We start from the raw sequence: 288,358 nt of genomic DNA, 5'->3' as shown, positions 1-288,358 counted from the left end.
TCTCTGGCTTGGTTATTAGAGAAAATGGGTTTCAAACGAAAATTAGCATTTAACACGAATTTTTCGAAAAATCAAGTTTTGATCCAATAGGCGAGATGCAATAATTAAAACGCTTTTCAGACTCTGAAAAGCATAATAATACATGTTAAAGAAAATCATCGCTGGCATTTTCTGTATAGAAATTTAGTCTCATGAGACAATCGGCAATGAACGCGAATTTATCGAAAAATCAAGTTATGATCTTATATTCGAAATGTCAGCATTAAAACCCTTTTCGGGCTCTGAAAATGTTAATAGTTAAACATTTTAAGGAAAATCATCTCTGGCTAGTTCTGTAGAGAAAATATCAACTATTCATCCTATAGGCGAAATGTAATAATTAAAACGCTTTTCAGACTCTGAGATGCATAATAATTCAACATTTTAAAGAAAATCATCTCTGGCATGGTCTGTATAAATATTAGTCTCAAGTGACAATCAGCATTGAACGCAAAATTATCGAAAAATCAAGTTTTGATCCTATAGGCGAGTTGGTAAAACCATGAGTCAGAATTCAAACTCAGTATCAGCACAATAGGTAGCTATGGTGCTATATTGAAAAGGAAATTTCAATTTACATATTCTGATGAATTGTGTTTATGTTCAAACAATAATAAATACCTTAATATTTATTATAATGATAAAAAACTAGAGATAACAAAAGTTACAAGATCATCCATCTATTATGCATTTGTTTAAAAGAACATTTATAACATAACATATAAATCTTATCTATATGAAGAAAACAATTCTATATTATCTCCTTGTGAGGTAGAGTAAGTCTTTTTCTTAATATTTTTACATGCATCAGTTCTACATCTGAGTATACTCAATATGTCAATTTCTTCAACCAGGTTTACAAGATGGCTTCCATTCTTCAATTTTTAAAAATCCATATATTGTTAATTCACATCCAAAATGCAGAAGATATTTCTCTCACTTTTGTCTTATTTCTATAAAACATTATTCATCTTCTAGCTAGATTTTGCAGATGCAAGCGGATAATAATTTCTTGCTTCCAATTTTTGATCTTGGCACTTTTCCCAAGTTCCAAATCATTTTTAAAGATTATGCCATTATAAAAGCATTTTTAAGCTTCTGTTATGAACAAAATGTCTTTATATAGTTTAAATAAACTATTAAAGATTAACTTGCAAAGTATAATCTTTCATAATATCAAGATTTATACAAATATCAATCCTTCACCATTAGCCACATATTTACTTATCTTCCATCCATCATGAGATTCCCCAAAGGTCACAGACAACTAGTATTAGAGCAACTAGTTCAAGCCAGATTTTTTTGTGTGTTATCTTCAATTGTTTTTTATTTATATTTTTGTCCATAAGTGCTTAACAGCTTGAATGTTTGTGTAGTAAATGTACATATTTGCTCTGTTACAGCTCTTTTACTATGTACATCACAATATACTTATCTAATGATTACAATTACCATTTTTTGAATGTTGATACAAAATACCAAGTACGACATCATATTATACATTGAACAATTTTAAAGAGTTGACCTTTGTATATAAACCTTGATGCCAATGCAAATGTACACGATTTCAATAAATTTAATTATTAATTTGAAGTATAACACATAACATTGAAGATATTTGTTTTTCATATTGCTAGTCAAAAATAACTGTTATGACTAAATTATTATAAATATTGCACAAATGTGGAACTTTGAACTTAGCCCAACCTTTTTCAAATATTGTTATGACAATGTATAAATTTTATTGTCATAATGTAATAATTAAAACGCTTTTCAGGCTCTGACAAGCATAATAATTCAACATTTTAAAGAGAATCATCTCTGGCTTGGTCATTACAGAAAATGGGTTTCAAACGAAAATTATCATTTAACACGAATTTTTCGAAAAATCAAGTTTTGATCCTACATGCGAGATGTAACGTTAGGAATTAAACATTTTTAAGAAAATAATCTCTGGCTAGTTCTGTAGAGAAAATGAGCTTCAGACGATTACTAGTATTGAACGCGATTTTCTCAAAAAATCAACTATTCATCCTTTAGTCCAAATGTCATAATTAAAACGCTGTACAGAATCTGATAAGCATAATAATTCAACATTTTAGAGAAAATCATCTCAGGCTTTATCTGTACAGAAAATGAGTTTCAACGATTACTAGCACTGAACGCGTATTTCTCGATAAATTAAGTATTCACCCTATAGACCAAATGTCCTAATTAAAATGCTTTTCAGTATCTGAAAAGCGTATTAATTCAACATTTTAAAGAAAATCATCTCTGGCTTGATCTGTATTGGAAATGAGTTTCAAACGCGTACTAGCTAAATGCGTATTTCTCGGAAAATCAAGTATTCATCCTATCGTCCAAATGTCATAAATAAAATGCTTTTCAGGCTCTGAAAAGCATATACATTCAACATTTTAAAGAAAACCATCTCTGGCTTGGTCTGTAGAGAATATGAGTTTCAAACGAGAATTAACATTGAACGCGTATTTTTCGAAAAATCAAGTATTGATCCTATAGTCAAAATGTCATAATTAAAACGCTTTTTAGTCTCTGAAAAGGATAATAAATCAAAATTTTAATCAAAATCATCTCTGGCTTGGTCTGTAAAGAAAATGAGTTCAAAACGAAAATCAGCAATTAACACGAATTTCTCCAAAAATCAAGTTTTGATCCTATAGGGGAAATGTAATAATTAAAACGCTTTTCAGGCTCTGAGAAGCATTATAATTCAACATTTTAAAGAAAATCTGCTCTATAATGGTCTGCATAGATATTTAGTCTCATGTGACAATCGGCATTGAACGCGAATTTATCGAAAAATCAAGTTATGATCCTATATTCGAAATGTCAGAATTAAAACGATTTTCGGGCTCTGAAAATGTTAATAGTTAAACATTTTTAAGAAAATAATCTCTGGCTAGTTCTGTAGAGAAAATGAGCTTCGGACGATTACTAGAATTGAACGCGATTTTCTCAAAAAATCAACTATTCATCCTATAGGCGAAATGTAATGATTAAAACGCTTTTCAGGCTCTGAGATGCATAATAATCCGACATTTTAAAGAAAATCATCTCTGGCATGGTCTGTATAGATATTAGTCTCAAGTGACAATGCGCATTGAACGCAAAATTATCGAATAATCAAGTTTTGATCCTATAGGCGACATGTTAAAACCATGAGTCAGAGTTCAATCTCAGTATCACTACAATAGGTAGCTATGGTGCTATATTGAAAAGGAAATTTCAATTTACATATTCTGATATATTGTGTTTATGTTCAAACAATAATAAATACCTTTATATATTTATAATATGGATAAAAAACTAGAGATAACAAAAGTTACAAGATCAATCATCTATTATGCATTTGTTTAAAAGAATATTTATAACATAACATATAAATGTTATCTATATGAAGAAAACAATTCTATATCATATTTTTACATGCATCAGTTCTACATCTGAGTATACTTAATATGTCATTTTCTTCAACCAGGATTACAAGTTTTCTTTCAGTCTTCAATTTTTAAAAATCCATAAATGGTAAATTCACATCCAACATGCAGAGATATTTCTCTCACTTCTGTCTTATTTTTCAAAACATTCATTTGAGGTAAAGCATTGTTCATCTACTAGCTAGATAATGCAGAAGCAAACGGATAATAATTTCCTGCTTCCAATTTTTAAACTTGGCACTTTTTACAAGTTCCAAATCTTTTTTAAAGATTATGCCATTATAAAAGCATTTTTAAGCTTCTGTTATGAACAAAATGTCTCTATATAGTTTAAATAAACTATTAAAGATTAATTTGCAAAGAATAATCTTTCAAAATATCAAGATTTATACAAATATCAATATCAATCCTTCACATTTTTAATTATCTTCCATCCCCAAAGGTCACAGACAACTAGTATTAGAGCAACTAGTTCAAGCCAGATACTTTTGTATGTGTTATCTTCAATTGTTTCTGTTTTATATTTTTGTCCATAAGTGCTTAACAGCTTGAATGTTTGTGTAGTAAATGTACATATTTGCTCTGTTACAGCTATTTTACTATGTACATCACAATATACTTATCTAATGATTACAATTACCATTTTTTGAATGTTGATACAAAATACCAAGTATGACATCATATTATATATTGAACAATTTTAAAGAGTTGACCTTTGTATATAAACCTTAATGCCAATGCAAATGTACACGATTTCAATAAATTTAATTATAAATTTGAAGTATAATATATTTCTTGTCTGAAAGAACACATATGATTGAAGATATTTGTTTTTCATATTGCTAGTCAAAAATAACTGTTATGACTAAATTATTATAAATATTGCACAAATGTGGAACTTTGAACTTACCCCAACCTTTTTCAAATATTGTTATGACAATGTATTAATTTTATTGTCATAATGTAATAATTAAAACGCTTTTCAGGCTCTGAAAAACATAATAATTCCACATTTTAAAGAAAATCATCTCTGGCTTGGTCCGTACAGAAAATGAGTTTCAAACGAGTACTAGCATTTAACGCGTATTTCTCGAAAAATCAAGTATTCATCCTAAAGTCCAAATATCATAATTAAAACGATTTTCAGGCTCCGACAAGCATAATAATTCAACATTTTAAAGAAAATCATCTCTGGCTTGGTCATTAGAGAAAATGGGTTTCAAACGAAAATTAGCATTTAACACGAATTTTTCGAAAAATCAAGTTTTGATCCTACACGCGAGATGTAATAATTAAACGCTTTTCAGACTCTGAAAAGCATAATGATACACATGTTAAAGAAAATCATCTCTGGCATGGTCTGTATAGAAATTTAGTCTCATGTGACAATCAGTATTGAACGCAAAATTATCGAAAAATCAAGTTTTGATCCTATAGGTGAGATGTTAAAACCATGAGTCAGAATTCAATCTCAGTATCAGCACAATAGGTAGTTATGGTGCTATATTGAAAAGGAAATTTCAATTTACATATTCTGATGAATTGTGTTTATGTTCAAACAATAATAAATACCTTCATAATTATTATAATGATAAAAAACTAGAGATAACAAAAGTTACAAGAACATCCATCAATTATGCATTTGTTTAAATGAACATTTATAACATAACATATAAATCTTATCTATATGAAGAAAACATTTCTATATTATCTCTTTGTGAGGTAGAGTAAGTCTTTTTCTTAATATTTTTACATGCATCAGTTCTACATCTGAGTATACTCAAAATGTCAATTTCTTCAACCAGGTTTACAAGATGGCTTCCATTCTTCAATTTTTAAAAATCCATATATTGTTAATTCACATCCAAAATGCAGAAGATATTTCTCTCACTTTTATCTTATTTCTCAAAACATTCATTTGAGGTAAAACATTATTCATCTACTAGCTAGATAATGCAGATGCAAGCGGATAATAATTTCTTGCTTCCAATTTTTAAACTTGGCACTTTTCACAAGTTCCAAATCTCTTTTAAAGATTATGCCATTATAAAAGCATTTTTAAGCTTCTCTTATGAACAAAATGTGTCTATATAGTTTAAATAAACTATTAAAGATTATCTTGCAAAGTATAATCTTTCATAATATCAAGATTTATACAAATATCAATATCAATCCTTCACATTTTTACTTATCTTCCATCCATCATGAGATTCCCCAAAGGTCACAGACAACTAGTATTAGAGCAACTAGTTCAAGCCAGATTCTTTTGTATGTGTTATCTTCAATTGTTTTTGTTCTATATTTTTTTCCATAAGTGCTTAACAGCTTGAATGTTTGTGTAGTAAATGTACATATTTGCTCTGTTACAGCTATTTTACAATGTAAATCACAATATACTAATCTAATGATTATAATTACCATTTTTTGAATGCTGATACAAAATACCAAGTATGACATCATATTATACATTGAACAATTTTAAAGAGTTGACCTTTGTATATAAATCTTGATGCCAATGCAAATGTACACGATTTCAATAAATTTAATTATAAATTTGAAGTATCATATCTTTCTTGTCTGAAAGAACACACTTAATTGAAGATATTTGTTTTTCATATTGCTAGTCAAAAATAATTGTTATGACTAAATTATTATAAATATTGCACAAATGTGGAACTTTGAACTTAGCCCAACCTTTTTCAAATATTGTTATGACAATGTATTAATTTTATTGTCATAATGTAATAATTAAAACTCTTGTCAGGCTCTGAAAAACATAATAATTCCACATTTTAAAGTAAATCATCTCTGGCTTGGTCCGTACAGAAAATGAGTTTCAAACGAGTACTAGCATTTAACGCGTATTTCTCGAAAAATCAAGTATTCATTCTAAAGTCCAAATATCATAATTAAATCGATTTTCATACTCGGACAAGCATAATAATTCAACATTTTAAAGAAAATCATCTCTGGCTTGGTTATTAGAGAAAATGGGTTTCAAACGAAAATTAGCATTTAACACGAATTTTTCGAAAAATCAAGTTTTGATCCTATAGGCGAGATGCAATAATTAAAACGCTTTTCAGACTCTGAAAAGCATAATAATACATGTTAAAGAAAATCATCGCTGGCATTTTCTGTATAGAAATTTAGTCTCATGTGACAATCGGTAATGAACGCGAATTTATCGAAAAATCAAGTTATGATCTTATATTCGAAATGTCAGCATTAAAACCCTTTTCGGGTTTCTGAAAATGTTAATAGTTAAACATTTTAAGGAAAATAATCTCTGGCTAGTTCTGTAGAGAAAATATCAACTATTCATCCTATAGGCGAAATGTAATAATTAAAACGCTTTTCAGACTCTGAGATGCATAATAATGCAACATTTTAAAGAAAATCATCTCTGGCATGCTCTGTATAGATATTAGTCTCAAGTGACAATCAGCATTGAACGCAAAATTATCGAAAAATCAAGTTTTGATCCTATAGGCGAGTTGTTAAAACCATGAGTCAGAATTCAAACTCAGTATCAGCACAATAGGTAGCTATGGTGCTATATTGAAAAGGAAATTTCAATTTACATATTCTGATGAATTGTGTTTATGTTCAAACAATAATAAATACCTTAATATTTATTATAATGATAAAAAACTAGAGATAACAAAAGTTACAAGATCATCCATCTATTATGCATTTGTTTAAAAGAACATTTATAACATAACATATAAATCTTATCTATATGAAGAAAACATTTCTATATTATCTCCTTGTGAGGTAGAGTAAGTCTTTTTCTTAATATTTTTACGTGCATCAGTTCTACATCTGAGTATACTCAATATGTCAATTTCTTCAACCAGGTTTACAAGATGGCTTCCATTCTTCAATTTTTAAAAATCCATATATGGTTAATTCACATCCAAAATGCAGAAGATATTTCTCTCACTTTTGTCTTATTTCTCAAAACATTATTCATCTACTAGCTAGATATTGCAGATGCAAGCGGATAATAATTTCTTGCTTCCAATTTTTAAACTTGGCACTATTCACAAGTTCCAAATCTTTTTTAAAGATTATGCCATTATAAAAGCATTTTTAAGCTTCTGTTATGAACAAAATGTCTCTATATAGTTTAAATAAACTATTAAAGATTAACTTGCAAAGTATAATCTTTCATAATATCAAGATTTATACAAATATCAATCCTTCACCATTAGCCACATATTTACTTATCTTCCATCCATCATGAGATTCCCCAAAGGTCACAGACAACTAGTATTAGAGCAACTAGTTCAAGCCAGATTTTTTTGTGTGTTATCTTCAATTGTTTTTTATTTATATTTTTGTCCATAAGTGCTTAACAGCTTGAATGTTTGTGTAGTAAATGTACATATTTGCTCTGTTACAGCTCTTTTACTATGTACATCACAATATACTTATCTAATGATTACAATTACCATTTTTTGAATGTTGATACAAAATACCAAGTACGACATCATATTATACATTGAACAATTTTAAAGAGTTGACCTTTGTATATAAACCTTGATGCCAATGCAAATGTACACGATTTCAATAAATTTAATTATTAATTTGAAGTATAACACATAACATTGAAGATATTTGTTTTTCATATTGCTAGTCAAAAATAACTGTTATGACTAAATTATTATAAATATTGCACAAATGTGGAACTTTGAACTTAGCCCAACCTTTTTCAAATATTGTTATGACAATGTATAAATTTTATTGTCATAATGTAATAATTAAAACGCTTTTCAGGCTCTGACAAGCATAATAATTCAACATTTTAAAGAGAATCATCTCTGGCTTGGTCATTACAGAAAATGGGTTTCAAACGAAAATTATCATTTAACACGAATTTTTCGAAAAATCAAGTTTTGATCCTACATGCGAGATGTAACGTTAGGAATTAAACATTTTTAAGAAAATAATCTCTGGCTAGTTCTGTAGAGAAAATGAGCTTCAGACGATTACTAGTATTGAACGCGATTTTCTCAAAAAATCAACTATTCATCCTTTAGTCCAAATGTCATAATTAAAACGCTGTACAGAATCTGATAAGCATAATAATTCAACATTTTAGAGAAAATCATCTCAGGCTTGGTCTGTACAGAAAATGAGTTTCAACGATTACTAGCACTGAACGCGTATTTCTCGATAAATTAAGTATTCACCCTATAGACCAAATGTCCTAATTAAAATGCTTTTCAGTATCTGAAAAGCGTATTAATTCAACATTTTAAAGAAAATCATCTCTGGCTTGATCTGTATTGGAAATGAGTTTCAAACGCGTACTAGCTAAATGCGTATTTCTCGGAAAATCAAGTATTCATCCTATCGTCCAAATGTCATAAATAAAATGCTTTTCAGGCTCTGAAAAGCATATACATTCAACATTTTAAAGAAAACCATCTCTGGCTTGGTCTGTAGAGAATATGAGTTTCAAACGAGAATTAACATTGAACGCGTATTTTTCGAAAAATCAAGTATTGATCCTATAGTCAAAATGTCATAATTAAAACGCTTTTTAGTCTCTGAAAAGGATAATAAATCAAAATTTTAATCAAAATCATCTCTGGCTTGGTCTGTAAAGAAAATGAGATCAAAACGAAAATCAGCAATTAACACGAATTTCTCCAAAAATCAAGTTTTGATCCTATAGGGGAAATGTAATAATTAAAACGCTTTTCAGGCTCTGAGAAGCATTATAATTCAACATTTGAAAGAAAATCTGCTCTATAATGGTCTGCATAGATATTTAGTCTCATGTGACAATCGGCATTGAACGCGAATTTATCGAAAAATCAAGTTATGATCCTATATTCGAAATGTCAGAATTAAAACGATTTTCGGGCTCTGAAAATGTTAATAGTTAAACATTTTTAAGAAAATAATCTCTGGCTAGTTCTGTAGAGAAAATGAGCTTCAGACGATTACTAGAATTGAACGCGATTTTCTCAAAAAATCAACTATTCATCCTATAGGCGAAATGTAATAATTAAAACGCTTTTCAGGCTCTGAGATGCATAATAATCCGACATTTTAAAGAAAATCATCTCTGGCATGGTCTGTATAGATATTAGTCTCAAGTGACAATACGCATTGAACGCAAAATTATCGAATAATCAAGTTTTGATCCTATAGGCGACATGTTAAAACCATGAGTCAGAGTTCAATCTCAGTATCACTACAATAGGTAGCTATGGTGCTATATTGAAAAGGAAATTTCAATTTACATATTCTGATGAATTGTGTTTATGTTCAAACAATAATAAATACCTTTATATATTTATAATATGGATAAAAAACTAGAGATAACAAAAGTTACAAGATCAATCATCTATTATGCATTTGTTTAAAAGAATATTTATAACATAACATATAAATGTTATCTATATGAAGAAAACAATTCTATATCATATTTTTACATGCATCAGTTCTACATCTGAGTATACTTAATATGTCATTTTCTTCAACCAGGATTACAAGTTTTCTTTCAGTCTTCAATTTTTAAAAATCCATAAATGGTTAATTCACATCCAAAATGCATAAGATATTTCTCTGACTTTTGTCTTATTTTTCAAAACATTCATTTGAGGTAAAGCATTGTTCATCTACTAGCTAGATAATGCAGAAGCAAACGGATAATAATTTCCTGCTTCCAATTTTTAAACTTGGCACTTTTTACAAGTTCCAAATCTTTTTTAAAGATTATGCCATTATAAAAGCATTTTTAAGCTTCTGTTATGAACAAAATGTCTCTATATAGTTTAAATAAACCATTAAAGATTAATTTGCAAAGTATAATCTTTCAAAATATCAAGATTTATAGAAATATCAATATCAATCCTTCACATTTTTACATATCTTCCATCCCCAAAGGTCACAGACAACTAGTATTAGAGCAACTAGTTCAAGCCAGATACTTTTGTATGTGTTATCTTCAATTGTTTTTGTTTTATATTTTTGTCCATAAGTGCTTAACAGCTTGAATGTTTGTGTAGTAAATGTACATATTTGCTCTGTTACAGCTATTTTACAATGTAAATCACAATATACTTATTTAATGATTATAATTACCATTTTTTGAATGTTGATACAAAATACCAAGTATGACATCATATTATATATTGAAAAATTTTAAAGAGTTGACCTTTGTATATAAATCTTGATGCCAATGCAAATGTACACGATTTCAATAAATTTAATTATAAATTTGAAGTATAAGATATTTCTTGTCTGAAAGAACACATATGATTGAAGATATTTGTTTTTCATATTGCTAGTCAAAAATAACTGTTATGACTAAATTATTATAGGCTAAATATTGCACAAATGTGGAACTTTGAACTTAGCCCAACCTTTTTCAAATATTGTTATGACAATGTATTAATTTTATTGTCATAATGTAATAATTAAAACGCTTTTCAGGCTCTGAAAAACATAATAATTCCACATTTTAAAGAAAATCATCTCTGGCTTGGTCCGTACAGAAAATGAGTTTCAAACGAGTACTAGCATTTAACGCGTATTTCTCGAAAAATCAAGTATTCATCCTAAAGTCCAAATATCATAATTAAAACGATTTTCAGGCTCCGACAAGCATAATAATTCAACATTTTAAAGAAAATCATCTCTGGCTTGGTCATTAGAGAAAATGGGTTTCAAACGAAAATTAGCATTTAACACGAATTTTTCGAAAAATCAATTTTTGATCCTACACGCGAGATGTAATAATTAAAACGCTTTTCAGACTCTGAAAAGCATAATAATACACATGTTAAAGAAAATCATCTCTGGCATGGTCTGTATAGAAATTTAGTCTCATGTGACAATCGGCAATGAACGCGAATTTATCGAAAAATCAAGTTATGATCTCATATTCGAAATGTCAGCATTAAAACCCTCCTCGGGCTCTGAAAATGTTAATAGTTAAACATTTTAAGGAAAATCATCTCTGGCTAGTTCTGTAGAGAAAATATCAACTATTCATCCTATAGGCGAAATGTAATAATTAAAACGCTTTTCAGACTCTGAGATGCATAATAATGCAACATTTTAAAGAAAATCATCTCTGGCATGGTCTGTATAGATATTAGTCTCAAGTGACAATCAGCATTGAACGCAAAATTATCGAAAAATCAAGTTTTGATCCTATAGGCGAGTTGTTAAAACCATGAGTCAGAATTCAAACTCAGTATCAGCACAATAGGTAGCTATGGTGCTATATTGAAAAGGAAATTTCAATTTACATATTCTGATGAATTGTGTTTATGTTCAAACAATAATAAATACCTTAATATTTATTATAATGATAAAAAACTAGAGATAACAAAAGTTACAAGATCATCCATCTATTATGCATTTGTTTAAAAGAACATTTATAACATAACATATAAATCTTATCTATATGAAGAAAACATTTCTATATTATCTCCTTGTGAGGTAGAGTAAGTCTTTTTCTTAATATTTTACATGCATCAGTTCTACATCTGAGTATACTCAATATGTCAATTTCTTCAACCAGGTTTACAAGATGGCTTCCATTCTTCAATTTTTAAAAATCCATATATTGTTAATTCACATCCAAAATGCAGAAGATATTTCTCTGACTTTTGTCTTATTTCTCAAAACATTATTCATCTACTAGCTAGATATTGCAGATGCAAGCGGATAATAATTTCTTGCTTCCAATTTTTAATCTTGGCACTTTTCCCAAGTTCCAAATCTTTTTTAAAGATTATGCCATTATAAAAGCATTTTTAAGCTTCTGTTATGAACAAAATGTGTCTATATAGTTTAAATAAACTATTAAAGATTAACTTGCAAAGTATAATCTTTCATAATATCAAGATTTATACAAATATCAATCCTTCACCATTAGCCACATATTTACTTATCTTCCATCCATCATGAGATTCCACAAAGGTCACAGACAACTAGTATTAGAGCAACTAGTTCAAGCCAGATTTTTTTGTATGTGTTATCTTCAATTGTTTTCGATTTATATTTTTGTCCATAAGTGCTTAACAGCTTGAATGTTTGTGTAGTAAATGTACATATTTGCTCTGTTACAGCTCTTTTACTATGTACATCACAATATACTTATCTAATGATTATAATTACCATTTTTTGAATGTTGATACAAAATACCAAGTATGACATCATATTATATATGGAACAATTTTAAAGAGTTGACCTTTGTATATAAACCTTGATGCCAATGCAAATGTACACGATTTCAATAAATTTAATTATAAATTTGAAGTATAATATATTTCTTGTCTGAAAGTACACATATGATTGAAGATATTTGTTTTTCATATTGCTAGTCAAAAATAACTGTTATGACTAAATTATTATAAATATTGCACAAATGTGGAACTTTGAACTTACCCCAACCTTTTTCAAATATTGTTATGACAATGTATTAATTTTATTGTCATAATGTAATAATTAAAACGCTTTTCAGGCTCTGAAAGACATAATAATTCCACATTTTAAAGAAAATCATCTCTGGCTTGGTCCGTACAGAAAATGAGTTTCAAACGAGTACTAGCATTTAACGCGTATTTCTTGAAAAATCAAGTATTCATCCTAAAGTCCAAATATCATAATTAAAACGATTTTCAGGCTCCGACAAGCATAATAATTCAACATTTTAAAGAAAGTCATCTCTGGTATGGTCTGTATAGAAATTTAGTCTCAAGTGACAATCAGCATTGAACGCAAAATTATCGAAAAATCAAGTTTTGATCCTATAGGCGAGATGTTAAAACCATGAGTCAGAATTCAATCTCAGTATCAGCACAATAGGTAGTTATGGTGCTATATTGAAAAGGAAATTTCAATTTACATATTCTGATGAATTGTGTTATGTTCAAACAATAATAAATACCTTCATAATTATTATAATGATAAAAAACTAGAGATCAGAAAAGTTACAAGAACATCCATCAATTATGCATTTGTTTAAATGAACATTTATAACATAACATATAAATCTTATCTACATGAAGAAAACATTTCTATATTATCTCTTTGTGAGGTAGAGTAAGTCTTTTTCTTAATATTTTTACATGCATCAGTTCTACATCTGAGTATACTCAATATGTCAATTTCTTCAACCAGGTTTACAAGATGGCTTCCATTCTTCAATTTTTAAAAATCCATATATTGTTAATTCACATCCAAAATGCAGAAGATATTTCTCTCACTTTTGTGTTATTTCTCAAAACATTCATTTGAGGTAAAACATTATTCATCTACTAGCTAGATAATGCAGATGCAAGCGGATAATAATTTCTTGCTTCCAATTTTTAAACTTGACACTTTTCACAAGTTCCAAATCTTTTTTAAAGATTATGCCATTTAAAAGCATTTTTAAGCTTCTGTTATGAACAAAATGTGTCTATATAGTTTAAATAAATTATTAAAGATTAACTTGCAAAGTATAATCTTTCATAATATCAAGATTTATACAAATATCAATATCAATCCTTCACATTTTTACTTATCTTCCATCCATCATGAGATTCCCCAAAGGTCACAGACAACTAGTATTAGAGCAACTAGTTCAAGCCAGATTCTTTTGTATGTGTTATTTTCATTTGTTTTTGTTTTATATTTTTGTCCATAAGTGCTTAACAGCTTGAATGTTTGTGTAGTAAATGTACATATTTGCTCTGTTACAGCTATTTTACAATGTAAATCACAATATACTTATCTAATGATTATAATTACCATTTTTTGAATGTTGATACAAAATACCAAGTATGACATCATATTATACATTGAACAATATTAAAGAGTTGACCTTTGTATATAAATCTTGATGCCAATGCAAATGTACACGATTTCAATAAATTTAATTATAAATTTGAAGTATCATATCTGTCTTGTCTGAAAGAACACACTTAATTGAAGATATTTGTTTTTCATATTGCTAGTCAAAAATAACTGTTATGACTAAATTATTATAAATATTGCACAAATGTGGAACTTTGAACTTAGCCCAACCTTTTTCAAATATTGTTATGATAATGGTAATCTTTCATAATATCAAGATTTATACAAATATCAATATCAATCCTTCACATTTTTACTAATCTTCCATCCATCATGAGATTCCCCAAAGGTCACAGACAACTAGTATTAGAGCAACTAGTTCAAGCCAGATTCTTTTGTATGTGTTATCTTCAATTGTTTTTGTTTTATATTTTTGTCCATAAGTGCTTAACAGCTTGAATGTTTGTGTAGTAAATGTACATATTTGCTCTGTTACAGCTATTTTACAATGTAAATCACAATATACTTATCTAATGATTATAATTACCATTTTTTGAATGTTGATACAAAATACCAAGTATGACATCATATTATACATTGAACAATTTTAAAGATTTGACCTTTGTATATAAATCTTGATGCCAATGCAAATGTACACGATTTCAATAAATTTAATTATAAATTTGAAGTATCATATCTTTCTTGTCTGAAAGAACACACTTAATTGAAGATATTTGTTTTTCATATTGCTAGTCAAAAATAAATGTTATGACTAAATTATTATAAATATTGCACAAATGTGGAACTTTGAACTTAGCCCAACCTTTTTCAAATATTGTTATGACAATGTATTAATTTTATTGTCATAATGTAATAATTAAAACTCTTTTCAGGCTCTGAAAAACATAATAATTCCACATTTTAAAGTAAATGAAATCTGGCTTGGTCCGTACAGAAAATGAGTTTAAAACGAGTACTAGCATTTAACGCGTATTTCTCGAAAAATCAAGTATTCATCCTAAAGTCCAAATATCATAATTAAAACGATTTTCATACTCGGACAAGCATAATAATTCAACATTTTAAAGAAAATCATCTCTGGCTTGGTTATTAGAGAAAATGGGTTTCAAACGAAAATTAGCATTTAACACGAATTTTTCGAAAAATCAAGTTTTGATCCAATAGGCGAGATGCAATAATTAAAACGCTTTTCAGACTCTGAAAAGCATAATAATACATGTTAAAGAAAATCATCGCTGGCATTTTCTGTATAGAAATTTAGTCTCATGAGACAATCGGCAATGAACGCGAATTTATAGAAAAATCAAGTTATGATCTTATATTCGAAATGTCAGCATTAAAACCCTTTTCGGGCTCTGAAAATGTTAATAGTTAAACATTTTAAGGAAAATCATCTCTGGCTAGTTCTGTAGAGAAAATATCAACTATTCATCCTATAGGCGAAATGTATTAATTAAAACGCTTTTCAGACTCTGAGATGCATAATAATTCAACATTTTAAAGAAAATCATCTCTGGCATGGTCTGTATAAATATTAGTCTCAAGTGACAATCAGCATTGAACGCAAAATTATCGAAAAATCAAGTTTTGATCCTATAGGCGAGTTGGTAAAACCATGAGTCAGAATTCAAACTCAGTATCAGCACAATAGGTAGCTATGGTGCTATATTGAAAAGGAAATTTAAATTTACATATTCTGATGAATTGTGTTTATGTTCAAACAATAATAAATACCTTAATATTTATTATAATGATAAAAAACTAGAGATAACAAAAGTTACAAGATCATCCATCTATTATGCATTTGTTTAAAAGAACATTTATAACATAACATATAAATCTTATCTATATGAAGAAAACAATTCTATATTATCTCCTTGTGAGGTAGAGTAAGTCTTTTTCTTAATATTTTTACATGCATCAGTTCTACATCTGAGTATACTCAATATGTCAATTTCTTCAACCAGGTTTACAAGATGGCTTCCATTCTTCAATTTTTAAAAATCCATATATTGTTAATTCACATCCAAAATGCAGAAGATATTTCTCTCACTTTTGTCTTATTTCTATAAAACATTATTCATCTACTAGCTAGATTTTGCAGATGCAAGCGGATAATAATTTCTTGCTTCCAATTTTTGATCTTGGCACTTTTCCCAAGTTCCAAATCTTTTTTAAAGATTATGCCATTATAAAAGCATTTTTAAGCTTCTGTTATGAACAAAATGTCTTTATATAGTTTAAATAAACTATTAAAGATTAACTTGCAAAGTATAATCTTTCATAATATCAAGATTTATACAAATATCAATCCTTCACCATTAGCCACATATTTACTTATCTTCCATCCATCATGAGATTCCCCAAAGGTCACAGACAACTAGTATTAGAGCAACTAGTTCAAGCCAGATTTTTTTGTGTGTTATCTTCAATTGTTTTTTATTTATATTTTTGTCCATAAGTGCTTAACAGCTTGAATGTTTGTGTAGTAAATGTATATATTTGCTCTGTTACAGCTCTTTTACTATGTACATCACAATATACTTATCTAATGATTACAATTACCATTTTTTGAATGTTGATACAAAATACCAAGTACGACATCATATTATACATTGAACAATTTTAAAGAGTTGACCTTTGTATATAAACCTTGATGCCAATGCAAATGTACACGATTTCAATAAATTTAATTATTAATTTGAAGTATAACACATAACATTGAAGATATTTGTTTTTCATATTGCTAGTCAAAAATAACTGTTATGACTAAATTATTATAAATATTGCACAAATGTGGAACTTTGAACTTAGCCCAACCTTTTTCAAATATTGTTATGACAATGTATAAATTTTATTGTCATAATGTAATAATTAAAACGCTTTTCAGGCTCTGACAAGCATAATAATTCAACATTTTAAAGAGAATCATCTCTGGCTTGGTCATTACAGAAAATGGGTTTCAAACGAAAATTATCATTTAACACGAATTTTTCGAAAAATCAAGTTTTGATCCTACATGCGAGATGTAACGTTAGGAATTAAACATTTTTAAGAAAATAATCTCTGGCTAGTTCTGTAGAGAAAATGAGCTTCAGACGATTACTAGTATTGAACGCGATTTTCTCAAAAAATCAACTATTCATCCTTTAGTCCAAATGTCATAATTAAAACGCTGTACAGAATCTGATAAGCATAATAATTCAACATTTTAGAGAAAATCATCTCAGGCTTGGTCTGTACAGAAAATGAGTTTCAACGATTACTAGCACTGAACGCGTATTTCTCGATAAATTAAGTATTCACCCTATAGACCAAATGTCCTAATTAAAATGCTTTTCAGTATCTGAAAAGCGTATTAATTCAACATTTTAAAGAAAATCATCTCTGGCTTGATCTGTATTGGAAATGAGTTTCAAACGCGTACTAGCTAAATGCGTATTTCTCGGAAAATCAAGTATTCATCCTATCGTCCAAATGTCATAAATAAAATGCTTTTCAGGCTCTGAAAAGCATATACATTCAACATTTTAAAGAAAACCATCTCTGGCTTGGTCTGTAGAGAATATGAGTTTCAAACGAGAATTAACATTGAACGCGTATTTTTCGAAAAATCAAGTATTGATCCTATAGTCAAAATGTCATAATTAAAACGCTTTTTAGTCTCTGAAAAGGATAATAAATCAAAATTTTAATCAAAATCATCTCTGGCTTGGTCTGTAAAGAAAATGAGTTCAAAACGAAAATCAGCAATTAACACGAATTTCTCCAAAAATCAAGTTTTGATCCTATAGGGGAAATGTAATAATTAAAACGCTTTTCAGGCTCTGAGAAGCATTATAATTCAACATTTTAAAGAAAATCTGCTCTATAATGGTCTGCATAGATATTTAGTCTCATGTGACAATCGGCATTGAACGCGAATTTATCGAAAAATCAAGTTATGATCCTATATTCGAAATGTCAGAATTAAAACGATTTTCGGGCTCTGAAAATGTTAATAGTTAAACATTTTTAAGAAAATAATCTCTGGCTAGTTCTGTAGAGAAAATGAGCTTCAGACGATTACTAGAATTGAACGCGATTTTCTCAAAAAATCAACTATTCATCCTATAGGCGAAATGTAATAATTAAAACGCTTTTCAGGCTCTGAGATGCATAATAATCCGACATTTTAAAGAAAATCATCTCTGGCATGGTCTGTATAGATATTAGTCTCAAGTGACAATACGCATTGAACGCAAAATTATCGAATAATCAAGTTTTGATCCTATAGGCGACATGTTAAAACCATGAGTCAGAGTTCAATCTCAGTATCACTACAATAGGTAGCTATGGTGCTATATTGAAAAGGAAATTTCAATTTACATATTCTGATGAATTGTGTTTATGTTCAAACAATAATAAATACCTTTATATATTTATAATATGGATAAAAAACTAGAGATAACAAAAGTTACAAGATCAATCATCTATTATGCATTTGTTTAAAAGAATATTTATAACATAACATATAAATGTTATCTATATGAAGAAAACAATTCTATATCATATTTTTACATGCATCAGTTCTACATCTGAGTATACTTAATATGTCATTTTCTTCAACCAGGATTACAAGTTTTCTTTCAGTCTTCAATTTTTAAAAATCCATAAATGGTTAATTCACATCCAAAATGCATAAGATATTTCTCTGACTTTTGTCTTATTTTTCAAAACATTCATTTGAGGTAAAGCATTGTTCATCTACTAGCTAGATAATGCAGAAGCAAACGGATAATAATTTCCTGCTTCCAATTTTTAAACTTGGCACTTTTTACAAGTTCCAAATCTTTTTTAAAGATTATGCCATTATAAAAGCATTTTTAAGCTTCTGTTATGAACAAAATGTCTCTATATAGTTTAAATAAACCATTAAAGATTAATTTGCAAAGTATAATCTTTCAAAATATCAAGATTTATAGAAATATCAATATCAATCCTTCACATTTTTACATATCTTCCATCCCCAAAGGTCACAGACAACTAGTATTAGAGCAACTAGTTCAAGCCAGATACTTTTGTATGTGTTATCTTCAATTGTTTTTGTTTTATATTTTTGTCCATAAGTGCTTAACAGCTTGAATGTTTGTGTAGTAAATGTACATATTTGCTCTGTTACAGCTATTTTACAATGTAAATCACAATATACTTATTTAATGATTATAATTACCATTTTTTGAATGTTGATACAAAATACCAAGTATGACATCATATTATATATTGAAAAATTTTAAAGAGTTGACCTTTGTATATAAATCTTGATGCCAATGCAAATGTACACGATTTCAATAAATTTAATTATAAATTTGAAGTATAAGATATTTCTTGTCTGAAAGAACACATATGATTGAAGATATTTGTTTTTCATATTGCTAGTCAAAAATAACTGTTATGACTAAATTATTATAGGCTAAATATTGCACAAATGTGGAACTTTGAACTTAGCCCAACCTTTTTCAAATATTGTTATGACAATGTATTAATTTTATTGTCATAATGTAATAATTAAAACGCTTTTCAGGCTCTGAAAAACATAATAATTCCACATTTTAAAGAAAATCATCTCTGGCTTGGTCCGTACAGAAAATGAGTTTCAAACGAGTACTAGCATTTAACGCGTATTTCTCGAAAAATCAAGTATTCATCCTAAAGTCCAAATATCATAATTAAAACGATTTTCAGGCTCCGACAAGCATAATAATTCAACATTTTAAAGAAAATCATCTCTGGCTTGGTCATTAGAGAAAATGGGTTTCAAACGAAAATTAGCATTTAACACGAATTTTTCGAAAAATCAAGTTTTGATCCTACACGCGAGATGTAATAATTAAAACGCTTTTCAGACTCTGAAAAGCATAATAATACATGTTAAAGAAAATCATCGCTGGCATTTTCTGTATAGAAATTTAGTCTCATGAGACAATCGGCAATGAACGCGAATTTATCGAAAAATCAAGTTATGATCTTATATTCGAAATGTCAGCATTAAAACCCTTTTCGGGCTCTGAAAATGTTAATAGTTAAACATTTTAAGGAAAATCATCTCTGGCTAGTTCTGTAGAGAAAATATCAACTATTCATCCTATAGGCGAAATGTAATAATTAAAACGCTTTTCAGACTCTGAGATGCATAATAATTCAACATTTTAAAGAAAATCATCTCTGGCATGGTCTGTATAGATATTAGTCTCAAGTGACAATCAGCATTGAACGCAAAATTATCGAAAAATCAAGTTTTGATCCTATAGGCGAGTTGGTAAAACCATGAGTCAGAATTCAAACTCAGTATCAGCACAATAGGTAGTTATGGTGCTATATTGAAAAGGAAATTTCAATTTACATATTCTGATGAATTGTGTTTATGTTCAAACAATAATAAATACCTTAATATTTATTATAATGATAAAAAACTAGAGATAACAAAAGTTACAAGATCATCCATCTATTATGCATTTGTTTAAAAGAACATTTATAACATAACATATAAATCTTATCTATATGAAGAAAACAATTCTATATTATCTCCTTGTGAGGTAGAGTAAGTCTTTTTCTTAATATTTTTACATGCATCAGTTCTACATCTGAGTATACTCAATATGTCAATTTCTTCAACCAGGTTTACAAGATGGCTTCCATTCTTCAATTTTTAAAAATCCATATATTGTTAATTCACATCCAAAATGCAGAAGATATTTCTCTCACTTTTGTCTTATTTCTATAAAACATTATTCATCTACTAGCTAGATTTTGCAGATGCAAGCGGATAATAATTTCTTGCTTCCAATTTTTGATCTTGGCACTTTTCCCAAGTTCCAAATCTTTTTTAAAGATTATGCCATTATAAAAGCATTTTTAAGCTTCTGTTATGAACAAAATGTCTTTATATAGTTTAAATAAACTATTAAAGATTAACTTGCAAAGTATAATCTTTCATAATATCAAGATTTATACAAATATCAATCCTTCACCATTAGCCACATATTTACTTATCTTCCATCCATCATGAGATTCCCCAAAGGTCACAGACAACTAGTATTAGAGCAACTAGTTCAAGCCAGATTTTTTTGTATGTGTTATCTTCAATTGTTTTTGATTTATATTTTTGTCCATAAGTGCTTAACAGCTTGAATGTTTGTGTAGTAAATGTACATATTTGCTCTGTTACAGCTATTTTACTATGTACATCACAAAATACTTATCTAATGATTACAATTACCATTTTTTGAATGTTGATACAAAATACCAAGTATGACATCATATTATATATTGAACAATTTTAAAGAGTTGACCTTTGTATATAAAACTTAATGCCAATGCAAATGTACACGATTTCAATAAATTTAATTATAAATTTGAAGTATAATATATTTCTTGTCTGAAAGAACACATATGATTGAAGATATTTGTTTTTCATATTGCTAGTCAAAAATAACTGTTATGACTAAATTATTATAAATATTGCACAAATGTGGAACTTTGAACTTACCCCAACCTTTTTCAAATATTGTTATGACAATGTATTAATTTTATTGTCATAATGTAATAATTAAAACGCTTTTCAGGCTCTGAAAAACATAATAATTCCACATTTTAAAGAAAATCATCTCTGGCTTGGTCCGTACAGAAAATGAGTTTCAAACGAGTACTAGCATTTAACGCGTATTTCTCGAAAAATCAAGTATTCATCCTAAAGTCCAAATATCATAATTAAAACGATTTTCAGGCTCCGACAAGCATAATAATTCAACATTTTAAAGAAAATCATCTCTGGCTTGGTCATTAGAGAAAATGGGTTTCAAACGAAAATTAGCATTTAACACGAATTTTTCGAAAAATCAAGTTTTGATCCTACACGCGAGATGTAATAATTAAAACGCTTTTCAGACTCTGAAAAGCATAATAATGCACATGTTAAAGAAAATCATCTCTGGCATGGTCTGTATAGAAATTTAGTCTCATGTGACAATCAGCATTGAACGCAAAATTATCGAAAAATCAAGTTTTGATCCTATAGGCGAGATGTTAAAACCATGAGTCAGAATTCAATCTCAGTATCAGCACAATAGGTAGTTATGGTGCTATATTGAAAAGGAAATTTCAATTTACATATTCTGATGAATTGTGTTTATGTTCAAACAATAATAAATACCTTCATAATTATTATAATGATAAAAAACTAGAGATAACAAAAGTTACAAGAACATCCATCAATTATGTATTTGTTTAAATGAACATTTATAACATAACATATAAATCTTATCTATATGAAGAAAACATTTCTATATTATCTCTTTGTGAGGTAGATTAAGTCTTTTTCTTAATATTTTTACATGCATCAGTTCTACATCTGAGTATACTCAAAATGTCAATTTCTTCAACCAGGTTTACAAGATGGCTTCCATTCTTCAATTTTTAAAAATCCATATATTGTTAATTCACATCCAAAATGCAGAAGATATTTCTCTCACTTTTGTCTTATTTCTCAAAACATTCATTTGAGGTAAAACATTATTCATCTACTAGCTAGATAATGCAGATGCAAGCGGATAATAATTTCTTCCTTCCAATTTTTAAACTTGGCACTTTTCACAAGTTCCAAATCTCTTTTAAAGATTATGCCATTATAAAAGCATTTTTAAGCTTCTCTTATGAACAAAATGTGTCTATATAGTTTAAATAAACTATTAAAGATTATCTTGCAAAGTATAATCTTTCATAATATCAAGATTTATACAAATATCAATATCAATCCTTCACATTTTTACTTATCTTCCATCCATCATGAGATTCCCCAAAGGTCACAGACAACTAGTATTAGAGCAACTAGTTCAAGCCAGATTCTTTTGTATGTGTTATCTTCAATTGTTTTTGTTCTATATTTTTTTCCACAAGTGCTTAACAGCTTGAATGTTTGTGTAGTAAATGTACATATTTGCTCTGTTACAGCTATTTTACAATGTAAATCACAATATACTAATCTAATGATTATAATTACCATTTTTTGAATGTTGATACAAAATACCAAGTATGACATCATATTATACATTGAACAATTTTAAAGAGTTGACCTTTGTATATAAATCTTGATGCCAATGCAAATGTACACGATTTCAATAAATTTAATTATAAATTTGAAGTATCATATGTTTCATGTCTGAAAGAACACACTTAATTGAAGATATTTGTTTTTCATATTGCTAGTCAAAAATAATTGTTATGACTAAATTATTATAAATATTGCACAAATGTGGAACTTTGAACTTAGCCCAACCTTTTTCAAATATTGTTATGACAATGTATTAATTTTATTGTCATAATGTAATAATTAAAACTCTTTTCAGGCTCTGAAAAACATAATAATTCCACATTTTAAAGTAAATCATCTCTGGCTTGGTCCGTACAGAAAATGAGTTTCAAACGAGTACTAGCATTTAACGCGTATTTCTCGAAAAATCAAGTATTCATCCTAAAGTCCAAATATCATAATTAAAACGATTTTCATACTCGGACAAGCATAATAATTCAACATTTTAAAGAAAATCATCTCTGGCTTGGTTTTAGAGAAAATGGGTTTCAAACGAAAATTAGCATTTAACAGGAATTTTTCGAAAAATCAAGTTTTGATCCAATAGGCGAGATGCAATAATTAAAACGCTTTTCAGACTCTGAAAAGCATAATAATACATGTTAAAGAAAATCATCGCTGGCATTTTCTGTATAGAAATTTAGTCTCATGTGACAATCGGCAATGAACGCGAATTTATCGAAAAATCAAGTTATGATCTTATATTTGAAATGTCAGCATTAAAACCCTCTTCGGGCTCTGAAAATGTTAATAGTTAAACATTTTAAGGAAAATCATCTCTGGCTAGTTCTGTAGAGAAAATATCAACTATTCATCCTATAGGCGAAATGTAATAATTAAAACGCTTTTCAGACTCTGAGATGCATAATAATGCAACATTTTAAATAAAATCATCTCTGGCATGGTCTGTATAGATATTAGTCTCAAGTGACAATCAGCATTGAACGCAAAATTATCGAAAAATCAAGTTTTGATCCTATAGGCGAGTTGTTAAAACCATGAGTCAGAATTCAAACTCAGTATCAGCACAATAGGTAGCTATGGTGCTATATTGAAAAGGAAATTTCAATTTACATATTCTGATGAATTGTGTTTATGTTCAAACACAATTATTAAAGATAATACAATATAATTATATAATTATTAATTTGAAGTATAACACATAACATTGAAGATATTTGTTTTTCATATTGCTAGTCAAAAATAACTGTTATGACTAAATTATTATAAATATTGCACAAATGTGGAACTTTGAACTTAGCCCAACCTTTTTCAAATATTGTTATGACAATGTATTAATTTTATTGTCATAATGTAATAATTAAAACGCTTTTCAGGCTCTGACAAGCATAATAATTCAACATTTTAAAGAGAATCATCTCTGGCTTGGTCATTACAGAAAATGGGTTTCAAACGAAAATTATCATTTAACACGAATTTTTCGAAAAATCAAGTTTTGATCCTACATACGAGATGTAACGTTAGGAATTAAACATTTTTAAGAAAATAATCTCTGGCTAGTTCTGTAGAGAAAATGAGCTTCAGACGATTACTAGTATTGAACGCGATTTTCTCAAAAAATCAACTATTCATCCTTTAGTCCAAATGTCATAATTAAAACGCTGTACAGAATCTGATAACCTTAATAATTCAACATTTTAGAGAAAATCATCTCTGGCTTGGTCAGTACAGAAAATGAGATTCAACGATTACTAGCACTGAACGCGTATTTCTCGATAAATTAAGTATTCACCCTATAGACCAAATGTCCTAATTAAAATGCTTTTCAGTATCTGAAAAGCGTATTAATTCAACATTTTAAAGAAAATCATCTCTGGCTTGATCTGTATTGGAAATGAGTTTCAAACGCGTACTAGCTAAATGCGTATTTCTCGGAAAATCAAGTATTCATCCTATCGTCCAAATGTCATAAATAAAATGCTTTTCAGGCTCTGAAAAGCATATACATTCAACATTTTAAAGAAAACCATCTCTGGCTTGGTCTGTAGAGAATATGAGTTTCAAACGAGAATTAACATTGAACGCGTATTTTTCGTAAAATCAAGTATTGATCCTATAGTCAAAATGTCATAATTAAAACGCTTTTTAGTCTCTGAAAAGGATAATAAATCAAAATTTTAAACAAAATCATCTCTGGCTTGGTCTGTAAAGAAAATGAGTTCAAAACGAAAATCAGCAATTAACACGAATTTCTCCAAAAATCAAGTTTTGATCCTATAGGGGAAATGTAATAATTAAAACGCTTTTCAGGCTCTGAGAAGCATTATAATTCAACATTTTAAAGAAAATCTGCTCTATAATGGTCTGCATAGATATTTAGTCTCATGTGACAATCGGCATTGAACGCGAATTTATCGAAAAATCAAGTTATGATCCTATATTCGAAATGTCAGAATTAAAACGATTTTCGGGCTCTGAAAATGTTAATAGTATAAACATTTTTAAGAAAATAATCTCTGGCTAGTTCTGTAGAGAAAATGAGCTTCAGACGATTACTAGAATTGAACGCGATTTTCTCAAAAAATCAACTATTCATCCTATAGGCGAAATGTAATAATTAAAACGCTTTTCAGGCTCTGAGATGCATAATAATCCGACATTTTAAAGAAAATCATCTCTGGCATGGTCTGTATAGATATTAGTCTCAAGTGACAATGCGCATTGAACGCAAAATTATCGAATAATCAAGTTTTGATCCTATAGGCGACATGTTAAAACCATGAGTCAGAGTTCAATCTCAGTATCACTACAATAGGTAGCTATGGTGCTAAATTGAAAAGGAAATTTCAATTTACATATTCTGATGAATTGTGTTTATGTTCAAACAATAATAAATACCTTTATATATTTATAATATGGATAAAAAACTAGAGATAACAAAAGTTACAAGATCAATCATCTATTATGCATTTGTTTAAAAGAATATTTATAACATAACATATAAATGTTATCTATATGAAGAAAACAATTCTATATCATATTTTTACATGCATCAGTTCTACATCTGAGTATACTTAATATGTCATTTTCTTCAACCAGGATTACAAGTTTTCTTTCAGTCTTCAATTTTTAAAAATCCATAAATGGTAAATTCACATCCAAAATGCAGAGATATTTCTCTCACTTCTGTCTTATTTTTCAAAACATTCATTTGAGGTAAAGCATTGTTCATCTACTAGCTAGATAATGCAGAAGCAAACGGATAATAATTTCCTGCTTCCAATTTTTAAACTTGGCACTTTTTACAAGTTCCAAATCTTTTTTAAAGATTATGCCATTATAAAAGCATTTTTAAGCTTCTGTTATGAACAAAATGTCTCTATATAGTTTAAATAAACTATTAAAGATTAATTTGCAAAGAATAATCTTTCAAAATATCAAGATTTATACAATTTTTATTATCAATCCATCACATTTTTAATTATCTTCCATCCCCAAAGGTCACAGACAACTAGTATTAGAGCAACTAGTTCAAGCCAGATACTTTTGTATGTGTTATCTTCAATTGTTTTTGTTTTATATTTTTGTCCATAAGTGCTTAACAGCTTGAATGTTTGTGTAGTAAATGTACATATTTGCTCTGTTACAGCTATTTTACTATTTACATCACAATATACTTATCTAATGATTACAATTACCATTTTTTGAATGTTGATACAAAATACCAAGTATGACATCATATTATATATTGAACAATTTTAAAGAGTTGACCTTTGTATATAAACCTTAATGCCAATGCAAATGTACACGATTTCAATAAATTTAATTATAAATTTGAAGTATAATATATTTCTTGTCTGAAAGAACACATATGATTGAAGATATTTGTTTTTCATATTGCTAGTCAAAAATAACTGTTATGACTAAATTATTATAAATATTGCACAAATGTGGAACTTTGAACTTACCCCAACCTTTTTCAAATATTGTTATGACAATGTATTAATTTTATTGTCATAATGTAATAATTAAAACGCTTTTCAGGCTCTGAAAAACATAATAATTCCACATTTTAAAGAAAATCATCTCTGGCTTGGTCCGTACAGAAAATGAGTTTCAAACGAGTACTAGCATTTAACGCGTATTTCTCGAAAAATCAAGTATTCATCCTAAAGTCCAAATATCATAATTAAAACGATTTTCAGGCTCCGACAAGCATAATAATTCAACATTTTAAAGAAAATCATCTCTGGCTTGGTCATTAGAGAAAATGGGTTTCAAACGAAAATTAGCATTTAACACGAATTTTTCGAAAAATCAAGTTTTGATCCTACACGCGAGATGTAATAATTAAAACGCTTTTCAGACTCTGAAAAGCATAATGATACACATGTTAAAGAAAATCATCTCTGGCATGGTCTGTATAGAAATTTAGTCTCATGTGACAATCAGCATTGAACGCAAAATTATCGAAAAATCAAGTTTTGATCCTATAGGCGAGATGTTAAAACCATGAGTCAGAATTCAATCTCAGTATCAGCACAATAGGTAGTTATGGTGCTATATTGAAAAGGAAATTTCAATTTACATATTCTGATGAATTGTGTTTATGTTCAAACAATAATAAATACCTTCATAATTATTATAATGATAAAAAACTAGAGATAACAAAAGTTACAAGAACATCCATCAATTATGCATTTGTTTAAATGAACATTTATAACATAACATATAAATCTTATCTATATGAAGAAAACATTTCTATATTATCTCTTTGTGAGGTAGATTAAGTCTTTTTCTTAATATTTTTACATGCATTAGTTCTACATCTGAGTATACTCAAAATGTCAATTTCTTCAACCAGGTTTACAAGATGGCTTCCATTCTTCAATTTTTAAAAATCCATATATTGTTAATTCACATCCAAAATGCAGAAGATATTTCTCTCACTTTTATCTTATTTCTCAAAACATTCATTTGAGGTAAAACATTATTCATCTACTAGCTAGATAATGCAGATGCAAGCGGATAATAATTTCTTCCTTCCAATTTTTAAACTTGGCACTTTTCACAAGTTCCAAATCTCTTTTAAAGATTATGCCATTATAAAAGCATTTTTAAGCTTCTCTTATGAACAAAATGTGTCTATATAGTTTAAATAAACTATTAAAGATTATCTTGCAAAGTATAATCTTTCATAATATCAAGATTTATACAAATATCAATATCAATCCTTCACATTTTTACTTATCTTCCATCCATCATGAGATTCCCCAAAGGTCACAGACAACTAGTATTAGAGCAACTAGTTCAAGCCAGATTCTTTTGTATGTGTTATCTTCAATTGTTTTTGTTCTATATTTTTTTCCATAAGTGCTTAACAGCTTGAATGTTTGTGTAGTAAATGTACATATTTGCTCTGTTACAGCTATTTTACAATGTAAATCATAATATACTAATCTAATGATTATAATTACCATTTTTTGAATGTTGATACAAAATACCAAGTATGACATCATATTATACATTGAACAATTTTAAAGAGTTGACCTTTGTATATAAATCTTGATGCCAATGCAAATGTACACGATTTCAATAAATTTAATTATAAATTTGAAGTATCATATCTTTCTTGTCTGAAAGAACACACTTAATTGAAGATATTTGTTTTTCATATTGCTAGTCAAAAATAATTGTTATGACTAAATTATTATAAATATTGCACAAATGTGGAACTTTGAACTTAGCCCAACCTTTTTCAAATATTGTTATGACAATGTATTAATTTTATTGTCATAATGTAATAATTAAAACTCTTTTCAGGCTCTGAAAAACATAATAATTCCACATTTTAAAGTAAATCATCTCTGGCTTGGTCCGTACAGAAAATGAGTTTCAAACGAGTACTAGCATTTAACGCGTATTTCTCGAAAAATCAAGTATTCATTCTAAAGTCCAAATATCATAATTAAATCGATTTTCATACTCGGACAAGCATAATAATTCAACATTTTAAAGAAAATCATCTCTGGCTTGGTTATTAGAGAAAATGGGTTTCAAACGAAAATTAGCATTTAACAGGAATTTTTCGAAAAATCAAGTTTTGATCCAATAGGCGAGATGTAATAATTAAAACGCTTTTCAGACTCTGAAAAGCATAATAATACACATGTTAAAGAAAATCATCTCTGGCATGGTCTGTATAGAAATTTAGTCTCATGTGACAATCAGCATTGAACGCAAAATTATCGAAAAATCAAGTTTTGATCCTATAGGCGAGATGTTAAAACCATGAGTCAGAATTTAATCTCAGTATCAGCACAATAGGTAGTTATGGTGCTATATTGAAAAGGAAATTTCAATTTACATATTCTGATGAATTGTGTTTATGTTCAAACAATAATAAATACCTTCATAATTATTATAATGATAAAAAACTAGAGATAACAAAAGTTACAAGAACATCCATCAATTATGCATTTGTTTAAATGAACATTTATAACATAACATATAAATCTTATCTATATGAAGAAAACATTTCTATATTATCTCTTTGTGAGGTAGAGTAAGTCTTTTTCTTAATATTTTTACATGCATCAGTTCTACATCTGAGTATACTCAAAATGTCAATTTCTTCAACCAGGTTTACAAGATGGCTTCCATTCTTCAATTTTTAAAAAGCCATATATTGTTAATTCACATCCAAAATGCAGAAGATATTTCTCTCACTTTTGTCTTATTTCTCAAAACATTCATTTGAGGTAAAACATTATTCATCTACTAGCTAGATAATGCAGATGCAAGCGGATAATAATTTCTTCCTTCCAATTTTTAAACTTGGCACTTTTCACAAGTTCCAAATCTCTTTTAAAGATTATGCCATTATAAAAGCATTTTTAAGCTTCTCTTATGAACAAAATGTGTCTATATAGTTTAAATAAACTATTAAAGATTATCTTGCAAAGTATAATCTTTCATAATATCAAGATTTATACAAATATCAATATCAATCCTTCACATTTTTACTTATCTTCCATCCATCATGAGATTCCCCAAAGGTCACAGACAACTAGTATTAGAGCAACTAGTTCAAGCCAGATTCTTTTGTATGTGTTATCTTCAATTGTTTTTGTTCTATATTTTTTTCCATAAGTGCTTAACAGCTTGAATGTTTGTGTAGTAAATGTACATATTTGCTCTGTTACAGCTATTTTACAATGTAAATCATAATATACTAATCTAATGATTATAATTACCATTTTTTGAATGTTGATACAAAATACCAAGTATGACATCATATTATACATTGAACAATTTTAAAGAGTTGACCTTTGTATATAAATCTTGATGCCAATGCAAATGTACACGATTTCAATAAATTTAATTATAAATTTGAAGTATCATATCTTTCTTGTCTGAAAGAACACACTTAATTGAAGATATTTGTTTTTCATATTGCTAGTCAAAAATAATTGTTATGAATAAATTATTATAAATATTGCACAAATGTGGAACTTTGAACTTAGCCCAACCTTTTTCAAATATTGTTATGACAATGTATTAATTTTATTGTCATAATGTAATAATTAAAACTCTTTTCAGGCTCTGAAAAACATAATAATTCCACATTTTAAAGTAAATCATCTCTGGCTTGGTCCGTACAGAAAATGAGTTTCAAACGAGTACTAGCATTTAACGCGTATTTCTCGAAAAATCAAGTATTCATCCTAAAGTCCAAATATCATAATTAAAACGATTTTCATACTCGGACAAGCATAATAATTCAACATTTTAAAGAAAATCATCTCTGGCTTGGTTTTAGAGAAAATGGGTTTCAAACGAAAATTAGCATTTAACACGAATTTTTCGAAAAATCAAGTTTTGATCCAATAGGCGAGATGCAATAATTAAAACGCTTTTCAGGATCTGAAAAGCATAATAATACATGTTAAAGAAAATCATCGCTGGCATTTTCTGTATAGAAATTTAGTCTCATGTGACAATCGGCAATGAACGCGAATTTATCGAAAAATCAAGTTATGATCTTATATTCGAAATGTCAGCATTAAAACCCTCTTCGGGCTCTGAAAATGTTAATAGTTAAACATTTTAAAGAAAATCATCTCTGGCTAGTTCTGTAGAGAAAATATCAACTATTCATCCTATAGGCGAAATGTAATAATTAAAACGCTTTTCAGACTCTGAGATGCATAATAATGCAACATTTTAAAGAAAATCATCTCTGGCATGGTCTGTATAGATATTAGTCTCAAGTGACAATCAGCATTGAACGCAAAATTATCGAAAAATCAAGTTTTGATCCTATAGGCGAGTTGTTAAAACCATGAGTCAGAATTCAAACTCAGTATCAGCACAATAGGTAGCTATGGTGCTATATTGAAAAGGAAATTTCAATTTACATATTCTGATGAATTGTGTTTATGTTCAAACAATAATAAATACCTTAATATTTATTATAATGATAAAAAACTAGAGATAACAAAAGTTACAAGATCATCCATCTATTATGCATTTGTTTAAAAGAACATTTATAACATAACATATAAATCTTATCTATATGAAGAAAACATTTCTATATTATCTCCTTGTGAGGTAGAGTAAGTCTTTTTCTTAATATTTTTACATGCATCAGTTCTACATCTGAGTATACTCAATATGTCAATTTCTTCAACCAGGTTTACAAGATGGCTTCCATTCTTCAATTTTTAAAAATCCATATATGGTTAATTCACATCCAAAATGCATAAGATATTTCTCTGACTTTTGTCTTATTTCTCAAAACATTATTCATCTACTAGCTAGATATTGCAGATGCAAGCGGATAATAATTTCTTGCTTCCAATTTTTAAACTTGGCACTATTCACAAGTTCCAAATCTTTTTTAAAGATTATGCCATTATAAAAGCATTTTTAAGCTTCTGTTATGAACAAAATGTCTCTATATAGTTTAAATAAACTATTAAAGATTAACTTGCAAAGTATAATCTTTCATAATATCAAGATTTATACAAATATCAATCCTTCACCATTAGCCACATATTTACTTATCTTCCATCCATCATGAGATTCCCCAAAGGTCACAGACAACTAGTATTAGAGCAACTAGTTCAAGCCAGATTTTTTTGTGTGTTATCTTCAATTGTTTTTTATTTATATTTTTGTCCATAAGTGCTTAACAGCTTGAATGTTTGTGTAGTAAATGTACATATTTTCTCTGTTACAGCTCTTTTACTATGTACATCACAATATACTTATCTAATGATTACAATTACCATTTTTTGAATGTTGATACAAAATACCAAGTACGACATCATATTATACATTGAACAATTTTAAAGAGTTGACCTTTGTATATAAACCTTGATGCCAATGCAAATGTACACGATTTCAATAAATTTAATTATTAATTTGAAGTATAACACATAACATTGAAGATATTTGTTTTTCATATTGCTAGTCAAAAATAACTGTTATGACTAAATTATTATAAATATTGCACAAATGTGGAACTTTGAACTTAGCCCAACCTTTTTCAAATATTGTTATGACAATGTATAAATTTTATTGTCATAATGTAATAATTAAAACGCTTTTCAGGCTCTGACAAGCATAATAATTCAACATTTTAAAGAGAATCATCTCTGGCTTGGTCATTACAGAAAATGGGTTTCAAACGAAAATTATCATTTAACACGAATTTTTCGAAAAATCAAGTTTTGATCCTACATGCGAGATGTAACGTTAGGAATTAAACATTTTTAAGAAAATAATCTCTGGCTAGTTCTGTAGAGAAAATGAGCTTCAGACGATTACTAGTATTGAACGCGATTTTCTCAAAAAATCAACTATTCATCCTTTAGTCCAAATGTCATAATTAAAACGCTGTACAGAATCTGATAAGCATAATAATTCAACATTTTAGAGAAAATCATCTCAGGCTTGGTCTGTACAGAAAATGAGTTTCAACGATTACTAGCACTGAACGCGTATTTCTCGATAAATTAAGTATTCACCCTATAGACCAAATGTCCTAATTAAAATGCTTTTCAGTATCTGAAAAGCGTATTAATTCAACATTTTAAAGAAAATCATCTCTGGCTTGATCTGTATTGGAAATGAGTTTCAAACGCGTACTAGCTAAATGCGTATTTCTCGGAAAATCAAGTATTCATCCTATCGTCCAAATGTCATAAATAAAATGCTTTTCAGGCTCTGAAAAGCATATACATTCAACATTTTAAAGAAAACCATCTCTGGCTTGGTCTGTAGAGAATATGAGTTTCAAACGAGAATTAACATTGAACGCGTATTTTTCGAAAAATCAAGTATTGATCCTATAGTCAAAATGTCATAATTAAAACGCTTTTTAGTCTCTGAAAAGGATAATAAATCAAAATTTTAAACAAAATCATCTCTGGCTTGGTCTGTAAAGAAAATGAGTTCAAAACGAAAATCAGCAATTAACACGAATTTCTCCAAAAATCAAGTTTTGATCCTATAGGGGAAATGTAATAATTAAAACGCTTTTCAGGCTCTGAGAAGCATTATAATTCAACATTTTAAAGAAAATCTGCTCTATAATGGTCTGCATAGATATTTAGTCTCATGTGACAATCGGCATTGAACGCGAATTTATCGAAAAATCAAGTTATGATCCTATATTCGAAATGTCAGAATTAAAACGATTTTCGGGCTCTGAAAATGTTAATAGTTAAACATTTTTAAGAAAATAATCTCTGGCTAGTTCTGTAGAGAAAATGAGCTTCAGACGATTACTAGAATTGAACGCGATTTTCTCAAAAAATCAACTATTCATCCTATAGGCGAAATGTAATAATTAAAACGCTTTTCAGGCTCTGAGATGCATAATAATCCGACATTTTAAAGAAAATCATCTCTGGCATGGTCTGTATAGATATTAGTCTCAAGTGACAATACGCATTGAACGCAAAATTATCGAATAATCAAGTTTTGATCCTATAGGCGACATGTTAAAACCATGAGTCAGAGTTCAATCTCAGTATCACTACAATAGGTAGCTATGGTGCTATATTGAAAAGGAAATTTCAATTTACATATTCTGATGAATTGTGTTTATGTTCAAACAATAATAAATACCTTTATATATTTATAATATGGATAAAAAACTAGAGATAACAAAAGTTACAAGATCAATCATCTATTATGCATTTGTTTAAAAGAATATTTATAACATAACATATAAATGTTATCTATATGAAGAAAACAATTCTATATCATATTTTTACATGCATCAGTTCTACATCTGAGTATACTTAATATGTCATTTTCTTCAACCAGGATTACAAGTTTTCTTTCAGTCTTCAATTTTTAAAAATCCATAAATGGTTAATTCACATCCAAAATGCATAAGATATTTCTCTGACTTTTGTCTTATTTTTCAAAACATTCATTTGAGGTAAAGCATTGTTCATCTACTAGCTAGATAATGCAGAAGCAAACAGATAATAATTTCCTGCTTCCAATTTTTAAACTTGGCACTTTTTACAAGTTCCAAATCTTTTTTAAAGATTATGCCATTATAAAAGCATTTTTAAGCTTCTGTTATGAACAAAATGTCTCTATATAGTTTAAATAAACCATTAAAGATTAATTTGCAAAGTATAATCTTTCAAAATATCAAGATTTATAGAAATATCAATATCAATCCTTCACATTTTTACATATCTTCCATCCCCAAAGGTCACAGACAACTAGTATTAGAGCAACTAGTTCAAGCCAGATACTTTTGTATGTGTTATCTTCAATTGTTTTTGTTTTATATTTTTGTCCATAAGTGCTTAACAGCTTGAATGTTTGTGTAGTAAATGTACATATTTGCTCTGTTACAGCTATTTTACAATGTAAATCACAATATACTTATTTAATGATTATAATTACCATTTTTTGAATGTTGATACAAAATACCAAGTATGACATCATATTATATATTGAAAAATTTTAAAGAGTTGACCTTTGTATATAAATCTTGATGCCAATGCAAATGTACACGATTTCAATAAATTTAATTATAAATTTGAAGTATAAGATATTTCTTGTCTGAAAGAACACATATGATTGAAGATATTTGTTTTTCATATTGCTAGTAAAAAATAACTGTTATGACTAAATTATTATAGGCTAAATATTGCACAAATGTGGAACTTTGAACTTAGCCCAACCTTTTTCAAATATTGTTATGACAATGTATTAATTTTATTGTCATAATGTAATAATTAAAACGTTTTTCAGGCTCTGAAAAACATAATAATTCCACATTTTAAAGAAAATCATCTCTGGCTTGGTCCGTACAGAAAATGAGTTTCAAACGAGTACTAGCATTTAACGCGTATTTCTCGAAAAATCAAGTATTCATCCTAAAGTCCAAATATCATAATTAAAACGATTTTCATACTCGGACAAGCATAATAATTCAACATTTTAAAGAAAATCATCTCTGGCTTGGTTTTAGAGAAAATGGGTTTCAAACGAAAATTAGCATTTAACAGGAATTTTTCGAAAAATCAAGTTTTGATCCAATAGGCGAGATGCAATAATTAAAACGCTTTTCAGACTCTGAAAAGCATAATAATACATGTTAAAGAAAATCATCGCTGGCATTTTCTGTATAGAAATTTAGTCTCATGTGACAATCGGCAATGAACGCGAATTTATCGAAAAATCAAGTTATGATCTTATATTCGAAATGTCAGCATTAAAACCCTCTTCGGGCTCTGAAAATGTTAATAGTTAAACATTTTAAAGAAAATCATCTCTGGCTAGTTCTGTAGAGAAAATATCAACTATTCATCCTATAGGCGAAATGTAATAATTAAAACGCTTTTCAGACTCTGAGATGCATAATAATGCAACATTTTAAAGAAAATCATCTCTGGCATGGTCTGTATAGATATTAGTCTCAAGTGACAATCAGCATTGAACGCAAAATTATCGAAAAATCAAGTTTTGATCCTATAGGCGAGTTGTTAAAACCATGAGTCAGAATTCAAACTCAGTATCAGCACAATAGGTAGCTATGGTGCTATATTGAAAAGGAAATTTCAATTTACATATTCTGATGAATTGTGTTTATGTTCAAACAATAATAAATACCTTAATATTTATTATAATGATAAAAAACTAGAGATAACAAAAGTTACAAGATCATCCATCTATTATGCATTTGTTTAAAAGAACATTTATAACATAACATATAAATCTTATCTATATGAAGAAAACATTTCTATATTATCTCCTTGTGAGGTAGAGTAAGTCTTTTTCTTAATATTTTTACATGCATCAGTTCTACATCTGAGTATACTCAATATGTCAATTTCTTCAACCAGGTTTACAAGATGGCTTCCATTCTTCAATTTTTAAAAATCCATATATGGTTAATTCACATCCAAAATGCATAAGATATTTCTCTGACTTTTGTCTTATTTCTCAAAACATTATTCATCTACTAGCTAGATATTGCAGATGCAAGCGGATAATAATTTCTTGCTTCCAATTTTTAAACTTGGCACTATTCACAAGTTCCAAATCTTTTTTAAAGATTATGCCATTATAAAAGCATTTTTAAGCTTCTGTTATGAACAAAATGTCTCTATATAGTTTAAATAAACTATTAAAGATTAACTTGCAAAGTATAATCTTTCATAATATCAAGATTTATACAAATATCAATCCTTCACCATTAGCCACATATTTACTTATCTTCCATCCATCATGAGATTCCCCAAAGGTCACAGACAACTAGTATTAGAGCAACTAGTTCAAGCCAGATTTTTTTGTGTGTTATCTTCAATTGTTTTTTATTTATATTTTTGTCCATAAGTGCTTAACAGCTTGAATGTTTGTGTAGTAAATGTACATATTTTCTCTGTTACAGCTCTTTTACTATGTACATCACAATATACTTATCTAATGATTACAATTACCATTTTTTGAATGTTGATACAAAATACCAAGTACGACATCATATTATACATTGAACAATTTTAAAGAGTTGACCTTTGTATATAAACCTTGATGCCAATGCAAATGTACACGATTTCAATAAATTTAATTATTAATTTGAAGTATAACACATAACATTGAAGATATTTGTTTTTCATATTGCTAGTCAAAAATAACTGTTATGACTAAATTATTATAAATATTGCACAAATGTGGAACTTTGAACTTAGCCCAACCTTTTTCAAATATTGTTATGACAATGTATAAATTTTATTGTCATAATGTAATAATTAAAACGCTTTTCAGGCTCTGACAAGCATAATAATTCAACATTTTAAAGAGAATCATCTCTGGCTTGGTCATTACAGAAAATGGGTTTCAAACGAAAATTATCATTTAACACGAATTTTTCGAAAAATCAAGTTTTGATCCTACATGCGAGATGTAACGTTAGGAATTAAACATTTTTAAGAAAATAATCTCTGGCTAGTTCTGTAGAGAAAATGAGCTTCAGACGATTACTAGTATTGAACGCGATTTTCTCAAAAAATCAACTATTCATCCTTTAGTCCAAATGTCATAATTAAAACGCTGTACAGAATCTGATAAGCATAATAATTCAACATTTTAGAGAAAATCATCTCAGGCTTGGTCTGTACAGAAAATGAGTTTCAACGATTACTAGCACTGAACGCGTATTTCTCGATAAATTAAGTATTCACCCTATAGACCAAATGTCCTAATTAAAATGCTTTTCAGTATCTGAAAAGCGTATTAATTCAACATTTTAAAGAAAATCATCTCTGGCTTGATCTGTATTGGAAATGAGTTTCAAACGCGTACTAGCTAAATGCGTATTTCTCGGAAAATCAAGTATTCATCCTATCGTCCAAATGTCATAAATAAAATGCTTTTCAGGCTCTGAAAAGCATATACATTCAACATTTTAAAGAAAACCATCTCTGGCTTGGTCTGTAGAGAATATGAGTTTCAAACGAGAATTAACATTGAACGCGTATTTTTCGAAAAATCAAGTATTGATCCTATAGTCAAAATGTCATAATTAAAACGCTTTTTAGTCTCTGAAAAGGATAATAAATCAAAATTTTAAACAAAATCATCTCTGGCTTGGTCTGTAAAGAAAATGAGTTCAAAACGAAAATCAGCAATTAACACGAATTTCTCCAAAAATCAAGTTTTGATCCTATAGGGGAAATGTAATAATTAAAACGCTTTTCAGGCTCTGAGAAGCATTATAATTCAACATTTTAAAGAAAATCTGCTCTATAATGGTCTGCATAGATATTTAGTCTCATGTGACAATCGGCATTGAACGCGAATTTATCGAAAAATCAAGTTATGATCCTATATTCGAAATGTCAGAATTAAAACGATTTTCTGGCTCTGAAAATGTTAATAGTTAAACATTTTTAAGAAAATAATCTCTGGCTAGTTCTGTAGAGAAAATGAGCTTCAGACGATTACTAGAATTGAACGCGATTTTCTCAAAAAATCAACTATTCATCCTATAGGCGAAATGTAATAATTAAAACGCTTTTCAGGCTCTGAGATGCATAATAATCCGACATTTTAAAGAAAATCATCTCTGGCATGGTCTGTATAGATATTAGTCTCAAGTGACAATACGCATTGAACGCAAAATTATCGAATAATCAAGTTTTGATCCTATAGGCGACATGTTAAAACCATGAGTCAGAGTTCAATCTCAGTATCACTACAATAGGTAGCTATGGTGCTATATTGAAAAGGAAATTTCAATTTACATATTCTGATGAATTGTGTTTATGTTCAAACAATAATAAATACCTTTATATATTTATAATATGGATAAAAAACTAGAGATAACAAAAGTTACAAGATCAATCATCTATTATGCATTTGTTTAAAAGAATATTTATAACATAACATATAAATGTTATCTATATGAAGAAAACAATTCTATATCATATTTTTACATGCATCAGTTCTACATCTGAGTATACTTAATATGTCATTTTCTTCAACCAGGATTACAAGTTTTCTTTCAGTCTTCAATTTTTAAAAATCCATAAATGGTTAATTCACATCCAAAATGCATAAGATATTTCTCTGACTTTTGTCTTATTTTTCAAAACATTCATTTGAGGTAAAGCATTGTTCATCTACTAGCTAGATAATGCAGAAGCAAACAGATAATAATTTCCTGCTTCCAATTTTTAAACTTGGCACTTTTTACAAGTTCCAAATCTTTTTTAAAGATTATGCCATTATAAAAGCATTTTTAAGCTTCTGTTATGAACAAAATGTCTCTATATAGTTTAAATAAACCATTAAAGATTAATTTGCAAAGTATAATCTTTCAAAATATCAAGATTTATAGAAATATCAATATCAATCCTTCACATTTTTACATATCTTCCATCCCCAAAGGTCACAGACAACTAGTATTAGAGCAACTAGTTCAAGCCAGATACTTTTGTATGTGTTATCTTCAATTGTTTTTGTTTTATATTTTTGTCCATAAGTGCTTAACAGCTTGAATGTTTGTGTAGTAAATGTACATATTTGCTCTGTTACAGCTATTTTACAATGTAAATCACAATATACTTATTTAATGATTATAATTACCATTTTTTGAATGTTGATACAAAATACCAAGTATGACATCATATTATATATTGAAAAATTTTAAAGAGTTGACCTTTGTATATAAATCTTGATGCCAATGCAAATGTACACGATTTCAATAAATTTAATTATAAATTTGAAGTATAAGATATTTCTTGTCTGAAAGAACACATATGATTGAAGATATTTGTTTTTCATATTGCTAGTAAAAAATAACTGTTATGACTAAATTATTATAGGCTAAATATTGCACAAATGTGGAACTTTGAACTTAGCCCAACCTTTTTCAAATATTGTTATGACAATGTATTAATTTTATTGTCATAATGTAATAATTAAAACGTTTTTCAGGCTCTGAAAAACATAATAATTCCACATTTTAAAGAAAATCATCTCTGGCTTGGTCCGTACAGAAAATGAGTTTCAAACGAGTACTAGCATTTAACGCGTATTTCTCGAAAAATCAAGTATTCATCCTAAAGTCCAAATATCATAATTAAAACGATTTTCATACTCGGACAAGCATAATAATTCAACATTTTAAAGAAAATCATCTCTGGCTTGGTTTTAGAGAAAATGGGTTTCAAACGAAAATTAGCATTTAACAGGAATTTTTCGAAAAATCAAGTTTTGATCCAATAGGCGAGATGCAATAATTAAAACGCTTTTCAGACTCTGAAAAGCATAATAATACATGTTAAAGAAAATCATCGCTGGCATTTTCTGTATAGAAATTTAGTCTCATGTGACAATCGGCAATGAACGCGAATTTATCGAAAAATCAAGTTATGATCTTATATTCGAAATTACAGCATTAAAACCCTCTTCGGGCTCTGAAAATGTTAATAGTTAAACATTTTAAGGAAAATCATCTCTGGCTAGTTCTGTAGAGAAAATATCAACTATTCATCCTATAGGCGAAATGTAATAATTAAAACGCTTTTCAGACTCTGAGATGCATAATAATGCAACATTTTAAAGAAAATCATCTCTGGCATGGTCTGTATAGATATTAGTCTCAAGTGACAATCAGCATTGAACGCAAAATTATCGAAAAATCAAGTTTTGATCCTATAGGCGAGTTGTTAAAACCATGAGTCAGAATTCAAACTCAGTATCAGCACAATAGGTAGCTATGGTGCTATATTGAAAAGGAAATTTCAATTTACATATTCTGATGAATTGTGTTTATGTTCAAACAATAATAAATACCTTAATATTTATTATAATGATAAAAAACTAGAGATAACAAAAGTTACAAGATCATCCATCTATTATGCATTTGTTTAAAAGAACATTTATAACATAACATATAAATCTTATCTATATGAAGAAAACATTTCTATATTATCTCCTTGTGAGGTAGAGTAAGTCTTTTTCTTAATATTTTACATGCATCAGTTCTACATCTGAGTATACTCAATATGTCAATTTCTTCAACCAGGTTTACAAGATGGCTTCCATTCTTCAATTTTTAAAAATCCATATATTGTTAATTCACATCCAAAATGCAGAAGATATTTCTCTGACTTTTGTCTTATTTCTCAAAACATTATTCATCTACTAGCTAGATATTGCAGATGCAAGCGGATAATAATTTCTTGCTTCCAATTTTTAATCTTGGCCTTTTCCCAAGTTCCAAATCTTTTTTAAAGATTATGCCATTATAAAAGCATTTTTAAGCTTCTGTTATGAACAAAATGTGTCTATATAGTTTAAATAAACTATTAAAGATTAACTTGCAAAGTATAATCTTTCATAATATCAAGATTTATACAAATATCAATCCTTCACCATTAGCCACATATTTACTTATCTTCCATCCATCATGAGATTCCCCAAAGGTCACAGACAACTAGTATTAGAGCAACTAGTTCAAGCCAGATTTTTTTGTATGTGTTATCTTCAATTGTTTTCGATTTATATTTTTGTCCATAAGTGCTTAACAGCTTGAATGTTTGTGTAGTAAATGTACATATTTGCTCTGTTACAGCTCTTTTACTATGTACATCACAATATACTTATCTAATGATTATAATTACCATTTTTTGAATGTTGATACAAAATACCAAGTATGACATCATATTATATATGGAACAATTTTAAAGAGTTGACCTTTGTATATAAAGCTTGATGCCAATGCAAATGTACACGATTTCAATAAATTTAATTATAAATTTGAAGTATAATATATTTCTTGTCTGAAAGTACACATATGATTGAAGATATTTGTTTTTCATATTGCTAGTCAAAAATAACTGTTATGACTAAATTATTATAAATATTGCACAAATGTGGAACTTTGAACTTACCCCAACCTTTTTCAAATATTGTTATGACAATGTATTAATTTTATTGTCATAATGTAATAATTAAAACGCTTTTCAGGCTCTGAAAAACATAATAATTCCACATTTTAAAGTAAATCATCTCTGGCTTGGTCCGCACAGAAAATGAAATTCAAACGAGTACTAGCATTTAACGCGTATTTCTCGAAAAATCAAGTATTCATCCTAAAGTCCAAATATCATAATTAAAACGATTTTCATACTCGGACAAGCATAATAATTCAACATTTTAAAGAAAATCATCTCTGGCTTGGTTATTAGAGAAAATGGGTTTCAAACGAAAATTAGCATTTAACACGAATTTTTCGAAAAATCAAGTTTTGATCCTATAAACGAGATGCAATAATTAAAACGCTTTTCAGACTCTGAAAAGCATAATAATACATGTTAAAGAAAATCATCGCTGGCATTTTCTGTATAGAATTTTAGTCTCATGTGACAATCGGCAATGAACGCGAATTTATCGAAAAATCAAGTTATGATCTTATATTCGAAATGTCAGCATTAAAACCCTTTTCGGGCTCTGAAAATGTTAATAGTTAAACATTTTAAGGAAAATCATCTCTGGCTAGTTCTGTAGAGAAAATATCAACTATTCATCCTATAGGCGAAATGTAATAATTAAAACGCTTTTCAGACTCTGAGATGCATAATAATTCAACATTTTAAAGAAAATCATCTCTGGCATGGTCTGTATAGATATTAGTCTCAAGTGACAATCAGCATTGAACGCAAAATTATCGAAAAATCAAGTTTTGATCCTATAGGCGAGTTGTTAAAACCATGAGTCAGAATTCAAACTCAGTATCAGCACAATAGGTAGCTATGGTGCTATATTGAAAAGGAAATTTCAATTTACATATTCTGATGAATTGTGTTTATGTTCAAACAATAATAAATACCTTAATATTTATTATAATGATAAAAAACTAGAGATAACAAAAGTTACAAGATCATCCATCTATTATGCATTTGTTTAAAAGAACATTTATAACATAACATATAAATCTTATCTATATGAAGAAAACATTTCTATATTATCTCCTTGTGAGGTAGAGTAAGTCATTTTCTTAATATTTTTACATGCATCAGTTCTACATCTGAGTATACTCAATATGTCAATTTCTTCAACCAGGTTTACAAGATGGCTTCCATTCTTCAATTTTTAAAAATCCATATATTGTTAATTCACATCCAAAATGCAGAAGATATTTCTCTCACTTTTGTCTTATTTCTCAAAACATTATTCATCTACTAGCTAGATATTGCAGATGCAAGCGGATAATAATTTCTTGCTTCCAATTTTTAATCTTGGCACTTTTCCCAAGTTCCAAAACTTTTTTAAAGATTATGCCATTATAAAAGCAGTTTTAAGCTTCTGTTATGAACAAAATGTCTCTATATAGTTTAAATAAACTATTAAAGATTAACTTGCAAAGTATAATCTTTCATAATATCAAGATTTATACAAATATCAATCCTTCACCATTAGCCACATATTTACTTATCTTCCATCCATCATGAGATTCCCCAAAGGTCACAGACAACTAGTATTAGAGCAACTAGTTCAAGCCAGATTTTTTTGTATGTGTTATCTTCAATTGTTTTCGATTTATATTTTTGTCCATAAGTGCTTAACAGCTTGAATGTTTGTGTAGTAAATGTACATATTTGCTCTGTTACAGCTCTTTTACTATGTACATCACAATATACTTATCTAATGATTATAATTACCATTTTTTGAATGTTGATACAAAATACCAAGTATGACATCATATTATATATGGAACAATTTTAAAGAGTTGACCTTTGTATATAAACCTTGATGCCAATGCAAATGTACACGATTTCAATAAATTTAATTATAAATTTGAAGTATAATATATTTCTTGTCTGAAAGTACACATATGATTGAAGATATTTGTTTTTCATATTGCTAGTCAAAAATAACTGTTATGACTAAATTATTATAAATATTGCACAAATGTGGAACTTTGAACTTACCCCAACCTTTTTCAAATATTGTTATGACAATGTATTAATTTTATTGTCATAATGTAATAATTAAAACGCTTTTCAGGCTCTGAAAAACATAATAATTCCACATTTTAAAGTAAATCATCTCTGGCTTGGTCCGCACAGAAAATGAAATTCAAACGAGTACTAGCATTTAACGCGTATTTCTCGAAAAATCAAGTATTCATCCTAAAGTCCAAATATCATAATTAAAACGATTTTCATACTCGGACAAGCATAATAATTCAACATTTTAAAGAAAATCATCTCTGGCTTGGTTATTAGAGAAAATGGGTTTCAAACGAAAATTAGCATTTAACACGAATTTTTCGAAAAATCAAGTTTTGATCCTATAAACGAGATGCAATAATTAAAACGCTTTTCAGACTCTGAAAAGCATAATAATACATGTTAAAGAAAATCATCGCTGGCATTTTCTGTATAGAATTTTAGTCTCATGTGACAATCGGCAATGAACGCGAATTTATCGAAAAATCAAGTTATGATCTTATATTCGAAATGTCAGCATTAAAACCCTTTTCGGGCTCTGAAAATGTTAATAGTTAAACATTTTAAGGAAAATCATCTCTGGCTAGTTCTGTAGAGAAAATATCAACTATTCATCCTATAGGCGAAATGTAATAATTAAAACGCTTTTCAGACTCTGAGATGCATAATAATTCAACATTTTAAAGAAAATCATCTCTGGCATGGTCTGTATAGATATTAGTCTCAAGTGACAATCAGCATTGAACGCAAAATTATCGAAAAATCAAGTTTTGATCCTATAGGCGAGTTGTTAAAACCATGAGTCAGAATTCAAACTCAGTATCAGCACAATAGGTAGCTATGGTGCTATATTGAAAAGGAAATTTCAATTTACATATTCTGATGAATTGTGTTTATGTTCAAACAATAATAAATACCTTAATATTTATTATAATGATAAAAAACTAGAGATAACAAAAGTTACAAGATCATCCATCTATTATGCATTTGTTTAAAAGAACATTTATAACATAACATATAAATCTTATCTATATGAAGAAAACATTTCTATATTATCTCCTTGTGAGGTAGAGTAAGTCATTTTCTTAATATTTTTACATGCATCAGTTCTACATCTGAGTATACTCAATATGTCAATTTCTTCAACCAGGTTTACAAGATGGCTTCCATTCTTCAATTTTTAAAAATCCATATATTGTTAATTCACATCCAAAATGCAGAAGATATTTCTCTCACTTTTGTCTTATTTCTCAAAACATTATTCATCTACTAGCTAGATATTGCAGATGCAAGCGGATAATAATTTCTTGCTTCCAATTTTTAATCTTGGCACTTTTCCCAAGTTCCAAAACTTTTTTAAAGATTATGCCATTATAAAAGCAGTTTTAAGCTTCTGTTATGAACAAAATGTCTCTATATAGTTTAAATAAACTATTAAAGATTAACTTGCAAAGTATAATCTTTCATAATATCAAGATTTATACAAATATCAATCCTTCACCATTAGCCACATATTTACTTATCTTCCATCCATCATGAGATTCCCCAAAGGTCACAGACAACTAGTATTAGAGCAACTAGTTCAAGCCAGATTTTTTTGTATGTGTTATCTTCAATTGTTTCTGTTTTATATTTTTGTCCATAAGTGCTTAACAGCTTGAATGTTTGTGTAGTAAATGTACATATTTGCTCTGTTACAGCTATTTTACTATGTACATCACAATATACTTATCTAATGATTACAATTACCATTTTTTGAATGTTGATACAAAATACCAAGTATGACATCATATTATATATTGAACAATCTTAAAGAGTTGACCTTTGTATATAAACCTTGATGCCAATGCAAATGTACACGATTTCAATAAATTTAATTACAAATTTGAAGTATAATATATTTCTTGTCTGAAAGAACACATATGATTGAAAATATTTGTTTTTCATATTGCTAGTCAAAAATAACTGTTATGACTAAATTATTATAAATATTGCACAAATGTGGAACTTTGAACTTACCCCAACCTTTTTCAAATATTGTTATGACAATGTATTAATTTTATTGTCATAATGTAATAATTAAAACACTTTTCAGGCTCTGAAAAACATAATAATTCCACATTTTAAAGAAAATCATCTCTGGCTTGGTCCGTACAGAAAATGAGTTTCAAACGAGTACTAGCATTTAACGCGTATTTCTCGAAAAATCAAGTATTCATCCTAAAGTCCAAATATCATAATTAAAACGATTTTCAGGCTCCGACAAGCATAATAATTCAACATTTTAAAGAAAATCATCTCTGGCTTGGTCATTAGAGAAAATGGGTTTCAAACGAAAATTAGCATTTAACACGAATTTTTCGAAAAATCAAGTTTTGATCCTACACGCGAGAAGTAATAATTAAAACGCTTTTCAGACTCTGAAAAGCATAATAATACCTATGTTAAAGAAAATCATCTCTGGCATGGTCTGTATAGAAATTTAGTCTCATGTGACAATCAGCATTGAACGCAAAATTATCGAAAAATCAAGTTATGATCCTATAGGCGAGATGTTAAAACCATGAGTCAGAATTCAATCTCAGTATCAGCACAATAGGTAGTTATGGTGCTATATTGAAAAGGAAATTTCAATTTATATATTCTGATGAATTGTGTTTATGTTCAAACAATAATAAATACCTTCATAATTATTATAATGATAAAAAATGATAAATGATAAAAATAATCCTATAGGCGAGATGTTAAAACCATGAGTCAGAATTCAATCTCAGTATCAGCACAATAGGTAGTTATGGTGCTATATTGAAAAGGAAATTTCAATTTATATATTCTGATGAATTGTGTTTATGTTCAAACAATAATAAATACCTTCATAATTATTATAATGATAAAAAACTAGAGATAAGAAAACTTACAAGAACATCCATTAATTATACATTTGTTTAAATGAACATTTATAACATAACATATAAATCTTATCTATATGAAGAAAACATTTCTATATTTTCTCTTTGAGAGGTAGAGTAAGTCTTTTTCTTAATATTTTTACATGCATCAGTTCTACATCTGAGTATACTCAATATGTCAATTTCTTCAACCAGGTTTACAAGATGGCTTCCATTCTTCAATTTTTAAAAATCCATATATTGTTAATTCACATCCAAAATGCAGAAGATATTTCTCTGAATTTTGTCTTATTTCTCAAAACATTAATCATCTACTAGCTAGATATTGCAGATGAAAGCGGATAATAATTTCTTGCTTCCAATTTTTAAACTTGGCACTTTTCCCAAGTTCCAAATCTTTTTTAAAGATTATGCCATTATAAAAGCATTTTTAAGCTTCTGTTATGAACAAAATGTGTCTATATAGTTTAAATAAACTATTAAAGATTAACTTGCAAAGTATAATCTTTCATAATATCAAGATTTATACAAATTTCAATATCAATCCTTCACATTTTTACTTATCTTCCATCCATCATGAGATTCCCCAAAGGTCACGGACAACTAGTATTAGAGCAACTAGTTCAAGCCAGATTCTTTTGTATGTGTTATCTTCAATTGTTTTTGTTTTACATTTTTGTCCATAAGTGCTTAACAGCTTGAATGTTTGTGTAGTAAATGTACATATTTGCTCTGTTACAGCTATTTTACAATGTAAATCACAATTTACTTATCTAATGATTATAATTACCATTTTTTGAATGTTGATACAAAATACCAAGTATGACATCATATTATACATTGAACAATTTTAAAGAGTTGACCTTTGTATATAAATCTTGATGCCAATGCAAATGTACACGATTTCAATAAATTTAATTTTAAATTTGAAGTATCATATCTTTCTTGTCTGAAAGAACACACTTAATTGAAGATATTTGTTTTTCATATTGCTAGTCAAAAATAAATGTTATGACTAAATTATTATAAATATTGCACAAATGTGGAACTTTGAACTTAGCCCAACCTTTTCAAATATTGTTATGACAATGTATTAATTTTATTGTTATAATGTAGTAATTAAAACTCTTTTCAGGCTCTGAAAAACATAATAATTCCACATTTTAAATAAATCATCTCTGGCTTGGTCCGCACAGAAAATGAAATTCAAACGAGTACTAGCATTTAACGCGTATTTCTCGAAAAATCAAGTATTCATCCTAAAGTCCAAATATCATAATTAAAACGATTTTCATACTCGGACAAGCATAATAATTCAACATTTTAAAGAAAATCATCTCTGGCTTGGTTATTAGAGAAAATGGGTTTCAAACGAAAATTAGCATTTAACACGAATTTTTCGAAAAATCAAGTTTTGATCCTATAGGCGAGATGCAATAATTAAAACGCTTTTCAGACTCTGAAAAGCATAATAATACATGTTAAAGAAAATAATCGCTGGCATTTTCTGTATAGAATTTTAGTCTCATGTGACAATCGGCAATGAACGCGAATTTATCGAAAAATCAAGTTATGATCTTATATTCGAAATGTCAGCATTAAAACCCTTTTCGGGCTCTGAAAATGTTAATAGTTAAACATTTTAAGGAAAATCATCTCTGGCTAGTTCTGTAGAGAAAATATCAACTATTCATCCTATAGGCGAAATGTAATAATTAAAACGCTTTTCAGACTCTGAGATGCATAATAATTCAACATTTTAAAGAAAATCATCTCTGGCATGGTCTGTATAGATATTAGTCTCAAGTGACAATCAGCATTGAACGCAAAATTATCGAAAAATCAAGTTTTGATCCTATAGGCGAGTTGTTAAAACCATGAGTCAGAATTCAAACTCAGTATCAGCACAATATTTAGCTATGGTGCTATATTGAAAAGGAAATTTCAATTTACATATTCTGATGAATTGTGTTTATGTTCAAACAATAATAAATACCTTAATATTTATTATAATGATAAAAAACTAGAGATAACAAAAGTTACAAGATCATCCATCTATTATGCATTTGTTTAAAAGAACATTTATAACATAACATATAAATCTTATCTATATGAAGAAAACATTTCTATATTATCTCCTTGTGAGGTAGAGTAAGTCTTTTTCTTAATATTTTTACATGCATCAGTTCTACATCTGAGTATACTCAATATGTCAATTTCTTCAACCAGGTTTACAAGATGGCTTCCATTCTTCAATTTTTAAAAATCCATATATTGTTAATTCACATCCAAAATGCAGAAGATATTTCTCTGAATTTTGTCTTATTTCTCAAAACATTAATCATCTACTAGCTAGATATTGCAGATGAAAGCGGATAATAATTTCTTGCTTCCAATTTTTAAACTTGGCACTTTTCCCAAGTTCCAAATCTTTTTTAAAGATTATGCCATTATAAAAGCATTTTTAAGCTTCTGTTATGAACAAAATGTGTCTATATGGTTTAAATAAACTATTAAACATTAACTTGCAAAGTATAATCTTTCATAATATCAAGATTTATACAAATATCAATATCAATCCTTCACATTTTTACTTATCTTCCATCCATCATGAGATTCCCCAAAGGTCACAGACAACTAGTATTAGAGCAACTAGTTCAAGCCAGATTCTTTTGTATGTGTTATCTTCAATTGTTTTTGTTTTATATTTTTGTCCATAAGTGCTTAACAGCTTGAATGTTTGTGTAGTAAATGTACATATTTGCTCTGTTACAGCTATTTTACAATGTAAATCACAATATACTAATCTAATGATTATAATTACCATTCTTTGAATGTTGATACAAAATACCAAGTATGACATCATATTAAACATTGAACAATTTAAAAGAGTTGACCTTTGTATATAAATCTTGATGCCAATGCAAATGTACACGATTTCAATAAATTTAATTATAAATTTGAAGTATCATATCTTTCTTGTCTGAAAGAACACACTTAATTGAAGATAATTGTTTTTCATATTGCAAGTCAAAAATAACTGTTATGACTAAATTATTATAAATATTGCACAAATGTGGAACTTTGAACTTAGCCCAACCTTTTTCAAATATTGTTATGACAATGTATTAATTTTATTGTCATAATGTAATAATTAAAACTCTTTTCAGGCTCTGAAAAACATAATAATTCCACATTTTAAAGTAAATCATCTCTGGGTTGGTCCGTACAGAAAATGAGTTTCAAACGAGTACTAGCATTTAACGCGTATTTCTCGAAAAATCAAGTATTCATCCTAAAGTCCAAAAATCATAATTAAAACGATTTTCATACTCGGACAAGCATAATAATTCAACATTTTAAAGAAAATCATCTCTGGCTTGGTTATTAGAGAAAATGGGTATCAAACGAAAATTAGCATTTAACACGAATTTTTCGAAAAATCAAGTTTTGATCCAATAGGCGAGATGCAATAATTAAAACGCTTTTCAGACTCTGAAAAGCATAATAATACATGTTAAAGAAAATCATCGCTGGCATTTTCTGTATAGAAATTTAGTCTCATGAGACAATCGGCAATGAACGCGAATTTATCGAAAAATCAAGTTATGATCTTATATTCGAAATGTCAGCATTAAAACCCTTTTCGGGCTCTGAAAATGTTAATAGTTAAACATTTTAAGGAAAATCATCTCTGGCTAGTTCTGTAGAGAAAATATCAACTATTCATCCTATAGGCGAAATGTAATAATTAAAACGCTTTTCAGACTCTGAGATGCATAATAATTCAACATTTTAAAGAAAATCATCTCTGGCATGGTCTGTATAGATATTAGTCTCAAGTGACAATCAGCATTGAACGCAAAATTATCGAAAAATCAAGTTTTGATCCTATAGGCGAGTTGTTAAAACCATGAGTCAGAATTCAAACTCAGTATCAGCACAATAGGTAGCTATGGTGCTATATTGAAAAGGAAATTTCAATTTACATATTCTGATGAATTGTGTTTATGTTCAAACAATAATAAATACCTTAATATTTATTATAATGATAAAAAACTAGAGATAACAAAAGTTACAAGATCATCCATCTATTATGCATTTGTTTAAAAGAACATTTATAACATAACATATAAATCTTATCTATATGAAGAAAACATTTCTATATTATCTCTTTGTGAGGTAGAGTAAGTCTTTTTCTTAATATTTTTACATGCATCAGTTCTACATCTGAGTATACTCAAAATGTCAATTTCTTCAACCAGGTTTACAAGATGGCTTCCATTCTTCAATTTTTAAAAATCCATATATTGTTAATTCACATCCAAAATGCAGAAGATATTTCTCTCCCTTTTGTCTTATTTCTCAAAACATTCATTTGAGGTAAAACATTATTCATCTACTAGCTAGATAATGCAGATGCAAGCGGATAATAATTTCTTCCTTCCAATTTTTAAACTTGGCACTTTTCACAAGTTCCAAATCTCTTTTAAATATTATGCCATTATAAAAGCATTTTTAAGCTTCTCTTATGAACAAAATGTGTCTATATAGTTTAAATAAACTATTAAAGATTATCTTGCAAAGTATAATCTTTCATAATATCAAGATTTATACAAATATCAATATCAATCCTTCACATTTTTACTTATCTTCCATCCATCATGAGATTCCCCAAAGGTCACAGACAACTAGTATTAGAGCAACTAGTTCAAGCCAGATTCTTTTGTATGTGTTATCTTCAATTGTTTTTGTTCTATATTTTTTTCCACAAGTGCTTAACAGCTTGAATGTTTGTGTAGTAAATGTACATATTTGCTCTGTTACAGCTATTTTACAATGTAAATCACAATATACTAATCTAATGATTATAATTACCATTTTTTGAATGTTGATACAAAATACCAAGTATGACATCATATTATACATTGAACAATTTTAAAGAGTTGACCTTTGTATATAAATCTTGATGCCAATGCAAATGTACACGATTTCAATAAATTTAATTATAAATTTGAAGTATCATATCTTTCTTGTCTGAAAGAACACACTTAATTGAAGATATTTGTTTTTCATATTGCTAGTCAAAAATAATTGTTATGACTAAATTATTATAAATATTGCACAAATGTGGAACTTTGAACTTAGCCAAACCTTTTTCAAATATTGTTATGACAATGTATTAATTTTATTGTCATAATGTAATAATTAAAACTCTTTTCAGGCTCTGAAAAACATAATAATTCCACATTTTAAAGTAAATCATCTCTGGCTTGGTCCGTACAGAAAATGAGTTTCAAACGAGTACTAGCATTTAACGCGTATTTCTCGAAAAATCAAGTATTCATCCTAAAGTCCAAATATCATAATTAAAACGATTTTCATACTCGGACAAGCATAATAATTCAACATTTTAAAGAAAATCATCTCTGGCTTGGTTTTAGAGAAAATGGGTTTCAAACGAAAATTAGCATTTAACAGGAATTTTTCGAAAAATCAAGTTTTGATCCAATAGGCGAGATGCAATAATTAAAACGCTTTTCAGACTCTGAAAAGCATAATAATACATGTTAAAGAAAATCATCGCTGGCATTTTCTGTATAGAAATTTAGTCTCATGTGACAATCGGCAATGAACGCGAATTTATCGAAAAATCAAGTTATGATCTTATATTCGAAATGTCAGCATTAAAACCCTCTTCGGGCTCTGAAAATGTTAATAGTTAAACATTTTAAGGAAAATCATCTCTGGCTAGTTCTGTAGAGAAAATATCAACTATTCATCCTATAGGCGAAATGTAATAATTAAAACGCTTTTCAGACTCTGAGATGCATAATAATGCAACATTTTAAAGAAAATCATCTCTGGCATGGTCTGTATAGATATTAGTCTCAAGTGACAATCAGCATTGAACGCAAAATTATCGAAAAATCAAGTTTTGATCCTATAGGCGAGTTGTTAAAACCATGAGTCAGAATTCAAACTCAGTATCAGCACAATTGGTAGCTATGGTGCTATATTGAAAAGGAAATTTCAATTTACATATTCTGATGAATTGTTTTTATGTTCAAACAATAATAAATACCTTAATATTTATTATAATGATAAAAAACTAGAGATAACAAAAGTTACAAGATCATCCATCTATTATGCATTTGTTTAAAAGAACATTTATAACATAACATATAAATCTTATCTATATGAAGAAAACATTTCTATATTATCTCCTTGTGAGGTAGAGTAAGTCTTTTTCTTAATATTTTTACATGCATCAGTTCTACATCTGAGTATACTCAATATGTCAATTTCTTCAACCAGGTTTACAAGATGGCTTCCATTCTTCAATTTTTAAAAATCCATATATGGTTAATTCACATCCAAAATGCATAAGATATTTCTCTGACTTTTGTCTTATTTCTCAAAACATTATTCATCTACTAGCTAGATATTGCAGATGCAAGCGGATAATAATTTCTTGCTTCCAATTTTTAAACTTGGCACTATTCACAAGTACCAAATCTTTTTTAAAGATTATGCCATTATAAAAGCATTTTTAAGCTTCTGTTATGAACAAAATGTCTCTATATAGTTTAAATAAACTATTAAAGATTAACTTGCAAAGTATAATCTTTCATAATATCAAGATTTATACAATTTTTATTATCAATCCATCACATTTTTAATTATCTTCCATCCCCAAAGGTCACAGACAACTAGTATTAGAGCAACTAGTTCAAGCCAGATACTTTTGTATGTGTTATCTTCAATTGTTTTTGTTTTATATTTTTGTCCATAAGTGCTTAACAGCTTGAATGTTTGTGTAGTAAATGTACATATTTGCTCTGTTACAGCTATTTTACTATTTACATCACAATATACTTATCTAATGATTACAATTACCATTTTTTGAATGTTGATACAAAATACCAAGTATGACATCATATTATATATTGAACAATTTTAAAGAGTTGACCTTTGTATATAAACCTTAATGCCAATGCAAATGTACACGATTTCAATAAATTTAATTATAAATTTGAAGTATAATATATTTCTTGTCTGAAAGAACACATATGATTGAAGATATTTGTTTTTCATATTGCTAGTCAAAAATAACTGTTATGACTAAATTATTATAAATATTGCACAAATGTGGAACTTTGAACTTACCCCAACCTTTTTCAAATATTGTTATGACAATGTATTAATTTTATTGTCATAATGTAATAATTAAAACGCTTTTCAGGCTCTGAAAAACATAATAATTCCACATTTTAAAGAAAATCATCTCTGGCTTGGTCCGTACAGAAAATGAGTTTCAAACGAGTACTAGCATTTAACGCGTATTTCTCGAAAAATCAAGTATTCATCCTAAAGTCCAAATATCATAATTAAAACGATTTTCAGGCTCCGACAAGCATAATAATTCAACATTTTAAAGAAAATCATCTCTGGCTTGGTCATTAGAGAAAATGGGTTTCAAACGAAAATTAGCATTTAACACGAATTTTTCGAAAAATCAAGTTTTGATCCTACACGCGAGATGTAATAATTAAAACGCTTTTCAGACTCTGAAAAGCATAATGATACACATGTTAAAGAAAATCATCTCTGGCATGGTCTGTATAGAAATTTAGTCTCATGTGACAATCAGCATTGAACGCAAAATTATCGAAAAATCAAGTTTTGATCCTATAGGCGAGATGTTAAAACCATGAGTCAGAATTCAATCTCAGTATCAGCACAATAGGTAGTTATGGTGCTATATTGAAAAGGAAATTTCAATTTACATATTCTGATGAATTGTGTTTATGTTCAAACAATAATAAATACCTTCATAATTATTATAATGATAAAAAACTAGAGATAACAAAAGTTACAAGAACATCCATCAATTATGCATTTGTTTAAATGAACATTTATAACATAACATATAAATCTTATCTATATGAAGAAAACATTTCTATATTATCTCTTTGTGAGGTAGAGTAAGTCTTTTTCTTAATATTTTTACATGCATTAGTTCTACATCTGAGTATACTCAAAATGTCAATTTCTTCAACCAGGTTTACAAGATGGCTTCCATTCTTCAATTTTTAAAAATCCATATATTGTTAATTCACATCCAAAATGCAGAAGATATTTCTCTCACTTTTATCTTATTTCTCAAAACATTCATTTGAGGTAAAACATTATTCATCTACTAGCTAGATAATGCAGATGCAAGCGGATAATAATTTCTTGCTTCCAATTTTTAAACTTGGCACTTTTCACAAGTTCCAAATCTCTTTTAAAGATTATGCCATTATAAAAGCATTTTTAAGCTTCTCTTATGAACAAAATGTGTCTATATAGTTTAAATAAACTATTAAAGATTATCTTGCAAAGTATAATCTTTCATAATATCAAGATTTATACAAATATCAATATCAATCCTTCACATTTTTACTTATCTTCCATCCATCATGAGATTCCCCAAAGGTCACAGACAACTAGTATTAGAGCAACTAGTTCAAGCCAGATTCTTTTGTATGTGTTATCTTCAATTGTTTTTGTTCTATATTTTTTTCCATAAGTGCTTAACAGCTTGAATGTTTGTGTAGTAAATGTACATATTTGCTCTGTTACAGCTATTTTACAATGTAAATCATAATATACTAATCTAATGATTATAATTACCATTTTTTGAATGTTGATACAAAATACCAAGTATGACATCATATTATACATTGAACAATTTTAAAGAGTTGACCTTTGTATATAAATCTTGATGCCAATGCAAATGTACACGATTTCAATAAATTTAATTATAAATTTGAAGTATCATATCTTTCTTGTCTGAAAGAACACACTTAATTGAAGATATTTGTTTTTCATATTGCTAGTCAAAAATAATTGTTATGACTAAATTATTATAAATATTGCACAAATGTGGAACTTTGAACTTAGCCCAACCTTTTTCAAATATTGTTATGACAATGTATTAATTTTATTGTCATAATGTAATAATTAAAACTCTTTTCAGGCTCTGAAAAACATAATAATTCCACATTTTAAAGTAAATCATCTCTGGCTTGGTCCGTACAGAAAATGAGTTTCAAACGAGTACTAGCATTTAACGCGTATTTCTCGAAAAATCAAGTATTCATTCTAAAGTCCAAATATCATAATTAAATCGATTTTCATACTCGGACAAGCATAATAATTCAACATTTTAAAGAAAATCATCTCTGGCTTGGTTATTAGAGAAAATGGGTTTCAAACGAAAATTAGCATTTAACAGGAATTTTTCGAAAAATCAAGTTTTGATCCAATAGGCGAGATGTAATAATTAAAACGCTTTTCAGACTCTGAAAAGCATAATAATACACATGTTAAAGAAAATCATCTCTGGCATGGTCTGTATAGAAATTTAGTCTCATGTGACAATCAGCATTGAACGCAAAATTATCGAAAAATCAAGTTTTGATCCTATAGGCGAGATGTTAAAACCATGAGTCAGAATTTAATCTCAGTATCAGCACAATAGGTAGTTATGGTGCTATATTGAAAAGGAAATTTCAATTTACATATTCTGATGAATTGTGTTTATGTTCAAACAATAATAAATACCTTCATAATTATTATAATGATAAAAAACTAGAGATAACAAAAGTTACAAGAACATCCATCAATTATGCATTTGTTTAAATGAACATTTATAACATAACATATAAATCTTATCTATATGAAGAAAACATTTCTATATTATCTCTTTGTGAGGTAGAGTAAGTCTTTTTCTTAATATTTTTACATGCATCAGTTCTACATCTGAGTATACTCAAAATGTCAATTTCTTCAACCAGGTTTACAAGATGGCTTCCATTCTTCAATTTTTAAAAAGCCATATATTGTTAATTCACATCCAAAATGCAGAAGATATTTCTCTCACTTTTGTCTTATTTCTCAAAACATTCATTTGAGGTAAAACATTATTCATCTACTAGCTAGATAATGCAGATGCAAGCGGATAATAATTTCTTCCTTCCAATTTTTAAACTTGGCACTTTTCACAAGTTCCAAATCTCTTTTAAAGATTATGCCATTATAAAAGCATTTTTAAGCTTCTCTTATGAACAAAATGTGTCTATATAGTTTAAATAAACTATTAAAGATTATCTTGCAAAGTATAATCTTTCATAATATCAAGATTTATACAAATATCAATATCAATCCTTCACATTTTTACTTATCTTCCATCCATCATGAGATTCCCCAAAGGTCACAGACAACTAGTATTAGAGCAACTAGTTCAAGCCAGATTCTTTTGTATGTGTTATCTTCAATTGTTTTTGTTCTATATTTTTTTCCATAAGTGCTTAACAGCTTGAATGTTTGTGTAGTAAATGTACATATTTGCTCTGTTACAGCTATTTTACAATGTAAATCATAATATACTAATCTAATGATTATAATTACCATTTTTTGAATGTTGATACAAAATACCAAGTATGACATCATATTATACATTGAACAATTTTAAAGAGTTGACCTTTGTATATAAATCTTGATGCCAATGCAAATGTACACGATTTCAATAAATTTAATTATAAATTTGAAGTATCATATCTTTCTTGTCTGAAAGAACACACTTAATTGAAGATATTTGTTTTTCATATTGCTAGTCAAAAATAATTGTTATGAATAAATTATTATAAATATTGCACAAATGTGGAACTTTGAACTTAGCCCAACCTTTTTCAAATATCGTTATGACAATGTATTAATTTTATTGTCATAATGTAATAATTAAAACTCTTTTCAGGCTCTGAAAAACATAATAATTCCACATTTTAAAGTAAATCATCTCTGGCTTGGTCCGTACAGAAAATGAGTTTCAAACGAGTACTAGCATTTAACGCGTATTTCTCGAAAAATCAAGTATTCATCCTAAAGTCCAAATATCATAATTAAAACGATTTTCATACTCGGACAAGCATAATAATTCAACATTTTAAAGAAAATCATCTCTGGCTTGGTTTTAGAGAAAATGGGTTTCAAACGAAAATTAGCATTTAACAGGAATTTTTCGAAAAATCAAGTTTTGATCCAATAGGCGAGATGCAATAATTAAAACGCTTTTCAGGATCTGAAAAGCATAATAATACATGTTAAAGAAAATCATCGCTGGCATTTTCTGTATAGAAATTTAGTCTCATGTGACAATCGGCAATGAACGCGATTTTATCGAAAAATCAAGTTATGATCTTATATTCGAAATGTCAGCATTAAAACCCTCTTCGGGCTCTGAAAATGTTAATAGTTAAACATTTTAAAGAAAATCATCTCTGGCTAGTTCTGTAGAGAAAATATCAACTATTCATCCTATAGGCGAAATGTAATAATTAAAACGCTTTTCAGACTCTGAGATGCATAATAATGCAACATTTTAAAGAAAATCATCTCTGGCATGGTCTGTATAGATATTAGTCTCAAGTGACAATCAGCATTGAACGCAAAATTATCGAAAAATCAAGTTTTGATCCTATAGGCGAGTTGTTAAAACCATGAGTCAGAATTCAAACTCAGTATCAGCACAATAGGTAGCTATGGTGCTATATTGAAAAGGAAATTTCAATTTACATATTCTGATGAATTGTGTTTATGTTCAAACAATAATAAATACCTTAATATTTATTATAATGATAAAAAACTAGAGATAACAAAAGTTACAAGATCATCCATCTATTATGCATTTGTTTAAAAGAACATTTATAACATAACATATAAATCTTATCTATATGAAGAAAACATTTCTATATTATCTCCTTGTGAGGTAGAGTAAGTCTTTTTCTTAATATTTTTACATGCATCAGTTCTACATCTGAGTATACTCAATATGTCAATTTCTTCAACCAGGTTTACAAGATGGCTTCCATTCTTCAATTTTTAAAAATCCATATATGGTTAATTCACATCCAAAATGCATAAGATATTTCTCTGACTTTTGTCTTATTTCTCAAAACATTATTCATCTACTAGCTAGATATTGCAGATGCAAGCGGATAATAATTTCTTGCTTCCAATTTTTAAACTTGGCACTATTCACAAGTTCCAAATCTTTTTTAAAGATTATGCCATTATAAAAGCATTTTTAAGCTTCTGTTATGAACAAAATGTCTCTATATAGTTTAAATAAACTATTAAAGATTAACTTGCAAAGTATAATCTTTCATAATATCAAGATTTATACAAATATCAATCCTTCACCATTAGCCACATATTTACTTATCTTCCATCCATCATGAGATTCCCCAAAGGTCACAGACAACTAGTATTAGAGCAACTAGTTCAAGCCAGATTTTTTTGTGTGTTATCTTCAATTGTTTTTTATTTATATTTTTGTCCATAAGTGCTTAACAGCTTGAATGTTTGTGTAGTAAATGTACATATTTTCTCTGTTACAGCTCTTTTACTATGTACATCACAATATACTTATCTAATGATTACAATTACCATTTTTTGAATGTTGATACAAAATACCAAGTACGACATCATATTATACATTGAACAATTTTAAAGAGTTGACCTTTGTATATAAACCTTGATGCCAATGCAAATGTACACGATTTCAATAAATTTAATTATTAATTTGAAGTATAACACATAACATTGAAGATATTTGTTTTTCATATTGCTAGTCAAAAATAACTGTTATGACTAAATTATTATAAATATTGCACAAATGTGAAACTTTGAACTTAGCCCAACCTTTTTCAAATATTGTTATGACAATGTATAAATTTTATTGTCATAATGTAATAATTAAAACGCTTTTCAGGCTCTGACAAGCATAATAATTCAACATTTTAAAGAGAATCATCTCTGGCTTGGTCATTACAGAAAATGGGTTTCAAACGAAAATTATCATTTAACACGAATTTTTCGAAAAATCAAGTTTTGATCCTACATGCGAGATGTAACGTTAGGAATTAAACATTTTTAAGAAAATAATCTCTGGCTAGTTCTGTAGAGAAAATGAGCTTCAGACGATTACTAGTATTGAACGCGATTTTCTCAAAAAATCAACTATTCATCCTTTAGTCCAAATGTCATAATTAAAACGCTGTACAGAATCTGATAAGCATAATAATTCAACATTTTAGAGAAAATCATCTCAGGCTTGGTCTGTACAGAAAATGAGTTTCAACGATTACTAGCACTGAACGCGTATTTCTCGATAAATTAAGTATTCACCCTATAGACCAAATGTCCTAATTAAAATGCTTTTCAGTATCTGAAAAGCGTATTAATTCAACATTTTAAAGAAAATCATCTCTGGCTTGATCTGTATTGGAAATGAGTTTCAAACGCGTACTAGCTAAATGCGTATTTCTCGGAAAATCAAGTATTCATCCTATCGTCCAAATGTCATAAATAAAATGCTTTTCAGGCTCTGAAAAGCATATACATTCAACATTTTAAAGAAAACCATCTCTGGCTTGGTCTGTAGAGAATATGAGTTTCAAACGAGAATTAACATTGAACGCGTATTTTTCGAAAAATCAAGTATTGATCCTATAGTCAAAATGTCATAATTAAAACGCTTTTTAGTCTCTGAAAAGGATAATAAATCAAAATTTTAAACAAAATCATCTCTGGCTTGGTCTGTAAAGAAAATGAGTTCAAAACGAAAATCAGCAATTAACACGAATTTCTCCAAAAATCAAGTTTTGATCCTATAGGGGAAATGTAATAATTAAAACGCTTTTCAGGCTCTGAGAAGCATTATAATTCAACATTTTAAAGAAAATCTGCTCTATAATGGTCTGCATAGATATTTAGTCTCATGTGACAATCGGCATTGAACGCGAATTTATCGAAAAATCAAGTTATGATCCTATATTCGAAATGTCAGAATTAAAACGATTTTCGGGCTCTGAAAATGTTAATAGTTAAACATTTTTAAGAAAATAATCTCTGGCTAGTTCTGTAGAGAAAATGAGCTTCAGACGATTACTAGAATTGAACGCGATTTTCTCAAAAAATCAACTATTCATCCTATAGGCGAAATGTAATAATTAAAACGCTTTTCAGGCTCTGAGATGCATAATAATCCGACATTTTAAAGAAAATCATCTCTGGCATGGTCTGTATAGATATTAGTCTCAAGTGACAATACGCATTGAACGCAAAATTATCGAATAATCAAGTTTTGATCCTATAGGCGACATGTTAAAACCATGAGTCAGAGTTCAATCTCAGTATCACTACAATAGGTAGCTATGGTGCTATATTGAAAAGGAAATTTCAATTTACATATTCTGATGAATTGTGTTTATGTTCAAACAATAATAAATACCTTTATATATTTATAATATGGATAAAAAACTAGAGATAACAAAAGTTACAAGATCAATCATCTATTATGCATTTGTTTAAAAGAATATTTATAACATAACATATAAATGTTATCTATATGAAGAAAACAATTCTATATCATATTTTTACATGCATCAGTTCTACATCTGAGTATACTTAATATGTCATTTTCTTCAACCAGGATTACAAGTTTTCTTTCAGTCTTCAATTTTTAAAAATCCATAAATGGTTAATTCACATCCAAAATGCATAAGATATTTCTCTGACTTTTGTCTTATTTTTCAAAACATTCATTTGAGGTAAAGCATTGTTCATCTACTAGCTAGATAATGCAGAAGCAAACAGATAATAATTTCCTGCTTCCAATTTTTAAACTTGGCACTTTTTACAAGTTCCAAATCTTTTTTAAAGATTATGCCATTATAAAAGCATTTTTAAGCTTCTGTTATGAACAAAATGTCTCTATATAGTTTAAATAAACCATTAAAGATTAATTTGCAAAGTATAATCTTTCAAAATATCAAGATTTATAGAAATATCAATATCAATCCTTCACATTTTTACATATCTTCCATCCCCAAAGGTCACAGACAACTAGTATTAGAGCAACTAGTTCAAGCCAGATACTTTTGTATGTGTTATCTTCAATTGTTTTTGTTTTATATTTTTGTCCATAAGTGCTTAACAGCTTGAATGTTTGTGTAGTAAATGTACATATTTGCTCTGTTACAGCTATTTTACAATGTAAATCACAATATACTTATTTAATGATTATAATTACCATTTTTTGAATGTTGATACAAAATACCAAGTATGACATCATATTATATATTGAAAAATTTTAAAGAGTTGACCTTTGTATATAAATCTTGATGCCAATGCAAATGTACACGATTTCAATAAATTTAATTATAAATTTGAAGTATAAGATATTTCTTGTCTGAAAGAACACATATGATTGAAGATATTTGTTTTTCATATTGCTAGTAAAAAATAACTGTTATGACTAAATTATTATAGGCTAAATATTGCACAAATGTGGAACTTTGAACTTAGCCCAACCTTTTTCAAATATTGTTATGACAATGTATTAATTTTATTGTCATAATGTAATAATTAAAACGTTTTTCAGGCTCTGAAAAACATAATAATTCCACATTTTAAAGAAAATCATCTCTGGCTTGGTCCGTACAGAAAATGAGTTTCAAACGAGTACTAGCATTTAACGCGTATTTCTCGAAAAATCAAGTATTCATCCTAAAGTCCAAATATCATAATTAAAACGATTTTCATACTCGGACAAGCATAATAATTCAACATTTTAAAGAAAATCATCTCTGGCTTGGTTTTAGAGAAAATGGGTTTCAAACGAAAATTAGCATTTAACAGGAATTTTTCGAAAAATCAAGTTTTGATCCAATAGGCGAGATGCAATAATTAAAACGCTTTTCAGACTCTGAAAAGCATAATAATACATGTTAAAGAAAATCATCGCTGGCATTTTCTGTATAGAAATTTAGTCTCATGTGACAATCGGCAATGAACGCGAATTTATCGAAAAATCAAGTTATGATCTTATATTCGAAATGTCAGCATTAAAACCCTCTTCGGGCTCTGAAAATGTTAATAGTTAAACATTTTAAGGAAAATCATCTCTGGCTAGTTCTGTAGAGAAAATATCAACTATTCATCCTATAGGCGAAATGTAATAATTAAAACGCTTTTCAGACTCTGAGATGCATAATAATGCAACATTTTAAAGAAAATCATCTCTGGCATGGTCTGTATAGATATTAGTCTCAAGTGACAATCAGCATTGAACGCAAAATTATCGAAAAATCAAGTTTTGATCCTATAGGCGAGTTGTTAAAACCATGAGTCAGAATTCAAACTCAGTATCAGCACAATAGGTAGCTATGGTGCTATATTGAAAAGGAAATTTCAATTTACATATTCTGATGAATTGTGTTTATGTTCAAACAATAATAAATACCTTAATATTTATTATAATGATAAAAAACTAGAGATAACAAAAGTTACAAGATCATCCATCTATTATGCATTTGTTTAAAAGAACATTTATAACATAACATATAAATCTTATCTATATGAAGAAAACATTTCTATATTATCTCCTTGTGAGGTAGAGTAAGTCTTTTTCTTAATATTTTACATGCATCAGTTCTACATCTGAGTATACTCAATATGTCAATTTCTTCAACCAGGTTTACAAGATGGCTTCCATTCTTCAATTTTTAAAAATCCATATATTGTTAATTCACATCCAAAATGCAGAAGATATTTCTCTGACTTTTGTCTTATTTCTCAAAACATTATTCATCTACTAGCTAGATATTGCAGATGCAAGCGGATAATAATTTCTTGCTTCCAATTTTTAATCTTGGCCTTTTCCCAAGTTCCAAATCTTTTTTAAAGATTATGCCATTATAAAAGCATTTTTAAGCTTCTGTTATGAACAAAATGTGTCTATATAGTTTAAATAAACTATTAAAGATTAACTTGCAAAGTATAATCTTTCATAATATCAAGATTTATACAAATATCAATCCTTCACCATTAGCCACATATTTACTTATCTTCCATCCATCATGAGATTCCCCAAAGGTCACAGACAACTAGTATTAGAGCAACTAGTTCAAGCCAGATTTTTTTGTATGTGTTATCTTCAATTGTTTTCGATTTATATTTTTGTCCATAAGTGCTTAACAGCTTGAATGTTTGTGTAGTAAATGTACATATTTGCTCTGTTACAGCTCTTTTACTATGTACATCACAATATACTTATCTAATGATTATAATTACCATTTTTTGAATGTTGATACAAAATACCAAGTATGACATCATATTATATATGGAACAATTTTAAAGAGTTGACCTTTGTATATAAAGCTTGATGCCAATGCAAATGTACACGATTTCAATAAATTTAATTATAAATTTGAAGTATAATATATTTCTTGTCTGAAAGTACACATATGATTGAAGATATTTGTTTTTCATATTGCTAGTCAAAAATAACTGTTATGACTAAATTATTATAAATATTGCACAAATGTGGAACTTTGAACTTACCCCAACCTTTTTCAAATATTGTTATGACAATGTATTAATTTTATTGTCATAATGTAATAATTAAAACGCTTTTCAGGCTCTGAAAAACATAATAATTCCACATTTTAAAGTAAATCATCTCTGGCTTGGTCCGCACAGAAAATGAAATTCAAACGAGTACTAGCATTTAACGCGTATTTCTCGAAAAATCAAGTATTCATCCTAAAGTCCAAATATCATAATTAAAACGAATTTCATACTCGGACAAGCATAATAATTCAACATTTTAAAGAAAATCATCTCTGGCTTGGTTATTAGAGAAAATGGGTTTCAAACGAAAATTAGCATTTAACACGAATTTTTCGAAAAATCAAGTTTTGATCCTATAAACGAGATGCAATAATTAAAACGCTTTTCAGACTCTGAAAAGCATAATAATACATGTTAAAGAAAATCATCGCTGGCATTTTCTGTATAGAATTTTAGTCTCATGTGACAATCGGCAATGAACGCGAATTTATCGAAAAATCAAGTTATGATCTTATATTCGAAATGTCAGCATTAAAACCCTTTTCGGGCTCTGAAAATGTTAATAGTTAAACATTTTAAGGAAAATCATCTCTGGCTAGTTCTGTAGAGAAAATATCAACTATTCATCCTATAGGCGAAATGTAATAATTAAAACGCTTTTCAGACTCTGAGATGCATAATAATTCAACATTTTAAAGAAAATCATCTCTGGCATGGTCTGTATAGATATTAGTCTCAAGTGACAATCAGCATTGAACGCAAAATTATCGAAAAATCAAGTTTTGATCCTATAGGCGAGTTGTTAAAACCATGAGTCAGAATTCAAACTCAGTATCAGCACAATAGGTAGCTATGGTGCTATATTGAAAAGGAAATTTCAATTTACATATTCTGATGAATTGTGTTTATGTTCAAACAATAATAAATACCTTAATATTTATTATAATGATAAAAAACTAGAGATAACAAAAGTTACAAGATCATCCATCTATTATGCATTTGTTTAAAAGAACATTTATAACATAACATATAAATCTTATCTATATGAAGAAAACATTTCTATATTATCTCCTTGTGAGGTAGAGTAAGTCATTTTCTTAATATTTTTACATGCATCAGTTCTACATCTGAGTATACTCAATATGTCAATTTCTTCAACCAGGTTTACAAGATGGCTTCCATTCTTCAATTTTTAAAAATCCATATATTGTTAATTCACATCCAAAATGCAGAAGATATTTCTCTCACTTTTGTCTTATTTCTCAAAACATTATTCATCTACTAGCTAGATATTGCAGATGCAAGCGGATAATAATTTCTTGCTTCCAATTTTTAATCTTGGCACTTTTCCCAAGTTCCAAAACTTTTTTAAAGATTATGCCATTATAAAAGCAGTTTTAAGCTTCTGTTATGAACAAAATGTCTCTATATAGTTTAAATAAACTATTAAAGATTAACTTGCAAAGTATAATCTTTCATAATATCAAGATTTATACAAATATCAATCCTTCACCATTAGCCACATATTTACTTATCTTCCATCCATCATGAGATTCCCCAAAGGTCACAGACAACTAGTATTAGAGCAACTAGTTCAAGCCAGATTTTTTTGTATGTGTTATCTTCAATTGTTTTCGATTTATATTTTTGTCCATAAGTGCTTAACAGCTTGAATGTTTGTGTAGTAAATGTACATATTTGCTCTGTTACAGCTCTTTTACTATGTACATCACAATATACTTATCTAATGATTATAATTACCATTTTTTGAATGTTGATACAAAATACCAAGTATGACATCATATTATATATGGAACAATTTTAAAGAGTTGACCTTTGTATATAAAGCTTGATGCCAATGCAAATGTACACGATTTCAATAAATTTAATTATAAATTTGAAGTATAATATATTTCTTGTCTGAAAGTACACATATGATTGAAGATATTTGTTTTTCATATTGCTAGTCAAAAATAACTGTTATGACTAAATTATTATAAATATTGCACAAATGTGGAACTTTGAACTTACCCCAACCTTTTTCAAATATTGTTATGACAATGTATTAATTTTATTGTCATAATGTAATAATTAAAACGCTTTTCAGGCTCTGAAAAACATAATAATTCCACATTTTAAAGTAAATCATCTCTGGCTTGGTCCGCACAGAAAATGAAATTCAAACGAGTACTAGCATTTAACGCGTATTTCTCGAAAAATCAAGTATTCATCCTAAAGTCCAAATATCATAATTAAAACGATTTTCATACTCGGACAAGCATAATAATTCAACATTTTAAAGAAAATCATCTCTGGCTTGGTTATTAGAGAAAATGGGTTTCAAACGAAAATTAGCATTTAACACGAATTTTTCGAAAAATCAAGTTTTGATCCTATAAACGAGATGCAATAATTAAAACGCTTTTCAGACTCTGAAAAACATAATAATACATGTTAAAGAAAATCATCGCTGGCATTTTCTGTATAGAATTTTAGTCTCATGTGACAATCGGCAATGAACGCGAATTTATCGAAAAATCAAGTTATGATCTTATATTCGAAATGTCAGCATTAAAACCCTTTTCGGGCTCTGAAAATGTTAATAGTTAAACATTTTAAGGAAAATCATCTCTGGCTAGTTCTGTAGAGAAAATATCAACTATTCATCCTATAGGCGAAATGTAATAATTAAAACGCTTTTCAGACTCTGAGATGCATAATAATTCAACATTTTAAAGAAAATCATCTCTGGCATGGTCTGTATAGATATTAGTCTCAAGTGACAATCAGCATTGAACGCAAAATTATCGAAAAATCAAGTTTTGATCCTATAGGCGAGTTGTTAAAACCATGAGTCAGAATTCAAACTCAGTATCAGCACAATAGGTAGCTATGGTGCTATATTGAAAAGGAAATTTCAATTTACATATTCTGATGAATTGTGTTTATGTTCAAACAATAATAAATACCTTAATATTTATTATAATGATAAAAAACTAGAGATAACAAAAGTTACAAGATCATCCATCTATTATGCATTTGTTTAAAAGAACATTTATAACATAACATATAAATCTTATCTATATGAAGAAAACATTTCTATATTATCTCCTTGTGAGGTAGAGTAAGTCATTTTCTTAATATTTTTACATGCATCAGTTCTACATCTGAGTATACTCAATATGTCAATTTCTTCAACCAGGTTTACAAGATGGCTTCCATTCTTCAATTTTTAAAAATCCATATATTGTTAATTCACATCCAAAATGCAGAAGATATTTCTCTCACTTTTGTCTTATTTCTCAAAACATTATTCATCTACTAGCTAGATATTGCAGATGCAAGCGGATAATAATTTCTTGCTTCCAATTTTTAATCTTGGCACTTTTCCCAAGTTCCAAAACTTTTTTAAAGATTATGCCATTATAAAAGCAGTTTTAAGCTTCTGTTATGAACAAAATGTCTCTATATAGTTTAAATAAACTATTAAAGATTAACTTGCAAAGTATAATCTTTCATAATATCAAGATTTATACAAATATCAATCCTTCACCATTAGCCACATATTTACTTATCTTCCATCCATCATGAGATTCCCCAAAGGTCACAGACAACTAGTATTAGAGCAACTAGTTCAAGCCAGATTTTTTTGTATGTGTTATCTTCAATTGTTTCTGTTTTATATTTTTGTCCATAAGTGCTTAACAGCTTGAATGTTTGTGTAGTAAATGTACATATTTGCTCTGTTACAGCTATTTTACTATGTACATCACAATATACTTATCTAATGATTACAATTACCATTTTTTGAATGTTGATACAAAATACCAAGTATGACATCATATTATATATTGAACAATCTTAAAGAGTTGACCTTTGTATATAAACCTTGATGCCAATGCAAATGTACACGATTTCAATAAATTTAATTACAAATTTGAAGTATAATATATTTCTTGTCTGAAAGAACACATATGATTGAAAATATTTGTTTTTCATATTGCTAGTCAAAAATAACTGTTATGACTAAATTATTATAAATATTGCACAAATGTGGAACTTTGAACTTACCCCAACCTTTTTCAAATATTGTTATGACAATGTATTAATTTTATTGTCATAATGTAATAATTAAAACACTTTTCAGGCTCTGAAAAACATAATAATTCCACATTTTAAAGAAAATCATCTCTGGCTTGGTCCGTACAGAAAATGAGTTTCAAACGAGTACTAGCATTTAACGCGTATTTCTCGAAAAATCAAGTATTCATCCTAAAGTCCAAATATCATAATTAAAACGATTTTCAGGCTCCGACAAGCATAATAATTCAACATTTTAAAGAAAATCATCTCTGGCTTGGTCATTAGAGAAAATGGGTTTCAAACGAAAATTAGCATTTAACACGAATTTTTCGAAAAATCAAGTTTTGATCCTACACGCGAGAAGTAATAATTAAAACGCTTTTCAGACTCTGAAAAGCATAATAATACCTATGTTAAAGAAAATCATCTCTGGCATGGTCTGTATAGAAATTTAGTCTCATGTGACAATCAGCATTGAACGCAAAATTATCGAAAAATCAAGTTATGATCCTATAGGCGAGATGTTAAAACCATGAGTCAGAATTCAATCTCAGTATCAGCACAATAGGTAGTTATGGTGCTATATTGAAAAGGAAATTTCAATTTATATATTCTGATGAATTGTGTTTATGTTCAAACAATAATAAATACCTTCATAATTATTATAATGATAAAAAATGATAAATGATAAAAATAATCCTATAGGCGAGATGTTAAAACCATGAGTCAGAATTCAATCTCAGTATCAGCACAATAGGTAGTTATGGTGCTATATTGAAAAGGAAATTTCAATTTATATATTCTGATGAATTGTGTTTATGTTCAAACAATAATAAATACCTTCATAATTATTATAATGATAAAAAACTAGAGATAAGAAAACTTACAAGAACATCCATTAATTATACATTTGTTTAAATGAACATTTATAACATAACATATAAATCTTATCTATATGAAGAAAACATTTCTATATTTTCTCTTTGAGAGGTAGAGTAAGTCTTTTTCTTAATATTTTTACATGCATCAGTTCTACATCTGAGTATACTCAATATGTCAATTTCTTCAACCAGGTTTACAAGATGGCTTCCATTCTTCAATTTTTAAAAATCCATATATTGTTAATTCACATCCAAAATGCAGAAGATATTTCTCTGAATTTTGTCTTATTTCTCAAAACATTAATCATGTACTAGCTAGATATTGCAGATGAAAGCGGATAATAATTTCTTGCTTCCAATTTTTAAACTTGGCACTTTTCCCAAGTTCCAAATCTTTTTTAAAGATTATGCCATTATAAAAGCATTTTTAAGCTTCTGTTATGAACAAAATGTGTCTATATAGTTTAAATAAACTATTAAAGATTAACTTGCAAAGTATAATCTTTCATAATATCAAGATTTATACAAATTTCAATATCAATCCTTCACATTTTTACTTATCTTCCATCCATCATGAGATTCCCCAAAGGTCACGGACAACTAGTATTAGAGCAACTAGTTCAAGCCAGATTCTTTTGTATGTGTTATCTTCAATTGTTTTTGTTTTACATTTTTGTCCATAAGTGCTTAACAGCTTGAATGTTTGTGTAGTAAATGTACATATTTGCTCTGTTACAGCTATTTTACAATGTAAATCACAATTTACTTATCTAATGATTATAATTACCATTTTTTGAATGTTGATACAAAATACCAAGTATGACATCATATTATACATTGAACAATTTTAAAGAGTTGACCTTTGTATATAAATCTTGATGCCAATGCAAATGTACACGATTTCAATAAATTTAATTATAAATTTGAAGTATCATATCTTTCTTGTCTGAAAGAACACACTTAATTGAAGATAATTGTTTTTCATATTGCTAGTCAAAAATAACTGTTATGACTAAATTATTATAAATATTGCACAAATGTGGAACTTTGAACTTAGCCCAACCTTTTTCAAATATTGTTATGACAATGTATTAATTTTATTGTCATAATGTAATAATTAAAACTCTTTTCAGGCTCTGAAAAACATAATAATTCCACATTTTAAAGTAAATCATCTCTGGGTTGGTCCGTACAGAAAATGAGTTTCAAACGAGTACTAGCATTTAACGCGTATTTCTCGAAAAATCAAGTATTCATCCTAAAGTCCAAAAATCATAATTAAAACGATTTTCATACTCGGACAAGCATAATAATTCAACATTTTAAAGAAAATCATCTCTGGCTTGGTTATTAGAGAAAATGGGTATCAAACGAAAATTAGCATTTAACACGAATTTTTCGAAAAATCAAGTTTTGATCCTATAGGCGAGATGCAATAATTAAAACGCTTTTCAGACTCTGAAAAGCATAATAATACATGTTAAAGAAAATCATCGCTGGCATTTTCTGTATAGAAATTTAGTCTCATGAGACAATCGGCAATGAACGCGAATTTATCGAAAAATCAAGTTATGATCTTATATTCGAAATGTCAGCATTAAAACCCTTTTCGGGCTCTGAAAATGTTAATAGTTAAACATTTTAAGGAAAATCATCTCTGGCTAGTTCTGTAGAGAAAATATCAACTATTCATCCTATAGGCGAAATGTAATAATTAAAACGCTTTTCAGACTCTGAGATGCATAATAATTCAACATTTTAAAGAAAATCATCTCTGGCATGGTCTGTATAGATATTAGTCTCAAGTGACAATCAGCATTGAACGCAAAATTATCGAAAAATCAAGTTTTGATCCTATAGGCGAGTTGTTAAAACCATGAGTCAGAATTCAAACTCAGTATCAGCACAATAGGTAGCTATGGTGCTATATTGAAAAGGAAATTTCAATTTACATATTCTGATGAATTGTGTTTATGTTCAAACAATAATAAATACCTTAATATTTATTATAATGATAAAAAACTAGAGATAACAAAAGTTACAAGATCATCCATCTATTATGCATTTGTTTAAAAGAACATTTATAACATAACATATAAATCTTATCTATATGAAGAAAACATTTCTATATTATCTCTTTGTGAGGTAGAGTAAGTCTTTTTCTTAATATTTTTACATGCATCAGTTCTACATCTGAGTATACTCAAAATGTCAATTTCTTCAACCAGGTTTACAAGATGGCTTCCATTCTTCAATTTTTAAAAATCCATATATTGTTAATTCACATCCAAAATGCAGAAGATATTTCTCTCACTTTTGTCTTATTTCTCAAAACATTCATTTGAGGTAAAACATTATTCATCTACTAGCTAGATAATGCAGATGCAAGCGGATAATAATTTCTTCCTTCCAATTTTTAAACTTGGCACTTTTCACAAGTTCCAAATCTCTTTTAAATATTATGCCATTATAAAAGCATTTTTAAGCTTCTCTTATGAACAAAATGTGTCTATATAGTTTAAATAAACTATTAAAGATTATCTTGCAAAGTATAATCTTTCATAATATCAAGATTTATACAAATATCAATATCAATCCTTCACATTTTTACTTATCTTCCATCCATCATGAGATTCCCCAAAGGTCACAGACAACTAGTATTAGAGCAACTAGTTCAAGCCAGATTCTTTTGTATGTGTTATCTTCAATTGTTTTTGTTCTATATTTTTTTCCACAAGTGCTTAACAGCTTGAATGTTTGTGTAGTAAATGTACATATTTGCTCTGTTACAGCTATTTTACAATGTAAATCACAATATACTAATCTAATGATTATAATTACCATTTTTTGAATGTTGATACAAAATACCAAGTATGACATCATATTATACATTGAACAATTTTAAAGAGTTGACCTTTGTATATAAATCTTGATGCCAATGCAAATGTACACGATTTCAATAAATTTAATTATAAATTTGAAGTATCATATCTTTCTTGTCTGAAAGAACACACTTAATTGAAGATATTTGTTTTTCATATTGCTAGTCAAAAATAATTGTTATGACTAAATTATTATAAATATTGCACAAATGTGGAACTTTGAACTTAGCCAAACCTTTTTCAAATATTGTTATGACAATGTATTAATTTTATTGTCATAATGTAATAATTAAAACTCTTTTCAGGCTCTGAAAAACATAATAATTCCACATTTTAAAGTAAATGAAATCTGGCTTGGTCCGTACAGAAAATGAGTTTAAAACGAGTACTAGCATTTAACGCGTATTTCTCGAAAAATCAAGTATTCATCCTAAAGTCCAAATATCATAATTAAAACGATTTTCATACTCGGACAAGCATAATAATTCAACATTTTAAAGAAAATCATCTCTGGCTTGGTTATTAGAGAAAATGGGTTTCAAACGAAAATTAGCATTTAACACGAATTTTTCGAAAAATCAAGTTTTGATCCAATAGGCGAGATGCAATAATTAAAACGCTTTTCAGACTCTGAAAAGCATAATAATACATGTTAAAGAAAATCATCGCTGGCATTTTCTGTATAGAAATTTAGTCTCATGAGACAATCGGCAATGAACGCGAATTTATAGAAAAATCAAGTTATGATCTTATATTCGAAATGTCAGCATTAAAACCCTTTTCGGGCTCTGAAAATGTTAATAGTTAAACATTTTAAGGAAAATCATCTCTGGCTAGTTCTGTAGAGAAAATATCAACTATTCATCCTATAGGCGAAATGTAATAATTAAAACGCTTTTCAGACTCTGAGATGCATAATAATGCAACATTTTAAAGAAAATCATCTCTGGCATGGTCTGTATAGATATTAGTCTCAAGTGACAATCAGCATTGAACGCAAAATTATCGAAAAATCAAGTTTTGATCCTATAGGCGAGTTGTTAAAACCATGAGTCAGAATTCAAACTCAGTATCAGCACAATTGGTAGCTATGGTGCTATATTGAAAAGGAAATTTCAATTTACATATTCTGATGAATTGTTTTTATGTTCAAACAATAATAAATACCTTAATATTTATTATAATGATAAAAAACTAGAGATAACAAAAGTTACAAGATCATCCATCTATTATGCATTTGTTTAAAAGAACATTTATAACATAACATATAAATCTTATCTATATGAAGAAAACATTTCTATATTATCTCCTTGTGAGGTAGAGTAAGTCTTTTTCTTAATATTTTTACATGCATCAGTTCTACATCTGAGTATACTCAATATGTCAATTTCTTCAACCAGGTTTACAAGATGGCTTCCATTCTTCAATTTTTAAAAATCCATATATGGTTAATTCACATCCAAAATGCATAAGATATTTCTCTGACTTTTGTCTTATTTCTCAAAACATTATTCATCTACTAGCTAGATATTGCAGATGCAAGCGGATAATAATTTCTTGCTTCCAATTTTTAAACTTGGCACTATTCACAAGTACCAAATCTTTTTTAAAGATTATGCCATTATAAAAGCATTTTTAAGCTTCTGTTATGAACAAAATGTCTCTATATAGTTTAAATAAACTATTAAAGATTAACTTGCAAAGTATAATCTTTCATAATATCAAGATTTATACAAATATCAATCCTTCACCATTAGCCACATATTTACTTATCTTCCATCCATCATGAGATTCCCCAAAGGTCACAGACAACTAGTATTAGAGCAACTAGTTCAAGCCAGATTTTTTTGTGTGTTATCTTCAATTGTTTTTTATTTATATTTTTGTCCATAAGTGCTTAACAGCTTGAATGTTTGAGTAATAAATGTACATATTTGCTCTGTTACAGCTCTTTTACTATGTACATCACAATATACTTATCTAATGATTACAATTACCATTTTTTGAATGTTGATACAAAATACCAAGTACGACATCATATTATACATTGAACAATTTTAAAGAGTTGACCTTTGTATATAAACCTTGATGCCAATGCAAATGTACACGATTTCAATAAATTTAATTATTAATTTGAAGTATAACACATAACATTGAAGATATTTGTTTTTCATATTGCTAGTCAAAAATAACTGTTATGACTAAATTATTATAAATATTGCACAAATGTGGAACTTTGAACTTAGCCCAACCTTTTTCAAATATTGTTATGACAATGTATTAATTTTATTGTCATAATGTAATAATTAAAACGCTTTTCAGGCTCTGACAAGCATAATAATTCAACATTTTAAAGAGAATCATCTCTGGCTTGGTCATTACAGAAAATGGGTTTCAAACGAAAATTATCATTTAACACGAATTTTTCGAAAAATCAAGTTTTGATCCTACATGCGAGATGTAACGTTAGGAATTAAACATTTTTAAGAAAATAATCTCTGGCTAGTTCTGTAGAGAAAATGAGCTTCAGACGATTACTAGTATTGAACGCGATTTTCTCAAAAAATCAACTATTCATCCTTTAGTCCAAATGTCATAATTAAAACGCTGTACAGAATCTGATAAGCATAATAATTCAACATTTTAGAGAAAATCATCTCTGGCTTGGTCTGTACAAAAAATGAGTTTCAACGATTACTAGCACTGAACGCGTATTTCTCGATAAATTAAGTATTCACCCTATAGACCAAATGTCCTAATTAAAATGCTTTTCAGTATCTGAAAAGCGTATTAATTCAACATTTTAAAGAAAATCATCTCTGGCTTGATCTGTATTGGAAATGAGTTTCAAACGCGTACTAGCTAAATGCGTATTTCTCGGAAAATCAAGTATTCATCCTATCGTCCAAATGTCATAAATAAAATGCTTTTCAGGCTCTGAAAAGCATATACATTCAACATTTTAAAGAAAACCATCTCTGGCTTGGTCTGTAGAGAATATGAGTTTCAAACGAGAATTAACATTGAACGCGTATTTTTCGAAAAATCAAGTATTGATCCTATAGTCAAAATGTCATAATTAAAACGCTTTTTAGTCTCTGAAAAGGATAATAAATCAAAATTTTAAACAAAATCATCTCTGGCTTGGTCTGTAAAGAAAATGAGTTCAAAACGAAAATCAGCAATTAACACGAATTTCTCCAAAAATCAAGTTTTGATCCTATAGGGGAAATGTAATAATTAAAACGCTTTTCAGGCTCTGAGAAGCATTATAATTCAACATTTTAAAGAAAATCTGCTCTATAATGGTCTGCATAGATATTTAGTCTCATGTGACAATCGGCTATGAACTCGAATTTATCGAAAAATCAAGTTATGATCCTATATTCGAAATGTCAGAATTAAAACGATTTTCGGGCTCTGAAAATGTTAATAGTTAAACATTTTTAAGAAAATAATCTCTGGCTAGTTCTGTAGAGAAAATGAGCTTCAGACGATTACTAGAATTGAACGCGATTTTCTCAAAAAATCAACTATTCATCCTATAGGCGAAATGTAAAAATTAAAACGCTTTTCAGGCTCTGAGATGCATAATAATCCGACATTTTAAAGAAAATCATCTCTGGCATGGTCTGTATAGATATTAGTCTCAAGTGACAATACGCATTGAACGCAAAATTATCGAATAATCAAGTTTTGATCCTACAGGCGACATGTTAAAACCATGAGTCAGAGTTCAATCTCAGTATCACTACAATAGGTAGCTATGGTGCTATATTGAAAAGGAAATTTCAATTTACATATTCTGATGAATTGTGTTTATGTTCAAACAATAATAAATACCTTTATATATTTATAATATGGATAAAAAACTAGAGATAACAAAAGTTACAAGATCAATCATCTATTATGCATTTGTTTAAAAGAATATTTATAACATAACATATAAATGTTATCTATATGAAGAAAACAATTCTATATCATATTTTTACATGCATCAGTTCTACATCTGAGTATACTTAATATGTCATTTTCTTCAACCAGGATTACAAGTTTTCTTTCAGTCTTCAATTTTTAAAAATCCATAAATGGTTAATTCACATCCAAAATGCATAAGATATTTCTCTGACTTTTGTCTTATTTTTCAAAACATTCATTTGAGGTAAAGCATTGTTCATCTACTAGCTAGATAATGCAGAAGCAAACGGATAATAATTTCCTGCTTCCAATTTTTAAACTTGGCACTTTTTACAAGTTCCAAATCTTTTTTAAAGATTATGCCATTATAAAAGCATTTTTAAGCTTCTGTTATGAACAAAATGTCTCTATATAGTTTAAATAAACCATTAAAGATTAATTTGCAAAGTATAATCTTTCAAAATATCAAGATTTATAGAAATATCAATATCAATCCTTCACATTTTTACATATCTTCCATCCCCAAAGGTCACAGACAACTAGTATTAGAGCAACTAGTTCAAGCCAGATACTTTTGTATGTGTTATCTTCAATTGTTTTTGTTTTATATTTTTGTCCATAAGTGCTTAACAGCTTGAATGTTTGTGTAGTAAATGTACATATTTGCTCTGTTACAGCTATTTTACAATGTAAATCACAATATACTTATTTAATAATTATAATTACCATTTTTTGAATGTTGATACAAAATACCAAGTATGACATCATATTATATATTGAAAAATTTTAAAGAGTTGACCTTTGTATATAAATCTTGATGCCAATGCAAATGTAAACGATTTCAATAAATTTAATTATAAATTTGAAGTATAAGATATTTCTTGTCTGAAAGAACACATATGATTGAAGATATTTGTTTTTCATATTGCTAGTCAAAAATAACTGTTATGACTAAATTATTATAGGCTAAATATTGCACAAATGTGGAACTTTGAACTTAGCCCAACCTTTTTAAAATATTGTTATGACAATGTATTAATTTTATTGTCATAATGTAATAATTAAAACGCTTTTCAGGCTCTGAAAAACATAATAATTCCACATTTTAAAGAAAATCATCTCTGGCTTGGTCCGTACAGAAAATGAGTTTCAAACTAGTACTAGCATTTAACGCGTATTTCTCGAAAAATCAAGTATTCATCCTAAAGTCCAAATATCATAATTAAAACGATTTTCAGGCTCCGACAAGCATAATAATTCAACATTTTAAAGAAAATCATCTCTGGCTTGGTCATTAGACAAAATGGGTTTCAAACGAAAATTAGCATTTAACACGAATTTTTCGAAAAATCAAGTTTTGATCCTACACGCGAGATGTACTAATTAAAACGCTTTTCAGACTCTGAAAAGCATAATAATACACATGTTAAATAAAATCATCTCTGGCATGGTCTGTATAGAAATTTAGTCTCATGTGACAATCAGCATTGAACGCAAAATTATCGAAAAGTCAAGTTTTGATCTTATTTTAACGAGTCCATTCAGATGCACTGTTATATGGTTATTAAATATGCTAAGATTGGAAATTTAAATCTTCATTTTTCAGTGGGGGCTTTTATTTCATTGCATTCCCATAATAAATTACCACAGATTACGAAATGTCATCATTTTCGGAGATATAATTTAAAAGTTATTCAAAATTAAAATATGGTCACGTATTTTATTTATTTTCATGCTCCATTGTAAGCATTGCAAAGAACGGGAATTTTTGTAGCAGTAATTCTTGTATTTGTTAATATTTCTTTGCTAATTAGTACTCACATTTGTTTCACAAGGTTTTCCATACATTTGCAATAAAAAAGGGCACAATTTTTAGTTAATTTAATATTTTGATGAAATTTGTCAAATAAAAATGCTTAATAGTGATTGATCTTAGTTCATGGCTATTTTGCAGTGTTGCTAAATCACTTTGTGGTAAGATCGAAAATATCACAATAATATAAGGACAATTAACATACAAAATATATTCAATTGAGTTAGTTAATAATACAAAAATGTCTTAAAATTGTATGAAACATAATTTTATTACATATTTGAACTTGTAAAATAAGTTTGCAGCAGTTTCTATCAGAATGTACATTCGTGATGTACAAAAAAGTAGTGATTCAATAGTCTGTGTGTCCTTATCACAACTTGACAGTGAAGGATACCTGGTTCAGGGCTTGGGAATGAAAAATGGCTTCCAAAAAGACGACAAGTTAAGCGTCGGGGCCAAAAAATGGATATTTGTCTGTAACAAATCCAAATTAAAGTTCATAATGGACAAAAAACGGAATACTAGTTGTTGAAATAACAGTGACATCACTTGATACCGAAGGATCTTCATAGCAGAAGTGGTGAAGTGATCTTTAGACTTAGAAATCTTAGAAACCAGATATATATTTTTAAAAGCCAGCCCCAGGTAAGGGAGGCTGGACTTTTCTGCCAACATACAATATATTTTACAAAGAAAAGAACATATTTGATAAGAAGATAGAACTTTTAAACTATACAAATATGGCCACCTAAGCTTGCCATCAGTATTGTCAACGCTTGGTAGATTTGTAACTTACTTGTAAGAGCATTGTATAAAAGAAAAGGCAATGTAAATGTACTCGTAGGCATGGCCATGCATTCCAAATATAAGTTCCTTAAATTGTGAAGAATGTATAATTGTTCGAAAGTTTGATTTCTGGCTTATTTGTGAAAGCATAATTTTAGAAGTATTGTTAGTTAGTTTATATTGACTGAATATTATTTTTTAAGAAATTGCAAATTGAATAGATTTGTAACATGTTTGTAGATTAAGTTTCTGTTCACAGCACGCCTTGACATTGGGAGTCACAACTCGCTATTTATTGTGCGAAATCTTTATCAATACTGAGGCGAGGAACATTCATTTCGGTGGTTGTAACCTCATACAAGATTTAGGAGTCTCATTTTGGGCTCCTGAAGTTTCTTGTATAGTTCATTAAACCTCATACTAGATTATGAGGACTCAGTTGTGCTGCTAATGTCAGGTAAGTTGTGCACATTCACTTAACATATTATTTTGTCATTTGTGAGATTTCTGGTTTAACATAAAGCATATGATGATGGAAAATGAAATCACATTGGCTGACCTCGCAAGTATGGTCAAGAATTTGCACAGTGACGTAGATTCCAAATTAAGGGAACACTCTGAAACTTTGGCATCTCAATGTGTGAGCATAGCCAAAATGCAGGAGCAAAAAAATGCTTCTAACACAGCTCATTCAAATGACATAAAGTCTTTGAAGGTTGACATAGTTCAATTCAGAAATGAGTGCATGTTACGCACAGAGAAAGTAGAGCATGATTTTGGTGATCTTGAAAAGAGAATGGATGATGAATTAGAAAGTAGGGTTTGTAAGTTACGTGATGAGGTTGATGAAAAGATGGGTAGCTTTACAAAGCATTTTGATGCTCAATTGGATGAATGCATTTCTGCTACTAGGCAATGTACTTTAGCAATTGATCAGTTGAAAACGGAATGGTCAAGAATGAAAGGTAGGAATAGTGATGAATTAGTTATGCTAGATGTAAGTGTACGGTCACAAGGAGTTCAATGCTCACCAACATGTTATGAAACAAACATTGATGGTGTTTATCTCAATGATGTTCATCCTTATCTGAATGTTATGCAAGGTGTAGGTAGTGTAGACACAGATGAAAGGCACTCTAAAGAGGTTGAAACCAGAAACGACACCTTTGTCTCGCCCGTAAAGCAAGAGTTGTCAGAAGTAAATAAATCTTCATTAGAGACTACGATTAATGAGGCGTTATCAAAAATAAAAACAGGAATTTTGTCTGTGGTAGAGGATATTCCGTCACCCTTATGTAAACATTCTAAGTTAAGTTTAATGGACGATAGGAATATTGTTAGTAGTGAAATACCTATGACTTCGCATATTATGAACAAATCTTTGCATGTTCCTCAGTTTGAAGATAAAGCAGTGAATACTGACTCATCTTTTGGTAGTATTCATGTCAGTCCTTCAAGGAACATAAAAAAGAAACCAGAAGTTGTTGTAAACTCTGATTCCGAAGCCTCCGGACTTGTTGATTCGGATGGTGTTGGTGTTAAACATTCAAACAGTATGCCTTATAGTAGACACAAGTTAGATCATAGGAAGTATAAGCGTCGTAAACAGAATGGTGATGCACTTAATGATAACAATAAAGAAGTAAATGAAGTAAAAGTGTGTTCCGAGCCTATATGTGGCGTTACACATACCGAAGTTGACCCTTCATTAGTAGTAAATGATACCATTAGACGTGCTTTTATCAAGCCTCAAGAGCTACGTCATTTCCCTCACTTTGATGGTATATCAACAGATGTTGCACCATCTGAGTTCATGGAAAAGGTTGAAGAAAATCTAGATTTATATAATATAAAGGAATCTGAGTACATGCGTTACTTGCCAAAACTTTTGAACGATTGCGCGCGGAGTTGGAATGTGCAAAATAAAACCACTTTAACTACATACTCAGAATTTAAAAGAGCATTCTTGTCTCACTACGAGAACGATAGGTGGAAGACAGTAAAGTTGTCCAAGGTTCTCAGTAGTCCTTATTCAAATGTAACACATGGTAATTTGCTACAATATGTAAATAAAAACTACAAAACGTTGAAATCAGTACAGCCTCATGCAGAGAAGGCACATCTGATAGCACAGATTGCCACACTTTTACCACACAAGATACGAGAACATATCGTAATTAACAATATCAGTTCCTTGCAACAGATTTTGCTTGTAATAGAAAATTTTGAATCCTTGAAGTTTAATCCTCCAAGAACTAGTGAAAACAACTTTGATGCAAAAAACCGAAATTTTAAGGCACGAGATGCTACTGTTTCAGTTAGTAGCAAATGTGATAACAGTGAAGAATCTAACTGTCTAACTAAACAGAATGTTGCAACTGGTAAAGATAAAATAAATTTTAGTATGCCTGTTAATAAAGCTAGGACATTTACACGTAACTTTAGGCAAGTCAATCCTAGTAATAAGGTGTATTCACAGCAGGAAAACGCTTAACTGATTGTGTCAATGGAGGTGACAGAAGCAGTGGTGTTGCAAATCCTCCTCAATTGAATACAGAGTATAATAGTAAATATAGGAGTGATACTCATTTTAACAATGGTGGCTTTAGAAACCTAGTTCCAATGTTAGATGATGCTTAATTAGTAGGAGACAGTTTACTCCTTAGGTTAGCTCAAAATATACTAGGCTATAGATATTCTAGAGAGACAGGAGGTTCCAGATACATAGGTTTATGTGTTTCTGGACATATGATTGACAATCTTCGCCAACGTGTTGAAGGTGGAGCCAAAGTAAATGATAAGCTTATTTTGTTAATTGGCACAAATGATTTGCTAAGAAGGAGATCACTAGAACAGATGATAAGATCTTTTACAAGGCTTCTTAATTTACTAAAAACTAAGACTAGGAAAATAATCATTCTCACTTTGCCTCCGGTAGCAAGGTTTGTGGCATCGGAAGATGAACCATTATGGAAAACTTGGGACAGATTTAATACTTATTTAATGACATTACATAATGATGATAGTGTCAAAGTTTATAATATTGCACCTCTATTTCTTCAGGATAATGGTAGGGTAGATGAAAGTCTCTATGTAAAATTCTTTGGTAATCCAGCACACAATAGATTGGATATGGTTCATTGGAACAATGCAGGGATGAATAAAGTTATTCAGTTTTTAGCCAGCATGTCGGTATGTAAATTTAGGCATGACAACATTGTTCACAATTCCCAACAGAAGTACAGTTGAAGCCACGGTACATTCCGTTAGCACGAGCAAGGTGAACGCTGATAATAAAGTAAATTTTAATCGAGGTGATGAAATTATTTCTAATTTTCAGGAAAACTAGATAGTGGCCTTTGCTCGAATGTAGGTGACAAAGGTACTCTCGTGAATCCTACAATATGCACTGTTAGTGTAGGCGACTGGGACCAAGAATTTCAATATGAAAGTTATGGTGATGAGCAAAAAATCCGGATACCATTAAATTCCTCTTTTAAGAAACCTAGCACTGCAAAAATTGAAGTAAAAATTCTTAACCGACCTTACGTGGCCTTGTGTGATGGTGGCGCGGAAATGAGTCTACTTTCGGAGAAAGTATGGAAAGATATTAGTGTGTTAGTCAGTAAGCCTAGGCTACTTCCAGCTTCAAACATCAGATTGATAGATTTTGCAGGTTACACCAAATCAAAGGTACTAGGCATAGTTAAACTAAATATAAACATAGTTACAGTAGATTTGTATGTTCAATTTCTTGTAGTCCAAAATTTACAAACCAGTATAATATTGGGCTTAGACATTCTTTACGCTATGCAGAGTTCTTTGGATTTTATGAACAAAGCTCTTATGTGCAAGACACCTCAAGGGCAAATCCTAGCTCGTTTTATTCCAATTGGTGCAGGAGATGATGATAACCAGTATTATAATTGCGCACTAGTGCATAATGATGAAAATTCTAACATTACCAAAATTGAGCATGTAAATAAATTTAACGATCTTTTGGACAATGCTGACACTTTAACTGATAGTCAAAAGATTTTACTCTTTGATCTTTTGAATGAATATGACAGTGTATTTTCAAACAAACCTGGATTGTGCGAAGGGTATATTCATAAAATGCATTTGGATACAGACGAACCAATTGTCGGAAGAAATTATCCAATACCTTTTGCTTACAGGGAAAAAGTCCGTGAGCAAATAAACACGATGCTAGAATGGGACGTGATAGAACTTTCAAATTCTGAATATCTTTCACCCCTTTTAGTAGTTCCGAAACCCTACGGGGACATACGTCTTTGTGTTGACTTGAAACGAGTCAACTCACACGTCAAATTAATGCAAATACATCCCGTGAAGATACAAGAGTTGTTAGTAGAATTTCAACAATGCAAATATTTCACGAGCCTAGATCTTGGGAACGCCTTTTGGCAAATTTTACTACATGTAGATAGCCGTAAATATACCGCCTTTAAGTTTGAGGGTATTCTATATCATTTCAAGAGAGTTGTGTTTGGTTCTGTCAATGGTACCGCTGTGTTTGTAGATGCGCTCAATCGTGTATTAGCTGATTGTAGAGAATTTGTAGTTGTGTATGTGGATGACGTTATCATCAAATCGAAAGACTTTAACTCTCATGTTGTACATGTTAGAGCTGTATTGGAAAAGCTTAAGAATGCAGGAATGACGTTGAAGTTGGGAAAATGTAAATTTTGTAAATCCGAGATTAAATTTTTAGGGCATGTAATCACTTCCAGAGGTTACATGAAGGATCCTATATATGTACAATCTTTATTGGACTTGCCAGAACCATCAACCTTGAAACAACTACAAAGAATTCTCGGCTGCTTCAACTGGATAAGCAAATATATTCAAAATTATGCACTTATTGCTCAGCCTTTGTACCATTTGCTAAAGGAAAAATCTAAATGGCAGTGGACCGATCAAGCATCAATAGCTCTCAAGACCATGAAAGACAAAATTTGTGAACATGTGTTATTGGCATTTCCCGATTTTTCTCACACATTTTATGTGCAAACAGATGCATCATTAATTGGTGTGGCAGGTTACTGTTATCAAACTATAGATGATGAATTTAAGCCACTCGGTTTTGTGAGCAGATTGATAAGAAAATTTGAAAAGTCTTACACTTCAACAGAATTAGAAGTGTTAGCAATCTTATATACAATAGATAAATTTAGTTCATTATTAAAAGGTAGGCATTTTGTAGTGATCACTGACCATAAAGCACTAACATGGATGGAAACGGCACACACGTGGAATGCAAGACTGACACGATGGTTTATCCAATTGCAGCAATACTCATTCGATGTGCAGTATTGCAAAGGATCAGATAATATCATCGCGGACGTGTTAAGTAGAACCTTTCCTCAACAAACAGACCTGGTATACCATATTAATAGTGTGATGCTAAAAGATGTGTTAGAACCTTTAATAGATGTGGAAAGTCTTATTCAAGCTCAAGAAGCGGATAGTGATTTAAATCAAATCAGGCAATTTCTGTTGAACCCATTGGTTTCAGACAACTCTAGAAGTAAAACTTGGAGCAAACAATATGTCCTAAAGGAAAATGTGTTGTATATCCGAGATTTTCACAATGCTAATATAATAAGGATATGCATTCCAATTAGTCTAGTGGGTTCCACTTTAATAAAATTCCATGATCAAGGTGGACACTTTGGTGCACATCGCACACTTTCTCAAATTTATTCACATTGTTTCTGGAAAGGTATGAAAAAGGACGTACAACAGTACGTTGCTGATTGTGAGGTTTGTGTTCGATCCAAACCAAATAAGCACCCAGCCAAACATTTAGCTAAAGTGCATTATACGAGTTCACCCGGTCAGGTGCTGTTCATAGATTTACAAGGTCCATTTACTATGGGTCCCAAGCGTGAAAGATTTCTATTTACAATTTTAGACGCAGCCTCCAGATATTTGGTTGCGTATCCAATTGTGAATAGCAATGCTAGTACTGTAGTAAGAAAGCTATGCGAAATTTACTTTGTGCATCTGGGAATACCACATAAAATTATTTCTGATAATGGTCCTCAATTTAAATCTCACTTGTTTAATACATGTATGAAAGACTATGGCATTACACTTATGTTCACACCTCCATATCACCCTTCATCCAATATGGTGGAGAGGTATCACTCGGAACTAAACAGATTGATGAGGATCTTATGTATTGAAAACCATACTCGATGGCCTGAAAAGATTATCACAGCCTTGTTTTGGTTAAACACCACCATCTCGACTCATACAGGTTTTGCCCCAATCGAATTGAGATTGAATATAGAACCAAGCCTTCACTTAGGTACAAAGATTTTCACTGTTGATAGAAAAGACACGTGGAATGAAAAATTGGTTATGGCTGAGATAAAGAGTCGTAATGCTAGATCAAAGAAGTTAGATAAATTAAATGTAAGAGAAGAAAATAAAGTACCTGTTATAACCGGGAGTCTGGTTTTTATCAAAAACAGACAAAGGGAGATTGATGACAATCCCATAAAAATGTATTGTTTCCTGTTTGAAGGGCCTTATTTATGCCTTGATAACATAAATCATTCACGCCTCACTCTTTTATGTTGTAGTAGAGGTAATATTGTAGATAATGTGGCAATAGAACATGTGAAATTATGGAAATGTTCCAAGGAACGGAAGATATTGTGGTTGCGACAATTACGCAGTGTCACAAGCACACATGTTGATGAAGTAGAGTACTTTCTAACTCAATGTGTAGAAAACATGGAAGATAGTCCATCAGTCGAAATATCATATGTATATGCGGTGAAAATATGAAGCATCCCAAGGGTGGTGGATGGGAGTTTCTACTAGACTGTCGGTCTAGGGAGGTATATTAGACCGCAGTACTTTTCTTCTTCTTAACTATTTATATAGTTATAAATATATATATTTATATATATATAAACTATATAATTTAACTATTAAACTATTAATATATTTTAATACATAATTCATTTTCACATATATCCATACTACAAAGATAATTGGATGAGTTTATTCTAAACTGATGTTCTAGATGACCACAGAACAGTCATTCTTCAATTTAGTTTATTTTAGAATATTTGACAATATTTTGTGCGTATGGACCTACACCATATACACGATGATTAGGGTAAAGAAAAGTTTTTTCTTCTTCCTAAGGTCAAGAAAATTAATGTTGATCTTTCTGTAGAAATTAATTTTCATCCAAAATAATTATTATTTTCTTTGTTTACAATTTTCCTTTCTCAATTCATAAACAAGCACTTGAAGAAATTTAATTCATGTTTACTGGAAGTGACTTATAGCTCTGACATGTTGAATGTTAGTAGACTATGCACCTAATATGACTTTAATACAATAACTGAACATAACATGTTATACCAAGTATAACCAGAATGCTACTTGTTCGTAAAGTGTACTGGCTGAATAGTAGTCCCAAAGCACATATTTGCTGGTGCTGAATACTGGTAACAAGTGTGTAAGAATACATAATATATTTTTTTAAGCATGCATTGCACGTTAAACTAAAATCCCTATGGGTACATTGTATTTTTAAGTGCATTGCATTTTAAACTAAAATCCCTATGGGTACATTGTATTTTTAAGTATGCATTGCATGGTAAACTAAAATCCCAATGGGTACATTGTAAATCCAGTCTGCACTGCAGTTAAAAAAGAAATCCCAATGCACATATCTGCAGGTGCAGGTATATGACACAAAATATGTGTGGGTACAGTTGACAATGGTAACAATAAAATTATTATTATTGCTTGTGTAGCATTTTAGTGTACTGTGATTCCATGATGAGAATCATACACTCCAATATATATGTAGTTGACAAAAAGCACAGAGATCCAAGTGATGATACAAGTTTGTCACTCGTATAGTTTTTTTTCCTAGGACATGCCAAAGTTGCATGAAGACTTAAGATGTGTTCACCAGGGGCAGAGATAGTTCCTGCCGTGACACTATAAAGTCAAGGAACCTTTATATATAAGTATTATGTGTTAAATTTATGATGCACAAGTCAAAAAATGGTATAATTTCAATTTTAGGTCATAATGATAAACGTAAGTTGATAGTAAGGAATATTTTATTCTGCTATTCACCTATGACAATAATTGTTATGAATTCAATGCTCAAGAGTTAGCAAGAATTACATATTGATTAAACTAACATGTTACTGGATTAAAGAAACATTACCCTGTTAAACGAGGTAAAATACGAATTTAAGTTAACATACTGTTAAAGCACCTCCGTGATGGTTAATCGCATGTTAACTTACATCAATTGTTTTTAGGTACATTTTTTAACAAGCAGGTACCAAGAAATAAATTTTTGAGATAAGCTATGTCTTTGCGGAACTAACACAACAAAAATGCATTTCATGGTTTAATTAACATGAAAGTCAATGACTTTATTTCCGAGATTATGCCAATGTTGATTAGTTTCCTTACAAACTGACATTATTCTTGAATTTTGAATATAGTTTTAATGATATGACAAGTTATAAGAAAAATCTAATATGACTGGTCAGGTTGAGATGTGACATATTATCATTATTGATATGTAAATATGTATGTGTATGCATGTTAAACATGGCACATTATCATATATTATGTAAAGACAGGATACTGATTGGTGTAGTGATTATTGCCGTTTCATTTAACTTACTTGTTTATGGCAATTTAATTTCACATTTAATAATCATAGGACATTCCTAAGAATGATATTAAATAATATGATTATAAATGACTTTGAACTTAAATTCAAACAACACACTTTTCAAAATCTCATATGTTTTACAAACATACTCTTGTGTGTTAAAACAAATTATTTAAGACACTCAATGGATAATATATCCTGAGTGGATTGACTGATGCAATATTGCAGATGTTTGTAATTTGCAACAGGTTCCATGAAATAATGTTAAGTGTAAATACACACATTACTGGATTGATAAGTAACATAATTTATTGTTCGTTACGATAGTAACATTTTTGTATTTATGGTTATGTAATAACTTTATTATACATAAACAAGTTGCCTTGTATGCAGGCACAAACTCTATTCATATTTTTAGCTTAAAATGTGTAATTTTTATCATACAATCTTATTTATTCTTTAGATGATAACATGTTGAAATTTTAACTTATGGCATTAATCATGAATAAGATGGTATTATAGCCATAATTAGTTTTCATCAGTTGATACAAATAGTGGTACACATTAGAACTCTGATGTTGTTTACATACATATGGAACTTTATAGGTGTTCACACATATTTTTCAAAATAATTTTTGGCACTCAATAAAATTGTGTTGCCTGTCATATATTAAAAATATTATTATTTATTTGATTTGGTATTCATTGTATGTACTTGTATGATATTTTGTTCACTATCATCCATGTGTATTGGAAACCAAAATGGCAGTTGCATATTTATATTATCTTGATTATTGTAATTTAATACATGACTGAATGTTCTTATTATTTTGGATAATGATATGTAAGTCAGATTAATGTTTATTTTAACATGTGCAACAGCACACTACAAATGATAATGGTCAAACAATTTTTTATTCAAGACACACACATTAAATATAAAGTGTTATCTCTTTATGATGTGATCATAAAATTGTTCACGAATTATTATTTTATTTCGTCGAGCTTAAATTCATTCCTAATACATGTTTAGTATACACAACATTTTGTTTAAATGTATAAGTAAATTAGTTAGTCTTAAACTTAATTTTTGCGTGTGTTCGCCCTGTTGCGCGCCAAATATAACGAGTCCATTCAGATGCACTGTTATATGGTCATTAAATATGCTAAGATTGGAAATTTAAATCTTCATTTTTCAGTGGGGGCTTTTATTTCATTGCTTTCCCATAATAAATTACCACAGATTACGAAATGTCATCATTTTCGGAGATATATTTTAAAAGTTATTCAAAATTAAAATATGGTCACGTATTTTATTTATTTTCATGCTCCATTGTAAGCATTGCAAAGAACGGGAAATTTTGTAGCAGTAATTCTTGTATTTGTTAATATTTCTTTGCTAATTAGTACTCACATTTGTTTCACAAGGTTTTCCATACATTTGCAATAAAAAAGGGCACATTTTTTAGTTAATTTAATATTTTGATGAAATTTGTCAAAGAAAAATGCTTAATAGTGATTGATCTTAGTTCATGGCTATTTTGCAGTGTTGCTAAATCACTTTGTGGTAAGATCGAAAATATCACAATAATATAAGGACAATTAACATACAAAATATATTCAATTGAGATAGTAAATAATACAAAAATGTCTTAAAATTGTATGAAACATAGTTTTATTACATATTTGAACTTGTAAAATAAGTTTACAGCAGTTTCTATCAGAATGTACATTCGTGATGTACAAAAAAGTAGTGATTCAATAGTCTGTGTGTCCTTATCACAACTTGACAGTGAAGGATACCTGGTTCAGGGCTTGCTTGGGAATGAAAAATGGCTTCCAAAAAGACGACAAGTTAAGCGTCGGGGCCAAAAAATGGATATTTGTCTGTAACAAATCCAAATTAAAGTTCATAATGGACAAAAAACGGAATACTAGTTGTTGAAATAACAGTGACATCACTTGATACCGAAGGATCTTCATAGCAGAAGTGGTGAAGTGATCTTTAGACTTAGAAATCTTAGAAACCAGATATATATTTTTAAAAGCCAGCCCCAGGTAAGGGAGGCTGGACTTTTCTGCCAACATACAATATATTTTACAAAGAAAAGAACATATTTGATAAGAAGATAGAACTTTTAAACTATACAAATATGGCCACCTAAGCTTGCCATCAGTATTGTCAACACTTGGTACATTTGTAACTTACTTGTAAGAGCATTGTATAAAAGAAAAGGCAATGTAAATGTACTCGTAGGCATGGCCATGCATTCCAAATATAAGTTCCTTAAATTGTGAAGAATATATAATTGTTCGAAAGTTTGATTTCTGGCTTATTTGTGAAAGCATAATTTTAGAAGTATTGTTAGTTAGTTTATATTGACTGAATATTATTTTTTAAGAAATTGCAAATTGAATAGATTTGTAACATGTTTGAAGATTAAGTTTCTGTTCACAGCACGCCTTGACATTGGGAGTCACAACTCGCTACTTATTGTGCGAAATCTTTATCAATACTGAGGCGAGGAACATCCATACAATCTCATACAAGATTTAGGAGACTCATTTTGGGCTCCTGAAGTTTCTTGTATAGTTCATTAAACCTCATACTATAGGCGAGATGTTAAAACCATGGGTCAGAATTCAATCTCAGTATCAGCACAATAGGTAGCTATGGTGCTATATTGAAAAGGAAATTTCAATTTACATATCTCATGTGACAATCAGCATTGAACGCAAATTTATCGAAAAATCAAGTTTTGATCCTATAGGCGAGATGTTAAAACCATGAGTCAGAATTCAATCTCAGTATCAGCACAATTGGTAGCTATGGTGCTATATTGAAAAGGAAATTTCAATTTACATATTCTGATGAATTGTGTTTATGTTCAAACAATAATAAATACCTTCATAATTATTATAATGATAAAAAACTAGAGATAACAAAAGTTACAAGAACATCCATCAATTATGCATTTGTTTAAATGAACATTTATAACATAACATATAAATCTTATCTATATGAAGAAAACATTTCTATATTATCTCTTTGTGAGGTAGAGTAAGTATTTTTCTTAATATTTTTACATGCATCAGTTCTACATCTGAGTATACTCAATATGTCAATTTCTTCAACCAGGTTTACAAGATGGCTTCCATTCTTCAATTTTTAAAAATCCATATATGGTTAATTCACATCCAAAATGCATAAGATATTTCTCTGACTTTTGTCTTATTTCTCAAAACATTCATTTGAGGTAAAACATTATTCATCTACTAGCTAGACAATGCAGATGCAAGCGGATAATAATTTCCTGCTTCCAATTTTTAAACTTGGCACTTTTCACAAGTTCCAAATCTTTTTTAAAGATTATGCCATTATAAAAGCATTTTTAAGCTTCTGTTATGAACAAAATGTCTCTATATAGTTTAAATAAACTATTAAAGATTAACTTGCAAAGCATAATCTTTCATAATATCAAGATTTATACAAATATCAATCCTTCACCAATAGCCACATTTTTACTTATCTTCCATCCATCATGAGATTCCCCAAAGGTCACAGATAACTAGTATTAGAGCAACTAGTTCAAGCCAGATTTTTTTGTATGTGTTATCTTCAATTGATTTTGTTTTATATTTTTGTCCGTAAGTGCTTAACAGCTTGAATGTTTGTGTAGAAAATGTACATATTTGCTCTGTTACAGTTATTTTACTATGTACATCACAATATACTTATCTAATGATTACAATTACCATTTTTTGAATGTTGATACAAAATATCAAGTATGACATCATATTATACATTGAACATTATGCTGACATTTCGAATATAAGATCTTAACTTGATTTTTCGATAAATTCGCGTTCAACGCCGATTGTCACATGAGACTAAATTTCTATACAGACCATGCCAGAGATGATTTTCTTTAACATGTGTATTATTATGCTTTTCAGAGTCTGAAAAGCGTTTTAATTAATACATCTCGCCTATAGGATCAAAACTTGATTTTTCGAGAAATTCGTGTTAATTGCTGTTTTTGTTTTGAACTCATTTTTTTTACAGACCAAGCCAGAGATGATTTTCTTTAAAATTTTGATTTATTATGCTTTTTAGAGACTAAAAAGCGTTTTAATTATGACATTTTGACTATGGGAGGAATACTTGGTTTTTCGAGAAATACGCGTTAAATGCTTGTACTCGTTTGAAACTCATTTTCTGTACTGATCAAGCCTGATATGATTTTCTTTAAAATGTGGAATTATTATGCTTTTCAGAGCCTGAAAAGCGTTTTAATTATTACATTATGAAGATAAAAATAATACATTGTCATAACAATATTTGAAAAAGGTTAGGCTAAGTTCAAAGTTCCACATTTGTGCAATATTTATAATAATTTAGTCATAACAGTTATTTTTGACTAGCAATATGATAAACAAATATCTTCAATCATATGTGTTCTTTCAGACAAGAAATTTATTATACTTCAAATTTATAATTAAATTTATTGAAATCGTGTACATTTGCATTGGCATCAAGGTTTATATACAAAGGTCAACTCTTTAAAATTGTTCAATGTATAATATAATGTCATACTTGATATTTTGTATCAACATTCAAAAAATGGTAATTGTAATCATTAGATAAGTATATTGTGATGTACATAGTAAAATAACTGTAACAGAGCAAATATGTACATTTTCTACACAAACATTCAAGCTGTTAAGCACTTACGGACAAAAATATAAAACAAAAACCATTGAAGATAACACATACAAAAAAATCTGGCTTGAACTAGTTGCTCTAATACCAGGCCTCCCGCATTGGTGCAAAAATCCGAATAAGGTTAATTTCGGAATTCATTTGTTCGTGCATGAATTAACCAGCTACCAGTCGGCACCACCATCGATGCTAAATCCTAATTTTCTCATTAAAAATTTAGTTTATGTATCTATTAATCAATGATGATCACTTGTACGTGATTTTGTATTTTATTAAATGCCTTTCCCTTCTTAAACATTTATAAGAAAAATCGTATTTTTAAAGTCACTAGTTCTACATGACGTAACATCGTTCCATATGATCTGTCATGGACGTACACTAACTATTTTAATAAGAATGTAGAAGATCAAAAAATAAAAACAATGGCTTATTGTGCAGATTTTTATTGTAAAAACTGTCAGAAGAGGAATCCAGAGCTGTGTTCGTGTTCTGTCATATCCTGAAAGGTTAGTTATTTATGAATTCTGTTCGCTCTTTATGTAAAAATAATTTCCATAAAGTTAGTTTCCACGGAGAATAATTCCTAGCATGTCTTCGTATTCTGTATTTTGCTTCATTTAAGTAAAAGGACATGTGTTTAAAAAAACGTCTGAAAGATTAAAGGTTCGATTTTGTAACTTAATGTTATTTATAAGTTACACAGGAGGATAGGAAGCCAACGAGAATAGTAGGAATGACTTGAAGTTTGTTTGAAGTTCGGAAAAGCTCATTTGTGCATGTTATAATGCAGAAAGTTGCAAGTTATCGCGCTCCTATTCGCTTCTGCATGAAGTTTATTTCTTCTAGCATTTAAAACTTTGTCAACATGTACAGGAGATGAAAAAAAGCGTGTAAATATTAAAGCAATGAAATTCTCTTAGCAGGAAGACTAATTATCGTAGAATTTTAGAAATCATTGTCACACGAAATTTGAACCTTTCTTAAAGTAATTAGCACTCTTTGGATTTTTTTTTAAAAATATTTATGTTGAAAAAACAACTTAAAAATTACCTTACGCAAACTTGCACGCTTCCCAAGGACAATGTATTTTCCATTGACAAGGGACTGTAAGTATCGTAGACTAGTGGGAATTAATGTAGAAGTAAATCGGAACCTTAGTAAAATGAATTTAGGTAATTTATTTATAATGCTAAGAGAACCAAACCTGGCCTGCCTAACCTAACTACGAAAGCATACATTGAACCAAATCATAAGTAATCACTAGTTTTGGAAACGAAATGAGTGTAACTAACCTACATGTGCAATATATGCAAAATATTTTACGAACATTTACACATGTGTTCCTATAAAGAAAAATCCTTTCTCACTGGTGCCACGGGAGGAAGATTTTGTGTTTCAAATCGCATTTTAATCTATATGCTTTAATCCAACCCTACAGAATTATGGATGTTACTCCTATTATTAATAATAATATATTTTGTTGATGGAATCATCTAATTATACCTGCAGTTAATATTATTGCTGTAATAGCTCTTGTTGTTGGTCATGGGCTTTGATCTACTAGATGGTATGGGTGATTTTGATTTGTTGAAATATTTCCTATCCTGGTATGTTCTTCAGAAATATGTTGTGTCATAACATTTTTCTTGAAAGCACTCCCGGGAATAGATTCCATGATCCATTTAATGACAAAAATTGCATTGTTAGCCAGTTGTAGGTTAGGCAGTAGCTTCAGGGACTCTTTCTAAAAGATAATGTGGTAAAACTTTGCTTCATATGTTAGGAAGTTTAGTGCAATATCTATAATATTTTTTTATTTGCATTACCACACACTGTATGGTGCCAGAAGAAGTAGTTACGATGAGAAATAATGTGAAAATTGAGTAAAAATAAATCAATTGAATGGTGACAAGCTCATAAGATTTTGCGCAATTGTTGAAGAACCTATCATATAATGGACCCTTATATACACTATAAAGTAGATACAGATACAGATAGTGATCTAATGCATATTCATTTTCAGTAACTTTTCTTTGTTTTGACACGCTTTGACCTTAGCTCACTAACAACTCTTGCATTTTGGAATTTATCTTTTTTGAGTGACATAAAATGCAAAATGCTTTGTCTTGCATAGTTATATGCTTCTAAAATAATTTTTCGTCTTTTATTTTTCTCGTAGAGCTGAGATAAGGTTGGAGAAAATATGGCGAAAGGAATTGAGGCACAAAACATACAAAAGTTACAGAGTTTGTGGAGACAATATTTCAGAGAAAATGTTTATGAATTCTAATAGAAATAAGTTAGTGCATGATGCATACCCAGATGTAGAACCAAGTAAGTATATTGCATTTCTTATGGAATAACATTGTCATCAGTTATGTGGCTCATGCATAAGAAATTGTATTTTCCCTTTTCTGCATTAAAAAATATATGCTTTAGAGATAAAGTTTGCTTAAAGTACATAACACCTAACAACACGATACATTGCTTGAGGATGTTAGAAACAAATGTATTTAATGTTTCACTAAATATTCCAAGCAGGATGGATGAAAAAGATATGATTTTCAGCTAAACAGTCCTGTAAAATATTTGAAAAGTTTGATTAAAGGAAATAAAATGCACATATTTTTCTGTTTGATACTGTACATATGTGAACCTACTATGGAAATGTTTGTTGCGTGTGTTAATGATGCTTTAATAATTTCAGTAACTTTTATTCCAGTGAAAGTCTGTAGGACCTCAAAGAGATTATCATACCTTATGCAAAATATATTAATTACTAGTGATTCAATAAATATATATATACCTGAATAACAACGTGTTTGTTTATTTTCCCTTACATTTGTTATTAGCAATAGAATATAATGTTTTACATTTCCACAGTATGAGTATTAAATCATTAAGAGTAATGTACTTACTCTGAAACTGTTCACTTGTTCTGGAGTATTTCAACATGTAAATTCATTCTTGGTGAAGTATAACATGTCACCATAGTGAGTGTCCGACCAAGAAACCTATCAGTATGACTATCAATGGTTTGTCTAATGGAATTTCATTAACAATATTATGATAATATTCAATACAGTGGAAATTATTTGATGTAGGGTTTTAAGGATTTCTTATAGTCTTTTACTTTATATTCCATATGTTTAATGCTAACAATACAATTTATATGTGTAATTAGAAGTAAGATGCTTGAAATAAATTTTGGGACTTGTAGGCATAATGACCATATTGGGCCATTCAATGTATGTGAGGAAGAATCCTCTTATCTAATATCCTTACTTGAGTTTGAACTGTTCTTTTAGGTCTACTTTATGCACAGAAAGGCTAATTTGGTTGAAACTACCGTTTAAAGTGGGATCCGAAACACTATGAGTCTCCACCGGGTATCGAACCCATACCTGAGTTAAAAAATGGGTGTGAAGAGCCCCTTGAGAAAGGTTGAAAGTGAAATGTTATAAGACTTGCAAAGGATATACACAAAACTACGAACTTCCTCAGAGACAGTATAAGAGCCCAGCTCTTCTCAAAAAGGTAATGACATTTCTTAAAGTGCTTTCATTATCTCCCAACCTGGTCAATAATTGGTAAGATCAAAAGTTTGATAGTCTACACATTAGGTAGGAATAAGCCAATCACTTAACATTTAGACATGACACATTGGATGGTCTAGCCCTTGCAGCAAATCATCATGAGTGAGACACCTATGTTCAATACGAGGCCAAGTTAATTTTACTTCTTGATGGAAGGGATGATATGAGAAACATGCACCAATGATCGACCTGATAGTGTGAAGCTTAAAAGAATGATTATTTATTAACTCTTTATGTTCACTTTCTTTTAGACTGATTAGAAACATGTGTGACATTATTTAGAAGTAGCAGGGATTTTGTCAATATGGCATCCACTATGAGTGAAATGTTGCTGTTCATTGGTTCATTTCCAAGTGGCATATGTCACATGTCACTTTGGTGTGAAATCTCTCTAAATTGCAAAAAATACTGTTGGTTTCTTTGTCATCAGCTGGAAATTTGCACATTTCTTTTGTTTTTTAATTAGCTTTAAAAAATTCATGTGCAATATTTATTCTGAATGCATGGATTGTATCATCTTCAGTACTGTGTTAAGTATATGAATATATAAAATACATATCTGTGCAGGATAAGATCTTTCAGTGGTGTATTTTTAATTCCATTGTGTGTGTGTTTAGGAGTGGGGGGCTGGGAGTGTGCTTATCTAGCTTGATCCTACATACTCAATGACTGCTTTGTTTTTTATTCTAAGATATTCATATTTCGAGTCCAGATTTTTGTGTAACTATGAAATATGCAATGCCATATGATGGAATTGTAGTCAATATGTAGAGTGGTTCCAGTAAGTAACTTCGAACAAAACTCGCTTGTATGACATACTCCTACTCCCATTCTAGATTAAAAATTAGAGATTTTTGACAAATACTAAAATGAATAAGCATGCAGTGATTAGTTAATAATATATCTTACAAACATTCACACGTTTTTAGAAATGGGTTGAAATTACTCTCATGCAAACCAGAAAAGTGAAATTTCATACAACTTCGATTGATTGATTGATTTGGTGTTTTAAGTCAACTTTATTCACAGTAAGGCCAATCGGGACTGGAACTACAGTTTAAAGTGGGATCCGAACCACTATGCGTCTCCATATAGGTACAACTTCGAGATTGGGTGGTTGCAATATAGGCATTCTAGGTTAACTTGTGTAAGGTGTGACCTGTTCTTACTCCATTTTCCTATAACTATTCATTATCACCATCATAGTAGTTTTTACAGAGAAATAGACTGATAGAATTAAAACAATTACAATTTTATTCCAGAAATTATTCTGTTTGATAACTTCCCCAATGAGCTGTGTCACTCATAACTATTATTTTATTCTATTCTCTCATGGCAGATGGCACTGAACTAGTTTCTATGTCGTATTGTCCAAAATACTATTTCATCTACAGAACACTGAATGTAAGTTGTGATCGAAATTAACTGTAGTGTAAAATATTTACTTTCATCTACAGCATAACATAACCCATGGTTCTACAGAAAAGTTTCTCAACCTATATGGTGCGACCAACTCCTGGATCCTGAGGGGACATTTGGTGGGTCGGGAAGTTGGGTTCGAAACTTTGTTAACTGGGTCTTAAAAACCTATTACCTTAAATTATTTAGATATATTGTTTTAACAATTTAAATTCAGGCCGTGTTGTTGTAAAAGAGCATTATATGATTATAGACTAGGTGCACACCCCTACAAAGTAATTCCGCTTGTTCCCATCTTATGGGTCCCATGAAGTGTAATATCCTTCAAGGTGGGTCCCCGACTGAAAAAGGTTGAGATCCACTGCTCTACAGCCCTGGAAGGTCCTTGGCCTATCAACTGACTGCCAGTCTGCCTCCCACAACCCTACCTAGAGGTGTGGATATCTTCAACCAGTAATGGGGTGACGTAGGGTCAGCACATCGAACCCTCAGCTGTTATAGGAGATTTCCCAGACTGGGTTACGCTACTCACTTGTAGGTCCCCAATATTCTTAGGATGGTGGTTAAGTTTGGAAAACAAGTACTGACTGACTATATGTATATATCTTTTATTCCAGTATATTTCATACCTACAAGCCGCCAGTCGATTTGTAATGGTTTCGTCAGATGAATAGCGCTAATGTTCCATCAGTAGTTTTTAATATACGTTTTATGATTTATTCTTATTTCCTGAGACAAAACCTTCGAATCCTGTCTTTTGTTTCCCTGGCATTTTCAGCATCAAATTTCCCCCCTCTCAGGGTACTCCACTGATATCAATTGCAGAGAAAGTGGATGCATTTGTCTTTCGTTTTATGAGGTCATAGACAGATGAATTGAATTTTCTACGTTGGTAAATCAGAAGTGTCTACATCTTGCGATTGAATATGGTAGGCCTACACAAAGGAGAAAATTACAGTGACGGCACCAGAAACAATTGCTGATATTAAGTGTGCTGTATCCTGCAGATGCCACCCACGTTAAACTGTGCAGCAATTGTTATGAAGAGAAAGAGACAATTTGGGAAATGTTGCAACATGGCTCGAGCGACCTTTAGAACACTTTGGGTAGCGCAATGATCCGCTCACCCCACCCTTCCATTCCTGCTTTTATTTTCTGCTAATAATTCGGGACATATCTCGTAAGGTCGTAGTATTTATTTTATTTAAGTTCATAAAAATGTTCTACAAGGATAAATACCATTGTTCGGTTAATGCAGGGGTCCTGGGTTCGAATCCCTGTTAGAGCTTTCTTTGTGTCATCAATTTTTCATAGCATCGTCGCGATTAGCCTAATATTGGAAAAATGCGACGCTAAATAACCAACGACGAGGGAGGGGTAAAACGCATTGATCTACGAACAAAGTAATCGCTGTAGAGTTTACACAAGATAAAATCGTGAATTTGCCCAAAATGTCAGAAAAGCAACGCATAATAGGGAGAATACGACATAAAAATACTTATTACCACAGATAATACACGGACCATTTTTCATGCACAACGGAATGATTTACGTGCTGGAATTTCAGGAACTTGAAATTATTTTCGTAGGTTGTGCTTCTGGGCTACTTATTCTGTATATCTCGTAACTGAGATGTAGAAATCATTCAAACGTAACGTGTATTAACTGAACAATGGTATTTATCCTTGTAGAACATTTTTGGGCACTTATATAAAATAATTAATTCGACCTTACGAGATATGTCCCGAATTATTAGCAGAAAATAAAAGCAGGAATGGAAGGGTGGGGTGAGCGGATCATTGCGCTGAGACGCATTCAACTGTCACTGCCAAGAGTAAGATATGATTGGCGGAGAGGTTGCTATGACAACGCTTTACGTTTCGAAACAGCCGTAGGGTGGCTCCACATATCCGGTTTGGTATACGCACAGATTACAAAGGAGAGATAGGAAGTAAGCGATCTTATTAATCTGCGCTAATACTAGTTGTCTGTGACCTTAGGGGAATCTCATGATGGATGGAAGATAAGTAAAGGCAACGCGTTTTCGGAACATCTCTGAGGTGTTCTTATGCGCAAGTTGAAAGCGAGTCGCACAGAAACCGAATCAGCTGGTGAGGGAGTTGCAACGCGTGACTATTGGCGCGTGTTTACAATTCTTAAGCAGCGTTGCAAGTGAACAAAAAAACAGTGGCTAACAATGACTCAATGCAGAATTGTAGAACAACAAAAGCTCACTAGCGAAAACAATACAATAAGCTTACATTATGTGTTGTTAATACTGCAAATACGATCAAATGAAGAAACCAATGATTTATTCCAGGTCTTCGATGCCGTCAAGTTCGGAACCTGAATTTCGCAACGAGAATCTTCTGCACTTGACAATGAATCGTCCGCACTGCTGCTACTGTAGCCAACCCTGAAAGCCAGACGCTGGTTCCAGCAAACCCTCCGTCCGAATGTATTGTTCCTCAGTTTTTCTAACATTGCTGCAACATGACTCCCATTCCTCCTCTCCAATCACCGAAAACGCTTCCTTACAAAGTTCCCACACATCATTTAATTTGAAAGTCACATTGCGATTTGCAACCCATTGTTTAGAAATGCCCCAAATTTTCTCTATAGCATTTAAATCGGGATGATATGCAGGCAAGCGAAGGACTGTGTGGCCATGTTCATTCATCAGTTCATCTAAAATGTAGGATTTCATCTTCGGTTTGTGCAGTTTTATAAGGCTGTATAGTTAAGGCTTGAACATATCGTCCGTAAATGGTATATTGTTTTTCAATAGCCACTCTTGCATTTCCTTTTTCTTGGTGTTAGACGAAGGGCATCTTTCTTTCTGAATAAAGTGGTAGAGCAAAACAATAACGGGGGAACCGTAATTCGAGCAAAAGACGTCCCAGTTTATTCACAGAGGCACTGGGACAAAGCGTATGCCCTCGAATGCATACGGGTGGAGGTTTGGTAACATTCGGGGGTTCCCCCTTTATTGTATTGTATTTCTTTCTGAATATTGTGGTAGGATGCGTTGTCGATTACGAAGACGGAATTTGAGGGTAAATTTGGAATGACCATTTCTCTTATCCACCGCATGTAATTGCTGGAATTCATCTCCGAGTGGTAGTCTCCAGTTTTCTGATTGGATTTAAATATCAGAAGGGCTTTAGGGATGAACCCCTTGTCGCTGCCTGCATGGACAATAATGAGACGTTGCCCTTTGGATATTGGAGATTTCAGGCCCTCGAGACTATCGTCGCACCATGTTTTAGTGGTTGTGTGGGAACTATGGATGTATGTTTCATCGGTGTATACAATAGGACGGCCTTCCCGACGATATCTACTGATGGCCCGTAAATAAGCAATCCTTGCATTCCGAATGTCATTCCTCTCAATAAGCACACGTCTATTAGTTTCCACTTTCTTCCACCTAAACCCAAGTTTTTTGAAGATCTTCAATAAACTGGTTGCCTGCCCTTTATATCCGATGGTTTTCCTTAATTTTGCAAGCACAGATTTTACTGTTGGGACTTGCCTGACTACGGTGTAAAATTCATTAATTGTTCTCCGAACAACGCACATGTCAAAATCATCTATATCTGTACACGGCCGCGGACGATTTTTATTTCTACGGGGCGTACTGTATGATGACGATGATCCAGCACGAACCGCCGAACTTTCCTTCTTAATTGATTTTACCGTACTTAAAGATACACCTGTCGCAGCACAAACACGGTCAATAACTTTTTTAAGAGGCAACTTTAAATCATTTTGGTCAGCCTTTTCTTGCATGAATTGCAAGACGTTTGCCACAACTTCACGCGTTTGTCCCCTAAGCGTTCTACGATAAACTTTGGAATGAACAGGAGGCATATTTTATGTGAGGAACACACTACGAAATCGCACTTCCATACACTCAGCAGCACTCTCAAGTCTAGCACCAGATCCTCGCACCTCGGTATCACTTTCACGAATGATTTCTGAGCATGTCGTTCTGCGCAACCTGCTACGCCGTCAGAAGGAAGAAGACCATTTTAGGCTCGCTGACTAGCGAAGCGACAGAACTCAGAGATGTTCCGAAAACGCGTTGCCTCTAAAAATGTGGCTATTGGTGAAGGATTGATATTTGTATAAATCTTGATATTATGAAAGATTATACTTTGCAAGTTAATCTTTAATAGTTTATTTAAACTATATAGAGACATTTTGTTCATAACAGAAGCTTAAAAATGCTTTTATAATGGCATAATCTTTAAAAAAGATTTGGAACTTGTGAAAAGTGCCAAGTTTAAAAATTGGAAGCAGGAAATTATTATCCGCTTGCATCTGCATTGTCTAGCTAGTAGATGAATAATGTTTTACCTCAAATGAATGTTTTGAGAAATAAGACAAAAGTCAGAGAAATATCTTATGCATTTTGGATGTGAATTAACCATATATGGATTTTTAAAAATTGAAGAATGGAAGCCATCTTGTAAACCTGGTTGAAGAAATTGACATATTGAGTATACTCAGATGTAGAACTGATGCATGTAAAAATATTAAGAAAAATACTTACTCTACCTCACAAAGAGATAATATAGAAATGTTTTCTTCATATAGATAAGATTTATATGTTATGTTATAAATGTTCATTTAAACAAATGCATAATTGATGGATGTTCTTGTAACTTTTGTTATCTCTAGTTTTTTATCATTATAATAATTATGAAGGTATTTATTATTGTTTGAACATAAACACAATTCATCAGAATATGTAAATTGAAATTTCCTTTTCAATATAGCACCATAGCTACCAATTGTGCTGATACTGAGATTGAATTCTGACTCATGGTTTTAACATCTCGCCTATAGGATCAAAACTTGATTTTTCGATAAATTTGCATTCAATGCTGATTGTCACATGAGATATGTAAATTGAAATTTCCTTTTCAATATAGCACCATAGCTACCTATTGTGCTGATACTGAGATTGAATTCTGACCCATGGTTTTAACATCTCGCCTATAGTATGAGGTTTAATGAACTATACAAGAAACTTCAGGAGCCCAAAATGAGTCTCCTAAATCTTGTATGAGATTGTATGGATGTTCCTCGCCTCAGTATTGATAAAGATTTCGCACAATAAGTAGCGAGTTGTGACTCCCAATGTCAAGGCGTGCTGTGAACAGAAACTTAATCTTCAAACATGTTACAAATCTATTCAATTTGCAATTTCTTAAAAAATAATATTCAGTCAATATAAACTAACTAACAATACTTCTAAAATTATGCTTTCACAAATAAGCCAGAAATCAAACTTTCGAACAATTATATATTCTTCACAATTTAAGGAACTTATATTTGGAATGCATGGCCATGCCTACGAGTACATTTACATTGCCTTTTCTTTTATACAATGCTCTTACAAGTAAGTTACAAATGTACCAAGTGTTGACAATACTGATGGCAAGCTTAGGTGGCCATATTTGTATAGTTTAAAAGTTCTATCTTCTTATCAAATATGTTCTTTTCTTTGTAAAATATATTGTATGTTGGCAGAAAAGTCCAGCCTCCCTTACCTGGGGCTGGCTTTTAAAAATATATATCTGGTTTCTAAGATTTCTAAGTCTAAAGATCACTTCACCACTTCTGCTATGAAGATCCTTCGGTATCAAGTGATGTCACTGTTATTTCAACAACTAGTATTCCGTTTTTTGTCCATTATGAACTTTAATTTGGATTTGTTACAGACAAATATCCATTTTTTGGCCCCGACGCTTAACTTGTCGTCTTTTTGGAAGCCATTTTTCATTCCCAAGCAAGCCCTGAACCAGGTATCCTTCACTGTCAAGTTGTGATAAGGACACACAGACTATTGAATCACTACTTTTTTGTACATCACGAATGTACATTCTGATAGAAACTGCTGTAAACTTATTTTACAAGTTCAAATATGTAATAAAACTATGTTTCATACAATTTTAAGACATTTTTGTATTATTTACTATCTCAATTGAATATATTTTGTATGTTAATTGTCCTTATATTATTGTGATATTTTCGATCTTACCACAAAGTGATTTAGCAACACTGCAAAATAGCCATGAACTAAGATCAATCACTATTAAGCATTTTTCTTTGACAAATTTCATCAAAATATTAAATTAACTAAAAAATGTGCCCTTTTTTATTGCAAATGTATGGAAAACCTTGTGAAACAAATGTGAGTACTAATTAGCAAAGAAATATTAACAAATACAAGAATTACTGCTACAAAATTTCCCGTTCTTTGCAATGCTTACAATGGAGCATGAAAATAAATAAAATACGTGACCATATTTTAATTTTGAATAACTTTTAAAATATATCTCCGAAAATGATGACTAACTAATTTACTTATACATTTAAACAAAATGTTGTGTATACTAAACATGTATTAGGAATGAATTTAAGCTCGACGAAATAAAATAATAATTCGTGAACAATTTTATGATCACATCATAAAGGGATAACACTTTATATATAATGTGTGTGTCTTGAAAAAAAAATTGTTTGACCATTATCATTTGTAGTGTGCTGTTGCACATGTTAAAATAAACATTAATCTGACTTACATATCATTATCCAAAATAATAAGAACATTCAGTCATATATTAAATTACAATAATCAAGATAATATAAATATGCAACTGCCATTTTGGTTTCCAATACACATGGATGATAGTGAACAAAATATCATACAAGTACATACAATGAATACCAAATCAAATAAATAATAATATTTTTAATATATGACAGGCAACACAATTTTATTGAGTGCCAAAAATTATTTTGAAAAATATGTGTGAACACCTATAAAGTTCCATATGTATGTAAACAACATTAGAGTTCTAATGTGTACCACTATTTGTATCAACTGATGAAAACTAATTATGGCTATAATACCATCTTATTCATGATTAATGCCATAAGTTAAAATTTCAACATGTTATCATCTAAAGAATAAATAAGATTGTATGATAAAAATTACACATTTTAAGCTAAAAATATGAATAGAGTTTGTGCCTGCATACAAGGCAACTTGTTTATGTATAATAAAGTTATTACATAACCATAAATACAAAAATGTTACTATCGTAACGAACAATAAATTATGTTACTTATCAATCCAGTAATGTGTGTATTTACACTTAACATTATTTCATGGAACCTGTTGCAAATTACAAACATCTGCAATATTGCATCAGTCAATCCACTCAGGATATATTATCCATTGAGTGTCTTAAATAATTTGTTTTAACACACAAGAGTATGTTTGTAAAACATATGAGATTTTGAAAAGTGTGTTGTTTGAATTTAAGTTCAAAGTCATTTATAATCATATTATTTAATATCATTCTTAGGAATGTCCTATGATTATTAAATGTGAAATTAAATTGCCATAAACAAGTAAGTTAAATGAATCGGCAATAATCACTACACCAATCAGTATCCTGTCTTTACATAATATATGATAATGTGCCATGTTTAACATGCATACACATACATATTTACATATCAATAATGATAATATGTCACATCTCAACCTGACCAGTCATATTAGATTTTTCTTATAGCTTGTCATATCATTAAAACTATATTCAAAATTCAAGAATAATGTCAGTTTGTAAGGAGACTAATCAACATTGGCATAATCTCGGAAATAAAGTCATTGACTTTCATGTTAATTAAACCATGAAATGCATTTTTGTTGTGTTAGTTCCGCAAAGACATAGCTTATCTCAAAAATTTATTTCTTGGTACCTGCTTGTTAAAAAATGTACCTAAAAACAATTGATGTAAGTTAACATGCGATTAACCATCACGGAGGTGCTTTAACAGTATGTTAACTTAAATTCGTATTTTACCTCGTTTAACAGGGTAATGTTTCTTTAATCCAGTAAAATGTTAGTTTAATCAATATGTAATTCTTGCTAACTCTTGAGCATTGAATTCATAACAATTATTGTCATAGGTGAATAGCAGAATAAAATATTCCTTACTATGAACTTACGTTTATCATTATGACCTAAAATTGAAATTATACCATTTTTTGACTTGTGCATCATAAATTTAACACATAATATTTATATATAAAGGTTCCTTGACTTTATAGTGTCACGGCAGGAACTATCTCTGCCCTTGGTGAACACATCTTAAGTCTTCATGCAACTTTGGCATGTCCTAGGAAAAAAAAACTATACGAGTGACAAACTTGTATCATCACTTGGATCTCTGTGCTTTTTGTCAACTACATATATATTGGAGTGTATGATTCTCATCATGGAATCACAGTACACTAAAATGCTACACAAGCAATAATAATAATTTTATTGTTACCATTGTCAACTGTACCCACACATATTTTGTGTCATATACCTGCACCTGCAGATATGTGCATTGGGATTTCTTTTTTAACTGCAGTGCAGACTGGATTTACAATGTACCCATTGGGATTTTAGTTTACCATGCAATGCATACTTAAAAATACAATGTACCCATAGGGATTTTAGTTTAAAATGCAATGCACTTAAAAATACAATGTACCCATAGGGATTTTAGTTTAACGTGCAATGCATGCTTAAAAAAATATATTATGTATTCTTACACACTTGTTACCAGTATTCAGCACCAGCAAATATGTGCTTTGGGACTACTATTCAGCCAGTACACTTTACGAACAAGTAGCATTCTGGTTATACTTGGTATAACATGTTATGTTCAGTTATTGTATTAAAGTCATATTAGGTGCATAGTCTACTAACATTCAACATGTCAGAGCTATAAGTCACTTCCAGTAAACATGAATTAAATTTCTTCAAGTGCTTGTTTATGAATTGAGAAAGGAAAATTGTAAACAAAGAAAATAATAATTATTTTGGATGAAAATTAATTTCTACAATTTTCTTGACCTTAGGAAGAAGAAGAAACTTTTCTTTACCCTAATCATCGTGTATATGGTGTAGGTCCATACGCACAAAATATTGTCAAATATTTTAAAATAAACTAAATTGAAGAATGACTGTTCTGTGGTCATCTAGAACATCAGTTTAGAATAAACTCATCCAATTATCTTTGTAGTATGGAGGTATGTGAAAATGAATTATGTATTAAAATATATTTTAAGTTAAGAAGAAGAAAAGTACTGCGGTCTAATATACCTCCCTAGACCGACAGTCTAGTAGAAACTCCCATCCACCACGCTTGGGATGCTTCATATTTTCACCGCATATACATATGATATTTCGACTGATGGACTATCTTCCATGTTTTCTACACATTGAGTTAGAAAGTACTCTACTTCATCAACATGTGTGCTTGTGACACTGCGTAATTGTCGCAACCACAATATCTTCCGTTCCTTGGAACATTTCCATAATTTCACATGTTCTATTGCCACATTATCTACAATATTACCTCTACTACAACATAAAAGAGTGAGGCGTGAATGATTTATGTTATCAAGGCATAAATAAGGCCCTTCAAACAGGAAACAATACATTTTTATGGGATTGTCATCAATCTCCCTTTGTCTGTTTTTGATAAAAACCAGACTCCCGGTTATAACAGGTACTTTATTTTCTTCTCTTACATTTAATTTATCTAACTTCTTTGATCTAGCATTACGACTCTTTATCTCAGCCATAACCAATTTTTCATTCCACGTGTCTTTTCTATCAACAGTGAAAATCTTTGTACCTAAGTGAAGGCTTGGTTCTATATTCAATCTCAATTCGATTGGGGCAAAACCTGTATGAGTCGAGATGGTGGTGTTTAACCAAAACAAGGCTGTGATAATCTTTTCAGGCCATCGAGTATGGTTTTCAATACATAAGATCCTCATCAATCTGTTTAGTTCCGAGTGATACCTCTCCACCATATTGGATGAAGGGTGATATGGAGGTGTGAACATAAGTGTAATGCCATAGTCTTTCATACATGTATTAAACAAGTGAGATTTAAATTGAGGACCATTATCAGAAATAATTTTATGTGGTATTCCCAGATGCACAAAGTAAATTTCGCATAGCTTTCTTACTACAGTACTAGCATTGCTATTCACAATTGGATACGCAACCAAATATCTGGAGGCTGCGTCTAAAATTGTAAATAGAAATCTTTCACGCTTGGGACCCATAGTAAATGGACCTTGTAAATCTATGAACAGCACCTGACCGGGTGAACTCGTATAATGCACTTTAGCTAAATGTTTGGCTGGGTGCTTATTTGGTTTGGATCGAACACAAACCTCACAATGAGTATCACTCCTATATTTACTATTATACTCTGTATTCAATTGAGGAGGATTTGCAACACCACTGCTTCTGTCACCTCCATTGACACAAGCAGTTAAGCGTTTTCCTGCTGTGAATACACCTTATTACTAGGATTGACTTGCCTAAAGTTACGTGTAAATGTCCTAGCTTTATTAACAGGCATACTTAAATTTCTTTTATCTTTACCAGTTGCAACATTCTGTTTAGTTAGACAGTTAGATTCTTCACTGTTATCACATTTGCTACTAACTGAAACAGTAGCATCTCGTGCCTTAAAATTTCGGTTTTTTGCATCAAAGTTGTTTTCACTAGTTCTTGGAGGATTAACCTTCAAGGATTCAAAATTTTCTATTACAAGCAAAATCTGTTGCAAGGAACTGATATTGTTAATTACGATATGTTCTCGTATCTTGTGTGGTAAAAGTGTGGCAATCTGTGCTATCAGATGTGCCTCCTCTGCATGAGGCTGTACTGATTTCAACGTTTTGTAGTTTTTATTTACATATTGTAGCAAATTACCATGTGTTACATTTGAATAAGGACTACTGAGAACCTTGGACAACTTTACTGTCTTCCACCTATCGTTCTCGTAGTGAGACAAGAATGCTCTTTTAAATTCTGAGTATGTAGTTAAAGTGGTTTTATTTTGCACACACCAACTCCGCGCGCAATCGTTCAAAAGTTTTGACAAGTAACGCATGTACTCAGATTCCTTTATATTATATAAATCTAGATTTTCTTCAACCTTTTCCATGAACTCAGATGGTGCAACATCTGTTGATATACCATCAAAGTGAGGGAAATGACGTAGCTCTTGAGGCTTGATAAAAGCACGTCTAATGGTATCATTTACTACAAATGAAGGGTCAACTTCGGTATGTGTAACGCCACATATAGGCTCGGAACACACTTTTACTTCATTTACTTCTTTATTGTTATCATTAAGTGCATCACCATTCTGTTTACGACGCTTATACTTCCTATGATCTAACTTGTGTCTACTATAAGGCATACTGTTTGAATGTTTAACACCAACACCATCCGAATCAACAAGTCCGGAGGCTTCGGAATCAGAGTTTACAACAACTTCTGGTTTCTTTTTTATGTTCCTTGAAGGACTGACATGAATACTACCAAAAGATGAGTCAGTATTCACTGCTTTATCTTCAAACTGAGGAACATGCAAAGATTTGTTCATAATATGCGAAGTCATAGGTATTTCACTACTAACAATATTCCTATCGTCCATTAAACTTAACTTAGAATGTTTACATAAGGGTGACGGAATATCCTCTACCACAGACAAAATTCCTGTTTTTATTTTTGATAACGCCTCATTAATCGTAGTCTCTAATGAAGATTTATTTACTTCTGACAACTCTTGCTTTACGGGCGAGACAAAGGTGTCGTTTCTGGTTTCAACCTCTTTAGAGTGCCTTTCATCTGTGTCTACACTACCTACACCTTGCATAACATTCAGATAAGGATGAACATCATTGAGATAAACACCATCAATGTTTGTTTCATAACATGTTGGTGAGCATTGAACTCCTTGTGACCGTACACTTACATCTAGCATAACTAATTCATCACTATTCCTACCTTTCATTCTTGACCATTCCGTTTTCAACTGATCAATTGCTAAAGTACATTGCCTAGTAGCAGAAATGCATTCATCCAATTGAGCATAAAAAATGCTTTGTAAAGCTACCCATCCTTTCATCAACCTCATCACGTAACTTACAAACCCTACTTTCTAATTCATCATCCATTCTCTTTTCAAGATCACCAAACACAACACAACAAAAATATAAAACAGAAACAATTGAAGATAACACATACTAAAAAATCTGGCTTGAGCTAGTTGTCTGTGACCTTTGGGGAATCTCATGATGGATGAAAGATAAGTAAAAATGTGGGTATTGGTGAAGGATTGTATAAATATATACAAGTATATATACAAGTATAAATCTTGATATTATGAAAGATTATACTTTGCAAGTTAATCTTTAATAGTTTATATAAACTGTATAGAGACATTTTGTTCATAACAGAAGCTTAAAAATGCTTTTATAATGGCATAATCTTTAAAAAGATTTGGAACTTGTGAAAAGTGCCAAGTTTAAAAATTGGAAGCAGGAAATTATTTTTCTGCTTGCATCTGCATTATCTAGCTAGTAGATGAATAATGTTTTACCTCAAATGAATGTTTTGAGAAATAAGACAAAAGTGAATGAAATATCTTCTGCATTTTGGATGTGAATTAACAATATATTGATTTTTAAAAATTGAAGAATGGAAGCCATCTTGTAAACGTGGTTGAAGAAAATGACATATTGAGTATACTCAGATGTAGAACTGATGCATGTAAAAATATTAAGGAAACGACTTAATCTACCTCACAAGGAGATAATATAGAAATGTTTTCTTCATATAGATAACATTTATATGTTATGTTATAAATGTTCTTTTAAACAAATGCATAATTGATGGATGTTCTTGTAACTTTTGTTATCTCTAGTTTTTTATCATTATAATAATTATGAGGGTATTTATTATTTTTTGAACATAAACACAATTCATCAGAATATGTAAATTGAAATTTCCTTTTCAATATAGCACCATAGCTACCAATTGTGCTGATACTGAGTTTTAATTCTGACGCATGGTTTTAACATCTCGCCTATAGCATCAAAACTTGATTTTTCGATAAATTTGCGTTCAATGCTGATTGTCACTTGAGACTAAATTTCTATACAGACAACCAGAGATGTATTTATTTAAAATGTGGAATTATTAACCTTTTCAGAGGCTGAAAAATGTCTTAATTCTGACATTTGGAATATTGGATCAAATCTCGATTTTTCGCAAATATCTCGTTCAATGCTAATTGTCCGTTGAGACTCATTTTCTATACAGACTATGCCACAGAAAATTTTCTTTAAAATGTTGAATTATTATGCTTTTCAGGGCCTGGAAAGCGTTTTAATTATTACATTTTGCCTATTGGACGAATACTTGATTTTTTTTAGAAATACGCGTTCAATGCTAGTTCTCGTTTGAAACTTATTTTCTATACAGACCTTGCCAGAGAAGATTTTCTTTAAAATGTTGAATTATTATGCTTCTCAGAGCCTGAAAAGCGTTTTAATTATTACATTTCGCCTATAGGATCAAAACTTGATTTTCGAGAAATTCGTGTTAAATGCTGATTTTCGTTTTGAACTCATTTTCTTTACAGACCAAGCCAGAGACGATTTTGTTTAAAATTTTAATTTATTATGCTCTTCCGAGACAAAAAGCGTTTTAATTATGACATTTTGACTATAGGATGAATACTTGATTTTTCGAAAAATACGCCTTCAATGTTAATTCTCGTTTGAAACTCATATTCTCTACATACCATACCAGAGATGATTTACTTTAGAAGGTAGATTTATTATGCTTCTCAGAGCCCGAAAAGCGTTTTAATTATTACATCTTGCCTATAGGATGAATAGTTGGTTTTTGAGAAAATCCCGTTCAATTCTAGTACTCGTTTGAAACTAATTTTCCATACAGACCAAGCCAGAAATGATTTACTTCAAAATTGAGAAATATTACATTTCGCCTATAGGATGAATTGTTGATTTTTTGAGAGAATCGCGTTCAATACTAATACTCGTCAGAAGCCCATTTTCTCTACAGAACTAGCCAGAGATGATTTTCTTTAAAATGTTTAACTATTATCATTTTCAGATCCCGAAAAGCGTTTCAATTCTGACATTTCTTATATAGGATCAAATCTTGATTTTTCCATAAATTCGCTTTCAAAGCCGATTGTCACATCAGACTAAATTTCTATGCAGACCATGCCAGAGAAGATTTTCTTTAAAATGTTGAATTATTATGCTTCTCAGAGCCTGAAAAGCGTTTTAATTATTACATTTCGCCCATTGGATCAAAACTTGATTTTCTAGAAATTCGTGCTAAATGCTGATTTTCGTTTTGAACTCATTTTCTTTACAGACCAAGCCAGAGATGATTTTGTTTAAAATTTAATTTATTATGTTTTTCAGAGACTAAAAAGCGTTTTAATTATGACATTTTGACTTTAGGATGAATACTTGATAATTCGAAAAATACGCATTGAATGTTAATTCTCGTTTGGAACTCATATTCTCTACAGACCTAGCCAGAGATGTTTTTCTTTAAAATGCCTGAAAAGCATTCTAATTATGACAATTGGACGATAGGATGAATAGTTGGTTTTTGAGAAAATCGTGTTCAATTCTAGTACTCGTTCGAAACTAATTTTCTATACAGACCAAGCCAGAGATGAATTACTTCAAAATGTAGAATTATTATGCTTCTCAGAGCCCGAAAAGCGTTTTAATTATTACATTTCGCCTATAGGATGAATAGTTGATATTTAAAAAATCTCGTTCAATACCACAGAACCAGCCAGAAATGATTTTCTTAAAAATGTTTAACTATTAACATTTTCAGAGCCTGAAAAGCGTTTTAATTATTACATTTCGCCCATTGGATCAAAAATTGATTTTCTAGAAATTCGTGCTAAATGCTGATTTTCGTTTTGAACTCATTTTCTTTACAGACCAAGCCAGAGATGATTTTGTTTAAAATTTAATTTATTATGTTTTTCAGAGACTAAAAAGCGTTTTAATTATGACATTTTGACTTTAGGATGAATACTTGATCCTTCGAAAAATACGCATTGAATGCTAATTCTCGTTTGGAACTCATATTCTCTAAAGACCTAGCCAGAGATGTTTTTCTTTAAAATGCCTGAAAAGCATTCTAATTATGACAATTGGACGATAGGATGAATAGTTGGTTTTTGAGAAAATCGTGTTCAATTCTAGTACTCGTTCGAAACTAATTTTCTATACAGACCAAGCCAGAGATGAATTACTTCAAAATGTAGAATTATTATGCTTCTCAGAGCCCGAAAAGCGTTTTAATTATTACATTTCGCCTATAGGATGAATAGTTGATATTTAAAAAATCTCGTTCAATACCACAGAACCAGCCAGAAATGATTTTCTTAAAAATGTTTAACTATTAACATTTTCAGAGCCTGAAAAGCGTTTTAATTATTACATTTCGCCCATTGGATCAAAACTTGATTTTCTAGAAATTCGTGCTAAATGCTGATTTTCGTTTTGAACTCATTTTCTTTACAGACCAAGCCAGAGATGATTTTGTTTAAAATTTAATTTATTATGTTTTTCAGAGACTAAAAAGCGTTTTAATTATAACATTTTGACTTTAGGATGAATACTTGATTCTTCGAAAAATACGCATTGAATGTTAATTCTCGTTTGGAACTCATATTCTCTACAGACCTAGCCAGAGATGTTTTTCTTTAAAATGCCTGAAAAGCATTCTAATTATGACAATTGGACGATAGGATGAATAGTTGGTTTTTGAGAAAATCGTGTTCAATTCTAGTACTCGTTCGAAACTAATTTTCTATACAGACCAAGCCAGAGATGAATTACTTCAAAATGTAGAATTATTATGCTTCTCAGAGCCCGAAAAGCGTTTTAATTATTACATTTCGCCTATAGGATGAATAGTTGATATTTAAAAAATCTCGTTCAATACCACAGAACCAGCCAGAAATGATTTTCTTAAAAATGTTTAACTATTAACATTTTCAGAGCCCGAAAAGCGTTTTAATTCTGACATTTCGAATATAGGATCAAAACACGAGTTTTCGGGAATATCGCGTTCAATGCTAATAGTCACTTGAGACTCATTTTCTATACAGACCATGCTACAAAAAAAATTTCTTTAAAATGTTGATTTTTTATGCTTGTCAGAGCCAGAAAATCGTTTTAATTATGATATTTGGACTATAGGATGAATACTTGAATTTTCGAGAAATACGCGTTAAATGCTTGTACTCGTTTGAAACTCATTTTCTGTACAGACCAAGCCAGAGATGATTTTCTTTAAAATGTGGAATTATTATGCTTTTCAGAGTCTGAAAGGCGTTTTAATTATTACATTATGAAGAAAAAAAAAATTGTCATAACGATATTTGAAAAAGGTTGGGCTAAGTTCAAAGTCCCACATTTGTGCAATATTTATAATAATTTAGTCATAACAGTTATTTTTGACTAGCAATATGAAAAACAAATATCTTCAATCATATGTGTTCTTTCAGACAAGAGATATATTATACTTCAAATTTATAATTAAATTTATTGAAATCGTGTACATTTGCATTTGCATCAAGGTTTATATACAAAGATCAACTCTTTAAAATTGTTCAATGTATAATATGATGTCATACTTGGTATTTTGTATCAACATTCAAAAAATGGTAATTGTAATCATTAGATAAGTATATTGTGATAAAATAGCTGTTACAGAGCAAATATGCACATTTACTACACAAACATTCAAGCTGATGGACAAAAATATAAAACAAAAACAATTGAAGATAACACATACTAAAAAATCTGGCTCTAATACTAGTTGTCTGTGACCTTTGGGAAATCTCATGATGGATGGAAGATAAGTAAAAATGTGGCAATTGGTGAAGGATTGATATTTGTATAAATCTTGATATTATGAAAGATTATACTTTGCAAGCTAATCTTTAATAGTTTATTTAAACTATATAGATAAATTTTTTTCATAACAGAAGCTTAAAAATGCTTTTATAATGGCATAGTCCCATCATCTCTTGCTTTATTCTTTAAATCTTTCATCTCGCCCATCCTTGAATACTGTTCCCAAATTTGGGCAATGGCCTCAAAAACCAATCTCACCAGAATAGATTCTGTTCTCAGTTTCTTTCTTGCAATTGTTTGCCATAGAATACCTTCCTTTCGACATGTATCCAAATGAGACACCATGGCTGCTCTGAATATTCACACTCCATCCTTTCGTCGTGAACTAGCTGACATGAAATTTTTATACAAAATAATAATTGGCAAAATCGGAACAGATCTCCTAATCAGTGAATTCTCACTTAGGGTACCCCAAAAGCTAACGCGCAACCTGCAACTCTTCCACAACCTAACCACTAGGCTATCCCTTCTACAACGCTCCTTGTTTTACAGGCTCCCAGAAATCTACAACAATCTTCCCCTGAATGTAGATATATTCCTTCCAGAACGTAACTTTTGAATATTACTGACGAAGAACATGTAAATCTATCCCATCTTGTTATTGTTTTTTATCTTTTGTTATTATTTGTTTCTACTTTATGTTGTTTCAGTGTAAAATGGCCAAATAAGACTGTATCTGAAACTCTGAGTAAATAAATAAATAAATAAAAAAGATTTGGAACTTGTGAAAAGTACCAGGTTTAAAAATTGGAAGCAGGAAATTATTTTTCTGCTTGCATCTGCATTATCTAGCTAGTAGATAAATAATGCTTTACCTCAAATGAATGTTTTGAGAAATAAGACAAAAGTGAGAGAAATATCTTCTGCATTTTGGATGTGAATTAACCATATATCGATTTTTAAAAATTGAAGAATGGAAGCTATCTTGTAAACCTGGTTGAAGAAATTGACATATTGCGTATACTCATATGTAGAACTGATGCATGTAAAAATATTAGGAAAAAGACTTTCTCTACCTCACAAGGAGCTAATATAGAAATGTTTTCTTCATATAGATAAAATTTATATGTTATGTTATAAATGTTCTTTTAAACAAATGAAAAATTGATGGATGTTCTTGTAACTTTTGTTATCTCTAGTTTTTTATCATTATAATAATTATCAAGGTATTTATTATTGTTTGATTATTAACCTTTTCAGAGGCTGAAAAATGTCTTAATTCTGACGTTTCGACTACAGGATCAAAACTCGATTTTTCGCGAATATGCTAATAGTCTCTTGAGACTCATTTATATATATATATATATTATATATATAATTTTAATTTATTATGCTTTTCCGAGACAAAAAGCGTTTTAATTATGACATTTTGACTATAGGATGAATACTTGATTTTTCGAAAAATACGCGTTCAATATTAATTCTCGTTTGAAACTCATATTCTCTACATACCAAACCAGAGATGATTTATTTATTTATTTATTTACTCAGAGTTTCATATATATCGCGTTCAATGCTAATAGTCACTTGAGACTCATTTTCTATACAGACCATGCTACAAAAAAATTTTCTTTAAAATGTGGAATTATTATGTTTTTCAGAGCCTGAAAAGCGTTTTAATTATTACATTACGACAATAAAAATAATACATTGTCATAACAATATTTGAAAAAGGTTGGGCTAAGTTCAAAGTTCCACATTTGTGCAATATTTATAATAATTTAGTCATAACAGTTATTTTTGACAAGCAATATGAAAGACAATCATCTTCAATCATATGTGTTCTTTCAGACAAGAAAGATATGATACTTCAAATTTATAATTAAATTTATTGAAATCGTGTACATTTGCTTTGGCATCAAGGTTTATATTCAAACGTCAACTCTTTAAAATTGTTCAATGTATAATATTATGTGATACTTGGTATTTTGTATAAACTTTCAAAAAATGGTAAAAATGTGGCTATTGGTGAAGGATTGTTATTTGTATAAATCTTGATATTATGAAAGATTATACTTTTCAAGTTAATCTTTAATAGTTTTTTTAAACTATATAGAGACATTTTGTTCATAACAGAAGCTTAAAAATGCTTTTATAACGACATAATCTTTAAAAAAGATTTGGAACTTGTGAAAAGTGCTAAGTTTAAAAATTGGAAGCAGGAAATTATTTTTCTGCTTGCATCTGCATTTTCTAGCTAGTAGGTGAATAATGCTTTACCTCAAATGAATGAAATAAGACAAAAATGAGAGAAATATCTTCTGCATTTTGGATGTGAATTAACCATATATGGATTTTTAAAAATTGAGGAATGGAAGCCATCTTGTAAACCTTGTTGAAGAAATTGACATATTGAGTATACTCAGATGTAGAACTGATGCATATAAAAATATTAAGAAAAAGACTAACTCTACCTCACAAGGAGATAATGCATAATTGATGGATGTTCTTGTAACTTTTGTTATCTCTAGTTTTTTATCATTATAATATTTATAAAGGTATTTATTATTGTTTGAACATAAACACAATTCATCAGAATATGTAATTTGAAATTTCCTTTTCAATATAGCACCATAGCTACCTATTGTACTGATACCGAGTTTGAATTCTGACGTATGGTTTTAACATCTCGCCTATAGCATCAAAACTTTATTTTTCTATAAATTTGCGATGCATGCTGTATGTCACTTGAGACTAAATTTCTATACAGACCATGCCAGAGATGATTTTTCTTGAAATGTTTATTTATTATGCTTTTCAGGGCCTGAAAAGCGTTTTAATTATTACATTTCGAATATTGGATGAATACTTGATTTCTTAGAAATACGCGTTCAATGCTAGTACTCGTTTGAAACTAATTTTCTATAGAGACCAAGCCAGAGATGATTTACTTCAAAATGTACAATTAATATGCTTCTCAGAGCCCTTAATTCTTTTTAATTATAACATTTCGCCTATAGGATGAATAGTTGATTTTTGGAGAAAATCGCGTTTAATACTAGTACTTTTCTGAAGCTGATTTTTTCTACAGAACTAGCGACACATGATTTTCCTTAAAATGTTTAACTATTAACATTTTCAGAGCCCGAAAAACGTTTTAATTCTGACATTTCGAATATAGGATAATAACTTGATTTTTCGATAAATTCGCGTTCAAAGCCGATTGTCACATGAGACTAAATTTCTATACAGACCATGCCAGATATGATTTTCTTTAACATGTAAAGTTATTATGCTTTTCAGATTCTGAAAAGCGTTTAAATTATTACATCTCGTCTATAGGATAAAGCTTGATTTTTCGTGAAATTCGTGTTAAACGCTAATTTTGGTTTGAAACTCATTTTCACTAAGGGCCAAGCCAGAGATGATTTTATTTAAGATCAAAACTTGATTGTTCGTGAAATTCGTGTTACGTGATAATTTTCGTTTGAAACTCATTTAACCTAAAGACCAAGCCAGAAATGGTTTCCTTTAAAATGTTAAAAATATTATGCTTATCAGAGTCTGAAAAGCGTTTAAATTATGACATTTGGACTGTTGGACTAATAATATACGCGTTCAATGCTATTAATCGTTTTCTGTAGAGACCAAGCCAGAGATGATTTTCTCTAAAATGTTGAATTATTATGCTTATCAGATACTGAAAAGCGTTTTAATTATGACATTTGGACTGTCGGACGAATACTTGATTTTTCGAGATATCCGAATTCAATGCTAGTGCTCGTTTGAAACTCATATCCAATACAGACCAAGCCAAAGATGATTTTCTCTAGTTATTTATCATTATAATAATTATAAAGTTATTTATTTTTATTTGAACATAAACACAATTCATCAGAATATGTAAATTGAAATTTCCTTTTCAATATAGCACCATAGCTACGTATTGTGCTGATACTGAGTTTGAATTCTGACGCATGGTTTTAACATCTCGCCTATAGCATCAAAACTTGATTTTTCGATAAATTTGCGATCAATGCTAATAGTCACTTGAGACTCATTTTCTATACAGACTATGCCACAGAAAATTTTCTTTAAAATGTTGAATTATTATGCTTTTCAGAGCCTGGAAAGCGTTTTAATTATTACATTTCGCATATTGGATGAATTGTTAATTTTTTGAGAAAATCGCGTTCTATACTAGTACTCGTCTGAAGCTCATTTTCTCTACAGAACTAGCCAGAGATGATTTTCTTTAAAATGTTTAACTATTAACATTTTCAGAGCCCGAAAAGCGTTTTAATTATGACATTTCGAATATTGGATCATTACGTGATTTTTCGATAAATTTGCGTTCAATGCCGATTGTCACATGACACTAAATTTCTATGGAGACCATGCCAGAGAAGATTTTCTTTAAAATGTTGTATTATTATGCTTCTCAGAGCCTGAAAAGCGTTTTAATTATTACATTTCACCTATAGGATCAAAACTTGATTTTTCGAGAAATTCGTGTTAATTGCTGATTTTCGTTTTAAATTCCTTTTCTTTACAGACCTAGCCAGAGATGATTTTGTTTTAAATTTTAACTTATTATGCTTTTCAGAGACTAAAAAGCGTTTTTATTATGACATTTTGACTATGGGATGAATACTTGATTTATCGAGAAATACGAGTTCAATGCTAGTACTCGTTTGAAACTCATTTTCTGTACGGACCAAGCCAGAGATGATTTTCTTTAAAATGTGGAATTATTATGTTTTTCAGAGCCTGAAAAGCGTTTTAATTATTACATTATGACAATAAACATAATACATTGTCATAACTATATTTGAAAAAGGTTGGGCTAAGTTCAAAGTTCCACATTTTTGCAATATATATAATAATTTAGTATAACAGTTATTTTTGACAAGCAATATGAAAATCAATCATCTTCAATCATATGTGTTCTTTCAGACAAGAAACATATGATACTTCAAATTTATAATTAAATTTATTGAAATCGTGTACATTTGCATTGGCATCAAGGTTTATATACAAAGGTCAACTCTTTAAAATTGTTCAATGTATAATATTATGTCATACTTGGTATTTTGTATAAACTTGCAAAAAATGGTAATTGTAATCATTAGATACATTGTACATTGTAAAATAGCTGTAACAGAGCAAATATGTACATTGACTACACAAACATTTAAGCTGTTAAGCACTTAGGGACAAAAATATCAAACAGAAACAATTGAAGATAACACACACTAAAAAATCTGGCTTGAGCTAGTTGTCTGTGACCTTTGGGGAATCTCATGATGGATGGAAGATAAGTAAAAATGTGGCTATTGGTGAAGGATTGATATTTGTATAAATCTTGATATTATGAAAGATTATACTTTGCAAGTTAATCTTTAATAGTTTATTTAAACTATATAGAGACATTTTGTTCATAACTGAAGCTTAAAAATGCTTTTATAATGGCATAATCTTTAAAAGGATTTGGAACTTGTGAAAAGTGCCAAGTTTAGAATTTGGAAGCAGGAAATTATTTTTCTGCTTGCATCTGCATTATCTAGCTAGTAGATGAATAATGCTTTACCTCAAATGAATGTTTTGAGAAATAAGACAAAAGTGAATGAAATATCTTCTGCATTTTGGATGTGAATTAACAATATATCGATTTTTAAAAATTGAAAAATGGAAGCCATCTTGTAAACGTGGTTGAAGAAATTGACATATTGAGTATACTCAGATGTAGAACTGATGCATGTAAAAATATTAAGAAAAAAACTTACTCTACCTCACAAGGAGATAATATAGAAATGTTTTCTTCATATAGATAACATTTATATGTTATGTTATAAATGTTCTTTTTAACAAATGCATAATTGATGGATGTTCTTGTAACTTTTGTTATCTCTAGTTTTTTATCGTTATAATAATTATGAAAGTATTTATTATTGTTTGAACATAAACACAATTCATCAGAATATGTAAATTGAAATTTCCTTTTCAATATAGCACCATAGCTACCAATTGTGCTGATACTGAGTTTGAATTCTGACGCATGGTTTTAACATCTCGCCTATAGCATCAAAACTTGATTTTTCGATAAATTTGCGATCAATGCTGATTGTCACTTGAGACTACATTTCTATACAGACAACCAGAGATGAATTTATTTAAAATGTAGAATTATTAACCTTTTCAGAGGCTGAAAAATGTCTTAATTCTGACGTTTCGACTATAGGATCAAAACTCGATTTTTCGCAAATATCGCGTTCAATGCTAATAGTCCGTTGAGACTCATTTTCTATACAGACCATGCCACAGAAAATTTTCTTTAAAATGTTGAATTATTATGCTTTTCAGGGCCTGGAAAGCGTTTTAATTATTACATTTTGCCTATTGGATGGATACTTGATTTTTTTTAGAAATACGCGTTCAATGCTAGTACTCGTTTGAAACTTATTTTCTATACAGACCAAGCCAGAGATGATTTACTTCAAAATGTACAATTCATATGCTTCTCAGAACCCTTAATTCTTTTTAATTATAACATTTCGCCTATAGGATGAATAGTTGATTTTTTGAGAAAATCGCGTTTAATACTAGTACTTTTCTGAAGCTGATTTTTTCTACATAACTAGCGACACATGATTTTCCTTAAAATGTTTAACTATTAACATTTTCAGAGCCCGAAAAACGTTTTAATTCTGACATTTCGAATATAGGATAATAACTTGATTTTTCGATAAATACAATAACAATAATAACAATAATAACAAAAGATAAAAAACAATAACAAGATGAGATAGATTTACATGTTCTTCGTCAGTAATATACAAAAGTTACGTTCTGGAAGGAATATATCTACATTCAGGGGAAGTTTCTTGTAGATTTCTGGGAGCCTGTAAAACAAGGAGCGTTGTAGAAGGGATAGCCTAGTGGTTGGGTTGTGGAAGAGTTGCAGGTTGCGCGTTAGCTTTTGGGGTACCCTAAGTGAGAATTCACTGATTAGGAGATCTGTTCTGATTTTGCCATTTATTATTTTGTATAAAAATTTCATGTCAGCTAGATCACGACGAAAGGATGGAGTGTGAATATTCAGAGCAGCCATGGTGTCTGATTTGGATACATGTCGAAAGGAAGGTATTCTATGGCGAACAAATGCAAGAAAGAAACTGAGAACAGAATCTATTCTGGTGAGATTGGTTTTTGATACCATTGCCCAAATTGGGGAACAGTATTCAAGGATGGGCGAGATGAAAGATTTAAAGAATAAAGCAAGAGATGATGGGTTTTGAATTTCGCTAAATCTGTATAGAAGACCGAGAAGGCGCATGGCTTTTTTAGTGGTAGCAATAATATGATAATTAAAGGTGAGTTTTTCATCCATGATAATAGCTAGGTCCTTTTGGGTGGAAACGTTTTGGATTGGTTTGTTTTCAATAGTATAAGTAGACACCACTTTGTTCTTTTTTAGGGAATATGTAAGGAAAGAGCATTTCTGAGGGTTTAGTTCTAAATTCCACTGACGACACCACTTAACAAGTTCTGTGAGAGCATTTTGAAGAATCATCAAGTCATGATGCGATGAGATCTCCTTAAAGAGTTTACAATCATCCGCAAACAAAAGTATATTGATAGGGAGGGAGGACAGTTTTTCAGGGAGGTCATCCATGTACAGAAGGAATAGGAGCGGCCCTAAGACACTCCCCTGGGGAACTCCAGACAAAACGGGAAGAAAGTTAGAAGAGGTACCTGAAAGAACAACACGTTGTTCACGCTCATGGAGGTAGTCCTGGAGTAAAGAGAGAAATTTGCCATGGATGTTAAATCTGGATGATCATTTATGAAGGAGAAATTTATGATTAATTTTGTCAAAGGCTTTCGAAATGTCCAAATATATAGTGTCAAGTTGGGAGTTATTATCAATAGCTCTGGCAGCATGCGAAAGTAAGACGGAAAGATTTGTTAGGCAAGAGCTGCCTGGAAGAAAACCATGTTGTGCTGTGTTGATATATGGTGACGTAAACTGAAGTAACCTGTTTTTGATGATTTTTTCACAAATAATTGATAGTGGCGATAGAAGCGAGATTGGTCTATAGGATTTTACACATTTTTTATCTCCAGTTTTGTGAATGGGCACAATGTTGGCCCGTTTGAAGTTTTTAGGAAACACACCCTTAGAGAAACATTTGTTGAGTAAGGCAGACAGAGGAAGAGCCAAGGAGTTGGCAGTTTTACGTAGGAATATTGTGGGGATTTCATCTGGACGTAGGGACCGGTGGAGGGGCAATGAAGCGAGAAGGTATTTTACTTCCTCGGGGGATGTTTTGATTGAAGATAGTGTGTGAGGACAGACAGCATTTAAGTGGGGGAGAGGGTCGGAAAGTGAGGGAGGTGAGAAGTTCTGATGAAAAAAAACATTAAAAAGTTCGGCTCTTTCTTCTCCACTAGCAATATCAGTATATTGAACAATTTCTTTAGGTATAACTGGGCTTTGTTTTCTTGAATTTAGTAAAGTGAAGAATCTCTTAGGGTTTGTAGTACATTCTGTTGTTATGTTATTTAAATGTTCACTATATTTTTTTCTGAGTAGGTATTTTGACTGACGTCTGATGTCACAAGAGGTACCGTGAGTGTGAACATTAGGGTGCTGCTTCCATAGGCACCAAGCCTGTTTTTTTTATTTTTTAACACAAAGAGAACTTCTCTGTCGAACCAGACGGGGTATTTGGTAGATCTCGGTCTCGCAGTGGGCACGAAGTCCTTTATCGTGGCATGCAGAATTTCGACAAAGTTCTCAACGGCTTCGTTCACTTCCTCTTCCATCAGCAAAAACCAAGGGTAGACATTGAGTGCCCGCTGGATGGCATTCCATGGAGCTTTTCGCCATAGGTGGTGGGGGCGTTGGTTCTGCTTGACGGATTCCTTGTCTTTCTTCGTGGTAGGCAGGTGCATTGTGACGTCGAGTGAGTCATGGTCGGAGGTTAGAAGATTTTTTCCTGCCTGTAGTTACCTGCATATTAGGCAGGGTTGCCAGTACATAGTCAAGGTTACTGTCACCACGTGTTTTATGCAAGTTGAACTGGTTTAACCCTATTCCGTGAATGAACGTATCAATAAACCACTGATCATTTTGGCAGTTTATAGTTCCCGTATTTGGGCTTTCCCAATTGATGGACAGGTTGAAATCACCAAATTTATCACAAAATATCACCACTTGTCATTGCTGCTAATACCGAATCCCTGCAGGCTTCTAGGATGGAAATAGGAGAGTTCTTATGTGGGCGATAATACGATCCAATTAGAAGTTTTTTGTTTTTTTGAAAATTGAGTTCTATCCAAATAATTTCACAGTCTTTGATTAGGTCTCTTCGTATTTTACAATTCCATTTAACATTAACGCAGATCATCACTCCTCCACCACGACGACTTGCACGGTCATTTCTAAATACATTGAAATGCTTTAAAAATGGTAATTCACTATCCATCACCGTGTCGTTTAGCCAAGTTTCGGTGAAAACTAAGCAGTCATATTGCAGTAGCTCGCTAAAGTCAGAAAGTTTGTTTTTTAAACTTTGCACGTTCTGGTAATACACGGAAAAAACAGTATCATTTCCTTGGGAGGGTCCCGGGTTGACATGGATGTCACCGCACAAGAGCACGAGGCACAAGAGGTGAAAGTAACCGAGAGTGGATCGCTTACCTCGCGGTCGTTGGTCCTCGGACGTCCGTAGTCCCATCATGGCTGCGGTCAGGCCAGAAGAAGTTCCAGCGGCCGGAAAAAGAAAGTTCCTATATCCTATTTTCCACATTCTCCAATAATGAGCCACTATTGACCATAGTTACATTAGAGTTCTGATTCACACGTACGTGGTATTGAAAAACACAAATGAAGCACAACACCAAGAAAATAAAACCACAATTTGCAGAGCGAAGAAACACGCTCCCAGTACTATCCGCCATCTTGTAAGAAGATGCATCATAAGGTAGATTTATTATGCTTCTCAGAGCCCGAAAAGCGTTTTAATTATTACATCTTGCCTATATAATGAATAGTTGGTTTTTGCGATCTATGCTGATTGTCACTTGAGACTAAATTTCTATACAGACCATGCCAGAGATGATTTTTCTTAAAATGTTTATTTATTATGCTTTTCAGGGCCTGAAAAGCGTTTTAATTATTACATTTCGAATATTGGATGAATACTTGATTTCTTAGAAATACGCGTTCAATGCTAGTACTCGTTTGAAACTAATTTTCTATACAGACCAAGCCAGAGATGATTTACTCAAAATGTACAATTAATATGCTTCTCAGAGCCCTTAATTCTTTTTAATTATAACATTTCGCCTATAGGATGAATAGTTGATTTTTGGAGAAAATCGCGTTTAATACTAGTACTTTTCTGAAGCTGATTTTTTCTACAGAACTAGCGACACATGATTTTCCTTAAAATGTTTAACTATTAACATTTTCAGAGCCCGAAAAACGTTTTAATTCCGACATTTCGAATATAGGATAATAACTTGATTTTTCGATAAATTCGCGTTCAAAGCCGACTGTCACATGAGACTAAATTTCTATACAGACCATGCCAGATATGATTTTCTTTAACATGTAAAAATATTATGCTTTTCAGATTCTGAAAAGCGTTTAAATTATTACTTCTCGTCTATAGGATAAAGCTTGATTTTTCGTGAAATTCGTGTTAAATGCTAATTTTGGTTTGAAACTCATTTTCACTAAGGACCAAACCAGAGATGATTTTATTTAAGATCAAAACTTGATTGTTCGTGAAATTCGTGTTACATGATAATTTTCGTATGAAACTCATTTAACCTAAAGACCAAGCCAGAAATGGTTTCCTTTAAAATGTTAAAAATATTATGCTTATCAGAGTCTGAAAAGCGTTTAAATTATGACATTTGGACTGTTGGACTAATACTTAATATATCGAGATATACGCGTTCAATGCTAGTAATCGTTTGAAAATCATTTTCTGTACAGACCAAGCCAGAGATGATTTTCTCTAAAATGTTGAATTATTATGCTTATCAGATACTGAAAAGCGTTTTAATTATGACATTTGGACTGTCGGACGAATACTTGATTTTTCGAGAAATCCGCGTTCAATGCTAGTGCTCGTTTGAAACTCATATCCAATACAGACCAAGCCAAAGATGATTTTCTCTAGTTATTTATCATTATAATAATTATAAAGTTATTTATTTATATTTGAACATAAACACAATTCATCAGAATATGTAAATTGGAATTTCCTTTTCAATATAGCACCATAGCTACGTATTGTGCTGATACTGAGTTTGAATTGTGACGCATGGTTTTAACATCTCGCCTATAGCATCAAAACTTGATTTTTCGATAAATTTGCGATCAATGCTGATTGTCACTTGAGACTAAATTTCTATACAGAACATGCCACACAAAATTTTCTTTAAAATGTTGATTTATTATGCTTTTCAGGGCCTGGAAAGCGTTTTAATTATTACATTGCGCCTATTGGATGAATACTTGATTTTTTTAGAAATAGGCGTTCAATGCTAGTACTCGTTTGAAACTAATTTTCTATACAGACCAAGCCAGAGATGATTTACTTCAAAATGTAGAATTATTATGCTTCTCAGAGACCGAAAAGCGTTTTAATTATTTCATTTCTCCTATAGGATGAATAGTTGATTTTTTGAGAAAATCGCGTTCAATACTAGTTCTTTACTGAAGCTCATTTTTTCTACAGAACTAGCGAGACATGATTTTCCTTAAAATGTTTAACTATTAACATTTTCAGAGCCCGAAAAACGTTTTAATTCTGACATTTCGAATATTGGATAATAACTTGATTTTTCGATAAACTCGCGTTCAATGCCGATTGTCAAATGAGACTAAATTTGTTTACAGACCATGCCAGAGATGATTTTCTTTAACATGTAAAAATATTATGCTTTTCAGAGTCTGAAAAGCATTTAGATTATTACATCTCGTCTATAGGATCAAAGCTTGATTTTTCGAGAAATTCGTGCTAAATGCTAATTTTCGTTTGAAACTCATTTTCCTTAAAGACCAAGCCAGAGATGATTTCCTTTAAAATGTTGAAATATTATGCTTTTAAAGAAAATTTATCGAAAAATCAAGTTTTGATGCTATAGGCGAGATGTTAAAACCGTGCGTCAGAATTCAAACTCAGTATCAGCTGAAAAGCGTTTTAATTATGACATTTGGACTGTTGGCCGAATACTTGATTTTTCGAGAAATCCGCGTTCAATGCTAGTACTCGTTCGAAACTCATTTCCAATACAGACAAAGCCAGAGATGATTTTCTTTAAAATGATGATTTATTAAGCTCGTCAGAGCCTGAAAATCGTTTTAATTATGATATTTGGACTATAGGATGAATACTTGATTTTTTTAGATTTGGAACTTGTGAAAAGTGCCAAGTTTAAAAATTGGAAGCAGGATATTATTATCCGCTTGCATCTGCATTATCTAGCTAGTAGATGAATAATGCTTTACCTCAAATGAATGTTTTGAGAAATAAGACAGAAGTGAGAGAAATATCTTCTGCATTTTGGATGTGAATTAACCATATATGGATTTTTAAAAATTGAAGAATGGAAGCCAACTTGTAAACCTTGTTGAAGAAAATGACATATTGAGTATACTCAGATGTAGAACTGAAGCATATAAAAATATTAAGAAAAAGACTTACTCTACCTCACAAGGAGATAATGCATAATTGATGGATGTTCTTGTAACTTTTGTTATCTCTAGTTTTTTATCATTATAATATTTATAAAGGTATTTATTATTGTTTGAACATAAACACAATTCATCAGAATATGTAATTTGAAATTTCCTTTTCAATATAGTACCATAGCTACCTATTGTACTGATACCGAGTTTGAATTCTGACGTATGGTTTTAACATCTCGCCTATAGCATCAAAACTTTATTTTTCTATAAATTTGCGATCAATGCTGATTGTCACTTGAGACTAAATTTCTATACAGACCATGCCAGAGATGATTTTTCTTAAAATGTTTATTTATTATGCTTTTCAGGGCCTGAAAAGCGTTTTAATTATTACATTTCGAATATTGGATGAATACTTGATTTCTTAGAAATACGCGTTCAATGCTAGTACTCGTTTGAAACTAATTTTCTATACAGACCAAGCCAGAGATGATTTACTTCAAAATGTACAATTAATATGCTTGTCAGAGCCCTTAATTCTTTTTAATTATAACATTTCGCCTATAGGATGAATAGTTGATTTTTGGAGAAAATCGCGTTTATACTAATACTTTTCTGAAGCTGATTTTTTCTACAGAACTAGCGACACATGATTTTCCTTAAAATGTTTAACTATTAACATTTTCAGAGCCCGAAAAACGTTTTAATTCTGACATTTCGAATATAGGATAATAACTTGATTTTTCGATAAATTCGCGTTCAAAGCCGATTGTCACATGAGACTAAATTTCTACAGACCATGCCAGATATGATTTTCTTTAACATGTAAAAATATTATGCTTTTCAGATTCTGAAAAAAGATTCTAAATTATTATTACTTCTCGTCTATAGGATAAAGCTTGATTTTTCGTGAAATTCGTGTTAAATGCTAATTTTGGTTTGAAACTCATTTTCACTAAGGACCAAGCCAGAGATGATTTTATTTAAGATCAAAACTTGATTGTTCGTGAAATTCGTGTTACATGATAATTTTCGTTTGAAACTCATTTAACCTAAAGACCAAGCCAGAAATGGTTTCCTTTAAAATGTTAAAAATATTATGCTTATCAGAGTCTGAAAAGCGTTTAAATTATGACATTTGGACTGTTGGACTAATACTTAATATATCGAGATATACGCGTTCAATGCGAGTAATCGTTTGAAAATCATTTTCTGTAGAGACCAAGCCAGAGATGATTTTCTCTAAAATGTTGAATTATTATGCTTATCAGATACTGAAAAGCGTTTTAATTATGACATTTGGACTGTCGGACGAATACTTGATTTTTCGAGAAATCCGCGTTCAATGCTAGTGCTCGTTTGAAACTCATATCCAATACAGACCAAGCCAAAGATGATTTTCTCTAGTTATTTATCATTATAATAATTATAAAGTTATTTATTTATATTTGAACATAAACACAATTCATCAGAATATGTAAATTGGAATTTCCTTTTCAATATAGCACCATAGCTACGTATTGTGCTGATACTGAGTTTGAATTGTGACGCATGGTTTTAACATCTCGCCTATAGCATCAAAACTTGATTTTTCGATAAATTTGCGATCAATGCTGATTGTCACTTGAGACTAAATTTCTATACAGAACATGCCACACAAAATTTTCTTTAAAATGTTGATTTATTATGCTTTTCAGGGCCTGGAAAGCGTTTTAATTATTACATTGCGCCTATTGGATGAATACTTGATTTTTTTAGAAATAGGCGTTCAATGCTAGTACTCGTTTGAAACTAATTTTCTATACAGACCAAGCCAGAGATGATTTACTTCAAAATGTAGAATTATTATGCTTCTCAGATACCGAAAAGCGTTTTAATTATTTCATTTCTCCTATAGGATGAATAGTTGATTTTTTGAGAAAATCGCGTTCAATACTAGTACTTTACTGAAGCTCATTTTTTCTACAGAACTAGCGAGACATGATTTTCCTTAAAATGTTTAACTATTAACATTTTCAGAGCCCGAAAAACGTTTTAATTCTGATATTTCGAATATTGGATAATAACTTGATTTTTCGATAAACTCGCGTTCAATGCCGATTGTCACATGAGACTAAATTTGTTTACAGACCATGCCAGAAATGATTTTCTTTAACATGTAAAAATATTATGCTTTTCAGAGTCTGAAAAGCATTTAGATTATTACATCTCGTCTATAGGATCAAAGCTTGATTTTTCTAGAAATTCGTGTTAAATGCTAATTTTCGTTTGAAACTCATTTTCCTTAAAGACCAAGCCAGAGATGATTTCCTTTAAAATGTTGAAATATTATGCTTTTAAAGAAAATTTATCGAAAAATCAAGTTTTGATGCTATAGGCGAGATGTTAAAACCGTACGTCAGAATTCAAACTCAGTATCAGCTGAAAAGCGTTTTAATTATGACATTTGGACTGTTGGCCGAATACTTGATTTTTCGAGAAATCCGCGTTCAATGCTAGTACTCGTTCGAAACTCATTTCCAATACAGACAAAGCCAGAGATGATTTTCTTTAAAATGTTGATTTATTAAGCTCGTCAGAGCCTGAAAATCGTTTTAATTATGATATTTGGACTATAGGATGAATACTTGATTTTTTTAGATTTGGAACTTGTGAAAAGTGCCAAGTTTAAAAATTGGAAGCAGGATATTATTATCCGCTTGCATCTGCATTATCTAGCTAGTAGATGAATAATGCTTTACCTCAAATGAATGTTTTGAGAAATAAGACAGAAGTGAGAGAAATATCTTCTGCATTTTGGATGCATATATGGATTTTTAAAAATTGAAGAATAAAAGCCATCTTGGAAACCTGGTTGAAGAAATTGACATATTGAGTATACTCAGATGTAGAACTGATGCATGTAAAAATATTAAGAAAAATACTTACTCTACCTCACAAGGAGATAATATAGTTGTATAAAATACAATAATATAAACTCGAGAAAGTATGAGCCCCCCTCAGGCAGATTTGGCTTCACTTAAAACTAGCTCAAGATGTGCATATGAGCATATTGCTCAAGTGTGGTACTCTCTCTAACCCAAGATTTTTGTAAAAATGCCCTCGGGAATTTCCTGTGAAAGTATGACCCGCTTCAGATTGATTTGCCTACACTTACAAAAGCTACATCTGCCAGATTGTTGTCCATAAGCTTGTTAAAAATATGCCCTTCTTGATATTGTTACGGCTATACTTAAAACTAAGTCAAAAATGCTCATAAGAGCTACCCACATACACCCACACCCACCCACACCCACCCACACCCACACCCACTTCCGATCCATTTCCGGTCCATTTCCGGTTTAAGTTCAATTGGGCACGAGGCTCAACTTGCATATCTAGTACTAAGACAAAGTAATATGCAGAGACTTTCTAGAATTGCTCATTTCTTACATCATAAACATATGATTTTTCACCTATAAGAATAACACTACATATTGTGTCATCAGGGAGTGTATCGTGGAATTCACAGATAATTTTAATGTTTGTCCTGTCACTAACCACAACTTGTTTCCTTTTTGAAGTGTTGATGACAAACATGGTTCTCTGTGTTTTAAAATCATCTGGTGTGTAATACATGTCAGTATTGCCAGTAGTAACCCTTTTGTATGCTGTAAATGCTTCATATAATTTAAGAAAATCATCCTTGGACATGTTTAAATTATAATTTTCTCTGGGAAACACCTCATTTCTGCCATTTTTAAGATATATGTTATTGATGTTGCAGCTATCAAATTTACTTGAATTTTTTTCCTGATTATTTTGTCTTCCAGTCTGAAACAGTACCACCACAAAATCTGGCATGTCATATTGTATACTGGAGAATGAGTTTGTAGCATCAAATTCATAATAGGTACCAGTGGCAGGCTTCTGCACACATTGATATGTATGAAATTGCAACGGCACCTGTGGATTTTTTAGAATATCTGCTTTGTATTTAAGAGCATAACTGGCTTCATATTCAACAACCGGGATTCTTAGCTCCATAGTCTGCTTTCATCAGGTAGGGTATTAGGCAGAGCTTCCCCGGTAGAATTTAATGTACTGTACCTCATCAAAGCATTATTATCATTGGCAGCTCTTCTAAATGTGATTCTTAAACCACCCTTCCACATAATATCTTTGTAATCTGAGAAGAATCCTGGCAACAGCCGCATGGGGAACAATACTGTGTGGCTTTTAGATATAATTTTATCACCAGCTTCAAATCCAAATCTTTTGTAGTAAGAAGCCTCGGTTTTGGATAATTTTAGTAATTAAAAAGCTGTAGAGGTAATGCCAGGGTAATTCACTCTGTTTATAACAACACCATGTTTTCTGATCTCAATTTCAGAGAACAGATGTGGCACAAAATTGTCTACCAATCTTATGTTTGAATTTGCCGGATAATCTGTACCATCGAGCTTTACAACATCAAATTTGATGTATAGATCTGCTCTGTGAGGGTGTATAAAGGCATCTCCTACATCAAGATCAACCTCAATCTCTGTGTTGGGTTGATTTAAATTTGCAAATGTCCTCCTGTTTGGGGGGGAATGATTGTAGCTCATAACTCTCAATATTTTCCATTTTTTTCTTGTATGTATTTTTATTTAAATATTAATTTCTATGATAGCAGTTGTTGTGGCTCCAGCAAAATCAACTAATTCTTCTTTTTCATTAGTAACCATCAACTCAATATAATCTATTCTATTATGGCACACAGGAAAATATAATGTTGGTGATGGAGTGTAGATGATCGGTTCCATAAATTCAGAGTTAGGTTTGAATGTTGCAATGATGCCAGTTTGTTTGTGAGTGCCTATGCCATTTGATTTGGTGATCATACCCTCGACCACATTACAGTGAATATTCAGAGTCTCTATGGCTAAGAATTTAGGTATATTAATAGCAGTGTGTTTGATGCCTGGTTCAAGTTTTGTATTGTTCTCAAAGCCCAACAGTTCTCCTATATTACCCAGATCCACTGTTTCTGTAGCAGATACAATCTCTACTCTGTGAGTGACAGAATTTTGAGTTAACACTATACCTCTGGGTAATTGAGAATTTAGAGTGGACAGATTATACTGCCCTGGAGTGATGACAATTTTTTATCACCAACTGCAATTTTGTTGTTGAGGTGTGTAATATTAGGGATCACGTACATGCCATAAAATGCTCTGAGAGCTATTGTTTTGGGATACACTATATCATCATGTAATCTAAGTTTCAATATTGAATTTTGGCTGGTGAGATGGAATACTCCCATGATGTTTCAGATACCACAGGGCCTTTTGAAAATCTTCAATTGATGGTTTATTTATTTGAGACAGATATCTAAGAACAGATAAACACAGATGTCCACAATTAACATCTTTGAAATTTTGAACACGGGCATTGTTGTAATAAAGATTAGTTGATTTTAGATATTTTACTAAATTTTCAGGTGGAACACCTCCAAATGAATCAAACACAAATGCCTCATTGTTTAAATATTTAAGATAACAAATCCAGTGAGTGCCCTGATTTTTGTACTTATCCAAATTAACTATGCCACACTCTTTGTTGAGTGGTTGTTCTGGTAAAGAATCAGACATGTACACACCTCTAAAATTTTTGATGCCCAGTGGCTTGATTAAAGCTTCAATATCTTGGTTTGTAAGCGGCTCTTGTTGTTTTTAAACTTATTAATGGCTCTCTTAACACCTTTGCCTTGTTTCTCTATAGCCAGATTATGACGCTTCATTTCATCTAATTCTGCCTTATTCTTCTTGGCATCTATTACTGTTTTTGCTATAGCAGCTGATCCCCCAGCCAAGCTCCCCCAGCCCCTAGTGCTGCTAAGATGGCCGGGATAGTAAATATGAAGCCACCCACATGTGATTTTTTCCTGGATTGTTGTAATTTTTTTAATTGGGGGGTACTAAGTAATAATTTCATACCATGGCCCTTGGCAAGACAAGATTTTTTTTTCTTGCGCTGCTTTTTGGTTAAAAGACTATCAATAGGTTTAAGACCTGCATAAGGTATCTGATACATAACACCCTTGGCCTTCATCCTAGGTTTATTATATATATATATTCACAACCCCCACCCCAGTTTTTGTTTGGTGTTCATAGCTATGGTGGTCCCCAATGCTGCTATTCTCTCACTCAAAAAAGCATCTTTTCTTAGAAATCTACAAAATGCAGCCTCTTCTAATTTCTTGTCTGCAACATGTCTCTTGTCAAGATCAGAATGTGTGTTGTAGGCTATGTCATGGTCTCTACAAGCAGCATCTAGAGGATTAACACGAGGATCCCCTCTGTTTAATCTATGGTCCAATTTTGTACCGGGACCACAATACTAATTTTTATAAGATATCCAATCCCCTTAGTGTCATTCACTATAAAATTAGACAATTTGGTGCTTATGATGTCCATAATTCCAACCTTTTCATTGTAAAAATTGTGGTTGCCAGCATTTTCCTCCCCAGCTATGACCAGCAACCTATCTACAAGTTTCCTGACATCATCAACCCACACAAATTCTTTAGGCAGGGTATTGTATTGTTTGATTCCACTACCTGTCTTGATCTGTGACCATATGGGCTTGATTAAGTTGTTGTATTTTGCTCCACTGCTAGACTTGACTCTTTTTTGTGTGGGATCATTGTTCTGGTATAGAGCATCTGATTTTATTAATATTTCTTTGTAATGCTCATAATCTTGATCTGTATAGCTGCCAGGCCTCTTCCTAGTCATCAGTTCCCACAATCCAGGTGTTCTGGGATACTTAACAAAAGCACATTTTTCTCCAAGATGAGATTCTGAATATACAATCAGATCATCTCCCATAAATGTTACTCTGAAATTGCCAATTCTATGTATGATGCTACCATCACGCTCTGTGTTAGCATATAGGTCAAAGACCTCATCTTTGTTGTCTTTAGGTGTGCTTAAATATTTTTGAGCAAGAAGACCCAATTCAATAGAATCCTGAGTAGCTTCAATTCTTCGAGGAGCAACGGGACTAGGTGTATGAATTCTAGAAGGTGGGGTGATTGGATAATCTATTATGTTCCTAGCAGCTACAGGTACAAGCTCTGTGATTAAATTTTGATTATGCTCTGTAACAGTTTTGATATTTTTACCTAATTCACTAATAGCATCAATAATAGGCTGTTCTGTTTGCTTGTGTTTTTCATAGATTCCTCGGTTCTCTGATTTCCATCCCTTAAATCTTTTTACAAGATAATCTCTTAATTTAAGATCATCAATAATTGGCCTTTTCATGGTTATTTATATATGTTTCAATGTCTAGAAAATTGTTGATTTTATTTCTGCATTTGCCACTATTAGGTTTCCTTGTCATATCAATTGTGACAAACCCATAGCTGTCCTGGTTCCAGCACCTACTGCAAAAGTTAGAAAAATCATTGTAGCTCAAGTCCCCATCTACATATTCATCATGTACGTGTTTGAGGTTGGTATGATCTTGATGAAACACACATATAAAATTGCTGTTGTCTCGGATCAGCTGCTTCGGTATTTTAGAAAAGTCTGTGCCAGGTAGAAGCAATCAATGTTTTTGTGCCGGCCCTGTGTAAAGAAATTTCTAACCTTGTTTTGATTATCCAGTATAATATCATCAAACACAACAACAGAATTATCGAGACATTCATGGAGTGGCTTAACATCTGATTCAAAATTGGCTATATCCAGTCCATCATATAGCTTCATCAGCTGCTGATATTTTAATTGTTTCAAGCTCTTAGAGAAAACATACAAGTGCCTGTTTTTCCAGTCTAACCAGTTGGGTGCCAATAAAAAATTATCAATCATTAGTGTAGTTTTACCACAAGCCGGTGGCCCAACAATAAGACATCTAATATTATCAGGCAGCAGCATTCCATTTCTCTTATTATGCTGTTCAGGCTCTGGCAGCCTCTTTATAACATCCCAGGTGTTCATAGTATCACTTTGTCTGCCTTGATCCAGCTGTATTCTGGGAGTCCTAGCTATCTTGTTGCCTTTTCTGCGGATGATTTTTTCTATGAGATATGTGTCAGGCTGTTTAGTTTTGCTGAGTTCTTCTTCACAAAACCTGCCTTTGAGAATTTCTCCTCGGTGATCTTGTATTATATATGTGTTAAGGGTCCCAGGTTTAACTTGAACCACTGTAAATAATTCAGTGCTCCAGTTTCTGGTAAAGCCTCTTTTGAATAAGTGCTTATATTTGCTGATTCTTACTTGATCACCACCTTGTATTTGGCTTTTCTTGTTGTTGGCTGGTATCTAGGATAATAAACAGTACTGATCAATTTTTGCTCATCAGATGAAGTTACCTCAGAGGGTTTCATATTGATTGTGGAATGGACCGAGTTGTTATATTTATGTAGAAGTTCTGGAAGAATATTAAGCCATTTATAATTACCTTGGAGGGTAATTTGTTTATACATATGATTTTTTAGGGTTCTGTTAAATCTTTCTACAATAGAGGCCTTGAGATCACTGTAACTCGAGTAATGTTGTATTGACTGGCTTTTAATAAATTGTTGGAACACAGAATTATAGAATTCTTTGCCATTATCTGTTTGCAAATAGCGCGGTGATCTTCCACTCTGATTGATGATTGTCCTGAAGGTTTCTGTAACACATTTTCCAGTCTTGGATTTGAGTGGCATAGCCCAGGCAAATTTTGAAAATGTGTCTATGACAGTGAGTAGATACTTGTAGCCCTTGTTAATTTTGTCTAAGTTTTTCAGCTGTCCACTTGCTATCTCAACCGAGTCAGACTGCTATAAATCATCTATGCCTTTTGTAACCACTGGCAGTCTCTTATAATTATGTCTGGCTTCTCTGTGTAATTCATCAACAATAATTTGTCTAGACATAGTATGTAAACAAGAATATTGCAACTATAGGGTGTTCAGCAGCTGATACTACAGGATTTTCTAAATACAGTTTGTCTCCTATCTGTATATTAAATTCCAGAGAGCCATCATCTTCAGCATAAGATGTTTCTCATGTATTGGGGTCTGTAAAATCCTCTAACTCTACACTGGTGATTTTTTGTTTGTTGTCAGCATTTGTTATTGATAAGGTAGGGTAGTGGTGTGCCTGTGGTTGTAGCCAATATTTGATCTTGATTGGTCTAAGTGTGCCCCCAACAAAAAACTGGTAATAAAATTGTGCAGGGGACAGCATATATATTTTGCCACCTGGTGTAAATGGTGAATCATATTCTTTGTTGGGGATACTGTACAATTCAAGGATTATTGTATGTTTAGGATTCTCGATTATGCCAGTTATTTCTTTTTCTGCTGTAAGCAATCTACTTGTTACAGATTCAAGGTGCTCATTGATAGTCTTAACAACATCATCATGGCCTGGCTTGATCTTTATGTCCACAACAAGTTTCTTGTATTGTTGCACAATCTCTTGAAGCTGGGTGGCAAAAACAGACAAAGCATTTGCTTGATTGGATTCCATGGTCCCTAGCTGTTGCTTGATATTAGCGACAATTTGCTGTAAATTTTCATCAACTGCCAATTTTGAATTTTGAGCTGTAAGATCATGGACTAGTCTTCTGATATCCTCAAACAGGGCATGCAGTTCATTAATATGTTGATTGGTAGGTAGAGTGGCCACTGTCTGAGTAAGGTGTTTGATCTCTGTCTGGATATTCTTGATATCTTCTGATTTCAATATGCGATTCACAGCTCTCTTAATATTTTTAAGTTCCTGTGATGTAGGCAGATTTGATACAGTATTTTGCAAAGATTCAAGTGCCAATTTCACATCATTTAATTCAGAAGCATCAACCACACCACGCATAGCATCTTGAAGCAGGGTTATGTCTGCCTGAGTGGGTGTTGATTGTTGTAAAATTTCAAGCTTTGTTTGGATATCATCGATCAAGTGATGAAAATGAGATAGCTCAGATTCAGTGTTGAGGTTTTCAAGTTTTGTGATCTGTTGCTGGACACTGACAAGGGTATCTACAATACCAGGCAAGCGGGATTCTAGAGATTCTTGTACATTTGTCAGATCACTTTGCACTGCTGCTATTGTATCCTCGAGATGAGTTATGGTACTGAATTTTTCCAAAATCTTCATATGTTTCAAGTTGCAGCTTAATGTTGGCAACACTCCGAGTTATAGCACTCAAAGCATCAGAAGATGGCAAGTTGTTCATAAAATTTTCAAGTGTCTTAATTTTTTCTTTAACCTCGGCTATGGCATTGTTCAGAGGATCCAGATTAGGTATCTGTAGTGATTGAATCTGTTCCTTTAGGGTGGAAATTACTAGATCAAAATCTTCTTGTGATTTTATGCTTTTGACAATTGTTTGGAGCTGTGCCTGGACATTATTAATCTGCTCTTCTGATTGCTGTTTCAATTGCTCAGAGTTGGTGGCCTGGGTCTTAAATTTGGCTTGAAGAGCTGCTACAGCCTCCTCTAAACTTTGAAAATTATCCAATGTAGCCAAATCAGTATATTTCTGAAGCAGCAATTTGAGTTCTGAGTCAATTTTAAGAAGAGGGTCCATGCATTTTGATTGTAAATTTGTAATTTCTAGTTGAAGACTGGCTTTGAGTGTGGTTTGTAAAGCTTGTAAATCACTTTTTAATTTCTTGACTCTGACATCAAGCATCAGAATCTCATCACTGTGATCTTCATGCCTTGTATGGCCAAATATATCATTAGGCATTTTTGTTTTAGTGGTTATTTATTATTGAATATCTAATTCTTAATTCTATAAAAAAAGGTATAAGCTTGTCATAGGATCCCGGGACCTCAATATATAAGCAGTCACCAGCAGAAACAGTATATACAGTGCCAGAAACCATGTTTGAGTGCTTAATTCCATAAATATTTCTCCCTACTGAAATCTTGACATTACCCTCGGGGGTTGTAATAAATTGTAATTGACCACCTACAGGTAACTGGTAGTGATTTAAATTATTGTTAAATATGTACAATGTCTTTTACCTGTTTTATCATCAATATCTGTAAGTATGCTGTTCAGATGAATAATTAACAAACCACTTAGTTTAGATATTATATCAGAAGAGGGTGATGGTGTTGGCAGGTCCATAATAGCCTGTTTTTTTAACCCAAATAAGTTCATAGGCATGTTTATTTATTTCAAATCATGCTCTGTAATTGGGCATTGATTACCACCTTTCAAATTACAATGACCCCATGGTAGAGTATGTATGCCACATGATAAAATGCATCTCTTATCATCATGTGGGTCCAGAGCCACTTTTCTTACAATATTTGTAGTCAACAAGTGATCTTTACTCTGAATTCTGTTTTCTGATGTTCTGATTAAACTCTGCGTTTTGAGACAATCTTCATAATCTTTAAATTGGAGCTCTTTGTCCACAGTTACTCTGCCAATGCCCTTGGCCTTTTTGACAACACCACCACCACATGCTTCAAAACTGTACATCTTGGCCCTTAACCCAGCAAATGCCACAATAACATCACCAAGTGTCTCATCTTTTAACTTGCCAGGCACCTTTTTGTTGTGGGGCTGAATTTTTGAATGTTCACTGGTATCAAAATATTTAAGCAATTCAGGCTGTGACATATCTTGATAAACATCTTCTGTCTGAATATCAAGAATAAAACTATCTGTGTCCATGTACATCAGTTTTACACGATCACCATAAAAAGACTTCAGCACATCATAATAGAGCTTTAACATGTGTAATTTGGCCAATTCTAATATCACAGCCCCTACATAAATAGGCTTATCAAACTTAATTTTTGTTTTTTCATGTTGAAGAGTGCCATATTTTCATCATAAATTCTTCTGTAGTTGAAATTAGGCTTTGCAATCAATTTTTTGCTCCGGCTGGGGTCAGTAATTAATTTAACATCAGTACGTTTTCTGACATTTTCTATGGTTTTGCCATACACTGAATTTACCATCATTTTAAGCAGGGTCTTATCAAATTGGCTCATTGCAGATGTTCGAACCTCTGTGTTTGTATCAATATATGGCTTCAACCATCTTGAGTGCCTGAACCTTAAGACTTTGCCAACTTTGGACACTTGAACACCATGATGCATCAGGAACTGGAAGTTTTTGTAATATATGACATAACCCTGTTTTGGCTCTAGAGTCATCATTAGCTTCTTCTGTTTAGAGCCAGGTGAACACTTAACCTCAGGAATTGGGGGCAGATCAGAAAATGTGTTGTACAAATCATCAGGAATTGTCAGATCAACCTCTAAGAACAGGCCATAGTTACCGTCATCAAAATCCTGAAGATCTTCAATATTGAAATCTTCAACCCACTCAAGCCCTGCATATGGCAGTTTTTTCATCATAGCATAACCATACAAGCTGTTGGCATCCACATACAGTATATAATTTGATGGCAGTGCTGGATCATAATTGAGAATATATTTGTTATTTGCTCTGGCATATCTCTGGAAACATTGCACCATGCCTCCTCTTATACATTGTTCCATAAACAAATACATATCCTGATCCTGGATCAGATCCAATTGCATTTTAGTGTTTAAAAACATTGCAAACCATGCTAAGCCTGGTGCACTGTAGAAATACATTGGATCCAGCTTATAATTTTGCATGGAAGATTTTCTAAATGCCTGAAGTATATCAGCTAAGAGGGTCACATCAAGTTTTAAATATGCCTTGTGATAATCACCAAATGTCTGGCATTTTAAATTGTTCCACATCAACTGGGCATGGTGATAATCATAATCAGTAATTCCAGATGCTCTGAGTTTGCTGTAGAACTCTTGTTGTGGTGGCAGAGAACACTCATCAAATTTAGAAAAATCCGTAACATAGTCGTATGGATATACACCCTTCCGCCTAATTAATTTCAGGTCCTGATTTGGAAACAAAGCACATGTAATTTTGAATTGATCATCAGATAATTGACTGGCCAGTGTAGCCAGGCTAGCCGATAAAATTCTGTAGGAATCAAGAAATCTTAAGTGAATGGGAACACCATTAACTTTAATTATCTTGCTAATAGCAATATATTTCTCATTATTTTCTGCTAAAATATTTAAATTCTGCTTATCAAACCCCTCGTACCTGATCAAATGATGAAAATCATAATTGGATGCACCATGGCAAAATATAGGGACAAATTTTGGTCTCTGGATCTTAATATTACAGCTATTACACAGGGCCATTTTGAATTTACCATCTGTATGGGAATGGTGTTTCACCTTGATATTTATATCTGAAAATTCAGAATCACATACCGGGCATTTTTCTGCATTGTTGAAATCTTCAATCTGATCCTCTGTTAAAGGCAACATAGGTTTTGATTTTAATAAGATATTAGATGCTATGTTATGGCACTCATTTTCTATTCTATGTGCAAATTTTTTGATAGCATCTGCTCCCATGTATAAATATTCTTTACTAACAACACCATCCTGTACAACAACATAATAAAAACTGGAAGGTTCATGTAGCTGGTATGATGTAATTGAAGATTCATCAGGATCTGGGCTGCAGAATGCAAGGGGTTTGAGGTTTGATTCAAAATCACAGACTGTATATGCTGGGTGTTCCAACAAGGCTTCAAATTTTTTGAATTTGGCATTTTCACTTGGATTAGGCATCACCATATGAACAGGTTTATGGTTGCCACAGTATTTTAAATGTTCAATTAACTTGTTTTTAGCAATTTCTGTATTCACTTCACGAACCCCATTTATTATTTTTTGACCATCAAATACAGTCAAACATCTTCTACACAACTTGAATATTGTCTTAGATTTGTCTAGTTGTGTTCTAACTAAAGCTTCAAGATTATGTATCAGTGTGTAATGGTGTGTGCCATCCTCTTCAATTAAGAGCAGATCAATCGGGACAGCAGAATCATCATCAAGTGTACTGATTCTGAGAGGTGCTATCAAACAATTGCCACGGCCAGTAGAACAAATAAATACATTAATAGATAATTGTTTACCATTGATATCCCTGGCCTTTTTTTTCAAATTTATCAATATTCTGAACAGACATTGGATATTCTAAGCCCTCCATAGCATCATCAAAATCGTGCCTATGTTGTTTATAATAAGTTATTCTCTGAGGATTCCTTAAAACTGGATACAAAGCAGCTAAAATACACCACAGAAGACATTTCTCATCGTTATTTTCTATGTTAAGCACGGCTCTTTTGTTTTTAATATTGGCAGGTAAAGGCACATATGTGGAACCATGTAATAGGTTAAATTTAGAAATATTAACATAGAGCTTGTGTGGAGATCCGCACAGGCTCCATCCTGACTCTTTTGCTGCAAATTCAGAGTGTTTAATATTCAATTGCTCTATCAAATTGCTAATTATTTTGTCTAAATTTCCATTTTAATATAGAGCTACAGTTTCTGTTAAGTGTGGCTGTGTATATTTTGTGCCATTTGGTTTCTTATATTGTGTAAACAATTTGAAGGACAGCTTATAAGAGCCATTTTGTGCATTTAGAAATGCCTGCACATCAGGATTTTTACTGTTCAAAAAATTCTTAATGTCACATTTTTGCTCTGATACAAACCGGTAATCCCTAAGTTGGCCAGCAAAACTGCTTTGGATGGGTTCATAGCGTGGCTGCTTTGCTGCTCTAGCATTAACAGGTGTTTCATGCTTCCTTTTCAGACCAGATGTAGATGGTTGTGGGGGCAATATTGATGACTGTGCAGAACAAGTACCCTTATGTTTATATGTGAAATATTCCTTGCTATATTTTCTATGGCATTTAGTTCATATTTTTGTGAGAGTTCTGCATTTGTCTGGATTACAATTCTTTTGATGATTAGCCCAATTGGGGCTGGATATATTGTTATTGCATTGATTACAATATTTTTGATTTGGCATTTTTGTTGTATATTATATAATATTTCTTGGGATTCAAATCAAAACTCTATGCTCAAATAAAATATCAGTTGGGTTCAGCAGTATGCTTTGTATATTTAGTGTATCTTAATATTTTTGGCTTTGTTGTTGGTTTATTATATACAATTTCTTTGGGTTCAAATCAAAACTCTATACTTAATAAACCTATGACATGCACAAAGGTAGAATAAGTATTGATCTACTGAAGTACTGACCTATCACAATTGCATGTCTGCACAGGCATGTCGTGGTGTGCATGGAAAGGCAATGACCTAATACCTTGTGTCATGTATTGATCTTGTATAACGAACTAGGGCAGATATAAACCCTTTGATCAGTATATTAGAAAATTCTGTATATTAAATCAAACAAACCTATAATTCAATTTATACAAATCTGTTATATTTTTGTGTTTTTTTAAAAAAAAAAGCGGAACACTGCAACAACACATCTGTACTCCTCAATACTAACACAATACTAACTGATATGTAATGCAAAAGTTCTTGCATCATAATTTGTTGCACAACATAATGCAAGAGCTTTTGCATCATAATTTGTTGCATAATACTGGGTAATAATTTGTTGTACAACATGATACAATGGATTAGTTTTAAGTATAGCCAAGACAATATGAAGAAGGGCATATTTTTAACAAGCTTATGGACAACAATCTGGCAGATGTAGCTTTTGTAAGTGTCGGCAAATCAATCTGAGGGGAGTCATACTTTCACAAGAAATTCCCGAGGGCATTTTTACAAAAATCTTGGGTTAGACAGAGTACCACACTTGAGCAATAAGCTCATATGCACATCTTGAGCTAGTTTTAAGTGTAGCCAAATCTGCCTGAGGGGGCTCATACTTTCTCGAGTTTATATTATTGTATTTTATACTACTTAATATAGAAATGTTTTCTTCATATAGATAACATTTATATGTTATGTTATAAATGTTCTTTTAAACAAATGAATAATTGATGGATGTTCTTGTAACTTTTGATATCTCTAGTTTTTTATCATTATAATAAATATAAAGGTATTCATTTTTTGTTTGAACATAAAAACAATTCATCAGAATATGTAAATTGAAATTTCCTTTTCAATATAGCACCATAGCTACCTATTGTGCTGATACTGAGTTTGAATTCTGACGCATGGTTTTAACATCTCGCCTATACAATCAAAACTTGATTTTTCGATAAATTTGCGATCAATGATGATTGTCACTTGAGACTTAATTTCTATACAGACCATGCCAGAGATGATTTTCTTTAAAATGTTGAATTATTATGCTTTTCATGGCTTGAAAAACGTTTTAATTATTACATTTCGTTTATTGGATGAATACTTGATTTCTTAGAAATACCCGTTCAATGCTAGTACTCGTTTGAAACTAATATTCTATACAGACCATGCCAGAGATGATTTTCTTTAAAATGTTGGATTATTATGCATCCCAGAGCCTGAAAAGCGTTTTAATTATTACATTTCGCCTATGGGATGAATAGTTGATTTTTTGAGAAAATCGCGTTCAATTCTAGTAATCGTCTGAAGCTCATTTTCTCTACAGAACTAGCGAGACATAATTTTCCTTAAAATGTTTAACTATTAACATTTTCAGAGCCCGAAAAACGTTTTAATTCTGACATTTCGAATATAGGATAATAACTTGATTTTTCGATAAATTCGCGTTCAATGCCGATTTTCACATGAGACTAAATTTCTATACAGACAATGCCAGAGATGATTTTCTTTAACATGTGAAATTATTATGCTTTTCAGAGTCTGAAAATTGTTTAAATAATTACATCTCGTCTATAGGATCATAGCTTGATTTTTCGTGAAATTCGTGTTAAATGCTAATTTTTGTTTGAAACTCATTTTCCCTAAAGACCAAGCCAGAGATGATTTCCTTTAAAATGTTGAAATATTATGCTTATCAGAGTCTGAAAAGCGTTTTAATTATGACATTTGGACTGTTGGACGAATACATGATTTTTCGAGAAATCCGAGTTCAATGCTAGTACTCGTTTGAAACTCATTTCTAATACAGACCAAGCTAGAGATGATTTTCTTTAAAATGTTGAATTATTATGCTTATCAGATTCTGAAAAGCGTTTTAATTATGATATTTGGACTGTTGGACGAATACTTGATTTTTCGAGAAATCCGCGTTCAATGTTAGAGCTCGTTTGAAACACATTTTCAATACAGACCAAGCAAGAGATGATTTTCTTTATAATGTTGAATTATTATGCTTCTCAGAGCCTGAAAAGCGTTTTGATTATTACATTTCGCATATAGCATCAAAACATGATTTTTCGAGAAATTCGGGTTAAAAAGTAATTTTGGTTTGAAAAGCGTTTTAATTTTGACATTTGGACTAAAGGATGAATACTTGATTTTTCGAGATATCTGCTTTCAACGCTAGTATTCGCTTGAAACTCATTTTCTGTCAGACCAAGCCAGAGATGATTTTCTTTAACATGTGGAATTATTGTGCTTTTCAGAGTAGAAAAGCTTATTAATTATTACATCTTGCCTATAGGATCAAAAATTGGTTTTTCGAGAAATTCGTGTTAAATGCTAATTATCGTTTGAAACTCATTTTCTCTAAAGACCAAGCCAGAGATGATTTACTTCAAAAGATAGATTTATTATGCTTCTCAGAGCCCGAAAAGCGTTTTAATTTTTACATTTCGCCTATAGGATGAATAGTTGGTTTTTGAGAAAATGGCGTTCAATCCTAGTACTCGTCTGAAGCTCAATTTCTCTACAGGACTAGCCAGATATAATTTTCCGTAAAATGTTTAACTATTAACATTTTCTGAGCCTGAAAAGCGTTTTAATTCTTACATTTGGAATATAGGATCAAAACTCGATTTTTCGCGAATATCGCGTTCAATGCTAATAGTCACTTGAGACTCATTTTCTATACAGATCATGCCACAGAAAATTTTCGTTAAAATGTTTAATTATTATGCTTGTCAGAGCTTGAAAATCGTTTTAATTATGATATTTGGACTATAGGATGAATACTTGATTTTTCGAGAAATACGCGTTAAATGCTAGTACTCGTTTGAAACTTATTTTCTGTACGGACCAAGCCAGAGATGATTTTCTTTAAAATGTGGAATTATTATGTTTTTCAGAGTACTTTTCTGAAGCTCATTTTTTCTACAGAACTAGCGAGACATGATTTTCCTTAAAATGTTTAACTATTAACATTTTCAGAGCCCGAAAAACGTTTTAATTCTGATATTTGGAAGATAGGATAATAACTTGATTTTTCGATAAATTCACGTTCAATGCCGATTGTCACGTGAGACTCATTTTCTATACAGACCATGCCAGAGATGATTTACTTCAAAATGTTAAATTATTTAGCTTTTCAGAGTCTGAAAAGTATACGATGAATACTTTATTTGTTAGAATTAAGCGTTCAAAGCTAGTATTCGTTTGAAACTTATTTTCCATACAGAACAAGCCAGAGATGATTTACTTCAAAATGTTGAATTATTATGCTTGTCAGAACCTGAAAAGTGTTTCGCCTATAGGATCAAGACTTGATTCTTTGACAAACTCGTGTTAAATGATAATGTTCGTTTGAAACTAATTTTCTCTACAAATCTGACCAGAGATGTATTTCTTTAAAATGTTGAAATATTATGCTTTTCAGAGCCTGAGAAACGTATTAATTATTACATTTCGCATATAGCATGAGAACATGATTTCTCGAGAAATTCGGGTTAAATGCTAATTTTCGTAGAAACTTATTTCCTCTACAGACCAAGCCAGGGATAACTTTCATTAAAATGTTTAGTTATAATGCTTTTCAGATCCTGAGAAGAGTTTTAATTATGAAATTTGGACTATTTCATGAATACTCGATTTTTCGTGATAATTGCTGTCATCGCTAATATTAATTTGAAACTCACTTTCTCTTCAGAACTAGCCAGAGTTGCTTTTCCAAAAGATGTTGAATTATTAAGCTTTTCAGAGGCTGAAAAGCGTTACAATTCTCACGTTTCCACTATAGGATCAAAACTCGATTTTTCTCGAATATCGCGTACAATGCTAATAGTCACTTGAGACTCGTTTTCTATACAAACCATGCCACAGATAATTGTCTTTAAAATGTTGAAGTATTATGCTTGTCAGAGTCTAAAAAGCGTTTCAATTATGATATTTGTTCAATATTCTGAATAATTGATTTTTCGAGATATACTCGTTAAATGCTAGTACTCATTTGAAACTCATTAACTGTACAGACAAGCCAGAGATGATTTTCTTTAAAAAGTTGATTTATTATGCCTTTCAGAGCTTGAAAAGCGTTTTAATTATTACATTTTAACTATATAATGAATTCTTGATTTTTCGAGAAATACGCGTTCAATGCTAATATTAATTTGAAACTCATTTTCTCTACAGACCAAGCCAGAGATGATTTTCTATAAAATGTTGAATTATTATGCTTCTCAGAGGCTTAAAAGCGTTTTAATTATTAGGTTTTGCATTTAGCATCATTACATGATTTTTCGATAAATTCGCGTTTAATGCTGATTGTCAAATGAGACTAAATTTCTATACAGACCATGCCAAAAATGATTTTCTTTAAAATGTTGAATTATTATGCTTCTCAGAGTTTGAAAAGCGTTTTAATTATGATATTTGGACAATAGGATGAATAATTGATTTATCGAGAAATACGCCTTCAATGCTAGTACTCGTTTGAAACCCATTTCCTGTACAGACCAAGCTAGAGATGAGTTTGTTTAAAATGTTGAATTACAATGCTTCTCAAAGACTAAAAAGTGCTATAATTTTGACATTTCGCCTATAGGATGATTGGTTGATTTTTTGAGTAATATAATATTTGTTTGAAACTCATTTTCAATACAGACCATGCCTGAGATGTATTTCTTTAAAATGTTGAAATATTGTGCTTTTCAGAGCCTGAGAAACGTATTAATTATTACATTTCGCATAAAGCATCAGAACATGATTTATCGAAAAATTCGGGTTTAATGCTAATTTTCGTTTGAAACTTATTTCCTCTACAGACCATGCCAGGGATAACTTTCATTAAAATGTTTAATTATATTGCTTTGAAGAGCCTGAAAAGAATTTTAATTATCACATTTGGACTATAGGATGAATACTTGATTTGTCGAGAAATTCGCGTTCAATACTAGTTCTCGTCTGAAGCTCATTTTGTCTACAGAACTAGCCAGAGATGATTTTCCTTAAAATGTTGAATTTTAATGCTGCTCAGAGCCTGAAAAGGGTTTTAAACCTGACATTTCGAATGTAGGATCAAAACTTGATATTTTAGAAATACGCGTTCAATGCTAGTACTCGTTTGAAACTCATTTCTATACAGGCCAAGCCAAAGATGACTTACTTTAAAATGTTGAATTATTATGCTTTTCAGAGCTTGAAAAGCGTTTTAATTATGACATTTGGATTGCAGGACGTATACTTGAATTATCGAGAAATACTCATTCAATGCTAGTACTCGTTTGAAACTCATTTTCTATACAGGCCAAGCCAGAGATGACTTACTTTAAAAAATTCAATTATTATGGTTTTCAGAGCCGGAAAAGCGTTTTAATTATTATATCGCGCCTATAGGATCAAAATTTGATTTTTCGTGAAATTCGTGTTAATTGCTAATTTTCGTCTGAAAGTTATTTCCTCTACAGACCAAGCCAGTGATGACTTTCATTAAAATGTTGAATCATTATGCTTTTCAGAGGCTTTAAAGAGTTTTAATTATGACATTTGGACTATAGCATGAATACTTGATTTTTCGAGAAATTCGCTTACAATGCTAATAGTCACTTGAGACTCATTTTCTATACAGACCATGCCACAGATAATGTTCTTTAAAATGTTGATTTTTATGCTTGTGAATGCCTGAAAAGAGTTTTACTTATCACATTTGGAATAATGATATATCGAAAAATTCGCGTTAAATGCTAATTTTCGTTTGAAACTCATTTTCTCTACAGACCAAGCAAGAGATGATTTTCTTTAAAATGTTGAATTATTATGCTTTTCAGAGCCTGAAATGCTTTTTAATTATTACATTTCGCCTATACGATAAATAGTTTATTTGTTAGAAATACGCGTTCAATGCTAGTATTCGTTTCAAACTTATTTTCCATACAGACCAAGCCAGAGATGATTTACTTCAAAATGTTGAATTATTATGCTTGTCAGAGCGTGAAAAGCGTTTTAATTATTACATTTCGCCTATATAATGAATAGTTGATTTTTTAAAAATATGCGTTGAATCCTAGTACTTGTTTGAATCTCATTTTCTATAAGATCAAGCCAGAGATGATTTTCTTTAAAATGTTGAGTTATTATGTTTTTCAGAGCGTGAAGAGCGTTTTAATTATGACATTTGAACTATAGAATGAATATCTGATTATTAAAGAAATACGCATTAAAAGCAAGTACTCGTTTGAAACTCGCACAGGGAAAACAGATAATTCTTGATCCTCATGTATTTTATATTTCTTTCCAGATTCGTCCCAATATGCAACAGGTATCTGTAGTGCTCTGTAGATGACATATTTTCTTTGTATGGTGAAATTTGGTACTTCCACATGCTTTCCCTTTTTCACATAGCCAAATCTTAAAAAAATTAATTTCGCCATCAAGAAAAAATTCATGAGACTGACTATAAGGGTACATTTCGTAAACATTTCCTGCATTAACATAAATCCAGTGCACTCGTACATTTGTTACACTCTCAAGCCTATCTCAACAGTAAAAAATTGACGTAATTCGAGATTGTCTAATATGTTTAATACCGTTTCTTGATATTCGTTTATGGTGCGTACCACTTCATCGTAGCTGGGTTTGATTTTTACATCGAAATACAATTGTTTAAATTGTTCTATGAGATCGTGAAGTTCTGTGAAACCTGATAGAGCAGATTCCTGGCTTGTTTCGAGGGTAGCAATTTGTTCTCTAATGTTGGAAGTAATCTCCAGTAAACTTTCTACAAGTTTCAATTTTGTGCTCTTGTTTGTAAGATCGAATACCTGCCTTCTAATTTCTACAAACAATGCATGTAATTCATTCACAATCTGATTGGTAGGCAAAGTAGCAATAGTATCTTGAATTATTGAGTTGCTGTATGTCATCTTGCGTAGGAGTAGACTGTTGCAGTATTTGCAATATGTTCTGTATGTCGTCTATGAGATGGTGAAAATGAGATAGTTCAGATTCAGTGTTGAGATTCTCTAATTTTGTGATCTGTTGTTGAATTACATTTAAAGATTCGGTTATGCTTGGCAACTTAAATTCCAGAGTTTCCTGTACATTCGTCAATTCGATTCTCATGGTTGTCAAAGTATCTTTAATATGAGCTATGGTACCCTGTATCTTTCCAAAATCTTCGTAAGTTTCTAATTGCAATTTGATGCTTGCAACACTGCGAGCGATGGCATTTAATTCGGAAGATGAAGGTAAATTATTGATAAAGTCTTCTAATATTTGTAGTTTGGATTGAACTTCGGTTATGGCTGCATGTAGTTGGTCTGTATTCAGTTCGGATTTAATATATTCCAGTGAGGGAATTTCAAAAGATAAAAATTGGTCCCGTAATTCAAGAATGCTTGCATTAAGCAGTTTATATTGTTCTCGAGTCTTGATAGTTTCAATTATAGAAAGTAGTTCGGTACGAATAGTATTCGCTTGGTTATTTAGTTCTTGCTTTAGCTGTTCCGAGGTAATTGTTCGAATTTAACGAATTTTCTCAAGATCATTTTTTAATTTAGCTAAATTCTCATTTAAATTTTCAACATTATCGAGAGACGGTAAATTAGGATATTTTTGAACTAAAGACTTGAGTTACCCATCAATTTTTACTATGGGATTAATTAATTCAGACTGTAGATTGGTAATGTCAGCATGTAAGCTTACATTCAAAGAATTTTGTAATATTAATAAATCTGATTTAAGTTTCTTTAGACGTACATCTAAACTTGCAATCTCGCTGGAATTATCTGGAATCTCCTGTCGCCTTCTATTACCAAATATATCCAAGTTTTTTTTGTTGTTTTTAGGTATTTTATATATTAATAAGAGGATAGATTATTCTTATTTCGATAAACAGAGGAATCAATTTATCATACTCTCCAATTATCTCAGCATACAAAAATTCACCAGCTTCCACATCATAAGGCGTATCAGGAAGTAATGTACTATGTTAAATTCTATACAAATTTCGACCTATGTGCAAAACTGCGGCATTTGGGTAAAATGTTTATTTGAATTTTCCCACTAACTGGTAACTTATATGATGATAAGTTATTATTAAATACAAATAAGTGCTTTCCAGTATCCTCGTCAACATGAGACCAAATACTGTTCAAATGAACAAGAAGTAACCCTTTCAATTGATGATAAATTTCTCTAAATACATCCATGTTTACTGGAATTCTCTCTACAGGCTGATTATGTTGTTGCTTCTTAAACCCAAAAATATTCATGACGTTTTATTTTATATTAGCTATTTTCTTATTATACACTCATGCTCATAAATTAAGGATAATAAAGGTTTTGGTGCCCCACGATACTGCACTGAAACAAACTAGTTCTGGTAGCACAGACACATGTTGAACACACAAGAAAGACATCCACATACTTTGTTTAACCCTGTTTATTGCAGAAAACGTGAGAAAAAACAAAGAGCGCACATATGATATCCAAGGGAGATTGTAAATTGTTGTTCCACAGTTCTTTGAGCATGTGCACAGGTTTCAGTATGGAATGTGAAGAGAAAATGAGTTTCAAATTAATATTAGCGATGAATGCAATTATCACGAAAAATCGAGTATTCATGAAATAGTCCAAATTTCATAATTAAAACTCTTCTCAGGATCTGAAAAGCATTATAATTAAACATTTTAATGAAAGTTATCCCTGGCTTGGTCTGTAGAGGAAATAAGTTTCTACGAAAATTAGCATTTAACCCGAATTTCTCGAGAAATCATGTTCTGATGCTATATGCGAAATGTAATAATTAATACGTTTCTCAGGCTCTGAAAAGCATAATATTTCAACATTTTAAAGAAATACATCTCTGGTCTGATTTGTAGAGAAAATTAGTTTCAAACGAACATTATCATTTAACACGAGTTTGTCAAAGAATCAAGTCTTGATCCTATAGGCGAAACACTTTTCAGGTTCTGACAAGCATAATAATTCAACATTTTGAAGTAAATCATTTCTGGCTTGTTCTGTATGGAAAATAAGTTTCAAACGAATACTAGCATTGAACGCGTACTTCTAACAAATAAAGTATTCATCGTATATTCGAAATGTAATAATTAAAACGCATTTCAGGCTCTGAAAAGCATAATAATTCAACATTTTAAAGAAAATCATCTCTTGCTTGGTTTGAAACTTATTTTCCATACAGAACAAGCCAGAGATGATTTACTTCAAAATGTTGAATTATTATGCTTGTCAGAACCTGAAAAGTGTTTCGCCTATAGGATCAAGACTTGATTCTTTGACAAACTCGTGTTAAATGATAATGTTCGTTTGAAACTAATTTTCTCTACAAATCTGACCAGAGATGTATTTCTTTAAAATGTTGAAATATTATGCTTTTCAGAGCCTGAGAAACGTATTAATTATTACATTTCGCATATAGCATCTCGAGAAATTCGGGTTAAATGCTAATTTTCGTAGAAACTTATTTCTTCTACAGACCAAGCCAGGGATAACTTTCATTAAAATGTTTAATTATAATGCTTTTCAGATCCTGAGAAGAGTTTTAATTATGAAATTTGGACTATTTCATGAATACTCGATTTTTCGTGATAATTGCTTTCATCGCTAATATTAATTTGAAACTCATTTTCTCTTCAGAACTAGCCAGAGTTGCTTTTCCAAAAGATGTTGAATTATTAAGCTTTTCAGAGGCTGAAAAGCGTTTCAATTCTCACGTTTCCACTATAGGATCAAAACTCGATTTTTCTCGAATATCGCGTACAATGCTAATAGTCACTTGAGACTCGTTTTCTATACAAACCATGCCACAGATAATTGTCTTTAAAATGTTGAAGTATTATGCTTGTCAGAGTCTAAAAAGCGTTTCAATTATGATATTTTTTCAATATTCTGAATAATTGATTTTTCGAGATATACTCGTTAAATGCTAATACTCATTTGAAACTCATTAACTGTACAGACAAGCCAGAGATGATTTTCTTTAAAAAGTTGATTTATTATGCCTTTCAGAGCTTGAAAAGCGTTTTAATTATTACATTTTAACTATATAATGAATTCTTGATTTTTCGAGAAATACGCGTTCAATGCTAATATTAATTTGAAACTCATTTTCTCTACAGACCAAGCCAGAGATGATTTTCTATAAAATGTTGAATTATTATGCTTCTCAGAGGCTTAAAAGCGTTTTAATTATTACATTTTAACTATATAATGAATTCTTGATTTTTCGAGAAATACGCGTTCAATGCTAATATTAATTTGAAACTCATTTTCTCTACAGACCAAGCCAGAGATGATTTTCTATAAAATGTTGAATTATTATGCTTCTCAGAGGCTTAAAAGCGTTTTAATTATTAGGTTTTGCATTTAGCATCATTACATGATTTTTCGATAAATTCGCGTTTAATGCTGATTGTCAAATGAGACTAAATTTCTATACAGACCATGCCAAAGATGATTTTCTTTAAAATGTTGAATTATTATGCTAACCAGAGTTTGAAAAGCGTTTTAATTATGATATTTGGACAATAGGATGAATAATTGATTTATCGAGAAATACGCCTTCAATGCTAGTACTCGTTTGAAACCCATTTCCTGTACAGACCAAGCTAGAGATGAGTTTGTTTAAAATGTTGAATTACTATGCTTCTCAAAGACTAAAAAGTGCTATAATTTTGACTATTCGCCTATAGGATGATTGGTTGATTTTTTGAGTAATATAATATTTGTTTGAAACTCATTTTCAATACAGACCATGCCTGAGATGTATTTCTTTAAAATGTTGAAATATTGTGCTTTTCAGAGCCTGAGAAACGTATTAATTATTACATTTCGCATAAAGCATCAGAACATGATTTATCGAAAAATTCGGGTTTAATGCTAATTTTCGTTTGAAACTTATTTCCTCTACAGACCATGCCAGGGATAATTTTCATTAAAATGTTTAATTATATTGCTTTGAAGAGCCTGAAAAGAATTTTAATTATCACATTTGGACTATAGGATGAATACTTGATTTGTCGAGAAATTCGCGTTCAATACTAGTACTCGTCTGAAGCTCATTTTGTCTACAGAACTAGCCAGAGATGATTTTCCTTAAAATGTTGAATTTTAATGCTGCTCAGAGCCTGAAAAGAGTTTTAAACCTGACATTTCGAATGTAGGATCAAAACTTGATATTTTAGAAATACGCGTTCAATGCTAGTACTCGTTTGAAACTCATTTCTATACAGGCCAAGCCAAAGATGACTTACTTTAAAATGTTAAATTATTATGCTTTTCAGAGCTTGAAAAGCGTTTTAATTATGACATTTGGATTGCAGGACGAATACTTGAATTATCGAGAAATACTCATTCAATGCTAGTACTCGTTTGAAACTCATTTTCTATACAGGCCAAGCCAGAGATGACTTACTTTAAAAAGTTCAATTATTATGGTTTTCAGAGCCTGAAAAGCGTTTTAATTATGACATTTGGACTGTAGGACGAATACTAAATTTATCGAGAAATACGCGTTTAATGCTAGTACTCGTTTGAAACTGATTTTCTCTACAGACCAAGCCACTGGTGATTTTCTTTAAAATGTTGAATGATTATGCTTTTCAGGCTCTGAAAAGCGTTTTAATTATTACATCGCGCCTATAGGATCAAAATTTGATTTTTCGTGAAATTCGTGTTAATTGCTAATTTTCGTCTGAAAGTTATTTCCTCTACAGACCAAGCCAGTGATGACTTTCATTAAAATGTTGAATCATTATGCTTTTCAGAGGCTTTAAAGAGTTTTAATTATGACATTTGGACTATAGCATGAATACTTGATTTTTCGAGAAATTCGCTTACAATGCTAATAGTCACTTGAGACTCATTTTCTATACAGACCATGCCACAGATAATGTTCTTTAAAATGTTGATTTTTATGCTTGTGAATGCCTGAAAAGAGTTTTACTTATCACATTTGGAATAATGATATATCGAAAAATTCGCGTTAAATGCTAATTTTCGTTTGAAACTCATTTTCTCTACAGACCAAGCAAGAGATGATTTTCTTTAAAATGTTGAATTATTATGCTTTTCAGAGCCTGAAATGCGTTTTAATTATTACATTTCGCCTATACGATTAATAGTTTATTTGTTAGAAATACGCGTTCAATGCTAGTATTCGTTTCAAACTTATTTTCCATACAGACCAAGCCAGAGATGATTTACTTCAAAATGTTAAATTATTATGCTTGTCAGAGCGTGAAAAGCGTTTTAATTATTACATTTCGCCTATATAATGAATAGTTGATTTTTTAAAAATATGCGTTGAATCCTAGTACTTGTTTGAATCTCATTTTCTATAAGATCAAGCCAGAGATGATTTTCTTTAAAATGTTGAGTTATTATGTTTTTCAGAGCGTGAAGAGGGTTTTAATTATGACATTTGGACTATAGAATGAATATCTGATATTTCGAGAAATACGCATTGAAAGCAAGTACTCGTTTGAAACTCATTTTCTGTACAGACCAAGCCAGAGATGATTTTTTTTTAAAATGTGGAATTATTATGCTTTTCAGAGTCTGAAAAGCGTTTTAATTAATACCTTTCGCCTATAGGATCAAGACTTGATTCTTTGACAAACTCGTGTTAAATGATAATGTTTGTTTGAAACTCATTTTCTCTACAAACCAAGCCGGAGATGTATTTCTTTAAAATGATGAAATATTATGCTTTTCAGAGCCTGAGAAACGTATTAATTATTACATTTCGCATATAGCATCAGAACATGATTTTTCGAGAAATTCGGGTTAAATGCTAATTTTCCTTTGAAACTTATTTCCTCTACAGACCAAGCCAGGGATAACTTTCATTAAAATGTTTAATTATAATGCTCTTCAGAGACTGAAATGAGTTTTAATTATGAAATTTGGACTATTTCATGAATACTCGATTTTTCATGATAACTGCTTAAATCGCTAGTATTAATTTGAAACTAATTTTGTCTTCAGAACTAGCCAGAGTTGCTTTTCCAAAAGATGTTGAATTATTTAGCTTTTCAGAGGCTGAAAAGCGTTTCAATTCTCACGTTTCGACTATAAGATCAAAACTCGATTTTTCTCGAATATCGCGTACAATGCTAATAGTCACTTGAGTCTCGTTTTCTATACAAACCATGCCACAGATAATTGTCTTTAAAATGTTGAATTATTATGTTTTTCAGAGCGTTACATTTGGACTATAGGATGAATATCTGATTTTTTGAGAAATACGCGTTAAAAGCAAGTACTCGTTTGAAACTCATTTTCTGTACAGACCAAGCCAGAGGTGATTTTTTTTAAAATGTTTTATTATAATGCTTTTCAGAGCCTGAAAAGAGTTTTAATTATGAAATTTGTTCTATTTCATGAATACTCGATTTTTCGTGATAATTGCTTTCATCGCTATTATTAATTTGAAACTCATTTTCTCTACAGAACTAACCAGAGTTGCTTTTCCAAAAAATGTTGAATTATTAAGCTTTTCAGAACCTGAAAAGCGTTTTAATTCTGACGTTTCGACTATAGGATCAAAACTCGATTTTTCGCGAATATCGCGTACAATGTTAATAGTCACTTGAGACTTGTTTTCTATACAGACCATGCCACAGATAATTGTGTTTAAAATGTTGATTATTATGCTTGTGAGAGTCTGAAAAGGGTTTTACTTATCACATTTGGAAATAAAATATATCGTCAAATTCGCGTTAAATGCTAATTTTCGTTTGAAACTCATTTTCTCTACAGACCAAGCCAGAGATGATTTTCTTTAAAATGTTGAATTATTATTCTTTTCTGATCCTGAAATGCGTTTTAATTATTACATTTCGCCTATACGATGAATATATTATGTTGTTGCATTAACTTAGCAAATGTAGAATTGTAAAATTCTTTCCCTGTATCTGTAAATATTTTGGTATCCTTCCCTCACAAAATATCGACTTAAAAGCTTCGGTAACATAAGTACCAGTATTGGATTTTAGGGAAACAGCCCATATATATTTGCTAAAGGTATCAATAACTGTAAGCATATATTTGTAACCATGATTTATCTTATCCAAATTTGTCCCCCTTGGGGGGGGGGGGGAGCATCTCAATCAGATCAGCCTGAAACAAACATTTACACCTTTCGTTACCAAACTCAGTCGTGTGTAGTTACGACGAGCTGATCTGTGTAATTCATTAACTATATCTTGTCTTGACATCGGATTCTATAAGAAAATATGACATAAAATGGATTATCCCCTGGGTATAATTGTTTCACTTCAAATAATAATTTGTCATTAGCTTGCACAGGGAAAACAGATAATTCTTGATCCTCATGTATTTATATTTCTTTCCAGATTCGTCCCAATATGCAACAGGTATCTGTAGTGCTCTGTAGATGCCATCTTTTCTTTGTATGGTGAAATTTGGTACTTCCACATGCTTTCCCTTTTTCACATAGCCAAATCTTAAAAAAATTAATTTCGCCATCAAGAAAAAATTCATGAGACTGACTATAAGGGTACATTTCGTAAACATTTCCTGCATTAACATAAGTCCAGTGCACTCGTACATTTGTTACACTCTCAAGCCTATCTCAACAGTAAAAAATTGACGTAATTCGAGATTGTCTAATATGTTTAATACCGTTTCTTGATATTCGTTTATGGTGCGTACCACTTCATCGTAGCTGGGTTTGATTTTTACATCGAAATACAATTGTTTAAATTGTTCTATGAGATCGTGAAGTTCTGTGAAACCTGATAGAGCAGATTCCTGGCTTGTTTCGAGGGTAGCAATTTGTTCTCTAATGTTGGAAGTAATCTCCAGTAAACTTTCTACAAGTTTCAATTTAGTGCTCTTGTTTGTAAGATCGAATACCTGCCTTCTAATTTCTACAAACAATGCATGTAATTCATTCACAATCTGATTGGTAGGCAAAGTAGCAATAGTATCTTGAATTATTGAGTTGCTGTATGTCATCTTGCGTAGGAGTAGACTGTTGCAGTATTTGCAATATGTTCTGTATGTCGTCTATGAGATGGTGAAAATGAGATAGTTCAGATTCAGTGTTGAGATTCTCTAATTTTGTGATCTGTTGTTGAATTACATTTAAAGATTCGGTTATGCTTGGCAACTTAAATTCCAGAGTTTCCTGTACATTCGTCAATTCGATTCTCATGGTTGTCAAAGTATCTTTAATATGAGCTATGGTACCCTGTATCTTTCCAAAATCTTCGTAAGTTTCTAATTGCAATTTGATGCTTGCAACACTGCGAGCGATGGCATTTAATTCGGAAGATGAAGGTAAATTATTGATAAAGTCTTCTAATATTTGTAGTTTGGATTGAACTTCGGTTATGGCTGCATGTAGTTGGTCTGTATTCAGTTCGGATTTAATATATTCCAGTGAGGGAATTTCAAAAGATAAAAATTGGTCCCGTAATTCAAGAATGCTTGCATTAAGCAGTTTATATTGTTCTCGAGTCTTGATAGTTTCAATTATAGAAAGTAGTTCGGTACGAATAGTATTCGCTTGGTTATTTAGTTCTTGCTTTAGATGTTCCGAGGTAATTGTTCGAATTTAACGAATTTTCTCAAGATCATTTTTTAATTTAGCTAAATTCTCATTTAAATTTTCAACATTATCGAGAGACGGTAAATTAGGATATTTTTGAACTAAAGACTTGAGTTCCCCATCAATTTTTACTATGGGATTAATTAATTCAGACTGTAGATTGGTAATGTCAGCATGTAAGCTTACATTCAAAGAATTTTGTAATATTAATAAATCTGATTTAAGTTTCTTTAGACGTACATCTAAACTTGCAATCTCGCTGGAATTATCTGGAATCTCCTGTCGCCTTCTATTACCAAATATATCCAAGTTTTTTTTGTTGTTTTTAGGTATTTTATATATTAATACGAGGATAGATTATTCTTATTTCGATAAACAGAGGAATCAATTTATCATACTCTCCAATTATCTCAGCATACAAAAATTCACCAGCTTCCACATCATAAGGCGTATCAGGAAGTAATGTACTATGTTAAATTCTATACAAATTTCGACCTATGTGCAAAACTGCGGCATTTGGGTAAAATGTTTATTTGAATTTTCCCACTAACAGGTAACTTATATGATGATAAGTTATTATTAAATACAAATAAGTGCTTTCCAGTATCCTCGTCAACATGAGACCAAATACTGTTCAAATGAACAAGAAGTAACCCTTTCAATTGATGATAAATTTCTCTAAATACATCCATGTTTACTGGAATTCTCTCTACAGGCTGATTATGTTGTTGCTTCTTAAACCCAAAAATATTCATGACGTTTTATTTTATATTAGCTATTTTCTTATTATACACTCATGCTCATAAATTAAGGATAATAAAGGTTTTGGTGCCCCACGATACAGCACTGAAACAAACTAGTTCTGGTAGCACAGACACATGTTGAACACACAAGAAAGACATCCACATACTTTGTTTAACCCTGTTTATTGCAGAAAACGTGAGAAAAAACAAAGAGCGCACATATGATACAATCCAAGGGAGATTGTAAATTGTTGTTCCACAGTTCTTTGAGCATGTGCACAGGTTTCAGTATGGAATGTGATGCCCATGAACATTGACACATGCAGTACAACTGCTTGGCATACTCTGGATGAGGTTGTCAAGCAGCTGTTGGGGTATGGCCTCCCATTCTTGCACCAGTGTCTGTTGGAGCTCCTGAAGGGTCAGAGGAGGTGGAAGACGTGTGGCGACACGTCGGCCTAGAACATCCCAAGCATGTTCGATTGGGTTGAGGTCGGGGGAATAGGCAGGCCACTCCATTCGTATGATGTCTTCTGTTTGAAGGTATTCCTCCGCAATAGCAGCTCGGTGTGGCCTTACATTGTCATCCATCAGGAGGAACGTAGAACCGACTGCATCTCTTGCAGAATAACATTCTGGTACACCTGATCTGTTACAGCACCTCTGTCGAAGATATGCAAGGGTGTACGTGAACCAAGGTTAATGCCACCCCATACCATGACACCACCACCTCCATACTGGTCCCTTTCGACGATGTTACCGGGTCGGTATCTGGTTCCTGGTTCACGCCAGATGGTTACTCGATGAGAATCATTATTGAGACTATACCTGGACTCGCCAGTGAAGATACCTGAGACCATTGTTCCATTGTCCATGTCCTGTGCCCTCTACATCAGTTGTTACGGGCTACTCAACGACCATTTGACAGTGGAATGCAAATTGCAGGTCTCCGGGTGAATTAACTGTTCCTGTTGAGTCGTCTGTACACAGTTTGTCTGGAAACAACTGTTCCAGTGGCAGCTGCATGGTCGGCAGTACTCCGTCTGTGTCTCCGGGCACTTACGGTGGGTGAGGTACCTGTCTTCTCGTGGTGTTGTACACTGTGGGCGTCCACTGCTGTAGCGCACAGACACGTTTCCAGTCTGTTGGAATCATTGCCATAATCGTGAGATGACACTTTGTGGCACATGGAGCACCTGTGACACGACCTGCTGTCTTTGGCCCGCCTCAAGCCGCCCAAGTATATTTCTCATTACATCATCAATATGTATTCGTTGAGCCACTTCACACACACACTCATCATTAGCACAACCGAACACAACTGCACACTTCCTATAGACACTGTACTCTGGTCAGCAGTTTCGCTCCTGTGAGTCATTGGTCTGCTTACAGCGCCACCACTCACTGGATCAAGATCATAGTCAACCCAAGTTATTTGGTACAGTACCCGGACATGATTTCAAGCTGCAACGTGCACCTCAAATATTTATTTGTACAATATTCAGCATTATACTTAATTTATGAGCATAAGTGTATATAAAATATATATTTGTACTAAGTATAAAAAAATTAATAAATACATCAAAACTCAATCTGATCGAAATAACTATGAAAAATATCACTTGATACACTTTTTAAACTTAAAATAATAAATAGTATGTAGCTTTAAAATAAATTAAATACTTAACTTTTAACACTGCAACAACACATCCGTACTCTTCAAACACTCTCACGATACCGACTGATACTAATATGAGCCATCGTAATGTTACGTAATTTAACTCGAAAGAAATTATGACACTCGTACCAAGTACGAGATGAAAAAATCACAGAGTTGCAATACTATAAAACCGACAAAAAAATTGTCAAAATAGGTTTACCACTGTGCTAAAATTAATAAAAATAATAGACCTCGTACCAAGTATGAGTTTGAAGATACCTTATCACCACTACTTATAAAAACTTATAAAGACTGGAAAAACCAACAGGTGGCTGTGAAGTAAACCGGAAGTAGACCTGAAGTAAACCGGAAGTAAACTGGAAGTAAACCGGAAGGAGACCGGAAGTAAATTTCTGTAGGTGTAAGTGTAGGTGTGGGTGGTGTGGGTGTTACGTACTTTAACTCGAAAGAAATTATGACACTCGTACGAAGTATGAGATGAAAAATCACAGAGTTGCAATACTATAAAATCCTCAAAAACATCGTCAAAATAAGTTTTCCATTGTACTTAAATTAATAAAAATAATAGGCCTCGTACCAAGTATTATTTTGAACGTATACAATATACCTACTCTTGATTTTTCGAGAAATTCGCTTTAAATGCTAGTACTAGTTTCAAACTTATTTTCTCTACAGTCCTAGCCAGAGATGACTTTCATTAAAATGCTGAATTATTAAGCTTTTCAGAGGCTAAAAAGCGTTTTAATTCGGACATTTCGACTATAGGATCAAAATTTGATTTTTCGAGAAATTCACGTTCAATGTAATACTCACCTGATACTCATTTTCTCTACAGACATAGCCAGAGATGATTTTCATTAAAATGTTGAAATATTCAGCTTTTGAGAGCCTGAAAATCGTTTTAATGATTACATTTCGATTATAGGATCAAATCTTGATTTTTCGAGAAATTCGCGTTCAATGCTAATACTCACTTGAGACTCATCTTCTATAAAGACCAAGCCAGAGATGATTTTCTTTAAAATGTTGAATTATTATGCTCTTCAGAGCCTGAAAAGCGTTTTAATTATTACATTTCGACTAAAGGATGCCCATATACAGTTGGATTCCCCCATAAACATAACTAATCTCCCCCACAGAACAGTGTACTGTGGTTACTGGGGCACTATGCTTGGTTTGTCTCTACTTATCAGCAACTTGACTTTCATGAACAATTTGTGCATTACTTAAGGCACACATCTCAAAATATGTCGGCAAACAAAAAGAACTGGAGTGGAGTAGCACTCCTTAAGAGGTGGACTGACCATAACTCCCACCCTGGGCTTTTTGAGCCCCCTACGGATCTCGAGGGTCTCATGAGTTCTTTAGGGCTCAATTTGGCCGTTTAGGTTCTTTATTGTCCCTTTCAGGGCCCCGCTGGTTCCCTTTGAGGACCCCCAGTACCCCTTAGAGCCCCCAAATGTCCCTAGGAAGAAAGCCAGCACCGCAGAAGAGATCGTAGACAATGGGGGAGCCTAGGTCGGAGGGGGGCGTGGGGTACCTCCATGCCTTCCGCCCTTCTTCCTGCCAAATTCCCCCTCCACGTAGGAATGAACCCCCGCAGAGTTTCCGGACGCCGTAGGGATGGTGCAGCAGAAGGGATGAACCCGCCGTAGTGAGCGCCGAAAGAGACGAGAGAGGCACACACACACACGCACATGCACGAACGCACGCACGCACACACATACATACAGGCACACAAAAAAGAAAATACTACGAGTTATTAAACTAAGAACTGAGGGGGCAATTGGAGGGTGAACTACGGTGACTCCGGCCGCCATGCAGCAGCCAGAGATCATCCCTATATACTAATGGTGTATCCAGCCGCCATACAGAGCAGCCAGAGTTCACCCTTATATACTAATGGTGTCTCCGGCCGCCATACAGCAGCCCTTAAATATAACACAGGCATTAAAACCCACGTACTACTTTAGCAATAGTGGTAACACGGAAACCCTATGAGTGTGGAGATAGTCTTTCTGTAACAGCATGTTTAGGCCCAGCCTTGTCACCGTTCTCCCTTGTCTCTCGTTGCTAGGTGAAACTCATGTAATGATAAAGATGAGTGATTGTGGTGCCGACAGAATGGATCTCATGTCAGAAACTACTTGAGTGATATCACAAATACTTTAAACTATAATTGTTCTTATCTTGAAACTTCACCTAAAGTAACTTATATTTAACTAAACTGAACCTACCTCGACTTTAATCCTTATCTCTATTGCTATCATTTCCTGTCTGGAATCCTCGAAAACTTTGCAACATTGTTTCCACACTTATAAAAGTAAATTCTAAACTTAACTTTTTCGACAATTCTTGTTATTATTATTATTAAAGTAGGGTTACAATTAAGCTTACAATTGTCTTTACATTGACTCTGAACTACAAAAACAGCTTTTTGCCCTACATGAATTAATATACAGTTATTCTATTTGGTTATAAGTATACATAAAATGGAATATTATAAATTTATATAATTGAAAAATATAAGAAATAGAATAAAATGAACATTTTTTCAGCTACGTTATATGAAGGAGGCAATGAGGTAGATGAGAATTTGGCATTTTCACTTGGATTAGGCATCACCATATGAACAGGTTTATGGTTGCCACAGTATTTTAAATGTTCAATTAACTTGTTTTTAGCAATTTCTGTATTCACTTCACGAACCCCATTTATTATTTTTTGACCATCAAATACAGTCAAACATCTTCTACACAACTTGAATATTGTCTTAGATTTGTCTAGTTGTGTTCTAACTAAAGCTTCAAGATTATGTATCAGTGTGTAATGGTGTGTGCCATCCTCTTCAATTAAGAGCAGATCAATCGGGACAGCAGAATCATCATCAAGTGTACTGATTCTGAGAGGTGCTATCAAACAATTGCCACGGCCAGTAGAACAAATAAATACATTAATAGATAATTGTTTACCATTGATATCCCTGGCCTTTTTTTCAAATTTATCAATATTCTGAACAGACATTGGATATTCTAAGCCCTCCATAGCATCATCAAAATCGTGCTCATGTTGTTTATAATAAGTTATTCTCTGAGGATTCCTTAAAACTGGATACAAAGCAGCTAAAATACACCACAGAAGACATTTCTCATCGTTATTTTCTATGTTAAGCACGGCTCTTTTGTTTTTAATATTGGCAGGTAAAGGCACATATGTGGAACCATGTAATGGGTTAAATTTAGAAATATTAACATAGAGCTTGTGTGGAGATCCGCACAGGCTCCATCCTGACTCTTTTGCTGCAAATTCAGAGTGTTTAATATTCAATTGCTCTATCAAATTGCTAATTATTTTGTCTAAATTTCCATTTTAATATAGAGCTACAGTTTCTGTTAAGTGTGGCTGTGTATATTTTGTGCCATTTGGTTTCTTATATTGTGTAAACAATTTGAAGGACAGCTTATAAGAGCCATTTTGTGCATTTAGAAATGCCTGCACATCAGGATTTTTACTGTTCAAAAAATTCTTAATGTCACATTTTTGCTCTGATACAAACCGGTAATCCCTAAGTTGGCCAGCAAAACTGCTTTGGATGGGTTCATAGCGTGGCTGCTTTGCTGCTCTAGCATTAACAGGTGTTTCATGCTTCCTTTTCAGACCAGATGTAGATGGTTGTGGGGGCAATATTGATGACTGTGCAGAACAAGTACCCTTATGTTTATATGTGAAATATTCCTTGCTATATTTTCTATGGCATTTAGTTCATATTTTTGTGAGAGTTCTGCATTTGTCTGGATTACAATTCTTTTGATGATTAGCCCAATTGGGGCTGGATATATTGTTATTGCATTGATTACAATATTTTTGATTTGGCATTTTTGTTGTATATTATATAATATTTCTTGGGATTCAAATCAAAACTCTATGCTCAAATAAAATATCAGTTGGGTTCAGCAGTATGCTTTGTATATTTAGTGTATCTTAATATTTTTGGCTTTGTTGTTGGTTTATTATATACAATTTCTTTGGGTTCAAATCAAAACTCTATACTTAATAAACCTATGACATGCACAAAGGTAGAATAAGTATTGATCTACTGAAGTACTGACCTATCACAATTGCATGTCTGCACAGGCATGTCGTGGTGTGCATGGAAAGGCAATGACCTAATACCTTGTGTCATGTATTGATCTTGTATAACGAACTAGGGCAGATATAAACCCTTTGATCAGTATATTAGAAAATTCTGTATATTAAATCAAACAAACCTATAATTCAATTTATACAAATCTGTTATATTTTTGTGTTTTTTTTTAAAAAAAAAGCGGAACACTGCAACAACACATCTGTACTCCTCAATACTAACACAATACTAACTGATATGTAATGCAAAAGTTCTTGCATCATAATTTGTTGCACAACATAATGCAAGAGCTTTTGCATCATAATTTGTTGCATAATACTGGGTAATAATTTGTTGTACAACATGATACAATGGATTAGTTTTAAGTATAGCCAAGACAATATGAAGAAGGGCATATTTTTAACAAGCTTATGGACAACAATCTGGCAGATGTAGCTTTTGTAAGTGTCGGCAAATCAATCTGAGGGGGGTCATACTTTCACAAGAAATTCCCGAGGGCATTTTTACAAAAATCTTGGGTTAGACAGAGTACCACACTTGAGCAATAAGCTCATATGCACATCTTGAGCTAGTTTTAAGTGTAGCCAAATCTGCCTGAGGGGGGCTCATACTTTCTCGAGTTTATATTATTGTATTTTATACTACTTAATATAGAAATGTTTTCTTCATATAGATAACATTTATATGTTATGTTATAAATGTTCTTTTAAACAAATGAATAATTGATGGATGTTCTTGTAACTTTTGTTATCTCTAGTTTTTTATCATTATAATAAATATAAAGGTATTCATTTTTTGTTTGAACATAAAAACAATTCATCAGAATATGTAAATTGAAATTTCCTTTTCAATATAGCACCATAGCTACCTATTGTGCTGATACTGAGTTTGAATTCTGACGCATGGTTTTAACATCTCGCCTATACAATCAAAACTTGATTTTTCGATAAATTTGCGATCAATGATGATTGTCACTTGAGACTTAATTTCTATACAGACCATGCCAGAGATGATTTTCTTTAAAATGTTGAATTATTATGCTTTTCATGGCTTGAAAAACGTTTTAATTATTACATTTCGCCTATTGGATGAATACTTGATTTCTTAGAAATACCCGTTCAATGCTAGTACTCGTTTGAAACTAATATTCTATACAGACCATGCCAGAGATGATTTTCTTTAAAATGTTGGATTATTATGCATCCCAGAGCCTGAAAAGCGTTTTAATTATTACATTTCGCCTATGGGATGAATAGTTGATTTTTTGAGAAAATCGCGTTCAATTCTAGTAATCGTCTGAAGCTCATTTTCTCTACAGAACTAGCGAGACATAATTTTCCTTAAAATGTTTAACTATTAACATTTTCAGAGCCCGAAAAACGTTTTAATTCTGACATTTCGAATATAGGATAATAACTTGATTTTTCGATAAATTCGCGTTCAATGCCGATTGTCACATGAGACTAAATTTCTATACAGACAATGCCAGAGATGATTTTCTTTAACATGTGAAATTATTATGCTTTTCAGAGTCTGAAAATTGTTTAAATAATTACATCTCGTCTATAGGATCATAGCTTGATTTTTCGTGAAATTCGTGTTAAATGCTAATTTTGGTTTGAAACTCATTTTCCCTAAAGACCAAGCCAGAGATGATTTCCTTTAAAATGTTGAAATATTATGCTTATCAGAGTCTGAAAAGCGTTTTAATTATGACATTTGGACTGTTGGACGAATACATGATTTTTCGAGAAATTCGCTTACAATGCTAATAGTCACTTGATACTCATTTTCTATACAGACCATCCCACAGATAATGTTCTTTAAAATTTTGATTATTATGCTTGTGAAGACCTGAAAAGAATTTTACTTATCACATTTGGAATAATGATATATCGAAAAATTCGCGTTAAATGCTAATTTTCGTTTGAAACTCATTTTCTCTACAGACCAAGCAAGAGATGATTTTCTTTAAAATGTTGAATTATTATGCTTTTCAGAGCCTGAAATGCGTTTTAATTATTACATTTCGAATATACGATGAATACTTTATTTGTTAGAAATACGCGTTCAATGCTAGTATTCGTTTGAAACTTATTTTCCATACAGAACAAGCCAGAGATGATTTACTTCAAAATGTTGAATTATTATGCTTGTCAGAACCTGAAAAGTGTTTCGCCTATAGGATCAAGACTTGATTCTTTGACAAACTCGTGTTAAATGATAATGTTCGTTTGAAACTAATTTTCTCTACAAATCAGACCAGAGATGTATTTCTTTAAAATGTTGAAATATTATGCTTTTCAGAGCCTGAGAAACGTATTAATTATTACATTTCGCATATAGCATCAGAACATGATTTCTCGAGAAATTCGGGTTAAATTCTAATTTTCGTAGAAACTTATTTCCTCTACAGACCAAGCCAGGGATAACTTTCATTAAAATGTTTAATTATAATGCTTTTCAGATCCTGAGAAGAGTTTTAATTATGAAATTTGGACTATTTCATGAATACTCGATTTTTCGTGATAATTGCTTTCATCGCTAATATTAATTTGAAACTCATTTTCTCTTCAGAACTAGCCAGAGTTGCTTTTCCAAAAGATGTTGAATTATTAAGCTTTTCAGAGGCTGAAAAGCGTTTCAATTCTCACGTTTCCATTATAGGATCAAAACTCGATTTTTCTCGAATATCGCGTACAATGCTAATAGTCACTTGAGACTCGTTTTCTATACAAACCATGCCACAGATAATTGTCTTTAAAATGTTGAAGTATTATGCTTGTCAGAGTCTAAAAAGCGTTTCAATTATGATATTTGTTCAATATTCTGAATAATTGTTTTTCGAGATATACTCGTTAAATGCTAGTACTCATTTGAAACTCATTAACTGTACAGACAAGCCAGAGATGATTTTCTTTAAAAAGTTGATTTATTATGCCTTTCAGAGCTTGAAAAGCGTTTTAATTATTACATTTTAACTATATAATGAATTCTTGATTTTTCGAGAAATACGCGTTCAATGCTAATATTAATTTGAAACTCATTTTCTCTACAGACCAAGCCAGAGATGATTTTCTATAAAATGTTGAATTATTATGCTTCTCAGAGGCTTAAAAGCGTTTTAATTATTAGGTTTTGCATTTAGCATCATTACATGATTTTTCGATAAATTCGCGTTTAATGCTGATTGTCAAATGAGACTAAATTTCTATACAGACCATGCCAAAAATGATTTTCTTTAAAATGTTGAATTATTATGCTAACCAGAGTTTGAAAAGCGTTTTAATTATGATATTTGGACAATAGGATGAATAATTGATTTATCGAGAAATACGCCTTCAATGCTAGTACTCGTTTGAAACCCATTTCCTGTACAGACCAAGCTCGAGATGAGTTTGTTTAAAATGTTGAATTACTATGCTTCTCAAAGACTAAAAAGTGCTATAATTTTGACATTTCGCCTATAGGATGATTGGTTGATTTTTTGAGTAATATAATATTTGTTTGAAACTCATTTTCAATACAGACCATGCCTGAGATGTATTTCTTTAAAATGTTGAAATATTGTGCTTTTCAGAGCCTGAGAAACGTATTAATTATTACATTACATTTCGCATAAAGCATCAGAACATGATTTATCGAAAAATTCGGGTTTAATGCTAATTTTCGTTTGAAACTTATTTCCTCTACAGACCATGCCAGGGATAACTTTCATTAAAATGTTTAATTATATTGCTTTGAAGAGCCTGAAAAGAATTTTAATTATCACATTTGGACTATAGGATGAATACTTGATTTGTCGAGAAATTCGCGTTCAATACTAGTTCTCGTCTGAAGCTCATTTTGTCTACAGAACTAGCCAGAGATGATTTTCCTTAAAATGTTGAATTTTAATGCTGCTCAGAGCCTGAAAAGGGTTTTAAACCTGACATTTCGAATGTAGGATCAAAACTTGATATTTTAGAAATACGCGTTCAATGCTAGTACTCGTTTGAAACTCATTCCTATACAGGCCAAGCCAAAGATGACTTACTTTAAAATGTTGAATTATTATGCTTTTCAGAGCTTGAAAAGCGTTTTAATTATGACATTTGGATTGCAGGACGAATACCTGAATTATCGAGAAATACTCATTCAATGCGAGTACTCGTTTGAAACTCATTTTCTATACAGGCCAAGCCAGAGATGACTTACTTTAAAAAGTTCAATTATTATGGTTTTCAGAGCCGGAAAAGCGTTTTAATTATTATATCGCGCCTATAGGATCAAAATTTGATTTTTCGTGAAATTCGTGTTAATTGCTAATTTTCGTCTGAAAGTTATTTCCTCTACAGACCAAGGCAGTGATGACTTTCATTAAAATGTTGAATCATTATGCTTTTCAGAGGCTTTAAAGAGTTTTAATTATGACATTTGGACTATAGCATGAATACTTGATTTTTCGAGAAATTCGCTTACAATGCTAATAGTCACTTGAGACTCATTTTCTATACAGACCATGCCACAGATAATGTTCTTTAAAATGTTGATTTTTATGCTTGTGAATGCCTGAAAAGAGTTTTACTTATCACATTTGGAATAATGATATATCGAAAAATTCGCGTTAAATGCTAATTTTCGTTTGAAACTCATTTTCTCTACAGACCAAGCAAGAGATGATTTTCTTTAAAATGTTGAATTATTATGTTTTTCAGAGCCTGAAATGCGTTTTAATTATTACATTTCGCCTATACGATTAATAGTTTATTTGTTAGAAATACGCGTTCAATGCTAGTATTCGTTTCAAACTTATTTTCCATACAGACCAAGCCAGAGATGATTTACTTAAAAATGTTGAATTATTATGCTTGTCAGAGCGTGAAAAGCGTTTTAATTATTACATTTCGCCTATATAATGAATAGTTGATTTTTTAAAAATATGCGTTGAATCCTAGTACTTGTTTGAATCTCATTTTCTATAAGATCAAGCCAGAGATGATTTTCTTTAAAATGTTGAGTTATTATGTTTTTCAGAGCGTGAAGAGCGTTTTAATTTTGACATTTGGACTATAGAATGAATATCTGATTATTAAAGAAATACGCATTAAAAGCAAGTACTAGTTTGAAACTCGCACAGGGAAAACAGATAATTCTTGATCCTCATGTATTTTATATTTCTTTTCAGATTCGTCCCAATATGCAACAGGTATCTGTAGTGCTCTGTAGATGCCATCTTTTCTTTGTATGGTGAAATTTGGTACTTCCACATGCTTTCCCTTTTTCACATAGCCAAATCTTAAAAAAATTAATTTCGCCATCAAGAAAAAATTCATGAGACTGACTATAAGGGTACATTTCGTAAACATTTCCTGCATTAACATAAATCCAGTGCACTCGTACATTTGTTACACTCTCAAGCCTATCTCAACAGTAAAAAATTGACGTAATTCGAGATTGTCTAATATGTTTAATACCGTTTCTTGATATTCGTTTATGGTGCGTACCACTTCATCGTAGCTGGGTTTGATTTTTACATCGAAATACAATTGTTTAAATTGTTCTATGAGATCGTGAAGTTCTGTGAAACCTGATAGAGCAGATTCCTGGCTTGTTTCGAGGGTAGCAATTTGTTCTCTAATGTTGGAAGTAATCTCCAGTAAACTTTCTACAAGTTTCAATTTAGTGCTCTTGTTTGTAAGATCGAATACCTGCCTTCTAATTTCTACAAACAATGCATGTAATTCATTCACAATCTGATTGGTAGGCAAAGTAGCAATAGTATCTTGAATTATTGAGTTGCTGTATGTCATCTTGCGTAGGAGTAGACTGTTGCAGTATTTGCAATATGTTCTGTATGTCGTCTATGAGATGGTGAAAATGAGATAGTTCAGATTCAGTGTTGAGATTCTCTAATTTTGTGATCTGTTGTTGAATTACATTTAAAGATTCGGTTATGCTTGGCAACTTAAATTCCAGAGTTTCCTGTACATTCGTCAATTCGATTCTCATGGTTGTCAAAGTATCTTTAATATGAGCTATGGTACCCTGTATCTTTCCAAAATCTTCGTAAGTTTCTAATTGCAATTTGATGCTTGCAACACTGCGAGCGATGGCATTTAATTCGGAAGATGAAGGTAAATTATTGATAAAGTCTTCTAATATTTGTAGTTTGGATTGAACTTCGGTTATGGCTGCATGTAGTTGGTCTGTATTCAGTTCGGATTTAATATATTCCAGTGAGGGAATTTCAAAAGATAAAAATTGGTCCCGTAATTCAAGAATGCTTGCATTAAGCAGTTTATATTGTTCTCGAGTCTTGATAGTTTCAATTATAGAAAGTAGTTCGGTACGAATAGTATTCGCTTGGTTATTTAGTTCTTGCTTTAGATGTTCCGAGGTAATTGTTCGAATTTAACGAATTTTCTCAAGATCATTTTTTAATTTAGCTAAATTCTCATTTAAATTTTCAACATTATCGAGAGACGGTAAATTAGGATATTTTTGAACTAAAGACTTGAGTTCCCCATCAATTTTTACTATGGGATTAATTAATTCAGACTGTAGATTGGTAATGTCAGCATGTAAGCTTACATTCAAAGAATTTTGTAATATTAATAAATCTGATTTAAGTTTCTTTAGACGTACATCTAAACTTGCAATCTCGCTGGAATTATCTGGAATCTCCTGTCGCCTTCTATTACCAAATATATCCAAGTTTTTTTTGTTGTTTTTAGGTATTTTATATATTAATACGAGGATAGATTATTCTTATTTCGATAAACAGAGGAATCAATTTATCATACTCTCCAATTATCTCAGCATACAAAAATTCACCAGCTTCCACATCATAAGGCGTATCAGGAAGTAATGTACTATGTTAAATTCTATACAAATTTCGACCTATGTGCAAAACTGCGGCATTTGGGTAAAATGTTTATTTGAATTTTCCCACTAACAGGTAACTTATATGATGATAAGTTATTATTAAATACAAATAAGTGCTTTCCAGTATCCTCGTCAACATGAGACCAAATACTGTTCAAATGAACAAGAAGTAACCCTTTCAATTGATGATAAATTTCTCTAAATACATCCATGTTTACTGGAATTCTCTCTACAGGCTGATTATGTTGTTGCTTCTTAAACCCAAAAATATTCATGACGTTTTATTTTATATTAGCTATTTTCTTATTATACACTCATGCTCATAAATTAAGGATAATAAAGGTTTTGGTGCCCCACGATACAGCACTGAAACAAACTAGTTCTGGTAGCACAGACACATGTTGAACACACAAGAAAGACATCCACATACTTTGTTTAACCCTGTTTATTGCAGAAAACGTGAGAAAAAACAAAGAGCGCACATATGATACAATCCAAGGGAGATTGTAAATTGTTGTTCCACAGTTCTTTGAGCATGTGCACAGGTTTCAGTATGGAATGTGATGCCCATGAACATTGACACATGCAGTACAACTGCTTGGCATACTCTGGATGAGGTTGTCAAGCAGCTGTTGGGGTATGGCCTCCCATTCTTGCACCAGTGTCTGTTGGAGCTCCTGAAGGGTCAGAGGAGGTGGAAGACGTGTGGCGACACGTCGGCCTAGAACATCCCAAGCATGTTCGATTGGGTTGAGGTCGGGGGAATAGGCAGGCCACTCCATTCGTATGATGTCTTCTGTTTGAAGGTATTCCTCCGCAATAGCAGCTCGGTGTGGCCTTACATTGTCATCCATCAGGAGGAACGTAGAACCGACTGCATCTCTTGCAGAATAACATTCTGGTACACCTGATCTGTTACAGCACCTCTGTCGAAGATATGCAAGGGTGTACGTGAACCAAGGTTAATGCCACCCCATACCATGACACCACCACCTCCATACTGGTCCCTTTCGACGATGTTACCGGGTCGGTATCTGGTTCCTGGTTCACGCCAGATGGTTACTCGATGAGAATCATTATTGAGACTATACCTGGACTCGCCAGTGAAGATACCTGAGACCATTGTTCCATTGTCCATGTCCTGTGCCCTCTACATCAGTTGTTACGGGCTACTCAACGACCATTTGACAGTGGAATGCAAATTGCAGGTCTCCGGGTGAATTAACTGTTCCTGTTGAGTCGTCTGTACACAGTTTGTCTGGAAACAACTGTTCCAGTGGCAGCTGCATGGTCGGCAGTACTCCGTCTGTGTCTCCGGGCACTTACGGTGGGTGAGGTACCTGTCTTCTCGTGGTGTTGTACACTGTGGGCGTCCACTGCTGTAGCGCACAGACACGTTTCCAGTCTGTTGGAATCATTGCCATAATCGTGAGATGACACTTTGTGGCACATGGAGCACCTGTGACACGACCTGCTGTCTTTGGCCCGCCTCAAGCCGCCCAAGTATATTTCTCATTACATCATCAATATGTATTCGTTGAGCCACTTCACACACACACTCATCATTAGCACAACCGAACACAACTGCACACTTCCTATAGACACTGTACTCTGGTCAGCAGTTTCGCTCCTGTGAGTCATTGGTCTGCTTACAGCGCCACCACTCACTGGATCAAGATCATAGTCAACCCAAGTTATTTGGTACAGTACCCGGACATGATTTCAAGCTGCAACGTGCACCTCAAATATTTATTTGTACAATATTCAGCATTATACTTAATTTATGAGCATAAGTGTATATAAAATATATATTTGTACTAAGTATAAAAAAATTAATAAATACATCAAAACTCAATCTGATCGAAATAACTATGAAAAATATCACTTGATACACTTTTTAAACTTAAAATAATAAATAGTATGTAGCTTTAAAATAAATTAAATACTTAACTTTTAACACTGCAACAACACATCCGTACTCTTCAAACACTCTCACGATACCGACTGATACTAATATGAGCCATCGTAATGTTACGTAATTTAACTCGAAAGAAATTATGACACTCGTACCAAGTACGAGATGAAAAAATCACAGAGTTGCAATACTATAAAACCGACAAAAAAATTGTCAAAATAGGTTTACCACTGTGCTAAAATTAATAAAAATAATAGACCTCGTACCAAGTATGAGTTTGAAGATACCTTATCACCACTACTTATAAAAACTTATAAAGACTGGAAAAACCAACAGGTGGCTGTGAAGTAAACCGGAAGTAGACCTGAAGTAAACCGGAAGTAAACTGGAAGTAAACCGGAAGGAGACCGGAAGTAAATTTCTGTAGGTGTAAGTGTAGGTGTGGGTGGTGTGGGTGTTACGTACTTTAACTCGAAAGAAATTATGACACTCGTACGAAGTATGAGATGAAAAATCACAGAGTTGCAATACTATAAAATCCTCAAAAACATCGTCAAAATAAGTTTTCCATTGTACTTAAATTAATAAAAATAATAGGCCTCGTACCAAGTATTATTTTGAACGTATACAATATACCTACTCTTGATTTTTCGAGAAATTCGCTTTAAATGCTAGTACTAGTTTCAAACTTATTTTCTCTACAGTCCTAGCCAGAGATGACTTTCATTAAAATGCTGAATTATTAAGCTTTTCAGAGGCTAAAAAGCGTTTTAATTCGGACATTTCGACTATAGGATCAAAATTTGATTTTTCGAGAAATTCACGTTCAATGTAATACTCACCTGATACTCATTTTCTCTACAGACATAGCCAGAGATGATTTTCATTAAAATGTTGAAATATTCAGCTTTTGAGAGCCTGAAAATCGTTTTAATGATTACATTTCGATTATAGGATCAAATCTTGATTTTTCGAGAAATTCGCGTTCAATGCTAATACTCACTTGAGACTCATCTTCTATAAAGACCAAGCCAGAGATGATTTTCTTTAAAATGTTGAATTATTATGCTCTTCAGAGCCTGAAAAGCGTTTTAATTATTACATTTCGACTAAAGGATGCCCATATACAGTTGGATTCCCCCATAAACATAACTAATCTCCCCCACAGAACAGTGTACTGTGGTTACTGGGGCACTATGCTTGGTTTGTCTCTACTTATCAGCAACTTGACTTTCATGAACAATTTGTGCATTACTTAAGGCACACATCTCAAAATATGTCGGCAAACAAAAAGAACTGGAGTGGAGTAGCACTCCTTAAGAGGTGGACTGACCATAACTCCCACCCTGGGCTTTTTGAGCCCCCTACGGATCTCGAGGGTCTCATGAGTTCTTTAGGGCTCAATTTGGCCGTTTAGGTTCTTTATTGTCCCTTTCAGGGCCCCGCTGGTTCCCTTTGAGGACCCCCAGTACCCCTTAGAGCCCCCAAATGTCCCTAGGAAGAAAGCCAGCACCGCAGAAGAGATCGTAGACAATGGGGGAGCCTAGGTCGGAGGGGGGCGTGGGGTACCTCCATGCCTTCCGCCCTTCTTCCTGCCAAATTCCCCCTCCACGTAGGAATGAACCCCCGCAGAGTTTCCGGACGCCGTAGGGATGGTGCAGCAGAAGGGATGAACCCGCCGTAGTGAGCGCCGAAAGAGACGAGAGAGGCACACACACACACGCACATGCACGAACGCACGCACGCACACACATACATACAGGCACACAAAAAAGAAAATACTACGAGTTATTAAACTAAGAACTGAGGGGGCAATTGGAGGGTGAACTACGGTGACTCCGGCCGCCATGCAGCAGCCAGAGATCATCCCTATATACTAATGGTGTATCCAGCCGCCATACAGAGCAGCCAGAGTTCACCCTTATATACTAATGGTGTCTCCGGCACGTATATTTAGACAGCCCCCCCACCTTCTCCGATTTGCACCAAAATGGTGCCAAACGTTAGTGCATCGTTTGTGCACGAACGTGCACGCAAAAATTTCGTTTGTGCACAAACGGAAAACACCAATATTAGCAAGTCAATTTGGGGGTGCTGTCTAAATGCCAGCCCCCCCCCACCACCGTCTCTGATTTTCACTAAAATGGTGCCAAACGTTAGTGCATCGTTTGTGCACGAATGTGCACGCAAAAATTTCGTTTGTGCACAACGGGAAATCCGAGATATTAACACCTTAACTTTTGGGGTCAGCCCCCCCACCTTCTCCGATTTGCACCAAAATGGTGCCAAACGTTAGTGCATCGTTTGTGCACGAATGTGCACGCAAAAATTTCGTTTGTGCACAAACGGAAAACACCAATATTAGCAAGTCAATTTGGGGGGGCTGTCTAAATGCCAGCCCCCCACCGTCTCTGATTTTCACTAAAATGGTGCCAAACGTTAGTGCATCGTTTGTGCACGAATGTGCACGCAAAAATTTCGTTTGTGCACAAGGGGAAATCCGAGATATTAACACCTTAACTTTTGGGGTCAGCCCCCCCACCTTCTCCGATTTTCACTAAAATGGTGCCAAACGTTAGTGCATCGTTTGTGCACGAATGTGCACGCAAAAATTTCGTTTGTGCACAAGGGGAAATCCGAGATATTAACACCTTAACTTTTGGGGTCAGCCCCTTCACCTTTGTGGTTGTGGGGGCGAGGGATGAATGACTTATTTGAATTCCTCCTGGTTAATATTCTTTATTCTACCAAGCTGAAGGTCCCGGTTTCGATCCCCGGTCGGTTCAAATCTCGAAACGTTTCTAACGTTGGAAGCCGCCCCGGCGACCACCCAGCATCGAATGACTTAGGTACCAGGGGGAAACCCTGGGGGTATAGCGGTCAGGGGCGTGATGCTGATCACATCATCCCTAGTCACTACCGGTCAAGAAAGTGAGGTGGTACCCCCACACCCCCTATAGCTACGCCTTCATGGCGTGGTGCTAAGCACAAGGCGGCACTTTACCTTTTTTTCTTCTTTTTAATATTCTTTATAACTGTGATTTGTAAGTTAACCTATATTGTTTATTTGTTCTATGCGACCTGTTTTGCAGCTACAGGGGACGAATGGAACGGTTGTCGATGTAAGGTGAGCTCAGACCGAGTAAAAAGATAATTTATATAAGATAGTGTCGATCACTTTGTCTTAGAGCCACTTGATTTTCTTTTGCGCATTATTTTAATAATTTGCAAAGTAGATGAAAGGAAAATCTTGTTCCTTTTGCTCCTGAAGCAGCTGTGTCGTAAGACACCTGTATGCCTAATAACTCCACACCACGGTATCAGTTCTTGATACACACGGTGATTCAAAAGTCCGGTGCAGAAAGCGAAAAATGTAAGGACGGAAAACGTGTCGTTCGGAAATATATTGTTTTCAGTCTAAAGCAGTGGCGGCGATTAGGGGGTTGAGGGGTGCAATTGACTTCCGCCACATTTTGCCACCTTTGCCCCCGCACTATGCTAAACCTTATCTAAAAAGGGAAATATACTGTCTTTGCCCCCCAGTTTTGTCATCTTGTATCCCGGTTTTGGAATCCAGTCTCCACCACTCGTCTAAAGTGATTGAATTTTCAACTTTGGTTCACCGTGGAGGTTGTATATTTGTACGAGTTTTAATGGAAGCAGAAAATGCCATGTTGCCACATGCTTCGTTCGAAATACCGTGCATCGTCGCAGTAGCGTACTGGATAAATTAAGAATTGGTGACGATTATTATGGGCAAAGTTAAAAATTAAACAACGTGATTACTTGAACTGTTACACGCGCAGATCCTCCACCCCTCCTCCCTGCACCACCGCTATTAGAAAAGGTGGAGTGTGTTTCATGTTGTAATTTTACGAATGCCTGTGGCGTCAACTTTTAGTTTTGCATGACGTCGTATGTCTTTCTCTGCGATTAAGCAGACACTTATGGAGTCAGCCATTTATCACGGGTGTACCCATATTATCACTTGTGCGTGTTTAGTCTTTTCTAGCGTACGAGGGAAGTGGAGGGTGATGCACGTGTCACATGTTTATTTCTCACTTTTTACAGTGCCTGTGCTTATTGTCAATAATTATTAATTTAGCCAGTACAGTATATTGCAATAAATATGATATTCTGGACAAAGCACGTGGCAAAAAAGTGAAATAAAAGTAAAGTGCCCCCTCCTGTGTTTTTCACGACGCCGTGAAGACGTATAGGGGGTGTGGATCACGGTCGAACGTGATCAATGTGTTGGTCACTATGGATCATACTGAATTCTCTCCTTAGAATAGCTATTTAGTTATATGATGATTACGCCAGGAGAAGACTTACTTCAAGAGATCAACAGCTGTGAATTGCCAAGTTCTTGTTTATAGCATATAATCTGAAGATAGAGAAACAAGGATAGAAACTTGCATATTTTCATTTTCTTGATGCATATAATTTTTTTTATTTTGAACTAAATTCTTCAGAAATAGTAATCAATAAAAAGTTTTAATGTAAATTATAAGTGTATTGTATTTACAAATTAAATCTGGTATATAAAAATATGAATCAAGTAGTTAAGGTAAATATGCTAATTGAAACATAGGCACATATTATGTATAAAACACAATTCAATATTACAATTTTAAGTTAATTGAACATTTATTATTGTTGTTAAAGACGAATAAAATTTATTACATTGATGCAGTGAATTTCTCGTTTTTTGTTAGTGTATCTCATTAAGAAATCTTTCATATCATTCTTCCAGTCATCATCATTATAAAATTATTTCATATTATACTTGCAGTTTGCAAACTAAGTAATGTCAATATATCACACTAGATTTGATATATTTTTTTTTATAACAGCATACGCATATACCTGTGAGTAGATGCAATATTTATGCTACTAAACAAGTAGAAGAATTCTAGGATTATAAGTTTCATCTAGAGTGATCTAGCATGCTAACTGATATGAGTACAGGTTCAATCAAGCAGGAAAATGTATTACTTGCTGGAAGTATGGATATGTAGGTGTACACATGGATAGACGTCATCATTGAAATTGATTTTTCATATTTTTTCCGTAAAGGAAAAAATGATTTAGTGTATTTTAGTTCTCTCTTAAGACACTTTCGGCTAATAGAAGGGGATGAGTGATGATATGATGAAACTGATAAATGGACACTCCCAAAAGCCCATGCCCAAGCCAGGATTCGAACCGTATACCCCTGTAGTCTATCCATGTTCTAACCACTCCAACACTGGGCCCGGCGTAAGAGAAAAGATATCGTGGTACAGTGTACCAAGAATATAACCGTGCAAATTGTCCATAACCATCTTCATTAATTTTTATCTTATATCTTATGTGATTTTAAGCAATGAATTATTGTGTGTGCTCGTGCAGAAGTTGTCAACAGTTTGTTTGGACTTTTTTTTAAACTTCTTGAAGCTCTTATTGCCTCGAATAAATTGCACCAAAATGGTGATGGACAATTTTCACGGTAATACATATGAATCCCATTGCACATGTATTCCATATCGCACACATAAGATAGAATAGATGTACGCAAATTCACAAACGATGCACGAACGTTTGGCACCATTTTGGTGAAAATCGGAAAGGTGGGAGGCTGACCCCAAAAGTTAAGGTGTTAATATCTCGGATTTACCCTTGTGAACAAACGAAATTTTTGCGTGCACATTCGTGCACAAACGATGCACTAACGTTTGGCACCATTTTGGTGAAAATCGGAGAAGGTGGGGGGGCTGACCCCAAAAGTTAAGGTGTTAATATCTCGGATTTACCCTTGTGAACAAACGAAATTTTTGCGTGCACATTCGTGCACAAACGATGCACTAACGTTTGGCATCATTTTGGTGAAAATCGGAGAAGGTGGGGGGGCTGACCCCAAAAGTTAAGGTGTTAATATCTCGGATTTCCCGTTGTGCACAAACGAAATTTTTGCGTGCACATTCGTGCACAAACGATGCACTAACGTTTGGCACCATTTTGGTGCAAATCGGAGAAGGTGGGGGGCTGACCCCAAAAGTTAAGGTGTTAATATCTCGGATTTCCCGTTGTGCACAAACGAAATTTTTGCGTGCACATTCGTGCACAAACGATGCACTAACGTTTGGCACCATTTTGGTGAAAATCGGAGAAGGTGGGGGGGCTGACCCCAAAAGTTAAGGTGTTAATATCTCGGATTTACCCTTGTGAACAAACGAAATTTTTGCGTGCACATTCGTGCACAAACGATGCACTAACGTTTGGCATCATTTTGGTGAAAATCGGAGAAGGTGGGGGGGCTGACCCCAAAAGTTAAGGTGTTAATATCTCGAATTTCCCGTTGTGCACAAACGAAATTTTTGCGTGCACATTCGTGCACAAACGATGCACTAACGTTTGGCACCATTTTGGTGCAAATCGGAGAAGGTGGGGGGGCTGACCCCAAAAGTTAAGGTGTTAATATCTCGGATTTCCCGTTGTGCACAAACGAAATTTTTGCGTGCACATTCGTGCACAAACGATGCACTAACGTTTGGCATCATTTTGGTGAAAATCGGAGAAGGTGGGGGGGCTGACCCCAAAAGTTAAGGTGTTAATATCTCGGATTTCCCGTTGTGCACAAACGAAATTTTTGCGTGCACATTCGTGCACAAACGATGCACTAACGTTTGGCACCATTTTGGTGAAAATCGGAGAAGGTGGGGGGGCTGACCCCAAAAGTTAAGGTGTTAATATCTCGGATTTACCCTTGTGAACAAACGAAATTTTTGCGTGCACATTCGTGCACAAACGATGCACAAACGTTTGGCATCATTTTGGTGAAAATCGGAGAAGGTGGGGGGGCTGACCCCAAAAGTTAAGGTGTTAATATCTCGGATTTCCCGTTGTGCACAAACGAAATTTTTGCGTGCACATTCGTGCACAAACGATGCACTAACGTTTGGCACCATTTTGGTGAAAATCGGAGAAGGTGGGGGGGCTGACCCCAAAAGTTAAGGTGTTAATATCTCGGATTTCCCGTTGTGCACAAACGAAATTTTTGCGTGCACATTCGTGCACAACGATGCACTAACGTTTGGCATCATTTTGGTGAAAATCGGAGAAGGTGGGGGGGCTGACCCCAAAAGTTAAGGTGTTAATATCTCGGATTTCCCGTTGTGCACAAACGAAATTTTTGCGTGCACATTCGTGCACAAACGATGCACTAACGTTTGGCACCATTTTGGTGAAAATCGGAGAAGGTGGGGGGGCTGACCCCAAAAGTTAAGGTGTTAATATCTCGGATTTCCCCTTGTGCACAAACGAAATTTTTGCGTGCACATTCGTGCACAAACGATACACTGACGTTTGGCACCATTTTAGTGAAAATCGGAGAAGGTGGGGGGGCTGACCCCAAAAGTTAAGGTGTTAATATCTCGGATTTCCCGTTGTGCACAAACGAATTTTTTGCGTGCACATTCGTGCACAAACGATGCACTAACGTTTGGCACCATTTTGGTGAAAATCGGAGAAGGTGGGGGGGCTGACCCCAAAAGTTAAGAAGATGTTAATATCTCGGATTTCCCCTTGTGCACAAACGAAATTTTTGCGTGCACATTCGTGCACAATCGATACACTGACGTTTGGCACCATTTTAGTGAAAATCAGAGAAGGTGGGGGGGCTGACCCCAAAAGTTAAGGTGTTAATATCTCGGATTTCCCGTTGTGCACAAACGAAATTTTTGCGTGCACATTCGTGCACAAACGATGCACTGACGTTTGGCACCATTTTAGTGCAAATCGGAGAAGGTGGGGGGGCTGACCCCAAAAGTTAAGGTGTTAATATCTCGGATTTCCCGTTGTGCACAAACGAAATTTTTGCGTGCACATTCGTGCACAAACGATACACTGACGTTTGGCACCATTTTAGTGAAAATCGGAGAAGGTGGGGGGGCTGACCCCAAAAGTTAAGGTGTTAATATCTCGGATTTCCCGTTGTGCACAAACGAAATTTTTGCGTGCACATTCGTGCACAAACGATGCACTGACGTTTGGCACCATTTTAGTGAAAATCGGAGAAGGTGGGGGGGCTGACCACAAAAGTTAAGGTGTTAATATCTCGGATTTCCCGTTGTGCACAAACGAAATTTTTGCGTGCACATTCGTGCACAAACGATGCACTAACGTTTGGCACCATTTTAGTGAAAATCAGAGACGGTGGGGGGCTGGCATTTAGACAGCCCCTCCAAATTGACTTGCTAATATTGGTGTTTTCCGTTTGTGCACAAACGAAATTTTTGCGTGCACATTCGTGCACAAACGATGCACTAACGTTTGGCACCATTTTGGTGCAAATCGGAGAAGGTGGGGGGGCTGTCTAAATATACGTGTCTCCGGCCGCCATACAGCAGCCCTTAAATATAACACAGGCATTAAAACCCACGTACTACTTTAGCAATAGTGGTAACACGGAAACCCTATGAGTGTGGAGATAGTCTTTCTGTAACAGCATGTTTAGGCCCAGCCTTGTCACCGTTCTCCCTTGTCTCTCGTTGCTAGGTGAAACTCATGTAATGATAAAGATGAGTGATTGTGGTGCCGACAGAATGGATCTCATGTCAGAAACTACTTGAGTGATATCACAAATACTTTAAACTATAATTGTTCTTATCTTGAAACTTCACCTAAAGTAACTTATATTTAACTAAACTGAACCTACCTCGACTTTAATCCTTATCTCTATTGCTATCATTTCCTGTCTGGAATCCTCGAAAACTTTGCAACATTGTTTCCACACTTATAAAAGTAAATTCTAAACTTAACTTTTTCGACAATTCTTGTTATTATTATTATTAAAGTAGGGTTACAATTAAGCTTACAATTGTCTTTACATTGACTCTGAACTACAAAAACAGCTTTTTGCCCTACATGAATTAATATACAGTTATTCTATTTGGTTATAAGTATACATAAAATGGAATATTATAAATTTATATAATTGAAAAATATAAGAAATAGAATAAAATGAACATTTTTTCAGCTACGTTATATGAAGGAGGCAATGAGGTAGATGAGAATTTGGCATTTTCACTTGGATTAGGCATCACCATATGAACAGGTTTATGGTTGCCACAGTATTTTAAATGTTCAATTAACTTGTTTTTAGCAATTTCTGTATTCACTTCACGAACCCCATTTATTATTTTTTGACCATCAAATACAGTCAAACATCTTCTACACAACTTGAATATTGTCTTAGATTTGTATAGTTGTGTTCTAACTAAAGCTTCAAGATTATGTATCAGTGTGTAATGGTGTGTGCCATCCTCTTCAATTAAGAGCAGATCAATCGGGACAGCAGAATCATCATCAAGTGTACTGATTCTGAGAGGTGCTATCAAACAATTGCCACGGCCAGTAGAACAAATAAATACATTAATAGATAATTGTTTACCATTGATATCCCTGGCCTTTTTTTCAAATTTATCAATATTCTGAACAGACATTGGATATTCTAAGCCCTCCATAGCATCATCAAAATCGTGCTCATGTTGTTTATAATAAGTTATTCTCTGAGGATTCCTTAAAACTGGATACAAAGCAGCTAAAATACACCACAGAAGACATTTCTCATCGTTATTTTCTATGTTAAGCACGGCTCTTTTGTTTTTAATATTGGCAGGTAAAGGCACATATGTGGAACCATGTAATGGGTTAAATTTAGAAATATTAACATAGAGCTTGTGTGGAGATCCGCACAGGCTCCATCCTGACTCTTTTGCTGCAAATTCAGAGTGTTTAATATTCAATTGCTCTATCAAATTGCTAATTATTTTGTCTAAATTTCCATTTTAATATAGAGCTACAGTTTCTGTTAAGTGTGGCTGTGTATATTTTGTGCCATTTGGTTTCTTATATTGTGTAAACAATTTGAAGGACAGCTTATAAGAGCCATTTTGTGCATTTAGAAATGCCTGCACATCAGGATTTTTACTGTTCAAAAAATTCTTAATGTCACATTTTTGCTCTGATACAAACCAGTAATCCCTAAGTTGGCCAGCAAAACTGCTTTGGATGGGTTCATAGCGTGGCTGCTTTGCTGCTCTAGCATTAACAGGTGTTTCATGCTTCCTTTTCAGACCAGATGTAGATGGTTGTGGGGGCAATATTGATGACTGTGCAGAACAAGTACCCTTATGTTTATATGTGAAATATTCCTTGCTATATTTTCTATGGCATTTAGTTCATATTTTTGTGAGAGTTCTGCATTTGTCTGGATTACAATTCTTTTGATGATTAGCCCAATTGGGGCTGGATATATTGTTATTGCATTGATTACAATATTTTTGATTTGGCATTTTTGTTGTATATTATATAATATTTCTTGGGATTCAAATCAAAACTCTATGCTCAAATAAAATATCAGTTGGGTTCAGCAGTATGCTTTGTATATTTAGTGTATCTTAATATTTTTGGCTTTGTTGTTGGTTTATTATATACAATTTCTTTGGGTTCAAATCAAAACTCTATACTTAATAAACCTATGACATGCACAAAGGTAGAATAAGTATTGATCTACTGAAGTACTGACCTATCACAATTGCATGTCTGCACAGGCATGTCGTGGTGTGCATGGAAAGGCAATGACCTAATACCTTGTGTCATGTATTGATCTTGTATAACGAACTAGGGCAGATATAAACCCTTTGATCAGTATATTAGAAAATTCTGTATATTAAATCAAACAAACCTATAATTCAATTTATACAAATCTGTTATATTTTTGTGTTTTTTTTAAAAAAAAAAAGCGGAACACTGCAACAACACATCTGTACTCCTCAATACTAACACAATACTAACTGATATGTAATGCAAAAGTTCTTGCATCATAATTTGTTGCACAACATAATGCAAGAGCTTTTGCATCATAATTTGTTGCATAATACTGGGTAATAATTTGTTGTACAACATGATACAATGGATTAGTTTTAAGTATAGCCAAGACAATATGAAGAAGGGCATATTTTTAACAAGCTTATGGACAACAATCTGGCAGATGTAGCTTTTGTAAGTGTCGGCAAATCAATCTGAGGGGGGTCATACTTTCACAAGAAATTTCCGAGGGCATTTTTACAAAAATCTTGGGTTAGACAGAGTACCACACTTGAGCAATAAGCTCATATGCACATCTTGAGCTAGTTTTAAGTGTAGCCAAATCTGCCTGAGGGGGGCTCATACTTTCTCGAGTTTATATTATTGTATTTTATACTACTTAATATAGAAATGTTTTCTTCATATAGATAACATTTATATGTTATGTTATAAATGTTCTTTTAAACAAATGAATAATTGATGGATGTTCTTGTAACTTTTGTTATCTCTAGTTTTTTATCATTATAATAAATATAAAGGTATTCATTTTTTGTTTGAACATAAAAACAATTCATCAGAATATGTAAATTGAAATTTCCTTTTCAATATAGCACCATAGCTACCTATTGTGCTGATACTGAGTTTGAATTCTGACGCATGGTTTTAACATCTCGCCTATACAATCAAAACTTGATTTTTCGATAAATTTGCGATCAATGATGATTGTCACTTGAGACTTAATTTCTATACAGACCATGCCAGAGATGATTTTCTTTAAAATGTTGAATTATTATGCTTTTCATGGCTTGAAAAACGTTTTAATTATTACATTTCGCCTATTGGATGAATACTTGATTTCTTAGAAATACCCGTTCAATGCTAGTACTCGTTTGAAACTAATATTCTATACAGACCATGCCAGAGATGATTTTCTTTAAAATGTTGGATTATTATGCATCCCAGAGCCTGAAAAGCGTTTTAATTATTACATTTCGCCTATGGGATGAATAGTTGATTTTTTGAGAAAATCGCGTTCAATTCTAGTAATCGTCTGAAGCTCATTTTCTCTACAGAACTAGCGAGACATAATTTTCCTTAAAATGTTTAACTATTAACATTTTCAGAGCCCGAAAAACGTTTTAATTCTGACATTTCGAATATAGGATAATAACTTGATTTTTCGATAAATTCGCGTTCAATGCCGATTGTCACATGAGACTAAATTTCTATACAGACAATGCCAGAGATGATTTTCTTTAACATGTGAAATTATTATGCTTTTCAGAGTCTGAAAATTGTTTAAATAATTACATCTCGTCTATAGGATCATAGCTTGATTTTTCGTGAAATTCGTGTTAAATGCTAATTTTGGTTTGAAACTCATTTTCCCTAAAGACCAAGCCAGAGATGATTTCCTTTAAAATGTTGAAATATTATGCTTATCAGAGTCTGAAAAGCGTTTTAATTATGACATTTGGACTGTTGGACGAATACATGATTTTTCGAGAAATTCGCTTACAATGCTAATAGTCACTTGATACTCATTTTCTATACAGACCATCCCACAGATAATGTTCTTTAAAATTTTGATTATTATGCTTGTGAAGACCTGAAAAGAATTTTACTTATCACATTTGGAATAATGATATATCGAAAAATTCGCGTTAAATGCTAATTTTCGTTTGAAACTCATTTTCTCTACAGACCAAGCAAGAGATGATTTTCTTTAAAATGTTGAATTATTATGCTTTTCAGAGCCTGAAATGCGTTTTAATTATTACATTTCGAATATACGATGAATACTTTATTTGTTAGAAATACGCGTTCAATGCTAGTATTCGTTTGAAACTTATTTTCCATACAGAACAAGCCAGAGATGATTTACTTCAAAATGTTGAATTATTATGCTTGTCAGAACCTGAAAAGTGTTTCGCCTATAGGATCAAGACTTGATTCTTTGACAAACTCGTGTTAAATGATAATGTTCGTTTGAAACTAATTTTCTCTACAAATCAGACCAGAGATGTATTTCTTTAAAATGTTGAAATATTATGCTTTTCAGAGCCTGAGAAACGTATTAATTATTACATTTCGCATATAGCATCAGAACATGATTTCTCGAGAAATTCGGGTTAAATTCTAATTTTCGTAGAAACTTATTTCCTCTACAGACCAAGCCAGGGATAACTTTCATTAAAATGTTTAATTATAATGCTTTTCAGATCCTGAGAAGAGTTTTAATTATGAAATTTGGACTATTTCATGAATACTCGATTTTTCGTGATAATTGCTTTCATCGCTAATATTAATTTGAAACTCATTTTCTCTTCAGAACTAGCCAGAGTTGCTTTTCCAAAAGATGTTGAATTATTAAGCTTTTCAGAGGCTGAAAAGCGTTTCAATTCTCACGTTTCCATTATAGGATCAAAACTCGATTTTTCTCGAATATCGCGTACAATGCTAATAGTCACTTGAGACTCGTTTTCTATACAAACCATGCCACAGATAATTGTCTTTAAAATGTTGAAGTATTATGCTTGTCAGAGTCTAAAAAGCGTTTCAATTATGATATTTGTTCAATATTCTGAATAATTGATTTTTCGAGATATACTCGTTAAATGCTAGTACTCATTTGAAACTCATTAACTGTACAGACAAGCCAGAGATGATTTTCTTTAAAAAGTTGATTTATTATGCCTTTCAGAGCTTGAAAAGCGTTTTAATTATTACATTTTAACTATATAATGAATTCTTGATTTTTCGAGAAATACGCGTTCAATGCTAATATTAATTTGAAACTCATTTTCTCTACAGACCAAGCCAGAGATGATTTTCTATAAAATGTTGAATTATTATGCTTCTCAGAGGCTTAAAAGCGTTTTAATTATTAGGTTTTGCATTTAGCATCATTACATGATTTTTCGATAAATTCGCGTTTAATGCTGATTGTCAAATGAGACTAAATTTCTATACAGACCATGCCAAAAATGATTTTCTTTAAAATGTTGAATTATTATGCTAACCAGAGTTTGAAAAGCGTTTTAATTATGATATTTGGACAATAGGATGAATAATTGATTTATCGAGAAATACGCCTTCAATGCTAGTACTCGTTTGAAACCCATTTCCTGTACAGACCAAGCTCGAGATGAGTCTGTTTAAAATGTTGAATTACTATGCTTCTCAAAGACTAAAAAGTGCTATAATTTTGACATTTCGCCTATAGGATGATTGGTTGATTTTTTGAGTAATATAATATTTGTTTGAAACTCATTTTCAATACAGACCATGCCTGAGATGTATTTCTTTAAAATGTTGAAATATTGTGCTTTTCAGAGCCTGAGAAACGTATTAATTATTACATTTCGCATAAAGCATCAGAACATGATTTATCGAAAAATTCGGGTTTAATGCTAATTTTCGTTTGAAACTTATTTCCTCTACAGACCATGCCAGGGATAACTTTCATTAAAATGTTTAATTATATTGCTTTGAAGAGCCTGAAAAGAATTTTAATTATCACATTTGGACTATAGGATGAATACTTGATTTGTCGAGAAATTCGCGTTCAATACTAGTTCTCGTCTGAAGCTCATTTTGTCTACAGAACTAGCCAGAGATGATTTTCCTTAAAATGTTGAATTTTAATGCTGCTCAGAGCCTGAAAAGGGTTTTAAACCTGACATTTCGAATGTAGGATCAAAACTTGATATTTTAGAAATACGCGTTCAATGCTAGTACTCGTTTGAAACTCATTTCTATACAGGCCAAGCCAAAGACGACTTACTTTAAAATGTTGAATTATTATGCTTTTCAGAGCTTGAAAAGCGTTTTAATTATGACATTTGGATTGCAGGACGAATACCTGAATTATCGAGAAATACTCATTCAATGCGAGTACTCGTTTGAAACTCATTTTCTATACAGGCCAAGCCAGAGATGACTTACTTTAAAAAGTTCAATTATTATGGTTTTCAGAGCCGGAAAAGCGTTTTAATTATTATATCGCGCCTATAGGATCAAAATTTGATTTTTCGTGAAATTCGTGTTAATTGCTAATTTTCGTCTGAAAGTTATTTCCTCTACAGACCAAGGCAGTGATGACTTTCATTAAAATGTTGAATCATTATGCTTTTCAGAGGCTTTAAAGAGTTTTAATTATGACATTTGGACTATAGCATGAATACTTGATTTTTCGAGAAATTCGCTTACAATGCTAATAGTCACTTGAGACTCATTTTCTATACAGACCATGCCACAGATAATGTTCTTTAAAATGTTGATTTTTATGCTTGTGAATGCCTGAAAAGAGTTTTACTTATCACATTTGGAATAATGATATATCGAAAAATTCGCGTTAAATGCTAATTTTCGTTTGAAAGTCATTTTCTCTACAGACCAAGCAAGAGATGATTTTCTTTAAAATGTTGAATTATTATGCTTTTCAGAGCCGGAAATGCGTTTTAATTATTACATTTCGCCTATACGATTAATAGTTTATTTGTTAGAAATACGCGTTCAATGCTAGTATTCGTTTCAAACTTATTTTCCATACAGACCAAGCCAGAGATGATTTACTTCAAAATGTTGAATTATTATGCTTGTCAGAGCGTGAAAAGCGTTTTAATTATTACATTTCGCCTATATAATGAATAGTTGATTTTTTAAAAATATGCGTTGAATCCTAGTACTTGTTTGAATCTCATTTTCTATAAGATCAAGCCAGAGATGATTTCCTTTAAAATGTTGAGTTATTATGTTTTTCAGAGCGTGAAGAGCCTTTTAATTATGACATTTGGACTATAGAATGAATATCTGATTATTAAAGAAATACGCATTAAAAGCAAGTACTAGTTTGAAACTCCCACAGGGAAAACAGATAATTCTTGATCCTCATGTATTTTATATTTCTTTCCAGATTCGTCCCAATATGCAACAGGTATCTGTAGTGCTCTGTAGATGCCATCTTTTCTTTGTATGGTGAAATTTGGTACTTCCACATGCTTTCCCTTTTTCACATAGCCAAATCTTAAAAAAATTAATTTCGCCATCAAGAAAAAATTCATGAGACTGACTATAAGGGTACATTTCGTAAACATTTCCTGCATTAACATAAATCCAGTGCACTCGTACATTTGTTACACTCTCAAGCCTATCTCAACAGTAAAAAATTGACGTAATTCGAGATTGTCTAATATGTTTAATACCGTTTCTTGATATTCGTTTATGGTGCGTACCACTTCATCGTAGCTGGGTTTGATTTTTACATCGAAATACAATTGTTTAAATTGTTCTATGAGATCGTGAAGTTCTGTGAAACCTGATAGAGCAGATTCCTGGCTTGTTTCGAGGGTAGCAATTTGTTCTCTAATGTTGGAAGTAATCTCCAGTAAACTTTCTACAAGTTTCAATTTAGTGCTCTTGTTTGTAAGATCGAATACCTGCCTTCTAATTTCTACAAACAATGCATGTAATTCATTCACAATCTGATTGGTAGGCAAAGTAGCAATAGTATCTTGAATTATTGAGTTGCTGTATGTCATCTTGCGTAGGAGTAGACTGTTGCAGTATTTGCAATATGTTCTGTATGTCGTCTATGAGATGGTGAAAATGAGATAGTTCAGATTCAGTGTTGAGATTCTCTAATTTTGTGATCTGTTGTTGAATTACATTTAAAGATTCGGTTATGCTTGGCAACTTAAATTCCAGAGTTTCCTGTACATTCGTCAATTCTATTCTCATGGTTGTCAAAGTATCTTTAATATGAGCTATGGTACCCTGTATCTTTCCAAAATCTTCGTAAGTTTCTAATTGCAATTTGATGCTTGCAACACTGCGAGCGATGGCATTTAATTCGGAAGATGAAGGTAAATTATTGATAAAGTCTTCTAATATTTGTAGTTTGGATTGAACTTCGGTTATGGCTGCATGTAGTTGGTCTGTATTCAGTTCGGATTTAATATATTCCAGTGAGGGAATTTCAAAAGATAAAAATTGGTCCCGTAATTCAAGAATGCTTGCATTAAGCAGTTTATATTGTTCTCGAGTCTTGATAGTTTCAATTATAGAAAGTAGTTCGGTACGAATAGTATTCGCTTGGTTATTTAGTTCTTGCTTTAGCTGTTCCGAGGTAATTGTTCGAATTTAACGAATTTTCTCAAGATCATTTTTTAATTTAGCTAAATTCTCATTTAAATTTTCAACATTATCGAGAGACGGTAAATTAGGATATTTTTGAACTAAAGACTTGAGTTCCCCATCAATTTTTACTATGGGATTAATTAATTCAGACTGTAGATTGGTAATGTCAGCATGTAAGCTTACATTCAAAGAATTTTGTAATATTAATAAATCTGATTTAAGTTTCTTTAGACGTACATCTAAACTTGCAATCTCGCTGGAATTATCTGGAATCTCCTGTCGCCTTCTATTACCAAATATATCCAAGTTTTTTTTGTTGTTTTTAGGTATTTTATATATTAATACGAGGATAGATTATTCTTATTTCGATAAACAGAGGAATCAATTTATCATACTCTCCAATTATCTCAGCATACAAAAATTCACCAGCTTCCACATCATAAGGCGTATCAGGAAGTAATGTACTATGTTAAATTCTATACAAATTTCGACCTATGTGCAAAACTGCGGCATTTGGGTAAAATGTTGATTTGAATTTTCCCACTAACAGGTAACTTATATGATGATAAGTTATTATTAAATACAAATAAGTGCTTTCCAGTATCCTCGTCAACATGAGACCAAATACTGTTCAAATGAACAAGAAGTAACCCTTTCAATTGATGATAAATTTCTCTAAATACATCCATGTTTACTGGAATTCTCTCTACAGGCTGATTATGTTGTTGCTTCTTAAACCCAAAAATATTCATGACGTTTTATTTTATATTAGCTATTTTCTTATTATACACTCATGCTCATAAATTAAGGATAATAAAGGTTTTGGTGCCCCACGATACAGCACTGAAACAAACTAGTTCTGGTAGCACAGACACATGTTGAACACACAAGAAAGACATCCACATACTTTGTTTAACCCTGTTTATTGCAGAAAACGTGAGAAAAAACAAAGAGCGCACATATGATACAATCCAAGGGAGATTGTAAATTGTTGTTCCACAGTTCTTTGAGCATGTGCACAGGTTTCAGTATGGAATGTGAAGAGAAAATGAGTTTCAAATTAATATTAGCGATGAATGCAATTATCACGAAAAATCGAGTATTCATGAAATAGTCCAAATTTCATAATTAAAACTCTTCTCAGGATCTGAAAAGCATTATAATTAAACATTTTAATGAAAGTTATCCCTGGCTTGGTCTGTAGAGGAAATAAGTTTCTACGAAAATTAGCATTTAACCCGAATTTCTCGAGAAATCATGTTCTGATGCTATATGCGAAATGTAATAATTAATACGTTTCTCAGGCTCTGAAAAGCATAATATTTCAACATTTTAAAGAAATATATCTCTGGTCTGATTTGTAGAGAAAATTAGTTTCAAACGAACATTATCATTTAACACGAGTTTGTCAAAGAATCAAGTCTTGATCCTATAGGCGAAACACTTTTCAGGTTCTGACAAGCATAATAATTCAATATTTTGAAGTAAATCATCTCTAGCTTGTTGTGTATGGAAAATAAGTTTCAAACGAATACTAGCATTGAACGCGTATTTCTAACAAATAAAGTATTCATCGTATATTCGAAATGTAATAATTAAAACGCATTTCAGGATCTGAAAAGCATAATAATTCAACATTTTAAAGAAAATCATCTCTTGCTTGGTTTGAAACTTATTTTCCATACAGAACAAGCCAGAGATGATTTACTTCAAAATGTTGAATTATTATGCTTGTCAGAACCTGAAAAGTGTTTCGCCTATAGGATCAAGACTTGATTCTTTGACAAACTCGTGTTAAATGATAATGTTCGTTTGAAACTAATTTTCTCTACAAATCTGACCAGAGATGTATTTCTTTAAAATGTTGAAATCTTATGCTTTTCAGAGCCTGAGAAACGTATTAATTATTACATTTCGCATATAGCATCAGAACATGATTTCTCGAGAAATTCGGGTTAAATGCTAATTTTCGTAGAAACTTATTTCCTCTACAGACCAAGCCAGGGATAACTTTCATTAAAATGTTTAATTATAATGCTTTTCAGATCCTGAGAAGAGTTTTAATTATGAAATTTGGACTATTTCATGAATACTCGATTTTTCGTGATAATTGCTTTCATCGCTAATATTAATTTGAAACTCATTTTCTCTTCAGAACTAGCCAGAGTTGCTTTTCCAAAAGATGTTGAATTATTAAGCTTTTCAGAGGCTGAAAAGCGTTTCAATTCTCACGTTTCCACTATAGGATCAAAACTCGATTTTTCTCGAATATCGCGTACAATGCTAATAGTCACTTGAGACTCGTTTTCTATACAAACCATGCCACAGATAATTGTCTTTAAAATGTTGAAGTATTATGCTTGTCAGAGTCTAAAAAGCGTTTCAATTATGATATTTGTTCAATATTCTGAATAATTGATTTTTCGAGATATACTCGTTAAATGCTAGTACTCATTTGAAACTCATTAACTGTACAGACAAGCCAGAGATGATTTTCTTTAAAAAGTTGATTTATTATGCCTTTCAGAGCTTGAAAAGCGTTTTAATTATTACATTTTAACTATATAATGAATTCTTGATTTTTCGAGAAATACGCGTTCAATGCTAATATTAATTTGAAACTCATTTTCTCTACAGACCAAGCCAGAGATGATTTTCTATAAAATGTTGAATTATTATGCTTCTCAGAGGCTTAAAAGCGTTTTAATTATTAGGTTTTGCATTTAGCATCATTACATGATTTTTCGATAAATTCGCGTTTAATGCTGATTGTCAAATGAGACTAAATTTCTATACAGACCATGCCAAAAATGATTTTCTTTAAAATGTTGAATTATTATGCTTCCCAGAGTTTGAAAAGCGTTTTAATTATGATATTTGGACAATAGGATGAATAATTGATTTATCGAGAAATACGCCTTCAATGCTAGTACTCGTTTGAAACCCATTTCCTGTACAGACCAAGCTAGAGATGAGTTTGTTTAAAATCTTGAATTACTATGCTTCTCAAAGACTAAAAAGTGCTATAATTTTGATGATTTGATGATTGGTTGATTTTTTGAGTAATATAATATTTGTTTGAAACTCATTTTCAATACAGACCATGCCTGAGATGTATTTCTTTAAAATGTTGAAATATTGTGCTTTTCAGAGCCTGAGAAACGTATTAATTATTACATTTGGCATAAAGCATCAGAACATGATTTATCGAAAAATTCGGGTTTAATGCTAATTTTCGTTTGAAACTTATTTCCTCTACAGACCATGCCAGGGATAATTTTCATTAAAATGTTTAATTATATTGCTTTGAAGAGCCTGAAAAGAATTTTAATTATCACATTTGGACTATAGGATGAATACTTGATTTGTCGAGAAATTCGCGTTCAATACTAGTACTCGTCTGAAGCTCATTTTGTCTACAGAACTAGCCAGAGATGATTTTCCTTAAAATGTTGAATTTTAATGCTGCTCAGAGCCTGAAAAGGGTTTTAACCCTGACATTTCGAATGTAGGATCAAAACTTGATATTTTAGAAATACGCGTTCAATGCTAGTACTCGTTTGAAACTCATTTCTATACAGGCCAAGCCAAAGATGACTTACTTTAAAATGTTGAATTATTATGCTTTTCAGAGCTTGAAAAGCGTTTTAATTATGACATTTGGATTGCAGGACGAATACTTGAATTATCGAGAAATACTCATTCAATGCTAGTACTCGTTTGAAACTCATTTTCTATACAGGCCAAGCCAGAGATGACTTACTTTAAAAAGTTCAATTATTATGGTTTTCAGAGCCTGAAAAGCGTTTTAATTATGACATTTGGACTGTAGGACGAATACTAAATTTATCGAGAAATACGCGTTTAATGCTAGTACTCGTTTGAAACTGATTTTCTCTACAGACCAAGCCACTGGTGATTTTCTTTAAAATGTTGAATGATTATGCTTTTCAGGCTCTGAAAAGCATTTTAATTATTACATCGCGCCTATAGGATCAAAATTTGATTTTTCGTGAAATTCGTGTTAATTGCTAATTTTCGTCTGAAAGTTATTTCCTCTACAGACCAAGGCAGTGATGACTTTCATTAAAATGTTGAATCATTATGCTTTTCAGAGGCTTTAAAGAGTTTTAATTATGACATTTGGACTATAGCATGAATACTTGATTTTTCGAGAAATTCGCTTACAATGCTAATAGTCACTTGAGACTCATTTTCTATACAGACCATGCCACAGATAATGTTCTTTAAAATGTTGATTTTTATGCTTGTGAATGCCTGAAAAGAGTTTTACTTATCACATTTGGAATAATGATATATCGAAAAATTCGCGTTAAATGCTAATTTTCGTTTGAAACTCATTTTCTCTACAGACCAAGCAAGAGATGATTTTCTTTAAAATGTTGAATTATTATGCTTTTCAGAGCCTGAAATGCGTTTTAATTATTACATTTCGCCTATACGATTAATAGTTTATTTGTTAGAAATACGCGTTCAATGCTAGTATTCGTTTCAAACTTATTTTCCATACAGACCAAGCCAGAGATGATTTACTTCAAAATGTTGAATTATTATGCTTGTCAGAGCGTGAAAAGCGTTTTAATTATTACATTTCGCCTATATAATGAATAGTTGATTTTTTAAAAATATGCGTTGAATCCTAGTACTTGTTTGAATCTCATTTTCTATAAGATCAAGCCAGAGATGATTTTCTTTAAAATGTTGAGTTATTATGTTTTTCAGAGCGTGAAGAGCGTTTCAATTATGACATTTGGACTATAGAATGAATATCTGATTATTAAAGAAATACGCATTAAAAGCAAGTACTCGTTTGAAACTCGCACAGGGAAAACAGATAATTCTTGATCCTCATGTATTTTATATTTCTTTCCAGATTCGTCCCAATATGCAACAGGTATCTGTAGTGCTCTGTAGATGCCATCTTTTCTTTGTATGTTGAAATTTGGTACTTCCACATGCTTTCCCTTTTTCACATAGCCAAATCTTAAAAAAATTAATTTCGCCATCAAGAAAAAATTCATGAGACTGACTATAAGGGTACATTTCGTAAACATTTCCTGCATTAACATAAATCCAGTGCACTCGTACATTTGTTACACTCTCAAGCCTATCTCAACAGTAAAAAATTGACGTAATTCGAGATTGTCTAATATGTTTAATACCGTTTCTTGATATTCGTTTATGGTGCGTACCACTTCATCGTAGCTGGGTTTGATTTTTACATCGAAATACATTGTTTAAATTGTTCTATGAGATCGTGAAGTTCTGTGAAACCTGATAGAGCAAATTCCTGGCTTGTTTCGAGGGTAGCAATTTGTTCTCTAATGTTGGAAGTAATCTCCAGTAAACTTTCTACAAGTTTCAATTTAGTGCTCTTGTTTGTAAGATCGAATACCTGCCTTCTAATTTCTACAAACAATGCATGTAATTCATTCGCAATCTGATTGGTAGGCAAAGTAGCAATAGTATCTTGAATTATTGAGTTGCTGTATGTCATCTTGCGTAGGAGTAGACTGTTGCAGTATTTGCAATATGTTCTGTATGTCGTCTATGAGATGGTGAAAATGAGATAGTTCAGATTCAGTGTTGAGATTCTCTAATTTTGTGATCTGTTGTTGAATTACATTTAAAGATTCGGTTATGCTTGGCAACTTAAATTCCAGAGTTTCCTGTACATTCGTCAATTCTATTCTCATGGTTGTCAAAGTATCTTTAATATGAGCTATGGTACCCTGTATCTTTCCAAAATCTTCGTAAGTTTCTAATTGCAATTTGATGCTTGCAACACTGCGAGCGATGGCATTTAATTCGGAAGATGAAGGTAAATTATTGATAAAGTCTTCTAATATTTGTAGTTTGGATTGAACTTCGGTTATGGCTGCATGTAGTTGGTCTGTATTCAGTTCGGATTTAATATATTCCAGTGAGGGAATTTCAAAAGATAAAAATTGGTCCCGTAATTCAAGAATGCTTGCATTAAGCAGTTTATATTGTTCTCGAGTCTTGATAGTTTCAATTATAGAAAGTAGTTCGGTACGAATAGTATTCGCTTGGTTATTTAGTTCTTGCTTTAGCTGTTCCGAGGTAATTGTTCGAATTTAACGAATTTTCTCAAGATCATTTTTTAATTTAGCTAAATTCTCATTTAAATTTTCAACATTATCGAGAGACGGTAAATTAGGATATTTTTGAACTAAAGACTTGAGTTCCCCATCAATTTTTACTATGGGATTAATTAATTCAGACTGTAGATTGGTAATGTCAGCATGTAAGCTTACATTCAAAGAATTTTGTAATATTAATAAATCTGATTTAAGTTTCTTTAGACGTACATCTAAACTTGCAATCTCGCTGGAATTATCTGGAATCTCCTGTCGCCTTCTATTACCAAATATATCCAAGTTTTTTTTGTTGTTTTTAGGTATTTTATATATTAATAAGAGGATAGATTATTCTTATTTCGATAAACAGAGGAATCAATTTATCATACTCTCCAATTATCTCAGCATACAAAAATTCACCAGCTTCCACATCATAAGGCGTATCAGGAAGTAATGTACTATGTTAAATTCTATACAAATTTCGACCTATGTGCAAAACTGCGGCATTTGGGTAAAATGTTGATTTGAATTTTCCCACTAACAGGTAACTTATATGATGATAAGTTATTATTAAATACAAATAAGTGCTTTCCAGTATCCTCGTCAACATGAGACCAAATACTGTTCAAATGAACAAGAAGTAACCCTTTCAATTGATGATAAATTTCTCTAAATACATCCATGTTTACTGGAATTCTCTCTACAGGCTGATTATGTTGTTGCTTCTTAAACCCAAAAATATTCATGACGTTTTATTTTATATTAGCTATTTTCTTATTATACACTCATGCTCATAAATTAAGGATAATAAAGGTTTTGGTGCCCCACGATACGGCACTGAAACAAACTAGTTCTGGTAGCACAGACACATGTTGAACACACAAGAAAGACATCCACATACTTTGTTTAACCCTGTTTATTGCAGAAAACGTGAGAAAAAACAAAGAGCGCACATATGATATCCAAGGGAGATTGTAAATTGTTGTTCCACAGTTCTTTGAGCATGTGCACAGGTTTCAGTATGGAATGTGAAGAGAAAATGAGTTTCAGATTAATATTAGCGATGAATGCAATTATCACGAAAAATCGAGTATTCATGAAATAGTCCAAATTTCATAATTAAAACTCTTCTCAGGATCTGAAAAGCATTATAATTAAACATTTTAATGAAAGTTATCCCTGGCTTGGTCTGTAGAAGAAATAAGTTTCTACGAAAATTAGCATTTAACCCGAATTTCTCGAGATGCTATATGCGAAATGTAATAATTAATACGTTTCTCAGGCTCAAACAAGCATAATATTTCAACATTTTAAAGAAATACATCTCTGGTCTGATTTGTAGAGAAAATTAGTTTCAAACGAACATTATCATTTAACACGAGTTTGTCAAAGAATCAAGTCTTGATCCTATAGGCGAAACACTTTTCAGGTTCTGACAAGCATAATAATTCAACATTTTGAAGTAAATCATCTCTGGCTTGTTCTGTATGGAAAATAAGTTTCAAACGAATACTAGCATTGAACGCGTATTTCTAACAAATAAAGTAAACATCGTATATTCGAAATGTAATAATTAAAACGCATTTCAGGCTCTGAAAAGCATAATAATTCAACATTTTAAAGAAAATCATCTCTTGCTTGGTTTGAAACTTATTTTCCATACAGAACAAGCCAGAGATGATTTACTTCAAAATGTTGAATTATTATGCTTGTCAGAACCTGAAAAGAGTTTCGCCTATAGGATCAAGACTTGATTCTTTGACAAACTCGTGTTAAATGATAATGTTCGTTTGAAACTAATTTTCTCTACAAATCTGACCAGAGATGTATTTCTTTAAAATGTTGAAATATTATGCTTTTCAGAGCCTGAGAAACGTATTAATTATTACATTTCGCATATAGCATCAGAACATGATTTCTCGAGAAATTCGGGTTAAATGCTAATTTTCGTAGAAACTTATTTCCTCTACAGACCAAGCCAGGGATAACTTTCATTAAAATGTTTAATTATAATGCTTTTCAAATCCTGAGAAGAGTTTTAATTATGAAATTTGGACTATTTCATGAATACTCGATTTTTCGTGATAATTGCTTTCATCGCTAATATTAATTTGAAACTCATTTTCTCTTCAGAACTAGCCAGAGTTGCTTTTCCAAAAGATGTTGAATTATTAAGCTTTTCAGAGGCTGAAAAGCGTTTCAATTCTCACGTTTCCACTATAGGATCAAAACTCGATTTTTCTCGAATATCGCGTACAATGCTAATAGTCACTTGAGACTCGTTTTCTATACAAACCATGCCACACATAATTGTCTTTAAAATGTTGAAGTATTATGCTTGTCAGAGTCTAAAAAGCGTTTCAATTATGATATTTGTTCAATATTCTGAATAATTGATTTTTCGAGATATACTCGTTAAATGCTAGTACTAATTTGAAACTCATTAACTGTACAGACAAGCCAGAGATGATTTTCTTTAAAAAGTTGATTTATTATGCCTTTCAGAGCTTGAAAAGCGTTTTAATTATTACATTTTAACTATATAATGAATTCTTGATTTTTCGAGAAATACGCGTTCAATGCTAATATTAATTTGAAACTCATTTTCTCTACAGACCAAGCCAGAGATGATTTTCTATAAAATGTTGAATTATTATGCTTCTCAGAGGCTTAAAAGCGTTTTAATTATTAGGTTTTGCATTTAGCATCATTACATGATTTTTCGATAAATTCGCGTTTAATGCTGATTGTCAAATGAGACTAAATTTCTATACAGACCATGCCAAAGATGATTTTCTTTAAAATGTTGAATTATTATGCTTCCCAGAGTTTGAAAAGCGTTTTAATTATGATATTTGGACAATAGGATGAATAATTGATTTATCGAGAAATACGCCTTCAATGCTAGTACTCGTTTGAAACCCATTTCCTGTACAGACCAAGCTAGAGATGAGTTTGTTTAAAATCTTGAATTACTATGCTTCTCAAAGACTAAAAAGTGCTATAATTTTGATGATTTGATGATTGGTTGATTTTTTGAGTAATATAATATTTGTTTGAAACTCATTTTCAATACAGACCATGCCTGAGATGTATTTCTTTAAAATGTTGAAATATTGTGCTTTTCAGAGCCTGAGAAACGTATTAATTATTACATTTGGCATAAAGCATCAGAACATGATTTATCGAAAAATTCGGGTTTAATGCTAATTTTCGTTTGAAACTTATTTCCTCTACAGACCATGCCAGGGATAATTTTCATTAAAATGTTTAATTATATTGCTTTGAAGAGCCTGAAAAGAATTTTAATTATCACATTTGGACTATAGGATGAATACTTGATTTGTCGAGAAATTCGCGTTCAATACTAGTACTCGTCTGAAGCTCATTTTGTCTACAGAACTAGCCAGAGATGATTTTCCTTAAAATGTTGAATTTTAATGCTGCTCAGAGCCTGAAAAGGGTTTTAACCCTGACATTTCGAATGTAGGATCAAAACTTGATATTTTAGAAATACGCGTTCAATGCTAGTACTCGTTTGAAACTCATTTCTATACAGGCCAAGCCAAAGATGACTTACTTTAAAATGTTGAATTATTATGCTTTTCAGAGCTTGAAAAGCGTTTTAATTATGACATTTGGATTGCAGGACGAATACTTGAATTATCGAGAAATACTCATTCAATGCTAGTACTCGTTTGAAACTCATTTTCTATACAGGCCAAGCCAGAGATGACTTACTTTAAAAAGTTCAATTATTATGGTTTTCAGAGCCTGAAAAGCGTTTTAATTATGACATTTGGACTGTAGGACGAATACTAAATTTATCGAGAAATACGCGTTTAATGCTAGTACTCGTTTGAAACTGATTTTCTCTACAGACCAAGCCACTGGTGATTTTCTTTAAAATGTTGAATGATTATGCTTTTCAGGCTCTGAAAAGCGTTTTAATTATTACATCGCGCCTATAGGATCAAAATTTGATTTTTCGTGAAATTCGTGTTAATTGCTAATTTTCGTCTGGAAGTTATTTCCTCTACAGACCAAGCCAGTGATGACTTTCATTAAAATGTTGAATCATTATGCTTTTCAGAGGCTTTAAAGAGTTTTAATTATGACATTTGGACTATAGCATGAATACTTGATTTTTCGAGAAATTCGCTTACAATGCTAATAGTCACTTGAGACTCATTTTCTATACAGACCATGCCACAGATAATGTTCTTTAAAATGTTGATTTTTATGCTTGTGAATGCCTGAAAAGAGTTTTACTTATCACATTTGGAATAATGATATATCGAAAAATTCGCGTTAAATGCTAATTTTCGTTTGAAACTCATTTTCTCTACAGACCAAGCAAGAGATGATTTTCTTTAAAATGTTGAATTATAATGCTTTTCAGAGCCTGAAATGCGTTTTAATTATTACATTTCGCCTATACGATTAATAGTTTATTTGTTAGAAATACGCGTTCAATGCTAGTATTCGTTTCAAACTTATTTTCCATACAGACCAAGCCAGAGATGATTTACTTCAAAATGTTAAATTATTATGCTTGTCAGAGCGTGAAAAGCGTTTTAATTATTACATTTCGCCTATATAATGAATAGTTGATTTTTTAAAAATATGCGTTGAATCCTAGTACTTGTTTGAATCTCATTTTCTATAAGATCAAGCCAGAGATGATTTTCTTTAAAATGTTGAGTTATTATGTTTTTCAGAGCGTGAAGAGCGTTTTAATTATGACATTTGGACTATAGAATGAATATCTGATATTTCGAGAAATACGCATTGAAAGCAAGTACTCGTTTGAAACTCATTTTCTGTACAGACCAAGCCAGAGATGATTTTTTTTTAAAATGTGGAATTATTATGCTTTTCAGAGTCTGAAAAGCGTTTTAATTAATACCTTTCGCCTATAGGATCAAGACTTGATTCTTTGACAAACTCGTGTTAAATGATAATGTTTGTTTGAAACTCATTTTCTCTACAAACCAAGCCGGAGATGTATTTCTTTAAAATGATGAAATATTATGCTTTTCAGAGCCTGAGAAACGTATTAATTATTACATTTCGCATATAGCATCAGAACATGATTTTTCGAGAAATTCGGGTTAAATGCTAATTTTCCTTTGAAACTTATTTCCTCTACAGACCAAGCCAGGGATAACTTTCATTAAAATGTTTAATTATAATGCTCTTCAGAGACTGAAATGAGTTTTAATTATGAAATTTGGACTATTTCATGAATACTCGATTTTTCATGATAACTGCTTAAATCGCTAGTATTAATTTGAAACTAATTTTGTCTTCAGAACTAGCCAGAGTTGCTTTTCCAAAAGATGTTGAATTATTTAGCTTTTCAGAGGCTGAAAAGCGTTTCAATTCTCACGTTTCGACTATAAGATCAAAACTCGATTTTTCTCGAATATCGCGTACAATGCTAATAGTCACTTGAGTCTCGTTTTCTATACAAACCATGCCACAGATAATTGTCTTTAAAATGTTGAATTATTATGTTTTTCAGAGCGTTACATTTGGACTATAGGATGAATATCTGATTTTTTGAGAAATACGCGTTAAAAGCAAGTACTCGTTTGAAACTCATTTTCTGTACAGACCAAGCCAGAGGTGATTTTTTTTAAAATGTTTTATTATAATGCTTTTCAGAGCCTGAAAAGAGTTTTAATTATGAAATTTGTTCTATTTCATGAATACTCGATTTTTCGTGATAATTGCTTTCATCGCTATTATTAATTTGAAACTCATTTTCTCTACAGAACTAACCAGAGTTGCTTTTCCAAAAAATGTTGAATTATTAAGCTTTTCAGAACCTGAAAAGCGTTTTAATTCTGACGTTTCGACTATAGGATCAAAACTCGATTTTTCGCGAATATCGCGTACAATGTTAATAGTCACTTGAGACTTGTTTTCTATACAGACCATGCCACAGATAATTGTGTTTAAAATGTTGATTATTATGCTTGTGAGAGCCTGAAAAGGGTTTTACTTATCACATTTGGAAATAAAATATATCGTCAAATTCGCGTTAAATGCTAATTTTCGTTTGAAACTCATTTTCTCTACAGACCAAGCCATAGATGATTTTCTTTAAAATGTTGAATTATTATTCTTTTCTGATCCTGAAATGCGTTTTAATTATTACATTTCGCCTATACGATGAATATATTATGTTGTTGCATTAACTTAGCAAATGTAGAATTGTAAAATTCTTTCCCTGTATCTGTAAATATTTTGGTATCCTTCCCTCACAAAATATCGACTTAAAAGCTTCGGTAACACAAGTACCAGTCTTGGATTTTAGGGAAACAGCCCATATATATTTGCTAAAGGTATCAATAACTGTAAGCATATATTTGTAACCATGATTTATCTTATCCAAATTTGTCCCCCTTGGGGGGGGGGGGGGGAGCATCTCAATCAGATCAGCCTGAAACAAACATTTACACCTTTCGTTACCAAACTCAGTCGTGTGTAGTTACGACGAGCTGATCTCTGTAATTCATTAACTATATCTTGTCTTGACATCGGATTCTATAAGAAAATATGACATAAAATGGATTATCCCCTGGGTATAATTGTTTCACTTCAAATAATAATTTGTCATTAGCTTGCACAGGGAAAACAGATAATTCTTGATCCTCATGTATTTTATATTTCTTTTCAGATTCGTCCCAATATGCAACAGGTATCTGTAGTGCTCTGTAGATGCCATCTTTTCTTTGTATGGTGAAATTTGGTACTTCCACATGCTTTCCCTTTTTCACATAGCCAAATCTTAAAAAAATTAATTTCGCCATCAAGAAAAAATTCATGAGACTGACTATAAGGGTACATTTCGTAAACATTTCCTGCATTAACATAAATCCAGTGCACTCGTACATTTGTTACACTCTCAAGCCTATCTCAACAGTAAAAAATTGACGTAATTCGAGATTGTCTAATATGTTTAATACCGTTTCTTGATATTCGTTTATGGTGCGTACCACTTCATCGTAGCTGGGTTTGATTTTTACATCGAAATACAATTGTTTAAATTGTTCTATGAGATCGTGAAGTTCTGTGAAACCTGATAGAGCAAATTCCTGGCTTGTTTCGAGGGTAGCAATTTGTTCTCTAATGTTGGAAGTAATCTCCAGTAAACTTTCTACAAGTTTCAATTTAGTGCTCTTGTTTGTAAGATCGAATACCTGCCTTCTAATTTCTACAAACAATGCATGTAATTCATTCGCAATCTGATTGGTAGGCAAAGTAGCAATAGTATCTTGAATTATTGAGTTGCTGTATGTCATCTTGCGTAGGAGTAGACTGTTGCAGTATTTGCAATATGTTCTGTATGTCGTCTATGAGATGGTGAAAATGAGATAGTTCAGATTCAGTGTTGAGATTCTCTAATTTTGTGATCTGTTGTTGAATTACATTTAAAGATTCGGTTATGCTTGGCAACTTAAATTCCAGAGTTTCCTGTACATTCGTCAATTCGATTCTCATGGTTGTCAAAGTATCTTTAATATGAGCTATGGTACCCTGTATCTTTCCAAAATCTTCGTAAGTTTCTAATTGCAATTTGATGCTTGCAACACTGCGAGCGATGGCATTTAATTCGGAAGATGAAGGTAAATTATTGATAAAGTCTTCTAATATTTGTAGTTTGGATTGAACTTCGGTTATGGCTGCATGTAGTTGGTCTGTATTCAGTTCGGATTTAATATATTCCAGTGAGGGAATTTCAAAAGATAAAAATTGGTCCCGTAATTCAAGAATGCTTGCATTAAGCAGTTTATATTGTTCTCGAGTCTTGATAGTTTCAATTATAGAAAGTAGTTCGGTACGAATAGTATTCGCTTGGTTATTTAGTTCTTGCTTTAGATGTTCCGAGGTAATTGTTCGAATTTAACGAATTTTCTCAAGATCATTTTTTAATTTAGCTAAATTCTCATTTAAATTTTCAACATTATCGAGAGACGGTAAATTAGGATATTTTTGAACTAAAGACTTGAGTTCCCCATCAATTTTTACTATGGGATTAATTAATTCAGACTGTAGATTGGTAATGTCAGCATGTAAGCTTACATTCAAAGAATTTTGTAATATTAATAAATCTGATTTAAGTTTCTTTAGACGTACATCTAAACTTGCAATCTCGCTGGAATTATCTGGAATCTCCTGTCGCCTTCTATTACCAAATATATCCAAGTTTTTTTTTGTTGTTTTTAGGTATTTTATATATTAATAAGAGGATAGATTATTCTTATTTCGATAAACAGAGGAATCAATTTATCATACTCTCCAATTATCTCAGCATACAAAAATTCACCAGCTTCCACATCATAAGGCGTATCAGGAAGTAATGTACTATGTTAAATTCTATACAAATTTCGACCTATGTGCAAAACTGCGGCATTTGGGTAAAATGTTTATTTGAATTTTCCCACTAACAGGTAACTTATATGATGATAAGTTATTATTAAATACAAATAAGTGCTTTCCAGTATCCTCGTCAACATGAGACCAAATACTGTTCAAATGAACAAGAAGTAACCCTTTCAATTGATGATAAATTTCTCTAAATACATCCATGTTTACTGGAATTCTCTCTACAGGCTGATTATGTTGTTGCTTCTTAAACCCAAAAATATTCATGACGTTTTATTTTATATTAGCTATTTTCTTATTATACACTCATGCTCATAAATTAAGGATAATAAAGGTTTTGGTGCCCCACGATACAGCACTGAAACAAACTAGTTCTGGTAGCACAGACACATGTTGAACACACAAGAAAGACATCCACATACTTTGTTTAACCCTGTTTATTGCAGAAAACGTGAGAAAAAACAAAGAGCGCACATATGATACAATCCAAGGGAGATTGTAAATTGTTGTTCCACAGTTCTTTGAGCATGTGCACAGGTTTCAGTATGGAATGTGATGCCCATGAACATTGACACATGCAGTACAACTGCTTGGCATACTCTGGATGAGGTTGTCAAGCAGCTGTTGGGGTATGGCCTCCCATTCTTGCACCAGTGTCTGTTGGAGCTCCTGAAGGGTCAGAGGAGGTGGAAGACGTGTGGCGACACGTCGGCCTAGAACATCCCAAGCATGTTCGATTGGGTTGAGGTCGGGGGAATAGGCAGGCCACTCCATTCGTATGATGTCTTCTGTTTGAAGGTATTCCTCCGCAATAGCAGCTCGGTGTGGCCTTACATTGTCATCCATCAGGAGGAACGTAGAACCGACTGCATCTCTTGCAGAATAACATTCTGGTACACCTGATCTGTTACAGCACCTCTGTCGAAGATATGCAAGGGTGTACGTGAACCAAGGTTAATGCCACCCCATACCATGACACCACCACCTCCATACTGGTCCCTTTCGACGATGTTACCGGGTCGGTATCTGGTTCCTGGTTCACGCCAGATGGTTACTCGATGAGAATCATTATTGAGACTATACCTGGACTCGCCAGTGAAGATACCTGAGACCATTGTTCCATTGTCCATGTCCTGTGCCCTCTACATCAGTTGTTACGGGCTACTCAACGACCATTTTACAGTGGAATGCAAATTGCAGGTCTCCGGGTGAATTAACTGTTCCTGTTGAGTCGTCTGTACACAGTTTGTCTGGAAACAACTGTTCCAGTGGCAGCTGCATGGTCGGCAGTACTCCGTCTGTGTCTCCGGGCACTTACGGTGGGTGAGGTACCTGTCTTCTCGTGGTGTTGTACACTGTGGGCGTCCACTGCTGTAGCGCACAGACACGTTTCCAGTCTGTTGGAATCATTGCCATAATCGTGAGATGACACTTTGTGGCACATGGAGCACCTGTGACACGACCTGCTGTCTTTGGCCCGCCTCAAGCCGCCCAAGTATATTTCTCATTACATCATCAATATGTATTCGTTGAGCCACTTCACACACACACTCATCATTAGCACAACCGAACACAACTGCACACTTCCTATAGACACTGTACTCTGGTCAGCAGTTTCGCTCCTGTGAGTCATTGGTCTGCTTACAGCGCCACCACTCACTGGATCAAGATCATAGTCAACCCAAGTTATTTGGTACAGTACTCGGACATGATTTCAATACATCAAAACTCAATCTGATCGAAATAACTATGAAAAATATCACTTGATACACTTTTTAAACTTAAAATAATAAATAGTATGTAGCTTTAAAATAAATTAAATACTTAACTTTTAACACTGCAACAACACATCCGTACTCTTCAAACACTCTCACGATACCGACTGATACTAATATGAGCCATCGTAATGTTACGTAATTTAACTCGAAAGAAATTATGACACTCGTACCAAGTACGAGATGAAAAAATCACAGAGTTGCAATACTATAAAACCGACAAAAAAATTGTCAAAGTAGGTTTACCACTGTGCTAAAATTAATAAAAATAATAGACCTCGTACCAAGTATGAGTTTGAAGATACCTTATCACCACTACTTATAAAAACTTATAAAGACTGGAAAAACCAACAGGTGGCTGTGAAGTAAACCGGAAGTAGACCTGAAGTAAACCGGAAGTAAACTGGAAGTAAACCGGAAGGAGACCGGAAGTAAATTTCTGTAGGTGTAAGTGTAGGTGTGGGTGGTGTGGGTGTTACGTACTTTAACTCGAAAGAAATTATGACACTCGTACGAAGTATGAGATGAAAAATCACAGAGTTGCAATACTATAAAATCCTCAAAAACATCGTCAAAATAAGTTTTCCATTGTACTTAAATTAATAAAAATAATAGGCCTCGTACCAAGTATTATTTTGAACGTATACAATATACCTACTCTTGATTTTTCGAGAAATTCGCTTTAAATGCTAGTACTCGTTTCAAACTTATTTTCTCTACAGTCCTAGCCAGAGATGACTTTCATTAAAATGCTGAATTATTAAGCTTTTCAGAGGCTAAAAAGCGTTTTAATTCGGACATTTCGACTATAGGATCAAAATTTGATTTTTCGAGAAATTCACGTTCAATGTAATACTCACCTGATACTCATTTTCTCTACAGACATAGCCAGAGATGATTTTCATTAAAATGTTGAAATATTCAGCTTTTGAGAGCCTGAAAATCGTTTTAATGATTACATTTCGATTATAGGATCAAATCTTGATTTTTCGAGAAATTCGCGTTCAATGCTAATACTCACTTGAGACTCATTTTCTATACAGACCAAGCCAGAGATGGTTTTCTTTACAATGTTGAATTATTAAGCTTTTCAGAGCCTGAAAAGCGTTTTAATTATGACATTTTGACTAAAGGATCAAAACTTGATTTTTCGAGAAATTCGCGTTCAATGCTAATACTCACTTGAGACTCATCTTCTATAAAGACCAAGCCAGAGATGATTTTCTTTAAAATGTTGGATTATTATGCATCCCAGAGCCTGAAAAGCGTTTTAATTATTACATTTCGCCTATGGGATGAATAGTTGATTTTTTGAGAAAATCGCGTTCAATTCTAGTAATCGTCTGAAGCTCATTTTCTCTACAGAACTAGCGAGACATAATTTTCCTTAAAATGTTTAACTATTAACATTTTCAGAGCCCGAAAAACGTTTTAATTCTGACATTTCGAATATAGGATAATAACTTGATTTTTCGATAAATTCGCGTTCAATGCCGATTGTCACATGAGACTAAATTTCTATACAGACAATGCCAGAGATGATTTTCTTTAACATGTGAAATTATTATGCTTTTCAGAGTCTGAAAATTGTTTAAATAATTACATCTCGTCTATAGGATCATAGCTTGATTTTTCGTGAAATTCGTGTTAAATGCTAATTTTGGTTTGAAACTCATTTTCCCTAAAGACCAAGCCAGAGATGATTTCCTTTAAAATGTTGAAATATTATGCTTATCAGAGTCTGAAAAGCGTTTTAATTATGACATTTGGACTGTTGGACGAATACATGATTTTTCGAGAAATTCGCTTACAATGCTAATAGTCACTTGATACTCATTTTCTATACAGATCATGCCACAGATAATGTTCTTTAAAATTTTGATTATTATGCTTGTGAATACCTGAAAAGAATTTTACTTATCACATTTGGAATAATGATATATCGAAAAATTCGCGTTAAATGCTAATTTTCGTTTGAAACTCATTTTCTCTACAGACCAAGCAAGAGATGATTTTCTTTAAAATGTTGAATTATTATGCTTTTCAGAGCCTGAAATGCGTTTTAATTATTACATTTCGAATATACGATGAATACTTTATTTGTTAGAAATACGCGTTCAATGCTAGTATTCGTTTGAAACTTATTTTCCATACAGAACAAGCCAGAGATGATTTACTTCAAAATGTTGAATTATTATGCTTGTCAGAACCTGAAAAGTGTTTCGCTTATAGGATCAAGACTTGATTCTTTGACAAACTCGTGTTAAATGATAATGTTCGTTTGAAACTAATTTTCTCTACAAATCAGTCCAGAGATGTATTTCTTTAAAATGTTGAAATATTATGCTTTTCAGAGCCTGAGAAACGTATTAATTATTACATTTCGCATATAGCATCAGAACATGATTTCTCGAGAAATTCGGGTTAAATGCTAATTTTCGTAGAAACTTATTTCCTCTACAGACCAAGCCAGGGATAACTTTCATTAAAATGTTTCAGATCCTGAGAAGAGTTTTAATTATGAAATTTGGACTATTTCATGAATACTCGATTTTTCGTGATAATTGCTTTCATCGCTAATATTAATTTGAAACTCATTTTCTCTTCAGAACTAGCCAGAGTTGCTTTTCCAAAAGATGTTGAATTATTAAGCTTTTCAGAGGCTGAAAAGCGTTTCAATTCTCACGTTTCCATTATAGGATCAAAACTCGATTTTTCTCGAATATCGCGTACAATGCTAATAGTCACTTGAGACTCGTTTTCTATACAAACCATGCCACACATAATTGTCTTTAAAATGTTGAAGTATTATGCTTGTCAGAGTCTAAAAAGCGTTTCAATTATGATATTTGTTCAATATTCTGGATAATTGATTTTTCGAGATATACTCGTTAAATGCTAGTACTCATTTGAAACTCATTAACTGTACAGACAAGCCAGAGATGATTTTCTTTAAAAAGTTGATTTATTATGCCTTTCAGAGCTTGAAAAGCGTTTTAATTATTACATTTTAACTATATAATGAATTCTTGATTTTTCGAGAAATACGCGTTCAATGCTAATATTAATTTGAAACTCATTTTCTCTACAGACCAAGCCAGAGATGATTTTCTATAAAATGTTGAATTATTATGCTTCTCAGAGGCTTAAAAGCGTTTTAATTATTAGGTTTTGCATTTAGCATCATTACATGATTTTTCGATAAATTCGCGTTTAATGCTGATTGTCAAATGAGACTAAATTTCTATACAGACCATGCCAAAAATGATTTTCTTTAAAATGTTGAATTATTATGCTTCCCAGAGTTTGAAAAGCGTTTTAATTATGATATTTGGACAATAGGATGAATAATTGATTTATCGAGAAATACGCCTTCAATGCCAGTACTCGTTTCAAACCCATTTCCTGTACAGACCAAGCTAGAGATGAGTTTGTTTAAAATCTTGAATTACTATGCTTCTCAAAGACTAAAAAGTGCTATAATTTTGACATTTCGCCTATAGGATGATTGGTTGATTTTTTGAGTAATATAATATTTGCTTGAAACTCATTTTCAATACAGACCATGCCTGAGATGTATTTCTTTAAAATGTTGAAATATTGTGCTTTTCAGAGCCTGAGAAACGTATTAATTATTACATTTCGCATAAAGCATCAGAACATGATTTATCGAAAAATTCGGGTTTAATGTTAATTTTCGTTTGAAACTTATTTCCTCTACAGACCATGCCAGGGATAACTTTCATTAAAATGTTTAATTATATTGCTTTGAAGAGCCTGAAAAGAATTTTAATTATCACATTTGGACTATAGGATGAATACTTGATTTGTCGAGAAATTCGCGTTCAATACTAGTACTCGTCTGAAGCTCATTTTGTCTACAGAACTAGCCAGAGATGATTTTCCTTAAAATGTTGAATTTTAATGCTGCTCAGAGCTTGAAAAGGGTTTTAAACCTGACATTTTGAATGTAGGATCAAAACTTGATATTTTAGAAATACGCGTTCAATGCTAGTACTCGTTTGAAACTCATTTCTATACAGGCCAAGCCAAAGATGACTTACTTTAAAATGTTGAATTATTATGCTTTTCAGAGCTTGAAAAGCGTTTTAATTATGACATTTGGATTCCAGGACGAATACTTGAATTATCGAGAAATACTCATTCAATGCTAGTACTAGTTTGAAACTCATTTTCTATACAGGCCAAGTCAGAGATGACTTACTTTAAAAAGTTCAATTATTATGGTTTTCAGGGCCGGAAAAGCGTTTTAATTATTATATCGCGCCTATAGGATCAAAATTTGATTTTTCGTGAAATTCGTGTTAATTTCTAATTTTCGTCTGAAAGTTATTTCCTCTACAGACCAAGGCAGTGATGACTTTCATTAAAATGTTGAATCATTATGCTTTTCAGAGGCTTTAAAGAGTTTTAATTATGACATTTGGACTATAGCATGAATACTTGATTTTTCGAGAAATTCGCTTACAATGCTAATAGTCACTTGAGACTCATTTTCTATACAGACCATGCCACAGATAATGTTCTTTAAAATGTTGATTTTTATGCTTGTGAATGCCTGAAAAGAGTTTTACTTATCACATTTGGAATAATGATATATCGAAAAATTCGCGTTAAATTCTAATTTAGGTTTGAAACTCATTTTCTCTACAGACCAAGCAAGAGATGATTTTCTTTAAAATGTTGAATTATTATGCTTTTCAGAGCCTGAAATGCGTTTTAATTATTACATTTCGCCTATACGATTAATAGTTTATTTGTTAGAAATACGCGTTCAATACTAGTATTCGTTTCAAACTTATTTTCCATACAGACCAAGCCAGAGATGATTTACTTCAAAATGTTAAATTATTATGCTTGTCAGAGCGTGAAAAGCGTTTTAATTATTACATTTCGCCTATATAATGAATAGTTGATTTTTTAAAAATATGCGTTGAATCCTAGTACTTGTTTGAATCTCATTTTCTATAAGATCAAGCCAGAGATGATTTTCTTTAAAATGTTGAGTTATTATGTTTTTCAGAGCGTGAAGAGCGTTTTAGTTATGACATTTGGACTATAGAATGAATATCTGATATTTCGAGAAATACGCATTGAAAGCAAGTACTCGTTTGAAACTCATTTTCTGTACAGACCAAGCCAGAGATGATTTTTTTTTAAAATGTGGAATTATTATGCTTTTCAGAGTCTGAAAAGCGTTTTAATTAATACCTTTCGCCTATAGGATCAAGACTTGATTCTTTGACAAACTCGTGTTAAATGATAATGTTTGTTTGAAACTCATTTTCTCTACAAACCAAGCCGGAGATGTATTTCTTTAAAATGATGAAATATTATGCTTTTCAGAGCCTGAGAAACATATTAATTATTACATTTCGCATATAGCATCAGAACATGATTTTTCGAGAAATTCGGGTTAAATGCTAATTTTCCTTTGAAACTTATTTCCTCTACAGACCAAGCCAGGGATAACTTTCATTAAAATGTTTAATTATAATGCTCTTCAGAGACTGAAATGAGTTTTAATTATGAAATTTGGACTATTTCATGAATACTCGATTTTTCATGATAACTGCTTAAATCGCTAGTATTAATTTGAAACTAATTTTGTCTTCAGAACTAGCCAGAGTTGCTTTTCCAAAAGATGTTGAATTATTTAGCTTTTCAGAGGCTGAAAAGCGTTTCAATTCTCACGTTTCGACTATAAGATCAAAACTCGATTTTTCTCGAATATCGCGTACAATGCTAATAGTCACTTGAGTCTCGTTTTCTATACAAACCATGCCACAGATAATTGTCTTTAAAATGTTGAATTATTATGTTTTTCAGAGCGTTACATTTGGACTATAGGATGAATATCTGATTTTTTGAGAAATACGCGTTAAAAGCAAGTACTCGTTTGAAACTCATTTTCTGTACAGACCAAGCCAGAGGTGATTTTTTTTAAAATGTTTTATTATAATGCTTTTCAGAGCCTGAAAAGAGTTTTAATTATGAAATTTGTTCTATTTCATGAATACTCGATTTTTCGTGATAATTGCTTTCATCGCTATTATTAATTTGAAACTCATTTTCTCTACAGAACTAACCAGAGTTGCTTTTCCAAAAAATGTTGAATTATTAAGCTTTTCAGAACCTGAAAAGCGTTTTAATTCTGACGTTTCGACTATAGGATCAAAACTCGATTTTTCGCGAATATCGCGTACAATGTTAATAGTCACTTGAGACTTGTTTTCTATACAGACCATGCCACAGATAATTGTGTTTAAAATGTTGATTATTATGCTTGTGAGAGCCTGAAAAGGGTTTTACTTATCACATTTGGAAATAAAATATATCGTCAAATTCGCGTTAAATGCTAATTTTCGTTTGAAACTCATTTTCTCTACAGACCAAGCCATAGATGATTTTCTTTAAAATGTTGAATTATTATTCTTTTCTGATCCTGAAATGCGTTTTAATTATTACATTTCGCCTATACGATGAATATATTATGTTGTTGCATTAACTTAGCAAATGTAGAATTGTAAAATTCTTTCCCTGTATCTGTAAATATTTTGGTATCCTTCCCTCACAAAATATCGACTTAAAAGCTTCGGTAACACAAGTACCAGTCTTGGATTTTAGGGAAACAGCCCATATATATTTGCTAAAGGTATCAATAACTGTAAGCATATATTTGTAACCATGATTTATCTTATCCAAATTTGTCCCCCTTGGGGGGGGGGGGGGGGAGCATCTCAATCAGATCAGCCTGAAACAAACATTTACACCTTTCGTTACCAAACTCAGTCGTGTGTAGTTACGACGAGCTGATCTCTGTAATTCATTAACTATATCTTGTCTTGACATCGGATTCTATAAGAAAATATGACATAAAATGGATTATCCCCTGGGTATAATTGTTTCACTTCAAATAATAATTTGTCATTAGCTTGCACAGGGAAAACAGATAATTCTTGATCCTCATGTATTTTATATTTCTTTTCAGATTCGTCCCAATATGCAACAGGTATCTGTAGTGCTCTGTAGATGCCATCTTTTCTTTGTATGGTGAAATTTGGTACTTCCACATGCTTTCCCTTTTTCACATAGCCAAATCTTAAAAAAATTAATTTCGCCATCAAGAAAAAATTCATGAGACTGACTATAAGGGTACATTTCGTAAACATTTCCTGCATTAACATAAATCCAGTGCACTCGTACATTTGTTACACTCTCAAGCCTATCTCAACAGTAAAAAATTGACGTAATTCGAGATTGTCTAATATGTTTAATACCGTTTCTTGATATTCGTTTATGGTGCGTACCACTTCATCGTAGCTGGGTTTGATTTTTACATCGAAATACAATTGTTTAAATTGTTCTATGAGATCGTGAAGTTCTGTGAAACCTGATAGAGCAAATTCCTGGCTTGTTTCGAGGGTAGCAATTTGTTCTCTAATGTTGGAAGTAATCTCCAGTAAACTTTCTACAAGTTTCAATTTAGTGCTCTTGTTTGTAAGATCGAATACCTGCCTTCTAATTTCTACAAACAATGCATGTAATTCATTCGCAATCTGATTGGTAGGCAAAGTAGCAATAGTATCTTGAATTATTGAGTTGCTGTATGTCATCTTGCGTAGGAGTAGACTGTTGCAGTATTTGCAATATGTTCTGTATGTCGTCTATGAGATGGTGAAAATGAGATAGTTCAGATTCAGTGTTGAGATTCTCTAATTTTGTGATCTGTTGTTGAATTACATTTAAAGATTCGGTTATGCTTGGCAACTTAAATTCCAGAGTTTCCTGTACATTCGTCAATTCGATTCTCATGGTTGTCAAAGTATCTTTAATATGAGCTATGGTACCCTGTATCTTTCCAAAATCTTCGTAAGTTTCTAATTGCAATTTGATGCTTGCAACACTGCGAGCGATGGCATTTAATTCGGAAGATGAAGGTAAATTATTGATAAAGTCTTCTAATATTTGTAGTTTGGATTGAACTTCGGTTATGGCTGCATGTAGTTGGTCTGTATTCAGTTCGGATTTAATATATTCCAGTGAGGGAATTTCAAAAGATAAAAATTGGTCCCGTAATTCAAGAATGCTTGCATTAAGCAGTTTATATTGTTCTCGAGTCTTGATAGTTTCAATTATAGAAAGTAGTTCGGTACGAATAGTATTCGCTTGGTTATTTAGTTCTTGCTTTAGATGTTCCGAGGTAATTGTTCGAATTTAACGAATTTTCTCAAGATCATTTTTTAATTTAGCTAAATTCTCATTTAAATTTTCAACATTATCGAGAGACGGTAAATTAGGATATTTTTGAACTAAAGACTTGAGTTCCCCATCAATTTTTACTATGGGATTAATTAATTCAGACTGTAGATTGGTAATGTCAGCATGTAAGCTTACATTCAAAGAATTTTGTAATATTAATAAATCTGATTTAAGTTTCTTTAGACGTACATCTAAACTTGCAATCTCGCTGGAATTATCTGGAATCTCCTGTCGCCTTCTATTACCAAATATATCCAAGTTTTTTTTTGTTGTTTTTAGGTATTTTATATATTAATAAGAGGATAGATTATTCTTATTTCGATAAACAGAGGAATCAATTTATCATACTCTCCAATTATCTCAGCATACAAAAATTCACCAGCTTCCACATCATAAGGCGTATCAGGAAGTAATGTACTATGTTAAATTCTATACAAATTTCGACCTATGTGCAAAACTGCGGCATTTGGGTAAAATGTTTATTTGAATTTTCCCACTAACAGGTAACTTATATGATGATAAGTTATTATTAAATACAAATAAGTGCTTTCCAGTATCCTCGTCAACATGAGACCAAATACTGTTCAAATGAACAAGAAGTAACCCTTTCAATTGATGATAAATTTCTCTAAATACATCCATGTTTACTGGAATTCTCTCTACAGGCTGATTATGTTGTTGCTTCTTAAACCCAAAAATATTCATGACGTTTTATTTTATATTAGCTATTTTCTTATTATACACTCATGCTCATAAATTAAGGATAATAAAGGTTTTGGTGCCCCACGATACAGCACTGAAACAAACTAGTTCTGGTAGCACAGACACATGTTGAACACACAAGAAAGACATCCACATACTTTGTTTAACCCTGTTTATTGCAGAAAACGTGAGAAAAAACAAAGAGCGCACATATGATACAATCCAAGGGAGATTGTAAATTGTTGTTCCACAGTTCTTTGAGCATGTGCACAGGTTTCAGTATGGAATGTGATGCCCATGAACATTGACACATGCAGTACAACTGCTTGGCATACTCTGGATGAGGTTGTCAAGCAGCTGTTGGGGTATGGCCTCCCATTCTTGCACCAGTGTCTGTTGGAGCTCCTGAAGGGTCAGAGGAGGTGGAAGACGTGTGGCGACACGTCGGCCTAGAACATCCCAAGCATGTTCGATTGGGTTGAGGTCGGGGGAATAGGCAGGCCACTCCATTCGTATGATGTCTTCTGTTTGAAGGTATTCCTCCGCAATAGCAGCTCGGTGTGGCCTTACATTGTCATCCATCAGGAGGAACGTAGAACCGACTGCATCTCTTGCAGAATAACATTCTGGTACACCTGATCTGTTACAGCACCTCTGTCGAAGATATGCAAGGGTGTACGTGAACCAAGGTTAATGCCACCCCATACCATGACACCACCACCTCCATACTGGTCCCTTTCGACGATGTTACCGGGTCGGTATCTGGTTCCTGGTTCACGCCAGATGGTTACTCGATGAGAATCATTATTGAGACTATACCTGGACTCGCCAGTGAAGATACCTGAGACCATTGTTCCATTGTCCATGTCCTGTGCCCTCTACATCAGTTGTTACGGGCTACTCAACGACCATTTTACAGTGGAATGCAAATTGCAGGTCTCCGGGTGAATTAACTGTTCCTGTTGAGTCGTCTGTACACAGTTTGTCTGGAAACAACTGTTCCAGTGGCAGCTGCATGGTCGGCAGTACTCCGTCTGTGTCTCCGGGCACTTACGGTGGGTGAGGTACCTGTCTTCTCGTGGTGTTGTACACTGTGGGCGTCCACTGCTGTAGCGCACAGACACGTTTCCAGTCTGTTGGAATCATTGCCATAATCGTGAGATGACACTTTGTGGCACATGGAGCACCTGTGACACGACCTGCTGTCTTTGGCCCGCCTCAAGCCGCCCAAGTATATTTCTCATTACATCATCAATATGTATTCGTTGAGCCACTTCACACACACACTCATCATTAGCACAACCGAACACAACTGCACACTTCCTATAGACACTGTACTCTGGTCAGCAGTTTCGCTCCTGTGAGTCATTGGTCTGCTTACAGCGCCACCACTCACTGGATCAAGATCATAGTCAACCCAAGTTATTTGGTACAGTACTCGGACATGATTTCAATACATCAAAACTCAATCTGATCGAAATAACTATGAAAAATATCACTTGATACACTTTTTAAACTTAAAATAATAAATAGTATGTAGCTTTAAAATAAATTAAATACTTAACTTTTAACACTGCAACAACACATCCGTACTCTTCAAACACTCTCACGATACCGACTGATACTAATATGAGCCATCGTAATGTTACGTAATTTAACTCGAAAGAAATTATGACACTCGTACCAAGTACGAGATGAAAAAATCACAGAGTTGCAATACTATAAAACCGACAAAAAAATTGTCAAAGTAGGTTTACCACTGTGCTAAAATTAATAAAAATAATAGACCTCGTACCAAGTATGAGTTTGAAGATACCTTATCACCACTACTTATAAAAACTTATAAAGACTGGAAAAACCAACAGGTGGCTGTGAAGTAAACCGGAAGTAGACCTGAAGTAAACCGGAAGTAAACTGGAAGTAAACCGGAAGGAGACCGGAAGTAAATTTCTGTAGGTGTAAGTGTAGGTGTGGGTGGTGTGGGTGTTACGTACTTTAACTCGAAAGAAATTATGACACTCGTACGAAGTATGAGATGAAAAATCACAGAGTTGCAATACTATAAAATCCTCAAAAACATCGTCAAAATAAGTTTTCCATTGTACTTAAATTAATAAAAATAATAGGCCTCGTACCAAGTATTATTTTGAACGTATACAATATACCTACTCTTGATTTTTCGAGAAATTCGCTTTAAATGCTAGTACTCGTTTCAAACTTATTTTCTCTACAGTCCTAGCCAGAGATGACTTTCATTAAAATGCTGAATTATTAAGCTTTTCAGAGGCTAAAAAGCGTTTTAATTCGGACATTTCGACTATAGGATCAAAATTTGATTTTTCGAGAAATTCACGTTCAATGTAATACTCACCTGATACTCATTTTCTCTACAGACATAGCCAGAGATGATTTTCATTAAAATGTTGAAATATTCAGCTTTTGAGAGCCTGAAAATCGTTTTAATGATTACATTTCGATTATAGGATCAAATCTTGATTTTTCGAGAAATTCGCGTTCAATGCTAATACTCACTTGAGACTCATTTTCTATACAGACCAAGCCAGAGATGGTTTTCTTTACAATGTTGAATTATTAAGCTTTTCAGAGCCTGAAAAGCGTTTTAATTATGACATTTTGACTAAAGGATCAAAACTTGATTTTTCGAGAAATTCGCGTTCAATGCTAATACTCACTTGAGACTCATCTTCTATAAAGACCAAGCCAGAGATGATTTTCTTTAAAATGTTGGATTATTATGCATCCCAGAGCCTGAAAAGCGTTTTAATTATTACATTTCGCCTATGGGATGAATAGTTGATTTTTTGAGAAAATCGCGTTCAATTCTAGTAATCGTCTGAAGCTCATTTTCTCTACAGAACTAGCGAGACATAATTTTCCTTAAAATGTTTAACTATTAACATTTTCAGAGCCCGAAAAACGTTTTAATTCTGACATTTCGAATATAGGATAATAACTTGATTTTTCGATAAATTCGCGTTCAATGCCGATTGTCACATGAGACTAAATTTCTATACAGACAATGCCAGAGATGATTTTCTTTAACATGTGAAATTATTATGCTTTTCAGAGTCTGAAAATTGTTTAAATAATTACATCTCGTCTATAGGATCATAGCTTGATTTTTCGTGAAATTCGTGTTAAATGCTAATTTTGGTTTGAAACTCATTTTCCCTAAAGACCAAGCCAGAGATGATTTCCTTTAAAATGTTGAAATATTATGCTTATCAGAGTCTGAAAAGCGTTTTAATTATGACATTTGGACTGTTGGACGAATACATGATTTTTCGAGAAATTCGCTTACAATGCTAATAGTCACTTGATACTCATTTTCTATACAGATCATGCCACAGATAATGTTCTTTAAAATTTTGATTATTATGCTTGTGAATACCTGAAAAGAATTTTACTTATCACATTTGGAATAATGATATATCGAAAAATTCGCGTTAAATGCTAATTTTCGTTTGAAACTCATTTTCTCTACAGACCAAGCAAGAGATGATTTTCTTTAAAATGTTGAATTATTATGCTTTTCAGAGCCTGAAATGCGTTTTAATTATTACATTTCGAATATACGATGAATACTTTATTTGTTAGAAATACGCGTTCAATGCTAGTATTCGTTTGAAACTTATTTTCCATACAGAACAAGCCAGAGATGATTTACTTCAAAATGTTGAATTATTATGCTTGTCAGAACCTGAAAAGTGTTTCGCTTATAGGATCAAGACTTGATTCTTTGACAAACTCGTGTTAAATGATAATGTTCGTTTGAAACTAATTTTCTCTACAAATCAGTCCAGAGATGTATTTCTTTAAAATGTTGAAATATTATGCTTTTCAGAGCCTGAGAAACGTATTAATTATTACATTTCGCATATAGCATCAGAACATGATTTCTCGAGAAATTCGGGTTAAATGCTAATTTTCGTAGAAACTTATTTCCTCTACAGACCAAGCCAGGGATAACTTTCATTAAAATGTTTCAGATCCTGAGAAGAGTTTTAATTATGAAATTTGGACTATTTCATGAATACTCGATTTTTCGTGATAATTGCTTTCATCGCTAATATTAATTTGAAACTCATTTTCTCTTCAGAACTAGCCAGAGTTGCTTTTCCAAAAGATGTTGAATTATTAAGCTTTTCAGAGGCTGAAAAGCGTTTCAATTCTCACGTTTCCATTATAGGATCAAAACTCGATTTTTCTCGAATATCGCGTACAATGCTAATAGTCACTTGAGACTCGTTTTCTATACAAACCATGCCACACATAATTGTCTTTAAAATGTTGAAGTATTATGCTTGTCAGAGTCTAAAAAGCGTTTCAATTATGATATTTGTTCAATATTCTGGATAATTGATTTTTCGAGATATACTCGTTAAATGCTAGTACTCATTTGAAACTCATTAACTGTACAGACAAGCCAGAGATGATTTTCTTTAAAAAGTTGATTTATTATGCCTTTCAGAGCTTGAAAAGCGTTTTAATTATTACATTTTAACTATATAATGAATTCTTGATTTTTCGAGAAATACGCGTTCAATGCTAATATTAATTTGAAACTCATTTTCTCTACAGACCAAGCCAGAGATGATTTTCTATAAAATGTTGAATTATTATGCTTCTCAGAGGCTTAAAAGCGTTTTAATTATTAGGTTTTGCATTTAGCATCATTACATGATTTTTCGATAAATTCGCGTTTAATGCTGATTGTCAAATGAGACTAAATTTCTATACAGACCATGCCAAAAATGATTTTCTTTAAAATGTTGAATTATTATGCTTCCCAGAGTTTGAAAAGCGTTTTAATTATGATATTTGGACAATAGGATGAATAATTGATTTATCGAGAAATACGCCTTCAATGCCAGTACTCGTTTCAAACCCATTTCCTGTACAGACCAAGCTAGAGATGAGTTTGTTTAAAATCTTGAATTACTATGCTTCTCAAAGACTAAAAAGTGCTATAATTTTGACATTTCGCCTATAGGATGATTGGTTGATTTTTTGAGTAATATAATATTTGCTTGAAACTCATTTTCAATACAGACCATGCCTGAGATGTATTTCTTTAAAATGTTGAAATATTGTGCTTTTCAGAGCCTGAGAAACGTATTAATTATTACATTTCGCATAAAGCATCAGAACATGATTTATCGAAAAATTCGGGTTTAATGTTAATTTTCGTTTGAAACTTATTTCCTCTACAGACCATGCCAGGGATAACTTTCATTAAAATGTTTAATTATATTGCTTTGAAGAGCCTGAAAAGAATTTTAATTATCACATTTGGACTATAGGATGAATACTTGATTTGTCGAGAAATTCGCGTTCAATACTAGTACTCGTCTGAAGCTCATTTTGTCTACAGAACTAGCCAGAGATGATTTTCCTTAAAATGTTGAATTTTAATGCTGCTCAGAGCTTGAAAAGGGTTTTAAACCTGACATTTTGAATGTAGGATCAAAACTTGATATTTTAGAAATACGCGTTCAATGCTAGTACTCGTTTGAAACTCATTTCTATACAGGCCAAGCCAAAGATGACTTACTTTAAAATGTTGAATTATTATGCTTTTCAGAGCTTGAAAAGCGTTTTAATTATGACATTTGGATTCCAGGACGAATACTTGAATTATCGAGAAATACTCATTCAATGCTAGTACTAGTTTGAAACTCATTTTCTATACAGGCCAAGTCAGAGATGACTTACTTTAAAAAGTTCAATTATTATGGTTTTCAGGGCCGGAAAAGCGTTTTAATTATTATATCGCGCCTATAGGATCAAAATTTGATTTTTCGTGAAATTCGTGTTAATTTCTAATTTTCGTCTGAAAGTTATTTCCTCTACAGACCAAGGCAGTGATGACTTTCATTAAAATGTTGAATCATTATGCTTTTCAGAGGCTTTAAAGAGTTTTAATTATGACATTTGGACTATAGCATGAATACTTGATTTTTCGAGAAATTCGCTTACAATGCTAATAGTCACTTGAGACTCATTTTCTATACAGACCATGCCACAGATAATGTTCTTTAAAATGTTGATTTTTATGCTTGTGAATGCCTGAAAAGAGTTTTACTTATCACATTTGGAATAATGATATATCGAAAAATTCGCGTTAAATTCTAATTTAGGTTTGAAACTCATTTTCTCTACAGACCAAGCAAGAGATGATTTTCTTTAAAATGTTGAATTATTATGCTTTTCAGAGCCTGAAATGCGTTTTAATTATTACATTTCGCCTATACGATTAATAGTTTATTTGTTAGAAATACGCGTTCAATACTAGTATTCGTTTCAAACTTATTTTCCATACAGACCAAGCCAGAGATGATTTACTTCAAAATGTTAAATTATTATGCTTGTCAGAGCGTGAAAAGCGTTTTAATTATTACATTTCGCCTATATAATGAATAGTTGATTTTTTAAAAATATGCGTTGAATCCTAGTACTTGTTTGAATCTCATTTTCTATAAGATCAAGCCAGAGATGATTTTCTTTAAAATGTTGAGTTATTATGTTTTTCAGAGCGTGAAGAGCGTTTTAGTTATGACATTTGGACTATAGAATGAATATCTGATATTTCGAGAAATACGCATTGAAAGCAAGTACTCGTTTGAAACTCATTTTCTGTACAGACCAAGCCAGAGATGATTTTTTTTTAAAATGTGGAATTATTATGCTTTTCAGAGTCTGAAAAGCGTTTTAATTAATACCTTTCGCCTATAGGATCAAGACTTGATTCTTTGACAAACTCGTGTTAAATGATAATGTTTGTTTGAAACTCATTTTCTCTACAAACCAAGCCGGAGATGTATTTCTTTAAAATGATGAAATATTATGCTTTTCAGAGCCTGAGAAACATATTAATTATTACATTTCGCATATAGCATCAGAACATGATTTTTCGAGAAATTCGGGTTAAATGCTAATTTTCCTTTGAAACTTATTTCCTCTACAGACCAAGCCAGGGATAACTTTCATTAAAATGTTTAATTATAATGCTCTTCAGAGACTGAAATGAGTTTTAATTATGAAATTTGGACTATTTCATGAATACTCGATTTTTCATGATAACTGCTTAAATCGCTAGTATTAATTTGAAACTAATTTTGTCTTCAGAACTAGCCAGAGTTGCTTTTCCAAAAGATGTTGAATTATTTAGCTTTTCAGAGGCTGAAAAGCGTTTCAATTCTCACGTTTCGACTATAAGATCAAAACTCGATTTTTCTCGAATATCGCGTACAATGCTAATAGTCACTTGAGTCTCGTTTTCTATACAAACCATGCCACAGATAATTGTCTTTAAAATGTTGAATTATTATGTTTTTCAGAGCGTTACATTTGGACTATAGGATGAATATCTGATTTTTTGAGAAATACGCGTTAAAAGCAAGTACTCGTTTGAAACTCATTTTCTGTACAGACCAAGCCAGAGGTGATTTTTTTTAAAATGTTTTATTATAATGCTTTTCAGAGCCTGAAAAGAGTTTTAATTATGAAATTTATTCTATTTCATGAATACTCGATTTTTCGTGATAATTGCTTTCATCGCTATTATTAATTTGAAACTCATTTTCTCTACAGAACTAACCAGAGTTGCTTTTCCAAAAAATGTTGAATTATTAAGCTTTTCAGAACCTGAAAAGCGTTTTAATTCTGACGTTTCGACTATAGGATCAAAACTCGATTTTTCGCGAATATCGCGTACAATGTTAATAGTCACTTGAGACTTGTTTTCTATACAGACCATGCCACAGATAATTGTGTTTAAAATGTTGATTATTATGCTTGTGAGAGCCTGAAAAGGGTTTTACTTATCACATTTGGAAATAAAATATATCGTCAAATTCGCGTTAAATGCTAATTTTCGTTTGAAACTCATTTTCTCTACAGACCAAGCCAGAGATGATTTTCTTTAAAATGTTGAATTATTATTCTTTTCTGTTCCTGAAATGCGTTTTAATTATTACATTTCGCCTATACGATGAATATATTATGTTGTTGCATTAACTTAGCAAATGTAGAATTGTAAAATTCTTTCCCTGTATCTGTAAATATTTTGGTATCCTTCCCTCACAAAATATCGACTTAAAAGCTTCGGTAACACAAGTACCAGTCTTGGATTTTAGGGAAACAGCCCATATATATTTGCTAAAGGTATCAATAACTGTAAGCATATATTTGTAACCATGATTTATCTTATCCAAATTTGTCCCCCTTGGGGGGGGGGGAGCATCTCAATCAGATCAGCCTGAAACAAACATTTACACCTTTCGTTACCAAACTCAGTCGTGTGTAGTTACGACGAGCTGATCTGTGTAATTCATTAACTATATCTTGTCTTGACATCGGATTCTATAAGAAAATATGACATAAAATGGATTATCCCCTGGGTATAATTGTTTCACTTCAAATAATAATTTGTCATTAGCTTGCACAGGGAAAACAGATAATTCTTGATCCTCATGTATTTTATATTTCTTTCCAGATTCGTCCCAATATGCAACAGGTATCTGTAGTGCTCTGTAGATGCCATCTTTTCTTTGTATGGTGAAATTTGGTACTTCCACATGCTTTCCCTTTTTCACATAGCCAAATCTTAAAAAAATTAATTTCGCCATCAAGAAAAAATTCATGAGACTGACTATAAGGGTACATTTCGTAAACATTTCCTGCATTAACATAAGTCCAGTGCACTCGTACATTTGTTACACTCTCAAGCCTATCTCAACAGTAAAAAATTGACGTAATTCGAGATTGTCTAATATGTTTAATACCGTTTCTTGATATTCGTTTATGGTGCGTACCACTTCATCGCAGCTGGGTTTGATTTTTACATCGAAATACAATTGTTTAAATTGTTCTATGAGATCGTGAAGTTCTGTGAAACCTGATAGAGCAGATTCCTGGCTTGTTTCGAGGGTAGCAATTTGTTCTCTAATGTTGGAAGTAATCTCCAGTAAACTTTCTACAAGTTTCAATTTAGTGCTCTTGTTTGTAAGATCGAATACCTGCCTTCTAATTTCTACAAACAATGCATGTAATTCATTCACAATCTGATTGGTAGGCAAAGTAGCAATAGTATCTTGAATTATTGAGTTGCTGTATGTCATCTTGCGTAGGAGTAGACTGTTGCAGTATTTGCAATATGTTCTGTATGTCGTCTATGAGATGGTGAAAATGAGATAGTTCAGATTCAGTGTTGAGATTCTCTAATTTTGTGATCTGTTGTTGAATTACATTTAAAGATTCGGTTATGCTTGGCAACTTAAATTCCAGAGTTTCCTGTACATTCGTCAATTCGATTCTCATGGTTGTCAAAGTATCTTTAATATGAGCTATGGTACCCTGTATCTTTCCAAAATCTTCGTAAGTTTCTAATTGCAATTTGATGCTTGCAACACTGCGAGCGATGGCATTTAATTCGGAAGATGAAGGTAAATTATTGATAAAGTCTTCTAATATTTGTAGTTTGGATTGAACTTCGGTTATGGCTGCATGTAGTTGGTCTGTATTCAGTTCGGATTTAATATATTCCAGTGAGGGAATTTCAAAAGATAAAAATTGGTCCCGTAATTCAAGAATGCTTGCATTAAGCAGTTTATATTGTTCTCGAGTCTTGATAGTTTCAATTATAGAAAGTAGTTCGGTACGAATAGTATTCGCTTGGTTATTTAGTTCTTGCTTTAGATGTTCCGAGGTAATTGTTCGAATTTAACGAATTTTCTCAAGATCATTTTTTAATTTAGCTAAATTCTCATTTAAATTTTCAACATTATCGAGAGACGGTAAATTAGGATATTTTTGAACTAAAGACTTGAGTTCCCCATCAATTTTTACTATGGGATTAATTAATTCAGACTGTAGATTGGTAATGTCAGCATGTAAGCTTACATTCAAAGAATTTTGTAATATTAATAAATCTGATTTAAGTTTCTTTAGACGTACATCTAAACTTGCAATCTCGCTGGAATTATCTGGAATCTCCTGTCGCCTTCTATTACCAAATATATCCAAGTTTTTTTTTGTTGTTTTTAGGTATTTTATATATTAATAAGAGGATAGATTATTCTTATTTCGATAAACAGAGGAATCAATTTATCATACTCTCCAATTATCTCAGCATACAAAAATTCACCAGCTTCCACATCATAAGGCGTATCAGGAAGTAATGTACTATGTTAAATTCTATACAAATTTCGACCTATGTGCAAAACTGCGGCATTTGGGTAAAATGTTTATTTGAATTTTCCCACTAACAGGTAACTTATATGATGATAAGTTATTATTAAATACAAATAAGTGCTTTCCAGTATCCTCGTCAACATGAGACCAAATACTGTTCAAATGAACAAGAAGTAACCCTTTCAATTGATGATAAATTTCTCTAAATACATCCATGTTTACTGGAATTCTCTCTACAGGCTGATTATGTTGTTGCTTCTTAAACCCAAAAATATTCATGACGTTTTATTTTATATTAGCTATTTTCTTATTATACACTCATGCTCATAAATTAAGGATAATAAAGGTTTTGGTGCCCCACGATACAGCACTGAAACAAACTAGTTCTGGTAGCACAGACACATGTTGAACACACAAGAAAGACATCCACATACTTTGTTTAACCCTGTTTATTGCAGAAAACGTGAGAAAAAACAAAGAGCGCACATATGATACAATCCAAGGGAGATTGTAAATTGTTGTTCCACAGTTCTTTGAGCATGTGCACAGGTTTCAGTATGGAATGTGATGCCCATGAACATTGACACATGCAGTACAACTGCTTGGCATACTCTGGATGAGGTTGTCAAGCAGCTGTTGGGGTATGGCCTCCCATTCTTGCACCAGTGTCTGTTGGAGCTCCTGAAGGGTCAGAGGAGGTGGAAGACGTGTGGCGACACGTCGGCCTAGAACATCCCAAGCATGTTCGATTGGGTTGAGGTCGGGGGAATAGGCAGGCCACTCCATTCGTATGATGTCTTCTGTTTGAAGGTATTCCTCCGCAATAGCAGCTCGGTGTGGCCTTACATTGTCATCCATCAGGAGGAACGTAGAACCGACTGCATCTCTTGCAGAATAACATTCTGGTACACCTGATCTGTTACAGCACCTCTGTCGAAGATATGCAAGGGTGTACGTGAACCAAGGTTAATGCCACCCCATACCATGACACCACCACCTCCATACTGGTCCCTTTCGACGATGTTACCGGGTCGGTATCTGGTTCCTGGTTCACGCCAGATGGTTACTCGATGAGAATCATTATTGAGACTATACCTGGACTCGCCAGTGAAGATACCTGAGACCATTGTTCCATTGTCCATGTCCTGTGCCCTCTACATCAGTTGTTACGGGCTACTCAACGACCATTTGACAGTGGAATGCAAATTGCAGGTCTCCGGGTGAATTAACTGTTCCTGTTGAGTCGTCTGTACACAGTTTGTCTGGAAACAACTGTTCCAGTGGCAGCTGCATGGTCGGCAGTACTCCGTCTGTGTCTCCGGGCACTTACGGTGGGTGAGGTACCTGTCTTCTCGTGGTGTTGTACACTGTGGGCGTCCACTGCTGTAGCGCACAGACACGTTTCCAGTCTGTTGGAATCATTGCCATAATCGTGAGATGACACTTTGTGGCACATGGAGCACCTGTGACACGACCTGCTGTCTTTGGCCCGCCTCAAGCCGCCCAAGTATATTTCTCATTACATCATCAATATGTATTCGTTGAGCCACTTCACACACACACTCATCATTAGCACAACCGAACACAACTGCACACTTCCTATAGACACTGTACTCTGGTCAGCAGTTTCGCTCCTGTGAGTCATTGGTCTGCTTACAGCGCCACCACTCACTGGATCAAGATCATAGTCAACCCAAGTTATTTGGTACAGTACCCGGACATGATTTCAAGCTGCAACGTGCACCTCAAATATTTATTTGTACAATATTCAGCATTATACTTAATTTATGAGCATAAGTGTATATAAAATATATATTTGTACTAAGTATAAAAAAATTAATAAATACATCAAAACTCAATCTGATCGAAATAACTATGAAAAATATCACTTGATACACTTTTTAAACTTAAAATAATAAATAGTATGTAGCTTTAAAATAAATTAAATACTTAACTTTTAACACTGCAACAACACATCCGTACTCTTCAAACACTCTCACGATACCGACTGATACTAATATGAGCCATCGTAATGTTACGTAATTTAACTCGAAAGAAATTATGACACTCGTACCAAGTACGAGATGAAAAAATCACAGAGTTGCAATACTATAAAACCGACAAAAAAATTGTCAAAATAGGTTTACCACTGTGCTAAAATTAATAAAAATAATAGACCTCGTACCAAGTATGAGTTTGAAGATACCTTATCACCACTACTTATAAAAACTTATAAAGACTGGAAAAACCAACAGGTGGCTGTGAAGTAAACCGGAAGTAGACCTGAAGTAAACCGGAAGTAAACTGGAAGTAAACCGGAAGGAGACCGGAAGTAAATTTCTGTAGGTGTAAGTGTAGGTGTGGGTGGTGTGGGTGTTACGTACTTTAACTCGAAAGAAATTATGACACTCGTACGAAGTATGAGATGAAAAATCACAGAGTTGCAATACTATAAAATCCTCAAAAACATCGTCAAAATAAGTTTTCCATTGTACTTAAATTAATAAAAATAATAGGCCTCGTACCAAGTATTATTTTGAACGTATACAATATACCTACTCTTGATTTTTCGAGAAATTCGCTTTAAATGCTAGTACTCGTTTCAAACTTATTTTCTCTACAGTCCTAGCCAGAGATGACTTTCATTAAAATGCTGAATTATTAAGCTTTTCAGAGGCTAAAAAGCGTTTTAATTCGGACATTTCGACTATAGGATCAAAATTTGATTTTTCGAGAAATTCACGTTCAATGTAATACTCACCTGATACTCATTTTCTCTACAGACATAGCCAGAGATGGTTTTCATTAAAATGTTGAAATATTCAGCTTTTGAGAGCCTGAAAATCGTTTTAATGATTACATTTCGATTATAGGATCAAAACTTGATTTTTCGAGAAATTCGCGTTCAATGCTAATACTCACTTGAGACTCATTTTCTATACAGACCAAGCCAGAGATGGTTTTCTTTACAATGTTGAATTATTAAGCTTTTCAGAGCCTGAAAAGCGTTTTAATTATGACATTTTGACTAAAGGATCAAAACTTGATTTTTCGAGAAATTCGCGTTCAATGCTAATACTCACTTGAGACTCATCTTCTATAAAGACCAAGCCAGAGATGATTTTCTTTAAAATGTTGAATTATTATGCTCTTCAGAGCCTGAAAAGCGTTTTAATTATTACATTTCGACTAAGGGATGCCCATATACAGTTGGATTCCCCCATAAACATAACTAATCTCCCCCACAGAACAGTGTACTGTGGTTACTGGGGCACTATGCTTGGTTTGTCTCTACTTATCAGCAACTTGACTTTCATGAACAATTTGTGCATTACTTAAGGCACACATCTCAAAATATGTCGGCAAACAAAAAGAACTGGAGTGGAGTAGCACTCCTTAAGAGGTGGACTGACCATAACTCCCACCCTGGGCTTTTTGAGCCCCCTACGGATCTCGAGGGTCTCATGAGTTCTTTAGGGCTCAATTTGGCCGTTTAGGTTCTTTATTGTCCCTTTCAGGGCCCCGCTGGTTCCCTTTGAGGACCCCCAGTACCCCTTAGAGCCCCCAAATGTCCCTAGGAAGAAAGCCAGCACCGCAGAAGAGATCGTAGACAATGGGGGAGCCTAGGTCGGAGGGGGGCGTGGGGTACCTCCATGCCTTCCGCCCTTCTTCCTGCCAAATTCCCCCTCCACGTAGGAATGAACCCCCGCAGAGTTTCCGGACGCCGTAGGGATGGTGCAGCAGAAGGGATGAACCCGCCGTAGTGAGCGCCGAAAGAGACGAGAGAGGCACACACACACACGCACATGCACGAACGCACGCACGCACACACATACATACAGGCACACAAAAAAGAAAATACTACGAGTTATTAAACTAAGAACTGAGGGGGCAATTGGAGGGTGAACTACGGTGACTCCGGCCGCCATGCAGCAGCCAGAGATCATCCCTATATACTAATGGTGTATCCAGCCGCCATACAGAGCAGCCAGAGTTCACCCTTATATACTAATGGTGTCTCCGGCCGCCATACAGCAGCCCTTAAATATAACACAGGCATTAAAACCCACGTACTACTTTAGCAATAGTGGTAACACGGAAACCCTATGAGTGTGGAGATAGTCTTTCTGTAACAGCATGTTTAGGCCCAGCCTTGTCACCGTTCTCCCTTGTCTCTCGTTGCTAGGTGAAACTCATGTAATGATAAAGATGAGTGATTGTGGTGCCGACAGAATGGATCTCATGTCAGAAACTACTTGAGTGATATCACAAATACTTTAAACTATAATTGTTCTTATCTTGAAACTTCACCTAAAGTAACTTATATTTAACTAAACTGAACCTACCTCGACTTTAATCCTTATCTCTATTGCTATCATTTCCTGTCTGGAATCCTCGAAAACTTTGCAACATTGTTTCCACACTTATAAAAGTAAATTCTAAACTTAACTTTTTCGACAATTCTTGTTATTATTATTATTAAAGTAGGGTTACAATTAAGCTTACAATTGTCTTTACATTGACTCTGAACTACAAAAACAGCTTTTTGCCCTACATGAATTAATATACAGTTATTCTATTTGGTTATAAGTATACATAAAATGGAATATTATAAATTTATATAATTGAAAAATATAAGAAATAGAATAAAATGAACATTTTTTCAGCTACGTTATATGAAGGAGGCAATGAGGTAGATGAGGCACAGTGTCAGTTTTCATAGATTAATGTCCTAATCTCTTGTTTAAATTTGGCCAAATTTCTCTCCTTTCTGCAATTTACAGGTAGTTGATTCCACGCTTTACTTGCCAGAGATGACAGGGATTTTGATCCGTATCTTGCCTTGTTACATTTTGGTATTCGGATACTGTTGGTGTTGATGGATCGGAGATTGGGATAATGTAAGTTACTAGATATCATTACTTTGTCCTTTAATAAGTGGTAGTGCGTGTTAATTGCCTGGTGAATTTTTAGTAGAAATGCATATTTTCGTCTGGATTCCAGCGTGGGTAATTGGAGCTCTTCTCTGCTTGCACGTGAGGTCGTGTGTGCAGTATTTCGTATGCTACGAATAGCCCAATGTTGCATTTTCTCTAGTTTCGTGGTGTTATTTCTATTAAAACCATAAAGTACAGAGGAACAGTATTAGTAGTATCGGAATTAGATAACGTCTGTCGCTATTTAATATTCGCAATTCATTTGCACGTACTTATAACTAATTTTCACGGTTGTTAATTAATTTGCACGTACTTAGAATTCATTTGCATGTACTTAGAATACTTTACATTTATGTATTTGCTTAATTATAACTTTTATGAATATATAATTATTTATTTTATGAAAAATATGTATATAGCAGGTAATTAGAGGTACTAAACGGTATGGATATGGTTTTATATTCATTACTGCAAAGTATGTAATGTAGGAATCGATAAAAATTAATGTTTATAATATTGAAAATAAGAGTTTATGGTTTATGAACAGCTATGAACGGTGGTAATGGGTGTAGGTACAGGTCCAATTACGATTTGGGACGGTCCCGGTACTCGAACCCACGATATGCAATATTATTAATTAGTACTATGCAATAATGTATGTTATTATGTTATAAAAGACGGTGGTTTCACACGCTAGACAGAATACTGTCTCAGAATTTCGACTCCGCTCTGACGGTAGACAGAGAGAATGAATTAATATTCAGCGCAGGTAGAGGAGAAAGGAATTTGGGGAGTGTGCGTTCAAAGTCAAATGACGTCAGAACGTCAGAACAAAGAAGGAATCTGATTCACCAATCAGAGAACGCGTCGGTAGATTTTCAGAACCGGTTTTTTTCCCAAGGTTAACCAGTACGCAAGAACAGGGGAAAGGTATGCAATACTGTAGGGCAGGGGAGGGATTGATCCAGCCAACAAAGGATGTCTGGAAATGCGCAGCAAGGGTCAAATTTCTGAAGCTATGCGTCGCTTGTAGAACCGGTTTCCGCCGCCAATTAATATTCCGCTCATGGTTGCCCCAAGGCACAGGACGCTTTAGCGAGGGTTTTAGGGTAGAAAGTTGCCCAATGTTACCGAGAACAAAAGAAAAAAGGATTTTTGGATACCCAATTAGATTGGAGCGAGAACTTTACTTTGAACAAGGAGAACGAAGCGTAAGGGTTTTTTATATGTACTAGGAAGAAGGGAGTGCTATCAGGGACTGGGCCTACAGTTTTCATTATTTGCTTTTATCACGGGGTATCGAACCTAGGACCCTTTGATTATTGATTTAGGTAGTTCATTTATGTTACTGTGTGTTATTTAACATAATATTGAGTTTATTTTTTACCAAACTTTGACTTTATGTCAAACATTTTCACAGCTTATCCTTATTTTTACAAAATAACACTATATATACTATTCAGGCAACATTTTTTATTAAATCTTGGACTCACAAAGACAATTTTTCAACTTTTAACTTATTATTTTACAACTTGATATTAATTTTTTACAAAAATAACACTATTTATACTATTCAGGCAACATTTTTTATTAATTTTGGATTCACAAAGACATTTTTTCAACTTTTAACTTATTATTTTACAATTTTATGTTAATTTTTACCAAAATAACACTATTTATACTATTCAGGCAACATTTTTTCATTAAATTTTGGATTCACAAAGACATTTTTTTCAACTTTTAACTTATTATTTTACAACTTTATGTTAATTTTTTACCAAAATAACACTATTTATACTATTCAGGCATCATTTTTTCATTAATTTTGGATTCACAAAGACATTTTTTTCAACTTTTAACTTATTATTTTACAATTTTTATGTTAATTTTTACCAAAATAACACTATTTATACTATTCAGTCAACATTTTTTCATTAAATTTTGGACTCACAGACATTTTTTACAACTTTTTAATTTATTATTTTACAATTTTTATGTTAATTTTTATCAAAATAACACTATTTATACTATTCAGGCAACATTTTTTATTTAATTTTGAACTCACAGACATTTTTTACAACTTTTTAATTTATTATTTTACAATTTTATACCTATTTTTACCAAAATAACACTATTTATACTATTCAGGAAAGACTTTTAGTTATATCTTCGACACACAAAGTGTGTTTTTTCAACTTCTATCTGTTTATTTCACAAGTCCAGGCTTATTATTACCAAAATAACACAATTCAATCTGTTCAGGAAAGATTTGTAGTTACATTTTCGACACACAAAGTGTGTGTTCTCAACTTCTATTTGTTTATTTCACAAGTTTTGGCTTATTATTACTCAAATAACACAATTTCATCTATTCAGGATATTTTGTATTTACAAAGAGATTTTTTCAACTTTTAATTTATTATTTACAAGTTTATGCCTATTTTTTTACTCAAATAACACAATTCTATCTGTTTAGGAAAGATTTTTAGTTATATTTTCGACACACAAAATGTGAGTTTTCAATTTTTATCTGTTTATTTCACAAGTTTAGCCTAATATTTACTCAAATAACACGATTTGAACGTGTTTTTTTTATTACATTTTGGACACACACGCACTCACACACACACACACACACACACACACATCCACACACACACAGAGAGAGAGAGAGAGAGAGAGAGAGAGAAAGAGATTTTTTCCAACTTTACAGGATTATTCTCTAGTTTACTCAAATAACACAATTTAGATGTGTTTTTAATTAAATTTTGTACACATGAAGTGTGTTTCGTCAAGTTTTACCCTTTTATTTTACAAGTTTAGGCTTAATATTACTCAAATAACACAATTTAATCCAGTTAGGAAGGATTTGTTATTATATTTTGGATGCACAAAGAGATGTTTTCAACTTTTTTTACTGATTTTTTGCAGGGTATGTATTAATTTGTATTTATTTTGTTTTGTATCATATATACATTTACAAATTTTTAACGTAGAGTTTAGTATTTATTTAAATCTTTTCAAAAACACTAAAGAAAAAGTACTTTTAGCTAAAATGTAAGCCACAGAATATATTATTATTATTTTTATTATTATTAAGGTTTACTGATTTCCACTATGCTATTTTTGGTTCTGTATTTCTATATGTATTTATTTAGGTCAGGTTACGCCTGCTATGTAGGAAAGTTTGTTTATTTTAGAGTTTGCTGAGTATTTTGTTACTTTTATACTAGGTAAAGTTTTCTAAATATATCAGGTAGGGCTCCATCCATATATTTTTGTTTTTGCTGTTTGGAGATGATGCGATCAGCATCACTCTCCATCTGCTTTTTATTTTATGTACCCAATATTATTTTGAGGCTTAGTGAATTCTAGAGCCTATTTATGCAGGAGAGAGAGGGCTTGAAAATTTTGATCTCAGATAACCCACAACTATTTATCAGAGTATTTTAAAGGATATTTTATATTTATTATATGCCACTAGAATATCAAAGCTTGCTTAATTTTTATGTCTGTAACACTGTTATTGTATTTCTAGCTAAGGTTTACTGGATAAAGTACACGAAATGTTTATCATTTCGACTATTTACTTTTATACGAGGCCAAATTTTTAGTGTAACGAAAATTATTGTGTGTCTATAAAGACTGAAATCCCTTTACCGATGGGTCCATAACTGGACGCTTACCAACATTGTTTTTTTATTAAAATATATATATAACCATTTATCAATATATTCTCAATTCACAGGACAAGACGAAGTTCACAGACGACTAACTATATGAACCATAGGTCCACTTGCTAAAATTTTTTTCTATGCTAGAAGAATAATTTAGCCTTATAGCCTTTTTCAAGGTATTTTTGAAGTATTACTGGTTTTTGGGTGCATCAATATTTGGGTTATTTCTATTTTGTTTATTATACTAGGCTACAATCACTATCTGAACACTGAAATTCTCTGATTGAAACTGAAAGCTTAGGCTGTAACTAGGGACTTAATATGTATATCGACAATTTATAGGACTACACGAACCTTACAAAGGATTGTAGGTGATGTAGGCCCACACGCCAGAGCTTTGTTAATCTGCAAGAAGCATTTACAGCTAATGCTACGAGGAAATGAGGTTGATTTTTTACTGTTTCACAAGAATGCTATGTTTTATACACCCAATATTTGCTTTTCAAGTAACTACATGTACCAGAAGTATTTACAGGCCAACTCTAACTAGACTTCGATTTATGTAAATGTAGCAAGAACTATATTTCTGAGGAAGTACGCAAAAGCAGATTACTCGATTAAAGTATCTGAAAAACAGATTTTTCTATGTAAGTATATTTTTATTGACTGGATTATTTAACAGATCGAACAGGAAGACTGTAAAATTAATTAAATGTAGTTCTATAGTAGCTATAGGTGGTTTCAGAGATATAAAAAGAACAAATATAAGATTTCGCTTTTTGTGCTTCTGAGGCTAATTGCGACGCTAAGGGTAAATGGCGAGGAAATGTAACGGAGGAGAAACAGTCCCAAAAGTTATGGGCTGCATGTAAGTTAATACCACAGAGATATTACAGTAGGTGTAGGTTCTACCACCAGAACATTTCTATTATAATAATACTGGTTATGCTGTACTGTTAGCTAAAGATGCTGATATTAAAGAAACTTAAAAGCTTATTTGCAAAATTTTAAGATAAATAATAATCTGTTAGACTGTAAACATATTTTATATCCATTCTGCACAAGATCCGATGACAAAATTCAAAAATTGTAATCGCCCAGACAGGGACTCGAACCCTGGACAGATAGGTTAAAAGCCTAACGCTATACCAACTAAGCTATCTGAGCACAAGGTATTTTTTTGAAAAGTTAGTTATGTTAAGAAATATATTGAAACATTTGAGAACACTCTTGGTCTGGTTCGCCAGAGAAGGAGACAACATTTCCAAATTTTTACAGACTGGGTGTATTTTTCCACTATAGAGGCCTTCACTATATGTAATTCGAAACGCTAAAGTTCAGCTAGCTTCCAAAATTGAGGTAAAGATTGTGTTTGGCGAGATTAACAAGTTACAATTATATCCAGTTACGGACAAATAAAGCTAAAACTCTCAGATTTACTGTTCTAGCCAAGTTTTAGTAACATTTTCTTCACTTTAGTACAAATACCAAAGAAATAGGTATATTTTATTTATAATTTGACAAAATGTACTAGTATTCAATTCACAAAGTTAGGTAAAAGGCAGTATTTTAAAAAATATTGTTACTGCCTTCAAATTCTATGTTATTTAGCCACTAACAACTGGTTTACACTGTTTGGCATCCTTTAAATAGGAAAAGAAGGAATTATTTGTTTAGTATTTTTACTACTTTATATTTATTTAAGAAAACAATTCTACAGTTTAACTTAATTTTAACAAATTGTTACTAATTTATATATCAAAGTTATGTTATTTAGAGTGTATGAAGGCGTATAAAGTTAATATTTGTACTTATCAGTTCAACTAACAATTATATTTTTCACACAAAAGATGATGTTTACAGTTAAATTACTTGAATCAGAGAATAATATTTTACAGTAATTGAGTCATTCAGCACTAGTCAGTACTTTTATGCATCAGAAAGTTTTCTTAATTTTCTATTACGCATGCTATTTTGGGCTATTCTTAAAATGTATTTCTAGGGCAAACTGGTTTAATTTTCTGCTTATAATGCAAAGTTGACAGTTTTCGCACAATGCATTGTACATTTGTTATATTCTCTACGTACAATCCAAATATTACGCTTATTTAATGTATAACTAACTAACTCTCTAGCCTTCTTAAACCCGAATGTTCATGGCTGCAGCAACACATGCCTTTCATCTGTCCCTGTCCTGAGCAACATCTATATACTCCTTTCCTTCCCTATCAATTTCCTTTAGGTCCATCTCTACATTATCCCTCCATCTTTGTTTTGGTCTTCCTATTGATCTTTTACCATCAGGTTTCCCAACAAGAATCCTGTATACTCTTCTTTCCTCTCCCATTCGTAACATATGATCTACACACCTAAGTCTTCTTGATTTAATCATTCTAATACTATCTGGACATGAATACAAATTATGTACTTCTAAATTACGTAACCTTCTCCACTCATCTGTCTCCTCATCTGTTTTAGGCCCAAATATTTTCCTAAGGATTTTATTTTCAAATACTCTCAATTTATGTTCCTTTTTCAATGTAAGGGATCAAGTTTATTTACTGTATTTAACTTTTATTTTTTGTAATTAACAAAAATTAAAAGCTTATACTGTAGTTATTAGATCTTTTTCTATCAGCTTATTTTGAAATTAATATTATTAGGTATAGTCTTTGATTTATAACTATATTGCTTTTTTATCAATTTATCTAAGAGTACACGCAGACAAACACATGTGTACACACTTTTCTGTAAATAGATATGCCTTTTTTCAATATTTTAGTATGAAGATTGCACTTTAGCTATTTAAGCAAGGGTAGGAAAGGTAGGATTTCTGAGAATTTGTTGTAGGATTTTGTTGTCCAAGTATAGATGAGAACTGAGCTGGGAGACTGTTTTGAACCTTTTCATGATAGTTTGCATGTGAACTGTATGCAAATTGAGCACTATTGACTGTGCATGCTTCTAAGTTTTGCTGTTATTTTACATCAACTCTGTGAGACTGTAGTCAGTTTTCCCTTTTCAAGTAGTTTTTATTGATTGTATTTGTATATGTTTTGGGGACTTAGCAGTTTTATGTTATGAGGCAGTTTGTTGTAGAATATTTTTACATGATTGTTTTGAGATATTGAGTGTCTGCTGTTTTACTTGTAATTATTTTCCTTCTTGTGTTGTGTATTTGACTATATTTTGTCCAAGTTCGTAGTATTTAGAATAATTGTTGTTAACTTGTAGATGTAGGGAGTAATAATCCTTTGCAAGATGCCCTATACTTTAGTCTGAACATTATTTTTAGTGTTCACTTTTGAAGCCTTAGTATTCTGGTAGTATTATTAATGTAGAGGTAAATTAGGCTGAAATGTAGGCATTTTTCTGATAAATTATACTCACTTAGTTGTTTCAGCAGGTAGAAGTTGCATGATGGTTTACTGCTGATGATGTTAATTTGCTCTTCTTATGTACTACGTATGATGTAGCTTACTTGAGTAATTGGAATTTTCTACTGAAAAAAGGATTGCTTGTCTATTTTATTCCTATGTTGTTGAGTTTGTCCATAAGCAAGCCATGTTTTTACTCTATCCTATGCCTTGGAAGAATCTAGATATATATATTGTGTTTGCAGTTTTATGTTTCTCTAAGGTTTCAGCTATGTAGTTTTTTAAAATGTGCTATGGGTGTGACTACTGATTTCTTTTTCTGGATGCCATGTTGGTTTCTGTGTATTCCTTTTGCTGCTTGAATTTCACTAATTACTTTAATTTTACATTAACTAACAAATTTTACATTAACAACAAAAGAATTTACTCTAGTATAAAAACTTCTACTAACAAAAATGTACAATTATAACTTTTAATTTTAGAAAATTGTATTTTTAAAACTTTAACTTTGAAAAATTGATTTTTAATTACTTTAATTTTACATTAACTAACAAATTTTACATTAACAACAAAATAATTTGTCCTAGTATAAAAACTTCTACTAACAAAAATATACTATTATAACTTTTAATTTTAGAAAATTGTATTTTTAAAACTTTAACTTTGAAAAATTGAATTTTAACACTCTTTGACTTTAACAATGTACTTTGAATTTTTATATGTAAAATAATATTAAAAAATAAAAAATACTTAACAAATAAACAAATAAAGATCTAAGAAAAAAAAGCAAACAACCTAAGTCAAATTCAAGCAGCAAAAGGAATACACAGAAACCAACATAGCATCCAGAAAAAGAAATCAGTAGTCACACCCATAGCACATTTTAAAAAACTACATAGCTGAAACCTTAGAGAAACATAAAACTGCAAACACAATATATATCTAGATTCTTCCAAGGCATAGGATAGAGTAAAAACATGGCTTGCTTATGGACAAACTCAACAACAAAGGATTATTACTCCCTACATCTACAAGTTAACAACAATTATTCTAAATACTACGAACTTGGACAAAATATAGTCAAATACACAACACAAGAAGGAAAATAATTACAAGTAAAACAGCAGACACTCAATATCTCAAAACAATCATGTAAAAATATTCTACAACAAACTGCCTCATAACATAAAACTGCTAAGTCCCCAAAACATATACAAATACAATCAATAAAAACTACTTGAAAAGGGAAAACTGACTACAGTCTCACAGAGTTGATGTAAAATAACAGCAAAACTTAGAAGCATGCACAGTCAATAGTGCTCAATTTGCATACAGTTCACATGCAAACTATCATGAAAAGGTTCAAAACAGTCTCCCAGCTCAGTTCTCATCTATACTTGGACAACAAAATCCTACAACAAATTCTCAGAAATCCTACCTTTCCTACCCTTGCTTAAATAGCTAAAGTGCAATCTTCATACTAAAATATTGAAAAAAGGCATATCTATTTACAGAAAAGTGTGTACACATGTGTTTGTCTGCGTGTACTCTTAGATAAATTGATAAAAAAGCAATATAGTTATAAATCAAAGACTATACCTAATAATATTAATTTCAAAATAAGCTGATAGAAAAAGATCTAATAATTACAGTATAAGCTTTTAATTTTTGTTAATTACAAAAAATAAAAGTTAAATACAGTAAATAAACTTGATCCCTTACATTGAAAAAGGAACATAAATTGAGAGTATTTGAAAATAAAATCCTTAGGAAAATATTTGGGCCTAAAACAGATGAGGAGACAGATGAGTGGAGAAGGTTACGTAATTTAGAAGTACATAATTTGTATTCATGTCCAGATAGTATTAGAATGATTAAATCAAGAAGACTTAGGTGTGTAGATCATATGTTACGAATGGGAGAGGAAAGAAGAGTATACAGGATTCTTGTTGGGAAACCTGATGGTAAAAGATCAATAGGAAGACCAAAACAAAGATGGAGGGATAATGTAGAGATGGACCTAAAGGAAATTGATAGGGAAGGAAAGGAGTATATAGATGTTGCTCAGGACAGGGACAGATGAAAGGCATGTGTTGCTGCAGCCATGAACATTCGGGTTTAAGAAGGCTAGAGAGTTAGTTAGTTATACATTAAATAAGCATAATATTTGGATTGTAAGTAGAGAATATAACAAATGTACAATGCATTGTGCGAAAACTGTCAACTTTGCATTATAAGCAGAAAATTAAACCAGTTTGCCCTAGAAATACATTTTAAGAATAGCCCAAAATAGCATGCGTAATAGAAAATTAAGAAAACTTTCTGATGCATAAAAGTACTGACTAGTGCTGAATGACTCAATTACTGTAAAATATTATTCTCTGATTCAAGTAATTTAACTGTAAACATCATCTTTTGTGTGAAAAATATAATTGTTAGTTGAACTGGTAAGTACAAATATTAACTTTATACGCCTTCATACACTCTAAATAACATAACTTTGATATATAAATTAGTAACAATTTGTTAAAGTTAAGTTAAACTGTAGAATTGTTTCTAGCATAGAAAAAAATTTTAGCAAGTGGACCTATGGTTCATATAGTTAGTCGTCTGTGAACTTCGTCTTGTCCTGTGAATTGAGAATATATTGATAAATGGTTATATATATATTTTTAAAAAAAAACAATGTTGGTAAGCGTCCAGTTATGGACCCATCGGTAAAGGGATTTCAGTCTTTATAGACACACAATAATTTTCGTTACACTAAAAATTTGGCCTCGTATAAAAGTAAATAGTCGAAATGATAAACATTTCGTGTACTTTATCCAGTAAACCTTAGCTAGAAATACAATAACAGTGTTACAGACATAAAAATTAAGCAAGCTTTGATATTCTAGTGGCATATAATAAATATAAAATATTCTTTAAAATACTCTGATAAATAGTTGTGGGTTATCTGAGATCAAAATTTTCAAGCCCTCTCTCTCCTGCATAAATAGGCTCTAGAATTCACTAAGCCTCAAAATAATATTGGGTACATAAAATAAAAAGCAGATGGAGAGTGATGCTGATCGCATCATCTCCAAACAGCAAAAACAAAAATATATGGATGGAGTCCTACCTGATATATTTAGAAAACTTTACCTAGTATAAAAGTAACAAAATACTCAGCAAACTCTAAAATAAACAAACTTTCCTACATAGCAGGCGTAACCTGACCTAAATAAATACATATAGAAATACAGAACCAAAAATAGCATAGTGGAAATCAGTAAACCTTAATAATAATAAAAATAATAATAATATATTCTGTGGCTTACATTTTAGCTAAAAGTACTTTTTCTTTAGTGTTTTTGAAAAGATTTAAAAAAATACTAAACTCTACGTTAAAAATTTGTAAATGTATATATGATACAAAACAAAATAAATACAAATTAATACATACCCTGCAAAAAATCAGTAAAAAAAGTTGAAAACATCTCTTTGTGCATCCAAAATATAATAACAAATCCTTCCTAACTGGATTAAATTGTGTTATTTGAGTAATATTAAGCCTAAACTTGTAAAATAAAAGGGTAAAACTTGACGAAACACACTTCATGTGTACAAAATTTAATTAAAAACACATCTAAATTGTGTTATTTGAGTAAACTAGAGAATAATCCTGTAAAGTTGGAAAAAATCTCTTTCTCTCTCTCTCTCTCTCTCTCTCTCTCTCTCTGTGTGTGGATGTGTGTGTGTGTGTGTGTGTGTGTGTGTGTGAGTGCGTGTGTGTCCAAAATGTAATAAAAAAAACACGTTCAAATCGTGTTATTTGAGTAAATATTAGGCTAAACTTGTGAAATAAACAGATAAAAATTGAAAACTCACATTTTGTGTGTCGAAAATATAACTAAAAATCTTTCCTAAACAGATAGAATTGTGTTATTTGAGTAAAAAAATAGGCATAAACTTGTAAATAATAAATTAATTAATAAAGTTTGGTAAAAAATAAACTCAATATTATGTTAAATAACACACAGTAACATAAATGAACTACCTAAATCAATAATCAAAGGGTCCTAGGTTCGATACCCCGTGATAAAAGCAAATAATGAAAACTGTAGGCCCAGTCCCTGATAGCACTCCCTTCTTCCTAGTACATATAAAAAACCCTTACGCTTCGTTCTCCTTGTTCAAAGTAAAGTTCTCGCTCCAATCTAATTGGGTATCCAAAAATCCTTTTTTCTTTTGTTCTCGGTAACATTGGGCTACTTTGACAGAAACCTGTTCTAACATGCAAACTTTCTACCCTAAAACCCTCGCTAAAGCGTCCTGTGCCTTGGGGCAACCATGAGCGGAATATTAATTGGCGGCGGAAACCGGTTCTACAAGCGACGCATAGCTTCAGAAATTTGACCCTTGCTGCGCATTTCCAGACATCCTTTGTTGGCTGGATCAATCCCTCCCCTGCCCTACAGTATTGCATACCTTTCCCCTGTTCTTGCGTACTGGTTAACCTTGGGAAAAAAACCGGTTCTGAAAATCTACCGACGCGTTCTCTGATTGGTGAATCAGATTCCTTCTTTGTTCTGACGTTCTGACGTCATTTGACTTTGAACGCACACTCCCCAAATTCCTTTCTCCTCTACCTGCGCTGAATATTAATTCATTCTCTCTGTCTACCGTCAGAGCGGAGTCGAAATTCTGAGACAGTATTCTGTCTAGCGTGTGAAACCACAGTCTTTTATAACATAATAACATACATTATTGCATAGTACTAATTAATAATATTGCATATCGTGGGTTCGAGTACCGGGACCGTCCCAAATCGTAATTGGACCTGTACCTACACCCATTACCACCGTTCATAGCTGTTCATAAACCATAAACTCTTATTTTCAATATTATAAACATTAATTATTATCGATTCCTACATTACATACTTTGCAGTAATGAATATAAAACCATATGCATACCGTTTAGTACCTCTAATTACCTGCTATACATATTTTTCATAAAATAAATAATTATATATTCATAAAAGTTATAATTAAGCTAATACATAAATGTAAAGTATTCTAAGTACATGCAAATGAATTCTAAGTACGTGCAAATTAATTAACAACCGTGAAAATTAGTTATAAGTACGTGCAAATGAATTGCGAATATTAAATAGCGACAGACGTTATCTAATTCCGATACTACTAGTATTGAAGTAACGGCCTAATAAATGCTTTGTAGAACGCTAATTTGTGGGCAAGGTGTACATATTTGCAGACAAATTGAAACTGCTTGATTCTAGGTGCTGCGCGGTCGCACATTTTTTTACATGTTGTGAAAATCATAAACTCTTATCTAGGTGCATACCGAGATAATTTAGAGATTCACATGGTTTTATATTGGAATTTTATATTTTAATCTTGTCAATTATCATATTGTTATTGTTTTCAATGGACTAATACTTGCGTCTTAGACTCGCTCACTTTCAACATGTTAGATTGATACCACTCAAGAACTTCGGGCATATATTTCTTAATATTTGCAATTACTTTTCCTAATTTGCTTGACGCGCAGTACAGGAGACAGTCATGTGCATACAAATATAATTCAAACCCAAATGCGATGTCATTCACAAACATGTTAAACAGTTTAGGACCTAGAATAGATCCCTGTGGTACACCGAGAGATACATTTAAACTGTTTGAAATCGAGTTGCCTACTTTTGTATCCATAAATAACTTTCGATCCAGTTGCATGCAAGGGCAGAGAAATTAAATTGCTGATGTAATTTCTGTATTAATTAATTTGGTTGAACACTGTCGAATGCTTTACTGATATCTAGAGAAATAATGCCAATGTATTGCTTTCCTTTACGATCTAATATGTTTCGCCAGTTATGTAACAGTTCATGCACGAGTAATTCTGTAGAGCGATTTTTTCTAAAAGCAAACTCTCTGTCGGTCAGTAGATTGTTAGAATGTAAGTATTGTTCTAATTGCTTGTCTGTTACCTTTTCAAGAATCCTGCTTAATGAGGAAGTTATTGATATGGGGCGATAATTATTAACTTGCGTCGGGGACCCCCCTTAAATATAGGTGTGACCCTTGCGTGTTTCCAAGTGTTAGGAAAGATTCCGCTTTTTAGGGATAAATTACTTATATCTGTGAGAGGTTCGACAATCCACGGGGCGAGTAGATATAGTATGCGATTACTTATTTCATTGAAATCTGGATCTTTTCTGAGGTTAAGTTTTTGAAGAATTCTCATAACGTCATCACTTGAGACGGGCTTAAAACTGAAGCTGGTTTCTTGATATTTAGCGTCGTTTTCATTTTGTTTGTTACTTTCATTTTTCTTCGCCCTTAAATCGTTAGTGAATGTGTTGGATATTGACGAGCCGACGTTAGCAAAGTGGTCATTGACGACGTTCGACACCCTCGCATCTTCCGTAATTGTTTCATTGTTAAGTTCAATAGATGCGATGGATTGGCTTTTACTATCATTTCCAGTTAAGAACCTGAAAATCTTGAATTTGTTATTTCCTGAATATTTATCGGAATAGATCTGCGTAAGGATATAATTTATTTTTGCATCTTTTACTGTTTTTGTTACGTAGTTCCTTAAGGTCTTATATTGTTCCCACGTGTAATTATTATTATTTGAACTACGTGCGTGCTTAAACATCCGCTTCTTGAGTGATATCATTCTAAGAAGACTGCCAGTGAACCAGGGATGCTTGTTGCCCCTAACACGAAACGTTTTTATTGGCGCATAGACATCCGGAGCTTCGGTTATTAATGTCTGCAAATATGTCACCTTATCGTTTATATCCGGCATCATTGTTGTTTTGTGAAAGGGTAGATAAGAACAATGATCAACGAACTGTTGTTCAGGGAAATTTTTAAAAGAACGCTTAGTTACGAGTATTCTTGGAGATCTTTGTGGCCTTAGGTTAATTGAGGTGTATATCAGAAAATGATCGCTAAAATCATGCATTACTACTTCGGATTTATCATGCAATTCTTTGTTGTTGGTAAAAATGTGGTCTATGAGACTTTCACTCGTGTCGGTGACGCGTGTCGGAAGACGAACGAGCTGCTTGTACCCCGTTGATTCCATCGTATCGAAAAATGCATTGTCCGCTGCAGTAGTTTCATGACGTCATGATTTGTATCCCCGACGAGAACCGAAGCTTGGCAAGCCGGAAATGACTGCAAAATATTCTCTAGTTTTTCTAGGATGTCTATATACGCATCTTAGAATTAAAGGTTTGTCATTCTGTTTGAGTTTTAAAGACACCCACAATCCTTCAATATCTACATCTGACACAGAATATATAAGTTCTGATATTACAGCTGTTTTTACGTAAACAATAATACCTCCCCCTTGCTTAGGATAGTCTCGATCAAGTTTATACATTTTGAACCCTTCGATTTCAACGTGTCTGTCTGGAATGGAATCATCTAGCCAAGTATCGCTGATTGCAACGCATGTGAAGTTCGTTATATGTGAAGCTGAGATTACATCTATTTTGTTCTTTAGGCGGTTAATATTGATGTGGCCCACCGTGATATTTTCTGCGTTTTCGGGGAAAGCAAGGTCTTCTACGTGCGGATACAAGTTTGCAAGGAATCTCCGGTTTGCCACGCTCAGCCTGTGTAACGTCACGGTGGGTGGCGGCTCATTGTCAGGTGGGGAGGGAGGAAAGCTATTTACAGCCCCAGCATTGTGGTCTCGACCTTGCCCTCGGGGGGAAGGGAGAGAGTGGCCATTCTTGCAAATATCAGGGAACATCTTTCAGGGGTGTCCAACGACCTATCTGGCACTGACACTGCACATTGACCTCTTGCCTTCCTACATTTGAAACAACGAAACTCATAATTAATAAAATGACTAAAAAAATATAATATATGTGTGAGACAAGATTAAATTATTTAAAGGAGAAAGGTAAAACTATAAGATATAAGATTTAGAAGCACGTGATTGAAGTCAGTGAATTATTACGGCGGTTATTATATGCAATGAGTGCCAACCGAAGGCAGAGTTTGTCATTTTCCATACTTGTTTAGGTCATCCAGGCTGTCTATTTTCACTGTGGCGTTGTTGTGAAGTGCCAGGATGTTGCCATCGGAAGTCCACACGCGTTGAAAAGTTCCACTATTTCTTACCTGGTGAAGTTTTGCAGGGTGAGGTTTTCCGTGATGGAAACGGGGGGGGGGGGCGGAATCCTTCAGGATCTTCTTCTTCTGAAGCACCAATCGACGAGTCCTGTAGGAAACGAAACGCACGATCAGCGCCCTGCTCCTCCCTTCGCTTCGCTTCGCTCCCAGGCGGTGGCATCTCTGGATCTGGGATGCATCGACGGGAACCTGTACCTTGTCCCGGAGGATGTCCAGCACCTTCTCCTCGCAGTTCTCCCCCTCGGATTCTCCCACGCCATGGATCACGAGGTTCAGTCTTTTGTCATATTGTTCGATCGAGTTTATATGCAACTGTAATGCACTCACCGTCGACCGAAGGGCCTTTATTTTGGCATCGTATTTCTCCGTTTTTTTACAAACGGCTTCCTCCACCGCCTCGGCTATCATTTGACTTAGGGAACTCTTGATTAGTGACTGAACTTTGTCGCTAACAAAGGCCAGGGCTATCCTCTCGTCCAGATCCCCCAGTTGAGAGTTTAGTTCTTTGGCAACAACCCTTTCCATCGTGCTCTCGATTCTGTTCCATTCACCTTTTGTGATGCCCATGTTGCGAGAAGAATATTAATGCACAAACACTTAAACACTCAAACACAGATGGCTGCTCCTGCAAAGATTTGCACGCACAAAATATCACGTTCACTGCAGCACAACGTTCACTCCCTTCAGAAAATCACACCACCACATTTTGTTCACCCCTGCAAGCGGAGCTAGGGATAAACACATGATGTTCTAATCATTTTGCACCGATTTTTCTATTCGGTTTCCTCAAACACCTGATTACTTCCAAAGTTTTGTCTTTGTGCACTGAGCATTCCTCTCTGATCTAGTTCTCAGATAACTGGATAATGTCTATAATATTCTGTTTTTCCTATCATTATATAGACTCTTAATTGCTTTTCATGTATACCCTCTCTAGGGAATTTTCTGAATTTGGAGCAATGGCAAGTTCGTAAAAATGAAGTTTCATATTATTTACTCTAGCTTATAAAGTCAGTAATTTTGTGTCTATTTCTCCTAAGAGGCACTTCGTTTACTCAGTACTGATTATACATATTGATTGATTTATTTGTACATACAACTTGTTCAATTACAATTACTTCATTACATAAAACTATCTTCATTCCTATCCGAAACTTTCACCTAAGAGAAACTTCTACTTTAGGCAGAAAGCGCTTCTTGTATGTCATACATGTCTTTGATGACTGCCAAGTGTTCATTTTACCCTAGCTCCGACATTTTTTATGTCACCTTCAGACCTAGTTCCCTATATTTGATGTTCAACTCAACCTTAATAGGTTTTAGATTCCTATTTTATATGACTTATTCTATTGATAATAATCTCTCCAACGTACCCTATCTTTCCATTTCTTTCAATTTCTCTTCACCTAAACATTAATAGGTTTAGATTCCTATTTGATATGGGTTATTCTATTGCTAATAATATCTCAAACGTGTCCTATCTTTCAATTTCTCTTCACCTAAACCTTAATAGGTTTTAGCTTCCTATTTGATATGGATTATTCTATTGCTAACAATATCTCCAAATTGTCCTATCTTTCAATTTCTCTTCACCTAAACCTTAATAGGTTTTAGTTTCCTATTTAATATGGATTTTTCTATTGCTAATAATATCTCCAAAGTGTCCTATCTTTCAATTTCTCTTCACCTAAACCTTTATAGGTTTTAATTTCCTATCGTATCAATCCCTAAGATTATATGTTTATTTTATAAAAGCCTCTCTGAATGCTTCATGTTGACCAGGGCATTCACTTGTTTTTCTCAGTTGTCTCAGCCTCTGAGGCATGTAAACAATGCACAGTGTTGTGCTGTGCAAACCTCCTGAGCTATTCAGGAAACATGTAGTTTCTTCTGCCTATGGAGTCAGTGGTTTGCATAGTGGCAATTAAAAACACGATTCGGCATGGAGGAAGAGCTTCATGGCCTAGGGATATAGAGGTGAGACAAGCTGAGAGGGGACGGACTTTGGATTGGAATTGAGAAGGGAGAAGAGGTTAGGAGAACAGTGGAGCAGAAGTGAGACGACGCTCTGGTCAACCGAGAGGGAAGCCAACAGATGACTTAGTATATTTTATTCATCGTAATTATCTTCATACGTCAGGTAACTATCCTAAGACCCAGCCATGATTCAGGTTCAAAGGTTCAGAAAACCCAACGAGTGACCATTGTCTTTTCTAGTTGATTAATTCCTAAATCTTATTCGTACCTCTCGTATTGCCAAGCGTTAACTCGTCATGCCAATGACGACTTCTCTCATCAGAGGATGAATGATGAATAGCTTACATCACCCAGCAATTAATTGCGAAGTGACTGGTTTTGATCCCATCATTATTTAGAATGATACGTGATGGAGATGCTTACGGCTTTCATCCATTTTTCGGAAATGAGATGAAAAATTGTTAACCAGTTTTAAATTTAACCCTCCTCCATAATTTGTTTTGCTAATTTGTTTAATGTTTTAGTATGTCCTTGCCATATTTGATTTTGAAAATACATAGGGCTTAAAGGTTTCTTTAACCGGATGGGAATTTTTTTATTATATATGCCATGATAGATGTCGAGCTTTCACCTTGCTGATAAACTCGATGAAACATTGGACCAGTTATTAGACATAGCACGAGGGACTACAAGTTTTAACTTAGATGTCAGCGGTCCAACTGTAAGTTCAACCCCCAAATTTAAACGTAGCCCAATATTAACTAGACGCCTTCAGCGACAATTATTAGAAAAACAGGAATATGAAAAGCAATTAGAGCAACAATGTCAGGATTTTAGAGATTTAGGCCCAACACAATTTGCAACTATGGCTCAGTCTCAGTTTGTTCCCCCAACAATTTTAGAGGGTATCCGATTCCAAGGGATAGCCGGGGAAGATGTATCAAAATTTTTAGATAAAGTAGATAGCCTTGCCATTTTAAATGGTTGGAACAGTACCAGAAGGCAGGAAATGTTCCCAGTCCTTTTAGCCGGGCCAGCGTTGCGATGGTTTCAAGCTTGGAAAGACGTCCAAGAAATCCAAGACAGTTCTTACGAAAATTTAAGACAAAAAATTAAAGATGAATTTACAGGGTCCTTGGATCAACTCCAGATCGAGGAACAAATTCGATGCAGGTTACATAAGGAAACTGAGCCAGTTACAAATTACGTTCGGGATCCCAAAATGGGAGTTCAACAACAGATCAAACAAATTATTTTAGGATTGCAGGTGGATTACATGAAAGATATCCATCATAAAGAATATGAGTCAGTGCATGGGTTGCTTAAGGATTTAAAATCCTTTGAAAAGCTTCAGTTCTTGATGAGACAGCGCAAGTTAACAGAGCTGAGTTTCGAAGATCAAAGGGACAGTTTATGCCTTCCTTTGAACAGCGCACCAACACTTTCGCAACAGCAACAGATTTTATTGCAGAATAACAATCTGGCTACTGCTGAATCTGCACAATTGCGACCTACTTCAGAGATTGATGCAAGATTCAATGCCTCGCAGAAGGAGGTCGAACAATTAAAATTAGCGAACAATCCTCAAAGTAACAAGGTTCAAGCCCAGGCTCAGGAAACTGGTTTGGAAGCTAGATTAGCTAGTCTTACTTTTAGACTGGATAGTATGGACAATCAAAAACAGCACCCTGGCACCGACTCATCTGGACAGATACAATTTAGAGAACCATATTATAGAGACAATTATCAGTCAGGAAATAATTATAGAGGTTCCAACCGGGGTAATAATAATAGACGACCACAGTACAATAGGGAGTATAGAAATGCACGCCCTAATAATAATAATAATTCAGATCGCAATAGGCGATATGGCAATGCCCAACAATGGCGAGGACGTGGAAACTTCCGCGGACAGAACTCGAGGGGTTCCTCGTCCTCAGCAGGGCGAGGATAGGAAGGTAGGGAAGAGCAACGGGAGAGACTACGCTGCTCTATTTATAATTATCCCAATCACTCGGCAGCCACTTCTTTTCAGAACAAGGAGGCTTTAAACGAGCGGTGACTGCCCATAGAAGAGACGTATGCGCAGATTTTGTAGGAAAGCAAATTTCAGTCTCTACTTTCCCCTATGAGGAACTAATTTACATTAACACTGTGATAGGGGACAACGTCAGAGGTTTCTTGTGGATTCCGGGAGCCAAGTATCAGTTACTAGTGATCGAGGTATTCCTTCAACTGCCAAACGTTTTAAAAATCATACGGCCATAAGGGGAGTAGCAAAATAACAAATTGAAATTAAAGAGATTGTCCTGTTAACATTTGCAATAAACGGCCGCAATTTTACCCACCCTTTTCGGATGATTCCAAATTTTGAACATGGGACAATCTTGGGTAATGATTTTTTAAGAGCTCATAAAGCAAATTTGGATTTTGAATAAAATCGACTCATATTGAGGAGATTTGGAACTCCTCCACGGAACCAGTTAAGGACGGAACACAGAAAAACCTTTGACGTATCCATAAAAGTTGCTAGTCTGATAAGGGATTTATATGTGATAGAATTTGTAACTTCCAGACAAATTAGAATTAAACCTAGGCCTCATTTGTGTATTCCTGTTAAGTTGACAAATTCTAAATCAGAATTTAACTTATTTAGAACCAGATTTACAGTTTCAAATCGACACGGGCTTAATGCTGCCTCGAGCCATTGTAAATCCGGAGTCATTTTTAATTTGGATTACCAACCCAAATTCTTACAAAATTAAAATTAGGAAAGGGGCACGCTTAGGTACCGCAGAGGCATGGCAAAATCCAGTCCCAGCTTCCCGTCATACTGCAGGTGACGAAGGACCTAACGTTATGGTGACCAAGGAAACTGGCACCATGGCAAAACAGTGCACGACATTACTAAATTTGATATTAACCCAGCATTAGAAACCGATCAGAAGTTGCAACTTACACAATTATTAGAGAGGTATGTAGATGTGTTTTCATGGTCTGAGCAGGACATCGGTTATGCCACAAATTATACGCATCGTATAAAGTTAAAAGACGATTCTGAATTTCACGTCCCAGCCTACTCTATACCTGTACACCTGCGTTCGGAAATTAATCAGCAAAATGACAACTTGCTAGAAGCAGGGGTCATCAGACCTACAACTTCTCCCTACAATTCCCCAGTCTTTCTTGTTAAGAAGAAATCAGGAGCTTATCGCATGGTGCACGATTTTCGATTACTTAATGCCAGGTCTGTTTTCGATGCAGTTTCGATAGGAAACATTTCAGAAATATTACATAATATGGTCGGTAAGAGCTACTATTGTAGTGCAGACCTTAAACAAGGATTCTTTCAGATTCCTTTAGCAGAAGAATCAAAGAAATACACTGCCTTTACTGTACCAGCCAAGGGACAATTCGCTATGAATTTTACACCCATGGGACATGTGACATCTCCCGCGGTGATCACGCGGTGTGTCCAGCTCGCTACAGCGGGTATGAATGATAAAAATTTTGCCTTTTATATTGTGACATGTTTTTATTTGCTTACACTTTTAAGGATATGTTGGTGAATTTAGAAAAAATGTTCCAATGTTTACGATCTGCCGGATTAAAATTGGCTGTGCCTAAATGTTCATTTGGATACTACGAGACAATTGCTTGAGGACATAATGTTGGCAGATATGGGTATCGTATCAGCGACAGGATATTATCATCCATTAAGAATTATAAAATTCCTACCACCACAAAAAAAGTAAAAATGTCTTTAGGTCTTTGCAGCTACGTGAGGAAGTACGTCAAAAAAATTTCTGACATTGCATCACCATTACAAGGTTTAATCCGTAAGGGTAAGGAATTTACATGGGGTCCTGAACACCAATCAGCTTTTGAAAAATTAAAAGAAGCACTAATTACGGCACCTGTTTTGTTACCTTACGATCCAGCAAAGAACACCAAGGTTTTTACCGATGCTTCATCTCATGCTGTCAGTGGCGTATTGATGCAGCCCAATGCAGAAGAAGAGTACTTGCCGTGTGCATATTGCAGTAGAAATTTGACGGACACTGAAAGAAGATTGAGTGTAATTCAACAAGAATTAACAGCAATTTTATATGCTCTAAAATCATTTAGATTTCTCTTGTGAGACGCCATTTTGATTTGCACACGGACAAGAAAGCAATTACGTATATTAGGACATCCCGTAATTTAAGCTCAAACCTTCTTCGATGGAGTAATCTTTTGGAGGATTTTTCATTCACTCCTATACATGTCAAAACTACGGAGAACATCGCCGATCCTCTCAGCAGAAAGTGTTTAGAAAATATAGAAAATGGCAACATTGAAGAGGACATTCCCGAACCCAGGACACTTACATTGTTTGATGCAACCACAGATGTCGCGGAACATCAGAGACAGGATTCTTTTTTGGCCCAATCATTAAAATTTTGGAGGACCCAGACAAGGACGATGGAACACAACCTTTATCCATCCAGAGGCAGGTTTATCATCATGTATTGGAGGATGGTTTATTATATAGACAGGAGAAATTAGGAGCCACTACCAGGAAATTGTTATGCATTCCGATGACGTTACGTGATTCTGTGATTGAGACACTCCACGCTTCACCCATAGGAGGCTCTCATCTTGGATTACCACGAATTTATTTTCCGAATACGAAATTATTTATAGAAAGGAAAATTATGGAATGCATTACATGCCAGCAGAATAAACGCCGTCCAGGTCCACAATTAAGAGAACTTTGTACTTTTCCCGCACAGAAGCCATTCCAGCAGATTTGCCTAGACTTTTCGTCCAATCTTCGTCACCGATATATAATTGCCGCAACAGATTTTGGGACGCGCTACTTAATAGCCAAACCAGTTGCGGATTGCACAGCCAGTACAGTCGCTGAATTTGTGTATGAGGAAATAGTATTACGCTATGGAACGCCACAAGAAATTTATACAGATCGTGGTTCAGCATGCAAATCTAATCTTTTTCAGGAACTTGGCAATAAATTGGGAATAACCATCACGTTTTCGCCAGTAGGTTTACATAATTCCATAGGGCTTTCGAAACGCAATCACGGCGTATTGCAGAGTATAATGAAGTGTTATGTTAATTCAAAACACACTGATTGTGTCCAATATTTACAACCAAGTGTGTTCAGCTATAACACTACAAAGAATCAGAATTTGTGGTATAGCCCATTCTTTTTAGTACATGGATTTCAACCTACTTTGCCCTGGGAGCTTGCATTACACACACCAAGCTGTGAAAATGTGGAGAATGATGTACGGTTTCGAGTATTGGAAAAAGGAAGAACCAATGCTACGGATAACTTGGCAAAGCGACACGTTGAATTGAATGATCGGAAGAGGAAACAGATCAAATTTCAACCAGGTGATGAAGTATTAATTTTTGACAGCACTCAGAAAATTGGTACCGGGTATTTATAACGGCCCGGCCACAGTTATCCGAGAAGAGAATCCTAACACATACCTGGTGGAATTCCAAAACAAGCGAGGAAAGACAATAGTGGACTCTATTGCCGTCCAGAGACTCAAAAAATATTACGCGCCAGATGACGGTGAAGGCGAGGAGAACTTGACAGGTCAAGATGAAGATGAAGATAATCAGGAGGACAACGCGGACTCACGCATGGATAATGGTCACTAAAAATTAAAATTGATATAAGTAACGGGTTTAATATTTTAAAATACACTTGCGTGATATAATAATAATTTACAATAAAAATGGCACTAATAATATTAAAGGTTAAATAGAAGCAGAGTTATTGATTAATAATGTGCCTTAGGCACAAAAAGTTTTTTTGCAGTATTAAAAATACTAGCTCAGCAAGTACATCACTAAAAATTGATAGTTACACTTCAGAAGAAGGTATATAATTATATTAGCAAAGTTCTATTTTAAGCGCCCGTTATTGAGAATATTTATTTTATATGAATATGTAGACGTCGACGTCAAGATTTTATTGCGCCCCAATAACAAGTATTTTCCTCCGGATATTGGATTGCAACCAAAATCCTGGAAATCCATTCTGCCATCGCAGAATGATTATGGTTAAACCACAACGGCTTTAGTTTCAAACTTTGCCTCAATAATATGCTCAGCATATTTTATAATGAGTTGAGGGAATTATAGTTTCTTCAAGTTTTAGTGATGTTAGTATTTTAATGCATTAAAAAATCGCATAAATAATAATTATTATTTTATTTCAGGTAGTCAGGAGTAAATCAGTTTCAATTTTCCTTTAACTTGTACCTCAGTACGGTTTGATTGATTTTAAGTATATAAAAATAAAGATAACACCTGAAATTAAATAACAGAAGTTTGCAGTAAATTTTAAAATAAGATCAGATAAACAGTGCTAAAAAAATTAGAGAATAAATAAATTATATTAGATAAATAAATTAAGCAGATAAATTGAGCCTAGATTCAGAAATAAATAAGTTGAGTTAAAATACCTTGTAATTTAAACTAGGCAGGCTTAAAAGTACGTGTTAGTTTTGAAGAACTGTATGTTTTGTTGCCTAAGCAACATGAAAATCATTGCGATTTTAGTTATGTTAAACGGATTTCTTCCATGCGTAAAAGCTTCAAATTTTATTTATCTGTTGAAAAAGTCATTTGACTATCCTCATAATATTATTACAACTTTATTATTAGCAACATTTATTATTAGTATTTTTATAATTTTCGTAATTTGTTACTGTACATATCAACGCAAGAAACCTAATACTTATGACCAGGAGTGTACCGACGATTTAGCGTTAAGTGAACTTAAAAATAATCCACCTTTTGTGGAACAGCTTTACGATGACGTTGCATCAATTGTTGAAGTGGTACCGTTAAAAGTAATTCACCCACCAATACCTCCACCCCTTCCTCAGTCCGTTATTATTCAGCAAAGTGTAAAAGAAGAAGTTCAAGATCCGTCCCGAAATATATTAGTCACCAAAGACGATGTTTTAGATTTGCCTAAAAATATTGTATCTGTCAAAGATAGAGTTCAGAAGTTTGCCGTAAGCAAGGGTCCAAGTTTTGTTCAAAACAGCCGCAAAATTGAAAGTGAATTGATTAGTTCGCCCTGTGTCCAGCCAATTGCAAAAGTTAAAGATTTATTTGTAAGTCAGCCAACAGCAAAAATCGAGAAAGTTCCAAGTTTTACTCAAAAAGTAGAAAGTAAGCCAAATTCTCAGGTTTCCGAACCTGTTGTATCTTTTACTGATCATATATTTTACTACTATACGTTTGCCTAAAATTTCTATTATATTTATTACGTATTATTTTTTTAAAGTTAGAATCCATTATTGAGGTCTGATTGTATTTTATGTAAGGTTTATTAGTCTTTTATTTTGCTAGCACCTTCCCAAGTTTTTGTTATTATGCGATCACGGAAGTCTTCTAGTTTTGCAGACACGCTGACAGAGCGCGACAATTTTTGTTCCCCCCGTCCCGCCTACGACCTCATATCAAAAGTCCTTTACTTTCTTTCGACTCTCGCAGCTCTTACTAAACCTTGTTTGTAGTAATTTAAAGTTTTATCAACATTAACGCGTCACGCAGCGAGTCAGCGAATCATAGCGCTCCTTTCCTCTTAAGCTCCTCCCTCCGTTGTAATTTTACCGTCCAAGCAGGAGATTCTTTTTGCCCGTTGCTCGAAGCAACGATTCCCTTTCCTCCGCTATTTCGACGGAAACCGAACTGTACCCGAAGTCGCCCGAACACGGCAACGAGCCAGCCAGCCTTGCTTCTTGAATTGAAGCCCTCCAAGCGATCACGAAAATGCAACTTTGCAAGAACTTTGAATATCTGGTGTCAACGCATTCCTTTTTCCGCGTTGAAGCCTTCCAGAGCACGCTACACGCACAGGAAAGAATTAGCATGGAAACGACAACGAAAACTTTAGACTCTGCATAATTTTCCGAACCAGTGGCGTTAGCGCATTAAATTTTCATGGGGCCAGTTTAGAAAAGGATATAGCCATCAGAATTTATTTTTCACGATAGAATTTCAAATCAACAATGTTAGGGATATTTTGTTTTACATAGATCAAATTTTGCCATAAACGTCACATTTATGCACTTAAGATTAATCACGACCAATAATTTTAACAAAGAAACAAGAAGACGAGATTTTTTTTAGTTGTTCTCGCAAATTTTCCCGTTTACCATAAATATATTTATTTTAAGTAATTTCTTTGGGGAAACCGACTTGCTTTCGGATTTAATCAGGATAAAGCCACACGAAATTTCGATAGAAATCAAAGAAATTTTTATAAAAGGGCAATTTTAGCATTTTATGCACATAAGATTAATCAAAATTTTCAGCAACATGCCCGGGCTAAACCTCGGTGATTAGCACAGGCATGTGCAGCAAAAGTCGCCACGGCACCGTTAGCCTTTCCAAATTTTAACAGTGTGGTTTACCACAAATGTTATAATTTGAGAATTTATTATTATTAATATTTATTATTAGGAAATTTTGTTCACTTACCCTACAGTGAATCTTCATCGAAGACCTCCCAATTTCTACAGCTGAGGAATAATTCCCCCAGCCAGTCTTGGGCCAAGTCCAGCTCCTGCTGTAGGAAGGCTAACGTCCTCTGGTAGTTTGTAGGGCAAGCTGCTATAATTCTTTCCTTTTTTTCATCTCCTCCCAGTATTCCTGCACTAGATTTTCAAGCTCTATCAGGGTACCTATTTCCCGAAACACCCTATCCTTAATGGTAAAATTTACGATGTATTTTATACGCCACTGCCACGTAGGACCTAGTAGGACCATGGGTATGTAGCGCAAAATGTTGGTAGTTATCTCTGGTACTCTTTCCAATTCACCAACCCAGAAGTCGCAGGGATCTACTATTATACTTCCGATGGTTCGTGCTCAACTAACGGTATTGGCTTTAGAGTTTTAGTATCTTTCCCATCTTTCGAATGATATGGCTGATGTGTTATTTCCCACCCCTTCCCTACCACCGTTCAAGTTACTTATCTGATCCCATACTTAGTTCATTGTCATTACATCAGCATAATTTTAGGTTTACTAAGGTATATATCCCAACTTCAAGCTGAACTGATGCAGGCATTTTTTTTATTACAGAAGCATGGCTACTCGCAGAATTACTTTCCTACTTTGGATTTTAATCCTAGTCCTATATCTGATTAATTTTATTGGATCCCTACCTTACAATGAACAGTTGCAAGACATATTTTTTAAATCATTAGGCTTATATTATGAGAGACAAGGGTTAACCATTCATAGCAGTAAGGATATTTTTACTACAGTGAATATATTCATCGATGCGCATATTCAGGTTGAAAATGATTCCCCGTGCGCGCAATGGAAGGTCATTCATAATGATACTAGCACCAAGATTAATGATTATCTTACTGAAATTTCTCAGTATTTTCCATGTAAATTTACAGTAGGAGACGTAAGACCTAATTGTCAAAATTTATATCAGAATGTTACTAATACCCACAACAGAGAGAAGAGGCAGATATTTCTCAATTTAATAAATTTGTTTAGTGCAGGACTTTCTGTTTTCTATACCATGTCAGTTCATCATTTATCGCAATCAGTTAAAACTTTAGCAGCCAATCAACATCATATAATTCAGGAAGTACAAAATATGAAACAAAGTCAATTAGAGATGGTCAACATATCAATGAAATTTTGGTAGTTTTAAAGCAATCAGTTTTGCAATTAAAGGAAGAATTACTTGCTAAATTTTATTATGATTATAATGAAGAGAGACATTTTAGCCTTAGGCATTTTACGTAATAATTCTTGGTCTCGCATTAGAATTCCAGAGTTAACTTACAGTATGCAACATAAGGGAAGCCCACGATTAGTGCAAATTGTTGAGAGCGCATGCGAGCTTAATAACTTTTTTTACCTCTGCTCGCATAGTGAAGTTACCATCGATAAAGATGTACAGTGTCTGGAAGACTTACCTTTAAACAACAGATCAGTTTCTTGTAATTTTGAAGTGAAGTCTATTACTGACAACAAATTATTTCAGTTTATTAGAACACGTAATGGTATTTTAATATCAGGTACAGGTCAATTTATTATCATTCAGAATTTGAATCATAATTTGAACACCCACAGATCAATTCAGATTAACGAGGGGCAATCTATATTTTTTTAATTATCAGGATTTTTCTCAGATTATTGTGGATCAACAAATTTTGCATACCAGAATTTTAGCTTTTGAACAGGTAAAGATGAAGGAAGTTGAATTACCACTTGATATTCCCAAGATTTTATCTGATTTCACTATTCCCCAATCGACTCCGCTTGAACTTGCCTTAAAGCAACTTAATCAATCTTTTAGTAAGGGCATTTCATTTCATGAATTAGTTTTAAACCCTTTGCCCATGTCTATTTTAGTTTTTATTATTTGGAATTTATTGCTAACTGCAGCACTTGTTTATTATTTTTATAAGCACCGTCAACTTGCAAGACAGGTAGACTCAGAGCAACATAGCAATAATTTATAATTCAAGGCAACACGTCAATCATGGGCATAAATATTTTTATTTAATTACGGTTGTGTATTTTATTTAAATTTTCCTTATTTATTTTCAAAGAATTATGGCAGATATATAATCAATTTATTTTAATCATATTTTAATTTTGATGAGGCAATTTAATTTAATTTAATTTTAAGAAAAGGCAATGGAATGAGTTTGGTTTTTTGTGCATAACGTGAATCAATAACACCTATTCCCAATAGTTTCCTTTCGTTATTATAATTTTCCTTTTAATTAACGTAACCTGTCTATACGAAACGACGTGGACGAGCAGTGCCTACACCAATCACGGGCATTCTGATAAAGGACTTCCGCAGGAGCAGTTAACTACCGTGCGGAGAGACTCGTCACCAACAATTTGAAGGAGGCATGCAGATACTTTATTTTGTAATACTACAAGAGGACTACACTTTTCCCAGGAAGACAGAATTCAACCATGAATTTCCCAGTTTAGTGGACTACAGATTATACATTTATCCACTACACTTTGTGAAGGAACCAGGTGGAATTTTCCTCCACATCGTTTGCAGTTGGGGCAAAACATTTTTTCCCCATCTCCCAAGTTCTACGGGTAATTTATTACACCTTTTACATTGCCCCAAACTAAGTTAAGAAGACAAGTAATACAAAACAAAAAGAGAAGCAGAGAGACCAGATATCCTATAAGCAGCAGTTTTGGTTACAACAATAATTACAGAGTTGTTGTTCAAATTGTGCTTTAGTGTTTCCCCACACATGCACATGCAAGCTTATGCCATGTGTATTTATGTGGATGTTTCCCATGCATCATGGAAAATAACACTTTTCCATAGCCCTTCTTCATATGTTCAGTTCCGTACCATGCATGCTAGCCAGTTTTAACATGCATTATATCATACATCATAATACAAGGAGGCAACAAGCAGCAGCTATGCCACTTACCCAGTGCTAGCAACAACTAGTGTATATTTTTTAAGAAGAAATTTTCATAACGAATAGCCAAACGAACATGCAAATAACAGCAATGCATTTCTACCGCACTTTCGAACATTCCAGGAAGTACGCTTTATTATGCCAATGTTTTATGCATATGTTCAGTGCAAGCAGTTATTTTTTGTTTCATCAAGATGGAACATAGGATGCGACACATTTTTACACAGGAATTTTTTGTGTGAAATTTCATTTCTGATGTTCACAATCAGAGCAGATAGTTTTTTGGACACTTGCAAGATCTCTTAATTGTGCAGTTATATATCAACAGTATTTACAAAGCTCTACTACAGTGTACATAATAACGTAGTGAAGGAAATCGAATGTTATTTTGATTTTCTGGGCTTTTATGCCTGCAACAGTTTTATTATTCAGTGTAAATAATTATGTGCATCGAATACTTCCTACTCGTACATATGAATAAGCGAAATAACCAGTGAAAGGTTATATATTTGAAGAGGCTTATTTGGCTTGCAACGAAGGGAAGATTTTATATAAACAGTGCATAACAACATTTTCCTTTCGTTTGGTAATAAGTGAAGTGGCTATAAATTAAGCAAAACGTACTACATTTTGGTGTACCCAGGCATTTCTACATGCAGAAACAGTGATATGTGTATTTGTGATAATTTTACAGCGAACACTTGTCTACCAAGATTCAATGCAACATATTACGTCTATTTTTTATATGTGCTCTACATGCTTATTTACGATTTTACTTACATATTTGAGAATCCACGCTTTCGTGTACTTAATTATAAACCTTTTTGTTCAGGATACTTATTCGAAGGGTCCACATCGGGCTCAATCCCATAGAAACATTGTGAACTATGGATTTCCTTGCGAAAACACGTCTGCCATTTATATTTACATTCGCTGGAAGTGAAGCCTTCACATCGCACTGGCGATGGACAAAAGACAAACGACGAAGCGCTCGCGACCCGGTAGAAATGAGCAATCCTTCATGAAAGGCTTACGTACGCAACAATTTTGTTACGTCGAATAATGACATGAACTTTTGTAAATACCAGTCATGTAATGATACATAATATTTTTTTTATATATCATATCGACATGCGTACACATTATTATGGGTTGTAAGATTTTGGGTAACAGAATAATATTTTTGGGTTAGGAAAACAAGAGAAATTTATGTTATTTAATTCATTTTAATTTTTTAAAAATTTTGTTTGTTTGATTTTTAAGAAAATATATGGAATTGGCGAACCTGGGTCATGTCAAGCTTTGCGATTTGATTTAAATTTTCAAGATGGAAATTTTTTCCGCGGCGGTAGAACGTATCAATCCCTAAGATTATATGTTTATTTTATAAAAGCCTCTCTGAATGCTTCATGTTGACCAGGGCATTCACTTGTTTTTCTCAGTTGTCTCAGCCTCTGAGGCATGTAAACAATGCACAGTGTTGTGCTATGCAAACCTCCTGAGCTATTCAGGAAACAGGTAGTTTCTTCTGCCTATGGAGTCAGTGGTTTGCATAGTGGCAATTAAAAACACGATTCTGCATGGAGAAAGAGCTTCATGGCCTAGGGATATAGAGGTGAGACAAGCTGAGAGGGGACGGACTTTGGATTGGAATTGAGAAGGGAGAAGAGGTTAGGAGAGCAGTGGAGCAGAAGTGAGACGACGCTCTGGTCAACCGAGAGGGAAGCCAACAGATGACTTAGTATATTTTATTCATCGTAATTATCTTCATACGTCAGGTAACTATCCTAAGACCCAGCCATGATTCAGGTTCAAAGGTTCAGAAAACCCAACGAGTGACCATTGTCTTTTCTAGTTGATTAATTCCTAAATCTTATTCGTACCTCTCGTATTGCCAAGCGTTAACTCGTCATGCCAATGACGACTGCTCTCATCAGAGGATGAATGATGAATAGCTTACATCACCCAGCAATTAATTGCGAAGTGACTGGTTTTGATCCCATTATTATTTAGAATGATACGTTATTTGATATAGATTTTTATATTGCTAATAATATATCCAACGTGTCCTATCTTTCAATTTCTCTTCACCTAAACCTTAATAGGTTTTAGTTTCCTATTTGATATGGCTTAATCTATTGCTAATAATCTCTCCAACGAGACCTATCTTTCCATTTCTTTATATTTGCTGTAATTAAAGCTAAAGTGTAGCTAAGTTTAGACTCAGCCTCGTTTCGGAACTTTTGTCTAACATATTTTAATTTCAATCTTGTTTGCATTGCCACATTCAATTTATCAGCTTGTAAACGTTTTACACCTCTCCTTTACTTGAATAAACGTCTTATCACTTAGCTGTTAATCATAAGGATGCGAGTGATCGGTACTGGACGGCATTTTTCTATACCCTGGAAATGTTTCTATTTTAGTTCATAAAGAGTTATTTTCAATAACTTCATGAGATATCATAAGTTTTCCGTAATTTAGCATAAACCCTGCTGTAGATCACTGTTTCCACAATTGTGATTTGTTCACACTAGCGCATTAACGGTAACAAAACTTACGGTGGAGGTACTGCACGACTTTCCCCTATGCTAATCTTACACGCTATTTATGTGGTTGTTAGGTATGACGTGTAAAGGGACTAATGAAAATGCTGGAAATTGTGTGATGAAGAATCAAATTGGAAAAAAATCAAGAAAGATGCATAGGTGTAGTAGAAATTGATTATGGAAGAGATATTGCCATGGTTAAAAGTAGTGGAGGTCAGAGAGTTCAACGCCCGAAAATGAGGCTCGGTGAGGCTCGCCTTAATGGATTTCTCTCGTAAGGCATGAGCCTCATTTTCTGGCAGTGTTGCCAGCTGCTTACTCGAAAAAATCACCAAGGTTTTTTTTGGGTCTAACGTAGCCTAAAGCAAGGAGCTGGCAATCTTGCTTGAGGCTCGCCTTAATGGTTTGCTCTTGTAAGGCATAAGCTTTATTTTCTCGCAGTGTTGCCAATATTTTACTCGAAAAAATCACCAAGGTTTTTTTTTGGGTCTAACCTAGCCTAAAGCAAGGAGCTGGCAATCTTGCTTAAAACTTGCCTTAATGGTTTGCTCTTGTAAGGGATAAGCTCTATTTTCTCGCAGTGTTGCCAATATTTTACTCGAAAAAATCACCAAGGTTTTTTTCTTGGTCTAACCTAACCTAAAACAAGGAGCTGGCAACCTTGCTTGAGGCTTGCCTTACAGTGCATAAAGCAAGGAGCTGGCAACCTTGCTTGAGGCTTGTCTTACAGTGCATAAAGCAAGGTTGCCAACCTACTGGTATTTTTGCCATAGCCTTTTACAAAAAAAAGAGAAAGGAGAGAGAGAGGAAACAGAGAGGGAAGAGTTAAACAACCGACAGCTGCCAACATTTACCTACAGCTTTTTTTTCTTGGTCTAACCTAACCTCAAGCAAGGAGCTGGCAACTTTGCTTGAGGCTTGCCTTACAGTACATAAAGCAAGGTTGCCAACCTACTGGTATTTTTGCCATAGCTTTTTACAAAAAAAAGAGAGAGGAGAGAGAGAGAGAGGGAAGAGTTAAACAACCGACAGCTGCCAACATTTACCTACAGCTTTTTTTTGTCTAACCTAACCTAAAGCAAGGAGCTGGCAACTTTGCTTGAGGCTTGCCTTACAGTGCATAAAGCAATTTTTGCCAACCTACACACACTAAACAAGGAGAGCCGGCAACAAACACGCACTGCCGTAAAAGAGAGAGAGATGGGTGGGATGGTAATATAGTATGTGTGTGCGTGTGTGCGTATAATATGTAGCATTATTAACTAGAGTATATTGGCAATTTACTTACAACTAAAAAAAAAAAATAGAGATGCCAATGTTGCTGTAAGATGAAGAGAGAGAGAGATTTATGGCCGGCAACAGTGGTGAGCGATGTCCTCTTATTGTAAATTTTTTCCAAGTCCCAAAAAAAAAAGAGAGGCCAATGTTTATATATCGTGATTTTTGTAAACCTCTCTCGGGGAAACGATGTGCCACACACGCGCGCGCGCTTATGTATTGTGACGCAAACAAACAAACAAAATAATAATTGTTGTTTTTTAGGATACCTGGCCCCTATAACCTCGCCAGGGTGCGTGGTGCCCAACCAAAAAAAGTAAAAGGTTCTCTAACGGCTGCGGTTATAGATTACCGCACCTCTGTAGAGTTTCACGTGTTTTTTTTTTTTTTCTCAAACTTCCATGAAACTCTACAGAGGACCTCCGTAATGCATGCAACGTGTACTAACGACTCTAGTGTTATTTGATGTTGTGATATTTTTGGATATAGAGTTTTATTGTGAGATATAGATAAAAATAATTATGTTTATTATAATATTTTCTTGATGAAGATGGAGAATATGTGTGTGTTACAAATAAAGTTGCATGCTTTTTTTTTTCTAGTGTGTGTATGTGTTTTTGATGTTTGGACAGCATCTGAAACGATAAAAAAAGAAATTTTATTGTTAATTTTCACGTGTAAAAACAACAACAAATTTTGTGCAAATTTTCTGATTGTCTCGTGCTATAGTGCAAAAAAGATATTGTAACTGATAACTAATAAAATTGATATTTGTAACTGATCTGAACTAGTGAAATTCGTATTGTGCTATTGTAACTGATTGTGCTAGTACAAAAAATTTCTTATTTGTGCAAGAAAAGATGTTAAAAACTTGTTAAAACTGCTCTGTGACCCTCTCGTTCTTCACGTCGTAGGCGAAGGACTTCTCTGCAATCAGGATGACGCTGCACACGGTGTCCTCGGGCAAGGCATCGTGGAACTCGCAGACGATCTTGATGTTGGTTCGATCGTTGACCACAACCTTCTTTCTCTTAGATGTGTTGATGACGGTCATGGGTCTCCGTGCTTTGAACTCGCTGGGCGTGTAGTACATGTCCACGCTTCCCTCGGTCACGCGTTTGTAAGCCGAGAACGCTTCGTAAAGTTTGAGGTAATCGTTTTTGGTCACGTCGAGGTTGTAATTCTCGCGCGGGAACACTTCGTTCCTACCGTTCTTCAGATAAACGTTCTTGATCTTGCAGTCGTCGAACTTGCTGGAATCTTTTTCCTGATTCTTGTCCCTCCCGGTCTGAAAAAGCACTACGACGAAATCTGGCATGTCGAACTGTATGTTGTTGAACTGCGTCGTCACGTCGAATTCCATGTGACTTCCCGACGCCATTTTCTGCACGCACTGGTAACCGTGAAAGTGAATCGGCACCTGCGGACTTTTCAAGATCTCCGCTTTGTACTTGAGGGCGTAGTTCGTTTCGTATTCCACCACCGGCATTCTCAATTCCATGCTTCGGATGACGCATTTCGCCGCTTCGGGTAAAGTGTTGGCTATCGGCGTGGTGCCGTCCGGACCCAAAGTAGCGTATCGCATCAGTGCGTCGTTGTCGTTGGCCGCTCTTCGAAACGTGATCCTCAGTCCTCCCTTCCACATGATCTCCTTGTAGTCCGAGAAGAAACCAGGCAGCAGACGCATGGGAAAAAGCACCGTGTGACTTTTGGTCCCGGCTTCGAATCCCCCGGCCTGGTAGTACGCTGCGTCCGTTTTGGATAATTTCAACGTTCCCACCGCCGTCGACGTGATGCCTGGATAATCTATTCTGTCGATGACGGTGTTGTGTTTCCTCACCTCCACCTGCGAGAACAGGTGAGGCACGAAGTTGTCCACGAGTATCAAGTTTGCTGCTGCGGGAAACGCGTCTCCGCTTTCTTTCTTCACCACGTCGAATTGAAGGTAGAGGTCCGCTCTGTGAGGATGAACGAACCCATCGCCTACGTCCACGTCGTATTCGATCTCCCTGTTGGCCTCGTTGAGATTGGCGAACGTGCGACGGTTGGGAGGGAAAGATTGCAATTCGTAACTTTCGATTTGCTCCATTTTACATGTATGGTTATTTATTATATGATGATCTCCACGATGGCCGTCGTAGTGGCACCTGCGAAATCCACCACGTCTCCTTTCTCGTTCGTCACCACCAACTCTATGTCGTCTATGCGGTTGCGACATACTGGAAAATAGATCGGCGAAGAGGGCGTGTAGATGATCGGTTCCATGAACTCGGAACTCGGAACACTTCCGCCAGCCAAACTTCCCACGGCCCCCAATGCTGCCAGGATGGCTGGGATGCTGAATATGAAACCTCCGATCTTTTGCTGTTTCCGCGAACGCTGCAATCTTTTCAATTGAGGTGTGCTGAGAAGTAATTTCATTCCGTGTCCTTTCGACAAGCAAGAACGTTTCTTCTCACGTTGTTTCTTGGTGAGTAACCCATCGAGGGCACCTAGATTTTTTAGATTCGAATATGGTATCTGGTACACGACACCCTTGGGCTTCATGTTGATGCTCTATGTGTTATTTTCACGGTATGTTATTTATATATATATTCTGAGATTTTTTCTTGTGTAGTTTTTTTACGGTATGTTATTTATATACCCCACCCCAATTTTTGTTTCGTGTTCATGGCGATGGTGGTACCCAGTGCGGCGACCCGTTCACCCAGCGATGCGTCTCTGCTCACGAACCTTTCGAAAGCTGCATGTTCCAATTTTTTGTCTGCTTCGTGACGTGCGTCCAGATCCGTCTGCGTGGTGTTGTAGGCGATGTCGTGATCTTTGCATGCTGCGTCCAACAGATTCACACCCTTGTCTCCTCTCTCCAATCTTTTCTCGAGTTTGGTACCCGGTCGGCAGTACTGGTAGCCAGGTAGATGCATCTCGAAAGGTAACTTGTTGATGATGTCGTTCACGTGTCCCTTTCCTTCGGCCACGTTCCAAAATTTCGGAGGCAGCGTGTTGATGATTTTGATCAGGTAACCTATGCCCTTGTCGTCGTTCACGATGAAGTTGGAAAGTTTCGTGCTGATCATGTCCACGATGCCAACCTTCTCGTTGTAGAAATTACGATTGCCTGCATTCTCTTCGCCGGCTATCACCAACAATCGGTCCACGAGCTTCCTAACGTCGTCCACCCAAACGAATTCTTTGGGTAACGTGTTGTAGCGTTTGACGCCGCTGCCTGTTTTGACCTGGTTCCAAATCGGTTTGATGAGATTCCTGTATTTCTCGCCGCTGCTCGATTTCACCCTATTCTGCGAGGCGTCGTTGTTCTGGTACAAGGCATCCGTCATGATCAGAATTTCCTTGTAACTTTGGTAATCTTCGTCGGTGTAATCTTTCGGCTGCTTTTTGGCGACGAGTTCCCACAGTCCCACCGTACCCGGATACCTGTTCCAACTATCCTTGTCGCCTAAATTGACTTTAATGTCGTTGCCTTCGAAGGTCACCTTCGATTTCCCAATCTTCCACACCACACCGCCGCCTTCGCTGGTTTCCATGCTGGGATACAATCCGAACACTTCATCCTTGTCGAATTTCCCCGTGCTCAGGTAGTCTCGTGCCAAAGGTCCCAACTCGATTTTATCCGAAGACGACGACGTGCTGCCTATGGCTCGACGTCGTGCCGGTGCATCCTTCAGTTCGAACGGCGTCGAAGGAATGCTCGAAATGGGTGTGGGTACGGCGTAACTTTTAGCTGCGAGCGGTACGAGTTCGTTGATCAAATTTTTATTTTGTTCCGTGACACTTTTAATTTCTTTACCTAGACTGCTGATGGCATCGATCACGGGTTGATCCTGACGTTTCTTCTCTTCGTAGAATCCGCGATTCTCGGATTTCCAACCTTTGAAGCGTTTCGCGAGGTAATCGCGAAGCTTGAGATTTTCGTCTTCGATTTTTCGTTTCGTCATAACGTTTATTTATATACGTCGTTTCTCACAACGTTGCAACGTTTAGAAAGTCGTTGATTTTGTTTCTGTATTTTCCGTCGTTGGGTTTCCTCGTCATGTCGATCGTCGCGAATCCGAAATCGTCACCGTTCCAGCAAGTAGAGCAGCAGCGTTCCGAAAATTGATTGTAGTTCATGTCTCCGCCTACGTAGTCATCGTACGCGTGCTTGAGGTTGGTGTGATCTTGACGAAACAAACATATGAAATTAGCGTTGTCGCGCACTAACTGTTTTGGAATTTTGGAAAACGTTTGAGCTAGGTAAAAACAATCCATTCCTTTGTGACGACCTTGCGTGAAAAAGTTGCGAATTTCATTTTGATTTTCCAGGATGGCGTCGTCGAACACAACAACTGAATTTTCACGACAATCGTCGAGTGGTTTTATTTCCGAGGCGAACGTTGCAATGTCCAGACCATCGTACAGTTTCATCAGTTGCTGGTATTTGGATTGCTCCAAACTTTTCGAGAACACGTACAGGTGCCTGTTCTTCCAATCTAACCAATTCGGTGCGAGGAGAAAATTGTCCACGAGCAGTGTCGTTTTCCCACACCCCGAAGGACCTACGATCAGACAGCGGATGCTGTCGGGAAGCAACTCACCGTTCTTTTTTTTTTTCTTGTTTGACTTTCCGGATCCGGTAGACGCTTCACCACGTTCCACGTACTTACAAGATTACTTCGTCTGCGTCGATCCAACTCTTTTCCGGAAGTCCCAGCCATTTGACAAACAGTTTGTCACCTTTCCTATGCAATACTTTCTCGATGAGGTACGTGTCGGGGTGTTTCGTTTTAGAGAGTTCCTCTTCGTAAAATCTTCCTTTCAAAATCTCGCCGCTACTATCTTTTATTATATACGTGTGTCGGTTTCCAGGTAAAACTCGAACCACCGTAAAGAGTTCCGTGCTCCAATTTTTTGTGAATCCCTTCTCGAAGGTGCGTTTGAATTTGCTGATCCTCACCTGGTCTCCAATTTTGTATTTAGCTTTTTTTGTCGTGGGTGTGTACTTTGGACAGTAAACGGTAGAAATTAAACGCTGCTCGTCGGACTTGGTAACGTCGGCTGGCTTCATGCCTATCGTTCTGTGTACCGTTTCATTATAGGTGTCGACGAGTTCCGGCAGGATGTCGACCCATTTGTAATTTCCCCGAAGCGTGAATCGTTTCCACATGTGTGTTTTCAAGGTTCGATTGAATCTTTCCACGATGCTGGCTTTAATGTGACTGAAGGTCGAATAATGTCGAACGTCGTGTTTTTGAATAAACTTTTGGAATACGGCGTTGTAAAATTCTTTACCGTTGTCCGTTTGCAGAAACCGAGGTCGTCTGCCGCCGCTTTCGCGAAAAATTAATTTGAATGCTTCCGTGACGCACGATCCCGTTTTCGCCTTCAAGGGTAGAGCCCATGCGAATTTCGAAAACGTGTCTATGACGGTGAGAAGGTACTTGTTGCCCTTGTTCAATTTATGTATGTTTTTCAAATTGCCGCTACTCATCTCCACGAGGTCACTTTGCCAGAGGTCATCGATGCCCTTGGTTACCACAGCCAAACGTTCGTAGTTACGGCGTGCAGGTTTATGCAATTCTTCGACGATGGCCTGCCTAGACATTTTTTTAGAGATTACGTTTCAAGAGAAGCACAAGCGTGATGGGATTCAAAGAGGGTGGCACTTCGCTCGTGTTTTGAATGATCAGCTTATCGCCGGCACTCACGTCGAAAACGGTAAGATCTTCGTCTTCGTGTATTTCATATATGTTGCGCGTTTCGTTCCAACGTGCCAGAGGAATGTTTCCTGCTTTCTGGACACCACGATTCGATATCAAAGTCATGGTGGGAACGCTAGCTTTTCTACCGTGAGACCAGTACGAAAATTCGTTTATCTGAATCGTGCCATCGAGGAGAAACTTGTAGTACGGATGATAAGGATGCAACATGTACAGTTTGTTACCTTCGACGAACGTGGAGATTCTCTGTTGATTGGGTACGCTGTTGATTTCGATGGCTTGCAGAGAATGCAGTTTAGCGAATTTAGTGTCGACGCCGAGCAGATTACTGTGAACTTGTCCGAGTTTATTTTCGATGGGCAGCAAATGCTCGACTATGGTATCTGTTACGGCAGAAAACGACGGTTTGATTTTCACTTCCACGTTCAACTGCTTGTAGTTTTCGTTGAGTTCTTGCAACTTGGCACCGAAAGAGGCCAGCGTCGATTCCTGCGTGGATTCCAGCACTCCGACTTGATCTCTGATGTTGACGACGATGTTCTGAAGGTTCTCGACTTGATTCAATTTCGAGCTCTTCTCGGTAAGATCGTTCACAATGCTTCGCATCTCTGTAAACTGCGTGTGAAGGTCGGCGACGCTCTGCGAAGTGGGCAGCGTCGACACCAGCGAACTGATTTCGTCTCGAATCTGTTCCACGTTCGCCGTTTCCGTTTCTAGTCGTTTCAGCATACGTGATATGTTTCTTTTCAAAGCGTGCAATTCTTTGGAGGTGGGGAGATTGGCCACCCTACTCTCGAGTTCGCTCAACGAACTTTTGATGTCGCTCGAATCGGATAGTGCCGTCACCGCCGTTTTCAATTTTTCCAAATCTTCGCTCGAAGGCACGCTCGTCCGTAACGATTCCAAGTCACCCTGTATGTTGTCGAGTACGTGATGAAAATGAGCGAGATTCGTTTCGACGTTCAAATTTTCTAAATATTCGATCTTCTGCTGAACCGTGCTCAGCGTGTCTTGAATGCTCGTCAACGCTCTCGCTTCGGCGTGAATATTTTTAATTTCTTCGTTGATCAATTCCAAGGACGCCTGAAGCGTAGCGATGGTGGTTTGAATGTGTTCGAAATCTTGATAGGCCTCCAATTGAATTTTTATGTTCGCGACGCTTTTACCGATGACCTGCAGTTCGTCCGACGATGGTAGGTTCGTCATGGTATCTTCCAAAGTCTGCAACTTGGATTTAATTTCTTCCAACGTGCTGGTGAATTCTTCTTGTAATTTGGAAACAACGACATGCAAGCGTTCTACATCAATATCGTTCACAACGGTTTGAAGTTCAGAGAAATTCTTTTCTATTGCGGAAGTTCGTTCTTCGATTTCGAGTTTCAATTTTTCCAAATCTTCATTTTTCGATTGAAATTGCTGTAATTTGGCCAAATCATTTTGAAGCGAATCCACGCTCAACTGTATATTTTGAACGTTGTCGTAAGAAGGTACGTCGACATAATTTTTTATGAGCGTCTTCAGTTCGGAATCGATTTTCAGAATGGGGTCGAGACATTGCGTTTGGAGCGTAGCGATTTCCGACTCTAAACTTTTGTTTAAGGTCTCCTGCAAAGCAATCAAATCGGTCCTCAACTTCTTAACTCGAATGTCCAACATGAGAATCTCTTCTGCGTGGTCTACACGCTTGGTGTTGCCGAAAATGTCGTTAAGCATTTTTGGTTAACGGTTATTTATAATAGGATAGACGATTCGTAATTCTACGAAGAGAGGAATGAGTTTGTCGTAATCTCCGAGGAGTTCTATGTAAAAATAATCTCCTGCAGACACATCGTACGTAATGTTAGAAAGCATCTTGTCGTGCTTGATTCGAAAAATGTTCTTGCCGGTAGAAATTTTGATTTCGCCTGCGTTCACCGGATTCACGGTGATTTGAAGTTTCCCGTCGATCGGAATTTCGTAGAAATGTAAATTGTTATTAAAAACATAAAACATCTTGCCCACATCGTCATTCAGTTTCGTCCAAATGCTGTTGAGGTGAATGATCAACAGACCGTTGAGTTTAGGTAACACGGAAGGTAAGACTTCATGATCTGGTATGGTTTCCATAATGATCTGTTTTTTGAAACCGAACAAATTCATAGGCATGCTGGTTATTTAAGAATACGGTCAAAGTTTTTTTTTGTAATGACAGTCAAAGTGTTTTTTTTTTTGTTTTGTTTTGTTTTTATGAATCTTCTGTTGAAGATGGACATATGTTGCAGGTTTTGCTTTCTGCTAAGCGATAGTGCCCCCACGGCAATGTGTGAATACCACACTCGAGGACGCACCTCTTATCGTCATCAGGATCCAGCGCAATTTTTCTAACTTTGTTTGTGGTCAACACATGGTCGACGCTCTGGATGCGCTGTTCTGCTCTTAGAACCGACGACCTGGTCTTGAGGCAATCGACGAAGTCCTCGAATGTGAGATGCTCCCGAACCACCTGTCTGCCGACACCCTTGGCTTTTTTGGTAACGCTGCCCTCGGCTTTGATGGCATAGGCCTTGGCGCGAGGACCTGCAAACTCGAGAATTACATCACCGTCCTTCTCGTCTTTGAGTTTGCCAGGCACCTTCTTGTTGCGGGGCAGGATACCGTACTTGTTTTGCTGGGCATAGCCCGAGGTGTCGAAAAGGTTAACCAAAGATGGAACTGTGGCTATATCCCCGTACGCGTCGTCCGTGCGAACGTGGTACACCAAGCTGTCCGTGTCCGTGTAGAGTAGGATAATATTGTTGTTATAGTGCTGGCGTAGTTTCCCATAATATATTTGAAACATGTGCAGCTTGCTCAGGTCTAATACTGAGGCGCCAACATAAATTGGCTTGTTGAGCTTCACCTCGCTCTTCCTCATATGCACCAGAGCAAGCTGTTCGTTATAAATAGTCCCCGATTTGAATAACGGGTTTGCTACGAGCCTGTGACATTGTGCTTTGTTTGATATTAGCCTCACATCTACACGATTCCGTACATTCTCCATGGTTTTCCCGAACACCGCATTGTTCATAAGCTTGAAGAAATCCTTATCAAGCTCGGACGTGGCTGCGGTGCGGTGTTTGGTGTTGACTTCAATATATGGACGCAACCACGGAGAATGCTCGAACTTGAGGATGCGGTGAATTGTGTGGACCGCGACCCCTCGCTGCATCAACCACCGGAGATTCTGGTAGTGTAGGACGTAACGCTCTTTGGGCTCGAAATCCATGACGAGCTTCTTCTGGTTGGAATCGGGTGGACACTTGAACTCGGGTGCAGGGAGGAGATCGCTGAACAAATCCTGCAGCTTCTTGGAGAATTGCAGATCAACCTCGGCGAAGAACCCATGTTCTGAATCGTCGAAGCTTTCGATGTCGAAGTTGGAGGGGTCAGCCCACTCGAAGTCTCTAAAGGGGAGTGGCTGCATCATGGAGTGTCCGTAGAGGTTATTGACGTCCGTGTGCATGATGTAGCTGGACGGTTGTGAGGGGTCGTAGCCAGTAGCCATGTGATGGTTGTTGGCGCGCGCGTGCCGTTGCGACACCTGGACCATGCCACCCCGGATGGCGCGTTCCACAAACAGCACCATGTCATAATCGGAAAGAAGCTCCAGCTCGATCTTCGTCACCAGAAACATGGCTGACCACGCCAGTCCGGGGAGACTATAGAAGTAGGCGGGGTCCAGCTGGTAGATCTTCATTGCGGTTGCACGGAACGTCTGGAACACGTCGGCGAGGAGCGTCACATCAAGTCTGAGGTAGGCGTCGTGGTAGTCCCCGAGAGTTCGACAGCCCAGCTCGCGCCACATGGACTGGGCATGGTGATATTCTTCGTCGGTGATGTTCGAGCCTCGTAGCTGACTGTAGAACTTCGCCTGGGGAGGTAGCGACGTCTCCGCGAACTTGGAAGGGTCTGTGATGTATTCGTAGGGATAGACCCCCTTACGCTTGAAGAGGCCGGCGTCCAAGTTCGGAAAGTTTGCTGAGGTGATGAGCATTTGCTCGTCGCTAAGCTTCCCCGCGAGAGCATCGAGGCTTGCCGGGAGGAACCTCAGGGAGTCGAGGAAGCGAAGCTCGACGATAGAGCGTGATCCCGGGATCGACACTCGTTTGCTCACACTGATGTAACGCTCCTCGTTCTGGGCGAGAACGTTGATTCCCTTGTTGTCGTATCCAAGATGCTTGATCAGGTGGTGGAAGTCGTACCCCGAGCCGTTGTGGAAGAAGATCGGGATAAATCGAGGGTCCCGGGCCATGAGGTTGCATCCGTTGCACCAAGGACCAACGTACCTACCGTTAAAGTGATCGTGGTGTTGGACTTTACGGTTGTTGGCGGTGTACTCCTTGACGCAGACAGGGCAAGCGATGGCCTCGTCGTGTCTACGTTGATCGTCGGGGGACAGTGGGAGCATAGACTTGGGGGCCAACAGTACCTTCCCTATCTCGTTGGCCTCGACAACCATCCTCTCGAGGAAGTGTTTGGCTGCGTCGGGGCCACGGTGCACGTAGGGCTCGAGGGCGATGTGCTGGTCACGTCGCACCACAACGTAGGCGAAACTGGATGCCTCGTGGAGTTGGTAAGGGGTGGTAGAAGAAACTTCGGGATCGGGATCGCAAGTGGACAGGGGTTTGAGGAAGGCCTCGAAATCTGCGATGATGATAGCGGGATGCTCCACCATGGCACCGTGCATGCGGAAACGCTCCACGGCACCAGGTTCGGGCAAGACTGCCACACCCGGCTCGTTGTTACTACAGTAGAACTTGTGGCGAGCGAGCTTCTCGGCAGCGATGTTGGGGCCTCTGATGCGCTGATAATCCTGCTGTTCTTGATTGTCAAAAGTGAACAGACATCTTCGACAAACTTCTATGCTACCATAATGCTTGCTTTTTTGGCTCGACACCAACCGGGAGAGGGAACGGATAAGGGTGTAGTGGTGATGGGTCTCGTCCTTGATGAGCAGAAGGTGAATTTCCTGCGCACCATCGTCCTCTACGTCGCTCACCTGGATGGGGTACACCGCATTTTTGTCAGTGAGGCCATAAACGTTGATAGCCAACCGCGCACGAGCTTCGAACTTTTGAATGTCCGGGACCTCTACGGGATAGTCGATCCCAACCATCGCAACTTCCAGCTCTGACTCGTAGGGTAGGTAGTGGTTAACTCGATGTGGATGGTTTTTCCAGTGGACAGGGTGCAAAGCTGCCAGAACACACCATACGAAGCACTTGGCGTCACTGTTCTGAATGTTCAGGACGGCCTTCTTTGCCGCGATGGAAGGTGGTAAGGGGACGTAGCTGGAGGCGGAGAGAGGCGTAAACTTGCAAAGTTTGACGCACAGTTCGTGAGGCCCCCCACACAGCGAACCCCCCGAGCCTTTAGCTTGATGTTCTTCTTGTTTTGCCACCAGCTCATCGGCAAACTTGTTGTAGATGACCTCGAGGTTGTCGACATCCGCCAGATGCAGCGTCTTCGCCTTGGTGTTGTGGCAGAAGCTGTAAATTTCATCGGACGGCTTCTTGTACTGGCAACGTAGCGATGCGTAGAATTTGGTGGAGTGCGTTGCAAGCGCATCACCGAGGATGGAAATTATCTCTGCTCGCTTCTCCTCTAAAAAGCTACGCACGTCGCATGAGCCCTCCGAAGTGAGGACAAAGTCCTCTAACAACCGCTCGAAAGCAGATTGGTTCGCTTTCATCGCAGGCTTGACACGTTTGGCGGATGGTGCATTGATGGAGGCTGCTTCTGCCTTCCTCTTGGTGGAGGTCGAAGGCTGGGCCCCAGATGTATTTTTGCTTAGACAATTAAGCTTATGCTTCTTGACATACGCAATTGTGAACTGTTTATTGCATCCGGAACATAGTTCAGTGGCAGCCAAATGCTTGCCTGGCACGCAGGTACGACAATGTCTTGCAAAATTTCTGCTTGATATGGTTATCTTGCACACGGGACAACTTTTCATGGAGCGCATTTTTTTGGGGGTATGTTTATTTATATGTGATCTGTTGGTGGTAGAGTGTTTACAAAAAAATGCCTTACGAGAAAAATTTTGTAGGCTAATTCTAATTAGTGTTAGTTTGAGGGGTTTATTTATATATGGGTGGCGTTGTTTTCCTCAAATATGTGCTTTAATAAACCCTGTAAAAAAATTAAAAAAAAATATATAAGAAAAATATGATTGTAGATAGAAAAAAGCACAATAAATATTGTATGCATGTGTAATTCTATTTAGTTTATTTTTTGCTAGACACGAATCTTCTTCAGATTTTATTGCCCATTAGCATATTTTTCTACCAATCTAGTAGAGGTATGAAACTATGAAAATGTACTTGTTTATATATATTCTATTGTTTCGGCTGATATAATAGCAAATATATATATATAGCTATTTTGAAATTCTAAAATTTTCAGGTATACTTATTTTTACATGCAAACATACATCATAAAAAATTACACAATCGTATTTTTTTTTTCCATACACACATTTTTTATTTTCAGAAAAACAAAGTTATTTTCGATTTTTTTAAATCAAACAATAAACATTATTTGTGTTTATAGTATTTGTCGGGCAATAGCAGATAAAACAAGAATGGGTTTTCTACGACCCCCAGTTTACGAGTTACAAAACAACTTAGAAATCACATTTTGAAATTTAAATTTAAAATAACTCGAAAAACAGTAAGTACTAATCATTATGTTTCCAATAGGTTGTAGAGTACATTCAATTTTTTATCAAATGTTATTAAAATTTTCGAAATAGGGTAAAAACTAAGCCAGCAAATCAAGTTTCTCAAAAAATTAAAAAATTGTCTATATTTTCGAAACTTGAGGGGGTGGAATCGATTTTATTTGCTAGTCGTATAGTTTTCGTCAAATCCTATCCAACAAACCTAAAATCATCATCCTAGGTCAATTAGGAACCAAGAAAATCAATGTCTTGGAAAACATCTTAAGACAAATATCTTAAGAAAATTTTCTTGACAGACCGGAAGTAACATCTTGACAGACCCGGAAGTCGACTTTCTTAAAGATTAAGACAAATATCTTAAGATGTTTTTCCAAGACATTAATTTTCTTGGTTCCTATGGGGCCTAGAACCACGCAACTTTGGATTATGTATATACCGTTGTTTTTTCCTACATATTCACTAGGGCTCGAAAGTGCGGTGGTTGTGTTGTTGCCTTGTAATCAAGAGGTCCTAGGTTCGAACCCGATAAAAGTACATAGTGGTTCGGATCCTACTTTAAAAAACTGTAGGCCTAGTCCCGATTAGCTTTACTGCGCATATGTGAATATAGGAAAATACAATGCAAAGTCAGCAATGTGTGATGTGGTCAGCACCAAATATTTTAATTTTATATGTATATTTAAGTTCCATGCATAAACATGGCAGTCTTCCTATATGCTTTTATGGTATGGTGCTATGCACAAAAGAGCATTTTATTTAAGCATATTTAACTTCTCTTTCCATCTCTCAATCTATTCATATTTGACACGGTCATTGCAAGTCGGCCATTTTGTTTACGTAGCAATTAGGCTTAAAAAAATTTTGACACACTCATTACAAGTCGACCATTTTGTTTACGTAGCAATTACGTTAAAAAACTTTAAACCACATTATTGTTATTTTTTGTGAATACTTGTTGTGATAAAAAAACATAATTAGATATATTTTATTTAATTTTATGTTTAATATCTTTTCTGTGTATAAAACTAAATAATAATAAAATTCGAAACACTATATACCTCCACTAAATATCAAACGCACAAAAAAAAAAAACAGGCTAACACACGCAAAATTATACTGGTCTGCCAGACGCCAGAGCCTCGTTACTCTACAGTCCAGGGTGTACTACGTGTAAATAAGGTTAACTGTTGGGCGTCTTACCAGAAAATCGTCCTCTTACACCCTGCATATTGCTATTTTGCATATGCTTGGTGTATATAGTAATATGTAATAAATATATATATAAAAAAAAAGCAAGAAAAAAAGAAGAGAGATACATGCAACACACTTAAAACTTGTATACTTTCTCTCTCTTCTTTTTGCGTGCTTTGCGAGTATATATTCCTTCCACAATATGCTTAACCCTTATGCACACGCGCCGGGGCGGAATCCACCCCAGACAGTCTCTCTTCTTTACTACGTTTAAAAGTGTTTTGTTTCTGTTGGTGGCCTTCCAGGTACCTTTCCGTTGTTTGCCCTTCTAGTCATTGACTCAAGGTCAATCAGTTTGCGCGCCGCTGTCACTCAGTGAACATCGTCAAACCTTTTTTACTCATACATTTGTAAAAAAACTGCAATATAAAATGTGGGGTGGAAAACACCCCATGCGTGTGGTTGTGTCACAAATATTCACGCATGTCCATAAGAATTAAGAATTGTTTGGCTTTTGTAGAGAGTTTTACTTTTTATCTACAATTCCTTTACATTTGTTTGGCTATTACAGAATCAACTCACAGAAGCAACACTACCTATTTATATTACACAAAGCCAATTCATGCAAGCTAATAAACAAATTTACTCACGTTAGTTAATTTCAATCACAATCACAATGTTCTTCTTGCAGCTCACAATGTTCTCCTTGCAGCTCACAGAGTAGAATGATGCTTTATTAGTCAGAATAGAGGAAGCTCGCTTGTGTGATCTCCCGTTACATGTCCGCCTCCCGCCCCACTTCCCCTAGTTGTTATTAAAATGGCGACGGAAGCATGTACATGTCTCTCTTCTCCCCGTCTTTTTTTTTGGTTTATGAATAAAAGCAGGAAACTTGGTTCTGGCGGCATCAGTGATGGGTAATGTGAAAGTCTGTGACGGTCTAATGTTAATGCCCTCGAGCTTCCAGTTTTATTAGTCGAGGAGTAATATGTAGGTTAACAACGTGGACTAGTAGAAATCCGCTCTGTCAGCATGAAATTCCATTATTATTGTTAGCTTTTAAAAAAAAAACAGGAAGTACATCCGCCACTGTGAATAGCCAGAAATGCTGCCCCTCCCAGTCATCCATCTCTCTTACAATAGCGTGTGTGTGTTGGCAACTCTTTTTTTTAGTTAACCCGTAATCCCCGTCAAAAACTACAGTAACATCATAATATCATATTGCACAGAAGAGGGAGGACATCGCTCACCACTGTTGCCGGCCATAAATCTCTCTCTCTCTTCATCTTACAGCAACATTGGCATCTCTATTTTTTTTAGTTGTAAGTAAATTGCCAATATACTCTAGTTAATAATGCTACATATTATACGCACACACGCACACACATACTATATTACCATCCCACCCATCTCTCTCTCTTTTACGGCAGTGCGTGTTTGTTGCCGGCTCTCCTTGTTTAGTGTGTGTAGGTTGGCAAAAATTGCTTTATGCACTGTAAGGCAAGCCTCAAGCAAAGTTGCCAGCTCCTTGCTTTAGGTTAGGTTAGACAAAAAAAAGCTGTAGGTAAATGTTGGCAGCTGTCGGTTGTTTAACTCTTCCCTCTCTCTCTCTCTCTCTCCTCTCTCTTTTTTTTGTAAAAAGCTATGGCAAAAATACCAGTAGGTTGGCAACCTTGCTTTATGTACTATAAGGCAAGCCTCAAACAAAGTTGCCAGCTCCTTGCTTGAGGTTAGGTTAGACCAAGAAAAAAAAGCTGTAGGTAAATGTTGGCAGCTGTCGGTTGTTTAACTCTTCCCTCTCTGTTTCCTCTCTCTCTCCTTTCTCTTTTTTTTGTAAAAGGCTATGGCAAAAATACCAGTAGGTTGGCAACCTTGCTTTATGCACTGTAAGACAAGCCTCAAGCAAGGTTGCCAGCTCCTTGCTTTATGCACTGTAAGGCAAGCCTCAAGCAAGGTTGCCAGCTCCTTGTTTTAGGTTAGGTTAGACCAAGAAAAAAAACCTTGGTGATTTTTTCGAGTAAAATATTGGCAACACTGCGAGAAAATAGAGCTTATGCCTTACAAGAGCAAACCATTAAGGCAAGTTTTAAGCAAGATTGCCAGCTCCTTGCTTTAGGCTAGGTTAGACCCAAAAAAAAACCTTGGTGATTTTTTCGAGTAAAATATTGGCAACACTGCGAGAAAATAAAGCTTATGCCTTACAAGAGCAAACCATTAAGGCGAGCCTCAAGCAAGATTGCCAGCTCCTTGCTTTAGGCTATGTTAGACCCAAAAAAAACCTTGGTGATTTTTTCGAGTAAGCAGCTGGCAACACTGCCAGAAAATGAGGCTCATGCCTTACGAGAGAAATCCATTAAGGCGAGCCTCGCCGAGCCTCATTTTCGGGCGTTGAACTCTCTGACCTCCACTACTGTTAAACATGGCTTCGGTAGAAAATAAAAATGTATGTGGAAAAGTCCCAAAACATGGAGGTACAGAGAGAGAGAGAGAGAGAGAGAGAGAGAGAGAGAGAGAGAGAGTAAGACAGAGAAGATGGCAAAAGAAAGCAAGGAAGAAACATAGAAGCAGTCCGGTCTCCTCTTTCATCATTTAAAACTGAATGTAACGCCTGCCTGCGTTGCGGAGTGCTTGGCGCTACGAAGCCAGAGATCCTAAGCTCGAATCTTTCTTAAGACATATAGGGTTTCATGAATTCATGATCCACCCTCATTGCCGCGATTAAACTAGAGAAGTACTAAGCGGCGTAAAATAACAAATAAACAAATACAACTAAAATGTAGCCTAGAAAAGTGACAGGTAAAGACTAGAATCGTAGGAATGCAAGTGAATGAGAGCAAAATGAGAAGGAGTATGAACAGAAGGACCCGGATGTATAGCTGTCCGTACACGATTCAATTTTTATTGAATCAGAGCATTCACGATCCAACAAAATCGACAATTGACAACCGTTGAACTGGGTTCTTATTGGAAATCTTGAAAGGTCTGAAAATTCACGCGTACACGATAAATGAAAAATGTCAATTTCACATTTTGCCAAAAGGTGGCACTGTGTACGTCAAGAATAAAATAAACAGATTAGCTATCAACCGCGAAACAGAAATGTTCATTCCAAAGAAAAATGTATAAGTGGGTTTCATGTAAAGTAAGGATGTGCACAGCCGCCATGTTTGCGGCTAATTTTATTTGCACGGCGTAGCATTCGTTACATCTGTACCAACTGCACGTTTGTCTTAAATCACGAATGTCTGTGTTGGGATCTAACGCCTGCACGCTTGAATTCCGTATATTTGCAAGAACTGGTCTCAATCATGGCTGCTTGAAGCCACAATGCAACAGTTTGCGACGTAGGTGAAACACACCTATATCAGAAACTCGTGAGAAGTGTGATGTACGCATCGCGGAATTATGGTCTAAGTGTAATATACTGCAGCAGAGGAACTGTGTGATCATATTGAAAAAATAACAGCATAAAATATCATTTTCACAGATATGTGTTTCACTTTGTTTGCCTAAACTGAAATTTAGTATCAACTCAAGATATATTTCACGGCTGGTTGTTGAATGCAATTCATTGTCTCATCACTCCTTGCTGTAGAAGCATACATTATTTTATGTTGCGATGTTGTATAATTGCGATTAAATAAATAGAGACAAGGATATTACACGACTTCGACTTTCCTTTCTCGCAAGTCACTACCACTTGTTTCCTCTTTCCTCTTTCTCTTCGCCAGAAAACATAAATAAATGTCTGTACCTCAATGCTATTTCGATAATCCATTTTAATAACATGTACTCTGATTGGTCCAGAGTTTGTCGTCATGAAGGGCTTTATTTAACCATTCGTAATTAGAAAGTATTTGGTGGTAATCTTGAATTCGAGAAGAGATATGGCGTGTGCTCTGGCGTCACTTGCTTTAACACTGGATTTCAATGTGTTGTTCGTGTTTCATTTGATCGTGTAGGGACAGCTTATGAAATTACATGCTGATACAAGAATCAAAGAGAGAACTCCTAGTGGATAACTTTACCAATGAAATACCATTTCCAGGGAACGTGGAGATTGAGAAAGAGAGAGGGAGAGAGAGAAGGAGGGAAAGAAAGGGAGGAGTGAAAGAGATAAAGAAGGAAACAGAATGCGAGCGAGAGAGAAAGATAGAGAGGCACAGAGAGGGAGAGATAAAGAAAAATAAGGATACAGAGGGGATGAAAGAAAGAAAGAAGAACAAAGAGAGAGAGAGAGTGGAAAACAATGAGGTAGAGAGAGAGAGAGATAGAACAAGAAAAGGAGAAAGAAAGAAAAAGAAAAGGAGAAAGAAAGAAAAAGAAAAGGAGAGAGAAAGAGAAAGTTAGACTAGAGAAAGAGAGAGATAAAGAAAGATGGAGCTAGAAAGAGGCAGAAAGAAAAACGTGCACGAGAGAGAAAGAGAAAGAAAGCTAGAGCTAGAGAGAGAGAGCGGGGGGGGGGAGACACAAAAACAAACAAAACATTGAACACTAAAATGGTTTAATAATAGATCTATATTAACAAAATTGGTCTTTGATTAAAAAGTATAGACCTGATCAATTACAAAATGAGGAATCCTGAGCTTACTGAAGGCATGGATATGTGATGTTTGCCCCAGTAAGATATTTCAGCAGTTCATAATGATCAGCATGCAGAGATATACGTGTGACGTAACACAAACTTTGGTTATAAGCAATGCATTAGTGAACACATCTTGATACATGCTCACACACATCCTATAAATAAGAAAAATGCCACAATAAAGAAGGTAAAGCGAGTAGAGAAAATAAAGAAAATTGAATTGACATTAGTGTTCGCGGTCCAGTGGCCAGTTGCTTTTGGATGCCTACACCATTTGCATAGACTAGATTTGAATCCTGAAGAAGGCATGTGTTGAATTTGTGTCCGTATGTACTTCATCTTCATCGTCGCGATAACCTCAGAAAATAGAAATACGACGTAAAATAACAAAACGTACGTCATTTGCCCCATTAAAAAAAACTATAGTATAGAATTCTCGGTTATCTCTGTCTGTAACTGTATAAAATGATATGATGCGATATCGCATCGACATTATTCGTAGTTCTTTGTTTCCCCCTTTCTCTCACTGTCACCATACAGCGTGCATGTTTCGTGCATGCACTTTTGACGGTCTACTTTCGATTCGCGATTAAAATTACCACCTAAGCTCTAGTGTCGCTTCCAATATGGCTCTAAGTAGGATATATCTTTGTTTACACGTACATTCAGTAGTAGTACGTAATTGCAGCGTGTTGTCATTGCGGGTATGGAAGGAACGTTTAAATTACGCGTTATATTTAAATATTGCGAATGCGATGTGAATACCAGGAACTATAACGAAGGTGAAGCTGTGCTGAGAGCGAAGCATTTAATTATGATAATAAATATAACATGAAACTAATGTATACGCACTGGTTTTTCAAAGCGGTGCTGTTTCATCTGCACTTCACCTCGGTTGTAACTACCTAACTGGGGCTCTCAGAAATTATTTGAAAATAAAGCAATTCACCTGAATTGCAAAGCTTGGGAGGAAATAAATGAAAACATGCTGTTGCAGTTTTTTCCCCCCAAAGAGGCAGGCTGGTTTAAAAACAACACCGGATAATTATAATAATAATAATAGCAACAGTTTCATTGAGGCTATTTTCAGTCTTCACTGAAAATTGACATACTGAATGAAACAGCAACATTAGCATGTCAATTATGTTTTTCTGACTTACCTTTATGATTACGGACATTAATTAATTCTCAAACTATTTTCATCTTTGCACTTAATCGACTTGCACCTGTTCCAAATTACATACATAATACATTGTTTTCGAAAAAAAATGTTATATTCATAAAGATCAATTTAAAACTTACTTTCATGGCAATAAAATCATCTTTCCGAAATATTATTTCGGAAAATAGGGTGAACAGACTCGTACATTCTTCGTAATTTCCTTGCCGTATTTCAGTTATGCTAATCTTGTCAATCAGTTCTGTTTTCCCTGATTTATATAAACATTTCATTTGTTGATTCCACGGGGTGGAAAACACATGTAAGCTTTTCACTTGTCCTGAACCACAAAACGATTTAGAGCAAAAAAACTGAACAGTATACGCTACTTTTTCGCATGTTCCCCATGCTTTGAATGGCATCAACACGGCGAAGCGCGTCGAGGTGTCCTACGTGAAGTGGTTCCTGAAAATCTCACCAGATAGCATATCGGATAATTTTAATCGCGAATATTCCCTTTCCCAGTTTTCCAAGTATTCTAAACATTTTAATCTCCTTCCTACTTGTGATTCCATCTTTTCTTCGTCAGATGAGGATTCCAGAAATGCAGCTGTTTTATTCCGATGGTTTGCGAGATGTATGTATTTTAGGACATGAAATCAAGTAAAATGAACACTCTTTGTTGCACCTTTCGTGAGATTAGCACATTTATCCCCTTTTTACCTCTTCTATGACGCTTTATCACCTATTTTCTTCATTTTCTTTATATTTTGTTAAAAATTGGACAAAGAAATGAATGATTCTTGAGCAGCTACATAAAATCCTATACTCTCCTTTTTTATAGCAGAATGAGAGCTATAAAATGGTATAATATAATCATTGCAGCCCCAATAGTTCCCAAGATAATGTAGCAAAACCAACAAACTTCAATAAAACCTTTTCGACAGAACCACAGTTCTCTATGCGGTCTTTTACAGTAAATTAGAAACAAAATAAGTTGGGACATCTCTTCCCGCATGAAATTAATGGGGCCCCTCTCCATTCTCTCAAAAGAGGCATTTGTCCCTTTGTCTGAGGAGAAATGCCTCGCTCTGTCGTGCTCGTTGAAACGACGACATGCGTTGATATCGCAGGAAGAAGTTTCAAAATGAAGCTAAATTAACCCTTACTTTAGAAGTGTAACTGTAAATAAAACTTTCATCTTTTACTCTTGAGGTAGAAAAGTGATGCAACTTATCTTTTGCCTCAGTAATTTAAAAAGATAAAACATGCGCCAACTCAGATTCCACACGCGATAACGTTCAGGCTGCAGGCAACGATTAACTTTTAGTTTAACAAGCTCAAAATTTCAAAAAAAAAAAAAATTCAAGGATCCATTTAAATATCTGTGACTGTTCTCACTCGTACTCAAGCTGTACTTGGAACACAGTTTGCGATAAATGAAGATATTTCGAAAGAAAACCACACAACCATTCAATTGAATGCTCTACAATGAATTCTAAACAGATGTATTTTTTTTACCATTTGGTATATCGTAGATATCGTAGCGGGTTTTCAAAATTAGAGGAATTTGCATGACTGATTCCTTAAGTCAAGGGATGTCTCAACAAAAATTTCTCTATAATATTATATGAGAAATTTGTGGGGTCATTGTATTAAAATTTTGCCTTTCGTACATAAACGTTTAAAATATAGCAAAGAGAATTACTTGTCAACGAAACAAATGCAAGCAATAAAGAAATTTTCTGTTGATGTCCTCAGCATGTCTTTTAATTTTTTTAAAATACTTACACCATATCTAATCTGCTGTATTTCACAAAATTATTGAACATGTTAACACTAAGTTTGCTGCAAAATCAACAGTAAACTAAATTTGCAATTTTAAGAGAATGTGGAGTAAATTGTACTTACCAACCATTTATGACTTTTCTTCTCGCAACATGCAACATTTGGAGTCTGACTGTCTTCACAGTGCCAACTGACTGTCACGGTGCCCACTGACTGTCCTCACAGTGTCCATTGACTGTCTTTCATGAGTCGTCCATGCCTCTGAAAAGTACTAGGTGAAACACATAGAACCAAATACTGTAACAACTTAAGCTAAATGTAAATAGAAGGTAACATCAGTGAGACCAGAGGGGCAACTCAGGCACTCGCCCGAGCTCCCGCGCTACAGTGAATCCCGCTTTAGATATAGGGTAAGCGGGGGGAATTTGGAGGTATGTTTTTAAAACGAAGCTGTGATACTTGTTTTAAGACTTTGGACCCAATTTATTATTTTGAGAACCTTCAATTACCATCTCTTAAACACACTTTAATTTTTTTACCTCCTTATTTTTTGCATTAAAAAAAATTAAAAAGTAATTTACAACCCAATTACCCCCCCTCCCCCCTGGGGTTAATTTGGAGGTATACCTAAGAACTAACAAGATATTAGTGCTACAGTCTTTGGAAAAAAGGGTGTTAAAAATAAAGTAAAAACTACATTTTACACTCAGTTTTAATTGGAGAAAAAAATTAAATATATATTTTTAAATTATAAATGTTCTTAAGAAAACTTTGCAATTTTCTTAAAACTGAATAAAACAATATTATCCCAGTATTCTAGGGCTTTGAAAAACCTACTGCTTACAGTTTATATATGTAGGTAAATGATAATACATAACTAACACTAAGTTTGCTGCAAAATCAACAGTAAACTAAATTTGCAATTTTAAGAGAATGTGGAGTAAATTGTACTTACCAACCATTTATGACCTTTCTTCTCGCAACATGCAACATTTGGAGTCTGACTGTCTTCACAGTGCCAACTGACTGTCACGGTGCCCACTGACTGTCCTCACAGTGTCCATTGACTGTCTTTCATGAGTCGTCCATGCCTCTGAAAAGTACTAGGTGAAACACATAGAACCAAATACTGTAACAACTTAAGCTAAATGTAAATAGAAGGTAACATCAGTGAGACCAGAGGGGCAACTCAGGCACTCGCCCGAGCTCCCGCGCTACAGTGAATCCCGCTTTAGATATAGGGTAAGCGGGGGGAATTTGGAGGTATGTTTTTAAAACGAAGCTGTGATACTTGTTTTAAGACTTTGGACCCAATTTATTATTTTGAGAACCTTCAATTACCATCTCTTAAACACTTTAATTTTTTTACCTCCTTATTTTTTGCATTAAAAAAAATTAAAAAGTAATTTACAACCCAATTACCCCCCTCCCCCCTGGGGTTAATTTGGAGGTATACCTAAGAACTAACAAGATATTAGTGCTACAGTCTTTGGAAAAAAGGGTGTTAAAAATAAAGTAAAAACTACATTTTACACTCAGTTTTAATTGGAGAAAAAATTAAATATATATTTTTAAATTATAAATGTTTTTAAGAAAACTTCGCAATTTTCTTAAAACTGAATAAAACAATATTATTCCAGTATTCTAGGGCTTTGAAAAACCTACTGCTTACAGTTTATATATGTAGGTAAATGATAATACATACAGTAAATTTTTTGGTACAACTTAGAATTTTTTAGAATATCTCAAAACTTTGAACAACATGTGGGTAATTGGGAGGTAGTTTGCTCCCCTCCTTAAACTCCTCCTTTAAAGTGCATGTATTAAGATTTTTAGAAATGCTTCATACTGCTTGGAGTATATTTACTTGTTTTAAGGCTAAAAATCAAACAATTCCCACTTGACAAAAGATTAGTGTTACATTTAGTTAGGGAAGGACAAACATAGTTTTTTCACTTTTAAAGTCAGAAAAGTGCAGTTGTCGAAACAATTCTTTTTTACTCGCTAGAGAATTGAAGTAAAATGCTGAAAAAATACAGTTAGAGCCCAGTAAACAAGGCTATCATTCTATGTACTAGTTATTGTTTTATGACAATACAGGAAATTAATAAAAATAAAATAACATGATACCACCCAGTTACCCCACCCACCCGATTCCCCCGCTTACCCTAAAAGTTAGTCGTTTGTGTGCGATTTATCAGGAATTTAGAGGACGCTAGTGCTTCCCAGCTTGGTGTCATATCTAGCTCTTTATTTTCATAGCTAGAAGAACCATTCTAACGTTGAGACCATCATGCATTCGTAGTAATGCAAGTGAATATTCGCACCCAAAAGTATCTCGGGTATCCCTGGTGCGTGAGCGAACGAAAGCATGTCTCTGCGCAAGTAGTAACTCAAGAGGGCTCGATCAATAAACGCGTGAGAGGGAAAGAGATTGCGTGGAGTAGAAGAGCGACTGCAGCTAACATTTTCATTGATATCATAGTTTATCTGCTTCTAACAAGGCACTCCTCTTGGCAGGTGCTGTCGCTGGGATGTCTTCCTCCATGTTGCCTTCTTTGACATCTTATCTCGGATAGGAAGTCGAATTTAGTTGCATCATCCAGCATTTCTCGGTTGGTGAAGTGTGACAATGTCTGTGAAATAGAAATGGAATTTTGTGTACAATTCAATTCGTTTCCTGAACTTCCAATAACAACTGATATCTAACTAACTAACTAACTCTCTAGAATTCTTAAACCCGAAGGTTCATGGCTGCAGCAACATAGGCCTTCCATCTTTCCCTATCTTGAGCAAGATCTATATACTCTTTTCCATCCCTACAGATTTCCCTTAGGTCCATCTCAACGTTGTCCCTCCATCTTCGTCTTGGCCTTCCTACAGGTCTCTTATCATCAGGTTTCCCAACAAGAATCCAGTAAACTCCTCTTTCCTCTCCCATTCGTGCTACATGGTCTGCCCACCTAAGTCTTCTTGATTTAATTATTCTAATAATATCTGGACATGAATACAAATTATGTAGTTCTAAATTATGTAACCTTCTCCACTCACCTGTCTCCTCATCCCTTTTAGGTCCAAAGATTTTCCTAAGGAGCTTATTTTCAAATACTCTCAATTTATGTTCCTCTTTCAATGTAAGGGACCAAGTTGCACACCCATATAATACTACAGGCAAAATTACTGTTTTGTATATTTTAACTTTTAGTTTCTTAGATATTAAACGAGAAGACAAAAGTTTATGAAGAGAGAAGTAAAATGCATTTCCTGAATTAAGCCTACTTTATATTTCCTCTTTAATATAATTTTCATTTGTTAATATTACTACTAAGTATTTGAATTTGGAAACTGGTTCAAACGAGTTGTTATCAATAATTAGATTTTGATTATTACCTAACACTTGGTTTCGGCCTGTAAGCATATATTTAGTTTTCTCTTGGTTAACTTCCAAACCTATCTCTTTAGCAGTTTTGAAAAATATTTTAGCATTATTCTTAATTGTATTCACATCATCCCCCAGTAAGTCTACATCATCTGCATATGCTAACAACTGAGTCACACCAGTTAATTTTAGTCCATCTTTAGTTTCTTTTACCTTCCTAACAGCATATTCTAAGGCAAAATTAAAGAGCAATGGAGATAATGCATCTCCTCGTATTAACCCATCATGAATTGTAAATTTGTCAGACATATTAGTACCCACACGAATTTTACTTTCAGTTTCACTGGTGCATATTTTTATCATACTAACAAGCTTCTTAAGTATTCCAAACTCTACTAATATATTATATAATTTATCTCTTTTGACCGAATCATATGCTTTTTTGAAATCAATGAATAGCTGATGGACATTTTGATTATATTCCCACTTTTTTTCAAGTGTCCGTCTGATGTGAAAAATTTGATATGTAGTTGATCTGTTACGTTTAAATCCACATTGATAATCACCTATAATTTCGTTAGCATATGGTGTTAGTCTTGTTAAAAGAATGTTAGATAATATTTTGTATGTTGTTGAGAGTAGAGAAATTCCACAGCAATTATTGCAGTTCATTTTATCACATTTTTTAAACACAGGAACAATTACGGATTCT

The sequence above is a fragment of the Lepisma saccharinum genome, chromosome 3, assembly GCF_977018435.1.
Source record: "Lepisma saccharinum chromosome 3, izLepSacc3.1, whole genome shotgun sequence".
NCBI classification, from domain to species: Eukaryota; Metazoa; Arthropoda; class Insecta; order Zygentoma; family Lepismatidae; genus Lepisma; species Lepisma saccharinum.
The sequence above is the reverse complement of the archived record's forward strand: the minus strand, read 5'-3'. Positions refer to the sequence as shown.